This window comes from Arvicanthis niloticus, chromosome 9 (genome assembly GCF_011762505.2).
Source record: "Arvicanthis niloticus isolate mArvNil1 chromosome 9, mArvNil1.pat.X, whole genome shotgun sequence".
Taxonomy (NCBI): Eukaryota; Metazoa; Chordata; class Mammalia; order Rodentia; family Muridae; genus Arvicanthis; species Arvicanthis niloticus.
Genome location: NC_047666.1, coordinates 26,658,253 through 26,946,610, shown reverse-complemented (window position 1 = coordinate 26,946,610; position 288,358 = coordinate 26,658,253). Strand labels below are relative to the sequence as shown.

Genomic DNA, 288,358 nt, shown 5'->3' with positions numbered 1-288,358 from the left:
AGCAATTAAGAAAATGCCTCAAAGACAAACATGACTTGGGAAATTCTTCCATCAAGGTTCCCTCTTCCCAATGACTCTGGGTTGTGTCCAGTTGACATTAAGTACCAACCAGCACAAAAGCTGACAAACCTACCAGCTCCCTTGCCCCCTTTCCTGTGTAAAAGTCAGGGATGTTAGCCATGGCTGTGGCTGTCTCACTTTGAAAAGTTCCAGCCCTCCTCAACCCCACCCCACGACAGCACAGTAATTAGCCTTCTGTGATTTTCCTAGGGATTAGCTAGACTCCAGCCATATACCTGCTGGAGAGCCTGGATAATGGCTGGCCTAGAATCCTCCCACGCCCACCCGCTGCAGGGTCCTGGGAACAGCTGGCCTTAAGACATGTTTTTGGATCACGGACATTCTTTGACTACATGTTCACCATTCCTTGTTCACACACAGCAAAGGTCCATCTCTGACCAAAAGATGAAACTTATTAACCTCCTTCCCCATCCTGCCACTTCCACCCAGTAACAGTGTCAGCAGGTAAGCAGATGGTAGGCCCTGACTCTCACAGATATGCACCCTTGCAGATGTGTTACCCCCCAAAATACTCCACTGACTTGAGTGGCTTATTTTTTCTTTCCTTCCTACTCACTGACCTTTCATTTGGTGGGGAGCCCCCTGCTGAGGATACTGACCTCACCCAGCTGGTTGCACCTTGCTAATTTGTGGCCATATTGTTTTGAAAAGTTCTGGTAGTTTCCCCAAACCACAGTAATTAGCAAACACCACTTCATCTGGCCACTTAGCCAGACTTTTATTATTAAATGTCTAAGTTGTTTCTTAAAACACTAAAGAAGAAAAAGTAGGAGAGAAAAATCTGTGGTAGACAGAATGACTAACCTCACACATGGTTGGTGGTTCCAGTAAGAGTCAACCTCGTAACTGGGAGGTGGTGGTGCACGTCTTTAATCCCAGTGCTCAGGAGGCAGAGGCAGGTGGATCTCTCTGAATTCAGGGTCTACAGAGAAAATCCTAGGACAGCCAAAGCTAACCAGAGAAACACTGCCTTGAAAACAAAGCAAGAATCAACATCATCTCACCTCTGTAGATGACGGTCTCCAACAGAGCTGAGCGCTGAAGCCAGCTCTGCGAGCCTGGAGCACCTCCACCCTACGGCTCACAGCTCCTTCTCTCTACCGCCTGCCTGACAGCTGCCCAGTGTGAACCGTCCTCCTCTCAACTTGTGTTTGAGGTTGTTCTAAAACTAAATTCTGATTTCTCCGCTTGTAGAGAACTGTAGAATAACTGGAGAAAACTAGTGCAATTAGCACCAAGGGGTGAATGAGAATGGATCAAACCTTAGGTTTTAGTTCTTTTATCATTATGTGTGGGGGTGGTTTGCATGCATGTATATCTGTGCTCCGTGAGGCCAGAAGAGGGTGCAGGGTCCCCTAGATGGAGCTACAAATGGTTATGAGCCACTATGTAGGTGCTGGGAATTGAACCTGGCTCCTCTGGAAGAACAGCCAGTGATCTTAACCACTGAGCCATCTCTCCAGCCCCAAACCCTAGGATTTTAGAGAAGTGGCTGTTACTAGCACTGCTTGTTTTCCACTTTTGTCTTTTACACAGTCTCTGACTTCTGTTCAGTGGCCTCATGCTGGTTATTTGTTGTATGACAGAGAAGATGAACCTCAGGGGTGAACAGCTCTTTCTCTAGACAGGACCAGCAAGTGGCAAGGTTTAGGCAATGCCCCCAGACCTTCAGCCAGCTGGTCTCGGGGCTTTTCTACTAATATGTGACCCAGAAGAATGAATAGCATGCTTGTTAGGGCATTTTCAGTTATTGCTGTAACCTTTCCCTTTCCTCTCTAAGGATAGGAGACATGCCAGCTCTTTACTGGGAATTTGCTCTTCCAGCCCATCCCTGCTAAACTGTAGCAGGTGGGCTCCTTTGCCTGCTATCTCAAAAGTCTCAGTGTCTCCACAGGAGTGACCCTCCATTCAAGCTTTACTTGTTTTCTTTTTATAGGACTTTGTGAAAGTTTAAAGGGAAGCATATATGACAGATTAAGAAGAGAAAAACAGGTTTCCTAATTCCTTCAAAACTGAGAACCAGTGAGATGTCCCTGGCTGTCCCCACATTCTTGCCCTTGGCCATCCCATGTAGTCCAGGGAGGCACAGACCCTTTCATCTCTGAGAATCAGCTGCCCTGACACTTTCTGAGTTCTGCTTCTCTTTCCAGCCTTTCAGCACCAAATACTGGATATGCATTCCTTAGTACCCACAGCAGCCTCTGCCTCATACAACTAGTGGCCTTGCATCCCAAGCACACACCAGGCTCCTCCAGAGCAGCTGAGATTCCAGAGGCAAGCCACTTCCTCTGCTTATCACTGGGGCTTTTTATGAGGGCCGGGATGGAAGTCCTTCCAGTGCACCGGCTGGAGGAAGACACACAGCTCTGGGACTTGGCATTATCTGAGGTTTCTCCAAAGAGGGAGGCCCTGTGAGAGCAGCATCATTCAGAACTGCCTTTACTCACCCACAAACACCCTCTGGGCTGCCCCACTTGCCATACTGAACCAGGAGCCAGCCTGTGTGTCCCGACTAAATATACTCTAAAGGGACACTTGGCCTCCACCATCTTGCCATCAGACTATTTGAAAGAGGGGACCCCAAGAAACAGAATTTCTTCTAGAGTCTCCTGCTGGAAGAGGAAATGGCAGGATCCCTGACACATTCAGAGGTGGAATTTCTCTCCAGGGGAAAGATTTACAAAATCAAGCTCAGAGTGAGGTGCTGGATCTCTTGTTCCTCTTCCCAGTACCAATGCATTAGATATCCGTTTCCTGCTTTTCCCCCACTAATCTGGCTCCTGTAATTAGCTTATTGAGGATAGGTGACAGGACCTGGCTTGATATGGCACAAGCAGTGAACCCCAAGCCTGCAACAGACCTGTATGGTGGAAATACAGATAAGGACGGCCTTTGCCTTCCAGAAAGGCGGGATGGACAATTAAAACATGTGCATAGTATTATGGGGGACCCAGAGCTGGCAGACTGAAGGGGATCAATGTCAATCAGGTTATACTCTGGATTAAGGCTTCATGTCAAGGCTAGTGAGATGGCTATTGGTTAAAGAACCTTCCACACAAGCGTCAGTCCCATCCATGCCACCTACAGAAGGACCAGGCTTATAACCACAGTGCTGGTGGGCAGGGGGTGGAAATGAGGATCCCTGCAGCCACCTAGTCCGTTAAAACTTGTGAGTTCCAGGGACAGTGACACTTCCTGTCTGAAAGATAATGAGGAAAGCTATGGAGGAAGATGCCTGATATCCACGGCTGGACTCTACGTGTTCTGCATGCCTGCATACCTGCAAGTGTGTGCACAGGCACATGCACACACATGTACTGCACATGACACATGCACACACACCACATACACACACATACCACACCACACACACATATTACACCACACACATGCACACACACAACCATAAGACAAGACCAACAAGATTTTCTCATGCCTCTCCAGGTATGTGTTATGCAGCCAAGGTTAGAATTGAGGACTAACAGGAGCCCTGATAGCCCTTGTGGGCTCAAAGGAAGAGGGACAGCCTGTAGTGGTTTTTACGGAGTCCCTTCTGCGTCACAATATTGCAGCTTGTTAAAGGTGTTCCTGAACAAAGAATTTCTTCTTGGGAGGGGAACATAATTTTTAGACTTAGTTTCTTCAGCTCCAAGCCTTATGAAGGAGTTTTCACGGAGAGCACTCCTGAAATAAGGTGCTGGGGTGTGAGAGCTCACCTCCCATTTAGGGCTGGTGGACGTCTGAGGACAGTGGGAAGAGATGGTGGTTTGGAATGTCTTGTTAGGACAAACAAGAAGGTGGTGTACAAAGACTGATGGAGGTGTGGCAGACACTAGAGACTATTTTCCAACACATATGTTAAGCAAGTCACAATCACTTGCAACACCAGCTCCAGGGAATCTAACATCCCTCTGGTCTTCATGGACACACACACACACCACACATATACACCACAAACACATACCACACACACCACACACACACATGCACTACCCCACCACCACCACCACACACACCACCACACACACATACACACATGTACCACACACACATACACCACACACCACACACCACATACCACACACATAGCACACTCGAACCAAACCACACACATGCACACACACACCACGCACACACACCACACATATATACCATAAACACATACCACACCATACACACACACATACACCACCACCACACACACTTACCACACCACACACATGCACACACACACCATGCACACACAAACCATGCATACACATGTACACACATGCACCACACACTATATACCACATTCACACACACACAGATAAGTAATAAATCTTTGTTTTTTAATTACAAGGATAATTTGCTCTGGAATCAAGTTGAATAAGAAATTACTTCCAAGGCATGAATCTTAGATCCCCTGTGAGCTGTGTCCAGCACAACTCTCTGGGTACTGTTCTCTGGAGGATGGGAATAAACACCTCCCCAGCCCCCACTACTATCATACTAATACAGAAACCCACACTCTGTGGACTATTTGGCAGCGCTGGGTATTGAACCCAGGGCCTTGAGCATAACAGGCAAGTGTTCTGCTACTGTGCCAGTCATGGTGTGTGTGTGTGTGTGTGTGTGTGTGTGTGTGTGTGTGTTTGCACATGTCACTCTGTGAAAGCTTCTGGTCCATACACTGATGTCTTTCTCCCTGTCTTCCTGCTGCAACACTGCTTCCTTCCAGAAGGCTTGCCTCCGTTGGCCTTATCAGGCAACACTGGAGCTTCTAATTCCTCTTCTTAAGGCTACAGGAAGTCAAAACACTAGGTGCTGAGAGGCATGCCCAAGGGTCTAATTTCCTCAGCGACTTAGCAAGAGTCACCAAGGCTCATGCTTTCTTTAACAGCCTTCCTGGGACTGGTGACAGAGAGGAAGTGGCTGCCCTGACCTGCTGCAGACAGGAGAGCTGCATGCAGATGCTTGAAGTGTATTCTAATACTTGTCTCTAACACATGCCTTTTGTCCCCTGGGATCAACAGATGCTAATGTTCTGGTCCTTTGAGGCCCCCCAGAGGCTCCTTGTGAGTAACTCAGAAGGAGCCAAGATAACCACCATGGGCATTTCCTTGATGTCCATCAACCCTAGCTTTAGATGTCCCAGTTTCTCACATAGCCCCAGTAACTCAGTAACCCGTCTTGAAACAATACCTTACTTTGCTCCCACCCCACCCCTCTACACACACTATAGAAGTTCTTGCCTTGGTTATTGGAAGGAAGCTGAGACTCGTGGTTAGTAACCAAGGCAGCTGAGGATGACAGCCTGAGGAGGAAAGACACAGGTGTGAGGTACATCCTAAAGGTCACATGCCCAAGCTTGGTGACCCCATGACCAGGTCTCATGGTGAGTAGAGGTATGGGCAGCTCCAGGAAGGGGACCGTAAGATTCTGAGCAATAATTTTCCTGTCTGCTTTGAAATTCAGGTTCATTTTCAGGTGCTAAAGTTAACAGGGGCTCTGCATCTTCTCCAGATCCTGAGAAACTTGCCTGGCTTCACCTGTTCATCTATAAAAATGAAGGAAAATCACCATCTTCTTCTACCCCAGGAGAGACCGACGAACAGTGCAGTCCACCAGCCTTTTCTTCACAAACTTGACTGCCTTTCTCAAACACTCTCAAAGGAGTGGCTTGCTCCTGCGCCACCTGGTGGCCAAGTGGAGAATGGCATACTACTGTTAGGATGGTGAGCAGAACCAGGACACAATGTTAACTTCACAAGTAGAAAACGATCTGTTCATTCTCCCCTACGTTCATTGATAAATCCAATACATTGTCAGTCAAAGGTCCTGGATAAGGTGATATAAACTTCATATAGAAATAATGAGAAGGAAGAGATGAAAGAAATTTAAAAATAGGAAAGATGGGGAATAAAAAACATTTGAAAGCTATAAGTACAAAAATATTATTGTTATGAGAACAGACAAAATATTGAAATAACACACTAGAAACCTGGCAGTCAATGTGTATGTAGGAATCAAGAATGCAGTGAAGGTAACATTTAAATGAGCTGGAAAATAAATATAAATTTATTTATATCAATATAAATAAAAATAAATTTATAAAATATAAATTTATTTATATCAATATAAATAAAAATAAATTTATAAAATATAAATTTATTTATATCAATATAAATAAAAATAAATTTATAAAATATAAATTTATTTATATCAATAAATAGTATTGAAATAAGGTTGCCCATTAAAACCTAAGCCACACTTACAAAAGTAAATCCTAAATAAATGATATTTAATCTCTACACTATACCTATATAATATTAAAGAAAAGTAGTTCATAAATAGGAAAGGCTTTTACAGGGCTGAGCTGTGGCTCAGGGGTTATGATTGCTTGTTGCTCTTGCAGTGGACCTGAGTTCAGTTCTTAGCATCCACAGTGGGCAGCTCACAACTGCCTGCAACCCAACTCCAAGACCTCAGACACTCTCTTCTGCCCTCCACATGCACCTGCACACATGTGTGGTGCACACACACACACACACACACACACACACAGTCAAACAGAGATAGACAGAGACTAACAGAGACACACAGAGACAAAGACAGAGACTGACAGAAACACACAGAGAGAAATAAAATAAATCTTTTATTTTAAAAGTAAGAAAGCATTTTCAACAAAAATTTTAGTAACCTTGAATAAAGTCATTGATTACATGAAAATAGAAAACCTTCCGTGTAATGATGAGCTATGAACAAAGTCAAGCCATCAGTGAAATTCCAAGAAGAAAGTCTTTCAACAAAGAGAGCATAAAGAAATCTCTACAGCCAGATACAGAGACGCCTTTAATCCTAGCACTCGAGAGGCAGAGGCAGGAAGACCTCTGTGAGCTTGAGGCCAGCCAGAACTACATAGTGAGTTTCAGGACAGCCAAGGTTATATAAAGAGACCCTGTCTCAAAAACTAAAGGTGTATGTAATTTCTATAGATTAAGTTTTAAATACTTATTTAAGAGGGCACAAAGTATAAACACAAGCCAACCTCATAGAAAAGGGAAAGGTCCATGAATATAAAAATTTGTCAATTTTCACTAATAATAGGGAAAGTGCAAAGTAATCATGCATTTTTATCAATTTGATTGACAGAAGCAGGAGATATTTCTTAAAGGCCAGTGAACATCTCCGTAAAGGACACTGGCTGGCTTTCTGTGGATGAAGAGGGGCATCCATAAACTGTCCTGGGTCTTTATTGAGCAGAAACGTAGGAGTGTGAAACAGATCTCAAGAACACCAGCACTGCCAACACCATGAAAGGACAGTGTGATGAAATGAATGTGATCCTGTTTACATAAGACACAGAAGCACTTCAGACTACATGGACACATGTGAGAATGCATGTGCCTACGAGTACATGTGTGTAAAATGTTCTGTTAGACACATGTCAGCAGACCATGATAATAGCCTCTCAAGATGGGGTCATAACCGAGGTGATAATGGAAAGGGAATTGCCCTGTTACTGATGCTTTCATAGGGGACATCCTTTGTGCAATTAGAAATTTGCCTACAAGCAAAAACAATTGCTGTCATAGATGGTATGACAGACATAATAACTCTAATGTCATCCGCTCTTGCCAATATGACCCCATCACCTCCTGTCAACTTTCAAATGCCAGAGCCAGCCTCCAAAGCCAGTGTGATGGTGCCCAAGGCAGGCTTGTCACTGTGATCCCACATGGTTCTTTCTAATTAACTCTTAACCAATCCCACTTGGGTAATACTGCAGAATCCCATTGTACACAGGGCTTGTCCAAGAGTTGCAAATTGTACATGGGAAGTAAAAAAGGGAGGAAGGAGTGATAAGATGGACAAGGGAAGGAAGAGAAAGGAGGAAAGGGAGGGAGGAAGAGAAGAATGTTCTATAGAAAATGTTTGATCCCCTCGTAGTTACATTGGTTTCTCCTCAGATCCACAAAGACCAGAGAAACAGAGTGTGTGTGTGTGTGGGGAGGAAGGTGTCATTCCCCCACATGGTTTCAGTGCTCACCCAGTATATACTTCTGGGCCTTGGTGAGAGAAAGCATGGCTGCTGCTGACTTCACATCTCCTGGAAGCTGATAAGAAGATGGGAGTAAAGAAGGGGAAGAAGAGAGGAAGGAAGAGGAGGAGAGGGGAGAGCAAGAGAAGGGACAGGAAGAGGGACAGAAAAGAGAGAATGTGGGGCCATGAAAGGGTGTCTTGGGTTTTGGTGTGGCATAGGCCTTGAACCCCAACCCCAATGGAGCAATGGCAGGTGTTCAGCCATGCCCCCAGAACCCAGGGTCCTGACACGCGGTCTAGATCTCCATTGACCCATGCTTTTCAGTCAAGTAGGGCAAAGCAGCACCTCCCAGAGAGGTTTACATCACACTACACAGGTAGAGGGCGTGGCTACAGGCTTCAGCCTCAAGAGATTTCCATATTAATGAGTCACCTAAAGGCCAGAGGGTGTAGCTAATTAAGTGACGCTCCTCCCCCTCTCCCTCCCTATTTAAGTAAGGCCCTTCCCTGGCTTAAGTGTGTGTGTGTGTGGGGGGGTGTGCACATCCAGATTGAAGTACCATCCGCCATGTCAATAAAACCATTTTGGAAACTCACGGACTTTCTCATGTTATTGGGGCCTGCTGTTTTGTGGCCTCATCGTGGAAGACTTCCCTGAGTTCCAGCCACTGGTTCCAGCAGCCATAGGTCTCTTTGGGGGGGGGGGAGCAGGGTCCCATGAGGATCTCTGGCCCAGCTGGGGACAAGGTCCTAGCAGGGATGGTCTCCTACTGCCGCTGCCCGTGTCTGTCTCTGGCCTGACCCGGTGCAGAAGGTCCTGGCCAAAGGTGATAGAGTGCTGCCTCCGCTGCTGCCTTCTACCGAATCTCTGCTGTCACCACCCAATTGCTCCCAGGTGCTCCACTTCAAGCTGGTCCTCGAAGAGGGGAGGGAGACTCCCGAAGGCATTTCGGGAGAATAGACCTCTTCTCCAGTGTTACAGCTCTAGTGTTATGAGCTCTTGCGACAGAAACTCTCAGACACCGGGATGATTCTTGCACACACACACACATCTTTACTTCTCTTGAGTTAGCTCAATATATACAGTTTTGGGATGGGTTAAGGTCTGGCAGCAGGTAATCTCTATTGGCTTGGTCTGAGAGCTTGGGGATGCCTCATCTACATGTAGGGGAGCCTGAGGCACTGTTCCTATGCTACCTACCACGGTCATAGACCTCTTTGTGGGAGGGGCTGTGGGAGGCTGAGACTGAGTGAAAAGGGCCAGGCTCCAGCAATGCGAATGCCTTCCGCCTTCCCATGGGGGTCCGGGATTCAAAGCTTATGTTCGAACAGGTGCCCAGCTGCTTCTCATAGCCCACCGCCCCACAAGAGAAGATGGGACAGAAGAAGGGGGCAGAAGGAGGGAAACCAGGGTGTGGAAAAAGAATCTGACATGAGACATGGGGGAACAGGGACCAGGACATCGGGGAAATGTGGAGGCGGAGCTCACGAAGATCCCCAGGATTTGAACTCTGGAGATCAGCATTGGGGCTCAGATCTAACTTGTTTAGTACACAAACTTATACACCTCTTGTTTTGCTTTGCTTTATTTTGCTTTAGCCATTCGGAGTATGTTTATGTACTACTCAAGGCAAATGGGGGCGCAACATGTGTTGTTTCGCTGAATCTGACTCGATTGCCCATGAGCTTTTGGAAGCACCGGTCCTCCAGGAGATTTCACCGAAGACAGGGGAAACAGCCACCATGCTGGCCTCCAGTCCTTTGTGTTGTCTCACCAGCGTGCCGGGGAGCCATCTCAGATCCTATACCATGTGTATAGATCAGGACTCTTCTAGGAGTCAGAGAAGCCTGTGGCACTTCGCTCTCTCTCCCATTGGTTCCCTCACCAGGTTGATTTCCACATCTCCACCCACCACAAGGACAGGACACAGCTTCAAAGGAAGAACAGGCTCCCCAGGGGCCTGCTTCCCCCAGTTGGGACTCTGCCTCCTAAGGTTTCCCGGTCTTCCACCAGCTACAGAAAAAGCCCCCAACTCTTAAACCCTTAGAGAGGCCATTTCATGTTAAAATCATAACAATAGCCAAAGAAATAAAGCTGAAACAAAGATACGACTTTCTACCTTCTAAACAAAAAAAGAACGACAATAAGATGGTTTTTAGATACAATTCTTATACTAATACACCATGAATGAAAGCAAAGATCGTCGGTACGTGCCACACATGTTGCAATTTATCTGTTTTGAGTTGGATCAGCTTCTGGAAGTTCGTCTTCAGGAGGACTGTGCCCATAGCTGCTCTGCTACTCTGTTTCACATAAAGCAGTTGTGATGTCGCACTTGGAACAATACTGACGGAGTAAGAAACGTGGGAGAGGAAGATGGTGTAAAAGTAACCACAGCATTGGGGTGGCCTTATCAACGTCATTCTTGTTTAAAACTTCATGTATTTTTACTTATCTGTGTGTATGCCCATGTGTGCATGTATGCACAAGGCACTTGTGGAGATCAGAAGGCAACCATGGGAGTCAGGTCCCTTCACCCTGTTGCTTCTGAGGATTGAACTCAGATCTACAAGCTTGTTATCAAGCACCCTTCACCCCCTGAGCCATCTCTCCAGCCTCAAGCTTTTATTTTATTTATTTTTATTTTTTGTGACAGGGTCTCTCCATGTAGCACTAGTTGATCTGAAACTCAATATATAGAACAGGCTGGCTTAGAACTCACAGAGTTTTTATTTTTACAATAGAAAAAAAAATGCACTGATGATGCTTATATACAGCTCCTCTGTCCTTAGGTCACAGGATTGTTTTGTTTTTGCTTGCTTGTTTGACTTTGCCTTAAACAGTCAGAGTCGTGAAATGCTACCCTACGATCGGGAACAACATTGATTTCTTGCTACTGTCCTGGTGTGAGAAGACAGCAGGGTTGGGGAATAAAATACTCAGATCTCTTGGTCCCTTCTATGCCTTCTGTGGGGAGGAGCCAGCCCTGGACTGTCTAGTCCCTCCTTCCTGCATGATTCTGACATTCCTCAGCAGCTGGGTCTGCCTGACAGGGTGGTTCAACTGCAGCCGAGGTCAGTGCTAAGGACCTTTATCTAGATAGAGGATTAACACCTCTGTTGGTTGATGGAGAAAACAGCTCAGAAATCCCCTTGGGCAACCTCTTGCTTTATCAAACTTCACTTCCGTCAGCCGAGTTACCATGCAGAGCATTGTCTGTATCCTACAGGACCATTTAGATATATACAGCCTGTGTTTAGTCCCAAGACCAGGCAGCATTAACTCAACCTTTCTGCCGTTTTCCAAGGCCCAGCCTGGGATGCTTACAAAACCCAGACCCGGTCATCACACTCTCCAGTCATCACACTCATCCGGTCATCATACTCATCCCCTGAAGGCAGCAAGCTTCCCTTTCCTATGGTGTCAGCCACTTTTCTCACTGTGGTAGAATGCCTCCAGAAGCAACCACAGAGCAGTTCTCTGGGGATCTTCGATCCATCACCACAGGAAAGAGATGTGGAAGTGCTGCCCTATGGTGGGTGCCACTGTGACTCATGTGGCTCTGGATGGGTCTGTGGTACTGGGAGCTTAAGGCCCTTTGCTCAGATCTCATCAGACCACGACACAGATGTCATGTCACAGGTGTCAGCTAAGGCTGCTCACCTTCTCTCTCTTACTCATTCCTGGATCCCAGCTCACAGGCTGGGGTGGCGTCATCTGCATTCATCTTAGGCTTTTCCTCATTAGTTAACACTCTCTGGGCAAGCCCCCAGACACATCCAGAAGTGTGCTCTTGCCAAAGTCTTGGGCATTTCTTAATTCTCCCACACCCCCATACCGGCATACCCACTCTCTATCTCTCATTGTCTACTACTCATACCCACAACTCAAGCCATCGCTTGAGTGAGTGGAGGTGTATGTGTGTGTGTCAGAGAGAGAGAGAGAGAGAGAGAGAGAGAGAGAGAGAGAGATCCATTTAAACACGATTATGCTTAAATAATTGAGTATCAAGTAGAAAGTTAGACGTGCGAGTCTGGAGGTCAAGGAGGCTGAGCTGGGACTGAGGTGGAGCCATCAGCCCAGGAGCTGTGTTGGAAGGCAGACGCTGGGTGGAATCACTAAGTGGACCACACACAGATAAGTGGAAGAAAGACCAAGGCCTCAGGTCTGGGCACTGCTGCACTTTGAGGCTACAGAGTTGGAAAAGAGAAACAGTGAAACCCCAGACAGGTGTGTTGTCCTGGAGGCCTTCTGAGGGCACAGGGACTCGGGGCGTTGAGTGACTCTGGTTCCTCAGCTGAGAGCAGCCTGAGAGTTGACTACTGCACTTACTGTTATTGGGGTTGTCCAATGTGTAGGATCCACAAACAGCAACTTCATCGGAGTGTCTAGGGGTGCACCTGACTGGGGCAGGCTCAAGGGAGAGAGAAGAAAACAGTGTGCGTCATGACTCCTAGGACTTCTGCTGCAGGGGAAGAGGTAGGTGTGTTGCTGGGAGAAGGGTTTGTTTTTGTTTTATTTCTCTCATGGCTGTCATTTTTTGTTTCTTTTGTTTCTTGGAAAATAGGGAGTTTAACAGTGTGAGGTTTTAGTCATAGTAATAATCCAGTGGTTATTTATTAAAAGAAGTGGAAATAGAAAACACAGTGGAGACTGTGCTGTGGGGGGAGGGGAGGAAATGGGAGAGAGGGTGAAGTCTAGACACTCAGAGGCTGGCATGCATAAACATGGAGGAAGATTTTTTTGGAAGTTTTTATCAGATAGTTTCTACTAACATGTTGCCAAACATGCTGCAAATGCTTATATATATACATACGTATGTATGCATGCATGCATGTATGTATGTATGCATGCATGCATGTATGTATGTATGCATGCATGCATGTATGTATGCATGCATGCATGCATGTATGTATGTATGTATGTATGCAAATGTGACATGAGTTGAGCCAATTTGAAGAACAAGAAAAGCAAATTTAACAAACAAAAGCAGAATAAGCCATTAAAAATTCAGGGCCAGCCATGTATAATTCCACCCAGAAAGGTGAGGGAACAAATTAAGGCCTGCTAGTAATTAATTAACAAATTCAATCAAAGAATTTGCTATAATTCCCAGTCCTACATAGAAGAATAAGCAGAACTGTTCAACACAGTCAGGTGTGGTCCTTTCATGCATATAAGGACTGTACAGATGCCCAAGAGAGAAGCCTGACCCAAAGTCCAGCTCAAGACTGCTCCCCCAACTCCAAACCTACACCAAGATACCAAGTGGTTGTGCTGTTGTTCAGACTTCTTAAAGCAGGTGGATACTCAGGGGAGCACATGTGAGAAGTAAGAAGAAGCCAGGTAACCACCAGCAAGTGCTCTCTTGTTGAGCTGATAACTTATTCTGGAAGAAATTGTGAAGTTGACAGTGGCATTTCATGAACTCTCAGAGCCTTGGCTCCTGGATCTCATCCAAGCCTTCCATCTTCCTTCCTTAGCTCGAGGCCAAGTCCTCAAATACTTTCAAACCCAACATCCCCCCGCAGAACTGCTAATGACAGAATGGATCGCAAATTCATGCTGAGTGAAACATCTCAAGCTGGCAGGAAGCTTTCAGTGAATGGCTCTGCCTCGTGTCCTGCGTAGAACCCACGGCCCACTCTAGAGAAGATACTCAAAGAATGCTTGTTCAACAGACACATGAATCCATAACTGTACACCCCAGTGCATCAATGCTCACACAGAACAAGTTCACACCCCAACAGACAATGTTTTAAATATATTCCTTCACTAAAAAAAATGCAAAATCAAAGATGCCATCTGGTCATGTGTGTTAGAAAGGCTATACCCTAAACATAACAAGTGTTGGTGAGGATATGGAAAAACTGACGCCCTTATGTATTACTGGTGGTAACATAATGGTGTTTAACAGCATGGAAATGGTTTGGTGATGTCTCAGGCAGTTAAGCATAAAAGTCGCTACATATCCCACAAATTCCACTTCTGAGTACAAATCCATTCTAATTAAAAGCAAGTACCCCGACAAGCACACCCTGCACTTCACAACAGCACCAGTCACAAAGGCAAAGGCAGAAGCAATCAAATACCCATCACCAGAGGTGTAACCTGTGATGTATGTATACAGAGAAATATTAACTGCAGAATGAGATGGAGCACAGGTAGATGTTAGAATGGTTAAAGGGAAAACACACTAAGTAAGAAAGACTCTAGACACAAAAGTGACAGACTGCAGGGTCCCAGTTAAATGGAATGTCCAGAATAAATCAAGCCCCAATAGACAGAAAACTTGCAGTTACCAGAGGCTTCTGAGCAGAGGGAGGAGGAGCAATTGCTTAATGGTAACTGTTTCTTTTTGAGAGCATGGAAACAGGAATATAAAACAAGTGGCACCTGCATGAAGGTCAGACACACAGTGCATAGCACTCCGTGGAAAGGACCTGATTCAGTCAGAACACAGGACAGTGGTACGTTGGTGGCCTTGTGACAGGGAAGGATTAAAGGTTTACATTCTGCCTGGAATGGGGGACTGGGGAGCAGTACGCACAAACAGCATGGGAAAGCCTCACTGGTGATGACCACCTGGGTCTGCAAAGGTGAGAAGACCAGCATCGCACCACTGCAGAGGCCAGCACAGATGTCAGCATCCAGACTGAAGCTGAAAAGTGTAAAAAACAGAGGAGGATGTTTCTGGTTTGCAGTGGGCAGTGTGTGCATCCAGGAGAAGATCAAAGTGCACCGAACAAACACCAACAGGACCAGGCATCCGGCAAAGGAGTCTGGGTCCTGCCAAGGCTCCAGGATATGAGATAAAGGGCAAACAGAGTCACTGATGCCTGGCCTTTCTGACCTTCCCCTTCACCTCCTACCCGCAAGTCTGCAGACAACAATATTAATGATGTCTCTCAGATAGCCTTAATTGAACTGTAGCTGGGGTTACAGAGAGGGCTGTAATATTCATATTTTAATTGCCTTCCTTGTTCACGTTGTCATTAAAGAATTGATTTCATTATTTGCCATTGACTTAAGCAAATATTTGCTCTGTACTATTTACCAGACACTGCTAAGAACTCCAGGAAACATAACGTGGTGCCTTCGGGTTTCTATTGCTGTGATAAAGCAGTGTGATCAAAAGGAACTGGAGAAAGCATCTCCAAGCCCTCCCCATCAATCTCTAGTTAAGAAAATGCTCCAATGGGTTTGCCTCCAGGCCAGTCTTACAGGGGGGTTTCTCAGTTGAGAATCCTCTGCCCAGATAGCTCTAGTGTGTGCCACATTGAAAACAAAACGAAACCACGACAGACGGATAATGCCTCTTACACAAAGCCCGCTTATTCAGCCATTTAGCATATGGATTTCCAAATGCCTCCTCTGGAATAAGTATGGCTCTAAATATTTGATGCTGCAGTTATGCCAGAAAACACAGCACAATTTCTAACTTATGGACTTGGCAGTCAAGTGACATAGGTTTACAATGTAATGCCCTGGTCACACAACTATACAAACTAATGAAACCCAATGGAAACGTACACAAGGGTTACAGGCAGAGGATTATGCTTACAAGGAAGATGTTTGCCTGGGAATGAGGCAAGCCTAGAGGTTGGGGGTGGGGGCGTATAGTATTCAAACATGGCTGGAAGAAGGCAGAAGAGGAAGAAATTGGAGTGTCTGGTCATGAACAGGGGCTAGTCAGCAAAACCAGGGCTGCACACGGGGAAGACGGAGGGTCAGAGGTGCTCGGTGTATGTGACAGACTAGAAAGAGTCTGAAGTCAGGAGGTGAAGAACAGCAGCCATCATACTGAGGACTAGAAGAGCTTGAGACACATTGAAGAATCATATGCAAACTCAAAAGGAAGTACTTTCTAAACTTTATCTCCATGAACATCGATGATCAGTTAGAGTCCGTGGTTGGATGGATTTGGCCACTCCCCCTGACACATGGCTACCGGCCTTGCAAAACTGAATGCAGATAGATCATCTGGCCAACAGCTAAAACGCCATTATTTAAAGTAGGCGTCCAACACTCTTATGTTAACTGCATTTGCCTGAGGTATTTTATTGTGAAAATATCACAGCTTTGTTTCATCAGTCACCAGAGACTCCGGTAGTTAGCTGGGGAGTGAAACACCAGACTGAACGTGCGAGGAGAAAGTTGAATGACTGCTAGAGCCCCTGTCATGATGGACGGTGGTGAAGGACAGGGTGTTGCCACCTCTGCATGGCTTTCTGAATCCCTGAGGTCATTTCTCTGTATCTCATTATAGACTAGAGTCTCCTTGCTGTCTGGAGTCCTAGCTAGGTGTCTTCTCACAGATCTTTCCAGAATGGAAGCTCATTTGGGATCATCTGCTGGTTCTCCCTCTAGGCCACAGCTGCCTGTAGTTTGGTTTCTCTGCTCCTTAGCCTAAGAGGAGGGGTACCGAGCTGCCCATCGAATGGCTTCTGCTCCCCACTTGAAGAGAGACTCCAACAAAATTAGTTGTTCACACAGTAATCCTAAACTACAGAAGACCTTGGGTGGCGACCTAGAAGTAGAACCTTTGGCCTTTTTAATCTGGAGCTGGATCTAAATTAACTCTAAAGGGTCTTGTGGTTGGAAGGAAACACATAGAGCTTGATCCTTTGAAGTCCAGAGATTCGAACCCAAATTTTAGCCCTGCAGTCAAAGTCCTGGCTGGTGCAGAGGTAGGAGTTGAATGTGGTTGGCACCATTAATCTGTCTTCATGTGCAGAATGGTTAACAGTGCCATTCCTCCCAACTCATGCCGTTGGCACTACGAAGCTGAAATCATGATGTGGTATTGACTTACAAGTTCTATTTATAAGGCATTTATAAACACATGTAGTTATATTTCCCTCTCATCCTCTGTAATCTGCTTTGCTGACAGAGCGGTGGCTGAGTGTGTGGACTGTGTGTTGTGTTTTGAAAGTATGGAGAACACCTCGGAGGGGGTTACGGTGTTATCGCAACCCTGAGTGACCTGGCAGTTTCCAAAGTCTACCTATTTGCTATTCCCAAAGCCAAATTGCACTGAGCCCAGTCAGGACTTGGCTGCCTGCCTCCCTCCCTTCCTCTGATGCCCAGGGTCATGTTCGTAATCCTCCTCTCAGAAGAAATGTCTGACCCTAGGGAATTTGAATTTCACCCAGCTGTCTGGGACTCCACCAATCAGAGCTTGAGAGAATAACGATGCATGAAAGCCCTTGAATTGGTGCTACCATGTGAGGGTCAGAGTTCCTTTTGTCTCAGTAGTTCTGGGGAAGGTCAAAAGTTTTGTTTGTTTTGTTTTGTTTGATAGAAAAAGTACCCTGAAATGAAGAGAAAAAAAAACTAAACAAAACAGAGAATTCACATAGCAGGACCAAACATCGGAGAGTTCTTTGGGACCTGAGCTAAGTCAGCCAGAGAGGGCACTGAAGACATGAATAGAGGTGAGGTTGGTGGAGGCAGCAGGGCACACAGAGCAAACTGTGATGTTTGGATGAGGAAGGGACCAGACTGCTTGTCAATCAGTCTAATCTTGTAGATCAGTTTGTCTCTTGGGTTTTGCAAAGTTTCTTCAAGACACCCCCACTGTTAGGAAAAAAAATACTTTTTGGAAATCAAAAAGTAAAAGTGGTGATCACCTTGGTTTTGCACCAGCAGCTTATACCACCTTACATAGTGGCTAAGGTCACGAGGACACCAGCCACAAAGACCTATTCTTATCCAGTGTTTGCCTTGGAACCTGTCAAGCTATTGAGAGAAAGAAAAACACTCAGATCTAGTAAAAGGAAATGATAACCATAATCACATAACTAGCTTTTCCCCCTAATGGTTTCTGGGCTGTAGATAGCTGTTCCCTGAGTTCCTTATCACAGTGAGACCCGAGAGGGCGAGGGCTATATAAACTGGACTTAGGAAATTAACGGGCCATAGAAAATCGTATTATGCACGCTGTTGCATTAGCCGAAGAGAGACAACATGAAATACCTCGTGAGTACATTTCAAACTTTGAATGTGGATGGTTATATCCCCATAGTCAGACCAGCCCAGGAGGACTGGTTCCTCCCTCCCCCAGGAACTGTTCAAATAAACCCAGATAGAGTTTTCAAACTATGATTCAGCTTGTAATCTTGTGTTGGCAACTCTGTTTTGGAGAATCTGAGTGAAGGGTGTTCTCTAATGGAATCAAAAATTAATGTCTTAAAAGTCAAGACTTTGGGAGCTAGGTAGACACTCAGACATTAGAGTCTCATCTGCAGTGGTTTTTCTTATTTACAAATTGCCAGTGGGGGAAATGAATTAGACATACGTGGCGCCATCTGGGATAGAGTGGTTTTTGTTCCTTTGAATTTTTTGAGACAAGGCTTCAGTCTGTAGTCCAGGCTACCATGCACTCACTGTGGCTCATCTCAAACTTGCCAAATTCTCTATCTGTCTCCTGGATGCTGGCACTCAAGGCAGGCATGGCCACACCCAGCCTTCAATGGTCTAATTAAGCAGCCTCACCCTCTGCAGCTCAGTGTCTGTGGCAGGCCACACTGCACTGTGGTGTTGGTAACATTGTAGAATAGCTGCTTCCATTGCTTTTGAGGGGTATCTCCTTTTTATTATTGAAACTGGATGCTGAGTTTTCATGGGTGTGCAGAGAAGGGAGGACCCTGTCAGTTCCACTTGACACGATGGGTGCACTTCAGCTGGGCAAGCCTCAAGTACACAAGAAACTATGGCTAGCTTATGCCAGCCCCCTATTCTTCCATTAATATCTGCTGCAGAAAACTCCCTCGATGGGCACAGCATACCACGCAGAGGAAGTGAGTAACTCAAATATTTTATGGCCTAGGTACATTCTAACATAAATGTCCCCAAAATAGTATGCAAATAACAGCGAGTGTCTTTCCTTCTTAGACAAGATAAGAGAATTCGGAGGAAAGAAAACCTGGAGGGTGTCTGTTTCCAGAGGGGTGGAGGGTGGGTAGAGGTGGGTCAGAGCTGACTGTGAGATTTGGGGTTTGGATCAAGAGCTGGAGCAAAGGATGTGCCCAGCCCTGGAAGTAGAGAGGCTGGCACAAAAAGAAAGAGTGGGAACCTGAGCTATAGTGGTCCAAGCTGGTCCTACCCTGTCAGGTTGGCTAAATCTATCCCAGTGATTGACAGTGGAAGCCACATAGGAGTGTCCTCGAGTGACTGACAAAACCTTGCCTCCTGAGCAGCAGGCACACCCTGTGTGAGCACAGGAAGTTTTAGTGTCCTGACACACCTGGGAACCCTACAGGGATGGACCAAGGTGAAAACTGTAGATCCTTGTCAGAGGCTAAGGGAGACCCTGGAATCTAAGCTCATCAGAGGCTATGGACAAAGTTCATTGACCTTTGTTCTATTTCAGATTGCACCTTCCATTCTTATGACCATCTTTCTAGTTCCAACTCTGGCACTGATGGTGAGTATGGCTTGTAGCAGAAACATTTCAAAGCTGATAACCAGGGGTAGCATTCCTGCACTTTCTCATTAATGGATTCCCATTAACCCTGCAAGGGATGGACAGGTAGACACTTGGGGCCACTGACTTTACTTGTTGATTGCTCTTTCTAGAACACTAGTGACAATCATCCTCTGGATGGTTCTGTGGGGACCCAGACCATCCATGTTGATGTCCTACGAGGTGTGGTCAGCATCCAAGACAACAACATTCTGAGTGAATGGAACGGAATCATGGACTACAGGAATGTAAGACGTGAAACTCACTTATTGCAATGCCAAAACGGCTGCTTGGTCTGCTCCAAAGGCGAGGCGTCCTCACTGTTGTCCTCTGGGACCGGGGTGTGCTTTAGAAGTTACTTTGTCTTGACCCCATATTTTAATGTTGACTTATAAAAGAATATGGCTATGAGCTACCACCTCCTTCAGTAATAAGGCCCTTGAGGATGGCACATAATTAGGAAGAGAACCCCTGTGCCTCAGCCGAACTCTTTAATAAAATATTCTGTGACCATGGAGATTGTTTTTCTGCCTAGCATGCCTCAGTTGCCAAAACAGCTCCAACAGCTGCCTCTCCTACCTAGTGGGACTTTGAAGGATGAAAAGAAGTCAACACCCACCCTCCCCACTCAGCCCTTTGCCACCCAGGTCCTCCTCACCCACCTCTGTCACATTTTCTCCAGCACATTGGATAACTCAAATAGACACGAGGTGTCCTCTCCACTCTCCCCGTGTCTGCCAGGTCCTCTTCCCCTAACACCTTCTTTCTCTTCACCTTCTTGACTCTTAATTTCCCAAGGAGATTCCCCAAATCCTCCCTGTCTACAGATTGCCTCTGATGGATGCTATTAGAAGCCAAGTAAAACATTCCACAGCAGGCCACTAGGTGGCGCAAGGAAGGCAGAATTACTGTTAGAGCCCCGGTTCTCAACCTTCCCAATACTGTGGCGCTTTAATATGGTACCTTATGTTGCAGTGCCCTCCCTCCTCCCCCCAGCCATTAAATTATTTCATTGTTACTTCATAACTGTAATTTTGATACTGTTTTGAATCGTAATGTAAATATCTGATATGCAGGATATCTGAATATGCAACCTCCATAAAAAGGTTGTTTGATCCCCAAAGGGTCAGAACCCACACGTTGAAAACCACTAATCTAGAGGCTTAGCTTCTCGCAGCTGTACCTGGGGCTCCGTCAAACCCAGCAGCAGCAGCAAACTGCAGCTATGATCCAAGCCAGGGAAGAACAAATAACAGACCACAAGGAAGGGGCATGCAGGAACAGACTAGCTCTAGAACACAAGTCCTAACATAGCCCTCCCAACTGCCCTGGGCATTCAAAGAGCCCTCTGCGGCTTACATAACATTCCCCAGGCAGTGAGGACCTCAGCTCTCACCTCGTCTCCATGACAACTCCATAGAAGAAACTCTCTCCTGCTTTATAGATAAAAATACAACAACAACAACAACAACTGAGGTTCCCAAGAGCTGTTGAGTAGCAGAGAAGACCCCTAAGGTCATCCATATTGTATTACCATCCTACCCAGTCAGGCACACACACCTTAATGTTAGCGGTTCAGAATACCCTGGGAGATAAAACCTTAACCGGGAGGAGCAGAGCAGACAGGAGCGGAAGGATCCAGTGCCACACAGCTCCTGATGCTGACCTGTGCTCTGGCACCCAGGGTGCGGCCCTTCTGAGATGTTCTGCATTTCAGTCAGACTAGCAGGGTACTGCACCCCTGAGACGAGCAGGTACATTAGTACTGAAATTAATCGGATGACATGTTTCTGCTCTGTTGCTTTAAGGCCCTCCTGGCAGCTAAGCTGTTTAGTAAGATGGCCTGTGTCCTGGCCAAGATGGACCCAGAAGCCTTCCCAAGTTTGGATGATATTACCCAGGCCCTGGGCAAACAGGTGAGTGAGCGAGTCCAGTTCCCTCTGATAGGTGTCTACTATGGGCTTTTCCAGCTTACAGCCACTCTCTCAAACAATACCTCACTCACTCAAAGGACTTGGGGACATTGGTGTCCCACTCAAGGAAAATCACAACTGAATCAATCAATGCCTTAGGTAATGACCTCATGTGGATGCATTTCCAATGGCTTCAAGCTATGCTAGAGAAGACAAGTGGCTGGGTGCAAACACTGAAATGATTTCATGTCCCCTGCCTCTCTCCTTCCTGTCTTTTCTGTTGCGCGCACACACACACACACACACACGCACACGCACACACACACACTCGAGTGAGCTTCCATACATACTATTATTATCATTAAGCCCAGCACTGCTGAAGTTTTTGCCCATCCTCTCTAGTGAGATAGGAACTGTTAAGAGAAATAAGCTAAAACCAGGAACGGAGCAAATCCTTAGCAACTCGTGGAATCTATTCCAGCTTTGCTTAAATATCGACACATTTGGATAGCATTCAGAACTGGGGGTGGCGGTACTAACTCTAGGGGGAAAAAAAGCTTGTTAAAGCAATGCTGTTTTTAAAAGGGCGGAGAAGCGTCTCAGAGGTTCAGAGCACTTGCTGCTCTCACAGAGGGTCCCGGTTCAGTTCCCAGCCCCGACAAGGAGACTCATACCAGTCTGTAACTTCAAACACTCCTACACATAAAACTAAAGTATAAATCTTTAAAAGAGAAGTTCAAAGTCAAAGTGTCCCGTTCATCTAAATTGACGAAATATAAACGCAATAAATGTTTTAAACTACACGGTGTTAACGTTCTGGATAAAAAAGCACCCAAAGCCAATAGAAAAAGCCACTGGGTCCAGATTTTGCCAGACTCTCTTTCGCCCCCCTGAGGCTTGATAAAACATTGCAGTTAGAGACACCCGGAAAGCAAAGTCTGGATTGGTAACTGAATCGCCCCACATACCTTCAGAGCTTGCCTGTGAATCCCTTCTTGCATATGCCATATTTGAGATGCCCCTTCTTACAGGCTTCCGGTCACTACCCACCCACGCACGGACTGACCTACACAGTTTTACCCAGCCGAATCAAAAACTTGGCCCAATACGGAGTGCCAGTCAAAGACCTGTGCAGAGCGGTCCCCACCTACTTTGCTCGGCAGCAAAAAGAAGGTGTGTTCACTACTAGAAACACGAGTTGATGCATCAAAAGATGAGGGAGGCGTTTCATGATCTATCGGCAAACTGTAATGACAACTCATTCCATCGTTTCTCCAGTGGAATAAAAGTCGCATGGTCTGAGATGTAGGGGATTCCTTACAAGGCCGATGGGGGGAGGGAAGCTGCTATAGGCTGCTTTGAGATTTGATGGCTGATGGACACCCAGCCCTGACTCGAGCTTTGCCACACCCACTGTAGGGGAAGGCCGGTGACTTTGGTGTCCTCAGTCTAACTCCTTCTTAAGGTGCCTGCAGCCTAACAATTATAAATAGCAGCCGGTGGTTGGAAGTCCTGATGGGGAGTGCGGGGAGGAAATCAGTGACCCGAGGAGCTGAAATAGCTAGAGGCTAAAACTCCAAGATCTGCCAGTGAGCCCAGAAGCAGTCAGCAATACAGCTGTGCCCCTCTCTTAAACCTTGGTATTAAGCCCACAAGACTGAGTTCTTCAAAACACAAAGGTCTAGAAGAGAAGCAGAGCATGCTGGGATAAGGGGCTAAGAAGCATAGTAAAGGAACAGTAAAAGAGAAAGAGGTGGTTACAGAAAGGGTGAGAGGGGCGGGGGGGGGGGGGGGAGGCGGGCTCCGCTGACCTGAGTGTTCATCCAACTCAGGTGACCCATGTACCTGTTGACTGTGTCTTTGTCTCTAAAGTGTGGCTCCTTCCTCTTGAAGGTACCGCCCTGGCGATGGACCCAGACTCCTGTTCTGAGCTCCAGCTTCTGTCCTTCATGGGACTGTCCATCTGCGGTGAGATCCCTGGGCTCTGAACCTCTAAGTCAGCCAGACTGGACAGGCCTGGTCCAGCCTCTGCCTGTGGGAAGAGTCTCATTGCAGTCCTCACACTCCACATGTTGGCTTCACATGCAGCCTTGTGATATGGGGGGTGGGGGTGGGGGATAGGTGCATTTTCTACCTTGTATGAAGAAATAATAAAGTTTCAGTGTCACTGGTCTAGCAGATGGATTCCCTTACCCTCTTGGGTTCCCCCTATCCTCTGCATCATCCCCCCATCCTCTGCATCATCCCTCATCCTCTGCAGCCTCCCGTATCCCCTGCAGCCTCCCTCATCCTCTGCAGTCTCCCTCATCCTCTGCATCATCCCTCATCCTCTGCAGCCTCCCTCATCCTCTGCATCATCCCTCATCCTCTGCAGCCTCCCTCATCCTCTGCAGCCTCCCGTATCCCCTGCAGCCTCCCTCATCCTCTGCAGTCTCCCTCATCCTCTGCATCATCCCTCATCCTCTGCATCATCCCTCATCCTCTGCAGCCTCCCTCATCGTCTGCAGCCTCCCTCATCCTCTGCAGCCTCCCTCATCCTCTGCAGCCTCCCTTATCCTCTGCAGCCTCCCTTATCCTCTGCAGCCTCCCTCATCCTCTGCAGCCTCCCTCATCCTCTGCAGCCTCCCTTATCCTCTGCAGCCTCCCTCATCCTCTGCATCATCCCCCATCCTCTGCAGCCTCCCTCATCCTCTGCAGCCTCCCTCATCCTCTGCAGCCTCCCTCATCCTCTGCAGCCTCCCTTATCCTCTGCAGCCTCCCTTATCCTCTGCAGCCTCCCTTATCCTCTGCAGCCTCCCTCATCCTCTGCATCATCCCTCATCCTCTGCAGCCTCCCCCATCCTCTGCAGCCTCCCTCATCCTCTGCATCATCCCGTATCCCCTGCAGCCTCCCTTATCCTCTGCAGTCTCCCTCATCCTCTGCAGCCTCCCTCATCCTCTGCATCATCCCTCATCCTCTGCAGCCTCCCCCATCCTCTGCAGCCTCCCTCATCCTCTGCAGCCTCCCTCATCCTCTGCAGCCTCCCTCATCCTCTGCAGCCTCCCTCATCCCCTGCAGCCTCCCTTATCCTCTGCAGCCTCCCTCATCCTCTGCAGCCTCCCTCATCCTCTGCAGCCTCCCTTATCCTCTGCAGCCTCCCTCATCCTCTGCATCATCCCTCATCCTCTGCAGCCTCCCCCATCCTCTGCAGCCTCCCTCATCCTCTGCAGCCTCCCTCATCCTCTGCAGCCTCCCCCATCCTCTGCAGCCTCCCTCATCCTCTGCAGCCTCCCTCATCCTCTGCAGCCTCCCTCATCCTCTGCAGCCTCCCTCATCCCCTGCAGCCTCCCTTATCCTCTGCAGCCTCCCTCATCCTCTGCAGCCTCCCTCATCCTCTGCAGCCTCCCTCATCCTCTGCAGCCTCCCTCATCCTCTGCAGCCTCCCTCATCCCCTGCAGCCTCCCTTATCCTCTGCAGCCTCCCTCATCCTCTGCAGCCTCCCTTATCCTCTGCAGTCTCCCTCATCCTCTGCAGCCTCCCTCATCCTCTGCATCATCCCTCATCCTCTGCAGCCTCCCCCATCCTCTGCAGCCTCCCTCATCCTCTGCATCATCCCGTATCCCCTGCAGCCTCCCTTATCCTCTGCAGTCTCCCTCATCCTCTGCAGCCTCCCTCATCCTCTGCAGCCTCCCTCATCCTCTGCAGCCTCCCTCATCCTCTGCATCATCCCGTATCCCCTGCAGCCTCCCTCATCCTCTGCAGCCTCCCTCATCCTCTGCAGCCTCCCTCATCCTCTGCATCATCCCACATCCTCTGCAGCCTCCCTCATCCTCTGCAGCCTCCCTCATCCTCTGCAGCCTCCCTCATCCTCTGCAGCCTCCCCCATGCTCTGCATCATCCCTCATCCCCTGCAGCCTCCCTCATCTCCTGCAGCCTCCCTCATCCTCTGCAGCCTCCCTCATCCTCTGCAGCCTCCCTCATCCTCTGCAGCCTCCCTCATCCTCTGCAGCCTCCCCATGCTCTGCATCATCCCTCATCCCCTGCAGCCTCCCTCATCCCCTGCAGCCTCCCTCATCCCCTGCAGCCTCCCTCATCCCCTGCAGCCTCCCTCATCTCCTAAAGCCTCCCTCATCCTCTGTGTCCTCCCTTATCTGTGCACCATTGGTCTTGTGCTACCCAGAACATCCTACATCATGGAGTCAGCTCCACCAGAACCTCTCATTTCTAAGTCTCTTTAGGCAATAAATGAGTAAACCACCAGTGGAGTCCAGTCTGTTGGCCAGGTCTGAGGCTTCTCTCATCTCCTGAAAACTGGGACTGAGGCTCCTGGGATGTCTCTTTCTTGTGCTGTCCCAGCTACACAGTGACGACCGACAGAGTGACCCTGGAACCTCCCTTTAGAACTCTAAGCCAGGAGCTGTATCCCTTAGATAGGTGTCCCCATTGCAAAGTAATAAGGATCCAGGTATTCAGCGTTCATTCTGTAACTGTTTCCTTGGCAGGGACAGCCTTGTCCCCATCACTAGTCCCTCCAATCCATGTGGTGTCATCTTACTCTCCGGCTCCTGGAAACCCTTGGGACAAGGTCTTCAAGGTCCTTCTAGACTGGAGTGCACTCCACAAATCAGACTTCTGTGGTCCTCAACAAGAGACCCCTGCAGTGGTTCATGCCACAACCTCCTCAGCACTATGTAAGGACCCAGTGAGGCCACAGGGCCTGACTACTCTAACCAGGGAGCTGGAGCACAAATTACTCAGGGCTGTTGTGGGTGACATGGCAATGGCAGCTTGTTTCCTGAGATGTTAAGGGCTGGGTGGCTCTCTTTTCATTCAGTTGTGAGTTAAACATTGGAAATAGATTGTGATTTGTATTGAGGTATAGGGTAAGTCATAGTCCTTCCTTTCCCGACTTCGTCTCTCTATGACTCTTCGTCTACCCCATGACTCCAAAATGGCTGAGGCAGCTCCTGACATCAGTATTATATTCGCACTGTAGGAAGGAGAATAGGAAAAAGCAAAGAACAGAATTTCCAGCCATCTGAGTCTACCCTCTTCATCTGGAAAAAAATATGGCTCCTGGAAGCCTCACTTGGCAGACTTCTGCTTACACGTGATTGGCCACCAGACTTCTCTAGAGCAATCTGCCCCTTGCTTTCTTAAGAGAAGCTATGATCTTGTTTTCTTAGGAGAAACAGGACTGACTTAGCTCAGCTGTCTCCACCTGGGCACTATAAACATTTTGAGCCCAAAAATTCTTCACTGAGGGGACCATACTATGCATTGCAGGGTCTGCCTTCTCACTGATGGATGCCAGTAGACCCATCTCTGGCTGTGACAGTGATGATAGCTCATCTGGGTAGACAGGAGTGATGTCACAGCCAGCTGAAAGCTAACTTGATGGATCATGGTTAGTCCCCTACAACTGAAGGAACGCACAGAAGGAATGCTTAGCTGCTGCTTGCGTAGCCTGGTGTTATGTTAGCCAGAAAGAGGGAGCTGGAGAAGAGGCATGGGCTTTCAATCAAGCTTGCTTTGAAGAACAGTATTAGACAGCTCTGATCGGCTGCAGATACGTGACCCTTTCTTTAGGTTTTCTCTTTCATATTCCGTCCAGGTACATGACTGTAACAGTAGGAAAGCTGGACTGATCTAAGTTATTTCATCATTATCAGAAACCAGTTAGCTCAGCATTGTCTTAGCTCGTGAATGCATTCATTATGTCTGGCAAAATAATGCTGAATTCATTCATTGAGTCAATAATTCAAGCAGGTAGTTCTATAATGAAGTAATGGGGTCTATTATCTTCTAACCCCAGCATCTATGAGTGAATAGAATAAATAGACCATCTTATGCCCTCAGATGAGCAAAGGGGTATATGCATGACACAGGGTTTTAGCACTCCACCCCCACCTTGGCTTCTTCGAGGACTCCTTTGGCAGGTGGGCTCCAGGTATGGCTGATATTTCCTGCCTATTGTGACCTGTGGCCTCTTCCAGCATTTGACAGGTTGGTGCAGGCTCCCTCTTCTTTGCTCCTGGCCTCAGGCTTGAGCATCCCTGGATTAAGAGGTTGATATGCACTTTTCTTAACCCTTAGATGGAGCTAACTATAAGAAACTGTAGCAAGGCCCAGCCTCCCATGGAGGGAGGAGGATGTAGAGTCAGCAAAGTGAGAGAGCAGACCCTGTAGCTCTGCTGTCAAAGTGGAACCAACATGGTTAAAGCAATAGGGAGCATACCTGTTAGACCAAACCCCAGGAGGTGTCCGATGCTAACACCCTCCTGCACCAGCTACGCATCCTGGCCACAGGACCCAGTTGGAATCATCTCCGGGGAGTTTATAGTTAAAACCAACTCATAATCAGAGTCGACTCTGTCTCTCTGGAAATGAAGCTGAGATGGGGACCCTGGGGTAGACCATGGTGCTGCTTCTCTCTCTTCAGGGAGCAAAGAGGCTGCCACAAAAAGAACCCAGCTAAAGGCAGAAGAAGAGTCCAGCCTCAGTCAAGCACCCAACTCCAGGGTGCTCTGTCGTCATCTGCAGCTAGCTACCCAACACTCTCAGTTTACCCTCTACTGCAACAAACCCGATTTGGGTTCCATCACTAGCAAACACCAAAACCACTCCGTTCTTTCCTTAACAGTGTATAACACATTCAATACTACTGCCATCAAACTGTTTATAGAAATGTCCTGTTTCCCACCAAGAAAATAGCATCCCCAAGTATAGTAGCTGGAGACTCTTAGCCCATCATACCTCAGTGCCAAGTACCCAGAAGGCACTTCTGATGTATCTGTCATGGGTCAGAGTGAGAACTAGAAAGACTCAGTGACAGAGATTCCTGCTTAAACCTTTCTTTGTTCTGAACTGTACTTGCATCCGGCTGCCCAGACTATACAAGACCTGGCTAATTGATCTTGGAATTGATCCACATGGTGTAATCAATTTTAAGCCTTGGATACTTTTTCTACAGTGTATGAACTTGGATCCCCAGCTTCTCTGATTCTGTTCTTGGTGTTACTGGTCCTTCCTCCTGTTTACTCCAGGTCAATACATGAGAGAATATTGTTCACTGTGGCCAAGTCTGCTGCTTCAGCAAATTAAAATGCATGTCCTAAAATGCGCCTGTGTGGTTCTCAAAGCCAACTCACTGGTCAGAAGAGGAAACTTTCTTCATTAGGGTAGTGAGGTTGTTTGACAAGAATATGCCAAGCCCCACCCTCTTCCCAGTGAAAAGCATTGCCACTGTCCTTGTGCCTGCTCAACCCTGCTGTGTGAGCCTTGAGATGGCAGGTGCTCAGCTGGTCTGCAGGTAGCTGCAGAGAGACAGAGGCGCATAGCCCACTGGTTAGATTGCACAAGCCTCATCATCTGGACACTTTCATACAGTGTTTATCTTATATGAAGTCCTTCTATTCACTGAGAGCAATGTTGTTTGGCTTCCCACTGTGCCCACAAAAGGAACAAACACACACAGATATCTGTAAATATATCACTTTTGTGTTATTATTCGATTTCATAAGTAGATGGAATGTTGGGAAGAACTCGGTTTGGCTTCTGAGTGAAAACCAAAGGTCTATTTCTTTGAAAAGATGAAGTCAGTTGATGGACCATCTTAAACGTGAATTCCTCCACAGATGGAAATTCCCAGGAGCCCCAGGAGCCCCACCTTTGCACAGACTCCAGTGCTCACCTCTTCTGGAAATGGGGGAAAATGTAAAGAAATAGCATTAAAATGTGTTTCAATCTAGCAAACCAATATTTTCAAGGGATCCTGACTGCAGGGGTGGGGACAGAGCTTATAATTTCATAGCACCCAGGATTTTAGCCATAGCTTTATTGAAACTACTACTACTACTGCTACTGCCACTAATTTAACTTCCATAAGACTGTCAGGTCTAGAAGTGTGGTCTGGTGATGCCATCTGTCTTGGTACTGATGGAGTGTCCTGCTGCCTCTCTAAGTGATTCTGAGTGCTAACTTTCTGGACAAACAGTCAGCAAATGCTAGCACCTTCTTTACCTCCCACTACTCTGACAAATGTCTCTTGTTTTCCACTGGTTCTGATCACTCTGCCACAGTTAGTGACACCCGGCTGCTGTCCTCTGCCTGTCCATGGACTCTGCCTGCTCCTTCCTGGAATGCTCTATGCTGGATCTTGGCAGCATTCACCACTCCCAGAGGATACTTCTTGAAAGATGCTCTGGAAGTGGGTTGTTGTTTTTTAACATGGAGCACTTATGTGTGTAAAAAGAGGATCTCAGAATCCTCTTGAAGCCTAGGAACCCTGTCTGGCCCCATTTATCATTTGTCACTCAGCCATTTTCCCACTGTACTGTGCCCATGGAGGCAAAGCTTTGCCCATGTCTGCATTGCTAATGTGTCTAATGGTCCATGCACATAGTAGAAATTCAATTCCTGAAGTAGACTGAACTATACATAATGTTTTCACTTATGTATAGTTCACACAGCCCCCTGCTCCCGAAGACTGTGTGGCATGCAGAAGCCCCCAACACTTGTTTAGCTTCAATGGGACTCACTTGGCTTTGTCGTCACCTCCCCCTCATACAGGGGGACGTGCTTGCACAGATTCTTAATAGGCGACCCAAACAGGAACCAGTCCACCTTCATGATCAGAGACTTCAGAGGGTTGTACCTGACCCAGGTATACTCTGGGGAGTCCATGGCTTTCATTGTCTAGATGACATAACAAAGAACAGTGCTGTAGAAAACTGGCAAGCATAGTGGACCTTACTTTAAATTGTAAGTGGCTTTCTCTGTCCAGTGGTTGAATAAATGGTATTCGAGGGTCTCAAGTCATTATCTCCTCTGACCGCTGTGTCTGGAGGAAAAGCTCGTGTTTACCCACAGGACAGTGCTGCAATGAAACCTGCAGAAGGTAAATCAGCTGATAAAGGAAGACAGATGGGGCTGTGTAGACAGGACCAGAACTCGGTGTCCAGCCTCAGTGTGCTGTGTGGAGATTCTCTCTCTTTGGTATTATTTGTCCGTGTCATTAATGCATCATTGAATATCATAAATTACTCATTTTCAACTAACACTTTATCTAAGACCTCACCTCTGAGAAGAGAGGCTTGCCAGCCCCTCTCCAAAGACAGTCCATTTAAGTTCTCATAAGTCCGTGTATTCAGGGCTCTATGATGAGAACTGTACTGAGAGGAGCATCCATGCCTCCCTCTCCCAAACGTGAAGACACGTTGGAAAGTTGAGCATCATATGCATGGACATATATATCATGGTCTACAGTATCATCCTCATTGATGTATGGACATATATCATGGTCTACAGTATCATTCTCATGAGACAGTAACATGCGCAGAAGCATGGGCTGGCTCAGGAGCAGAGTTTTCAAAGAACCTCAAATTACCTGCTTCTCATAGAGGTACCGTTGGAGCTTGTCCAAAGCAGGGATGGCTTTGTGGTCCATCTTGATGACGTAGCAGGCTCTCCGGGAGAGCACCCGGGATGCGATGTAACCCTGAGGGGGAGGAGCAGAGTTACTGACTTCACATTTCCCTGCATTCCGATTTGGTGGGGTTGACACTGAGTCTTAGAAGAAAAGACTGAGTATCAACTATGAGTTAATGCCATTGTCTATCGGTCAGGAATTCTGTCCACTCATCTTAGATACGGAGTTTTTGTTTCTTCACTTGTCACGTGAACCCCTGTGAGAGTTGGTGTATGTTCCCTGTGTTCTGGAACCGAGGTCTACAATGTGGAGTTTAAAGTGAGAAGGAGTAGCTCTCTGCCGCTCTCCTTTGAATTTTATCTAGACTGTTTCTCAATTTTGACTAACTACAATATCATTCAATATCATAATGACTCCACATAATGATTTAAATTTAAATCCAGTGAAATTTACAATTCATTTCAGGGCATGTTTTGAGTACACAGTAGCCACAATGCTTCCCTTCCAGAAAATTTGAACATAGAACATCTTTGCCCGGCTTGAAGTTCTTTCTCTTAGGTCACGTTGTTCTAAAAGTCTCCTAGGCGGGCTTACGTTAATCCTCTCGCCACATGCCTTTTCTGTTCACCCCTTTTCTCCCTCACTTCTCTCCTCAGGTTCTATCCACACGCTGAAGGGGGCTGGAGGAAGCCTCATTGGAAATGCACAGGTGTGGGGGAGTTTGACATGAGGAAGGATCACAGGCTGTCGTGACATTTTGGCCTTGAAAGGGAAATTTTTCTGAGATGCTTCAAATACACAAAAACCATTCTAGCTCCTAGTTTTCAATTCTCAAAAAAAATGTTAGTACCTAAAACGAGTCACTACACCGAGGCACCGAGGCCAGTGATGGAGGAGAGGGGTAAACAAAGTTCCCGCATTTGATCTTTTAAAAGCCACTTTTGGGATTTCCATGAAATCTATGTAAAGATAATTTTAGTTGTCGAAGACTTCAACAAATCTATGCTTTTAAAGGTGACGTGAGACACACCCCCCCCCCCCCCGTGCCACCAGGAAAAAAGCAGGTGGGGAGTTTCAAGAGAAAGAGGAGGAGAGGAACTTCAGTGTAGATGTCAAGGCTGGCCATCCCCAGGTAAGGCGTCCCATAATAGACACGAGTCTGTTATGGTATAGTCATAATAGATATTAGTCTGTTGTTAGAGAAAGACATTAGTAAAGTAGTCCAAATCGGTAAATGGATGGAGGGCAGTAAGCTTTCGGAGCAAGTTTCTAAGCCTTATTTTTAGCTCAGTAACCAACACTGGAGTTACAACACTTACAGAGAGTGCAATGCCGTGTGTACTGCATTAGTCACTTGAGTGTGTGCATGGGTCTGGGTTTCTGCTCATTTGAGATTGCTCATTCTCTGTGTCTTGTAGCAGAAATTTTCTTTTAGTTATTCAGCTGTCACTTTCCAGTTCTGGGTATTGCTTTGAGCACTCTTCCTGTTCATGTCTGGGCCAGTAGTGGGACGTTATTGCTGTCGAGTAAATGTGTTTCTTTCCTTAGAAATGGTTTTATTTGCTTGCTTAATTGTTCAAAGGGAAAGGAAGAAGGGGGAAATGTAAAGCTTTGTAAAGATAGATGGTGTAATTTAAATATGTACTGTGTAGCCGACCCTGGCCCTCTACAAAATGGACCTTCTGTAAAGTCCCCTCTCTGCTTACGTGCTTATAGTCAAAGATGGTGGTGGAAGAGCAAGAGCCCGAGTGGATGTTGATGGTGGCCGTGTTCTTCTGGTTGTCAATGGTCACTGTCTCCTGGACAAAGCCTCCATTACTGCTTGGGACGAAGATGTTAAAAACCTAGAATTGACAGCAAAGCCAAATTAAGTTTTCCATAAACAGTGTGCATTTGAAAAGCAGGTCTTTCGCCAAGATAAAACCTCTGACTTCAATGGACAGTTCACTGGAAGCCCATGCAAAGCTTGTGCTGAGGTAAAGCTCGGGCTGAGGTAAAGCTTGGGCTGAGGTAAAGCTTGGGTTGAGGTAAAGCTTATGCTGAGGTAAAGCTCGGGCTGAGGTAAAGCTCTCAGGCTGAGGCAGAACATAACGCTTCTCTCACTGATTTATTATATTGCATATGGGGGAGCTGGAGAAATGTCTTTGGAAGGAAAATAGGACTTGACACCTGTTAGTGCATTGGGTTACACTGTGAAGGTGTTGCAGGTAGAAACAAATGAAGACCACTTCATCCTTTCCGTTACTGAGATCCCACCTCAAAGAAGACACGTGGACTCCACGGTCCTTGGGATGACCTGGTCTCCCATAGTTCTCGTTTTCTCCCATAGTCTAAGAAGCCAACTCACCTCCTCTGCCTGCGATTGTATTCCAAAGATGGACAGCACCACCAGAAATGCCACCTGAAAAACACATCAACTCTCTGAGTCGTCCATTGAGAGGATCAGCAGGAGACAGAGGGCACCGAGGCACAGCTGGCAGCCATCATAGGCAGCCAGCTGTCTATTTTCCTATGTTAAAAGGTAGAAAATACATTTGCCCACTCAGTAGGCACTTGCTGAGCTAGTGGGATCTCTTAGACACACGGTTCTCCTTGACTACCCATCTCCCAGCTCTTTGGCATGATATCATCTAGATGGTGGAGAAGCTTGGGTGGATGAGGAGGGACAGACTCATGGGCAGGGAGGGACCTGGTATGAGTTACACTAGCTTTTGATTAGTGGATAAGTTATGTCTTCTGATAAGGGGAAAGCCTGCACTTCTTGACACTAAGGGAATGAACCCTTCAACATGAATCTGTGAATGACGTGAACACAGTGGGTTTTTAAGCACAGCTATGGAAGGAGGATCCAGTCCCCTCTGCCTCAGTGTCCTCAACTTTACATCGAGGACAGCAGTACCTGGTCTACATTATCGGCACAACAAGCAGAGGTAATCATCCATGAGAAAAGCTTGGGCTTAGCGTGGTTTGGGGGCAGCTGCTCTCATTCTTATTACTCATTGTTTTTAAAGTAATGCTTCTCTTTCATGACAAATGGGATTGCTCTCAAATGCCTAAACCCCTCGCAGAGTGATTAGAAGGGGTTATAATTAAAAACACCCTCCAAATAAAATCTCTACATATTTCTTTTTCTCTCCCTTTGTACATTTTGAGTCAATCTAAGAAATGTAGACAATGAACACACAAATATTCCACATTCCTGCCACAGATACTGTGAATTCAGTCACAGTAGCATAGTGTTGTCTGAGATCCTTGAAATCTGAAGCACATTGGATACAAGCAGAAGCAAGAGCAAAGGAGACAAACGCATACTCACGAGGGGTTTCATTTTGCCTGAAGAGTAGGAGCTGGAGAGAGTGTGGATGCCTGCGCAGCGTCCAGCCTTTATATTGGCTTTAGGATGTAGAAATCTCTTTCCCAAGTGATCGTGTCAGAAAGGATCTAGTCCGTATCTCTGACACACCTTAGCAAACTCCCTTATCAGGACTTGAGACATAACCACATCCCAGGTATCAGTGAAGTCTGTTAGTTTGTACTGAAAACTCCCCATTGGTCACTCTGCAAACACTCCCTGTTTATCCAGGTTTGCACTGGTTGAGTTCCGCCCTGTAACGATACTCCAGGACACTTGTTCTTCACGCACAGACACCAAAGGAACAGTCTAGCTCCTTCACCCAAATGTAAAGTCCTCAAGACTTCTGGGCCCCATTTCAGGGTCTCCTCAACACTACTCAGCTTATCGAATTTGTCTGCCTTGACATTAGATATGAAAAGAAAAGAGGAGGAGAGTGACCGGGAGCTTTGTTTGGAATAAGAACAGCCCCATGCCTGTCTTGCCTTCCTTTAGAGTCAATGGCCATCTGCAGGTTCATGAGGAACAAGATTTGGAAGTCAACCAGCAATGACCAAATGTTTTAACTGGGCCTTGTCCAGTGCATCAGGGACAGAGGGTGACACACCTCCACTTCCCTTGCAAAAGTCTCAGATTTTAAAAAGATTGAGAGAAAAGCAGATTTTTTTTTTAAATGCCACAGTTAGCATCATGATGACCGTGATAAGGCAAAGGGACGTCTTGTTTTTAACACAACTGTCAATTGTGAGACATTGGACAAGGAACTAACACAAATAAGCACGATTTTGAAGAAGGAAGTCTTTGGAAGTGGGCATTTAGGGGTGGCCTGGTTCCAGAGAACTCTGCTGCCTTGACTGCTCAGCCAGAGTGGCAAAGGGCATGCCTTTACTGTTTCTGAGGTCCCTGCAGCAGGAAGGGCTACGGTTTGTACAACATCTGCTAACGCTCTCCCATCCTTGGCTCCAGAGACACAAGGAGATAAGAAGGCAAGGACTCTAGACAGGATTGCTTTCAGATGTGTGCACAACTGTCTGCCTCATTTTACCCATCCCCATGAGCTCCAAGTCCATAGGTCTAATGGTGAGACTATCATCATTATGGAGCATGTTCCAGCACCTTCTAAACACAGTGCGCATATGAACTCAGTTCTTATGGTCCTGTTCCCATTTCCCAGGCAGGAATACCAAGGTACAGGGAAGCTAAAGTAACTCCTTGGGACCACACAACTTCCAAAGGCAGAAGCTGAGGCTTGAGCCCAGCCTGATGCCATAGATCACCTTCTTAACCACGAGTCCTGTCAGACTGTTGTGGGACAAGCACCACTTCTCACCTTGCTGATCTGGGGCATGAGCAGGGTTCTGAATGTAGATTGTTCCCAGCTTAAATGTAGCCTTGGAACTTTAATCCTAGCACTTGAGAAGCAGAGGCAGGAAGGTCTCTATGAGTTTGGGGTCAGCCTGCTCTAGAAAATGAGTTCCAGGACATCCAGGACTGTTACACAGAGAAACCCTGTCTTGAAACACACACACATGCACACACGCACGAGCACACACACAATAGCCTTGGAAATTGTGAGGCTTGGCCATACAACTAGGAGATGTGATGCTAGCTGTGTCATTCCCCTTGCTTGAGCCTCGCGGCCGCAGAGAGAATAAAATCCCAGACTCAGAGGGGCCTGTGCTGAGCAGGTCCACGCCTCGTGTCTGCCGTAGCACAGTGGGTCTATGAGGCAGTGCAGGCGAGCAGACCTCCTAAGTTCTCACAGAGCTGTTTCAACTCCCAAAAGCACTGTTCTTTATCATGTTTGCTTCAGTGTTGCTTTAAAAAGTGTGTTCAATGTCCTTAACACTCTTTCCTACATTTTCTTAAAATTCTGCTTTTTGAATTTAAGTTTAATATTACTTCTGAGCGTAGTATGAGGTTCTAATACATTTTCCCACTCAGACATCTAGTAGTTCCAACATCTGTTAGTGAATAGCTGTCTGACACTAACTTCTGAAGCCTCTCAGGGTCTGTGGAAAGAGCCTCCTGCTTGTTGCCACGTTGCTTCATTGGTTCATTTATGCTGTCCAATGACAATGCCCCCCAGATGTGTGCATCTGGGTCTTAGACCAAGGAGGTCAGCTCCCCCAGCATTGCTGTTTCTAAATGTTCCGGTCTGTTCCCTCAGGTTCCGACTTGTTTTCTTTTTTATTTCTACCTTAGTTCTTGTAGAATTACTGTTGTTCTTTGTCTGATGGCTTAAACTGAAAGTCTTTTCTGCTATGTTTAATGAAAGCATTAGGCAATAATGTATTTACCACTAAGTACATTTTATTTGCATTGTATAACTATTTTATTTTTTTAAAAAACTGTCTTAATTCCTACTGTGATTTTTTTTCTCTTTAACCCAGCTATTAAAATATCTTTCAATTTCTTATATAAAGGTTTGTTTTCTCCCTCCCTTCCTCCCTCTCTCCTTCTCAATCAGCTCTTTTTATGCATATATTTCTCTTAAAAACTTCTTCGGGTCTTTATCACACACACTTGATTCTTCTGCTGTTTTTCCTCTGTAAAGCCTCTCCTCCCACCCATTCCTTCACAACAATACACACCCATTGTTGTGACCTAGAAAGAATGTTAACACCAGCTTCAATAAGGAACAATTGATCTTAGTCACTGTGACAGGTGTAAGACAGAATCTCAGAGTCATCCTGATTTGCATTTCTCTGATGGCTAAGAATGTTGAACATTTTTTTAAAGTGTCTCTCAGCCATTTGAGACTTCTCTGTTGAGAATTCTCTGCTTAGATCTGTACCCCAATTTTAATTGGATTATTTGATTTGTTGGTGTCTAGTTTCTTGTGTTCTTTATATATTTTGGATGTTAGCCCTCTGTCAGTGTGAAGTTAGTAAAAAATCTTTCCCCATTCTGTAGGCTGCAACTGCAATTGGGATATAATGTTTGAGAGAAAAATATTAAAATTAGAATAAGAACAAGCAAATAAATAGGAACAAATCCCTAAATCTCCATGCCTGGCACATGAGCCTGTTTTGAATTTGTGTGACATCAAGTGCAAATGACTTTTGTGTGGGCAGTTCTCCTCTATCCATGACCTCTGTGTTTCAGCTTTTTTCTTCTTCTTGTTCTTCTTCTTGTTCTTCTTCTTGTTCTTCTTGTTCTTGTTCTTGTTCTTGTTCTTCTTCTTCTTCTTCTTCTTCTTCTTCTTCTTCTTCTTCTTCTTCTTCTTCTTCTTTCTTTCTTTCTTTCTTTCTTTCTTTTTTGCTACAAAGCCTTTTTTAAAAATTTTATTTTATATTTTATTTACATTTAAGATGCCATCCCCTTTCCACATTTCCCCTCCCTAGAGCACCCCGTCCCATGCCCCCCTTTCCTTTTTGCTTTTATATGATTTTTTAAAAATGTTAATCAAAGGATTTATAAGTTTGGTAATGCTCAATCAGAAGCATAACCCAATACCCAACCTAGATATAAAAACTATCTTTGACTGGTGGAGACATGTGAACATCTGCCTCCATGCCCCCTCTCTCTTTCTCTCTCTCATCACCTAGCTTCTCCTCTTCTTCATCTTCTTTGACCCCATCTAGACATGAGGGATTGGCTGTCCATCATCTCATCTTCAGCATCATTGGTCCTGTCTAGATGTGAGGAATCGGTTGCCCATCATCCCATCCTCAGCATCATTGGCCCTGTCTAGATGTGAGAGATCAGCTGCCCATCATTCCATCCTCAGCATCATTGGCCCTGTCTAGATGTGAGGGACTGGCTGTCCATCATCCCATCCTCAACATCATTGGCCCTGTCTAGATATGAGGGATCAGCTGCCCATCATCCCATCCTCAGCATCATTGGCCCTGTCTAGATGTGAGGGACTGGCTGCCCATCATCCCATCCTCAGCATCATTGGCCCTGTCTAGATGTGAGGGATCAGCTGCCCATCATCCCATCCCTAGCATCACTTTCAGTCTAGGTTCTAAAAATATGATCTTGCTTACATTTTTCTCTTCATTCAGACTTTAAAAAAAACTCCGTTAAGTATATAATAAAGTTGAAAACTCTGAGGTTACCATTTAATTCAATCTGTAGTCTTCTACCAGAGGAGTTTTTAAAGTGAGATGAGAGAAATTGCTTCAATCTCATTGCATCCCAAAGGCCAGGTGTTAAAGGCTTGGTCCACAGCCAAGGAGGAAGTAGAACATTTATGAGGTGGAGTCTATGTAGAAAGTTAGATGAGTAGTGGTGTGTCTATGAGACTGTTGGAACCCTGGTCTCTCTCTGTTTCTCTGTCTCTGTCTCTGTCTCTGTCTCTCTCTTTCTCCATTTTCCAGCTCCCACCTATGAAACAGTAAGCTAATATAAGCCTTTCTTCTTTTGAAGCTGATTATCTAAGCATTTGTCATAGCAACAGAAAACTGAATATCACAGAAGGGAATATTCTACATAAAGGAAAGAAAACAAGCCAGTAGGGGTAGAAGGAAGTTCATCTACTGAGATGAGTGTCACACAGCCACACATCCCACACACTCGGATGCCCTTTCCCTTCGTGCTGTCGACAGCTAATCTCCTTGTACTGTGTTCCCCTCCTTCCATGCTTCCTTCACTACATGTTTTTCCTCTCCTCTCTACCCTGTGTTTATTTCTTCTCTTTCTTCTGTCCTTAACAACCATCTGTCTAGTGATAATCACAGGAGAAATAATCTGGGGCCCCAAGCCAATGACCTCTGCTTGCTGAGGACTTACTGTCTACCAGAAAATATAAATAACTTTTAAAAACAGTAAATGTTGAATGGATGGGATTAGAAATACACAAGAATCCAAAATAAACAGTCTCATGGCTAGACGTATAAACAAGACAGATCACATTTGTAGTATGTTGTTGTAATTATTTAAAAACAGCCGCTGGAGAAGCCGACAATCTAAGCTTCTGCGGCTCTACCTAGCTCAACCACATGGCCAGAGGCCACGTGCCTGCTGCAGCTAGAAATGTGCAGCCAGAGACACCAGCCCTGCCACCCATGAGACGCCAGTGTGGGAGATGACTCTGCCAGTCTTTCACACTGTCTCTTCAAGGCTGGGAAGTGCCCAGACCATCCCACCAACCACACGGGCTCGGTACAGATGAGACTCTAATGCTTAGATTATCCAAAGGCTTATATATTTAGTAATGATCAATAACAAGATGCCCTTACAATCAGAGGTGTAACCCAATACCCAACCTAGATATACCAACTACCTTTGACTGCTACAGACAAGTGAACATCAGCCTCCATTTCCCTTTCTCGTCTCGTCTCTCCCTTAGCTCCTCCTCTTCCTTCTCCTCTTTCTTCCTCTCTCCTCCTCTTCCTCCCTTACTCCTCCCACTTTAGCTCCTCCTACATATCACCCTTCCTGTTAAAATAAAAAAACTTTCTCTCAAAATACAATTATTTCATAACTATACCAATTTGTATCAGTAAGGTACAAGATAGACCTAAAATCCAGTCCATCATTTTGTTGACTAAACAGAACCTCTGTCATCTCTCCTAACTAGAAGACTTAGTTCTGAACCTGCCTTTTTTTCTTGGCTTTAGAATGAATGTCAGCTGAAAACCATCCTCTCAAATCTTTTCTCTCAGAATAAGAGCCGGAATTGGCTATGAGACTATAAGTCTTCAACCCCATCAGAAATCCAGAATGACTGAATTAACTGAAATTATGAGAAGCACAAAACATGGCTTCTAAAACTTAGCCAATTTATAGAGACCACTGAACAACTGGACAGTCCCTATACTTCAAAATGTTGGAGTATCTGATCTTCAGCCTTCTGGCCCAGGGTCATCTGACAAACCTAGTGATGCAGAATTATTAAGGGCTGATTACTCTGTCTTGGCAGATATAATCAGTCGACTATTCTGCAAGTGTGTCCTTTTCTGGACAGTAGATTGTCTGTAGATGAAAAGAGGCAATTTTTGCTTATTGGCTGTCTCACCACAAATGGGGTAATTCCAAAGATGCTCAATTTCTTTTTAGAATCCAATACAGGGAAGCTGTCAGGAGAAGACAGGTCTCTAATCAAAATGTACATTAATACAGAAATGTTTGTAACATCAATTCTGTGGACTTCTGACATTTTGAAAACCAACTATCTATATAAGGCAATCTGGACTGTTGTCTGTTAACTCCTCTCAGCTATTTCTAATTAAAATCTAGAAAACACCCTAACAATAAACTCAGAGCCATGCAATTGCTATAGGCCCTTAACTCACAGGCTAACCATCTTAAATCAGTTTAAAAAAAGTTAAAGAACTGGGTCTAAGCCTTTTATTCTTAAATGTGTTATATAGGCACAATGCCTATGAGAGTAACAATATTAATCTCACTTTAATAACAACTCCTAGCTATTCCTCCCTGTTTCAAAAAACCACTACTTTTCCCTAGAAAGATAGCCCAATACTAACTACCTCAGTCCCCAAGCCCAGGGAATAGGGGTGCCGACTCTTCATTAATTTCTTCAAGCTGATTATGGGTGTTGAGATATTAGAAGAGGGGTGGGGAGAAGGGTAAATTCATGAGCCTCTGATGTCTGTGTCTTCTTTGCATCCAGCTGAAATTCCAGGACATCAGAGGTTCGAGCAGGTCTGCTCAGCTTGCTTGATGAGTAGATTCACCAAGGCTGTGTATTCTGCAATATACAATTCTCAAAACAAATTTTAGTATCAAGAAAATTTTTTGTTTGAATTCTGGAATTTAGTCTTCTGGTGGCCTGGCTCTGTCATGTCTAATCCATATAATTCTGGAAGGCAAAAATATTTTAATCGTCTCTTCTGAAAACACACAGAAAAAATCTTTTTCCCTAAATAGAATATCCTTGAGCCAGTAACCAGAAAAACCTTTATCTTGACCTCTTTCCCAGAGGAAAAATATAACCACAAAACTGAAAAACACACCCATCTTCCTTCCCTATTTTGCCAAGCAGGAAATGAACCCAGAATTTCCATGGGGCCCACATTAGACAGAACCCAAGTCTCCTCTGAGGCAATATAACTTTATATCATTTAAACACACCTGATTTACACTCTCTTTCTGTTTAGCCCTCTGTCTAGAATGGTTTTTTATTTATACCATCTATCTATTTGGCTCTGTACTCCAGAGCAGCCTCCACTTGTACACTGTACTTTCTACTCTAGAGCCAGTGACAATTTTCCCTAAGTTCCAAACCTCGGGTGATGATCCCCATGTGATTCGGACCAATCTGTTTATATAAATCTTCCCTAAAAACAAATAATCCCTATATTTTAACTTTATACTTAAATCAGTAACTGCTCCACAACGGAGGCTTATTTATTTGGCTCTGACTGCAGCAGCCTGCAATTTCTCTCAGCAGAGGACCTGTCTACCAGGTTTTCTTTGTTCAGGGTTCCTGTGCTGGAGTCACATGACTCCTATCAGTGCCAATCACTCACTTTCTTTTTTTTAAAAAAATACAACTTTTACTCTCAGGTGAATAGACTTAAATTCCTAGTGAATTCATGCCAGAAGTTGATGTGCCACTTTGTTGTAGTAATTACTTAAAAATGGCCACCGGTCAAGCTGTCTAGGCTGCAGTGTCTCTGTCTACATCAGATGCCCTGTTCCAAGGCCATGAGGCTACATGTGCACTGCAGCTAGAAACGGCCAGCCAGAGACACCAGCCCTGCCACCCACGAGATGCCAGAGTGGGAGATGGCTCTGCCAGCCTTCCATGATGTCTCTGCAAGGCTGGGCATTGCCCAGACCATCCCGCCAACCACATGGGCTGGGTACAGATGAGACTGTAATGCTTAGCCTATCCAAAGGCTTATATATTTAGTAATGATCAATAACAAGATGCCCTTACAATTGGAAGTGTGATCCAATACCCAACCTAGATATACCAACTACCTTTGACTGGCGGAGACATGTGGACATCTGCCTCCATGTTCGCCTCTCTTGTTCTCTGTCTCTCTCCTTCTCCTCTTTCTCCCTTACTATTCTGATTCCTCTCTTACTCCTCCCACCTTAGCTCCTCCTACAGTAGTATCTATTGTTTTCTATGAAAATAACTCATTTCCTGTGATGACCTTGAAGTCTTTCAGATTTATCTTGAAGACTCTGCTTTTTGCAGAGCCCACATTTAGATTATAACATGTGTGGCCCTGGCTTCTGCTCTGCCTATGTTCCCCTTCAACAAGGTGACTCAGCTACCAATTTCTTATATAAGTTTGGCTATATGATCTGTAGATGATCATTACTCTTAAAAAGTTAGATGTAAAAGCAAAACGTATTTAACACATATGAGAGGCAAGGGATAATATCTTCAACTCCCAAAAGTGTTTTTCAAATCCACAAGAAATTACTGACCGCTGACCTTTCATTAATGGGCAAATCAACAAAGTGGAGAAATAATGACTGGGAAAAGCCAAGATTCTGAGGCTCCAGTCACTGCTGCACAGATCTGGGCCCTCTGGTGTGTGTGCAGCGTGACCCTCAGCTGGAGAAAAAAGAGCAGAGAGCTCCTCACATTATCTTCAGACTCTGATAAGCTGGCCAACGAAATATGCCAAGAGTAGTGGCTGAGAGTAAGCTCAGAGTGCGGGCTACCTAAAGACTATCTCCATAGATAAAATAACTGCACAAACAGTAGAGAACTGGGGATTCAGAGAAACACTTAAAGTAAAATAAAGTTATCAGGGGAAATCTCCAAACATAGTAATTTTTAAAATCACTTTTTTAGGTTAAAGAGAAAGCCATACAGAAATTAGAGAATATTTTTTAATTAAGTGGACATAACAATACAGTATAAATCTTGTAAGATTCAGCTTCAGTAGTATTTAGAGAAAAGTTATGTAAAATGCTTATGTTAGGATGTATGCCTTAAGAACATTGAAATCAGGAGCCATCTTTCTGGCTCAGCAGTTAAGAGCCTTGGCTGCTTTTCCAGAGGACCCAAATTGATTCCCATCACCCACATAACAGCTCACAACTGTCTGTAACTCCAGTTCTGGGGGGATCCAGAGCCCTCTTCTGACATGCATGGGACTGGGCACCCAGACATACACCCAGCCAAGATACCTATACACATAAGAAGGTAAAATTTAAAAAGAAACTTGAAACCAAATATCATAGTTACTCAAAAATAACCTCAAGCAGAAATGAAGAGGACAAGAGCAGAAGCCGGAGGGTCTGGAAATGGACATGGGGTGAAGCATGAGTGTCCCCAGTGACTTGTGTAAACTGTCAGCAAGGCCCAGCCCTGCAGCCAGACTGTCCAAAGAAAGAGGGAGGGTATCAACTCTTTCCACCAGGAATGAAAAGGGGGAACATTGCTGCACCCCTAGACCCACTGATGCATGGAAGAAAAACATTCAATATCCTGCACCCACAACCCCAACCAACCAGAGGGAATAGCCAAAGTTTGCCAATGACCGACTCTGTTGTCCATTTGGTGGGTAAACTGAGGCCCACCCATGTGGCCGTGGTAATTGGTGGGCCGCATTCCATGAGTTCTAAAGTCATTTGTCATTCCTCCTGCATGGCCCTTAGCATCTCCCCCTTTTCAATTTGTTAAATAAAGCGTATGGATTTTTCTCTGGGCAAAATGGATGGCAGCTCCTAAATATCTGAGGATGACTGGAAACAGAAGTGGAAGTAAAACAGTTATTTTAATAATAATTTTTAAATTAACAATGAAGCTCCAAAAAGAATTATCTCTAACAAAGTTTTTTAGTTGAAGTAGTAAGAGGATTGGCTACCTCCTCAGGTGAACAGACTTATAAGGAAGCATGAGCAATGGTACTAACCTGTGAATGAAGAGCATCTACATCAACTGAAAGTAGGAAAATATTTTACGTGTCCCTCAAAACAGTATGAACCTCTTTCCAAGGTATCTTTGAACCATTACAAGGCAGAGATGTAACATAAATCCAGGTAAAGTTAGTATGGCAGGAGGTGCTCAGGTGAGTCTTAATATTTTGAATTGGGGAGCCCATGTAAAGAATACCTTTCTCTAGACCATACTCTATTAGCCAATCCTTTATTTTTTGAATAATTGATATAAAAAACATTTTGAGTTAAAAATTTTACATGGTAAGTAGTGTGCACCTGTTTTATCAAAGTAGCAGCAGAGGGTGGCATAAATCCCATCATCTAAGATAAGTGCAAGAAGAAATCCCTTAGGCTGGGAGAGAGCATTAACTATTTTAATGCAAATACAGCAAAATCCTCATATCAAGGCAGGGAAAGATTACAGGCAAACATAGATTACAGCAAAACATACGGTACCCAATGTACAATGATAAAAATATTAGGGTTGATGGTGCAATTAATGCACTTAATAGTATTTTTATATGAAATGTTATATAGACACCCATTTTTTAGTAATTTTACATCCCCTATATCCCCTGGGTATAGAATAGCAATGGTGAAATAGCACAGGGTTGTAGCCCATCAGGTGCATCAGGAGCCATGTCCTCAGCGTCTTCCCTGGATGGGAGGCTGACATGGGTGGAGAGCCGGAGGTGTTGCTAGCTGAGGTGTGCAGCGAGGAAGGGGCAGGGGTGGAAGCTCTTGCCTCTGTGTCAATAAGGGAAGTCCTGGCACAGTCAACTGCTCTGGCATCAATGAATTAGAGTCCTGTGAAAACATACAAAGAAAGCTTCTCCCAGAATGAAAGAACAAGTTCTTTTTATTATGTAGTTAGTAGATCTTTCTTTTATCTTATTAAAGGTTTGGAGTAAATTATATATTAAAGTGTTTAAAAGGGGGGCTTATAATTTGTTTTGTAAATTATGATAAGGGGATGAGTGTTTATAATCTCCTTTTTATAACTTAAATATTTGAGTCTTTAAAGCTTGATGTGTTCTCTCTGTAATAGCCTGGTTTTAGGGATGTGGGGAATGCCAGTGGAACATTCAAGAGCACTGCCCATTTACACAGCCCTTGGCATTCCCAGGATTGTAAACAGTAAAGCAAATGCTGTGCCACATCTCTGAAAGCTTCCCCAGGTCAGACGGAAGCACAGATAATGGCAGTATCATAGATTGCAAGGGCATACGTAAGCCCTGAGGGTTAATTGCCATGGGATACCATGCATGTGGGTGAGACATGCCAAACAGTTCTACAGGATCCTTCCAGCCACTTTTGAAAGCAGAGAGCAGTAGTGTTAGGGAATCCCTGTGTTAGGGAATCACTGTTAGCTTCACCTTTAACAATGGACTAGGAAGCAGAGAATGAGCCTGAGCCTGCCCCGCAGAGAAAGGACAAGTTCTAGACTGAAGAAAGACTTGTAACTCTGAAAGCAGGGCTAAGTTAGGGATGCAGCCAGAAGGCAGTGGAGTAATTTTTAATGTGGAAAAAATAACTTGACTATGAATATTAATATACAAGTTAAAGGGCTTCTCAAAACAGTAATTATTGCTATTATCTCTCTTTGTTGTGTAAAAGTTTTTGTGTAGGGAAAGATGTTGTATGAGCATCAGTAATCAAGGCAGCCTGTCTGAGGGGAAGCCATAGGTAAACACTAGTGTCTCCGGGCAATGGTTCTAAAAGGGTTAATAAAACTTTAACTTTAGAAGTAAATTTTCTTAATGACTCTGGGGCAGCATCCAGGCTGAGAATATCAAACAATAGCTTCAATTCAGCTGTAGTTATTTTTAAGAAAGGACAAATCCAATTGATATTTTAAAGCAGTTTTTGAAAATCATTCAGAATTTTTAAATAATAAACCACCTTGATGAATCACCCTTCTGTCAAGCCTGACAGCACAGCCCAGCAGCGGTGAGACCCATAGACCTCTTTAGTTGTGCTTTACAGTTTCTCAGGAGGCCTTGGGAGATGACCTGTGGCCAAGTATTGCCAGGGAGACGTTCGGGCTTACAATATTTTGTTGCTTCTGTCTTCAAGTTAGATTCCTTCTCCAAGGTCATTTTTTTTCCTCCTTTTCCTCCTCTGCTTCATTACTCTTTTCCCCTGAGCCATCTTTCTTATGCTTCTCTGTCAAGAGAGGAACTTTGTTTTTAGATCCTGAATGAGACATCAATAAAGGAGTCCCTTTCAAGCAGGGGAACAGAGTGCTCCGGAGTGGACCAGAGCTCTGTGTCGCCTGCCAATGCCTGTTTGAGCACTTCCAAACAGCAAGTGCTGTAAAAGACATGTCCGTTCTCTGTAAACCAATTCTTAATCTATATCTGCTGTTTCCCATGTCGAAAATACTGTGGTCTAGGAAACCAAGGGTAAGCTGACCAAGCTGGAGAAAACCAATAAGCTGACTAGTGATAACCTTAATTCTCTCTTTTTAAAAAAAAAAATATGTATGTGTATGTGTACATATGTATATATATACATATGTATATATACATATATACACATACATATACATCATATATGTCATATACATATACATCATATACATATACATCATATACATATACATCATATACATATATATATATATATACACATATATGTGTGTGTGTGTTTAATAACACCAAGGAAAATCTTTTTGTCCTTAGAGTCACCTTGTCTCATTTTGGTGGAGTCATTGCTTAACAGCCTTAATAGGCTTCCCAGCTGATGGGAGCCCACACCCACAGTGACAGGAGCTTTATGGGGTCAGTCTTCCCAGATGACAGGAGCCCACACCCACAGTGACAGAAGCTTTACGAGGTCAGCCTTCCAGCTGATAGGAGCCCCCACCTACAATGGCAAGATTTTATGGGATCAGCCTTCCAGCTGACAGGAGCCCACACCCACAGTGGCAAGAGATTCACAGGGTCAGCTGTTGGCCCATGAGGGTCAGCTGTTGGCCGAAGGAGTCCTGCTATTGGAGCCTAGGTGAACTCAACTCCAATTACTCACAATGTTTATCCGGTCTACTCACAACAATAGGGGACTTACCTCCTTATGTCCCCATTCAGGCATCAGAATACCAGAATGCCAATGACCAGTTTTGGCATCCATGTGGTGGGTAAACTGAGGCAGGAAGCCATTGGGGTCAGTGCTTAGAGCTGCTGATGGGGCTGGATCCAGATGCCTGCACCAGCTGCTGCCAATGGCAGCCAGCAATTAGAGAAGTTATTTTGCAGGCTTTTCTCTAAGTGAACAAGGGGCTGGCACTCCCAGTGAAAAAACTATGAATTCTTTTCACTCCTTGGGAAGGCAAGAGAGAAAGTTCATATACACAAACATAAACACACACACACACACACACACACACACACACACACACACAGAGAGAGAGAGAGAGAGAGAGAGAGAGAGAGAGAGAGAGAGAGAGTGAGTGGATGAAACAAAAGATAGAGTCCAATAATTTCATATATACAAATATATACATACATGCACATACACATACATGCAGAACTACAGACAGATATACACATTTGCACATACAGTGCTTAGAACAAAGCTTCAGCAAGCAGGCTCCACACATTGTATACATCCGCATACATTTATATACACATAATTGTTGGATAGAGCAAGCTCTGATACACACCTGGACAAACTTTACATATATACACACATACATACATACACACACATACACAAACACATACATACACACATACATACACACATACGTACACACACACACACACATAGTTAATGAATGGAAGGAACAATGTTTCAGCCCTTATTCTTTATTTATATTTCCTTCCGTAGCTTATATATCCCAGCAAGCAATTACAATGTGATTACATTTTAGTTTTTTTTTTCTAGTGAATGATTGTGAAGAAACAGTATGTTCCCCAATACCTTTATAAGAAATAACATTACATACTACAGGTAAAGAAAAATTATTCCCCAAAGCCCATGCACATTCATAACTAAAAAACTTGTTATAGATTAACGAAGTGTGAGCAAGCAAGGTAGTTTTCTCAGCCAGTTTCTCTTACTGGAAGGCAGAAATTTGCCGTTACAAAGAAAGTAATTATTTTATTATTTTTCTTTAAAAGTAAACCTTAGGAGAATCACAAATCTAAACTTTTATGTAAATCAGTTATATCTACCTTAAATCCTCAGATTGCATATCTATTCATCAGTAATCTTTAATAAATCATGTCAGAAAGCTGAGGGCAAAAATATGGGTATAAGAAATTAACTGTCACTAGTCCAGCCTCAATGAGAGCCGTGTCAGCCAGTGCTGCCATTGTTCTTGTTCCTGACCATAAAGGGTCCCTAGATTAACTAATAAGAGTGTGCCTTTCTCAACTTTAAATTGTTCCCTAAGATTTTCTACATCAGAGCCAGTAGTAAAATCATCTCAACCTAGCTTCACTGACAATTTTATTTTTCCAAATGTTTTCTAAGGGTGGTGGTCACTGCTGACAACCTACATTTCTAAGTTCTTTCTTAGGGTGACAGTTGAATCATTAATCTGCTCCAGCAGCAATGCCTAAAAGAAATCAAGCATTAGTATTGTGAGTGCCAGAAATACTGCCCAGTGAGGGGCTGGAAGCCCCCCTTAAGGAGTTTTTGTATGATTCTTAGATTAAGAGGGATGTGAGGACAGCAAGCAGAGCAGAACTTTATAACAGCATGAAGTCCTCAGGACACGTGGTCCTCTGGGTCTTGCCACACTGAGGCTTACTCATGTGGTTGTGGTAACCGGTGGGATGCATTCCATAAGTTCTAAAGTCCTTTGTCATTCCTCCTGCATGGCCCTCAGCAAAAGTTCCCACCAAAAAACAAACAAACAAACAAATACACCTAGGAAGCTGAGCCAAGAAGAAATAAATAAGTTCAATGGGTCTAAATAATTTTTTTCTTTTTAAGTTGAATTCTTAGCTAAAAACCTTGCAAAAGAAACTCCAGGCTCAGATGGGTTGCACACAAATTCTGTCACACATACACAAAAGAAATAATATTGATTCTGTGTAAATTCTTCTGCAAAAATGAGAACGGAGAGAATAAGTTCAAGTCACTGCTAAGTACAATGTTTTGCTTCTAGCAAAACAGACAGAAATCCTAGAAAGGAAAAGAAAACCATCAGACCAGTAGCCCACCTGACTACAGGCAACAGACTTCAGAAGGGCCAGCCTTATTGAACTAGAGGATTGGAAAACAATACACTATAACTACGTGGAGTTATTTTCTGGGATGTAAGATCTATTCGACAATTGAAAATCAGCCAATACACCCAAGCACAGGAGAGACAAAAAGAAAACTGTATACTACGATTCTCATGGACACAGAAAACAATCTGCAAAATTAAACACATATTAACAGATTTTATAAAACTAGGGGCAAGAAGGGGTTTCCCCATCCAGATCAGGGCCTCTGTAAAGAGACCCTGGGTCACAACCTGTTTTAAAATTCAAAAATTATAATTCATTCAGTAACTAATTATAATTAATTTAATAACTTCAGAAAACTTAAAAGGCTTTGCTTTTTCAAAGATGACGATGAGATTATGAGGATAAAAACCAGACTGGAAGAAAAAGTTGTAATCACATGTCTGATAAAGAGCTGATATCTAAAATATGTAAAGAAACCTCAAATTTAAAGAAAGGATTTGAAAATTACAAAAAATGTCTACCATAGATGCAAATTACATGCATGGCGAAGATCACTGGGATTTTGTGAAATATAAATTAAAATCACGACATGTGTGAGGGCAATTATGGTTGTCAACTTGATGGAATTTAAAATCGACATGGAAATAAATTTCAAGGGAATTGAGGCGTTTGATTACCCAGATTAGGCTACTAAAGATATGAAGTCATTCTGGATGTGGGCAGTGCCATTGCCTGGAATGAAGTCCCAAACTGAGTACAAAAGAGGAAATGAAGTGAACAAGGGCATTTATCCCTCTGCTTCCTCACTGTGGATGCGGCACAACCAGCTGCCTCAGCTGCTGGGATGCGTGATACACTGTATCCACTGGACCACAGTTCAAAAAGGATCTCTTCCTTCCTTAAGTTGCTCTTGCCTTGTTGGCGAGACAAGTAACTAAAGCTAACTAATAAATACATAATACTACTACACAGCTGCTAGGGTGATAAAAGAAACAAGCAAGCAAATGTTTTAACCACTGAAAAGGCCATCCATTTATCTGCAAAGCTCATGATTAATTTTTCTTCATGACTGAATAGTATTCCAGAGTGTATGTGTACATTATCATTATCCATTCACCAACTGATGGACATTTAGATTGTTCCCACTTTCTAGCTATGTGAAGGGGACAGCAAGGAGCAGCACTGAGCAAGTGTCTGGGGGAGTGGGACAATGACTCTGAGAGTATGTTGAGGGCAGAACTAGGAAAGATCCTATCAAGGGAGGTGACCCAGACCCAGAAAGGCAAACATCACATGTTCTTTGTCATCTGTGGATCCTATCTTCAGACCTTCAGATGTGAGTGTCTAGCCTGGGCCAACTGCAGAAACCGGGAAAGTAGAAAGGGAGCACAGGTGGGTGGAGGCAATAGAAGAGAATATCAGGGCGTGTGTGATTTGGAAGGGAAATGAGAAAGTCAGAGACTCTAATTAGGAAAGGGGAGATACGTACAGATGGAAAAACTGTCCCTGGAATCATATTATTACCTACCTTAAGCTGCATATAAGTCTGTGTATACATATAACTATATAGTTTAAGTGAAATGTTTTTATTTGAGCTCACAATATTTTCCCCAAGGGTGAGAGACTATAAAAAAAAAAAAAAAACCCAACACCAGAAGTGACATGTCCCTTTTGAGTGTTCGTAAGAGTTGCCTAAGAGACTCTCAAAACATCATAGGCTATTGATATTTCTCTTGGCTGTCTTCCAGAAGTTGAAGGTAAGTCCTCATTGCTGAAAACTCCTTGTACTTGAGACTCAGGACCCAGAGGAACCAAGCAGCATTGAACCCGAAAGCCTCTTCCCTGAAGACTAGCTCTCATAGTACCAGAAGGCACCAAGCAAGCATCCACTGAAGGGAAGCAACCACGTCCTACCCAGCTATGGTGTTTGTGAACTAAAACAACAACCAGCATGGAACACTATCCCCGAGGGTGCAATAGTGGCATACTTACTAGGGCACTGGTAACCAACAATCCTCCAATTGGACTCAAGGGAAATCACGTCTGGTATTAAATACCCAAGATTCAACTCACAGACCACATGAAGCTCATGAAGAAAGAAGACCAAGTGTGGGTGTTTCAGTCCTTCTTAGAAGGAGTAACAAAATACTCAAGGGAGCAAATATGGAGACAAAGTGTGGGACAGAAACTGAAGGAGGGGCCGTCTGGAGACCATTCCACCTGGGTATCCATCCCATGTGCAGCCACCAAAGGTAGACACTGATGTGGATGTCAGGAAGCACATGCTGACAGGAGCCTGATATATCGGTCTCCGAGGTCTGCCAGAGCCTGACATATGCAGAGGCAGATGCTCACAGCTTACCATTGAACTGATCAAGGGGTTCCCAATGGAGGAGTTAGAGAGAAGGAGCTGAAAGGGTTTGCAGCCCCATGAGGAGAGCAACAATACCAACCAACCAGAGCTCCCAGAGTCTAAACCACCAGCCTGGGAGCACTTAGGGAGGGACCCATGACTCCAGCTGTATATGTAGGGGAGGATGGCCTTGTCGGGCATAGGTAGGAAAGGAGATCCTTGGTCCCATGAACGCTGGACACCGAGTGTGGGGGAATTTGAGGGTGGGGAGGTGGGAGTGGGGGTGTAGGTAGGGGAATATCCTCATAGAAGCAGGAGGAGGGGGGATGGGATAGGAAGTTCCTGGGCAGGGTGGGGGGAAATGGGGTAAGGGGATAACATCTGAAATGTAAATAAAATATCCAAAAAAAAGGGAAACCTAGCCAATCACCTGGGGCCAGTGAAGTCATGAAACTTGGAGGAGAATCTACAGCTACCACTTTACTAAACTAACACAATTTCTAATTATATTCTAAGTATTTATCCATATATTCATAGATAAGTATAGATTGCACCTGCCATCAAAGAAATTTCTGCTTGCAGTAGATGGTCACCAGTATAGAAAAACACAGACAGCCAAAGTGCAAAGGAAAGTAACTCTGTGGTACCTGGCCCAAATTGTACATTTTCAGCACAACAACCTAAGGTTTGGATGTCATGGTGGAAAGGGGGAGAAAGATTGTAAAAAGCCCGAGGAAGCAGAAGTTTTCTGTGAGATTTCAAATCTAGAAATGTCAGAGAAGTTACATCGTAAAGTCTAGTTCACATAGACATCCAGCAAGGACACCACCAACAGACATGCTGGCACAGAAGGGGGTGCTGGGGGCTTCAACCCCAGAAAAAACTGCAGGCAACTAACAAGAACACTAGAGTTGGAGAAAGAGTCTTTCCCAGGCAGAGCCCCAAGTTGGTTATCCAATACCAAGTGTTCAACCTTGATGCCATATACATACAAGTAGCACTACAGGAACAACCATGTTACATTTATGTACTTAGAGATGTATGCATTATATATAATACATGTGTAATACAGAATATATGCAATAATTGTGTGTATGTGTGTGTTAGTTTGAATAAGAATGGTTTACATTCATATATTTGAATGCTTAGCCACCAAGGAGTGTAACACTTTGTAAGAATTAGAAGGATTAGGAGGTGTGGTTTTGTTAGAGGAAGTGTGTCACTAGGGGTGAACTTCAAGGTTTCAAAAGCCTATGCTAGGTAGTCCCATTCTGTCTCTGTCTCTCTGTCTCTCTATCTCTGTGTCTCTCTATCTAGCTCTCTGTCTCTCTTTGTCTCTCTCTGTGTCTCTCTGCCTCTGTCTGTCTCTGTCTCTCTGTGTCTCTCTATCTCTCTGTCTCTCTCTTTGTCTCTCTCTGAGTCTCTGTGTCTCTCTGTGTCTCTCTGTGTCTCTCTGTGTCTCTCTGCCTCTGTCTGTCTCTGTCTCTCTATGTCTCTCTATCTCTCTGTGTCTCTGTCTGTCTCTCCCTCTCCCTCTCCCTCTCCCTCTCCCTCTCCCTCTCCCTCTCTCTCCCTCTCCCTCTCCCTCTCCCTCTCCCTCTCCCTCTCTTTTTCTCTCTTTCTCTCTCCCTCTCTCTCTCTCAGCCTGCCTCTCAGAGATAGGACTTAGCTGCTGCTCCAGCACCACACATGCCACCATGCTCTTTACCATGCAGAGAATGGACCACACCTCTGAAAACGTCAGATAGCCTCCAACTAAACAACTAAATGCTTTTCTTTCTTAAGAGTTGCTCTGTTGTGGTGTCTGCTCACAATAATAAGACAGCAATTAAGACAGTATATATGCAACAACAATCAAAGAAATAGTGCATGGATTGGAAATAGAGCAATGGGGGAGTTCATGGGAAGGGATGAAGCAAGGAAGTGGAGGAGGAAATCATGTAAATTACATTTTAATTTAAAACTTTGAAGAGAAGATGAGTTGAAAAGTCCAAGTGTCATCCAAGAGTAGAAGAGCTGAAGTAATTATGATGCAGAGGCTGGAGGACAACCTCGATGCTGTTGCCCAGGCATTTTTTTTTTTGACAGCATCCCTTACTAGCTTGAAGTATCCCCAAAGGGCTAGGCGGTCTGACCACTGAGACCTGGGGAATCCACCTATCTTTGCTTCCTTAGTGTCAGGATTACACACACACACACATGGCCATGCCCAGCCTTGCCAATGGGTTCTGGGCATTGAGCTCAGGCCATCCTGCTTGCAAGATAAGCACCCTATCAATTGATCAGTCTCTCAGTCCTCAGATGCCCTTTAGTTGCTGAATGAATAGATAAACTAAGGACCATTGTGTAATAGAAAAGGAAAAAGAGCAACACCATAAAAAAGAATTTACCATGGCATAAGAACCTTAAATTAGGGGAGGGGACCTGGAGAGAGGGCTCAACAGTTATTCCGTTATGACCAATTAATACACCTCTTATGAAAAAAAATTTTAACAGTTAACAGTGGCTGCTCTTGCAGAGGACCCAGTTTGGGTTCTCAGCACCCACATGGTGTCTCACAACCATCTGTAATTCCAATTCCAAGAGATCTGTTGCCCTCCCCGACCTCCAAGGATACTGCACATATATGATATACTATACACACACAAAACACTCAGATACATAATCAATAGATAGATGATTGGTAGATAGATAGATAGATAGATAGACAGATAGATAGATGAAATTTTTTAAAAAAGAATCTCAACTAGATCTTGCTGAGTGCAACATCTGGTAACAAACTGTAACATTCACAAACAGTAAATACAATTAAATCCCTGATAGGACTGACAAAAACAAAACAAACAAACAAAACCCCCAAAACTAGTGCAAAAGACCTACCTCAATTCCTATCACCCAATATATTAGTCTAGCTATATCATGTCGACCTTTAATAAAAGACCTGAAGACATGTTACGAGACAAGGAAAGACACAACCAAGCCAGTCTCAGAAGGAATTGTTGGAATTGTTGGACAGGAAACTTAGAATCAGGACCATTGTCAAGATTCCAGGCCAGCCTGAACTTCATGGTAAGACCCTGTCTCAAAGAGCAAACGAGAGAGGGCAGAATGGAGCAGCGGTGTGGATTTGAGAGAAGGCAGGTCTCACTGTATTGTCAGCAATAGAGAAACTGTGGAATTATCAAGAATCACTGTCCCTCAAGATAGAATAAACCTCAATATTTATATATCTGTTGTTGAGTTGTGTGTGTTGTAGAGTTTGGGGGGTGGTCCAGGTTAGCTATCCAGTTATGAGAAAGGTTGAGTTAAGGAATGGTTTCTGTCTTTGTTTTGTTTTCTTAGAGTTGAGGGCAGGGGTAGTTGACCACACATCTACAGGAGCAAACCAACAGGAAGAGATGGACGTTTGAAAGAAAAGGGAAGTTAGTGAATAGAGAAAGCAAAGCCAAAAAGGAGATGCTGGTCTGGCAATGATGTAAGAATATCTTCTCCTGGGTGAGTTGTCATGGAGACTAGCTGAAGGTGGACACTGGAGAGGGGGCAGCTCAAACTGATGGTGTCTATTACCTTGGTGCAATGACCACAAGATTAGGAGTAGGGAACAGATAGACTGACAGGTACCACCAGTCATGAAAAGAGGCAACCTGGGCTACAGATGAGGAGGGTTGATCTCTGCTGATGCTGTTGCAGGTCTTAAGTTTACTTTTCCCTTTATCTTTTAGAAGAGGAAGGAGGAAGGGGCTTTCTGGAAAATTATTTGGCCTGTCATGGATGTGGCGAGAGACTAGTAATATGGACCCATTTTATTCCTAAATTCTCAATGAGGCAATCCTTTATTGAGCTCTAATCACGTGGAGGCAGGTGGAGGCTACACGCCCTCAGCCCATGAGCACCCGAGACAGCACCTGCACGGGTGTTCATCATTAAGGCAGATGAATTCCCTTTATATGGTCATGACAGCCCTCTATGATGTTTAAGGGCGTGTCAGTTCTGAAAAGGTTGAGCAAGATTGTTTCTTTTAGAGGAAACACCCACTGCCATGAACTAAATAAAATATTAATTTAGTGGGAGGAGCTGCAGCTTGTTGAAACATGGGTGTGGAGAGGAGGAAGGAGGGACACATGGGAGGTGCTGGGCTAAAGGACAGGGCAGGATGCTGACAAAACTTAAGTCCTGTCATGTCCCTGCTCACCGTGTAGGAATCTGTAGGTTCCTGGTAAGTTGAGTAGTTCTGACCCCGTCTCTCTCTCTCTCTCTCTCTTATGATTGAGTGAAATAGTTAAAGGTTTTGAAGTTGAGTCTTGGGGTGTTTCAAATGTGGTCTCCTTAAGGCCACTGAACCTGGTTCACGCCATTGGCTCTGTTATTACTCCACAGAGCAGTACCTGCCTCAGCCACAGGGTTTATCTGCTGTGTGCTGTGCCACAGGTTTATCTGTTAGGAGCTCTCTAACCACACCAGCCCAGGGAAGCTACATCCCTGTGAGTGTTTGTCTCTACCGCTCCTGTGAGGAAGCTCCAAAGCATGAAGGGAAAGCCTGGACTCTGTGGTTTGGGGAAAGGTTCATTGTACTCTCACCTACTATGTGCCTCCCACAAGTCAGAAGACCTCTCAGGACCACTTTTTGTTCTTACACTTCAGTATCCATCCTATGCAAGTGCCTGCCTCTCCCCAGGACCTATCTGTGGAGCCCAGTGCATGATGGGAGTACAGGATGCTTTGTTCGGTGGCTTTTTCTTCTCTCTCTCCATGTGTGTGTGTGTGTGTGTGTGTGTGTGTGTGTGTACATATATATGTTGTGTGTGTGTGTATATGTGTGTGTGTGTGCATAGCTCAATGTCAAGTGTCTTCCTCAATCTCTACCTTGTTTTTGTGAGACAGGGTCTTTTGCTGAGCCTGGAGTTCACTGAATGGCTGCCTAGCAAAGCCCAGAGAGTTTTTCCTTCTCAGTGTTAAGTCTTCTCTTTCTTTCAACCCATGGTAATACTTTGTTATTTAGTGTCACAGTTCCTCTGGCAAGGACATGTTTGTTAGGTCCTACTCAGAAATGGTGTGTCTGACCTGACCCTTTCTGCACTAGAATATGGGCCCTGGAAGACTGCCCTGGAGGACTGCCCTGGAGGACTGCCCTGGAGGACTGCTTTTGTCCTGTAACACACTAACACAGCACAGATTTTCAGGCACATCTCAGTGTCTTGTGATCTGAGCACTCGTTGCTTTACAACTTTAAACCTTACACAGGGCTTTGCCCAACTAGAGCTCAGTGAATTGCTTTTCAGTGGCTTCCAACCTGTGTGTGGAAAGTGACCAGCCTAGTAGCCCACTGTGGAGCAGTAATTGGGCTGACTTTCTTAACCTGGATGGAAGGAGTTGCTTCTTATTTGAATCCAGTGGAAACTGCAGGAAAAACACCCCAGCATATGAACCTGATTCACTAAGCAGTTTCAGGAACTAGAGACAGGGAGACGGATGAATAATGAATAATTGCGGGTGGATAATTGTAAAGGTGAAGGTTCCCTGAGGCTGCTCTGAGGATACAGATTCCTGCAGAAGTGAAGAAGGCACATACAGATGTGCACGGTCTAGTTGAGATGAAGAGAAGGAAGCCAGTGCTGACCAGTCATTCTGCAGAAAACTTAGAGCCACACTTTACTGTTCATGTAGCGCTGTGGTCCTTAACTTACAGAGCCAAGCCTCACTGTTTATGCGATGCTGGGATCCTTTACTCTGTGCTCATCAGCTGCAGAAGCTGGAGGAGGCAGGGTGTTGTGGGCCACCTGGCTCCAGCTGTGGCTCCAATGGCTCTGGCCCTCAGTATCTAATAGAAGCACATCTTTCAAGGAGAGGCTCATCCCTCTAGGCCTGAAGGCTAAGACCGAATGGACACACTTTATTCATGAGCTCTTTTACACATTGTCATTAAACTGTTTAAACATGAGTGAGCAGGGAACAGTGATATTATTTCTGAATTTTCAAGGAGTAGTTATAGCCAACACCCTCATCGCTGTGCTGTCTGTTCTTCACATGGTAGCTCATGTTTTTTTTTTTTTCAAAACCTCTTTTCAGAATCATTAAATATATGGCCAGCTTTGGCCAGTTTTCACAATGATTTAAAAAAAAAACAAAACAAAACAAAAACAAAACCCAAGACCATTGACCAACATCCTCTTTATCTTTGTGTAGATGATAAATTTACTCGGGAGACCTTTCTTTAGGCAATAATAATTTCCAAATCTTGTTTATAGCATTCAGGAACTTAAAGTAACAACTAATTTGAGGCATACATGAAGGCTTGCTGCTGCCGGGACCCAAGAAGTTTGGTAAATGCAACCGTACAGACTTAGACAAGCGGCAGTAGAGAGGCGGAGCTGTGTGTTTGGAAGGTGGCAGCCCCAAGAGAAACAGCCCAAGATGCCATAAAAAAGAGACGGCTTCAACTCTGCTGTAATTTGGAAAAAATTTCTCTCCTGTGCAAAAACAACTATGTAATAAGCTTGGATCTTCTGGAATTAGAAGCTTTCTAGCAATAATTATTCAAACAGTTCTTGATACTTCCCTGTTGCTGTTTTCTGGGTGTGTTGTTTCTGGACAGAATTACAGATGGAGGGAGCAATGAGCGTTGGCCATCCTACAGCACCAGGGCTGTGGACACTGGAGTTCGTCTTACGGTCTCAGCAACAAGAGGTAAACAAAGGCACAGTATCAAGCTCGTTAGCAGGGATGAAATGTGTTCAGATTTTACATAACCGCCAACCTGGGGCCGTCACAGGATCCATCAGACTATATAACCAGCTTCACAGAGAAACAATCAAGGCAAGGAGACAGCCAGAATTTCTACATGAGAGGCCATGCTTCATTCAAATCATACATAATAGCACTGTCCTTTTGGCCAACAAGTCCTAAGTACCAGAAAAAAAAATGAACAAGACAGTCACAGGCTTCAGAGTTATTAATAACTGTTAGCCTGGGAAATTGCAAATACTTAAGAATGGAAATGTATCTTGGTAGTAAACACTCCACTCAAAGAGTGGAAGGAAAATCCATGCAATAAAGCCTGATTCTGTGTGAGACTTTAACTCTCCCTCCCTGTGTGAGCGTGCTGTACATGGAATGAATCTGAATTGTTCCAAACAAAGAGAGCTTTCACTCAGCCTCACGTGGCAGGGTGTGGACTGAAATGAAGCCATGGGTGTGTGCGCTGGCTGATAGTGATGATAGGGCCTTGCTTGGGAGAAAGCCTAGCGCCAACCCCCATGGGCAGGGCAGACTCTACCCGTGACCTGACTTACTACACACTAACCCCAGAGTACTAGGGTCTCGTTATCACCCAAGACTCCCCCATTGTATCACCGCAGCCAGCACACACAGCAGTTCTGCAGATTACACCCATACCAGAAATGGATGGATATGATCTACATGGTAGCCTCTAGCTTGGCCATCTCCTTCCAGCTACTCAGCTACTGTATGGACCAGTCTAAGTCCTATATAGGTGACAAAAACCACTGCCATATCTTCTTCCATTGAGAAGACACAAGCCACATGAGGCATAGCTCTCAGGAACAAGAGCCTTGTTCCTGCTGAGGAATTTAGGCCTTAAAGGAGATCAGAACTGAAGAAAGCACAAACATGCATGTGCACACACACACACACACACACGCACGCACACACACGCACACACATGCACAAATGGTGACACCAGCCCTCCAAATCCTAGCCAAAGGACCGCTCTGTGTTCTCTAAGCTGGACCACACCAAGACAAGCTACCTTTATCACAATTGGACAGTGTTTTCTGAGACCACAAGAATCCCCAAGAAGGACAAAGTCAAGGTACCCTTAAACACACAACTTTTCCAGAGACTTACTTTGTCCATGGCTTGTAGCACCCTGAGCCCAGATTTGTATTGATTCTGATGCAGACTTACAGTCTTATAAAATAGAAGCGTGGGAGGAGAGGGGCTTCTGTGCATGGCCATCCACTGCTCCATAAGTAACTGCTGATAAATCCATTTTACTTCCTGGGATGAGCTTGTCTGAGTTGTTCAGTTGCCGATGCCATCCCAGATAGGAGGTAGATGTCAACGTTACATCTCCCTGAGTAGTCACACACCCACACCACACTGAGGCCACAGCAAGAACATCTCCTGGCTTTGAAGCTAGTTGATTAACAGTATTGTATGAGAGTGGAATTCCGTCTCTTCTACCTATGCAGAGGTGAAAACCTAAGACAGGAAAAAGACAGGACCAGATCCAAGCCTCCTGACTCTCAGCTCCAACCAGTAGCTCCAAACACAGATTTTTTTTAATCCAAGGTACACCCTAGGGGCAGCATTTCCCCCATGAAATGAATCCTTACAGAAGCTAAAGTGTGCTTGGAAAAGAAGCAAACAAGACATGCAATGAGGTTCCATTCATGTTTAAGATGTCACAATTTGGCACAGAATGTATATATAGAGGTCCTTTAGCTCATCTGACATGGGAATGTAAGTTATCTTATCCAAAAGAGAAACCCTGAACAATATCTTCTGTCTGTCTGTCTGTCTGTCTGTCTGTCTTCTATCAATCTATCATGAGCATCAACCACATCAGCATTTCACAGATCCACATGTCACCTTGAGTCCTTAGTAAGGTATGACACACAAAATGTGTGCTGGGAATTGGATAGGTGCCCCCAAATCACCATCAGAGGCCAAGTCTAAAAGCAGGGCTGCCATGCCCACTCTGACCTCCACAGTGCTATTATGGTCTCTGAAACACGGGAAGACCTCTTCAGGGCTCCCTGCCCCTGGCACGAGGGGTCTTGACTTTTTACAGTTAAAGAATGAACGTAAAATCTTTTGAGGATGAATTCAAAGAGCAGGCCATCTTTCACCAGCACTGTCCGAATCTAGCCATACCAGCGTTCTGGAAGAGATGTTGGCAGTGAGCTAAGCATCAGACCCCTGTGGCTCCATAAGCTCCGGCCCATGTGGAAGAGGAAGGTTGTGGGTTCTTTTCAGAGTGGAAATCTGTGGACCAGTGATTAGTGAAACCCACCTTCCCCCTTTATCAAATTTGAAACACCAGTTTCAGGTGGAGAAGAGAACAGGAAAAATTAAGTATCAGTTCTTCAAAACTATTTTTAGTGTTCACTTATTTTTCCAAGTGACAGTCTCTGCTTCCTCTCCCAGGAGAAATCTTCCTTTATTTTAATATAATATTTGAAATTTTTCATTGCCAGAGCAGCAACCTAAATTTCTCAACCTGCGGGTCATGATCCCTTTGCAGGGGTCAAACGACCCTTTCACAGGGGTCACATATCAGATCTCCTGCATATCAGACATTTACATTACGATTCATAATAGTAGCAAATTACAGTTCTGAAGTAGGAACAAGATAATTTTACGGTTGAGGGCCACCACAACATAAGGAACTACAGTAAGGGCGGCAGCATCAGGAAGGTTGAGAACCGTTGTTTTAGGGGCAAAGAAGAGGACAGAGTTCCTTGACAGCATCCAGAGGCAATGAAAGAAGTATCCGTGTGGAAAGTGAAGGCCTGGTGGCCACAGCACTGAGAGACTTTTTTAAAAATTGCCTACTAATAGTCCAGGAGAACAGGTGTGAAAGGCTGAGCTCGCGTGAGATGCCTTGGATTAACCATTGTTTGGGAAAATTGATGCGGTTGAAAGGCAGGTGCCGGGCATCTCAGACACAGGCAGTTGGGGGAGCAGGAAACACCTTTAGTATGTCCCAAAGATGCCATCCCAATGAGCTTGAAATTTTTCTTACGCACTGCCAGAGAATGTTTTTAAGTCATGAAAATTAATGTTTATTCACTTTCCATGTTCTTGGGGGAGAGCCCTGGGGAAAATGGAAGGCATACATTGAAATATCAGAGACCTGGGATGAGGCTCACTGGTCCTACAGCTCTGGTAAAAAGCTGTAGGGGGTGCCTTGACCAAGGATGGAGTGGAAAGCTGTTGGTGAGATGTAATGGCAAGGGTTAGTTACTGGATATGTAGATGGTAAGATAGTGCTGACAACAGCCTCCAGAGCTCTAACCTGGTGGCCAATGTTACCACTGAGAAATGCAGGAATGAATGATGGAAGATGGCTTTGGTGCCAGCTGCTCATGACATGGGTGGAAAGTTGCACTGGCTTCAAGGTCAGACAGTTCCTCAAGGAAACATCTGGATGGGGCACAAGGGCCAGTTTCCTTCCCTGGAGTTCCTTTCACAGCTAAGAACATTGTCCCCCACCCACTGGTTTTGCTAAAAAGTTTTCAATATGACTTGAGCATGCTCAGGAAGCAAAGGGAAGGGGGGAAGTAAGGGCAGGAAGAGCTGGGGAGAGCTCACAATAGGATTGGTAAAGGGAAGGAGAAGAAACCATTCACACATTCCCGTAGGAGCCAGTATCAGGAAGGGCAGGTGTGCATGCAGATCTCATCTGTGGCCATGTTTGGTTTGGGGGATTATTCTTTTCCTGAATCTGAGCAGCAGCAATACATAAAATACCTACACCCATGGCTTCCATCGGACCAGAACTTATCACAAATCATGTTGAGTTTACTGAGATACTTTCATCGGGGGATGAATCAGAACACCTCCTGCCTACTGAGCAGACAGCTAAAGACTTCCGGGGACTCTGCTGCTACAGATACAGACGAGGGAAGGAGATAAGCTGTGGGCTCCACCTGACACACCTCGCTTGAGCAAAGCCGGTGAGGTACAAATACCAGAGGGCTGCATGTCTGTGAGCATGCTGCCTGCTCCTCCATTCCACCACGTTCCTGCCGACATGAAGTTCACAGTAAGTCTGATCTTCCTTTTATGTTTGGTACCATACGCCTGGAAACCAGTAACAGTAAGTGGTGAGAGGGTCTGATTTCTATGGCACTGTTATCACAATGGAAAGAATTCTCCTTCCTTTTCATGGAATCATGGTGTTTACAAGCATGTCCATAGAGAAGAAGAATTGCCCTGGAAGAGTCTGTCACGGGCTGATTACAGAATTGTCTTCCACATCGCCTGTTCCAAGGCTCTACTCAAGACGAGCAGTCTCTGGGCTCCAGAAAGAGTCTTTCTTAGCCTTGATCTCTCTTATTTCTGAGTTCTTCTTTCTTATCCTTGATTTCCACTTTTATCAGTTCTGGGCATGTTCTGGTCAGACTGAAAGATCACTGTTGTCAAAACTAGTCTTCAACACTCTTGGCTGCTAACTGGCCCTCCAAGAAATAAACGGTCCTCGGGCCCTGTGCTGGCATTTCTTGGAGAAAGTCTCTGAGGATGAAGCTAGCTCGTCCTCACTGAACTAGCTAGTTTCCTTGCTGAAGTCCTAGGATACAGGTGGTCAAACAGGGTGGACATATTCTCTCTCAGCATACTCTCTGGGCTCTGCTTTATGAATCATATGAATTTATACAATCATAAATGGAAACTATGACCAAGAAGTGCCCACTCCAGAACAGATTGGATGGAGAGCTCCAAGCACAGGCCAGAGGGTTGTATTTCTCTTCTAGTTCTGCTGTGAACGGGGGATTACCTTTGTCTAAGGCAGTGGTTCTAGACCTGCCTAATGCTGTGGCCCTTCAATACAGTTCCTCATGTTGTGGCGACTCCCAGCCACAAAATTACTTTCATTGCTACTGCATAACTGTAATTTTGCTACCATTATGAATCATAATGTAAATGTCTGATATGCAGGATACCTGATATAAGACCCCTAAGGAAGGGTTGTTTGACCTTTCAAGGGGTCCCGACCCACAGGTTGAGAACTACTGGTCTAGGGCCCTTTACTCCCCAGTAGCTGCCTCGTTTATAGGAGATAACATTGTGCTCAAAAACTCCCTCCACATCTGGCTTTTTAAGAGACAGATTTTAATTCTCTTGCACTGAAAATAAAAGTAATAAAAACACTTACCCTACTAAGACAATAAAAAGAGGATTCCTTCTGCTAGGAAGAAAGTGCTCCAGATCAAGGGAAAAACAACAACAACAACAACTTTCCAGGGCTTTCATTACTCTGTGCCATGCGCTAATGTTACATTTTCTTCATCCGTCTTCAGGGTCTAAAATTCAGTGTCAAAATTCTAAAACTCCGTGTTACTGTCATTAACTCAGCAATTCTGTGTTACCATTAAGTTTTTCTGTAGTTAAAAAAAAAAAAAAACAAGGTGGAAGAAGGAAGCCCAGTTGTTTTGGCACATGGGTAAAATCAGTAAATATTTCTGATGAGCTTGATGGGGGGAGCAGAGGCTGCAAACCATGTGACCACCAGTCCTGTTCTCTGTGCTTTCAGATGCTCGTCTTTGCTCTGCTTGGGCTCCTTGTGGCTCCTGGTTCTGCTTACGTAAGTCTCATTTTCTGAAGTTCATTGCCGAAATGTATTTGCAAAGAAATGTGGTCTTAAATCACTCTTTGTGTCTTATGAACATTAGACTATCAGCATCAAAGGTGACAGCAATGTAGACGTAAGTGGACAGCAGTCTGTGAGCTTCAACGGTGGGCACAACGTGGCCAATATTGACAACAATAATGGCTGGGACTCCTGGAATGCCCTCTGGGATTATGAAAATGTAAGTAATAGACACAGAGTAAAGACATGGTATACCCACTACCCATTAAAAAATTCAAAGTGAATTCTAGCTGTTATGAGCACTGTACCTGCCAGTAAAAGTGCCCATCCCACTCAAACGATTTTACCTTTTGGATATAATTATTGGTAATAAAAATCACACAATAGGTCGAAGTTCAAAGCAATGAATAGTAAGGATAAACTATGCACGAAGACAAACACAAGTCCTTTGCTCTTCCCTTCAGAGAGCCTCCAGGATGTAAAAGGTCCAATATTTTATGGAGACTGCCTGAAATATGAATGCCTCCATGATGTAAAAGGCTCACTATTTTATGGAGACTGACTGAAATATGAACGATATTAGTTGTAGGAGAAGGAGAAGCAAAGCAACACTTTCCCCACCAGCCAATTACTACTTTCCTATTAAAATGTACTTTTAGGAAGCAAAGCCTGTGTTCCCTTGCCTCCTGAAAACATTGAGGATGGAAGTAGACTAAGGTGTGACCACCTTAAAAAGTTTGTCAGCAAAACACACACACACACACACACACACACACACACACACACACACACTCCTGTCACACTAGAACTGAAGCGAAGGCAGTGGTTTACAAATGTCCACCCTCTAAGAGTTTGCAGGTCATCTATACATGTTAACCAGAGGCACAACTGCAGGACAGCCAGACCCTGAGCACTCTTCCCAGCTCCGTTCCCCTCAGCTGTGACGTGTGACAAAGCTCTTTAGAACCTGTGTCTTCTTTAACAGAGTTTTGCTGCAACGAGACTCTTCGCCAAGAGATCATGCATTGTGCACAGAATGAACAAGGAAGTCATGCCCTCCCTTCAGGACCTCGATACACTGGTCAAGGAGCAAAAGGTAAAGGCAAGCCTTTTTCTTTGGAGTGACAAGGGAGTGACAGGAAGTCTTAGAGTCTCAAGTAAACAATGAAGTCACCCCCATTCCCTCTTTGGTGGAGTGTGCCAGCATGTTTGTCATAGTAAATGCCCCTGTCTGAGTGGTGGTGGCTTCCACTAGATCAGATGCTGTGGCCCACATCTGCCTCTGCAGGGTTCAATAAGGCATGGGCTTCACTCAGTGTCAGAGACCCAAAGGTCTCACCTCAGTGCAAGCCCTCCATGCGTCAAGGATACACTCCTGCAGCCGTTGGGGTTATCAGAACTAGCAAACATTTAGACTGATTGTAAGGTAAAAAGAAATCCTTTTAAAAGTCTAAGTGTGCCCTATGCAATGTTTGAGATATTATCAATACTAACTAAAGATCTGTTGCTTGCTTGAAAATCAAATGTGATCAAGTATCCTGTGTCCGTTGTCAGCTACAGCTGTAGCAGATGCATTTCAGCGTCAGATGCCTGAGTTCTTCTTCGTAGTGATAAATTGGTTCCTATAACGCGCAAGCTAATGAATATAAGTATGCGCTGTCTCAGAGGTTACCATGTGGTGCTACCTTAGATTCTAAGAGAGCAAAAGTGCTTCAAATTTCAGAATAAGTTTTGCTTCGGACTTCTGTTTTTATAAACAACTATAATTCTAAACTATCTAAGTCTCTTGGGACACTTAGAAATACCAAGACCTTCAAAGCTAGAATTGTCTCTTCACCTTAGTTGGAAACAAAATGGCAACCAAGAATTGCCACTGCTGCCCTTGTGTGTCTTCAGATCAGTAAAGCCCTGGGCTCGGGGCTCATTCCCTCTCTTTCTTTCCCTTCACACTCAGCTTCAGGGTAAAGGGCCTGAAGGAGCAGCTCCCAAGGACTTGATGTTCTCCATCAACCCTACCAAAGTGGACGACCTGAGTACATTCGGACCAAAGATTGCTGGCATGTGCCAGGGCATCCCTACCTATGTGGCTGAGGAGATTCCAGGTGTGTACCCCGAGACACTGTGTACCCCAATGCAGTACTGGTAGAGCCGTCAGACACTCTAAAGTGTGACCACAGATGGACCAATCACGTGGAGTTGATCATCAGAGCAGACACTTGATTAGTGCTTGCTCCTTGTCAGACAGTTGTCCATGCCTCGAAAGTGTTAGTTCATACGCTCCTCACAGAAATCTTAGCAGAATCTACAGGCTTTTTAGTCTTACTTTTTGGAAACAGAGACACGGAGAAAGGTCACAGAGCCGCTGTTTGGCTCAGGTTCTATGTCTTTAACTTATAGAATAGTGTCTTTCTTGGGTGGGTGGGATCTAGAGTAAACTCCAAATGTGTTCCAAGAAAGCGTGAAAAGCAGAGATGGCCAAATGGAAGAATGCCAATGAAATTTATCGATTCTATAGCACCAATGCTTAAGTCCTTGGCATTCGAAGAACAGTATCCACAAGGTGTCAGCCTAAGAACCTAATCTAAGAGCAAGTTTTCAGATCTCTGAAGTGAAAAGACAGAGAGGAGAGAGAAGCAGTAAGGAGAGACAAACAGTAAGAGGCAGAGAGAACAGAGACAAAAAGACAGGAAAAATAGAGAGATTGACATTAGTGTGTAGTTTGGAAATTCTGTGACACTCCCACCATCCCTGAAGAGTCCCGGGATAGCCACTGATCCAGGCTTCTTTTCTTTTCACTAGGACCAAACCAACCTTTGTACTCAAAGAAGTGCTACACAGCTAACATACTCTGGATCCTGCGGATGTCCTTCTGTGGAACATCAGTGGAGACATACTAGAAGTCACAGGAAAACAAACTGTGGGCTCTGGCCATTGCAATGCTTGACTATGAGAATGTTCTCTGGGGGTTGTGATTAGCTCAATAAACCCACATGGCAGCACATACAGTTTGTAATGGCATTCCTCATGATTTCTATGGGCGTACAATGTGGCATGTGTTAGAGCCACCTGTCAGCCTGTATTCAAGACCTTTGCTCTATAGAGGACCCCTTCAGAGGCCTCAGATACCACCAATCACAGCCTGGGATTGGGCTCAGATAGGCCACTGCCGCCTTAATGCATTTCAGGCAAACAAGTTTGGTTTTGTTGTTGTTGTTGTTGTTGTTGTTTGGGTTTTTTTAAATACTCAAAGTGGCTGGAATCAGCAAGGAGTGTTTCCTGCAAGGACCCAGAAGTGTCTGTAATAACTCAAGGAGGAGACATACTCTTACTCACACCGAGAACCTCAGATGGCCTCTCTCTTCCCAGAACTGCACATTCCCCTTCTGTAAACTCTGCTTCTTTCTTTCATCTGAAGATGGTCCTTGCTTTTCTTATCATAGGACAGGATAACTAAACCAGAGAGTCAGCCCGATTCTCCACATTTATCTGTCTTCCGAGTTCAAGAAATATGATCTACTGTAGAATGGAACTTCTATATTCCCTTGACCATATTTGGTTCAATAGTCTACAGCGTCCATTCCTTGATAGACTAAGAGTGAGATCACATGATACCCAAACACGTGGGTCTTCACTGAAGTAGAAGGATCTAGAAGAAAGTAGACTCCCAGTATTGTGCATTATAACAGGAACCCCACTTCATTGTAAAAGTCACCCCTATATGTTGTTTAGTTTCTAGAATCATCAGAGAATTCTTGTTCCATTCTTTTATGGTTACATGAGCTGTCCCTATGTAAGCCTAACAAAACTGAGCAAAGCATTGATTCCCATCACTTAGACAATGATTGATATTGGTCACTGCCTACCAGAAGGTTATAATTATCTTCATTATGTTGCAATTTCATCACTTTTTGTGTTATTTCTGAAATATTCTGAAGCCGCTAAAGGTAAAAACTTATCAAAGATCTGTTAAAGATCATAGTGGTAGGGGGTTGGAGAGGTGGCTCAGTGGTTAAGACCACTTGCTACTCTTCCAGATAACCCAGGCCCAATTCTCAGTACACACACAGCAGTTAACAACCACCCCTAACTCAGGTTCCAGGAGATCCAAAATCTTCTGGCTTCTACATGCCCTAGACACACATGTGATGCACTGACATTCATACAGGCAAAACACCCATACACACTAAACATAAATAGGAATTTTCAATGAGGGAAAATATACAATATTAAAGTAAAAATAAAGATTATTCACTAATATCACGAATTGCTAAAATAGGAAACAAATATTCAATACTAAAAGATTAGAGATACTAATTTAGTTCTACTTTAGTTAGTCTAGTTTAGTTGGCCTAGTTAGTATGAGCCCAGGGTTTCTTCAAAGGCCAGAGTTTTAGGACACACACACACACACACACACACACACACACACAAAGATCTATGCCTGCCCAGAACCTGTGATTCCTTTAGCCAACCACACAGGGAGGCCAAATCGACAATGCTGCCTTTCATGCTCCAGGAAAGCAAATGATTTCTCCCTCCTCCGTTAATTAATCCCATGGAAATTGCTCAAGAAACAGTGAAATTCAGCCCAGACATCTCTCCAGCAACTTGCTAAGAATCTCCTATAGAATAAGTACAGAGAAGGGGACTTCCCACAGAGAAACCCTTCCTGCCCCCTCCATACAAGGTCGATCTGAGCAGCGTCGGAGCTTGGCACAGCTGGCAGAGCCCATCTCCTGTAGTGCCCACTGCAGATAGCATGAACTGATACGTTAAGCAAAGCTGGATTCCAAAACTGGTTCCTGAGTAAATTAGCTAACTGCACAGGATCAGACAGTATCAACTACATCAGTAAACTATTAAAGCCATCCTGGACTCACTCAAGAGCATTCTGCCAGGCTGTGGTCAGCTAGCCAGGAGCTGCCAGACTGAAGCTGGGGGTGGCTGAACTTCTCTACTTTAAGCCATGAGCCCAGCTGGCTCCATTCTGCTCCGTGAGCCCATTTGGGCTCCAGGTAGAGGAGATATCCTACCCCATAGAACACTCTTCTTAGGGTAAGGACAGGAAGCATGCATGGTCAACCATCTCCAGTCCCTGTTTGCATCACATCTACTGTTCTGTGAGCTAAAGTAGAGATGCAGGGAAGAGACTCTGTGCCCTTCTCAGGCGAGGGGCACTGACCAGTCTGCTCAAAGCTTCTCATCGGAACAAGATGGTGAGTGGACCGCATCTAACTTTGTTCTCAGAATCTCACTAAAACCAAAGTAATGACAGTAAGAGCAAAAAACAAACAAACAAACAAACAAAAACAACATGAGAGGAAAGGGTTTGTTTGGCTTACACTTCCAGGTCAAAGGTTAACACTGATGGAAATCAGGGCAGGAAGTCAAGCAGAAACCATGATGGAGCGCTGCTTGCTGGGTTGCTCAGGCTCACAATTAGCTGGCTTTCTTATACAGTTCAGGGACCACCCACCTAGAGAATAGTGCTGCCTGCAGTGGGCCAGACCTCCTAAATCAGTTAACAATCAAGTCACTGCCCCACAGACCTTCCCACAGACCAACCTGATGTAGACGATCTCTTAGTTAAGGATTCCTGCTCAGGAAATGCTGTGTTGTGGCAAGACGGGATTTAAACCAACTATCAGACCGCCTTTACCTGAGGCTGCCTGCTGGTTCACATCAACTGAAGTGTCGATTTCTCCCCCACATGTCACTATATTTTAATAATTCATAAAAACCACCAAAGAATTTCTAGTTTCTAAATCTAATGAAGTTGTTTCAGTGCTCTGCCTCTGTGATCCAGTCAGAGCACGTGGCTGTTCTCTCTCAGAAATGCCAAGTCCTTTAAAAACATTGCTGTTCTCTGAGGCCCCCAGCCTCCCTAGGCCCCCAGCCTCCCTAGGCCTCCAGCCTCCCGAGGCCCCCAGCCTCCCTAGGCCCCCAGCCTCCCTAGGCCCCCAGCCTCCCGAGGCCCCCAGCCTCCCGAGGCCCCCAGCCTCCCGAGGCCCCTAGCTTTGTTGTTGCTGTTTGATCAAAGTTTATCTTTTCCAATGCCCACAGTAAAGCACACACATAGCTCCAGTTCCCACAAGTCATGGCTTCCAAAGCTCTCACACTGCTCCCGAATGTGTAGTGCACACAGCCATCTTCTGCATTATAATTCTATAACTAACTGGAAAGCTATGGTATTAGGTGCTAGGGAAGGAGACTATATCAGAAACGTTAGAGAAAAGATTTATGAAGGTACATCTCAGAGCAAGTGCAGGTCATCCGACTGGGGAGGCCTAGCCAGGCTGCAGTTCATAGAACTGAACTGAAGAGCAGCGGAGACTAGAAAATGTAATTGTAACAGTTCTATGTTAGGAAAATATGATTTATGGGGCACTATCAACACGTGGGAAAAGCATTCCAAAAATATCCACTGTGTATGCCTAGAGCGTCTCTGCTTTGCTGGGCTCGGGTGTTCTTCTTCCTCTCCCCTTTCCCACAGTTCCTAAATTGAGTGCGTGGTCAAGAACGTGTTGTAAACGAACCCCATTACTTAGGAAGTATGTAATGAATTCCCATGAATTATGGCTCCTCTTTATCTACCACCCAAGATTTTCCTCCTGCCTTGGGGCAGTTTTCTGACTATGGGTCTTTATTTCTTCCTTATTGGCTCTTAGAATTGTAATAATTCCATTGAGTGGCTCATCTATTTCAACCCAAAGATAACAATTCCCTTTGGCTTTCTTTATGTGTTTATTCATCGACTCCACTGTTTTCTTTGGGCATAAGGAACAATTTAAGTGCCTGAATTTATAAGATGGTTAAGATTTCACGGCAATCACTCGTGGTGAGAAACGCCACGGGGAAGAGAACACAGGCTGGTATTGCAGCGCCCTCTGTGCCTGGAGTTTTCTATTTGGCAAGTGTGCTCTGGCTTCAGAATTGGTCCCTACTCGGGAAAACCTGCTGACCCTCATGCTTAAGAGGTGACAAGTGGTTTCTTGGCTTTTACTTTGGCCATAGGAAAGGTAGATCCTATCAGATGAGGATCCAGGATGAGCCAGTCTCTTAGATACCCATCTTGGTTGGGCACATATTTGCTTATCTTTGAAAAAATCTGCCCCAGTTCTTGCTACTTTCAAGCAATTCCCTGGGGGCTCAATGCTCAGAGCAAATACATCAGAGAAATACAAATTTCATTAGCTCTAACTCAGTTCACACACTGTGCTCTGCTGAGTCCTAATGGATTAGGAGGGGAGAGCATCCGGAATCGCTCATCCACGCTGGAGGCAGTTAAATGGCCCACAGTTTAGTCTTATCGTCATGGGCTCCTTCAAGATCACTCTTAGGTCTCTTAGTGAAAGGGAGTTCATTAGAACAGAAAGAGATGTTTGTGTTTTCTTACTTCATTCACCTCTGAACAAGTCGTCCCTGTGAATGTGTGACCAAGGATGCTATTATTCTCCTGGACTTGTCATGAGGTGGAAAGGACATGTTGAGTTTCCTCTCAAAGAGAGGATAGAAATCATGTGTGCTAATACTAGTTATACATTTCTGTCTCCTGATAATCTCTGTGAAAGTCTAAGCTAAGTCACGGATTCTCCCACTCAAAGCACAGAGACTTCCACATAATACATATATTGTCACATTTTCTCAACTCTTATAACAAAAAATACTGAGAAAGCAACCTGAGAAAGGAACAAATGTCTCTTGTGTCTCTCAGTTCGAGGATACAGTCATCATGGTGGAGAAGAGATGGAGGCAGGGCCTGGGGGGCAGCTGCTCACATCCCATCAGGAAGCAGAGAGAGAAACATTGCTGCTTGGCAGGCTTTCTGGTTCTTTTTCCCACTTTTATTCAGTCTTGGCCTCCAGCCTGTGTTTAGGTCAGGTCTTTCTCTTCTGTTAACTCTGTACAAACCCTCACAGTCACTCCCAAATGTTTGTCTCCCAAGTGGTTCCAAATCTAGTCAAGTTGATCATGAAGATGACCAAACACAGTAGATATCTGTGAAGGCCTTGAGCCAATGAACCAGTTAATAAGAATGAATAGTAATTCTACTTATTAGTAATGCAATATTTTATTGACTTTTTGAGAAATTCATATATACATACAACATATTTTGATCATATTGACCCCTCACTCCTTCCCCAAACTCCTCCCCAATCCACCGCCCCATCTGTGCTTTTAAAACCAGAATAAGGGCCAGCAGAGATGGTTCAGTGGATAAAAGCACTTGCCAAGCAAGCTTGGAGACTTGAATTGGATCTTAAAACTCACAAAAAGGTGAGAGAACAGACTTTACAAAGTTATTCTCTGACCTTTATGTGTATGTTATAGCATGCATATTCCTCACCCCCATTCTACATACACACACACAAAGACGCACACATACACATACATACACACACTACATACACACATATACACACACACCACACAGAGAAATAATAATAGTGATAATGATAATAATAAATTAAGTAATGGAGAGGATCATCTCTGGTTATGGAATGCACTCAGACATCTCACTGGAGCTCAGCTATTGAACATTCTTGGCTGTAGAAATAGGACTTTCGCCATTGGATTATTGATAGCCTTGGTGTGTTTTCCATTTGTTTCCTACACGAATCCTAGGAAACCACCAATTCCCAGTGGTTCTTGTATGAGCCAAAGGCTTCATCTTTGCATTTTTACAAGTGGATGATATGAATAGCCTATACACAAAGTGAGCTTTGATTCACATTTAGGAAAATCACGTGACCTGCCAGTGGTTCTCTTAAACACACTCTAACTCCCCGGAGACGTTAAAGTGCAATTTTCCAGAGTCTCCCAACAGCGATAAAATCCAAAACCCAGTGAGTGCTTCCTGAGGCTATCTTGTGGAACTATTGAACAACTCAGCGAGGTAGGCAATATTATTACTCTCTACTATGCAGTTGGAAATTGTGCTAAGTAGACCAAGGAACTTCCACAGTCAGCTAATTAGCACAGGCGGTACTTGCTTTACCCTGACAGCTTAGTTTAAGATTCTGTTACTCATTTGCAGGTCACTCTGACCAGTTTTGGAGAATGAACATTAATTCTGCACGTTTCGATAACTTTCATGAGAGAAGAAGAAATCAGACAAGGAAAGAAGCAAACTAGGTTACCACTATTTGTGCCCCTCAAATCCCTAAATCCATGTCTAGTGGTCTACAGATATTTGTATCCTGAAGATGCTCATGGAATTGTTCCACAGTGCACTAGCACCCTCCACAGCACCCATCCGCACAGGCACCACATGCCCACACACAGTGCACTAGCACCCTCCACAGCACCCATCCGCACAGGCACCACATGCCCACACACAGTGCACTAACACCCTCCACAGCACCCATCCGCACAGGCACCACATGCCCACACACAGTGCACTAGCACCCTCCACAGCACCCATCCGCACAGGCACCACATGCCCACACACTCGGAGGGCTACTTGCATGCACTTTAGAAGGTGATGTAATAGGTTCCCAGACCTTAGCACAACAGACACCATGATGGAAGTACCATTCAGGCCTTGGAACCCAGCACATAGACAGCACTGCCTGAAAAAAATAGAACAAAGACCTAATCCATCAAAGTCCATAAAAAAAAAAAGTTCTGGAAAAGTCTCTAAATGTACTAACCTTGCCTTTTAGCTTCTGCAGTCTGTTTTTGGCTAACTGTTCTTGCTGACTGAGGTGTATTAATGAAGGATGTGCTTTTCTGTGCTGAAAAGCTCACCCTGAGAAAGTCTTAAGACTGCACTGAGGTCCTAAACACATAATAGTCACCAGCAGGCCAATGAAAGACTTCCTAAAGGCTCAAACCCACATCCAAGTAGTCTTCTCTGGTGGATACCCCAAAACAGTGGCCATTGGAAGGATCCAAACAATTTTGGGCTTCACAGATCTGGAGAGGTTTTCCCTGCCATCATCAGTTGTGAGGCGGCCTGCTGTCTGTGAGAATGACTCAAATATGCCAGAGTTGAGCAGAGTTAGCACTGAACTGACCTGGTCTGTGATTGGCGTTGTGTTGGCTTGAATTTATCCAGCATAGCTATCTGTTGTGTGTATGTGAGCTCCAGGCTTGTCAGAAGCCCACACTGTACTGACACATTTCAGATTTTTGAGTTTTGAGTTTTGCTGGCCTGCTCTCTGTTTTTTGTAGAATGAAATCTTAGTTCAGCAAAGGCCAGAGAATGAGTTCTTCAGAAGGTCGGGTTAATAGTGATGGTTAACATTACAGGATTCAGAATTACCTGGTAGCTAAACCTTTGATTGTACCTGTTGTATTATGTCAGTTGAAGCAGGAAGGCCCACCTTGACAGTAGGTAATAACATCCCACAGGCTGGGGTTCCAGCTGCGCCCTGGCATTCATTGCCTTCTCTTTCCTGACCCTAGATGTAATGTGACCAGCTGTCTCAAGTTCTTGCCACCATCAGAGACGGTTTCCCTTCCTGGTTAAAGACGCCTTATTGCTTTTTTGTCCCAATGATAAAAAATATGAATTATAGATAATATGTGTCCCTAGCAGAGCTACCTTGTGAACCAGATTAAATAGGATATATTTGGGGCTTATAACTGACCCGTCTGCAATATGAGCTCATTCTTTGGAGGGCTCTGGATTAGTCAGAGTTGGGTGACAGTCCATCTTATGTGGATTTCATCTCTGCATTGCAAGGACTGTTAAAAGGGTTTTAGGCTGGTGCATTGGATGGAACCACGAGCTATTTTATATAGAATTTCCTCGAAGCTAGATTCAGCTTGGCTTTGTGGTGGGGAGTATTAATGTTCCTGGGTTGAACAGCTCTGACCATTTCTGAGCTGAAGCTGTAGATTGTCTGGCTTCTGGGATAGCCTCATGACATCTTCCTGTAGACTTGCCTCAGAGCCTGGGCTTTGCTTGATTGCTAGTCTTTTTGTTTATCCTACCACCAAAGCCAAGATGGCTCAGATTCTTCAGCAATTCTGTTGTTCCAGGAGACAAATTGCTTCTGATAAATATTCTCCTGACCTGTTTGCACAGTGTGTGGCCCAGGGACTAGTGAGAACCTACAAACAGTGGACCTAGTCAAGTGACATAAATGTGTTAGATTTGCCCATATTGTCTGGATCATGGGAGGGAGGGGTCAACAGGGAGTGGGTCAGTGAGAAGCTGCCACTTCAGTCTGGAGGCAATTTCTCTAATCTCTTGAAAAACAAAGACTGGAGATTTCTGGAATCCTTAAGTACTTTTCCTATGGCAGATGAAACATCTGAATAGTCAAAAACTACCTCCTTGTTCTTTTGAGACCCGGCACAACACAGGATCAAATCCCTCGCTCATCTCCACTGTGAGACTGACATTTGTCAGGTTAATGGCGGTTTCTCATGGTTTGTTCTCCTGATGACCACAGTGCATGGACTGTTTAGACTCTTTCATACCCTAGCTGCTACTTGCATAGCTGGGGGAGGAGGAGAGAAGAGGAGGATGAGGAGGAAGAGAAGGAGGAAGAAGAGAAGGAGGAGAAGGAAGAGGAGGAGGAAGCAGAAGAGGCTTTGGCAGCAGCAGTCTGGAGATGGTCCTCTTGGATCGACAGGCCTTTTTGCAAAATCCTGAGACACATGGCAGCTGCTATACTTCAATACCTGGATGACTCTAGCCACTTCCCTGCCCTCTCCAGGGCCACATTTTTCCTTGGTGGGGGCACACTCTTCTACCACCTCCAGTTTCCTATAAACACATTTTGAATGAAATCTCCTATTTTGGAACCTAAGCCTCTGCCTGTCCTACATGATGGTTTTTGGCCATAGGGAGCTCAGTCAGTGACTCTTTGCTCTCTCCCAGGCTGACCTTCTAGACCACCCCTACCCTACCCCATAATATTCTCAGGGCATTCTTCTCCCACCCAATCTCTTAAATAGCTCGGAGGACATCCAGGGCATGTGAATGATATGTTTTTAACCCCTGGCTCCTCCTGTCCCTTGCTTCTCTACAGGGACAGGCACACCCTTTCCTCCAATCTCAGAACACTTTCTTTATTACACTGTCCTCAAGCTCCTTCTTGTCCTGGACCAGTACCCCCTGCCCCTCCTGTTTTCCAGCTGTCATTGGTCCAGTTGGCTTCTGTAGATTTCCCCTCCTCTTTCTTATCACAGCGCTTGGGGGAGCCAAGATGGGTCTTCCTTGTTTGAGACAGCGGAAATTATAGAAAAAGCAAATGTAGGTCAGTCAGAGTATTTTTTTTACTACTCCTAATTATTTTTTTCCTGCAAATAGCAATTTCAAAATTGTGGGCCCAAGTAGGTGTTACCTGAAGACAGCTTCATGAACAAGCACATCTGGTTAACTGTTAAATCATTTTTTCCCTACAGAAATTCTCCAGTGTTTAAAGTGATAACAGGTACCTATTCGTTACCTGTGATTGGGTAACAAACCACCCCAAAGCCAGCAGCTCAGAACACAAGCAAACATTGTCTACTGCTTTCCAGGGTTGGGAGTCAGGGAAGGGCCAGGTCAGGTGCCTGCTTGGGTGTCTGAGGCTGCAGTCACCTGAAGGCTTGGCAGGCACCAGAGAATCAGCAGTGAACCAGTCAATCCTCAAAAAAAGTCATCAGGGTTGACTGTTCGTGGGGGCTGGCAGTGTCCAGCCATGTGGGGCTTCTCCACAAAGCTGTGGGGTGGAGTTGGGGGAGTTTCATGATATGCCATTGAGCATCCTCAGAAGAAGGGTCCAAGAAGAAGGGAAGCTGCATGTCTCATATCCATACCTCAAAAACCTCAGACACCATCAATTCTGCACTGTGAAATAAGTCACTTATATATCATGTATAAGTGAACTTCGTGTGAAAGGTGTGTGAACTAAGGCTGGGAGGTTCTGGAGATCACCTAAAGGGGAGCTAGTGCAATTCACTAATAATATGCTTATTAGAAAACACAATCAATGACCAATAAACCACTCCGAGATACTGGATACTAGGTGTATGCTTTGGAAGAAAACTGCTAAGGTGGTCACGGTGAGAAGTGAAGGTCTCAGGTGTACCTAGCTAGAAGAGCTTGAAGCTGGGACAAGAGTGCACATTGATTTGTGATTTGCAGAGAGAATGGGAAAGTTAGACCTTGTGTCCTGTGGGAATGGGGACTCGAACTAAGGAAGACTCTTCAGTCTAGAAAGGCAAGCACAAGACTCCTGTGACAGCGCTTAATCCCCTGAACTGTCCACAGCTTTGACAGCTGCTTACTTCCACGGTGCTTCAACAAAGATGGGGAGGGAAAGACAAAGTTCACAGGCAGAAAGAAGAGTGGTTACCACAAGACTCCCTAAAACGTGGAGATGCGATCAACCCAGATGCTTTGGCTGTTCCAAGCCTCTACGACTAATATTCGGTGGCATTGTATGTGCAGATTTCGACCAGAGTCCTTTGTGATCTGCAATAAAACTATGTACGATCACGTGGTGACTCAGATTGCAAAGGCCTTGTGCTTCATTTGCACAAAGGCTCGTGTTTAGAAAGTCCTGGCCTGGAGCTGGAGCCACCCTGCTTGAAGGAAATGAGTTTTCATCAAATGTTTATAGCGACTGTATCCGCAGATGCAGAGTAAAACAGAAAGAAGGCATGGGGCGGGGGCAGAGTAGAGAGGATGAAGAGGTGGCCGTGGGAAAGACAAGAAAGAAGACGAAAAGGAAGGATTAATTAAAGGCGTGCAGCTCACCTGAAAACTCTTAAGATTTATCCCCTGCCAAAAGTCCCCACACAATTGTGCTCCAGCCAAGGTCTAGCGGACCCCAGCATTTTTGCCGCCGTTAGCCACGAGATGGCACTCTGGACTTTTCACCAAAAAAAAAAAAAAAAAAAAAAAAAAAAAAAAAAAAAAAAAAAAAAAAAAAAAACCACTAAGAAAGGAGGAGAGAAGGGAGGGAGCAAAGACACTGCACTGCCCCAACCAAGAACAATTTGAAAACCCACCCCATCATACTTAAAATCTAGGACAAAGAGTCGTCGGGACGGAACTGCTTCGACTGCAAAGCTTCAAGCGCAGCCTGGGAGCGGCCTGGTGGCCCCATCCCGGCAGCTCCAGAGAGCACAGCGCCCTGGGTCCCTGAAACTCGAAACCCCGGCGCAGAACCGGCGGAAACCAAAGTGAAATCCTTGAACTTCTCTGGACAATTGCTTCCGGGCGTTTGCAGAGACCCGGGGGGGATCTGACCGGAGCCCAGGCCGCGTATGGCGCGCCCCTGATGTCCCACGGACGCCAGCGAGGCCAGCGCTCCGGCTGCAGCATGGACCGTGCGGGGCGCCTGGGAGCGGGCCTGCGGGGACTCTGCGTGGCTGCACTCGTGCTCGTGTGCGCCGGACACGGGGGCCGTCGCGAGGACGGGGGACCAGCTTGCTACGGGGGATTCGACCTCTATTTCATCCTGGACAAGTAAGTGCCTGGAGGATGCTACTCTGGGGCGGGAAGTCCCTAGGGCTCAGAACATCTGGGCTCAGATCCTTAGCTGCGGGGCGTCGGGACTGCTTAGCCCGCTTTCTTTGCTGTCTCTGGCCCGGAGCTTGCGAGTCATGGGAGGATGCAATTGGCTCTGTTTGTCTTATTGCTTCCCACCTTGGGGAGAAGAAATTGCAACCAGAAGTAAAATTTGCAGATACTTCCAAAGTTGGAGGCGAGGGTACTTTTCAAAACAGCCATCTCTTTTTACAAAATGTAAAAATGCAGTCTTTGTTCTTGTGGCATGATGCCTGATGAGTCTGGGCACTTGTAGAAGTCCAAAGCACGGAGTCTCCGCCTCTGGGGTTCCAACTAGTTTTTTTTTTTTTTTTTTTTTGGGGGGGGGGGACTTCACCTTCCACTTAAGGGCTCTAAGCACCATTCTGTCCCTTACCCTATAGACAGATGCCAGCCACAAGGCCACTCTTCCGCCTGAGTGGTGTCAACTAAAAATGCTTTCAAATACTGGCAAACGTCCCCAGCACCCCGTTGCCTTCAGAACTGACATGTAGGTACATTTGGGCTGTTGGTTTTTGACTGATGGGCTGCCAGGGAAACCAGCAAGATTACTCCTTACTAAAACGAACTTTGCTTAAGGAAGAACTGAGTTAAGGCCAGTTCCACACTTTCCAGATCCGTCCAGGATTGCCAAGCCACAGTCACTCAAGTAGGCTTCATGCCCTCTGCCGAAAAGCAGCTACAACAATAAAAAGTCCCTCAAGATCCAGGCTCCTTAGATCTGCGCCAGTGCCAGGAGAGGCGCTTGCAGTTACAGTGGTAGGGAGGTGGATTTCACAGACTGGAAAGTATTTGAGAGTTGGAACAAGAGTGAGTCCTGAAAAATAAGCTGGCCGCTGGACACCAAATGTGCTTCACAGTTGCTGCTGGGGTTTGGGTTCTCCGTAGAGGCCGTTTTGAACTCCAGATACTTTGGATAAAAATCGAGGCCTCTTTCTTACAGATTTACGAGAAGGTGGATACTGAAAATTCAGATCTGGGGTTAAGAAATGGAGAATCTTTTGTTACTTTAGCAGGTGGGAGCTGGAGCTTCCGGGTCAGGGAGACTCTGGGACTGTCTGGAACCAAAGTTGCTGCTCATTGTGCCCCTATGAGAGGACTCTGGGGTTGGATCTGTGTCTCAGTTAGCAGGATGTTTGCCTGGAATGTATAAGTACCTCAAAAACCCATAAACTGACTGCGGTGGTGGCAGTGCACGCCTGTAACCCTGCAGCTGGGAGGAGTTCAAAGTGATGCTGGCCTCCTAGGCTACATAATGAGTTTGAAGCCAACCTGGGTTACCTGAGACTGTCTCAAAAGACAAACAAACAACAAAAGCCATAGCCCAAGAAATTCCAAGAGACCCACAAGGAAACTTGAACAAACATAATCACCACTTCCCCAGAGGACGGCCTCGGTGCTGTGAGCATAACCTTGTGGCCTAAATCTATAATTTGAACTGAACTTTTGGTCCAAATTATAAATGGAATTTCATCAGGTGATGGAAGGGATTCAATAGAATCATCTTAGGATCATTTCTGAGGGGGGGGGGAACAACTAAGTCAAAAGGTATAATTTGGGGGTGGGGGAAGAATAGTGAAGACATACTTTCTCTGCAGAGATTTAAATGTACTAGAAAGCACATTGCTGAAAACAGTTTGGAAAAGTTCAAAGAGTATGCAGACAAGGACTATCCGCATAACCTCAGGCTTACATCTTATAGAGAATGACTGAACACAGAAGCCAGGAAGGAGACTGGAGAAGGATTTGAATACATAAGCTCTGTGCTCCTCTAGGGGTGCAGATAGCATAAGTGAAATACAACAAGCTACTAAAGTTTTTCCAGCCCAAATTTCTCTCTGAAGACTGGTCTTGGTGTGGAAAAGCTAATTAGAAAATAACTTTACATCTTAATTTCCAAAGAAAAAAATATGTTAAAGCTAATATATGAACAGAAACATTTTGACTCACTAGCATTTAAAGAAGGCGGGGGGAGGGGGGAGAAGGACAGTGCACTGCTGTGTTGGCAGAGGCTTTTAGGGCATTACAGTGTCCAGCAGTGGCCACCTTGCTCAGGACAGTGTGAACTGGTAGGCCTTGTAGACTTGAACTGCATGGTAGAATTTTCCGGAAGGGCAGAAGTGCTTTATGTTCCTGCTGTCCAGAACAGTAGCTACTTGCCATGTGTGTCCCCCATGCAAATGAGGACGTGAACTTTGAATTTTGTTTAAATTAAATAGTCACATGTGGCTGCCACATGAGTCGCGTGGAGGAGGTGATCCGTTGGCAGAAAGTGTCATGTGCTTTTAACACTGAGAAGGTTCTTCTTCATCCGACAAATCTTTATCTTAAGGGGAAAAAAAGCATTAGAAAAAGATTCCCTTATGTGAGTCTATGATGAAAAGCTGAGAATTACCTAAATGTCCAACAATGAGATTTAAGTAAGACATGAAATATGCAAAGTGCTGCACACTCATTGCAGATTGTGCATGCTTGCAAGATATTTTAGGAGAAATATATAATACTTATACTATTATGTTTCCAAACATTGTGTGCATTCCACCTTTGTGGGGAGCGAGGCCAGGCTTGATGCCAACACTTGGAAGACCAAGGCCAACCTGAGCTAAGTAACTAGATTCTGTCTCAGAACTAAGCAAAACAAAGCTAATCTCTCTCTCTCTCTCTCTCTCTCTCTCTCTCTCTCTCTCTCTCTCTCTCTCTCTGTGTGTGTGTGTGTGTGTGTGTTTACTTACTATTAGGATAACATTCCTCTCCAGAAACTAATAGTTTTAATTTCCAAATTTCTGTACAGTAAACATACCAGTTTTTTATTCAACAAAATGTGATTTTAAATTCTTAAGGACTGTGTGGAGAGGGGCTGTGGTCAGTGGACTGAGTTCTCAGACCCTCACTATTAAGAAAGAAGCTACCCCCTTCCACACTTAATTCTAAGCCTCTAACTTCCTATCAATGTCTTTCTGTGGTATTTTTGTGCTGAATGAAAGATTGCTAGAATTTCTACGTTGTATGCACACCTTCAGCCTGCCACCCTACAACCAGGTGAATCCATGTGACTTCTAAGTCCAGAGCTGGAGGATGTGCCACTCGGTAGGCATGGCAAACAGGCGGCAGGGTAGTCCCCACAGACAAAGTGCTGTGTCCTGGATAGGAACTCCCCAGACACTGCTGTGCATCACACGACCGCAGCAAAGTGGGAAGGGAAAGAATGCTGACTGGGTTTGTGTTTGGGCCTCTGAGACCCTTGGCTGCTGGGGTGCTGGCTACAGGCAGAACAGTGGCCACAGGGAAGCCAGTCTGTGGCTACTCTCCCCACCTCTGCAATGCCCTTCCCTCCTGCAGTCAGTTCGATTTTCTGTGGCATCATTTTTAAAGCTCCGCTCATTTCAGCTCTGAGCAGGATGCATCTCTGGCCTGGAAGGAGCCCAGATTATATAGTTAATGGAACGTCATGTTTTCTCAACCAGGAGCAAAGACCGTATAATGATAACCCAGAACACCACAGTAACACAATAGGGCGTTATTAAGAGCTCTGGCAACTGGGCCGCACAGGGCTCTACACACTGATGGAATTTCATGTTTATATAAACATGCTTTTCTGGTTAGAGTTGGGAAGAGTAGTTTGCTGGGAACTCAATCAGGGACTTGAAAAGTCAGACTTGGAAGGCTCTGTCTAGAAAAGTACAACAGAATCTCTCTTAAGTGTCCCGGTGAGTCTTCAGGACCCACCATGGACATGGATGTACTTTTCCTTCCTGGCAGGGTCCTTTGCCACTAAAATGTGCATTTTCATGCCACGTATTAATCTTCTTTATGTAGAGCGAGAAGGAGGATTTTCCATCTCCGGTCTCAGGGAAGGGCTGGCCATGATACATGTGCCATAAAGACTTCAAAAACAGAACATTGAGAAGAGCCCACAGGGTGAAGGGGTGGGGGCCACAGAGTGAGACTTAACTTTTTATCCAACCAGTGTCTTTATCTGTTTTCCCCCAAACAAAGGAAGCTCACTTCCTCAAACTTCCGTTAGGCATCCCAAGGTGGCACTGGTGTGCAGGGCGGTGAGGGAGTGTGACATCCCAGGGACATGGACACAGGAGTAACGGACACAGATAGATTCTTGTCATCCTAGGCGGGAGCCTCACTAGGTAGAGAATTCTTTTCCTGGAAGAGACCTGGGTTTCCAACGAGTAACTTACACAGGAAATTTCGAGAGTGTGAATTTCAGTGAGCTTCCCAGATCCACATGTTTTCCCAAGGGACTGAGGAGCGTTGTCTGCTGATCCCTATTCTGTAGATGGGAGAAAGTTTTGTTCACTCCCCATCCTCCTCCTCCCCCCTCCCCCACCGCCCAGGGTTAGAACTGCCCATAATCAGGACTAGATCCTGACAGAGCAACAGAGCAAGCCTTTCCTGCTCATGACTCCCAGCCTGGTCTCTTCTGCTCATCTCTACCCAGCGCCACTGGACTGTAATGAGAAGCACATGGTGATGCAGCCAGTGAGATCCAGTGGGTTCCAGGAATTGAAAATCCCTGCACCAGCGTTTCAGTAAATCATGGAACCCAAGCAGTTAAGACTGCTTAATTACGGAGCAGCTGCTAGACCACTGTTCATCAGTTGCTGGTGGTAGGAAATTCTGCATGCTCCTGCCAACACCCCATCCCACCTCCCAGAGACCCGGGGCTAGTGATTCACACTCTGGGGTGTGATCAGTATTCTGCACTTAAAGGTCCAATGAGTTAGTAACTTGTTCAAATTGAATTTGACGGAAAAGGGAAATTTAAGTTTGCAGATGTGTCAAGACACACAGATGTAGCTTGCTTTCTGAAATGCCTTGGAAAGTCCTTTAGAGGAAGGAGAATTTAAAGCTATCGCCAAGTGAGGGAACAGGGTGCGTTAGAGCATACCTTGGGCAAGTGTAACAGTCACCTTAAAGACACCTGGTGTCTTAAAAGACACCAGGATGAACATCTCTCTAGGGCCAAGATTTTATTTTGTTCAAATGTTCCAGCAGTTTGGTCCTAGGTTTGAAGAGTGCCTATCAGTCCTGTGGTAGTTGGTAGGACTGCCTGCAAATAGAAAGGCTTGGTGTGTAGACAAAACTAAGGACAATGAAAGTGTTTGTTTTGTGTTTCTGTCTGGGTAAGTACTTTATCACTACTTTTCTTAACTCTGGAGACCTGGGAAAACTCGGAGTTACTCTGAGAATAGAGTCCAGAAGGCATCTGATCTATAATTATAACCTGTAATCATCTCCCAGCACTCAGGGACAAACTTGACATCTCTTGGACAGACAGAGCTGACACACAAATGCAGGCTAGAGTTGCTTTATGAGTTATGCTAACATAAATGGGTTTTGGGTGTCAGAACAAGAGACCAGGCTTAGCCACTTGTACTAATTTAATTATTCCATAGCACAAGACAAAGAAGATATTTGGACATTTTGACATGTTTTTCAGACACGCCAAGTTCTCATTGAAAAAGTCATTTGATTTCTTCCATTACGCTTGGCTTACTCTTTTCATGTACTTGGCATAGATATGTTCTCAATAGTGATCAAAATGATTGAAGCACTTGGCCCAGCAATGAAAGCCCGGATAGCACAGTGCCTCCAGCAAGCCACGTCCTGTCTCAGGAGGTGCAAAGAAGGCTGAAGCCGGAAGCCGTCTGGACTGGTGGCCTTTTAGGCAAAGGACATTAGAAAGACTCTGGAAATCCAAAGCTGAGGGCTCCAGTGTGGATTTGGGGCAGGGCGGGAAAAGTCAGGTTTAGAACAGCAGGAAGAATAACAAGTGGCAGTCACAGCCCTGGCTCCCTGCCAGGCGCTATGGCATAGACAGAGCCTGTACACGCCTGTTTAGCCTTTGCAGTTCCCATAACATCTGATCAGTCACTGTCACCACTTCACTGGTGGCGAAACTGAAGGGAAGGTAGAGATTACTTTAAGGGGTAAAGTCAACCTCAACCCTGTGATTTCCTCGAAAGGTGCAAAGACTGAGAAGTCAAAAGAACACTAAGTCAGTCAGGAGACAAGCCAGGTTATGCTGTGGTGATGAGTAGCCTTCAGGTCTTAGTGACAAACGACACTTGGAGAGGCCCTTCTCCATCACAGCTGAGAGGAAACAAGTGCAGGAGGAGGGAAGTGACTCAAATCCTTCCACTCACAGGCCACTGGCCCAAACTGGTCATGTGTTCTCACCTTGTGGAAAGAGACTGAAGAAATGTATGCTAGAGGAAAGACATGCCAGATATGTGTGGGCATCTGCAGCCTCTACTGGAAACATAATTACACAGTCTGCAGGCCTGCGTAAGCAAGAATAGCAGCTAAAGTGCAACACGGAGCCAACACGTCTGGAGGGGGTCAGTTTAGAGCTAGATCCAGGGTATATTAATCAATCAGAAGTGACTACCAGCACAGCATCTCAGATCTTCCCGGGAGATACCTTTCCATTCTTCCCTTCTCCAATCCCTCCAGACTTAAGAGAACCCCTTTAATGCCATGGGTATTAAGAACATTAAATCAGTCTATGTTTTGCTGTGGTGGTGAGCAGCCTGCAAGCCTCAGTGACAGGCTACACCATGATGGCATGGAAAGGGGAATGAGATGCCAGGCATGATTCCCTGCCACCTAAGTGTTCCGTGAATATATTTGAAAGACAAGAATTCCTCTGTATGAGGTTGGTGAGATCTGAGGGAATCCGACAGGCTGGACAGCAAGTAAAGTCATCGTACACTGAGGCAGCGGTGTTAAGAGTTCCTACACAGGGATCAACTCAGAGCGTGACTTTGGAGTGTCTGGCTGCCACCCGTGTGTCTTGATGGAGATGCAATTGTCATATTCAGTGAGATAGTTTTTCATTATGAAGGAATGAAGGGCATTAAATATCATTAATTAATTAATTAAATGTTAATATCATTATTCTTCCTAATAATTAATAGATGCCTCTACACTGATTTCTAAGAACCACCAAGTAGAGGATCCACTTAGTGGAGAATCTTGATAAAGGGTTGAAAATCAGAGCAACACGTGCCATGCTTGTTGCTTCTGAGGCTGGAGAGATGGCCCCCATGGTTAAGAATATTTGCTGCTCTTCCAGAAGATCTGGATTTGACTCCCAGCACCCACATGGTGGCTCACAGTCATCTGGAACTCCAATCCTAACGATTCCAATGCTCTTTTCTGGCCTCTGTAGCCACGACACATGGGGCACAAGACATCCATTCAGAAACCCATGCTCTGCCCCCAACAAAACTAATTAGTTAATTTAGAACAAATTAAAAAGCTTGTTGATTCCTAGCATGAAAGGATTCATCCAAGCAGGAGATGTAGTCGTCAGGAGAAAGTGGACCAGTGAGAAGTGCTGACCATGGAAGTGGGTGTGCTAAGGCAGTGGGTCCTACTCACCCTTGGTCCAGGCTTCAAGGGGGCAGGCACTCCTGTTTTACAAACACTCTTTGGATGATTGTGGTGTGAGTCCCTCACTCTCACAGTAAGCTGTGGGGCTGAGCAGAAAGACAAAAACAGCTGCCACTCAGAGACAAAACGGTAGCAGAGGTGTGGGGGTGGTGGGGGGCTCCAAACTGAACTCCAGGGAGAATTCTTGCTTGGGTGAGAGAGCCAACGTGGTGTGGAGGAGGAGAGCTGGTATAGCAGCAAGGCCATTTCTTGCCCATCAATGTTGACAGATCTTATTTTGTATACACACAGACAAGCCATGATGCTCACTCACTAACTAGGACAGTCCTTGGCTCCTTTCCCTTAAAGACTCCAGGACGAACCACGTGTTTCCATGAGGAATAGGGAAAAACCAAGCCTCAGTCGTAGCAGTTATGAATGCTACTTTGGGATTATACAACTCCAGCTTCAAACCTCACCTCAATATCTGACTAACAACTATGAACTTGGGATTCTAAATCAGTTAATCTCTCTGAAGCTTGGTTTGTCTTGTTAATAAAATAGGCATGAAAGTTTATGTTCATGGAAATGATCTAAAGATTAAAATCTTTAACCAACATCTGGCAAATATATACCAGATGATGGGTGGTGGCAGTGATAAAAATAGATGGTGGTGCTGATGTTGATAGTGATTAGGATGATGGTGGTATGGTGATGTGACAGGGAGTGGTAGGAGATGGAGGTGATGGGGTGATGGTGGTGATGGTGGTGACAGTGACAGGTAATGCCAAGGATGGTGGTGATAGTGGTGGTGATAGTTCACGACAGAGGTCATGGTTACAGAGTTGGTGATGATGGTAACGGGGATGACTGTCATGGTGGCTGATGCTGACAGGGATGATCATAATGATGGTGCTGGTGAAAGAGATGATGGTGGTCATGATGCTGGCAGTGACAGGGGGGAAGATAATAGTGACGGTGGTCATGGTGGACAGCAGTGATGATGACATCAGTGGTCATGGTGCTGTTGGTGACAACTAACCCAAGAGAAATGTTGTTGTCCTCTAACAAGTGATTCCTCCCTATCTTCCAAGCAATGAGACCATCTGACCAGGATAAGGGGCGTATCATATCTGTTTATTTTTCCTCCTCTTCCTCCTTCTCCTCTACGTTTTCCTCTTTCCCTCCCTCATTCTCCATGTATGTGTGTGTATGTGTTGTGTGTATGTTGTTTGTGTGTATGTGTTGTATGTGCTGTGTGTGTGATGTTTGTTGTATGTGTGTGGTGTGTATATGTGTGTTGTATGTGCTGTGTGTGTGGTGTGTGGTGTGTGTGTATTGTGTGTGTGTGTTGTTTGTGTGTGTGGTGTGTATGTGTGTGGTGTATGTGTGTTGTTTGTCTGTGTATGTGTGTGGTGTGTGGTATGTGTGTGTTGTGTGTTGTGTGTGTATATGTGTGGTGTGGTGTGTGTGTGTGTGTGTGTGTGTGTGTGTGTGTGTGTGTTGTGACAGGAACTCATGTAACCCCAGCTGGCCCTCAACTCCTCCTGGCACTCCTAGTTCTGTGAAGTGCTGGGATTACAGACCTGTGCCATCATGCCTGGCTCAGGGAAGTGTCATTTCAATTCAGTATTTACAAAACTATGTTAAGCCTTAGGAATTGTTGGGCTCTAAGATATGTCCAGATCTCAGGGAGCTCAGGGTGCAGTGGAGCAAACAAAGTAAGAAAGACTGCTAGTGGAATCATGCAGGCTGATAGGAGAGGGACTTTTGAAGGCTTCAAAGAGTGGGAAACTGGACCAGGAACATGGCACCTGAGCAAAATTCTGTTAGACATTAAAGAAGCAGTGGACAAGAAAGCCAAGTGGCTCACACTCTGCCCCATGAGTGTGACAGACAGGGAAAGACCTTAGAAAGAATTTTTATTTTATCCCTCCAGCAATAAGTTGAAGATTAGTAATTAATTTCGTTTTATTTTTTTTAAGATAGGAAGTTTCTGAGAACAATGACGGCCAGCGTATGTCTCTATTGGATATACATTGATCACCTGTTTTTGTGGTGGAGACAGAGATGAAAGAATAAGGGAAACTGGAAACTCTTTGTTTTGAAGAGTAAGACTTGATCAGTTGGCGGGCTGTGTAGGAGGAAATGGGTTTCAGAAAGCGAGGGAATCTGGTCATGAACGATGGGGAGAGTCTGAGCATGGAGGGCATTTGGGTAAAGACGCTGAGTAGGCGGCTTCCCTGGAGCCTTAGGGCTGAAAATAAAGCCTTGAATATTGTTAGCCCAGGGCAGCAACTGATGTGAGTGCAGGTAATAACTAATATAAAGATACTAATATAATGACTTTAAGATGTCAGAAAGAGGTGGAGTTTGAAGAAGAAGATAGCCAAGTTCCAATCCAGAGGAATTGTCAATACTTGTCCAGGCAAAAGGAGAAACTATACTTGGCAGGGCGGTGGGGGAAGGGGCAGTGCAGGGCTGTAGCACTGGGGAAGGAGCCGGGTGAGCCAGGCGAAGGGTGATCATCTAGGACATTTGCCTCTAAAGTCATCTCTTCCTGTGGCTCTGGTATGGTGATGTGTCCCATAAGCCAGGCACTTTGGCTGAAGACCTGGGAGTAATCCTTCCTCACACCTCATGCCTTGTGTGGCTCCGCCCATTCTCCACATGGCCTTCACTTTAGCTTAGGGCTCCAACATTTTTACCAGTTCAGTGAAATCTTGGCCAAATGAATCTCTTCTTATACTTCATCCATCCTGTCTCCTGGAACTCTAGCGCCAAGTCAATCCATTTTGGTGTTGTTTGTTTGTTTGCTTGCTTGCTTGGTTTTTGAACATACATCTAACCTTGACACCGACTTCCCTAAGCCCCACCTCTCAAACATACTCTGAACACAGCTGAAGCTCTTTCAGGACCAAGTGTAAATGCCTTGGCAAAATACCAGGGATTTTTATTGCTATGGTGACCATGTAGTCCCAGGTTCCATTTCTTACCACACCCCACACCTTTTAAACTTACAGTGGAATGACTGTGGGTTCCACAGCTAAGCCACACTCTTCAGCTGCAGAGTGGTCATTTCACTGATCTCCACCTAAGTGATGCCCACTTATCTTAAGACATTAATCGTGGGCTTCTTCTACACTTCCCCAAATAATTAAGAACCTCCACCCCTCTGCATTGCATCTCGACTTAAAAATCTTTCTCTTTTTTAGAGTCTCTTGAGCCCAAACAACTCCTGCCCTCTGACAGCAGTGGCATGGTCCAGAACATAGATGGAGAGGAAACGTGCTTAGTGTATGTCAGGAAACATCTCATCCACACTTCATCTTTTCTGTTACCTTCCTATGCTCATTGGCAGACAACCCCACTGCAGTACAAAGGGCCTCCGTGGATGCCAAAGTTTATGAGCAGCATCTGAATCTGTCTACTGTCACCCCTCCCATAAAAACAAGTACATCTTTGCAGACAATGCTGGAAGCAGTTAAGAAGAGAGTGTGGCAATCCCAGTTGGAGCTATAGCACTCCAGCAGTCAAACAACGAACAGGGCACAATGAGATGTACATCACTAAGTACTTGTGGGATGCTGGGGATCCTTGTTACCAAGGTGACCAAATTCCTGGCTTGCCCAGGAGAGGCCTGCTGCTGTGGTTTTGTTGTCCCAGTATAATTAATAGCTTCCTCTTTGTCTCTCAGAACTGCTCCCATTTGGCTTTTCAATTTTAGGGTGATTGTGATTGTTAACTGTCATCAAAGAGAGAACAAAATAAAGACAAACTGTAACCGACCTTCTACCCTCCATTCTGTTAAAGTGGGCAACAGTCAGCCACTTAAATGACCCAATTTTAAGCCTTTCCCAGGAGCCCCACTCCAACATTTCCATATTAATTTATGGAAATCCTGTATCCTTGAACTGTCTGAGTTTCTCATCATGAACTGCAGTTGTCCGTTTCCCAACCCCACCATGGGGAGGCAGTGTTGCATAGTGGTCACGAGCATGGGATTAAATGCTGAAGTCTTAGGGTTTGGAGCAAAATTATGGTCCAGGAAATGAAATCCAAAATTATGGTTCGGGTCACTGAGTAGGGCAGAGATAGCAGAGCTGGCCACACTCAAAGTGCTAACCGTAATGGCAATGACTCCCACGAGCAGTGCCTGTTGCTTAGTAAGTACTCAGTACAGGAGGAATCTTAGTTATTAACCTGTCAGTTCTGAAGAACAGACCAGGCATGCGTGGCTGGCTGGCTGAATGAATGATATTCTGTAAAGAAGTTCAAGAGGATGAAGACAGAGAAGATGTTTAAAAAGAAACAAAGGCATCAAGGCCAGGAGAAAATCCAGCGGTGTTCATTGTCCCGCCTGACAACCTAATATTAAATCTGTGTTCCTTCCTTGGGACTCACAGTGGGGTAGAACCAGCTCCTATAAGCTGTCCATTGGTCTTCGATCTTGCATTACGGTACACGAATCCTCCCTTAGATAAAGCATTTTTTTTTTTTTTTTTTTTTTTTTTTTTAGAAAGGAAGATGTTAATGACTCTTAGAAGTGTTATCTGGGGGTATCATAAGTGCAAAAGCTAAACCTTAATGATCTTAGGAGCTCAGTGAAAGTCAAGAAAGGGAAGAAAGCTTGTGACTTCAGGAGAGGAAGCTAAATACAGACGCCTTCACCCCACCCCCTCTCCCATCACCTAGACGTGTCCCATTCTCTCACCACAGGTCTTGGGAGTTGACTAGGGAGCCTGCATCACAGCCGAGGGATGGTGACACACAACGCTAGTAGGAAATTAATATAAGAAACAAAGCAGATGGGCAGAGCTTGAAAGAGGTCAGCCAGGGTCTATTTTCAACCCTGTTGCCAAGTTTAAGGGAAAAAAAATAGAAAAATGCTTTCAAGGAGTTTCTTGAACACTATCAAACAAAACTGGAAATAAATTTGAAGTAAGAGGTTATGAAGAATGGGACCTGGTTAGGACAAGACTGTCCCTTGGAGACTAGATGCCACTATGAGCTAACACTGCACAGAGCAGCTGTGCAGGAGAGTGGAGGGGTGGGTATGCCCCAGAGGAACTAGCCTAGGTATCTTTAAGACGGTGGTCCAACCCAGCATGGATTCCAAGGAAATTCGAGGCTTCTGTCTTTGATTATGTGGCTGCAATAGGGTCCCAGAAAGAGGCCAGGTACAGCATGAGGAAACCTTGAGGTAGAGACCAAGAAATCAAGAGAGAATGCAGGAGTGGTGTAACTATGTCCAGAACCAACCAACAAACCTTGCTAGGATGGTTTTTTTCTTGTATCAACAGTCAAGGTCAAGAGGCGAGTCCATCCTCAACCCTCCCTAGCCTGACAGAGATTGTTCACACTAACCTATCAGGACCAACCGAATTCCCTACATTAAGTTCTTGGAGGAGCTTAAAAGCATAAGAGAATACACACAGAAAAACTTGTGTACAGTTGTTTGTTTTACTTTGGAGTTCAGTTACACTCATGATCAAGGATGAAGATGGGGCCTAAAGACTTTTTTTTTTTTAAACATCTTAATATAAGTGATTAAATAAAATCGCTGAGGCAAAAGTAGAAAGTGAAAGTTGGTTAGCTCCATCTGGCAAAGTAAATTAAACTAGTATTTGTGAAATGGGAGATAAAATATGAGGTGAAAAACAAGGGACCTAGGACAATGAAGTATAAAACAAGGCAATAGTTGGAGGCACTCGGGAAGCAGTGAGAAGCAGAGCTGGCATGTAGACCGTGAAACTGCAAAGGCATGCTGGGCAGTCGTGACTCTAAGAGGAGACACATGGAGTTAGATGAAAGCGACAAGGGGGGAGAAGCTAAGGGATGACGGGGATGGACATCCAGAGCACCACATGCTCCTCATTGCTGACGTACAGTCTGGAAAGGTCATTTAAAGACTTGGTAGAAGACAACTCTTCTACTTAAAAAAAAGCCTGAAATATGGATTGGATAGGTCCCTCAACTAAGAATCAAAATTAAATATTTATTGGACAAGACTAGTACATAGACATTTTTTCTAGTTAGAAACTAAATTTCAAGACAAACAAAAAAGGGGGCTGGAGAGATGGCTCGGCAGTTAAGAGCACTGACTGCTCTTCCAGAGGTCCTGAGTTCAATTCCCAGCAACCACATGGTGGCTCACAACCATCTGTATTGGGACCTGATGCCTTCTTCTGGTGTGTCTGAAGACAGCTACAGTGTACTCATATACATAAAATAAATACAGATTCAAAACAAACAAACAAAAAGATTAAAATCTTTTTAAAAAGACAATTAAAAAAGAAAGAAAGAAAACACAGGCTACCTACAAGGGCTCTGAAACATTCAATATAAAAAAATTGTGATTGCTAAAATTCATCTTTTATAATGGATAACATCATTTTGTTGGTATCACTTATAAGTGAAGAAAACATCGAAGGGTTTTCAGATCGATATAGATTGCTCTAGACAGGGGAGTGGCTCATCACTGTTTTTAATGAAAATCATCCAAGACATAAATCAAGGTTTACAAAAACATTTAAACTGTGATGTTTGTTGCATAAAAGAAGTGATGCTGGGGGCAGGGTATGTGGCTGTGATTGTAGCTCGCAGAAAGCTATGCCAGGAGGGTTCAAGGCCCATCTGGGCTGTACAGCCAGATGCAAACAGCCAGACTCAACTAACAAACTAAACAATAAGTGATAGCATGACCATTGAAACATTTTAAGGAAACAAGAAAGAATCTTGCTCATATTTTCAATGCTCAGCTGATAACTGTATCAACAAACAAGAACCGTCTATCATGAGGAAGAAAATATGAAGTCTTTGGGTGAGAAACTTACACCCTATTAAATATTAAAATCCTTGGAAATAATGACCACATTACTGAGAAGTGCCCAAAGTAGGGTCTGTTCATCTAAAGACAGTTTGAGAAAGTTTCCAAGAACAGAAAGTTTTCAGAGACTAAAATTGTCAGGGAGGAGCTTAGAATCCTAACAGTAGGTGAAGTATACTGTGTGCATTTGTGTGTGTGTGTGTGTGTGTGTGTGTCTCGCATTAATTTCTAGGAAGAGGAAACATTTGTGAACAGCACAAAAATAAGTAAATAAATAAGATAGATGATTTCCCTGAGCTAAAGAGAGACTGGCTGCTTCTGTCTAAATGAATCACCCAAGCACTCTGCCAAATTAATTTTTAAATGGTCCTCAAATTACATGATCTCAGACAAATTCTTAAACCATACGTGTAAGTAGAAAAGTCTATGTTCTTCCAAAAAAAGAAGATAATAGATTTCTTTACTTCCCCTCAACAGACTCAGATTGGCATTTAATTTTTTTTTTTTACTCTGCAATATTGATTGCTGTAAAACCCTTAGTAATTCCAGATCTTGACTGAATGTGTCTTTTAAATTTCTCACCTGGCCTCAGACATGCCAATTTCAATATGTGCCACCCATGGACCCTACTGAAAAGATTACATGATGAGATTGATGCCAAAATGGAAAATATATTTAAAGTAAGATGTAAAAACAAAACCCCAAAGAAACAGAAGTAGGCAATGGCCCTGACAATGCTACCAACACAATTATGAAGCAAAATTTAAGATTCGGTTAATTTTCAAAGGAGAAAACACATATTTTTGTGTAAAATAACCAGAATTTCTCTCAATGCATTTACTTAGCTAGAAAATGTTGTTAGCTTCTTGCTTTACCCTCTTCCTCCCAGACCCACCTCCTGGGTGACAGTTGAGCTAAAACACCCTCTATTTTGATGATAATCACATCCTGTTATAGGTCCACCCTCCACCCCACACCAGAAGTTCCCTTCAGGAGAGATGCTCTGCCTTTCAGAGATTGCATTTCCTGAGGGTGACTGGGAGAGTGGGGTCCTTTGGTTTTGGACACACTGGCTCGTGCACCAGTCCTCAAGGACTAGGAGGTTTCTGTACTAAACTCTCACAGAAGCAGGCAAGGATGAAAACCTTCTCAGACTGTTTAGGAAGCTGACCTACCCGATGTCTCTACTGAATACAGTATGATTCATCTGTACAGAATGATCATGGACAAAACTTCCTACTGATTTTGAATACACACTTTGAATTCTCAATTTTAAATATCAACAAAATAACAGTGTGGTAAAATCCCAAGCCCTGATAAAACCATGGGCAGCATGTACGTCGACCCTTACAGAGTGTGTGCCAAGATGGCTTCCATGTGACAGTGGAAACCGTGGTATCATCTATACTGACTCTGCAAGACGTCTCTGAATACTTACACATTCTGAGGAAGAGAGGATATGAATAATAATTAATGAGGCTGACTTAATAAATATATTCTAAACCCTATACCCCTCAGAGAATAAACTTTCCTTTTAAATGTCCATGAAATATTTATTAATTCACAGAGAGTGTCTCATGTATCCCAAGGCACAAGGTTTCCCATCCACGTTTCCAGCAACAAAGAACAGGAAGTGAGCAGCAAAGTGCCTCAGAACTTCAGCTAGAAGGACGATCGTTATGTAGGTTTGTTTTTCTAATATATATTATCATGTCATGAGGAAGACAGGACAATAAATTTAAAAAAAAAAGAAATAGGAAGATCCAGAATGGAAGAAGTGGCTGACTAGGACAGAGGTTGGAAAACTATGGCTGAGTTCCTGTCTTTTTAAATAAAATTTGTTTTAGTCAATTGTGCTCATTTGTTAGGGCTCAATGTTGCTTTTATACTTTAAAAAAAAAAAGCGTTGTGACATGGAGACCGTAAGTCCCGCCCACCCTCCAGTAAGTCCCGCCCACCCTCCAGTAAGTCCCACCCACCCTCCAGTACCACGGGGGACTAAAATATTCACTGTCTGGCTCTTCACAGAAAAAGTTGACTGACCCTTGAACTAAGGAGACATCTGAAACCCATAGAGATGTGCAAAGAATCTTATAACCAAGGCCGTCCTTCTGGGTGTGCCTGTGTGGTTGGGACCGGTGCCCTCTGTGAGAAGGGCTGGCTTTTGGCCGCACGCTCTGCTATTACCATCTTGAAATTCTTAATAACTTTTCAACAGGGTCCCTGTATTTTCATCCTGCGCTGGTCCCAACAGCCAACAAAGGGAATCAAAGGAACAATAAGAATTTCTGAAGTTCTGTGTTTATTACTACATACATTAAAACTATAATGAAATCCTTGGTCTTCCCATGGCCCACTGTCTGCCTAACACAGTGAGGTGGGTGTCGTGTAAGGGCTGAGGCACTTGCCCTCTTAAGACCCGATATGCAGCCTCCTTTTTAGTGTCTGTCCCCTGAATGTGCCTGCCCCCAAGGATTCTCAAGGAGCAAAGGGGAGGAGCTCTGTCACACTGCCCCTCGGGTGCACATTTCTTAAGCAAGGGATGCATATAGGATCAATTTCTGTGCAGTTGCCAAAAAGAACCACACTGCAGAAATTCATAGTATCTTTTCCACTCTGTGTAAAAAGAGATGGTACAAAAGTGCTCTTCTCTTTGGGGCTATAAAAGTGAAAAGAAATGGAAACCAGCCAGTGTGAAAAATAAAGACATTCCTACTACTGTCTGACAAGCGCTTCTGCAGCACAGAGAAGATGCAGGCATGACAGACTATGTGGCCAGTTACATAAGGACATGAGTGTGGTCATAGGTGAAGAAGGACCCTGGTCTGAGTGTACAAGCTTGGAGGAAAGTCTGAAAGGTCGCTGTGGAGTGTGCAGTGCCCAAGTCTGACTGTGGCTGGTGGAGGAGGTATGAGGGGACGAGGGTGATGTCCTTATCTGACTGCGACTGGGGGATGGTATATGGGGAGAGGTGCAGTGCCCAGTCTGACTACAGCTCACAGGCAGTAAGCAGTGCCCCTGTTTGAGCGCCTGAGGAGGGGAGATGGGCCTCAGGGTCCACCTTTTGTTCGTCTTCCATACCTACATTTTCCTCAGTGAACAAGCTGCTTTGATAATGCTCTATTTTAAAATTCTGTCCTGTGGACCCGAAGTCTAGGTCACTTTCCCAAAAGTGACAGTTTTCTATAGCATCTTTGGGTAACATTGGTCCATCCCTTTTAGACTTCTAGGAGAGCCACTTCAGCTCTCATGCGGTCATCTCTGAACCTGGAGAGCATGAGACAAGGACCCAAGGTCATGAAGTTCAGCCATGAAAGTGCCTTTTGAGGCAATTTAACATTTTCTGTCTTGACATTGTTACTTTTTTGTTGTTTTTGTTGAATTTGCACCAAAAAAATGCCAGTAGTTGATATACAAAAAAAAAAAAAAAAAAAAAAAAAAAGTGTGTAAGCTTTTCCTGGTTCTGTGCATGTGAGTGTGTGCAGTGTGTGTACGTGTGTGTGTGTGTGTGTGTGTGTGTGTGTGTGTGTGTGTGTGAAGGCAGAGTGGAGGAGAAGGGAATACCTGTCTGGCTAAGACACCTTTTGAGTCATGAGTCACAGAAAGAAGTGCTCCTTGTATCCTAACGTGGCACCTGCCCGCACTTGCTCAGGCTACCCAGAAGTCGCTCGAAGCCCTGTTTTCTGTTACTTTCCGCAGCACATTCTGGTTTTTCAATCTTATTATGCTTTATTTCTTTGAAAAAAGAAAAGTTGGCGCTATCCCAGCAGCTGATTTCCCAATCTCTGCCTGCATTCTGCAGTGCGAGCATCAATGTTTTCAAAGGCATCAGTTGGACTGACTAAGGGAAGTCATGTGGCAGGAGAGAAGTCAGACATCATGGCTGCTGGAGGCTCCAGAGCAGCAGATGGAGCAGGATGCGTTCCCCAGAAAAGGGACAAAGGAAGGTGCCCAGCATCGGGTTTGGATCGGAACGGTGTTTAAAGAAGCAGAAGCGGAAGCAAGAGTCACGGTCCAGGAGAGAGGCTTGGCCACAAGAAAACAGTTGATAAAGACCTGGGTCAAAATGGGGCTCCAACTTGTTAGGGTGCAGAAGGAGAAGAGAAGGGGAGAAAAGAGAGTGCGGGGGTGGGGAGAATCTGGGCAAGAGTACACAGTGGCAAGGGAGCATGGGGCTAATTTTGGGTTCACCCATTGTCTCTGAAGCTTCTGAGTTTATCTGTACCCACCCAGGACCCAAGAAGGTCACTGGCATCAGTGACTTAGGCCAATGGGGGTGAGGATCAGTGGGACTGACCATTTTGTAATCTCTGTCTTAGCTGTGTTGGCCTCCCGGGATAAGCGGTCATTGGGTCACTGGTGGTGGATCCCACTGCAAGCTTGCTGTGTTTCCTTCTCATTATGTTCTGGTTGCTTGTATAGCAAATGTGTTTTCAAGGCATTTAACCACAGGGTTAGAGACTCTCCCCTCGGGAGCAGAAAAGACTGCACTTTTGCTCAGAAAACAACTGGGTAAAGTTTCTGATTCTGCTTTTCCCCCTCTTTGCGGACATTGGACATGACTGGACTGACACCAGGTTGCTCTGTACAGAATCCGTCACAGAGTCAAACATTTCTTGACTTCTTATCGTATTTCAAATACTGGAGACAGAAAAACAAAAATAAGTAAGGGGCCTGGGACCGCTATGGCAGTTTCTAACTGGAAAATCAGTCAAAGGGCAAATGGCTAGTACACACCAGAGAGCCTGTAAGGCAAAGGATCTGCATCTTCTACTCCTGGAGAGGCAGGGGTCTACCCAGAGTCCCCTTGGGTGTTTTCCAGGAGAAGGAAAAGGGAAGCCAGATTGTTAAGCTTCAAGTGCTGGGTGAGGTAGGGGGGCTGTGGCACCAGGAAGGCCAGGCATCTGAATGGGAGTTTGGGTTCAGCTAGGATTGTGTTGGGTATGAAACCCCATTGTTATGCAGTGCATTAAAGGGCTTCTCCTCTCTCCCCAGTCTGAGTCTCCACCTTCCCTGTAGCCAGGTCTCTCACAGTGGTTTTCTGTTAATGTGACACACTGGGTTTACTGGGGCTCATGGGTTAGTGGTCACTCCTGTGAGGTGGCATGAGAAGTCATGGAGAACATGTTCTGTCTAGAAGGGGTTCAGTGGGAGGGGCATGCAAGAGGGTAGGTGATGGGAAAAGTGAATAAAAGTACATTATATACATGTGGGAAGTTATCAATAATTAAGAAATTAAATTTTTTAAAAATAAAAGGAATAGAATTATACTCACCAAAAGCAAGGGTTGGAGAGGAAGACAGAGAAGAAGGCCTCCACTTCATAGCTGTCATGGTTAGGGTTTCACTGCTGTCCAGAGACACCATGACTGAGGCAACACTTATAAGGCACACATGTAATTGGTGCTGGCTTACATGTTCAGAGATTTAGTCCATTATCATGGTAGTGGAAAGCATGACAGCATGTAGGCAGACTTGGTGCTACCTGAAGCCGTGAGTTCTACATCTTGGTCCACAGGCAGCAGAAGGAGACTGACTAACTTCTGCAGGCAGCTGGGAGAAGACTGTTCCACACTGGGCAGAGCTTGAGCATAGGAGACCTCAAAGCCTGGCTACACAGTGACACACTTCCTCCAACAAGGCCACACCTACTCCAACAAGGCCACACCTCCTAATAGTGTCACTCCCCACGGGCAAGGGTTCCAACACATGAGTCTATGGGGTGCCAAACCTATTCAAATCTCCACAATAGCACAGAAGTGGGTGTACAGCTGGAGAAAGAGACCAACATCCCATGGTTCTTTTTAAAGCTCTGACTTCAGTCACTAGGTCTGTTAACAGGATCTGCTTCTCTCTCAGTGCCTATCTGAACACAGCCTTTAACCCCTCCCCGCCCTCCCTGGGCCAGGTGGGCACAGCCCAGGCCCTGAGCATAGGGGCACCTCCTCCTTCTGCTTTTGTGTACAGTGTGTACCTGTGACCCTCAGGACACCTTGTTGTTGGTATGCAGATATGTGATGTACTGTTTCATTTTCATTTAAGTGGGATGAACGGAGCACGTCTGGGTATGAAACAGAAAAATAAATTCCTTTCAAAGAGATGGAACACACCAACTGACATGGGAAAAGAGAATTGGCTGCTCTTACAGAGGACCAGAGTTTAGTTCTTAGCTCTCACGTGATGGCTCACAACTCCAGCTCCAGCGGATCTGACACCCTCTTCTGGCTTTCATGGACACAACATGCATGCGGTGCATTTACACACATGCAGGCAAATACTCATTCCCTTAAAATAAAAAGAAACAATTCTTTTAAAAGAAGAATACTGTATCATGAGGGAGCTGGAGAGATGGCTCAGCTCAATGATCTAGAAGATCCAGGTTCAGCTCCCAGCACTCACTTTAGTCAATTCACAACCTCCTGTAAATTCATCTCAGCTCCAGGGGATCTGAGGCTCTCTTTTGGTGTCAGGTTACACTGTAAGCAAGTGTATAAACCACACATGTACACACACTCACATAACACAGGTGGGTGGATAGATAGATAGATAGATAGATAGATAGATAGATAGATAGAACCAGACACCAGTGGAAAGTGTTTGCAATACAAAGTGTCAGAGCAGAAAGCAAACTGCAGCCTCAGTCATAATGGCGGGCAGACTGGGCTTTGCTGGGCAGATCTGTGTGTGAAGGGGAAAAGGCATCTCAGGTTTGGATAGACAAAGGCTAAGGTGGTCCCACTGGGAGAGACTGAGCCTAAGCCTGTGGGGAAAATGGGCCAAATCAATGTGATGGAAATGGGATCGTAAAACAATATCAGATGCAGGAGAGTTAAAAATCAACTTTCCAAGCCCAAACTCCCACAATCGCATATTTCCAGAGAACTGACCTCTCCCTTCAGTAAGTGCATTCCCTTTTAATATGAAGAGTTGAGCCAGTTTCTTCTTTTGTTCATTTTTCTCAAAAACCACATTAGACTCAGTAGATTTTCCAGCTGTTTAACTCTCAGAGACTTTTTAAAACAAACACCGATTGGTCAATTATTATTTAGGGAGCCTGCTAGGTTCTTTCCTCCAATAATTTATTTTAAAATCCTACCAATATCTGTATTTTTAAATGAAATGAAACTTGGAGTGGCATTTGTTTTGTTGGTGTCTTGAAGTTTCTATTGCTGTGAAGAGGCTCAATGACCATGGCAGTTCTTAATAAGGAAGACATTTAATTGGGGCTGGCTTACAGTTCAGAGGTTTAGTCCATCATAGTGGGAAGCATGGCAGCAGGCAGGCAGACGAGGTACTGGAGTAGTTGAGAGCTCTACATCCAGATCCAAAGGTAGCAAAGAAGAAAGTGTGATGCTGGGCCTGGCTTGAGCATCTGAAACCTCAAAGCCCACCCTCAGTGACACCCTTCCTGCACCATGCCACATCTACTCCAGCAAGGCCACACCTACTCCAGCAAGGCCACACCCACTCCTACAAGGCCACATCTACTCCAACAAGGCCACACCTACTCCTATAAGGCTACACCTACTCCAACAAGGCCACACCTATTCCAACAAGGCCACACCTACTCCTATAAGGCCACACCTACCCCAACAAGGCCACACCTCCTAATAGTAGCACTCCATATGAGCCTATGCATTGAAACCATCACAGTTTGCTGATTTTACTCAGCGGAATTGGAACAGAGCCTCTTCATAGAGGAACACAGAAGTAACCATGTCACCAAGATCTGGAAACAGCCTGTGAATCTGTTTGAACCCTGGGGTTTTTGATTGTCTGCTTGCTTCACTGTCCGAGTTTGGGGGAGAATGGGAGATGAAGTTAGAGGAATTCCTCAAAATTTTTAAGTCTTAGAGATAATTTCCAAATGCACACCAGTTTTAGGTGATGGATGAACCCAGTTAATAGGCCACTTCTACACAGACTGTAGACTGAAAATAAATGTAGCACGAGGTACTGACGGTATGCTTTTCCTCCTGTAGGTCAGGAAGTGTGTTGCACCACTGGAATGAAATCTACTACTTCGTGGAGCAGCTGGCTCATAGGTTCATCAGGTGAGTGTGCTCCATGGTCTCTTCGATCATGGCTGACGGCGAATCCATCTGCTGTTCTGATAACTCCCAGACACCATGGGAGTGCACGCTGGGGGGACCTGGGAATAGGAGGTCACAAAGTGCTAGGTGATCATGGTGCATAGTAAACCTTCTGGTTTTAATATGAACACACCACAGCCCTGAGCAAGGCATGGCTGGTCACATGACCCTTGCATCCTCTCTGTGGGCCTCACCTCATCATGCCAGACAGGTTGGAGCATGGTCACTGTGAACTGTGGAGGACACCTGCTATAAAGGAGGTGACATGGCTTTCACTCTGCTTTCATGGATGTACCTGCAGCACAGTTGTCAAGGTCCTTAGTGCAGCTGGTGTGTGTGAGCTCTGATGCACCACCCCCACCCCAGTGGTAGACGGTCTCCATGGAGACAAATGCAATTCTTCAGTCCATTTCTGTAGCACAGAAGATACTCTGAGCCCAGGGTAATGCAGACAGTCTCCTCCCATGTTTAGTTATCAAACAACATGCTCTTACCTTCCTAAGAAGAAAAAAGGGTGGCAGGTGTCCTTGAATCTGCAGCAGGGATCACCTAGGTAACTTAGGAAAGGAGGTGCTGAGAGGGAAATATGAAGGAAAAAATCAAGGAGAGAGACAGTGTATGTGTGGTGTTAAAAAATACTTAGACAAAGCACTGAACTTTGGATGGATAGGAGGGACTTCCCAATCTAGCCTGAGAGCCATTCAGGAGCCGTGTGTTGAAAAGCATTGGTGAGAAACTACCCCTTTTGGACCATTTCAGTTTAAAGTCTATTTTGCCATGGAGCCAAGCATCCTCCATGCACTCTCACCCCTTGACCCTTTTGCGTGACGTAAAGCACATCTACCCCCCAGTCCTTGGCAGTTTCTGCTCTGTCCCCACTTGCTGTCCTCCTTTCTCCCTCTGAGAAAGCTCAGTGCAAAGGGATCCAGTTCAGTGAGATGAGTTTGAATCCAAGCTCCCTGAGCAACCCTAGAAATTGGCTTAACCTTGGCCGAACCTGAGGTCCTAGAAAAGGATCAAAGATTACTTGTGTGTGCATCAGATCGTCCAGACTCTGCCTGGAAGTGGGTCTCTAGCACTGCCTCCCAGCCCAACAGCAGTTCCACACTCTTCACTCTCTGAGAATCAGAGACAAGGGTGGAGCTACTGAGAGAACACTTACCCCAGCCCCCTGATTTACAGATAAAGAGAGAACAAACTTCTCAACTTACTCTAGGGATGTCTTCACAACTTACTCTAGACCTCAAGCTACTTTCCTCGGGCCCTTTTCCTCTGGATCCCTTGGCCGTGGCCAGTGTATCAGCCATATTTCTTGTCCCTGTGACAGACCACTTGGAGAACAACTTAGAAGGGGGAAAGTTAATTTTGGCTCATGGTCGCAGAGGCTTTATGCCTTGCTAACTCTCCTGTTCGCAGGCTGCGATGAGATAGAACACCCTGGCCCAAGTGTGTGGGTGCAGCAATGCTGCTTGCCTCATGCTGGGCAGGAAGTAGCATCAGGCAGGGACTGAAGACCTGGGAGAACTTAAGGGAACACCCAGTTACCCACTTACCCTTCCTCCAACTCAGTTTCACTTTCCACAGTTTCACTACCTCTGGGCAGACTATTTAGACGTCAAATCCATCAATAGATCGAGCCATTAATGAAAGCAGGGCATAGTGATACAATCGATTCTCCAAAGCCCCATCTCTGAACATTGCTTGTGTCAACCTCAAAACATTAGGCTATTAGGGAGATGCTTCCTATCCAGACCATAGCAGATCCCTCAGTGTGTAGGGGCTAAGACTGTCACTGAGTTTTGTTTCTGTAACAGCCCAAAGGCTGTTAGCAGTGCCAGGCACTGGGAAACACTCTTGAATAAGTAGAGGGGCAAATAGTATCGTCAACAAAGGATGCTGGGGAAACTGTATATCTATATGTTGAAGAATGAAACTAGATCCATATCTCTCACCCTGAACAAAAATAAACTCCAAATGGAACAAGGACCTCAACTAGAGACTTGGGAACCACTACAAGGTATAGGCATAAGCAAGGACTTCTTCTACAGAACTCTAGTTACTCAGGATATAAGGCAAATAACTAAAAAATGGGGCCTTTTGAGATTAAGAAGCTTTTGACAGTAAAGGAAGCTGTCCATCAGGTGAAGAAACAACCAATAGAATCAGATAAAACATTTGCCAGCTACAGGTCTGATACAGGAGGATTAACATCTAAAACATTCAAGTAACTCAAAAGTTAGTCATCAAGAAAGCAACCTAAGAAAAATGGGCCATGGAATCAAACAGAGAATTCTCCAAAGAAAAGACACAGACATTTTAAACAATGTTCAACACCTTTAGCCATCAGGGAAATAGAACTCAAAACTTTGTTGAGACTCCATCTCATCCTAGTTGGAGTAGCCATTGCCAAGGATGAATGCTGGTGAGGATGGGTCGAAGGGAGAAGCCACTGTTACTGGGGTGTAAACTGATGTAGATGCTATGGAAAACAGCGTGGGAGTCTCTCAAAAAGTCGAGTGGATGATTTTATTTATCCTTTAAATAGCATATTGTGGGGTAAAGGGAATCCATGTGTCTCAGTCAGGATTTCCATTGCTGGGAAAAGACCATGGCAACTCTAATAAAACAAAACATTTAAATGAGACTGGCTTACAGTTTCAGAGGTCTAGTCCAAAAAACGTATTGGCAGGAAGCATGGCAGCATACAGGCCAACATGAGGGTGGAGACTGAGCCAAGAGGTCTACATCTTGTTTTTCTTAAAGATTTATTTATTTTATGTATTTGAGTACAGTGTTGCTTTTTTAGACACACCAGAAGAGGGCATCAGATCCCATTACAGGTGGTTGTGAGCCACCGTGTGGGTTCTGGGAATTGAACTCAGGACCTCTGGAAGAGCAGCTAGTGCTTTTAACTGTGCTGAGCCTTCTCTCCAGCCCCAAGAGTTCTACATCTTGATCCACAGGCAGTAGGAGACTGACTAGTACTGGACAGAGTTTGAACATATAGATGAGACCTCAAAGCCCACCTCCGCAATTACACAATTCCTGCAACACCTACTCCAACAAAGCCACACCTCCTAATAATGCCACTCCCTATGGGCCAAGCATTCAAACGTATGAATCTGTGGGGGCCATTTCTATTCAAACCATGGTGGCTGATACTAGCACAAATATGTCACTATTGACTGCAGAGGGATCCATTTAAGTTGAAATCCTTTCACTTCCCTTTATTCCGACCTCCCCCCAGGCTCCCAAGAACGATTCTCACCTTCCTTTCCCATGGACTCCCAGCCCACACCTCACATCCATCACTCTCAGAAAATAGCTTCATTTCCTAGTCACCAAGAGCCTAGAGGACAGCCGACAGATGTTCCCTCAGTACCTTATTCTACTCCTACAAGTCGCATGCATGTCTTTCCTGCCATCCTGGAGGGACAACTGCCCCCTGCCCCCCTTTAGGCCATTCTCCCTCTTTGTCCACCCCATGCCATTGTCTCTAGTCTCTGTGTCTCTGTTCCTCTTCTAACTTCTACTTTCTTGCCGACTCCCATACCCCTGCCTAATTGCTTCTCAACTCTGCTAAAACAGTAACAGCAAATATATGTCAGGTACATAATAATAATGTTCATCCTAAGAGTAGCCAGGGCTGTTAGAACTCTCATAGCAGTTAAGCAACAAGACCTGATTTTTTTTAAAGTTTTATTTATTTTATGTATGTGAGTACACTGTAGCTTTCTTTAGACACACCAGAAGAGGACATCAGATCCCATTACAGGTGGCTGTGAGCCACCATGTGGTTGTTGGGAATTGAACTCAGGGCCTCTGGAAGAGCAGTCAATGCTCTTAACCACTGAGCTATCTCTCCAGCCCAAGACCTGATTTCTATTTCATGAAATATAACTTGGGGAGCAGCGTGGAGAATGCAGCAGATCAGGTGTGATTCTAGGAAACAGCTGGAATGGGCAGGCAATGGAAGCCCAGGTCCAAAGCTAAGCCATGAAAAGAGACCATGTGTGCAAGGATCAGAGCCAGATCAGGTCCGGGAGGCGAATAGCTTGTGAAGATAGGTTAGCGCTATGCTGGTTGACCAGTTGGCCTCCCCACAAGAGCCCCACAGAATGGCAGGCAGTGCCAAGTCCTGTGCAGATTTCCGGTGCCTCTTGCCAGTCCTCACATGAGAGTGTTCTGTTACCCAGAGAGTGAATTTTATGCTGAAAACTTTTGAGTACTGTGTGCAATGGTGATGTTGTTCTATTCATTAAGAATGAGTCATATCACCACTGAGCAGAAGAGACCCTCTGTGGCCCAGAAGTCCCTTTTCCCCTTGTAGGCAGCCAATATGGATCTAAGTAAATGGTGATCCTTCTGAGATACTACCTTCTTTGAAGATGCTGTCAGAATTTTCTGAGAGGATTCACCATTTCATAGACACCTTGTAGACCAGTCCCCTTCAGGGAAGTCCTGAGTTGAGATGGAGTTCATCTTTCTTACTATGATATATCCACTGTGTGATGGTATGCTCTCAGAAGGGAAACACAGCAGGTACCTTTGGTTTGGAGCCACAGGTTGCCCATTAGCTAAACCCTTTGCCACATCCTCTGGGACTCCCATTTAGGTGATAGTTCCTGAGCTCCAGGAGCCATGATACAAGGATAAAAACAGGAAGGAAGCCAGGAAGGGGCTGACATGCCCCAGGTGTTCTGTCTGACTTAACAGAGTTTTCTTTCCTTCTAGCCCACAGCTAAGGATGTCCTTCATTGTCTTCTCTACTCGAGGGACAACTTTAATGAAAACTAACTGAGGACCGGTAAGGAGATTTCACACCTGTGTCATTTCTAAGTCTGTCCTCTTTCTGAGTAGCCCCTGAGACTTGTGCTGCCTGTTGGCTCAGCAGTCAGTCAACCTAATCTAATAGCTCTCTCTTAATTCGAGCCTTGACCTCTGCATCAGGGCCTTCTGCTGGCTCACTGTGCAGTGACTTCTAATGATATTTCCTGATGTTGATGAAATGTTTTAAATGACTAGACCATGTCAAGATGAACCTCCTCGCCCTTGAATGATAACTCCATCTGCTGAGTTGGAGCAAAATGTTGGCAAACCAGGTTCTTTGGGGATTGTCTTTTCTCCCTTCTGAATTGGATTTATTTTCTAAACTGGATTTCAGAAATTTGGTAATGCTCCACTAGAGAGGTAAGAGCCTGAACTCTGTCCCTGTGGTTATCAAGGATGGGGACATAAAAGAAAGTTGTGGCACCAAATAAATAGAAGGAAATTTTAATGGAGTTTGGGAGAGTGTCAGTTGACAATCATTCTCTGGGGTTAACCATATTTCACTCCACAGATGAAGGCCATGGTGACAGACATGTGTCATGTATTCATAGGTATCATGGTGCAGGAGAATAATCTGCTCGAATTAGTGTCACTGAATACAGTTTAGAAAAATGTGGCTTGGTCCACAGTTAGGGAAACACTGTGAAGGCTTGGGACTCCTGGCTAACAAGTACAGGCATGCTGGAAAAGAAGTTGGAAGAAGGGAAAAGAGCAAGAGTTAGTCCATTTTATGTTGCCATAACAAAATACCACATACTTGGTCCTTTATGAAGAGAAGAGGTTTATTCACTTAGATCACATTTCTGGAGACTCAAGAGTATATGCCAGTGTCTATACATCAGACACGATACATAGCATCGCAGTACGAGAGACTATAAATTGAGATGGAGCCCAGAGAGCCAAGGACTAGGCCTACTCTTGATACAGTTAATTTGGGAGAGTCTGGGTCCTGCAAGGGCTACTTTAATCTCCTCAAGATCCACCCCCCCCCCCAGGGACACAGTTACCTCCCCAGGCCCTGCCTCCTAGTTACTGCCTCTCAGTGGCACCACACTGAGAACCAAGTGTCCAGCTTACAGCCCTCAAGCCAAACCAAAGTGGCAAATGTAAAGAAGGGATAGAAGACAACACTGATAAAATTCTCTTACAGAAATTATAACAGAATTAACAATTCTATGATCTTTCTGGCTCAGACCATCGAGTCCAAACCAGTGCCCATGTCTCTCCACACCTGTTTCCCATCTACAACTCCACTTTCAAATCCTCTTCCTCTGTCTATGCATGCATGTTGTTGAGATGCCCAGGAACTCCATTTTAAAAGGGGGTGTCATATGCTCTTCACAGAAGAAGGAACTAAGACCATGTCTCCTTTCCATGGACACCAAGCAGAACCCAGAGTAGGCCCAGGCTCCATTTTTTCCCTTCTCCTTGCACATTCTCTCTGAAGAGAGAACCCTGCAGTCCTAGACGCCTCCTTCAGAGTTGACCAAGCACTTTAAGATTCTCTGAGGAGAGACCTGGCCTTGTGTGAGAGTCATGATCCTGCTCCATCTTTACCCACCATCCTTCAGCAGCCCTGGCTTCTGTCCAGAGGTGGGGAATTAAACAGTAAAGCTTAGCTGACCCCTCTGCCACATCCTTGTCTTCAGCGCTAGGCCAGGTGACCGGAGTGCACACAGCTAGGACAATGAGCTGTGAATGGCTCACAGAGCCAACCACGTTTTCTTGACCACTGACTCTTCTCCTACATGGATAATAAGGAACTCGAACTAATCCAGGCCTGTGGGTGCTAAGCATCCCTGTGGGGGTGTCTGTGTCATCAGTCCCAAACCAGAACCAGATCTCACCTGTCCTTCACACCCTGCTGCAACTGTGGCACCCTGGTGTCACTTCATGACAACTACCCTTTTGGATGTGCCAGTGTGACCGGAAGATGAAATGTATGTAGCTTCGGTAGATGTCGGGGGCCACCCCCATGGCCTCTGGGCAGCTGGCCAGGGCAGGTGAGAGACAGATAAATCAGAACGCCAGGCCGATGGCATTCCTTTCCGTCTACTCGGAATCTAATTGTTTGCGCCTTAACTTCATTACCACTAGTTTCTTGTGCCAAAGAAGTGGCAGAGGTTAGAGCCCCCAGGTTGCTGCAAACAGCCTTTAATACTGATGCCATGAGTCTCCTGTGGTGAGTGCATGGCCCGCCAAGCATGGATCCAACACACGCCCAGTCTTGCCAAGTAAAGAGGGGACAAGTGATCACTCTCAGATGCCCTAGAGAGACTGGCTGCAAGGGTCGGGTTTTTATTTTGTTTCCAACTTGTCTCTACGTGACTTGTCGGACACAAGAATCTCCATCTTTTTCTCCTGAGAGCATTTGCTCTTTGCATATCCCTCTGAGACAGTAAAGGGTGTGTTGTTATACCCTATGTGTATTTGTGGGAGTTTATAGAGTTTTAAAAGAAACTTGTTAAAATAAAAGGGCACCAGGCTGGGGAGATGTAAAATGCTTGATTTGCAAGTGTTCAGATCTGAGTCTGGAGCTTTGAATCCATGTTAACAAGTCAGACTGGCTGCACTGCCTTTTACCCCAGCCCTGGTGGGATGGGAGGCAGGAACAGGCAGATTATCTGGAAGTTCGACACCAAGCTAGCCAGTTGGCAAAGTTATAGGCCAGTGCGGGCCCCGTCTCACAAAGGACAACACCCAACGTTGTCCACTGACCTCACAGTGTGTACGTCGTGTGTGTCCTCACCTACCCCTGAACTCACATCCACACCTACACCTAACTCACACACAAAACAACAACAGGGCATCGGTCACGAAAGATTCTCATCTTAACAAGAACAAAAGAGTGTGTTAATCAAAAGACATAATAGAGAAGATGCATTTGCAATGTGTTCCACTGTGCTCTTGGGATCCAAGTGCACACAGGAACACTGTGGGGAGATTGAAGAAATAAAGTGGGAAATGCCATGAGCTGTGGCATAGTGAAGAAACCATAGGGAGGACAGCACACCCTTCTCCGCTCTCTCTAATGGCAACTTCACCATTTGAGTTCTCGTTCTGTGTACAGTGAGGGCAGTGACCCTCCTAACCACTTTCAAGGTTTCTTTAGTTGTCAGCAGTTTGGTTATGATGTGTAGGGGGGCTGTGCAGACCTCACTGGATCTGTCAAGTTCTTGTCTTTCACTAAATTTGGCAAGTTAACAACCAATGCTATTCAATATTATTATCTTTTTATTATTATTATTATTATTATTATTATTATTATTATTATTATTATTAATTTTTTGTTAGCACCCACCTCTCCTCTTTCTGAGACTCCCACAGCACAGGTGACGACTTCTCCATGTTACTCCATATGGCCCTGAAGTGGTCACATCTTTTCCAGTCATCTCCCTGTTCCTCAGTGGGTGATGGCTGCTGTTCTGTCCCCTAGTTCAGTGGCCTTCCTCTGCCATCTTCCTTTGGGCGCTGAGCAGGTCTGCTTAATTCTTTAGTACAGATATTAACTCTTTCAGTTCTAAAACTCCCATGTGGTTTCTCTTGAGACGTTCATGTTTCGTTCAAGTATTTTTTTCAGATTCATCTTTATCCAAGTGCTCACAGTGGCCTCACAGGGTGATTGTTAAAATGCTCTCAGGTCTGTCACCGTTCCAGCCTCTCAGGATTGGCATCCCGATCACCTTTTCCCATGAGAGCTCACTACAACTCTTTAAGGAGCATTTATTTGTTGAGTAATTTTAAGAGTGTAGCTTCATGTTGTTTTAACTTGGGGGTTTTTTTGTTTGTTTTCTGTCTTGGCTTCAGTTAGCCATCACCTGGGTTCAGGTCATTCTTCTCCCTCTAGTGTGGACAGAGGTTGCACACTAAACACAGAACCAGGCTATTTTGGATGTATCCACTGTGCAGCATAGGAGTGACCTGGAACCTCCAGCTTCAATGATAAAATTGGGAGCCTCCTGCATCCTGTCCAGAGTCACCCCAAGAATCTATCCAAAAGGGGTGTCTTTTGGCATTTTGGTCAGATAGACTATTGGGGGAAAATCTTCCTCTGAGACAAAGCCAGAGTAGGAGGGGGCCCCTCTCCCCAGGATTCCCAGGAATGGAGATTTTTCTCAGTCCTTTACAAGTCACTTCAGCCATCAGCACACCATGAAACTTGTCCTCAGGTTAAGACCAAGAGAGAGCAGAGGGAGTGAGACTCTGGAACTCACTTAGGTGGGCCACCTTTGGGGTCTCAACTCCCCTCCCAACAGCTTTGTTATATTCTAGGCCTTCCTGTGGCTGTTGTTCTTTGGCCGGCTGTGGCAGGCTGTGGCAGGCTGTGGCAGGCTGTGGCAGGCTGTGGCAGGCTGTGGCAGGCTGTGGCAGGCTGTGGCAGGCTGTGGCAGGCTGAGGCAGGCTGTGGCAGGCTGGAGCAGGCTGAAGCAGGCTGAGGCAGGCTGAGGCAGGTTAAGGCAGGCTGGAGCAGGCTGAGGCAGGCTGTGGCAGGCTGAGGCAGGCTGTGTGCTTTCCTTCCCTTTCACATTGAGGATACTGGGGTTCCAGAAGTTCACTGAGGCCCAATATCAGGCAAACGGCAGAACTCATTTCTGACCTCTGGATTTGAAACTTGGTTGAGTCAGACTCTGTGTCAGATCATGTCCTCTTCCAAGGCTTCTCAGCGCCCTCATTTACACAGCCCAAGATCAGTGGCCACTCCACTAGTGTAGTAGAGTGTATAATGGTGACCAAATTGTTACTGTAATACAGCAATTTAGTGTGAACCACTACAGATGATTCCCTGAAAACTCCAAGTCTTATTCGTGAAATTACCTGAATCACTTCAAATGTTTTATCATTTGGAAATTAGATTGTGTCTGTGGAGTTCAGCTAGCACTTAACAGAATTTGAGAGGTTTAACCAAGTGCCGTGTGTCATCTGTTAAAGTGGTCATATATACTTCCTTTATTTTTACATACCATGGGAATGCAATCCATTACAAAGATTTTGAAATGCTGGCTGATTCTCATATTTCTGGTTGTGTTTGGTTATTGTGTATTCTTTTCATGTGAAAGGGAATTCTGTTTCCAGTATATTCTTCAGAAATGTAATATTCGTATTCATAATTTTCCAGTTATTACTACTTCTGCTTATGGCAATATGCATTTTAATGTAAGTTTTGCCACAGCTTATTTCCATGCAAGCGATGGGGCCAACTCTTGACATCTGACCCACACTGGCTTTTCCAGGGCTGTTGTGGAACAAGCTTTTAACCAGCCACGTAAGAAGTGGCCAAGGTGGACTTGGGGCTGCTCGGTTTCTGCTTCGTTATGGTTCCATTTGTTTGCCTGCAGTTCCACACTCAGACCACATTGTTTTAATTAGTTTCAACATCTGGAGGACCGGTCTTTCCTCATCTCTAATATTGAGCAAAAATCTCCTTGGTTTTAAGTGGATTTTTCCAACCATTTGCTTTTAAATTTTTTCTTAATGTTCCAAATATCCTTGGGGTTTTCATCTGAGTCGTCTGAAAAAGTCCTGGCACCGCTGGCTCCTTACTAAACAGCACTCGCTCTTACTTAAGGGTGCTTATCATGTCTGTTTTGTGTCCTCCGGGAAGGTTTTGTTCTTTTCCTGAATGTTGCATTCAGTGTTGGCTCACTCCATTCCCACTGTGAGTGGAACATTGCCCGCTCCATCACCTCGACTGGTAGTGCTCACAGGCATGCATGGTGGGCTTGGTGTTTGGAGCCCGTGAGCTTCCATGAAGCAGCATGAAATGCTTGTAGGGGCGTCCGTGGGATGTCTACATGGATAATCAGTACTTCAGCCTGTGACTCCAGAACTAGCTTAAGAAATATGTTTTGGGGGAGAAAATACTGATTATATAGAATTTTTCCTTCTCCTTCTCTCTCCCCCACCCCCGCCTCTTCTGTCTCCCTCCTCCCAGCCTCTCCCCCTTCCCCTCTCTGTATGTATATGTGTCCTTCCCTCTCCCTGTCTCTCCCCCTCCGTCTGTCTGTCTATCTGTGTGCCTCTGTGTGTGTGTCTATCTCCCCTCCCTGTCTCTCCTCTCTCTCTGATTCTGTCTGTCTGCCTGTCTCTCTCTCTCTCTCTCTCTCTCTCTCTCTCTCTCTCTCTCTCTCTTTCTCTCTCTCTCTCTCTCTCTCTCCCCAATCCCCCTCTCTCCTTCTCTTGGGTGTGGGGCCCAAGGCTTAGACAGGCCAGCTGAGTGCTCTGTCACTTGGCCACCTCCCCAGCCCTGTAGAGTTGGCCCCACCACCATCATTTTAATTATTTTATTACTTCTAACCTTCCTAGTTACATAATGGGTATTTCTTAAATCAACACTTCTGTTTTGTATGTTTTTAAATTTTATTTGTATTCATTAATTCATTATTTTATAACACCATTATGGAGTCTCATTTCTTCTGTGCTGCGTAGTCTCACCCTTTCCTGTCAACTTGAGATGAAGGAAGGTTTGTTTGTATCTTATCTTCTCTGAATACTGAAAGCTGCTGCTGATCTGAACGGAACCTTAGGTCTGTGGAAGCTGAAGCTCCTCTCTGACGTGTCTTGTGAGCTCTCAGTGCTGACATCTGTATGGATACCTGTACTCTTGCTATACTATGATTTAAGACAGTCTCTCCTGTGTGAGTTTTGTTTACCACCCCTCCCCCAACCCCCAATTTTCAGAATCAATTATTCTTTTCAAAGAATATGATTTGGATAATTTAATTTTTGAGTGTTAGTTTCTAAACTTTATTAGTTTTGCTGATCGACTCTGTGCTATATACCCCATTCCCTCACCCCTTGACTTTCTCTTAGAAGCTTTTGGGACTTTTTTCTTTATCTCAAATATTTTTAAAATGAATGTAGTGTGTGTGTGTGTGTGTGCGTGTGTGTGTGTGTGTGTGTCATTGATTCTTAGATAACTCTGTACAGTATCTAAGCCATACTATCTGATAGTTAAACTTCTTCAACCTAAAACCTTTTTCTTCTTTGATTTTTCTTATTAGCATTCTGACCTGCTCACGATAGCTTTTATGGTCTAAGTACATGTTTAATCTGCCTCTTTTTCACCATTGTGTGTTTGCATGTGTTTGTGTGTGTGTGTGTGTGTGTGTGTGTACATAAATGTAAAGATTGGAAAGGACACGAGGTGTCTTTCCTCCCTTGGTCCCAACACGTTTTATTTCTTTATTTATTTGAGATTCTTTGTGTGTGTGTGTGTGTGTGTGTGTGTGTGTGTGTGTGTGTGTGTGTTTGAGACAGACCCTCACATTGAATCTGGAGCTGACTAATTCAGCTAGTCTGATTAGCCAAAGAGACCCAGGCAATCCTGCCTCTGCCTTCATAGCACTGGAAGTACAGGTGCCTGTCACCACGCCTGGTTTCTTTTGTTTTGTTTTGTGTTTTAAAACCGGTGTGCTGGGACTTTAACTTGGGTCCTCAGTTTACATGGCAAGCACTTTACCTCCAGCGCCATCACTCTGATCCCAGTCTATTGTTTTATTGAAGTTCCCTGAGCACAGTGCAGACTGGTTCTGTACTCACCAACTCAGTGTTTTCTGTTTTACTGCTGTTTGCGGCACTCGGCTGTTTTCACTATCTGCATTTTCAACTAGCAAATATTTTCATCTCTGTGAATGGTCTCCTATGCCTACAAATTGTGTGTGTCCTCAAGTGTGTGTGTGTGTGCGCACGCATATATGTGTGCATGTGTGTGTGCATGTGTGTGTACATGTATATACGTGTGTGCCTATGTGTGTGCCCATGTGTGTGCCCATGTGCATGTGTGTGTACATGTATATGTGCATGTGTGTATGCACATGTGTGTGTGTATGTGTCTGTTACCTGCTATTTTGGAAACAGGGTGGCTTCATTATCTTCATCAATAAGAACTGGAATCTTTCATATATAAATCTCCTGTGAGTTTATTTCAAGAGGGGTGATTTTCTTGGATCCCTAAAATTGGTATTCATCTTCCTGGCTGCTGAGACCCCTGAGCCCACAGAGGGACAAAAGGAATTGGTATCAACCGGGCTTTCCTCATTGAGCCTCACTGACAATGTTAAGACCTCAAAATAAAGAAAAGTGTGAAATTCGGGAGTAGTTTTTTAAACTCGTGTGCCCTCCTCCTTGAGTAGAGACCCTGAAGTCATTCCAGAAAAAGGAAGAAGCAGATGCCTGAAGCAGAGTCTGGTGCAGGTACCAGGTCACACTGAATTAGGAGTCTCTTCCACACACTATAGGGTGGCTGAGTTAGGATCCTATCTCCTAACCCACCACTGGGTGACTTGGTTAAGACCCTTGTCCTGGTCCCACCACTGGGTGACTGAGTTGAATCTCTCCCGCGGCCCACCACTGAGCATTTGGGTTGGGACCCCTCTCCTGGCCCCTCATTGGGTGGCAGATTTAGAATCATTCCCCTACTGAAGCTCCAACTGTTCTCCTTGTGACCTGGAATGTCAGGCTATGTTGTCTTCCATGTCAGCAGCTCTACACTGTTCTCCTTGTGACCTGGAATGTCAGGATATGTCATCATCTTGCATGTCAGCATGGAAGTATGTCTGCTTTGTGCAGAGACCCTAAGATTTGAGCGTGACACCCTTTCTCACCTTCAGGCAATGAAAGCCATTTGCTCTGTCCTGGTGGGTTAGCCACACCTGTGGTGCTTTGGGAGGGGCAGTCAGAGTTAGATGCACACCCTCAAAAGACTGTTTTTGACTGGAAATTTCACTTTTCTTCCAAACTTTCCAAGATTCAAACACAAAGCATAGCAAAGCAGCCATGGGTCAAAGGGTTATCATATCTTTTTCAACCCACTGGCCTCCTTTTACTAATAAGGAGAAGGATTCCCAGAAGGACCAGGTTGTTTGTGCTGACCCACCCATGTGCTCAGCACCAGATTTTTATTCACAGATTTAAGGTTTTTAACTCAGTGATTTTTCCCTACTGCATACAGCCTTCTTGGCCTCCCTGCCTCAACTGAGTACTTCCCTCTGCTCTGTTACATGTGAGATGCTAGAACGGAGCCACGCATGTGTATACATATAAATATATGAGGGTTGCCTACATATATTCTTTTAAAAGGCTTTACTGAGCTGGCAGTGGTGGTGCATGCCTTTAATCCCAGCCCTTGGGAGGCAGAGGCAGGTGGATTTCTGAGTTCGAGGCCAGCCTGGTCTACAGATTAAGTTCCAGGACAGCCAGGGCTACACAGAGAAACCCTGTCTCGAAAAACAAAACAACAAAACAAAACAAAACAAAACAAAAGGCTTTACTGAGTACCCGTAAATAGCCTACTTTCTTCATCTGTTATAAGGGACAATAGTGATTACCTGTGCAGCTCTCATTAGAACTGCATTCTTTATCATACCATATTATAGATGGGGATAACAAGGCAGAGAAGACTCATGGCTACCCTGCTGTATAACTGTGGGAACCTGGATTGGAGCCCAGGAAGCACAGCCCTTGTGTCTTTCCCACAATTTAATATTATGTTTTAAATTTAAGAAAAGGGGGCTACACTGTTCACTACCCCAGCTCCCTGACTGCTTCAGGGAAACATTGTCCCAAAAGCCTATGCTCACACATCTTCCCATGGCCCCGAGAGCTCAGTGTTCCTCAGAGAGGGAAGAGCTTTGTCGCTGAATCACGTGGAGGCATAAGGGTATCCTGAAAGGTCTTGCTGTTGCTTCAGCAAGCAGAAGGGACCCCAAGAAAGTCCAGCTTGCACTGAAAGTGGAAATCTAGACCTCCTGTGCCCCTCTCTGGTACTTCAGGTTGCTGACGCACTGAACTCTGTCTCCTTCCACATAAAGAATTGTTGCCTTCACTTTGGAGTTTATCATCTCCATGGATGTGTGTACTTTTATATCCCCCAATCCAGGATGCTTTCATTCTGAACTAGTTATCTAATAACAAGTAAATGTGTGTATTTATGTGCAGGTGTGTGCTTATGTGTGTGTTTGTGGGGATGACAAGCTGGATGGATACACACGTGTGCGGAGGCCAGATGTCAATCTTGAGGAGCCTCACATTAGTATATCTGAAACTCTAGCTAATAAACCCCAAGGACCCCTCTGTCCCCACCTCCCCAACATTTGGATTACAAGCATTTGCTACCATGCCCAAATTTTTACTTGTGTCCTAGAGATCTCAAACTCAGGGTCCCGTTACTTGTGTAGCAAGCTCTTAATCAACCGAGCCATCTCTGCAGCTCCAAGTTAAACATTATGAAGTATGAGCAGAGTGTACCTTTTTTGAGACGTTTCCCACCTAGATCCAGCTACCATGCTTGGTTGGAGTTAATCTTAGTGCTTCTCTTGCACCGTGTTCTGGTGTGAGGTGTAACCACCAAGGCGCTCATCTACCACCTTCTTTGTGGACAGTCAGCTTCTTTCTTTTCCTGTTGTGAACAAAGCTACAGGGAGCATTCAAGTGCTTTTCTCCTGGTAAGGGCTGCACTGGGAAGAAGGGACTTTCTATACTCTGTGATGGGGGAGGGGTGAGTGTGTAGGCTTCTCAGTCAGGGTGTGTAAACAGCATTACTAGTTGATCTTCAAAAGCAGAGTGTGAGTTTAACTTCCACTGTGATTTGAGTTCTCAGTGACCCACACTCCTTTGACATCTTGGTACTGTCCTCTAATTCTGTCTTTGCAAATCTTTCCTGCCCACACATGCCTTCCACGTTGGATTATCCAGTATAGATCTAGCATACTTCTACCCACTCCCTCCAGCTCAGCCTTGCTATAGACCATGGGCAAAAAGGAACTATGTCTGGTAGAGAACTACAACCTTCACTGCTGGTAGAAAATTCTAGAAACAATTGTAGGTTTTAAATTGTGTTCATTTCTCAGTACTGTGATGAAGTCTGACATCAGCCCTCCGTCTTGCCCTAAGGGTCACCATTTACCCAGTGTGTCTGCGATGTGTGCATTACCAGCTAGTAGCTGTCTCCGTCATGAGACGGCTGTGGTGAGACCATCTTGCGTTTGTTAAATTAGTTCTTGTTTTATTTACTGTGACCCCAATGGACAGAAATGATGGTATTGGCTATCTGAAAACTTGAATGTTCCAAAGAGAATATCTAAGACAGAATAAGTTTATCAGTGAATCATGAAGACAAAAGAAAAAAAAGATGCCAGTTGTTGTTGTTGTTGTTGTTGTTTTGTTTTGTTTTGTCACACTTCAGACTGTGAAATTAATGGTCCTACTCAAAGAAAGGATGGTGGATTTGAGTGGCCAATAGAAAAGGTGTTCCAAGCAGTAAGGGTGTACTATGCCAAAAAGCTCTAAATTTCTATGTGGACTTCAGCAAGAGATCTCCTGGGGCCAGGGCCACTCACTAAAAATAAGGGTTGGAGTCAGAGAGTCATCAATGGGACTGGACTGAAACTGTAAACACCACTGGATGGGCTTGGCCTGCACACATAGGAAACGGCAGTGTGCAGAAGGCTAGCACCTGCCTGAGGTTTCAGGAATCTCCTAGGGGTTCTGATGCATCTCAACAGAGATAAGGAGTCCACTAAATTTTGGAGTTTCTAAATATATAAATGAAATATGTTAGAATGGTAGCAAAAGATAAGAGTGAATGATACTGATGCAGAGTATTCCATTATATGGGTAAATGCATAAAATTCATAAAATAAGAATGCATATTGAAACCCAATGGTCAGCTGCAAAAACAAACAAACGGAAGGGAGCTGATGGAGGAGGAGACACCGGCAACAGATAGCTGTGTCTGTAAAGGTGAATGGTGTTGGGTGAGGTATCAGGAGGTTCTCAATCAAACAAAAGAATGTAGAAGAGAAGCGGCAGACTGGCTGTGGCAGAGAGATAACCAGACAACAGATTTTATCCCAACTATGTCGACAGTTACATTCAATAGAAAGTGACCGATGTCTTTCAACTACAAGACCGAGAAAGCACCCCTCCCCCCACCCCCAGAGAAAGAAGCAAGAGTCATGTGTCATTAAATGCACCAATTTTCATGCAGCTGAGGTCTAGAAGACCAACTGAGGAATGGCCTCAGTTACAAAAGGTATTACATCTCTCTTAGTTAGGGTTTTACTGCTGTGAACAGATACCATGACCAAGGCAACTCTTATAAAGACAACATTTAATTAGGGCTGGCTTACATCAAGGCGGGAGCATGGCAGCATCCAGGCAGGCATGGTGCAGGAGGAGCTGAGAGTTTCACCTCTTGTTCCCAAGCCAAATAATGAGAAAACTAGCTTCCAGGCAGCTAGGAAGAGGGTCTTAAAGCCCACACCCACAGTGACACACCTACTCCAAGACCACACCCCCAAATAGTGCTGCTCCCTGGACCAAACATATTCGAACCACTACAACATCCCTGTCTTAATTCTATTGCTGTGATAAAACGCCATGACCAAAAGCAACTGGGGGAGGAGAGGCCTTATTTCATCTTACCACACGATGGAGTGCTGTGGGAAGTCACAGCAGGAACTCAAGGAGAGGACCTGGAGGCAGGAACCAAAGCAGAGGCCCATGGAAGAAAGCTTCTTATGGCTGATCCACAGCTTGCTCTGCCTGCTTTCTTAGACCCCTCAGAACCACGCCCCTGGGGGTGGCACCGCCCACAGTGGGCTGGGCCTTCCATCGTCAATCATTAATTAAGCCCTACAGACTTGCCTCCAGGCTGGGAAGGAGGCTTCTTTTCAACTGAGGCACTGGAGGTGACTCTTCCCAAATAACTCTAGGTAGGAAAACAAACAAGCAAGCAAACAAACAAACAAAAACACAACCAGGATCTGAAACATTCTCAGAAGGCTGGAAGACCACATGCTGTCCTCCGAGGCTGCAATACTTTAAGATAGCAAACCCAGAGTACAGAGCCTTGGGTATTGTGTTTGTTGATGTCTTCCAGGCTAAAGCAAGTCACAGAGCCAAGTACAAAGCAGTATGGAAAGGGACACAGAGCAGGGGGTGCTGGTATCAGGCTCAAACCCAGGGACAGCACATCTAGGCGACCCCCACATCGTTGCCAAAGCAACCGCCATACATTCCCAGGATCCACCTGGCTACCTCACCTTTACCTGGGAGAGGCTACCCATGTAAAACAGGCAGAACCCCTGAACTCGCTCTCTTCTTCCATCTTCTTCTACTTCTCACACCCCCCCTCCCTTTGCCCTATCTCCTAAATAAACCCCTCCACTTGGAACAGTTTGGTCTGGTCTGGTCTGTTCTAAGCTGCGCGCAGACGTCTAACAGGGGGTCAGGAGGTGGGGGCATTGTTAGAGCAGCCTTCTACACACAGTTCCATATGACTCACAAGAGATGCATGAAATAAGCAATAGCAATAGGCTAAGGAAAGGAAGAGAAAATAAGCATTGTGCAAGCATTGATCACAAAATTTGAGATGGCTATATAAATGTTACACAATGTAGACTCGCAAATAGAAACTGTTTATTAGGCAAAGTTCAAAGAGTATATCGAAGGCGAGCTACGGATAAAGAAAACAGCAGAAGGAAGTTAGTCTATGTTGCCAACAGACCCACAGTGAAAATCCAAGAATCAGTTGTGGGACACAGCTAGGGCCAGTGTGTGGGAGGAGCCAAGGCCAGGGGATGGGAGGAGCTAGGGCCAGGGGATGGGAGGAGCTAGAAAACAGGAAAGGTATCTCTTAGGAAGAGAAGTGTAAAGGTCTTAACAGCAACAACTAGACTTTCTACGCTGTGAAGCTGAAAAGGAAGTGCCTGTCAAACTCTAATTAAGTAGGAAAAAAAAAAAAAAAACAAGAGCCAATTCTGAGTTGAGAATTTTAGAATGAGCTGATAACCTTTCGGAAAGATTGGTTTATGAAAGTAAAGAGAAAATTTAAGTTACAGGTATTGTCAGGAATGAAGAGGGGATCTTACTGTACAGGTAAGAGAAGACAAAGAAGTATTGTCTTTTCTAGAAATCAACTCAGTAAGAGACTGGAGCTTTTCTGGAGCTAGTGCCTCATCCTTCATCATCTCTGGAAGCCTAGATAGGAGCCTGGAGAAGCCACCATCCTGTGTCCTATAAGCCACTGCTCGTTTTAGAACATGATGGTGCTAAAGTAACAGCAGATCCGTGTGGATCTATTTGTCATGCTGCAGCCACGGGTCACCTGATGCTGCAGCCATGGGCCACCTGGAAATGCGGAGAGCATTACTGGGTAAAGAACAGTCGTGTGGTTACTGTGTAAGTCCAAGCCCCAGAGTCAACAGCTACAAGGCATTTGAGAAAAGTCCAAATCCACAGACGCTCCTTCACAGGGGGCTGCAGCACTGACGGTGCAGATCTCATGTTGGATTATCTCTAGATGGTAGAGGTCATTTTTACAGAACAGCAAAAGCAAACGGCTGTTGTATAACCCGGGGCAGGATTTCCCAGGGGACACGTGGGGCAAGCATCTTGACGTGCTCACCTGTGCTGTTCCTTCAATGCTTTCATCGACAGACATCATCAAAACGCCACCGCATGACTACAACCCCATCCTCAAGTCCACAGGGCACTGTGACTGATCCTCCCATCACCCCACAGATCCCCACTCTGCTGCTGCGTGGATTTGCTAGAGGATAATGTAGCGGCATATGAACGAGTGACGCGTGGAAGCTGGGCTCGCTCATCCAACAGCTTCCTGTGCTACACCCATTAAGTGTCACGTGTTGCAAAAGGAACACAATATGTGTGGCCTGAAAACCCCCAGCTCCTAAGAAGGAACGCTGGCAGGCAGAGAAACCACCAAAGAAAATGGGACATTTTAATAACAGCCTCTTGGGTAGGATTCCCGGCCACTCGTTTCCCAGGAAGTTAATGTTGCACTCACAATTGAATTTCCAGAGAGGTTATCACCCCATAAAAGGTCGTCTTCCCCATGCCTCAGGTTTCTAAGACAACGCAAGGACTTACCCTTGCGCAGTTGGTGATCCAGTGTCAGAACAGACCCACAATTCCCAGGCCACCCTGTCTTTTCAGATGTCTAGAGATTGTAGATATTTAGAAGAGGGGCAGGGCAACAAAACATGTAACCAGTTAAGAAACTGGTGGATCAGGGAAGTGTCTAGAGACAGAGAGAGGGAGGGAGGGGAGGAGGGAGGGAGAGAGGGAGGGAGGGAGATACTGAGAACACTGGCTCAAGAAAACCTTTGTAAAGGAAGAGAAATAGAGGCTTAGAAGAAAAATACCCCCATTCCCATACTTTATTTGGCAGAAAGAAAACCTGCCAAGGAACCATTTCCATATCCCCGACACGCTATTTTTTTTTCAAGCTTTCTTTTTTTAAGCTTGGCATTAACGTAGTATTCTGGTTTTAGAGCTACCCAGAATATTCCAGACTTCACTAGTCTGAACCAAAGAAAAAGACCATGTTTACTTTTCCATTAGTATCCAATAAGTTTCAAAGAATGAGTTCCATCTTGACGTTTTCTTACTTTCATGTAACAACACATCTTAGCCATATGTCCCCTCTAGTAGGCTCTCTGACCTTCCCACTCCTCCCTTCCCCCCCCCCAGCCCTAGAGCCCCCTTGTACTTTAGTGTTCTGTGTTCTTCTCCTCTGCCTTCCACACAGGAGTGGACAAGTGCCATCTTTATCTTTCTCAGCCTGGCTTATCTCACTTGCATTACCATCTCTCTATCCATTTTCTTGATCACGACATCTGTTCTTTATGTGTTTGCACACATGAACCACATCTTCTCTGTACATCCATCTCTCAATAAACACCTGGATGATTCTCTCTCCTGGAGGTCATGAACAGTAGTACAGCCATAAGCTTGGCTGTGCCCGCATCCCCGTGGCACAGTGACTGGACTTATTCAGGTGTTACCCAGGAGTGGAATAGCTTTTGAGTTGTGTGAAAAACTTTGTACCAATTTCCACAGTGGCTTTGCCAGCTAAAGTCCCACAGCAGTGGGGAAGGGCTTCTCTTTGTCCACATCCTGGCTGTCATTTGTCATTTTTCTTCATGAAATGGAATCTCCCGGTGCCTAGGGCATTGGACATTGTTTCAGGAATGTCTTGGCCTTCAGTAGTTCTTTGTAAAATTCATTTGCCTGATTGTTGATTGGATTACTTCTTCTTTGGGTTCATTTTTCTTTATAGATTCTAGATATTAATCTTCTGTCAGGTGACTCCTGGCCAAGGTCTTATCTCTTTGCTCGATTGTTTCTTTTGCTGTAAAGATTTTCAGTTTGATATAATCCCATTAGCCAGTTCTTGTTATTGTTTCCTGAGATGCTGGAGACCATCATCTTATTTATAGGCTAAGGTGTTTTTGCCTCTTCTAGTAATTTCCCAGTATTACAAGTGAGTCGGTGACCCATTTTGGATTGATTTGTGTACCTGGCAGAGGTAGGGATCAAATGTTATCCTTCTACGTGTAGATGCATTTCCCAGCATCGTTTGTGACAAGACAGTCTTCTGTTTCCAGTGTATTTTTAAAGTCTTATTTTAATTGTATGCATGGGGGGGGTGCATATGAACACAGGTGGCCTCAGAGGCCAGAAGAGGACATTAGGTTCTCATGAGCTGAAGTTATAGGTGATGGTGAGCTGCCTGATACCAGTGCTAAGAACCAAACTCTAAACTCTGTTTAATCAATGAGACATTTCTCCAGCCCTTCAATATATGTTTTTTTAAACACAGTCAAAAATCAGGTGGTTGGAAGAGTGAGGGTTTGTTTCTAGATCTTCTACTGTATTCTATTGGTCGACCTACCTGTCTGTATTAGTCACTATGGCTCTGTAGTATAGTTTGAGGTCAAGTACTGTAGTGCCCCCAACATTCTCCCCTCACCTCAGGATTGTTTTAGATTTCCAACATATTTTCTGTTTGTGTATTTTAAGATTGTAAACAACCAATCTAATTTTCAGAAATTAGTCTTTTTTTCCCCATGGTTGCCCCTCTTCCCAGTTGTTTGAAGGATCCTGAGGATGCTATCTCAGTATGCTCAGGAACAGACTCTTGATTTCCTGCCTCTGCTGCTTCGAACTCATGAACTGCCAATCCTGAGGACAGAGTTCTGCCCAATGGCCACTGGCACCCACCCCATCCAGTTGGGAAACATTGTTTTCATCTCTATTTTTTTTTTAACTAAAACATGGGTTACTTCTTTCTTCCTCATCAAATAACCAAATAACACAGTTGAAATTTTGCCTTTTGGGGGATGCTAAAATATTGGAGGTAGTGGAATTACAGTACAAAGAATGGCTTCCACCCACCACAAGAGCCCACATCTGTCCTAGGGATGGTGACCAGGCCCACTGCAGCCTGGCCTTCCTCTACATGGCCCAAGTGAGACTCCTCTCTTCCAGAGATTACTGGCAGGGGTGATACCTGTTCCTCCCCCAACCACTTCACAAGACTTTGCTGGATGCCTGTTATGTTCCAGTCACAAGACCTACAAGACATAGCAGGGACCCAAACAGGCCTGGACCAGGAAAAGGTCAGGCTATAAGGGTTGCTGATATAGATGATCTGTCAAAGCCAGGAGCCCAAAAAGACCAGTGAAACTAAGGCAGGGACAGTAGAGACAGGCAGGTGAAAGGTGAGGTTGGACAGGAAGGCAGCAGCCACACCTGTACATATTGCAAAGCCACTGGGTGGTGGGGTAGCTCAGGTACAATGACTTGTTACGGGAATGTCTTGAGCAGAGACAAGAATGGTGTGTTTTGATCTTCATTTTAAGACTCCAGCAGCCTCGTGCAGAGTGAATGGGAGTGGAAGCAGAGGGGCAGGTATTGTCTCAATGACCTTTGCAAAGTCTGATGGTGGTGTAGTCCTTAGTGCTGCTGGAGTAGGTGTGGATCCATTTCTAGATATTTTTGGAGGTAAATCAACACAGTTTGCTGATGAGTAGGCTGTGATTCAGGTAGGCTTAGAGGTTTTGAGGCCACCTTGGGCAGTTGGGCTCTGATGAGAGCATCAGATAATAGTCTGTACCTTTCCCAAAGTTTGACTGACACAGTGTTAAGTAGTAACCTGAGAGCAGCAACAGGGGGCACCTGGGCCAGGCCCTGTCAGCGGGCCACCAAAATGTTCTGACAACCTGGTGATCTACCCTCCTTAGCCCCAGCTGGGTCTCCTGCCACATCAACCTTCATGCAGGATTAATGTTTTTCATCAGAATTTCTACCCAAACAATTGCCAGGATGTACAGGTGGTGTTTCATTCATTGGATCATTCATTCAAGAAAAAGCTTATCGGTGCAGACCATAGTAGGACTTGCCACTGGCTAGTTGTGAGGCCTTGAACAGGTTCCCTGGGCTTGTTATGATTCAGTGTCCTTAGCAGTGGAACCGAAGAGCCACCAGAAGGCTAGAGTACTCCTGTTCTCAGCAAAGCCTAGTGTGTGTGTGTGTGTGTGTGGTGTGTGTGTGTGTGTGTGCGCGCGCGCGCGCGAGCACGTCTAATCACCTTTGACTTCCAGTCTCTGAGGGCAGAGAATGCCTCTTTGAACCCAAGTTGAATCTCTTTGATATAGAAACAATAGCACCCACGCTGAGGGCTTATTGGGAGGTGAAATCAGCCCCTTTACGCAGAGCTCGGTGTATTATGTTCCCTGGGAATAAAGGAATTCGAGTCTCCTCCGACTCAAAGGCTCTGTCTTCCTAGTTTAAATTGTACATTTTCACTTCTGCCATTAAACTGAGGCAGGAGGAAGGCCATCCTGACCCCTCCTCTCACAGGCTTGTGGTTTACAAATGAGGTTAGGGCTCTTGGGAGTTCCGGCACCATACAGTGTTGCCACAGAGGGAATGTGAATGTGGGCATCTTACCCCTCAGAGACAGTTTGCAAGACTCCATGTGTCTCTGATGCCACTCCAGCTCTTTTCCATCCTCTGAACCACTTCCTCTTCCTGCCCCCGCCTTGACCACACAGAGGAAGAGCACACGGGTGGACACTCCTGTTTCTATGGGAAGTGTGGATTCCATGTCTTCTTCTTTACCTTTGAAGCCAGCTGCGCAGTTTCCTTTGGCATTGTTCGCTCAGATGCTCTCAACCGCATCCCAGAGTTGGCCTTTCTCTGGCTTCTCCTGGTTTCTTGGTGTCCATCACTCTCTGGTTCACATAAGCCTTTGTGTCTTCACCTGTGTGGATGTGTGTCCCAGTAGGAACAGGGACATCTTAAGGTTCACTTCCAGTGTAGAAAGAAAGCTTGGTCCATGATGCCGATGAGGAAAATCGTAAAAGCAAGTGGGTTCCTGTGAAAGGTTCCTCAATGTCGAACTCTAACTCATCCTACTGCAGCTGTGGCTGAACCTGGTGGAAGACTTTTCCCTCTGGTGGTTCTGGGGAACTATGGGAGCAATACACGTATTCACGGGAAGCAAACTGGTGCACATGGCTGGCAACAGCAAGGAGATAATACTCCCATGAGACTAACAAGATACTTTTGGGTTGCAGGGAACAGATTCGACAAGGCCTAGAAGAGCTCCAGAAAGTTCTGCCAGGAGGAGACACTTACATGCATGAAGGATTTGAGAGGGTAATTTCCAGACAGTTTTAAACTCTTGAGTATAAAGCATCACACTGGACTGTCCGTGTAAAGATTATCTGTGGTGATATAACGTGTGCATTAGGGGAAGAGGGCACAGCGTCCCCCCTATGCTCATTGACAGCTACATTCAGAAGAACGAAGGGAGTGGCTGTTTCTCCTTAACTGACACTCATGAAGAGCTCACTAGCCAGTGCTAAGATGTCACTCACAAATGGTGCCACACACAACTCCCTTCAGTTCCCAAAGTAACTTCATGGCTGGCAGCCTCAAAGGCTGAGATGGAATTTCAGTGCCTTTGGCTTTAAGGAAAATCTAAGACTCAGAAAAAGATCTCCACCTATGTCAGCAATTAGCTGACTTAGCTGCGACAGTCACTTAACCTGGATATCAGCACTGGCATGTGGCGTGAGACCTGGGCAAGTCACATTAAAAATCATGACAGCCCTGCCTGCATATGAACCCCAGCTCCTCAGGCCGACATGCGTGCTACTGGGCTGGCAAGCAGCGTTGTGTAGCTTATGGTCTAATGGCATCTTCATATGTTTTTCAGGCCAGTGAGCAGATTTACTATGAAAACAGACAAGGTAAGATTGTGTCATAAATCTACATTATGAAGTGTCTCATATCGTCTTGTTTGCTTTTGAAAGAGAATTTGTACATTTCAAAGTACATGTGTGACATGATCCATAAATCCTGTACATTCATTTATCATGAAGAAGGTGTATGAAAGAATGCCTGGAAAGATAGCTTATATCAAGTCAAATTCTCCCATGCTGTGCCAGGAAACATTATATTAAAACAATTAAAATCTCAATATGGCTGCAGTCTGCAATTCCTAGCAATAGTTTTGCATGGTGAATTCATTAAGTTAATAAATACTTGGATGGGTTAGTAACGGCTTGGACTTTTGTGTCAGATTTAATTATCTTGTCTCTCTCTGAGCTCCTGTAACCGGTTGGATCTGATATTTAGATCAAGTTTGGCTTAAAGTCCCCTTCACTTAAATACAAATGCATAAAGTATGCTTAATAAAGCCTTAGAAAGAGAACACAATAGTCACCATCATTTTGGTTTTTATTAGTCTCCCTCATGGAGCGCATTCCAACATGTCACACTAGTCTCTTCGATGAGATTCCACATAACTGTGGGGACTTTCCTCCTAAATGCCACTTCCTGCTTGATTGTAATTAAACTGCAACAAGTAGGAGAGGCCTCAAACCCGCCGAGAGAAATCAATTTTCAGGACTGTTACTGGAAGTCTAAATAATATTGGAAGCATTCCAGTAGATTTTTCCAACAGCTGTAATACTTCTGGTCAGCTTGCAAATTCGAATAAATATTATGTCTTGGCATATTGTCGTCCAAGTGTGGCATATGTGGTCAGCTATGGCATTCAATGAGGACCAATACAGACCGAGTGTGGCATGTGCCCCAGGCATGCTGACCATCACTGGAGGTGTCTGCAGTGATGAGCTGGTTCAGCAGCCATGTCATAGGACAGCCTACCTTTCTAGATGAGGCTGGGAAACCCAGAAGTCTGAGCTTTCTTCATGCTGGAGTTGCAAGACTGTGATTTTCACCATGTTTGTTTTCAGTGACTGGGCTCATGAAGAGATAAAATCTCAGGAGTGAGTAGGGTATTCCTGGTGGTTCAGGATGAGTGACAGGCTCTTTGCTCTTTTGATCAGGATACAGGACAGCAAGTGTCATCATCGCTCTGACGGATGGGGAGCTGCACGAGGACCTCTTCTTCTATTCAGAGAGGGAGGTGAGTAGCAGCCATTAGGTCTCAGAGAGGAAACGGGACCTAGCGTGCAGCTCAGCACTAGAGTGTATGGTGTGTGCCTGGCGTGTGAGAAGACCAGGACCCTGCTCTGTATTCAGGCAAAACAACAGTTGTTGAAAAAAAAAGAAAAGAAAAAAAAACCTGAATGAAAGTGTTTCATATGTAAAAATAATCATAATAATTCACTTTTAAAGTCAATTTTCATGTCTTACACATGGAAAACACTTTCTTCCTTTCAAAAAAAAAAAAAGTCTACTATGCCCTTATCAAAGGTACTATATTACTTTAGCAGGTTAAAAATGCCATGTATGCATTTTAAACAATAACTGCTGGTACCAAATTTCTTCCCTTTTCCCTCATATTTTCTACTAAGGCAATAGAGGAGAGAGAGTCTTCTGCAATGCATAAGAACCAGTCTGCCAGGGTAACTTTTATATTCTTAGTCCAGGACCGAGCTGAGTGCTCGCGCGCGCGCACACACACACACACACACACACACACACACACACACACACGTGAACCACTCTCTAGTCCTCCGTATTCCGTATTTCTCCTATCTTCTTTTCTAAGGACTTTTTGCCCACTGTATTTTAAAAAGACTTTACAAAAATGTTTGCTTATTTTCTGTGTATGAGTATCTTGCCCACATAGATGTATTGCACCATGGTGCCTGTAGCAGTCCAAAGAGGGTGCCAGATTCCCATGAAATAGAGTTATGGACGGTTGTGAGCCATCATGTGAGTGAGGGTGCCCTCAGAAGCTAAAGGTGTCGAATCCCCTGGAGCTGGAGTCACGGCTGTGAGTGATGCTGGGTATCAACCCAGCGTCCTCTGGAAGAGCACCACATGCTCTTAACTGCCGAGCCATCTCTCCAACTCTCTCATAGCCTTTTCTTTATTCTCTCAAACCTTACTCCCCAAGAGGAGGGCCTCCCAAGTCCTCACCCCCTCACTGAGGAGTCACTGGCAGTTGACATCTATTTGGAGAGGGGGTCATTTTTTTTCAGAGATGTGGTCACCGGTGTGATATATATATATATATATATATATATATATATATATATATATATATATATTGAATGAGACCCAGTGAATCAGACCACAGATGTATTGAAGTCTCATTACAGACACGGGCTTGCTCAGACCCAGGTAGAAATTCACACAGAAGGAAAAGATATGAAATGGGGGTAGGGTAGGTACTGAAATAGTGTGTTAGCTCATTCTGAGTGTGTGCTGGCTACGCTGTAGAGACACACGAGAGAGCAAGCCTTACTGGGCTCTCCCATGAGATGCTTTCCTCTCCCATGAACACATGCCTGGCATGGGAAACACAAACTAACATGACAGATGCCCTAAGCATCTGAGAAGGAATACGTTTCTGTACTCTAAACTTAAAACTATGCCGTGGAATGTGACGCGGCTTATTCAGGCACCAAAGAACTGTCAGATCAAGTAAAAAAGCCCTAATAAGGGAAGAACTGAAATCAAACAAATGATGAGTTGAAAGCAGACGTTGGCTGGGAGCAATTTTAGGTGTATGGCACGTACAGACTTGGAAAGAGCTCGGGGGGGCTGATGCCAACACAGAAAAGTTCCCAGAGAAGACAGAAAGAGTACGAACCCTCCCATTCTCCGTGACACCCCACCTCCACCCCAAAGCTCCATAGAAGAGAGGAGTCCCAGAGTTGATGTAGATGAGGTTGGCTGGGCTGTGTCTCAAGGTTCGCTTTATTCTGAGTGCAGCAGGAACTATTTCCAGCATAAAGAAGAGACGTGCTCTGTCCCTTCTAGATATCAGTGTGAGAAAAAAATGGGTTGAGCTCCTCATAAAGGGAGAAATTACAGTCCAAACCAGGAAGCATATATTGGGCATTGGATGCTTCTGTTCATCGTCTTCTGAGCACTGGCTCCTGTGTTCCTGTGTTCTATCCTGAACACAGGAAATCTGGAAAACAAATACCAAAGCAAAGCACCTTTAATAAATCAAATATAACACTAAGCCAAAACCTGGATGTTTTTCAGAATGTTGCCAAATCAGTGATGAATGTCAAGAAGCTCCTGGCTCCTACTCAGACATGAATTTACCATTAAACCACTTTCCTCTGTGGCTGTGAGAAAGGTCTGGTTCATAGACGATGCGGACTGTAGGAAGGAAGCCTCACAATATCAGTGAGCTCTGCGCAGATGGCCACAGTTAATTCCCCGGACACTTTACAGAGTGAAGCCAAACGTCCACACAGGGATATCTGGTGCCAACAGCCACATTCATTTGTAATACTCTGTTGTCATCCTAAGCAGGAAAAAAAATATGCCAATAAGATCTACTTCAGCCTGGACATGTGATGTGATTAATCTGCCCCAGTCACTCCCCTTCCTCCCACATCGTCTAGAGCTGTCCCTCAAGTCAGTTTTGGCAGAGACCCCCTAAAGTGACCACTGCCCTCGGGTCCACATGCTTCACCTAAGCCCTTGATGGAATCCTGGCTCCTTGGGATCTAGCATACTTCTTTTCTGTGTCATCTGCCACACAGTAGGTGCTCAGGAAACACCCCATGGTTGATGGCAGTCTTAAAATCAAGAGGCCCCTGCCTTTATGGTTCCCCTTAATATCCTTTGTCTCCTCGATACAGGCTAACAGATCTCGAGACCTTGGTGCGATCGTTTACTGCGTTGGTGTGAAGGATTTCAATGAAACTCAGGTATGAACCTGGGTCTCCTTCTGGTTGGAAGTGTACTGTTGGGGAGATGAACACAGAGCACACAGCGTATCGGGGCGCATGCAGAACACACAGCCCTTAAGTAGGATGTTCCTCTAGGAAGCTCAGCAAGGAAAAGTTTCTGGCCATGTGAAGAATTCGACATCATCTTCTGAGGTTTCTGGGGTCTTAACACAGACCACCCAGAGCACACCTCACTTGTTTAACTTTCTGGGTAACATTAAGTCACCAAGGTGTTCACACAGCTCTCAATTCATTGACTTAGAACACTCTCAAAAAACTTCCATTTGACAAGTACAATTTATCTTTTCCAAGTGACAAATTTTCTTTGCTCATTAAAAATGTGATGCATTTTCAATACCAAAATGTAAGAATGGTTAGAGATGTGTGCGCAGATACAGGAAACTGCTGACATCCTGAATAAGAGCTTTTCTGAGTGGCTCCTTACAGTGGCACCAAATTTTCAGTGAGGTGTGAAGTAAGTAACAGGATCGCAAAGCAATGAGAATACTCCTTCCCACTTCTAGAAAAAACAAACATACGAATTTGCATTTAAAAAGTCTATACATGTACAACTGTCAATTAGGATTAATTAGAAATACATAAGTAGAGATTAGTCATGAACAGGCCTTGTTTTCTTTCATTTTAACTCTTATGGCTTCCTAAATTTTTAAAGAATTAGTGTGTTACTTTTGCAATCAGTAAAAACAACAAAAAACAAATGTAAACCTGGCACGGCCCCTGCAGTCCCAGAGCCATGAATGTTGGGGGCCCCTGGTCAACTGTTCCTTGTCCTTGGTCTCCTGCCTCATGAACCAGACGAAGCAATGAGCCTGCCCTCGGTGTGAAAGGTGGGGATCCCTTTCATCAGTCTGGTGCAACAAGGGCCTCAGTCTGGTTCTGAAGTTACTGAGAGGACTGGAGTCTGTTTGATTTGGATAAATTTACAGGCAGATATCTGGGTGAGAAACAAGTCAGAGGTCCTCAAATCTACAAATATATCACCCCAAGTTGTGTGTTCATCCAGCTAGGCAGTCTTACCTCTGCTCCCAAGAAAGAAAAGATTCAAACAAAATGCAGGAGCTGGCACCTCCCCTCAGCCTGCTCAAGGGGTTCCCAGTTAGCCTCCTACTGCTGAGGGTGGCTGAACCTGCTGAAGGCTCCAGGTTCCTCTAGATTCAGAACATTGGTGACCCCCCCGCCCCCCAGTGCAGTACATAGTAACTTTTCTGAGTCTTCCAAGTCCATGCCTGACATGTCTCTGCATGTTTGTGTGTCTGTCCTCAGCTGGCTCGGATTGCAGACAGTAAGGACCACGTGTTTCCTGTGAATGACGGCTTCCAGGCCCTTCAAGGCATTATCCACTCAGTGAGTACAGGCTTCTCCCGAAAGGCTGATCTGTTCCCCACCCTCCAACTCTGCTGGTTTTCTGCTTGAGAGAACATTCCTTCACATATCTTTGCGTCTACTATGTCCTAAGTCTGCCTTCAGCCTTTCAATCACGGTTCTTTTCTCTCTCCTGTGCCAACTCTATCCTACAAGTTGAAGGACCCTTACCTGGCAGCAAGCCAAACCTCAGGCAGCCTTTGTTCTCAGAGTCTGCGCTTGACTGACTCCCAGCAGACCCATGACTAAACATAGTTACCCATAAGCCCAGACAACACCTTTTTTTGTAAAAAAGCACACAACTAGTAAGTTACAAGTTAAATAATTACAAAGTAAACATCTCACAGGAGTTACACTTGCCATACAAGTCAGCGCGGAGATCATTTCTAAGACACTCCACTGTGTCAGCCAAGGTGGACCCTGAAGCCCAAGCACCTGGAATACCTTAGAACATTGATGTCTGTAGGCAGAAGTTTTCAGAATTTTGAAAAACAGGCTTACTTCATACTGGGAGTGGCTGTCTTAAATATGTTCATACTTCACTAAAAAGTGGGAAGAACTGGGAAAAGAGAGGAGTAGGAGATCCATTTATTAGTCCATGAGGGGGAACTCCCTACATTAAAGAATGTTTGGATGGGCCAACAGTATGGCTCAGTAGGTGAAGGTGGTTGCTGCCAAACATGACGTCCTGAGTTCAGTCCCCAGAGAGCCCACATGGTAGAAGCAAAACCTGTTTCCTCTAACTCTCCTCTCAACTCTGTGTGCGTGTATAAAACTTCCTGGGATTAATGTGGCAATCTTGGTAATATAAGAACCAGAACTCGGGCACTGTGTGAAACAGTCACCTCCTACTGCAGAATATTACCAGCAGGATTCAGAACCACTCTTCGATCCCGTGAAAGCTGTGTAGGGACGGGGTGCCTCGTGAGAAGCTGGGCTGACCGGATTGTTGAAAGACCCTGAAGGAGGTGGGAGGCACAGGGGAGAGGGAGCCTGATTTCAACCTCCTTTCCAGAGGCAGGAGAACAGCAGAGTTTATCCAGGGGTGGTGATGGCAGCCCTGACTGTGGGTGGCTTTCGAGGTAGTGGAGGATAAGCCAGCACATGGGCCTGGAACAAATTGGCAAAAGCATCCAAGGGCTTTAACTGTACCTGCAGACAGCCGGTGGTACACTGAAGCACTTGTTTTACTCTGACTTTCAATTAACATGCAATAATTTCTGGGGTCTAATGTAATACTACCAGTTGTATTTTCTGACTTCTAACCAAGCCCAACCATGCTTAGCTTCTGAGATCACAAGAGAGCAGGCAAACTCAATGTGGAATAGCTGTAGACATGTGATGTCTCAGTGCATAGACATGGCTGTAGACATGTGATGTCTCAGTACATGCACACAGCTGTAGACATGTGATGTCTCAGTACATGCACACAGCTGTAGACATGTGATGTCTCAGTGAATACACACAGCTGTAGACATGTGATGTCTCAGTGAATACACACAGCTATAGACATGTGATGTCTCAGTACATGCACACAGCTGTAGACATGTGATGTCTCAGTGAATACACACAGCTCTAGACATGTGATGTCTCAGTATATACACACAGCTGTAGACATGTGATGTTTCAGTGAATACACACAGCTCTAGACATGTGATGTCACAGTATATACACACAGCTGTAGACATGTGATGTCTCAGTACATGCACACAGCTATAGACATGTGATGTCTCAGTACATGCACACAGCTGTAGACATGTGATGTCTCAGTGAATACACACAGCTGTAGACATGTGATGTCTCAGTGTATACACACAGCTGTAGACATGTGATGTCTCAGTGAATACACACAGCTGTAGACATGTGATGTCTCAGTGTATACACACAGCTGTAGACATGTGATGTCTCAGTACATGAACACAGCTGTAGACATGTGATGTCTCAGTGCATGAACACAGCTGTAGATATGTGATGTCTCAGTGAATACACACAGCTGTAGACATGTGATGTCTCAGTACATGCACACAGCTGTAGACATGTGATGTCTCAGTGCATACACACAGCTGTAGACATGTGATGTCTCAGTGCATACACACAGCTGTAGACATGTGATGTCTCAGTGAATACACACAGCTGTAAACATGTGATGTCTCAGTGCATGCACCCAGCTGTAGACATGTGATGTCTTGGTGCATGCACCCAGCTGTAGACAGTGGGATGTCTCAGTGCATGTACACAGCTGCAGACAGTGGGATATCTCAGTACATATACAGCTGTAGACAGTGGGATGTCACAGTGAATACACACAGCTGTAGACATGTGATGTCTCAGTGCATACAGACAGCTGTAGGCATGTGATGTCTCAGTGCATGTACACAGTTGTAGACAGTAGGATATCTCAGTACATATACAGCTGTAGACAGTGGGATGTCACAATACATTTACACAATGTACACCGATCAAACCAGGGGAATTAGTATCTCCATTGCCATACCTATTTTTTGTGTTTAGAGTCTTTGAGCTCTTCTAAGCCATGTACATAGGAGTGTAGAGACACCAGAGATGGTGACCCAATCACAGACCCACACCAGGACAGCATCTGAACAGGGCTAGATTCTTTTCTCTGTTGAAGCCCTCATGAGCTGCATGCTCAGGGTCCTTCACAAGTCAGCTCCTACACAAACAGTCGGCATTTCTATCTGTGTGCATCTGTCCTGGGATATTTCAGCATTAGTGACTTGCTCAAGCCCAATGTGAACCAGGATGTTTGTAAAACTACCCCCACCCCCAAACTGAAATAACTCCAAAAATGTGTTATATGTTCTAACAGGACAGCATCCCCAAAAAGGAAGAAAAATCATTGCAGACTTCAGTCTCCAAACGTTAACTGAACGATGGCATTCCTATGAGCTTTTATCTGGGAGTTGCATCTGTTTTGATCCTCCCAGGACTGGAACCCCATGTTTATGGTGGTTGTTAACTGGTTTGCTTGGACAAAGAGACAAGTATGGTAGGACTCATCCTTCTCAAGTCAGACAGAGATAATTATGGCCTAAGAGCTGGATGGCTGCTTTTAAGAGGTGGGTTCTGTTTCCTCTCCAATATCAGAAACAAAAGCCATCATTTCCCACCCCCACCCAAGGCACCCACTGGAGGCACCCACTCCTGCCTGTTCCCATTCCCATCCTGTGACTGGTTATCTTCTTGTAATAAAGTCGGACTGGACTTAATTATCTAAACTAAGATTGCCACGCAGATTCTGATGACTCAAACAGGTCACAGAGGTTTCTGCATTTTGAGCCTCAAATGAAAGTTCAGGGGTTAATACTGATTCACTGATCAAAGGATCACTGGAAGGCTGGAGAAGCGGCTCACAATTGCTTGTTCTGCATTTGTGAGGCCCTGGGTTCTGTCCCCAGCATTATCCACCACCAAAAAAAAAAAAAAAAAAGAGAGAGAGAGAAAGAAAGAAAGAAAGAAAGAAAGAAACAAAGAAACAAAGAAAGAAAGAAAGAAAGAAAGAAAAGAAAATGATGATTGGAAGCCTCTTGTAGATACTGAACATTCAGCTATGAGTGAAGCAGGACATGACTCTGTCCCAATAAAACAGAAAGTCTATGGGAGAGACCCATAAAAAGCAATGATATATGAAGCTAAGTTGTACAAATGGGGGTTGGGGATTTAGCTCAGTGGTAGAGCACTTGCCTACCAAGCACAAGGCCCTGGGTTCGGTCATCAGCTCTGGGAAAAAAAAAAAAAAAAAAGGTTGTACAAATGGTATAAAGGAATAGTGTATGCCTTCGGTGGATACTGAAGGGGACGGCAGTGACCCAGGCTCCTCGTAGAAGGTAACCTGGAAGATGAAATGCAGCTGTCCTTGAAGTACAAGCTTGGCACTGCAGAGTGCATGGTTCTGAGACAGTGCCTGGTAAAATGAACAGACCACATGTAAGGCAGAGCTTGGCAGATGAGAAGGAGAAGCAGACTGCATTGAAAGCCTTGATGTTCGCTCTAAGACTGCCATGTGCATAGTCTGGGAATAAAGCAGCCATCCCCAAGGCTTAGGAAAGGAAGCCATGGTGGCCAGCATCTTACCCACAAGCCCCTGGAAGGTGAATAACTCCTCAGAGCCAGTAGTGACAAGGTCTGTGCCTGTATGAGGAAGAAGAGGCATTGGCTATTGAGCTTCCTGGGTGAGGGAAAAGCTTTACAGCTGCTCTCTGAAGAAGCATCTATTATTCCAGGTTTCAGGTGAGGATAAGGGTCTGCAGGCAGGTCGGACACACTGCCATACCTGATGCTCACGGTGGTGGGCCAGGGAACTGAGATCAGCCGTGTCGGTAGAAGCCCACCTTTTCCATCTGGGGAAGTAGAAGGAGAGAGTGACACTGTATGCTCAGGGGACAGTCTTCCTGGGTCCTCGCTGCCCCCCCCCATGCCTGTTTTGCCCATTTCAACATCTCCCAAGCCTCCCAATGCTTACCTGCCAGAGTTACAGAAACCGCTACATTCATCTGTGGGACAAAGAGATCAGAAAGAAGCCAGCAGTTGGAGTAAACTTTCTTTAACAAATGTCCCTTTACCTTGTTTAATATTACTCCATTTTACAAACCCATCCCCGCCACACAGAATGTATTTTGTTGCCATTTGCTGGTGAGCAAGCTGAAGCCGAGGTAATATTCCCACGGGTACAGAGCTCTGGGGGGTGGGGGGCACAGTTCTTCTTCTCTGTGTGTCTTTGAGGAAATAAAAATAAAAATAAAAGCCACTATGTACAGTCACTGGGCTGAGCATGCCACCAAACCCTCACCAGAACTATTCAATAAATTGGACATTGTGTGGTTGGAAAGGTTTGGTAAAATGACCAGGACCATACATGGCAGCCAGTGAGATTCAGGAGATGATGCTGTGTCTACTCAGGAGAATGATTCCTGAGCTCTGCTGAGTAGTGTAAGCCAGAAACAGCTCCGTTTCAGAGAGGGAGACTCTGAGGACCAAAGGCAGGAGATGGCTCTTCACAGCTCACATGGTTACAACAAAGGCGACAGAACCCAGTGCCCAAGTCCTGGAGCGCCCTGGCAGGGCGGGGGTGCTTTGCCGTTTACTCGGTCAGAAGGGCTTCGCTTCCACAGTTCAGCTGGTGCTCAGTGGCTCACGAGAAGGGGACAATCTGTCAATGAGACTCATTCTCCATGGTCCTTTGGGCAGACATTCCTTCTAAGCTATTATTTCTTCCATCTGAGTTTTAGCTTCTGTGGTCAGGCATCGTTGGATACTATGGCTGAAGACGTAAGTAAGCTATTACTTCTTTTCCATATGTTTACAAGTCTCAGGGCAATAAAACCCTCACACCCTGACCATGGCAGAGGGGGCCATCCAGGTAGAAAGGAAAGCCTCACTCACACCTAGGCAGGGCTCGCCCACCCTCTCAGGACCCTTGCAGTATTCCCACTTCCTACTTCAGAATGTGGGAATAAATTTTAAAGAAAGTGGCCACTCCTTTGTCTTCTCTCTTTGTGGTTCGTTGGGAATTTCCTCTGAACACCACTAGAATTTATCACCAACTCTCCAGTGAAACCTCGACACAAAGATCGAGGGTCCTGGGCCTTCCTTTGCCTTTTCAAAAGTGCTCTGGGCAGTGGCCCCAGAAAAATCCGTGAGAGCTACATCCAGATAACTGAAATGGAGTTGGCAGCTTTGATTCTTAACACTTGTCCCCAACTGTCCTACTTACTGCGGTCGAGGGCAGTGTCTGGAACCAGAAACAGGTTATGAGAAGGGGAGCCCAGCTACTGGCTCCCCAGAGGCTTCCTGTCCAGGAGATGTTTAAGAGGATGCCTGCCTTCCTATTAATTGGAGCATGAGTCAGCGTATACAGCCTCTGTGTGTTTGGTCAACAATAAATGAGTGTTGTGCAAACGCTGGCAGGAGCCTCCTCTTAGGAAATCTGTAGGATCAGCAAACCAGGGACAGATCTGCCCCATAAATATATTTAAATTGATTTTTTTTCCTGTGCTGATTTCTCCCTTCTGTTCATAGGAAGGCAGAAGAGATGTAACCCCCAAATCTAGCCTGGACCCCAGCAAACTAAGACAAAAGGCAGTGTCTGCCTTCCCGCTTGACTCTTACCCACTCTTGCAAGCCCCCAAATGGGAACTGCTAAAGGTTTCTCTCAGTCAGAGGCCACTGCACCGCCCCCACTTTATGGAGCTAAAACCTCTTTCCAGCATCTCGGCAGCAGTAGCTCTTTCCTTAAGCCAGTTCATTTCTCATCTTCAGAACCACTTCCCTTCTGGGGCCCCATCCAGTTCCTACTACCTCTTGCAGTGTGAGCTCTCCCCTCCCAGAACCCCAGTGGCAGCCCTTCTGGGAACCCCTCTTGGATGTCTTCCTTACCATAGCCAAGTCTCTCCCTCCACGGATGCTAAGTTGTGCAACCCCAGATGCTGCCCCTCTGTCCGGTTTCTGGAGCCGTGTCTTACATATTTACCCATTACAAAGCTGCCCAGTTAACTATGCAGCATCCATGACCCATGGGAGACCCACACTGAATAACAGATGGGCATTTTGTGGCTGGGAAGAGTATTCCTGGTCCTTCCCCTACCCTGTCTTCCAGTATTGCAGCTATATGAGAGAGACAAGAGACAGCATTCTCACCTCTGTTCATATTGGCAGGCCAAAATACAAAATAAAAATAGAATCAAACTGCAGTCACTGGAGTAGAGCAGAGAGTCTTCTCTAAAAGAAGTCACTTGTCTCCGCAGTCATTAAATTAAGCCAGGGTTTGCAGACTTTGGGGCCAGGCATTTCTCCTGCTATTGTTCTCATTCTGCTTTTAAAAGCCTCAAGTCACACAGATTTCCACAGCTGCAGAGGCTGCAGGAGCCACCTCAGAAGTCACGGCTCCCGCCCTGCCCTCCGCAGCTCTCTCCTCTCTCTAGGAAACAGCAGCTGTGATTTCATAGAATAACGGTTTCTGAGAAGTAAGCTTGGTGTACTAGTGGGGTGCTCCAGTGGGGAAGGGGGCAGTTGCACAGGTTCTGCCTGTTGAGCATGCTGGGACCCATCGGTCACAGTTATCTGTGCTTCCCCCCTGAAAACATGGTGGGAACGTGGTTTATTGGGAAAGCAAAGTGTCCTCAGACTCCTGTTGGGCATGCAAGTTACAAAGAATGACATACTTACACAGACTGGAGATGGCATGTTGTAAGCTTATGCTTTCTTTCTTTGGTAGATTGTATCAGAGCACATAAAATCATTGAGCCAGGAAGATACATAGAAAATACTCAGCATTTAGTTTAAAGTCTGACATGGACCATGGCCCTTTTCTGCTGCTGACAGATGTGTGGCCATTGATTTAAAGTATTCGGTGGAATTTAATTAGGAATGGTGTCTGCCCTTGTTAATATTTAGCTAATAAATTACAGATTAAATCATCAGCACTCATAGGATGCTCTGGGAAAGCATTAAGGAGCCAGCTGCAGGGCCCAGACCATCTGGCCTTGTATTCAGAAGGCCTGGGAATTATACAGATAATGAACAGGGAGCCCCAGAGTAGGTGGCTGGTTCAAGGACACACAGAAAATGTTCCTTGACTCTTTTTTTCCCCCCAGTAAATGTTTAGTGCCTACTATGTGCCAGGTTAGTCTTTGAGAATACAAAAGAGGATGAGAAAAGATCCAGTCTTTACCCATGAAATGTTTAAAGCTGACAACAACAGCCTATTAGAAACAAGTGTTCTTACCTAGTGCACCCATGACAGATAGCAGCTGATCTGAGTTGTCGGTAGGCACAGATGTCTTCCCTGCTCTGATCACCTGGACTCGGTGGCAGGGGTTAGTCTGCATCTAGAGAGCAGCAGGGAAGACAAAGTGAGAGAAAACTGACAAGTTTCTGTATTAGAGAAAGACTCAGACAGCCGATGGGCAGTCATCCTCCTGTGGACGCACCCGCTTCAAGCCCCAGATGGCTCAAAATCAGATTGTTCCCTTATAACAAATAAGACGGCAAGGAACATGCTCTGGAGGGCTTCCTGAGAGTGTGTGAACACAGGAGGCCTCTGTGCTGTGATGGATGGAAGGGGCTGGCCTGTTGTCAGTACAAAGCACTTCCACAGAAGTAAGTATGGGTTGACGGTTTATTGGCAAAAGGACAATTTAAAAAGAACAAAAACAATTTTACTACAACTAGGAAGAGTTAACCACTGCAAATAGTAAGTTTTGTTTTAAAAGATTCTTAAGACGTCTCTACATAGACTGGGAAGTTTACAATAAATGGCATTAGATTTTTAGAATTAAAAATCCTTTGTGTATAGCCTGACAGATCCCCAGTGGGTTCCAGCACAGATGTAGGAAATCAGCTCTTGGAACTGGTGAAGCTGTCTTCACCCACTATTTCCCCTGCTCCATCAGTAATCCAAGGTTCTCGAGAGTGACCACTCCCAGAACAATGCACTGCCCCTGTTGTGTTTAATTGGATTTTTAATTTTTATTTTCTATGTTTGACTGTTCTGCCTGCAGGTATGTATGTGCACCACATGCATGCAGTGCCTGCAGAGACCACAAGAGGGTGTGGGCTTCTCCTGGAACTGGAGTTACAGAATTGTGTGCTGCCATGTGGGTGCTGGGAACTGAACCCAGGTCCTCCAGAAGGGCAGCCAGTGCTTGTCACTGCCGAGCCATCTCTCCAGCCCCACCGTGCTTCTGTTTAGGCTTTCATGGGTTCACCTATTTTTTTTTTTTTTTAATTTGAAATATGTCCACACATTGGCAGGAAAATTGTACTAATTTTGGTTAAGAAAATGCTAAATGTGAGGTCAGTGGCAGGTGATGGGCCGGAAGCTTGTGTGCCGGGACACCGCCACCACCCTGGGGACTGCAGCACTGCTTCACCCAGCGTTGAATGAGCTCCTTCCCGGCCTCCATTGCTGGCATCACTACAGCACATTTCTTGATGGTGTGTTTCCGTGAAGCACAGTTGCTACCTGGTTGGCCAGGGAGTTAGTTCACTGTGGGTTTTAACATCTGTCTGGTTCTGTGTTCAAGACAAAAACCTTGTAGTTTTCCTTTGATCGCATTCTCCCTTTTCTTCTGTTAAATTATCGGAAGGCAGCTGTAGAGAGATGGAAGGTGGAAAGAGCCGCTTGGTCTAACCCTAGGGGACCCTGTTTATTCATTGTGAGAGGGCAAGTTGTCACCCTTTGTGTGTGACAGACAAATGCCTACAGGGGAAGATGGGCTGCAGGCCCATGTGGGGGTGGGACCAATTTTGTAGTCCACAAGGGAACCTGGGAAGTGTAGTCTTTCAGGGGGAGATGGTCACTTTCCAATCCAACATAAATTTTACTACCCGAGTATAATTGATTTTACAAACTTAATATCTCTGTGTCTGTTATTTCATTTAGCTCCATACAGCCCCCCACCCCCAGTCAATGATCTCCGTACAGTATTATACGATAGAGAAAGCAGAGATTCTGACGTTTACTAATCTGCCCAGGCTCACAGGGCCTGGAAGAGGTGGGGCTTAGAATTCAGCAAGAAGCCACACAGAATTCACATCTACCTTTGTGTCCCAAGCCCAGGCTCTTAACATAGCTTTGCTGGTGGAGACTACCTAAGGCCAGGTACCATGCTGTGCTCTGCCTGCCTGACTAGACTCATCCTCTCAGCCATGAGAGATGATGCAGCTTGCCCAGAGCCACACTGGTGGCCACTTTAACCCCAGCAGTTTCTACAGTCCTCACTATTGATACGTTTTATAAAACTTGGTATGTTAGGTGGGAGGAGGTCCTTAGTGGGCCCATGCTGAGTGAGGCATCCTCCTGGGGTGTCAACCATATGACAGGCCTAGTATTAAAGAGAGTTTATTTGTGACCTGGGAAGGGGGTCTGGAGAAGGGAGTAGAGATAGAGAAAGGGGACAGAGGACAGAAAGAGAGAAGAGAGAAAGAGGGCAAGAGGCCGGCTGGGAACACGTGGGGAGAGAGGAAGAAGATGGGGGGGCAGAGAGAGAGAGAGAGAGAGAGAGAGAGAGAGAGAGAGAGAGAAGCCAGAACAGTCCTTATATGCCCAGCTCCTGGCTCCTACCTGGCCATTACTGGTACCTGTGGGTCAGAGCCTAGAGGAAATGCTAACAACTATTTCTCATCATTTTAAACTGCTTTCCAAAGTTGGGATTCAAAACGTTCACAGAATCATCAAGGACCATGGGCCAAAAACCAACTCCTCACTTCAGATTATCTAAAGCACAAGGTGATGTGGCCTCATCTCCACTCTAGAGCAGTGGCGCCTCGCCTCACCTCTGACGTCACCCCAGACCTGTGTGAATCCCTTCCTTCCCATCCAGTGTCTCAACTCCAGTGATTTACCAACGTACGTGTAAGCGACAGAGCAATGAAACCACTAAACTGCACTGCTCCCTGGGGGAAGAAAGGCGGATTGTAAATATGATAGGTACGTGGCTGTCTCTCCAGTGGTAGAGAGGGAATAACCAGAAGCATCTAGAGAAGCCTATAGCCACCATGGTTACCTCTTGGGAACAGAGAGAGGAGCAGACTGGGGAATGCCAGGGATATCTTTCAGGAGCGGAGAGAAGAGGGAAGCAGGGAAAACCTTGTGAAAGGTTATAAAGAAATGGTTGGGAAGCCTATAAACTGGAACTGCCTGGGAGCTAGCACGGTGGAGGAGAAGGGGAGGCCTTTAGTATGCAAAACAGGTCCATGTTCCTAGGAACCCAGGTGCCCCATTCATCCAGGTAAGAAGGGATAGTTTCCTGGTTTCCCAGAAATGTTGCATGTGACCTTTTATCTATCTGCCAACAATCCTTGTGTGTTCAGCCTGAGCTGAGCTCAAACTGTCATAGTTAGTGGCACTGCTACTTCAGGGGAATTTGGACCTAATAATATATACATATCTCCTCCATAGCCTACTATTGCCTGTGCAGGGGAGGGTCCCACTAGCTCCTGTCTTGAGACTCTCCAATCTCTAAACTGATCTGCTCTTGGCTGCCATTCAGGCAGACTGATGACAATATAGTCTGGGCTTCTGATAACCAAGGGGTCACCCCACCCCACAAGACCACCCATACCATTAAGACTTCCCTACCTTTTGAAACCAGACATTTCAATCTAGCAGGAGCTGTGGTCCCAGACAAATCCTGCTATACCTCCACTGATGAATTTTACTCTACAGGAAGTTATGTTCTCTTCCAGATGTTTTACATTTAGGTTGGGAAAGCTGTGTTTTTACTTGATTGAGTCACAGCACTTGGCTGACATTTTTTGGCCTCTTACATGCTCTTCACAGTTGTCAGCTAATTGCAGGTACTTCAAGAAAATAATATAGGATGTGTTTATTATGACAGACCCTGTTAGTGTGTCTGTAGTCAAAACGTCACCGAAATTCTTTTACCAGATCCTAGCTACATGTTAGGATTGGTTCAGAAACGTCAACAGAAACTTAGGAACTTACATGAGCGGACATGTCATGTACTTGTTTTGGGAAATGGAAAGAAGACAGACCCAGTAGCTCAGCTTAATTCTTGTGCTGTTTTGAAATCTTCAGTTGTGGCTGATTAAGTGATCGAGGAGACTTTCTGGAGGAAATCTGAGGAATTTTTCCAAAACATCAAAACACAGCTCTGTATCATCCGGATGCCACTGTCTACTGAGGCATCCCTCTGAATTAGTTCCATCTCTTTAAATGTGGTCTGCTTGGAGACCTGTCCCTAAGAACATGTAAAGTAACCCAAGAGGCCAGACAGCCAACAAGAAGTATATGGTGGGGGTGAGAGGGTAGTCATCCTCCCTCTGGAAGTAGGTGCCACCTGAGGAAGACAGTGTCTTATCCTAGGATGCTACTAAAGGCCTAAGTAGATGGACCACAGGATGAAGACGCATGGAGAAGCTACATGCCTCTTCCTCAGATGGGTCCTTGGGGTTGTCTCTGCTGTCAAGTCAGACTGATGACACAGGGGATTAGAAGCTCAGAGACAGGTCTGTGGAGACTTCTAATGCCAATAAAGATGCTCAAGAGAGAGATGTGGCATCCAGAACATTCCATGGTCACTACCATTGGGACAGGGGTTAGCAGGAGTGAGACACTGAGGCCACAACTGTGTGGGGTGAGGACAGTATCAGATTAAGCTAAAGCTGGGGGGGGGGGGGGACCACCACCCAAGTGCAGAATCAAGAACAAGTAGGGTCATGGGAAGACAGATTACAAGAATTCCATAAAGCTGTACTACAAGAAGAGTCAGAAAGAAAGAAAGAAAGAAAGAAAGAAAGAAAGAAAGAAAGAAAGAAAGAATTTTTAAACTAAGGTTTGGAAAATGGCTCAGCTGGAAAAATGATTGCCTTCCAAGCCTGAAGACCTGAGTTCTAGCCCAAGAACACAAGTTTTTCTGTTTTTTGTTTTTAAAAGAGTAAGGATTCTCAGAACTAAGGAGACAAAGACAAGGAGAATGCTAGGGGCTAGTCAGCCAGTCTAGATGAGAAACTCAAAAAACAAGGTAGATACAGCAATAATATCCAGTGTGATCCTTTGTCCTTTACAACTCACATGCGCGCGCGCGCACACACACACACACACACACACACACACACACGCACACGCACGCACGCATGCATGCATGCATACACTCAAAGAGAAGGAATGAATGATTGAAAATAAAATGGACAAAGAAAGGAACATTGCTTTTCTTTGGTATTTCCTAACCGCCATGCTCACGTCTGAGAAGCTTTGACTGTCTCATCTGCTCTCCAGATAAAGATTTTCTTATGCTTGTTTGTTCATTTCCTTTTACGCTGCTGGTCTCTGAAGACGCCTAGATTTCTCCCTGGAATGGGTAAATATTGTCTCTTCTGAGAAACTGGTGTGTTTTCATTCCACGGATTAAGATGTTCCTGAGTAGTGTTCTGCACTTACTGCTGGGGGGCAGGGAGGCGGGGAGGCGGGGAGGCGGGGAGGTGGGGAGGTGGGGAGCAACTCCACTGCTCACCAGAGAGGAGCCCCTCCCCCATCCCTGCCCTCCTCTGGAGAATCCGTCCCCTGAATTGTCATTTATGGACTTTTCCATTTAATCATATACTGTGGTGGGAGGGTTGGTAAGTGTGAGTTGGAACAAGCAGTTTGCCTACATAAGCATCCATGCAGATAAATGGGCATTTCCAGGTCTAAAAGACACATCCCTCCTTCACAAACAGAATTTTATTAACTACATCACTTTAGCAAATACCCTTTCGTGCATTCAGAAATGGTACCTTTCAACTCTCTGAGCCATCTCAAATTTCATAGGGAGTGTGTTCTAACCGTATTTGTTTAGCAGAGTAATTCAGTAACCCTATTTGTTTAAAATACTTGGTTGAAATGTTAGAGTCAGTATGTAACGAGATAAAGAGAAGCTTACTTGTCCCTGATGGAGCCTTCATAGTCCTGAGATCCCCTCCTCCTCCTCCTCCTCCTCCTCCCCCTCCTCCTCTCCCTCCTCTTCCTCCTCCCCCTCCTCCTCTCCCTCCTCTTCCCCCTCCTCCCCCTCCTCCTCCTCCCCTCCTGTTCCTCCTCTCCCTCCTCTTCCTCCTCCCCCTCCTCCTCTCTCTCCTCGACCCCCTCCTCCCCCTCCTCCTCCTCCCCTCCTCCTCTCCTTCCTCTTCCTCCTCCCCCCCTCTCCCTCCTCTTCCCCCTCCTCCCCCTCCTCCTCCTCCCCTCCTCCTCCTCCCCCTCCTCCTCTCCTTCCTCTTCCTCCTCCCCTCCTCTCCCTCCTCTCCTTCCTCCTCCCCCTCCTCCTCCCCCTCCTCCTCCTCCTCCCCCTCCTCCTCTCCCTCCTCTTTCCCCTCCTCTCCCTCCTCCTCCTCCCCTCCTCCTCTCCCTCCTCCTCCTCCCCCTCCTCCTCTCCCTCCTCTTCCCCCTCCTCTCCCTCCTCTTCCTCCCCCTCCTCCTCTCCCTCCTCTTCCTCCCCCTCCTCTTCTCCCTCCTCTTCCTCCCCCTCCTCTTCTCCCTCCTCTTCCCCCTCTTCCCCCTCCTCCTCCTCCCCCTCCTCTTCTCCCTTCTCTTCATCCTCCCTCTCCTCCTCCCCCTCCCCCCTCATCCTCATCCTCCTCCTCTTCCTCCTCCTCATCTTCCTCCTTCTCTTCCTCCTCCCCCTCCTCCTCTCCCTCCTCTTCCCCCTCCTCTTCATCCTCCCTCTCCTCCTCCCCCTCCCCCCTCCTCCTCCTCCTCATCTTCCTCCTCCTCATCTTCCTCCTTCTCTTCCTCCTCCTCCTCCTCTTTCTCCTCCTCTTCCTTTTCTTCTTCCTCCAGTCTGCATGACTCAGTGGGAGAATGCATTCCCATCTGAAGGAGGGCAAAGTCCTCCTGAAGATAAGCATAAAACCTGCCGAGATCACCAAGTCAACTTCCCAGACCTTTTCTATGAAAGGAACTCTGAGCAGTGTGACCACCATGCCTGTGGGGAGGGGTCCATTCCACTGTCTCTCCGGCCATACCTGTGCTCCCTCCTCCTCTCTGCTGTTTACTCTTTTGTGCCCCCCATGCCCACTGTGCTTCCTACTTTCCCCAACTGTCCCCCAGATGGCCCCACTGCTCTCCATTTAAGTCCCATTTGCAGCTGCCCTTTCTAGGGGACCCTTAGCATAGTTTCCCCATACTGTCTTCCCATAAGCCCTCTGGTTTGTCCCCTGCCATCTGCCCCTTTAGCTTCCTGACTACCTAGAACAGGCCATTGTTTATCATGTCATGTGAAAGCCACAGTTCGTCGTAAGGAACTATCCTCCAAGACAGACTGCTGCCATCATCCATCACAAGATCAACTCTGCCTTTGAGAATTCATCATGGATTGTTGACATGTTCACATCTTCCCTAGGGGAGAAACTTTAGTGATAACATTTGTAATGCCATACCGAATCTCTTGGTTCAAAACAGGACTCCTGTATTATAGGTTCAGTAAAAACCTACAATAAATACTGAAAGATCAGATGAATGGATGTGTCTCACAGCTGTGTGGACACTCAGTACATCTGGCACAGCCTGGCTCACTAATTTGTGGCATTGACCGTGGTGTGTTACTCACCGTTTCCCCTGCACCCTGATGTCCTTCAGCTCCTGTTTCTCGTACCTGAGAGCGCTGTCTTACTTTTCTCTTCCAGAAAACAAACCGGTTATTGACTGTTTTATTTCCTCTCTACCCAGATTTTAAAGAAATCCTGCATTGAAATTCTAGCGGCTGAACCATCCACCATCTGTGCAGGAGGTAAGTTGAAATTAAGTGTTAATCTCTTTCATTCAGTTGATGGTATTTTGAGTTCAAATCTACATTTGTTTCATGGGGGAGAGAGTTAAAGTGGGACAAGAGGCAGGCGTGTGTGGGGGGGGGGGGGGAACAGACACTGCTAATTAAATCTGCTGTGGGGAAAGGAAGAGAAAGGAGAAAAGGTCAGTTTCTGAAAAGCCTGAATTCCATTCTCAAATCCTCCTCTTCATGGAACATGAGTGCAGGGCAAGCCTAGAAATACCAGATTCCCATTCAGTGCACGGCTGACCACCACACCACCCTGCCTGTGCAAGGCTGACCCCCACACTACCCTACCTGTGCAAGGCTGACCGCCACACCACCCTGCCTGTGCAAGGCTGACCCCCACACCACCCTGCCTGTGCAAGGCTGACCGCCACACCACCCTGCCTGTGCAAGGCTGACCCCCACACCACCCTACCTGTGCAAGGCTGACCGCCACACCACCCTGCCTGTGCAAGGCTGACCCCCACACCACCCTGCCTGTGCAAGGCTGACCCCCACACCACCCTGCCTGTGCAAGGCTGACCGCCACACCACCCTGCCTGTGCAAGGCTGACCCGCACACCACCCTACCTGTGCAAGGCTGACCGCCACACCACCCTGCCTGTGCAAGGCTGACCGCCACACCACCCTGCCTGTGCAAGGCTGACCCCCACACCACCCTGCCTGTGCAAGGCTGACTGCCACACCACCCTGCCTGTGAGTAGAGGGGTTCTTTGTTGTGACAGCCCTACAGATTACATGGAGGGTCACAGACAGCCCTCGGCCTCCCCTGAAATGCTGTTCTTTACTATTCTGTGTATTTGATATACTTGTCTGAATTGTTCAATCTACCAGGCCTTACAAAATAATGATATAGAGTTTCAGGCCCATTACAATTTATCATCAATAGAAAAAGTCTCTAGAGAGCAGCCTTTTAATGCTCTTTTAAAAAAAAATAAAAATAAATATTTATCTTATGCATATGAGTGCTCTGTCTGCATATAGAGCAGGCATGTCAGAAGAGGGTATTAGATCCCATTACAGATGTTGTGAGCCACCATGTGGTTGCTGGGAATTGAACTCAGGACCTCTAGAGGAGCAGCCAGTACTCTTAACCACTGAGTCATCTGTGTAGCACTGAGAGCAGCCTTTTCTTTGAGTCACAATATCATCTCCGAGTAATGGAAACCTTGGCCTCATCCTGCTTTGAACTCTGAGGCTTCGAGCACGAGCTTCTGTCATACATAGGCTTCCTCTCGCCAGCCTTGTTTCATTCATTTAATAATCTCTTTAACCTGCTGAGGGCCGGGCATATTGCTGGGTGATGGAGACACAGGATGGACTCGGTGGTCCCTGTCCCTCTGGACCTTTTGCTGTTCACTATTGTGAGTCCCCTGTTGATGTCCTGTTGCTAGTCTCTGAACATCAAATACTGGTCATTAACTATCAACAGGAAATTTATCACCCCACCCTGATGAGACAGTAGACCCAGCAGGAAGAGCTTGCTTATTTTACTGCTGTAGTTAAGGGAGTTCTTGTCGATTTCCTTCTCATTTATTGGTTGCATTTTAGAGCAATTGAAAATAGCCAAGGAAGTAGACACTAAGTCTTTGTCAACATCACATAAAATACATACATACATACATACATACATACATACATACATGTTAGCAAGACTCAATGCCTAACTCTATACTTACATGAATGAATATGTGCACATATGAATACACACACACACACACACAAGTATACATGCACATGTGTGTAAAGTTGTTAACAAAATACATGGTGACTATTCAGAAATATGTCTTAATTTTCCAAAGAAGAGCAATTTTTAAAAAGCCCCTTCACATGTTCAAATAAATTGTTTGGAAGCACAGATGTCAGAGAAATGGGTTCACCGCAGAGGTCACGCCAGGAGAATGTTTTCCAGAAAAGCCTGGTGTGCACATATAACCCTATCACTTGGGAGGTCGAGGCAGGAGGATGGAGAGATCAAGGCCAGCCTGAGCTACACAGTGTACCTTATAAGGGTGAAGTGGGCGGGCAGGAGAGACACTCAGGAATTAAGAGCACTCACTGCTCTTGCAAAGGACTCAGGGACCCAGCATCTATGATTATGATCTATGATTATGGTGATTCATAATCATCTGAAACTCTGAGGACATCAAGCATGCACATGGTGCATGCACATACATGCAGGCAAAACACATGCGTGTAAAATGAGTAAATCAGAAAACACAGGGGAGGGAAACTTGACAAAAGATATGATCACGTAAAGTCATGCCAGGGCCTTGTAATGGGCCTGCACAGGGTGGAGCTTAAACTGGATTAGACTTTATTATTAACTTCAAGGTCTGCGACCCCTGAGCTCCTAGGCAGAGAGTGGGTTACTCAGAGTACTTGAACTTTGTGTATTGTGTGAATATAAAACGGTTTTTTATAATTCTGAACTTCAAAGTAATTAAAAGACAAGGGAGTCCCTTGATTGTGCAACTATCTCATGCATGAAGAAACCCCAGGCTCTGGCTCTATGATCTTGGATGTGTAGCAACCTTGTGAGACATCAGAAAGCCTGCAGGGGATGAGCAGTTTCTAATTCTCAAGAATTGTTAGCTCCTTCCCCTAAGCACCAAGTCCCACTGCCTAGCAGAGCACCCCGCGCTGAATAGGCCATAAATAAAAGTCGATGCGTGTCTTTATTTATGTGTTCCTCCATAGCACAATACCTAGACTCTTTCTTCTCTGTTAGATCTTTTGTGCAACTGTACTTGGCTCTTATACTTTTTAACTGTTTAGTTAGAATGAAACACAATTAAAAAGCAGGGGCCATTTAGACAACAGAAAAAAAGCTCTCCTCGATAATTCCAGATTCAACTAATTACTCAAAGTCTCCCTTACATGCCATTAAGGTGTTCAAGATGATTTTTAAAAGTATGTATATAAACTTAATGCATATGGCATAGAAGTACTGGGCCCCCTAGGTCTGCCAGATCCTGTGAGTAGGTTGTTTAGTGTCAGGTACTAGGCAGCAGATATGGAGTGGGATAACGTTCTTCCAGGACTACTATAAAGGGTAGAACTTTGGCTCAAATAGCCGGCTTCTCATACAAGCAGGGTTAGGGAAAACCACTAGACACAGGACCTATGTAGTAGAGTCTTTGCAGATTGCCTCCAGGCTCAGAGGCTGCAAGCTGGTGGCCTGGAGGCTTTGAGAGACTCACACATGTGTTCTTTTCTGTTCACACTGCCGTTTTTAAAAAATACAGTTGTTGTTAACATACTAAGACACCAATGCACTTAAAGATTCCGACTTCCATACTGTCTCGGAAACTCAGGTCTAGTGACAATGGAGCTATGTCTGCCCCACGGACAACCAATGTCGGGAGTGAGCAACTTCCTTAAGAAATGCATGTATTCTTTCCATTCAATGGTCCCTTTCTGTTCCATGCTGTCAGCCCTAACTCAGACCAATATATGGTGGCCATTCACCATGCTGCTTTGTCTTGATCCAGTCCCTGTTCCAAAGCACACAGCGGTTACCTGCTGTGTGGTAGCTTTGACACCTTTGCTTAAACAACTTTGCTCCCTCCCAACATGGATGCCTTTAAACGTTCTTATTAAACATTCTTGCATGTCAGGCTCTGTGTGACTTAGGAAAGGCTGTCCATTGAAAGGCTGGCTCCACCTAACTGAGCTCCTGCCTAGCACACCCTGTGCTGAGCTCAGTGGGCCTTGGGCTCAGAGTTCACCACAGACTCCCATGAGCAAGGACTGCTGGAGAGAACTGATTAGAATGGAGGCTGGTTTCACTTGGAGTCCTTACCAGCACTTCCAGAAAGGACATCACACACGCAGCCTCTCACAGGGTCACTTCAGAGGCAGTTGTAGCATCCCACTGTCCCCCACAGCTTCTCACGAAGCAGGGGAGGTTACCCCAAAGCAAAGTATTTCCACCTTCACATTTGCTATTGGAATTTAGAAGCATGAAGTAGACTCGATTCAGGCAAAATCAGATGAAGGTTTCATTTCTTGACCTTCTCAGTGTTTCACAGAGCACTCCTGACACTAGACTCTCTTCTGAATGAATGTTTCATGATCTTCTAGACAGACACACACATCTCCTTCCAATCAATATTTTTTATTAGAAGAAGAACTCTCGTACACTGTCAACGAGAATGCAAAGTGGGAATCCACAGTGGAAAACAATTTTTAAAGGATTTTTTAAATTTAATGTATGTGAGTATTGCATGTCTACCTGTATGCCAGAAGAGGGCATCAGATCCCATTACAGAAGGTTGCAGGCCACCATGTGGTTGCTGGGAACTGAACTCAGGTCCTCTGGAAAAACAGCCAGTGATCTTACCCGATGAACCATCTCTCTAGCCCTGAAAATAATTTCTTAAAATAATTAAACATATGCTAATTGAATGGGTCAGCCTTGCCAGCCCTAGACATTTGCCCAAGATAAAAAGGGAAATGAAATCTGTGACCAGACAAAATGAACAGACAGTTGCTCATACTAGCTGTTTTTAATAGACTCAAAGCTGTGTAAACCACTCATATACTCATAAGCAACTGAATGTACAGAAACAATTTAATTTTTCTGTATGTTGGAATAATACTGAGCCCTGAAACAAACCCTGTATAAGCCTCAAAGTAATCACAGGCGAGTCTTAATTAAACTAACAAAGAAGCCGAGCATAACAGCTTATTTGTGTGATTTCATTCTCATAAACGTCTAGAAAATGCAAACTGATATAGAAGTCATTTTATATGGGTTTCAGCCCTGCTCTAACCCATGTAGCACCCAAATAAAAGATACAGAGATACTGTATCTTATTGACTAGCCGAGGTTCTATGCTGGTCAGGTTCTGAGCTATTTAAACCTACATCCCAGCAGTGTTATTTGCCAGCTGAGTCTTGCTCTGTTTGCTCTACTCCATGTGTGTCCTCAGGGTGATTTTCTCTTGGCCACATGCTCATGGTCCTTTCTCATGGTCCATCCTGCTTCATGACGACCTCCCTCTTCCCGTATCTTTTTTCTTCCCTTCGTGGTCCCTACCTAAGACCCCTTACTTCATCTCAAGTCCCTCCTCCTGCTCAATCACTGGCTCTAGTCTTTTATTACCCAATCAGAGATTATTGTGGAGCATTGGTCAGTACAATGCCCATGTCCACACTGCAACCTGATCTTGGAGAACAGAACTCAACATCTGAATACAATGCAGAACCCTGAATACACAATGCACAAGACCAACCCCAACAAAAGGATGCTTCCTTGGAAAGCAGACCAGTGGTTCCTGGGAGAGAAGGAAGAACAGGAACAGCTGTTAAAGGCAATAGAAGGAAACATTGATGGTTAGAAAGAGGTCATCATCCTGTCTGCTGTCAAGTATGGGTCTCGTGTCAAATCCTACCTTTCCCATGCATGCTAGCATATGCCAATTATGTCTCACAGACGTTGTTATAAAATCAAAGTATTCTAATATATGTTACAAGGTGCAATAAGCATTTATTAGGAGAGAAAACTAGAACTGACCTACAGAATGATGTAGCACTGACCATAGTCAGACACAGCAGTATTGAGTGAGCAGAGCAAGAAGAAAATATGCAAATGTCCAGAGAATGAGAGGAAGCCATTCCAAAACTATGCATTGTAATTTTTGTAAAAAGGAGAGAAATCGAAGAAAGGAGAGAGTATAGAGTAAGTTTGCTAAACTCCTTGTTTTTGCTCTTTTTAATTCACAATTCACAAATTATGAAATTTTCTCTTTTAAAGCATACAATTTATTTGGTGTTTTTAACATATCAGTCTTCTTGGCCACAGCAGCTACCTAATTCCATAATGCTTTCATCATCCAGAAAGAAACTGTGTACCTAGTGAGTAGTCACTCCCTACCCCATCCACCACGACACCACTGCAAGCCACTACTCTGCTTCCTGTCTCTGATTTGGCTAAGTTGGGCGGTTCACATGAATGATATCCTGCCATGCACTGCCATTTGCATGTGATTTCTCTCATTTAGCATAGTGTTCCTAAGGCTTTCGTGTCACAGTGTACATTAGAACCTGGTCTCTTTTTGTGGTTAGGTACTATTCTATTATGTAGAGAAGCTTATTCATCAGTTAGTGGGCATCCATTGTTGTAGGCTCCTACGAAAATGCTATTGTGAGTTCTTGTACACTTTTTTATTTGCATTCTGAAATGACTAATAATGGTAAACATATTTTCATTTGTTAACCTCGGAAAATACACAGACTTTCCCCCCTCTTGGTCTTTCTTTCATCCAATGAGCTTACATGGAGACAAACTACCCCAGGTCAGGCACAGACGAGCATCCAGAAGAAACAGAAACACTAGCTTCTGCCATTAAGATACCTTATATTACCATTAGGGATAAAATTACAAAAGGATCCTTATGAATTTATATGTCTTGGGGATACATTCCTTAAAGGATAAATGTCACCAAAGATCAAATTAAAGATCACTGCACATAGACAATTCTACCCTGAAGGCCTACAATCCACCCTGACACTTCCTGAAGGAGTTAGGCTCTTACAGAAGGCCTTGCGTGCACATTTCCTGTAAGCACTGAACTGTGAAGGGCAGAGGTAGGGTTCTGAGGATCAGGAGCATTAGAGTGGGATGTCCTGGGTGAAGTGTATCCTGGTTCCTCCTTGCTACAGATTCATCACACAGAGTTGGATTATATAACTTCTTTGTACAAGGATCTGACATTCCAGTAGGGCTGCTGGGTCAGATGTTTGAGCTGTTCTGGAAGCCAAATGTGTGCACTGACATGGAAATCGTGCCAGGCAGGGTAAGAGCCTGCCTCTCGCCCCAGCTCTTCTCCCCAGGCCTAAGTGGTTGCATGGTTTGGTTCCCATCATGGGTCCCTGCTGTCTTCCTTCCTCAACTCCCTGAAGCTGGGCCAACTAGACATGTGGGGACCTTCTTTTATAAAGGCCTCAACATCTGAACCGGCGGTGCTGAACATGGTGTTAGAGAAGAGAGCCTGGCACGCAGCCTGTTTCCAGCATCTCCTCTCCCTTTGCTGATCTGTGAGGAAACAAGAGGGAGGCCAAAGGCAAGGCAGAAAACATGCAGAATCAGCAGAAGCGTCAACCAGATGTCTATATGTCTGCCATTCAAACCAGAAACACAAGATAGCTTTCTCCTAGCTGCCTTGAGGAAATAAGAGGCAGTACGAGTCTACCGCCCACTGAACCAGATGTTCAGCAGTGTGCCAGGGAGGGGAGCGTCTAAAGTTTTAAATCGACTTTTCTAAACTTAGCGATTGCATGACCCAGCAATCAACGTGCATATATAAATCCTTACTGCTTATGAGTGCAGTCCTGAAAAACTGTATCGATTAATAAAGTTCCCAACCAAGGCTCTGACCCTGGGGACATGAGTCCAGCTTTGCTGGTTCTGGGCAAATCATCAAAGGTCAGAACTTTAATCCCCTTGCCCTCCTGGTCTCCGTTCCTCTGATTCCTCCCTTCTCCTCTTGTTTGCAATGTCAACCATTCATGCCTCTGGCCTCCTCACAATTAGTCCCTGGCTCGTGTATAGATCGTGACAAATGAGCCCACCTGTCCAAAATTAGGAATACCAGATAGTCTTAAGAGGATAGTGTATAAGGGCTAGGTGAGTGGCTGCCCTGGATTTCAGATCAGGTCTGGGGTCTTTTTAATCTGTGTGCTCTTGGGTGATTACATAGCGTCTATGAGATCACTTTCTCAGCTGCACCCCCTGGCCTGTGGGGAGATGCTCATGGCATCAGAGCCACACAGTGCTCATCACTGGGCTGGCACAGTGTGGGGCCATTAGCTATCCGTTATTGCCTGGGCAAACGAGATCTCTGCATTCTGTGGAAATGAATGTGACATAAACTCATGACATTTAACTTTGATAGAGTCACCTATGCTAGCTTCTTAACACATTCTCCCTCCGAGAGTCTCTACTTGGGTAGCAGCTTACATCAGAAACACTTTCACAATCGCTGCAGTTTTCTTCTGATTCTGCACTGTCTCTGTAGATTGCTAAAGCATTGTTCCAAAGCCCAATTTTTATTTATACACAGGTAATCAAGACAAAGGCGAGTGAGATCTGGGCAGATGGCTCAGTTTGTAAAGGGCTTAGCACCTGGATCTGAGTTCAGTCCCCAGAACACGGGTTCAAGAAAAGACAACTCTTAAAGCCATCCTGGTGGTACATGTGTGTAACTTTAGCATTAGGAAGACACAGGCAGCTGGGGCTCACTGGCCCTCCAGCCCAGCTTGCTTGGCAATCAGAACGTCAGGGAGAGACCCTGCTTCAAAAGGCAAGGAGGGCAGCTCCTGAGGAGCAATGGCTAAGGTTGTTCTCTGGCCTCTAGATGCAGGTGCACAGACACACAGAAATAAGTAAGTAAATAAACAGAATGGATTGCTTGATATCTAGTATAAACAGATATTCTTAAGCATGCCACTAACTGGCTGTTTTCTTTGGTAGGAGAATATTATAAAGATATTTTTAACCTGTAACAATCAATGTCAATCATACATGTTACTAATTGGACATACACTCTACCAGTGTGAAATTGATATGCGAGCCCATGCAGTTTCTTCTAGTCATAGAGAAATGGTCCTACACTAAAGACCCAATGCTCCTTCAAGCAGGTCATGCCTGACACCTGACCTCCACAGAGTTCAGTAGCTGCATACAGTGACTCCTACACAAGACAGCTGTGTCCCCAGGAGAGAGGAGAGCTGCAGAAGCATCATACAACTGCTGACTTCAAGGAATACTTTTCTGGCTGGGGGAGAGAGACAAAAGAATATGACCAGACATTACATAACTTCATGCCCAACAAAGGTTTAAGTGCAGGCTCTGATGTGCCAGGGACCGTAGTTTCTAAAGCTGATGAGACACCTGGGGTCTAAGGAAAGTCTCTCAAGAGATTCCAAAATGTAAATCGGATTGAAGGAGAGATGTTGGGGAGGAAGTAAAGGACCCTTCCCTCGCTCCCCTCTGGTTGTTTTAGAACTGTTTAGACTTGAAAAGGGGGTAAGATTCGAATAGAGAAGAGGTGAGAGGAGGGGGCATTGGAGGCAGGAGCTCAAGTAGGGATGGAGCTTCCATGCAGGAAGCTCTGTGTCTTCCCTGAGAACATTGGGAGAAGGGGTCAGTGGGCAGAACGGAGCCTTCCTGTTGCTCTTGTTCTCCTATCTGATCTGATCTCTGGGATTGTAGAGCTCCCTGAAATCACAGCCAGGGGCTCTGTGGTGGTCAGAAAGCGAGTTTACAGGTGACGGTCATGTAATGTGTGCTGCTGTTCCCCATTTCAGAGTCCTTTCAAGTGGTCGTAAGAGGAAATGGCTTCCGACATGCCCGCAATGTGGACAGGGTCCTCTGCAGCTTCAAAATCAATGATTCGGTCACACTCAGTAAGTCCTGGTGTCACTGGTGTGGGGCATGAAGGGGCTTGCCAGCAAAGCCATTATATGACACTGGGGTGGGTGGGACGGGAGGTTTGGCAGCACAGCCTCTTACCAGGGCCTTCAGAGAACTATTCAGTGCTAATGAGGCCCCCAGCAGGGAGTAGCAGGTCCTATTGATGTTCTTGGTTCTGACCTGAGTCTGGATCCCTCCTGGGTTGGTACAACCTGAGGATGCCCAGCTAGGGGATCAGGATGAGGCTTGGCATGAGTTTTCGGTGTGCACTCCACACCCCCAGTACTGAACCAGCCCTAAGGAGGCAGTGAGTGCCTGCTTCCTTCTTATGGTCTTAAGTCCTTCACTACCCATTCAGGCCCTGCTTAGTTTGGGCCTTTGGAGCTCGAGGCTTCTCAACAAAGCATTGGAGACTCTAGAATGGAAACAAGATGGTCTAAACAGATTAATCCCGAATAAAGCAAACACCAGAATACTGGACTTGCATATGTGGACTCTGGGACTTTTTCAATCTGAAAGAGTCTTGCTGGAAGTAGCCAAGAAACTCTCATTGTGGTGAATTCCTCACATAAAATCAGGAATACGGAAGTAAAACTAAGCGCATCTCACGAGGGAAAACAGACTGTCATAACAATGGAAGCTTTGGGAGACGTTTGCAGTAGGCAAGATCTGAGTTTAAAGACGTGTGACTCCGTGGCTGTCCAGGAGAGATGGGAGGTCTAGTTCCAGAAGGGCAGATGCTGGGAGCCTGGTTATTATTTGCATCTGGCGTCCATCACAGGGACAATTCCTGGCTCCCGTCTGCAGGGATAAACAACAGCCACACTGGGCTGTATTTTCCATCACACTGGGCGCTCCTGTGCTTCATCCTTTCTGCTTGGCAGCCCAGAGGTGAAGGAGGGAAGGAAGGCAGACCCCACCCACAGGCAGCTCCCACCCACTCTGGCTCTTCTCCTTGTAGCCCCAGAAGACAGGAGGTCTAAAGCTGTTTTTAAGTTAGGAAAATTGAAGGACACACCTTTTTTTTTCTCTCTCTCCTTGACACCTTGAAACTCTCTTGATTGTTTAAACACAAGCAGCGGCTTCCTCATAGACATCTGGAATTTCTGGCTTGGGCTAATATCAAACATTGAAAGCATTCAGTTAGTTTTATTAAAAACTGGGACTGCTCTTGTGTGTCCAAAATATGTGTGCTGTTTGAAATCATTTTTCATTGTCCACATTGTAGAAGCTGCTTCCAAAGTCACTATAAATCCCCATCCCTCTGGAGCCCAATCCCAAGAAAAGGCAGAAACTCAGAGGATTTATTTTCATCCCAGAACAGTGAGCTTTTGAACTGGCCTTCTGTGAGGGCAAACCATAGCAGGGCAGGGAGGGGATCATGTTAGGAGAGGACAGGACACAGGACAGACCAGCACTTGCCAGTTGATCTGTGAACTCTGATCTCTCTTCCTATTGTTCTTCCTTTCCTGGTGTGCACTCGGGTGCCTCCTGTGGCCAGCCCTCCCCTCATTCACTCAGAGAAACACAGGCCACTGGCTAGAGAAGCACCTTGGACAGCAAACTCACCCCACAGCCTTGAGGGCAGCAGAAGACAGAGAGAGGAACTCGATCTCAGAGGGAATTTGTCACACAGCAAAACCATGATGCCGGAGGTGAAAAGCAAAAGTGTGTCACCTTAACACAGTGACACACATCTCCAAGTACAGATTTAAACTCAGAGTCATTCTAAATAATAAATCACTATGAATGGCATTCATTTTAAAGTTGGAACGGAAATATTGAAGCATTCCATCTTGCTCCTCTGTAATGGCGACCTGATGGTTCCAGCATGGCCATCTTGCAAATGGTAGGAATGTTCTAGAAAGCCAGCCAGTGTGGTCCCCACATGCCGCAGGTGGCTGTTGGTACTTGAAACCTGGCTATGTGATTAAGAAATTCAAGTTTAATTTTACTTGGTTTGATTTAAGCGTTCATAGCTGCACATGGCCATCTCTGACACCTTAGACAGTGCCATGACATCATTAAAGACACAAGAGAACTGAAGACAGCATCAGCACCTTCAAATACTTTGGGATGAGTGTTCATTCCTAGGAACTAGAGTCGCTAGTTTCTGCTAGGCAATGTTGCTAGACTACAAGAGGGCTGTTAAACCGGATGTTTCACAATTGGCCCCTCCTTTATTTTTTCTAGTTCTCAGAAACTTTTTTTTAGCTAACATACAATTAATGGATTTTATTGTGACATTTTATTTATCATTGTTCTCTTCTGTGGTCACTCCTACCACTACCCCCAGCTATAAAGCCTCAACTTTTACCAATACCTTTGCCCAGAATTCAATGGCAACCATTAGAAAATAGTCAGTCCAGGGAGTTGGAGGGATGGCTCAGAAGTTAAGAGCACCATCTGCAATTCCAGAGAACCTGAATTCAGTTCCCGGCACCCACATCAGGCAGCTCAAAACAGTCAAACCCACCCCCCCTACACACACAGACAGACAGACAGACAGACACACATGAAATAAATAAATAAAATATTTTTTAAAATATTCTGGGAAAAAATGTAATGACAAACAAAATCTATTGAGAACAACTTATAAAGAGATATCAGAGTCATAAGAAAAACCTTATGGGGATATAAAGAAAGTGAGAATCGATACATGGTCTAGACCCCAGGCATAATGCAGTATCTGGGGAAGGGTGCTGGCTCCATCCTCTCCAGCTGTTACTGTAACATGTCATGCAACACTCTGTGCTTTGGCTTTTCTCTGTGAAGTGCTTGTGACAGTAGCTACTATGTCACAGGTTGTTGAGAGGCTTAGTGTGGCGGGTGGAACTCACAGCATGGCCAGGAACAGCTGCCCACTCCTGGCTACAGGTGTTACTTCAATAGTACCAGTGCCCGTGTCACTATCACTAAACAGAGAAGTAACAGAGCATTGTAAAGATGTTACTTGCTTTAAATTTAATACTTATTTCTAGTACAACCCCAGTGGAAATTCCCATGGGAGCTTTTTAAGTTAGCACAATAATTTTAAACTTTATATGGAAGAATAAACTGTAAGACTGGCCAAGTTAAAATGCAGAAACCTGACTGAGCTTGCTTTAGAATGGACCAAAAAAAAAAAAAAAAAATCATTCAAACAGTGTGTGACTGGTACAATGGACAAACAGCAATAGCACTGAGCCCCAAACAGAGCCAAACTCCACTATGAACTTGGTGTTAAATTAGGTGACCATTTAGATCAGCGGTGCTGGCACAGCTGGGTAACTGCTTAGAGAAACGATTACAGTTGATTTTTATCTGCACTTTACAGTTAAACAAATTCCAGATGAACTGAAAACTTTAATGCGAACATAAAAATATAAAATTTCTAGAAAAGTAAATGTTTGCATAATTATCCAGTAGATAAAAACATTGAGCTAAAAAAGGACTAAGCTCTAAGGGAAAAAAAATTGACGGTGTAAGCACATATTTTTAAATTCTCTTCTTAACAGTCCCAACAAAAATCAAAAGGGAAAAAAAATAAGGATAATATTTATAATATATATAATTCAGGGCCAAAAGGTTGACAACCAGAGTTTAAGCCCTGGATCTCCACAGCCCTGGAGAGAGAGAACTGACTCCTCAGTGTCTGTCTCATGTCCACACATGTGCACACAAATAATAAAACTGTTTCCAGAAGTAAAAAGAACAGATGAAATAGATGAAAAGGGAACTTACGAGAAAACCAATGCTCACTAATCCCAGAGAGAGCACCCAGTGTGAAAACCAATGCTCACTAATCCCAGAGAGAGCACCCAGTGTGAAAACCAATGCTCACTAATCCCAGAGAGAGCACCCAGTGTGGCCATGATCATGCAAGAGGAGACAATCAGCTTTCTTGGATTTTCCTTTGGTTTTGTTCTTGACACACGTTCCCACGTAGCTCGTGCTGACCTCCGACATGCCATATAGCTGAGGATTGCCTTGAATCCCTAATCTTTCAGCCTCTCCAGTCCTGTGATTGCAGGCCTGCACCACCACAGCCAGCTCCAGTTGTTGATTTTTGCTATAACAAACCTGGGAGAAGGAGCAAAAGCTCAGTACCCAGGATCTGCAAAGATGCAGATGAACGATGTTCTCATGCCTGATCAGTAAGACTCCATCAGACGTCTTAGAAGGCAGTACTTAAAACAAGCCTCCTGTTTTAATACATTTATGAAGTATAGCTAGGGTTTAGTAAGGATATCTTCATATAGAAGCAAACAGGAGAGTTGAGAGAAAGAGAAAATCAGACATATGGGAAGCGTGGGTGTGGGCTTTTCAGAGAAGCATCTCAGAGAGTGAGATTAAGATTGGTGAAAAAAAAGTTATCATTCATAGCAGTAGTGAAGGTGAAGTCACAGTTACAGAGTAGCAACGAAAATAATGTTATGGTTGGGGGTCACCGCCACATGAAGAACTGTATTAAAGGGATGCAGTGTGAGGAAGGTTGAGAACCACTGGTCAACAGAGACATGGTGACACGGTGCTTACTGTGCTAATTCTCATGGCAGTAAAGGAAGAAGAGGGCCCAGGGGACATTTAAAGAACAGCATAAATGTTTCTAGGTGGACGAGCCACATGCAAAACACAAGTCTCCCCTTCATAATTCCTAATATTGTAGGAGACTGCTGATGTGATGTTACATCCCGTGTTAAAACAAAGTTACAAGCAGCACATAAAAAGCTGTGTTTGGCACTGTTTTTTCTTCACACACAGTCATGAGCAAACTTAAAACATACACCTTGAAATGTTAGCAGCAGCCACCCCTGCATAAGACTACAGTAAATTTGTATTTTCTTCTTCCTGTCTTTTTTCTAAGATTTCTATAAATATACTTGTCCTGCTATTAGAAAAGAACTCACTGAAGTTCTTAAGCTTAATTTAAATTTTTATAATTATTTATGCCTAGCATACATATGAAACTTGGTTGGCTTTCCAATCACCAGGCTGAAGTCCCTTCTGGCCAAGAACATACCTTGCAAATACCACAAATGTTATCGGTTTATCCTGGCACATTCTCTGACTTCAGTATTCAGTGTTCCGTGCCAAGGCAAGGCCTGCTTCCAATTGAAAACCCACTTGCTTAGAGATTCATATGCTGAAATGAGGACACTGGGGTGTGAGCTGAGAAATGACCCATTTTATGCACAGTAAATAAAAAAACAGACAGTTTACTATGTGATAATAAGACACACGCCAGACTGTTCTTGGGCTGTGTAACGAGGACTACAAACAAAGACACTGGCTTTTTATATACGCTATAGACTTCCACAGCCATGCTTTACTTTTTATATGAATGTTACTTCCCAACTTGATTTCCTATTAAGCAGGCCTGGCTGTGGCTTACTTCTTGTATACTCCCAAAGGATGGGACTCCACAACCTTTGAAGATACTTTCTCAAACAGGCCATTTTCAAAGGTCCCCCAAAGAGGCTCAGCTTTCCAAAAGGGGAAAGAAAGAAAGAAAGAAAGAAAGAAAGAAAGAAAGAAAGAAAGAAAGAAAGAAAGAAAAACCTTTCATTTGACTGTGAATGGTCCAGGGTGTTTGTTTGTCTAGACTTTGTCTTATTATCCAGAAACTATACACTTCATCTTAGGAAACATCTGGGAGCCAGGGCTGCTTCGGGTATCCCGAGGTGATTATCAATGCATCCATGACAGCAGATAGAGGGGAATAGAAAAGGAAGAAGAAACCTGAGACTTCCCAACAAAAGCCTTTGGTGTGAGTTAGAGCATCAGGTGTGATGGTCAAAGGCACTGCATGCAATTTGCTTGAGTTTCTGGGGCGCTGATCTCCTATGAGAATGTCACTGTGCACACCAGAATGAAGAGACATAAGGAGCCTGTGGGGTCTTTATTCTTCCCCAGGACACTTCATCTAAGAGATAGCAGCTTCTGATCGCTAAGCGCCTAGCTTGTCCCTGTGCTGCCCACATGCCCTTCTGTGACATCTCTCCCTCAGCCACACTAGGAGAGAAAAGTTATCTGTGTCAGAGGCCACTAGATGGCCTGGTAACAACTTGGGCTTGGGTGAGCTTACTCCAAGGCTTTGGACCACCTCTCTACTTTGCCATGAAATGTAAATTTCCTCAGTGTCCCAAAGTCCCAGCTTCCAGTGCTCAGGTGACTGGTGTGTACTTGCCTCAGGGGGATTTGATTGCTTGTCAGATATTGCACTGTAGAGCGGGGAGGCTTGAACCCCAGTCCAGAGAAGGCAGCTCCCAGGGTTTAGAACATCATTTTCAGTAGCTAGCAATGCAGTCGCATCACAACACCTTTCCTTCCTGCTTTCCTGGGTGGTTCCTTTCACTTGAGCCCCAGGGCCTCTCCTTTACTGTGTGTGCATCTCCACTGCCCTGGCTTTCAGATGGACCACAGGGCACAGGTTTTGTCCTAGTTTTAAAGTGGCTCCTGGAAGGAGTAGGCCACAGCGTGCTCATGTCATTCAAATTCCAACAATCAGCAGACAGGTTGAAATCCACCATAGGAGTGTGGATTTTGAGGTTTGCAGCCACAGAGACTTTTACAGAGGCAGCTTGACAGAGATATCTGCAAGTGTCTGTGTGCAGTCAGACTAGATGCTGGAGACTATCGATTGTTCAATGGCCTCAAGAGGAAATGGTAAGCCCTGTACAGATTCAGGCACAAAACAGTCTTCTTCATAGGCAGTTCTGAGGCAAATTTACTTGAGTTCCCCCCTGAAGCCTGCCTCCACCCTTGCCCTTCTGTTCTGTGTGGGACGTTAGCATCCCCCTCCACCTCTGCACCAGGCGGCAGAATCTTCATGAACAGTGCCTGTATCTGTATAGTGATGGAGTGGGGCTTGGTACAACCCTGCTTCTCTGTGGCTTCTGTAGGATGCTCGTAGAGAAGGTACTGAGCACAGCTAGACCCTGGGGGCCCTGGGCAGGCCCTCATTCTGTGCTGTTTAACTCCATACTCAGCATTCATTGGGAAAGGTTAGGTTGGGTCTGCTGGGGGGAAGCAGTAAAGAGTGCCCGTGGTTCACACCCTGAGTATTTCAGTTTGGGCCCCAGCTTGCATACCACAGCAGCACGTGTCATGCACTGTGGCTCAGGGGGTGAGGATAGGGACCGCCTCCCTCCTCTGGATTTCTGTGAAGATTTCATCCTTCTAGAGCTTGCTGTCATGACTTTGGGCTTTAGGGGTAGGCTTGCCTCTTCATCACAACTCCAAAAGTAAACATCTTCCAAATCTAATTGTGCACAACCAGAAGAGTTGTGTGTCACAAGGCACATGCCTTGTGCATGAATCCTGAATTGCTGCTGGTGGGGGAAAAACAAGGTTTTTAAAGGCATTTTTATTCTTAGCAAATTACAGCTGTTTGGAGTGGAGCAGTGATTTGGACCTTGGGATTACAACACTTTAAAAGGCCGAAGCTTTGCTGAGAGGATAATTTGTATGTTTTACAAATGGCAACAGTCAAGACATTTTTGGTGTGGATTTATAGAGAGGAGGAAATGATTTGTAAGAACCCTGGGCCCTGTTACCTTCATCTGGTCTTCTTGCAATACCCAAAGCTTCTCTAATAACTTCAGAGAGAGGTGGATGCCAAATCCCACAAAGTTATGTGTAGTGTGATCCTAATTCTATAAAAATAATACACAGAGAATGAAATATTATACCCGAAGGCCTCTGTGCTGTTTATCAGCTGGGCATGCTGGTGCACACCCTTAATAACCCCAGCACTCAGGAGGCCAATATCAAAAGCACAGCCTGAGCTACACTGTGAGTTTAAGGCTAGACTGGGGCGTATGGGAAGAGCTTGTCTCATGTACACACCACACCATACACACACACACACACACAAAGTTTATCACTGGGAATTATGATTAACAAATACTTTAAGAGTTTCATCAACTCAGAATTTTTACACTGTACATGTTACTTGACAAAAATAAAATTTCATCCTGAGAATTCAGAAGAGATGTTCTGACAAGCAGGTTTGAACACTGATGTGAGCGCTATGGAGATCAAAACTTGTGCATAAGGTCAGTGGAGACTAGCAGAGACCTGCAGGGCATCTGACCCTTGCCTGGATACATACATGGCTTATTCTCTTGCCTCCTTCTCTTCTGTGGGAGTGGTATGATCTTAACACACATCCTTCCCTGCAAATGCAGTGACCCAGGACAAGCCTCTTTATTTCCTGCTGTAACTGCCCTCAACCCCAGACCTGTGTAGATGTTTGTGTATCAGGTGCCTGGGCTCTACGGTTCCCCTACCCCATCAGGTCATGACCCTGATAGCACTACAGTGCCCGTAAGAGCCACATTTATATGATCATCCACATTTATATGATATATCCACCAAGGAGGATAGCACAGATGCTATGCCATCGGCCACTGGGAAGGCCTGGGCCCCACCTAGCCTATGTGAGAACCTGAAACACCCTTCCTCCTTCTGTCCAGACATGTTCTCTCTCTCTCTCCTCTACTTGGTATCTTTAACAATTCTGAAGTTTCTGGACATTGCACTAACAACCCAGGGGGCTCTGAGCTCTAAAAGGATACCTGGAGCCTTGCTGCTGTGGATTAAAGACAGATCTTGAGCCAAGACAGACATCACACCAGATTATCTCCTCCAACAGTGCTGATGTTTGGAGCTGATAATTCTTGTGGAGATGTCCATGTCATTCCTCATCTTGTCTCAGATGCTTTCATCTGTCCCCTTATGGGGCATAAGCCCCCACTTGAGAACCACCACACCATATATACATGTTTCAAAACCCTATTTGGATAAGTGGATTTCATATATGGAGAGAGAGAGAGAGAGAGAGAGAGAGAGAGAGAGAGAGAGAGGAAATAGACAGATAGACAGACAGACAGACAGACAGACAGACAGTGGTCCTGATATAATGTAGTGGATATGTAACAAGAGCACCTCAGTTTAGAACACTCTCGCCTTGTGTTTCATACAAGGCAGCTCTCCACCTTACTACTGCAGTTAACATGTCGAGTGTTTATCAAATGCTAAGCTTTTCATAATAATTCCCATTCAGATTTATAATATAAAATCTGAGTATGGTTGCCATCTTCTAGAAAAGAACTCTAAGAGGTGAACAGGGCAAAAAGCTTTGCCCAGGGCTGTATCCCCATGAGTGGCAGAGCCGTGATGGACCTCTGCAGATCAGTTCTTCATGACAAGAGCACTGTCATGTCAAGCCCTGAGGATGCTCCCTAGACCCGAGGGACTCTAAGAACAACAGCAGGGCAGCCCAACAGAACTCTCCAGTTCTTCTAACTCATGCAAATTGCACAGCAGGAATGTAAATTCTCAGGGGCTTACATCAGTTCTTGTAGGCTTAGATAAGGACTAGGAGCTATTTTTCTGTTTTGTTTTTTCTTGTCAGAAATATGTATTTATATCAAGAAAAGGTTGCCAAGACTTGAAAAGTATTTGAATTATTTAATCAGTCTTAAAAAGAACACATTGATTGGTGCTTGGATTGGCTAATGAATTTTAATCTTGGTTTTATTCCAAATCCGTAATCACCAAACTATAGGGAAGAATTCTGGGAACTTCTTCCCCAACATGAAGAATGTTATGTTCTTAGGGTTGGAAACCTGAGAATGGGCTCATTTCCACGTGGTTCCAGATTCTTAGTTCATGGCCCTTAAAGCAGGGTATCCAGGGAGATTCTCCAGGCCTGCCACGGAGCTTCGACTCCTGACTGTCTGCCCTGGGAGGTGTGCTCACTGCTGGGGTCCAGCTTTGCCTAGTCAAGGTCTTGATTATTTCAACAAAACATGGATTTGAATTCCAGCTCTGGTCCTTCTTGTGCTGTAGCCCTAACTCAAGTCACTGGCTTTTGGGAGAATGAGCATTGGTGAGCACCCAACTGTGATACTATAGTAAAAGTCTCTCCCTTCCCAGTGGGAGTGGGAGCATCTTGTAAGACTATGGCTATCCGGTGTTGAGCAAAGTCAGCATAAATGTGTTTATCTGTATACAAAGGATGGATGGACCTCATGCATATTTATCTACACACACAGGTGCACACACAAAACGTCTCCAAAACTCCTGGTGTCTAAATGATGTCAGCATGGCCAATCAATATAAACAAGCACTCAGGCATCTTGAAAATCGTGGTCTTCACATTTGTGGTGGATTTTAAAGGCTTGGGTGCCATTATAATAAAGTGAGGGGATGCTTCTTGAGTCCTTATTAAGTCTCAAGTACCATACTTTGTGCTTCAGTTTGTTTCTATTTACTTACACATGACAGCCCAGTGATGTCATAGCCACCGTTCATAGAAGAACCTGACCCCAGTTACACACTAGTCAGAGCAAAACCTGGGATTTGAACCTGAGTCTGTCAGGGCGGGGTCTCCTCCATCCTCTTCACACCTGTAGCCAGCTTCCAGGATGCCGTGTCCCAGATTGTGTTCAATCTGCAATGACACTGTAATGACACTCATTGGTTCTCAAATCCTGATTTAAGTCAAGCTTCTGTCCGATTATCAGACTCCTATAGACAAAGGATTTAGGTTAGTATGTAATAGGTCTGCTTAGAATTCTGAAATACATGCATTTCACATTCATTTAAAAGAAAAATCTGATCTCATTCAACTCCCACCCCTCTCTAATTTTCTCCCTGGTTGTGAACAAGACAGAGCAGGCTGCTCCAGGCTCCTAGGCTCGTTACCCCTTTCTATTCTGTGCTGTGCCAGGAAACAGTGAAGTGAAATGACCACCCAGTTAGCAGAGAAGCAGGGCCCCATTGTCCTCGGAATGGATGGTTATGGCCCCATAAACAGCACAACACACTGGCATTGGCAGAGGCTGCAATGGGGGGCTGGCACAGCCCCCAAACCAGACACGGGCCCCTCTGTGGAGGAGGAAGTCTCTGTGCCCTGCTTCCCAAGTGGCCATTCCAGGAAGGACTCAGATGATCTGAATTATGGAAACCAAATGGCCCGCCTTTGTTTAAAGAGAGAGGGAGAAAAAGCCACTCATTTTTGTGGTAAAGTGAAAACAGGCTCCAAACCAAACAGTCCCTCTCAGAGACGAAAATGCCAGCTCTTTAAGTGAGCCCACAGCCTCCCAGCCTGGGTTCAATCTCGGGGACATCAGAGCTGTACCCCAAGCAGCTACAGCCCTCCATCCTCCTGTCTGCTTTGCCCCAGAAATATGTGGTCTCCAGAACAGGAAAGGAAGACAAAACGAGAAGTAGAAACGACGTGCTGCCAAGGCCTCAGCCTGCCTCCCACTCCTTGTTAGCTAGGACAGAGAGATGAGACAGGAGCTCCCTGGGCTAGTGCATGCAGCCACCGCAGGAGCCCTCCTGATCTAACCACAGCATGGAGCCTGGAGTCACAAGGCCTTCTGGGGCCACCCTGTGGCTGCCTGGGGCTCTGTGGGCGGGACTGCACCACAGGTACTGTATGGAAGAACTGTGGATAGACCACAGCCACAAAGAATGAATACAAGATCTAGTCAGCCATGCTGGGCAGAGTTTGGCTTATTCCCTCACACTTGTCCCTGGAGCAGGAAGTCTCCCCATGACGCCAGGATGTTGCAGTTTGGGTCTGAGATCCGCTTTGCTTTCATCACTATGTAGCTAAGATGGCACTTTGTCTTTCTAACCTCCATTTTGCATCTGAAAAATGATCCTGGGATGGGAAGATGGTTCAGTTGGTAAAGTGGTTCACAGAAGGATGAGGACCTGAGTTTGAGAACCCTAGCACCCACATACAATAAGCAAACAAACAATAGTTGGATACAGCAACATGTGCCTGTAATCAATCCCTGCACTGAGGGGGTAGAGCCAGGAGGGTAACTATGGCTGTCCAGACAGCCTAACTAAATCCGGAAACCCCGGGTTCAGTGAGAACAACCCATCTCAAAAGATTAAGATGGAGAAACATAGGAAAAGATACCTGATGTCTGTCTGCCTCTCTCTCTGTGTCTCTGTCTCTGTCTCTGTCTCTGTCTCTGTCTCTCTCTCTCTCTCTCTCTCTCTCTCACACACACACACACACACACACACACACACACACACACACACTCCTGTTTCATATATACAACATTGTCTCTCATACACTTCTTTCTCTTTCATGCCCTTATACAACATTCTATCTGTCTGTCTCTCAGAGAGAAAGAGAGAGAGAGAGAGAGAGAGAGAGAGAGAGAGAGAGAGAGATCCCTTCCTCCCTTAGCTCCCAAGGCTGTCACTAGCAGAGCTGCCAAAATGGCAAGCACTTTATTGATTGGGCATCCAGACTCTGGAGCCTTCTGCCTGCCTGCTACCCAGAAAGGAAGCAGTGATTCAGCTAGCCTGCCTGGGATTTACCTGTCTCTGCCTCCTCAATGCTGGGATTTCAAGTGCCTACCACCCTGCCTAGCTAGAAGGATGCTCAGGATTTGAACTTGGGTCCTCATGCTTGCACAAAAGTACTTTATCAACTAGCTGTCTCCTCTACAAAGGCTCTACTCTCTACTAAAAATGAACTACCCTAGGGCACACTTGTGTCTGCTGAGTGCTCATGCCAAACCCCACCGAAGCTGCCTCTTCCAGGCCTCCCATAAAGCACAACTTCTAAGATTTAACAAAGCTGCCTGCCTTCTGAAACCCAGGGATATTTGCTGTATCTGTTTGTGTTTGACAAAGCATTTTCTCCGTAAGAATGGCCTCTCTCAAGCTGAACATAGATGTGAATCTCCTTAGAGCCCTTCAGCTGTTCCTTAGAGAAAAGCAAACTCAAATTATGTTGGTTACAAAGATTAGCTTAGATAGACATGTGGCCAGGAGCAGCATCAGAAAGGGAGCCCTGGGTTCTCTTCTAGTGGCTCTACCACATGTGTTAGGGCACTACCGTGTGTGTGTGTGTGTGTGTGTGTGTGTGTGTGTGTGTGTGTGTGTGTGTGTGTGTGAGAGAGAGAGAGAGAGAGAGAGAGAGAGAGAGAGAGAGAGAGAAAGAGACAGAGACAGAGAGAGAGACAGAGAGAGAGACAGAGAGAGAGAGAGGAACTATGTCAGCTTTCTGCTGTTCTGACAAATACCAATGTAAACAAAGAGGGGAATCAGTTCTTACAAGTTTCAGATGAGCAAATTGGAAGCCTGTGTGTGAAGGAAGAAAGTTCCTAACCTTGTAGCAGCCAGAGAGGAAGTTGGAAGTGGGGATGGGGTAGAGGATGGGAGGGGAGGATGAGAGAGAGAGAGAGAGAGAGAGAGAGAGAGAGAGAGAGAGAGAGAGAGAGAGAGAGAGAAAGAATATGAATACTACCAAAAGAGCAGCAGTATCTGGCCCCCCAGTGATTTCTTCACCCCACCTCCCGCCTCCGACAGCATGGTACTTGGTTTCAACAGTAAACTCTCGGGGGACATTTTATATTCCAACCATAACCCAAGGCAAGAAGAGGCTTTCCTTCACACGGTTCTCTATTTTCATCCTGTCCCACTGGACTTGGTTGACGATCTCCAAAGACACGGAATTGGAAATTATAACCTTGTGACTTCCTTTTTACAGATGAGAAGCCCTTTGCTGTGGAAGATACTTACTTGCTGTGCCCAGCACCAATCTTAAAAGAAGTTGGCATGTAAGTTTTCATCAGCCACAGAGTCCTACAGTCAGAGACGGGGAAGCAGGGGGATAGAGGGACAGTGATATATTTCTTTATTATCATTGTGGGGGCTTTCTCTAGATTCTGCCAGTGGCCATGGTGCCAAAGCTATAGCAAACCAGGCACTAGATGGTTTGAATCGCTTTGCATCCTTCGCTGTTCACAGCGAATAAGACTCCCACTTAAGCTAGCTAAAAGGATTTCAGTAACTTGCTCAGGGTCACACAGCAGCCAGTGGGAGAGCCTGAGCTCAAGCCTGAGTCTGCTGACTCAGTCCCAACCACATTTCTAGAAAGTTCTCACATGCATTACCTCACCCTGTCATCATCCTTGTCCTGGAAAGTGACTGTTATCTGTTCCTTCAAAACAAGGAGACTCAGAAAGGCAAAGTAAGCACTGTGGCTGGTTCATGACTGTCACTACCACCCTCCGTCTCCTCAGAGTCTCAGTGGTTCACCTACATTCCCTGAACTCATATCCAGGGACCACCTCACGGTGCCATCAAAACAAGAGCTGGGAGATGTCAGGAGAGTCAGCACCCTGAGTTACAATAAGACTATATGAGGCCCATCAAGCCCAGATGGTTATAGAACAGAAGAGAGCCTCCCCAGAACCATGCCTGGCCTCCAGGGGGAAACACTAAAGCTCTTCATCCAATCTCCTTTCATCATTTGTTCCCAGTGAGACCTCTAACTGAGTGTCTACAGTCGGCCTATGACTCTGGGGCCTGCTACCCAGCCCACAATTGACTAGTATGATGCGAGTTCTTATCTCAGTAAGGCCTAATAGATAGAAGCCAGGAGAAGATAATCTTGTCCACAGCTGTACCTCCAGGAGTCTCACAGGGAGCCACGAAACTGCCCCACCAGACCACTGAGTCCAGATTAACAAGAGCTGAGCATGCAGCTTACAGTTTGTCCAGTTTGTCCCTATTGACTTGGATGGCTCTTAAACATGCTTTATCTGTTAGGCTTTAGTGGCACACACCTTTACTCCCAGCACTCAGGAGGCAGAGGCAGGCAGATTTGCGAGTTCAAGATCAGCCTGGTCTACAGAGCCAAGTTCCAGGACAGCCAGTGCTACTCAGAAAAACCTTGTCTATAAATAAATAAATAAATAAATAAATAAATAAGCAAGCTTTTTATCTTATCATGAGGTATAACAAACAGGTTAAACAAAGGCAGGCTCTGCTTGTCCCTGTAATCCAAAGTTAACACCCTGCCTTGACACATCAAGTGGGCACATCTCAGCACCTCTTGGATGCCACAGGTGTGTGGCCCTGAGACTGCTCCACAGAAGAACGTCAGGCCCCACAGAGAAGTGAGCATGCTCTGTCTGGCTCTCAGTCTGTTGTTCACAGTACACCAGGCTAAGTGCATCTGGTTCTCTTGTTGTTGCAGGAAAGCTGCACTTCAGGTCAGCATGAATGACGGCCTGTCCTTCATCTCCAGTTCTGTCATCATCACCACCACGCACTGTGTAAGTCAGAACCTTCCAGCTCATTGCTGTTATCGTTTTTATTTTCTCAACTGTTCTTCCCAAACCCCCGGCTTGCCTACATCAACCCTGGAAGGTCTTCTGGTTCTTTGTTCTGCCCACTGAGCCCTGATACCAGCTGGGTCAGGGTGTGCTTTTCTGTGAAGTGTACCAGTGACGCTGTACCAGGTTCTCTGTTTCTGGTGTTGAGGAGGATCTCTGGTTATCCTGGCCTGTCCAGATGATTCAATTGTCTGTAGTAAGGGTGAGCTCCTGGGTCGGATACACCATGAGAAGGTAGACAGGAAGGCAATAGGTAACATAGAAAACATGTCTTAAAGAGCTTTGGGGTTTTTGCTTGTTTGTTTTGTTTTTTAAGGATACAGGAAATGGGTACCATCTAAAGGGAGGTATAGATTTATAGAGAACCTATTACTTAAGAATGGGAACATGGAAACTTGTCTATGTGATTGTGGAAATAACTTAGGGCAGCAGTTCTCAACCTGTGGGTCACAACCCCTTTGGGAGTCAAACAACTCTTTCCCAGGGGTCACCTAAGACCATCGGAAAACACAGATGTCTACATTACCATTTATAATCGTACCAAATTTTCAGTTATGAAATAGCAATGAAAATAATTTCACAGTGGGAAGTCACTACACATGAGGGACTATATTAAAGGGTCATGGTATTAGGCAGGTTGAGAACCACCGCCTTAGGGGAAAGCAAAACTGATAAAGGCAGAGAGGCTGAAGGGGCCCTGCACTGGTGACACAAAGTAGCTTCTGCTGGCTCCTGCCACAGGAAGTTTTCATTGCTGCCTACCCTTAAAATGTGATGCCCAATAAATCAAAAACATATGTATGTGTGTGTGCCAGATTCACCTCATGCTATGCTGACTGGGCATGATCCTCACGTTGGTAATCCCAAGGCCTTCTGAGGAGGTGATGCTGGGAAGGGAGGACTTGACTGGGAACACCAGGGCCTATGAAGCTCCTCTGACCAGGGTCACTGTCTCAGAGCTCAGCCTATCTGGGCAGCTGGGGCTCAGCTCACTCATCTAAAGAATGCATCCCCTAATGGGGGAGAGGGTGTTGTTTTTAGTACCACCTTTATTTGAGTATTTTCTTTTGTTAACTAAGTGTTCTTTCTCCACTAGCTCTTCCTTGCAATGGGGGTGGTCAGTGAGTGTATTTACAAAGGTCCTTCCTGGCTAGCCATTGAAAAGCATGTGGATAGAACTCTTTAGTAACTGGTATCATGTCCTTAGTATTGTCATGGGTAGATGAGAGATAGCAGTTGTGCCCTGAAGCCAAACAAAGCAAAAATCTTTTACCTTGTACTGCACAGGAAGCTGAGTTTCATGGGAGACATGACTCTCCTTCCTAATACCTCCTTAAAAACATTCTCCATCATGTGTGGGTAATAAGCCAGTGTAACTGGAATAGACTATGGAAGGAGTCACTTGACCAAAACAACTAAGGTTGCCATAAAGGAATGTCAATACTTAGAAATGATCTTTGCTCAGACATCTGGTCAACCATCCTTTCTGGCTACCTGAGCAGTACACTGCCAAATTTGACAGCTGTGCAGGAGCAGCAAAATGCCTTCAAGTGTCCCTCTACTGAGTTCTTTTGGGAGCTAACGCTTTTAGAACCAGTCAACCTATAGAAAATGATAAACATACCCCAAACCTAAGACCTTGGGTCCAGAGTCCTTCCAACCTCATAGTGCTCCAGCTGTGTGGACCTGTCTGTCTGACCACACCACAGCCAAACAGTTACTGCTCTTGAGTCCACAAGGGCAAGGGAGGTTGGAAAGCGAATAATCTTTGGACCAAGCTTGGGGCATAAAACTACAAGGCTTCAAACTTAAATTTGAGACTCTGAAGAAGAAAGTGTGGCCTTATCAATGTGCTATAAAGTTTAAGTGACTCCCAGGAAAGGCCCACTGTATCTCACGCCAACCTCTGTTTGCTCCTCAAATTACCTGTCTGATTATGACACCACGTCCCCTGTCCAACAGACTCTTGATTAAAGTCACCTCCCAATATATTCCTTTATAATATTCTTATGCTATTATACTATATAATTTATATTTTATACTATTCCCAATATATTCCTTTATATTATTCTACTAGTCTATAAGAAAATTATCGCTGCCCTAATATTTGAGATACAAGTCCATTCATTTACCTACTCAACAAAGTCATTGATCACAAGATGTTCCCTCCTGGGCACTTAGGATGGGTCAGTAGACAGAGGTGGGGGCTACAGAGTGAACAGTAAACATAAGAAATGATTCTGTACTATATTAAAAATAATATATGTGATAAGGAAAAACTAAGTAAGAGGGTTTGGTACTGCCTCAGTGAGTAGGCTCCAGTGTAAACATTCGGCAGTTGAGTAGAGCCCTGGATAGTGAGGAAGTCAACTGTGAGGGAGGGGTGAGGAGGGTAGAAGTTTCTAAACCAAAATCCCTAATGTTAAGACCCTGAGGGTTAAGTGAGAGGGGTAGTGATGGGCTAGATGAGGAAGCAACAGTGGCCACGGATGAAGGATGTGAGCATATGGGATTTGGAGGGGGAGAAGTGTAAGATCTGACCGGCATTTGACAGCTTCCTCTGTGGGCAGATGGCAAATATGAGAGGAGCAGTTTGGCTATTGAAGAAGGTTCTGTGTTGAACCAGAGGCTGAGAAGCTGAAACATTGGATATGAAACTTGAGACATCCCCAAGATCTTGTATCTGAAAGGATGGCATGATCATAGGCTGGCAGGAAGAAATCTGAGGAGGAGTAGACCCAGGGGTGAGGAGAAATTAGGACATCACTTTGCTGGTTACTGTTTGTATAGCCATGTCTGAGTTATTTATCTCTTGTGTGCTTCTGTTTCCTAACCAAGAAACAGAAAACACTAAGTATTTGCTTTGCTGACACTATTGTGAGTGTTGCAAAAATGCTCTCTGCACCGTGCAAAAGGCCTGGCAGTTAGTCAGCACTCAATACATGTTTTATGAATAGAAGTTTAAACAAAACTTTTGAGGAGCTATGTGTGACGATGCAGTGCACACCAGTAAGCCCAGCCCTTTGGAGGCTTGGGCAGTAGGATCTTCAATTCAGTGTCAAGTTACACATACAGTTTGAACTAACTGATTCTCTCTAGAGAATTGGGTCCCCTATCCTGGGTCCCATAGTAACAAAAGAACCCTGACAAAAAGATGCGACCATGGCATACATACTGTCACTCAACCATATTTCAGTGGTTAGAAGGGGACAAACAAGATGGGGGGAAAAAAACAACTCTCGGTTCAAACCCAGAGAGCTCTACTCCCCACCAAGGCCCCAAGCAGAAACTCTAATTAAACACTGAAACTTCCTTGGGGCAAAGCAGAGGTTCTGTGGAAGGTGGAAGGCATGGTCATCCAGAGGTGACCTGAAGTCTCAGGCTGGTGTTTGTCCAGAGGATGTGGTTTTCAGATTAGAAATGATCCCTGAGGCTTAAGTAAAGGGTTAGTCATCCCTGTGCCAATCCCAGCCTGCCTAGTCTGGGAAGCAAAACTCATTTTAAAATATGAAGCTAAGACTTTTCTTGCTTTATTTGATGCCCATTTGGACAAATGTGTCCCAAGGTTCCAAGAGCCACAGTGAGTAACTGCTGCCCCTGGCCAGAAGTAGAAATTCCATGCAGATTTACAGGACAGGGATTTTTTTCCACTTAAGTACTAAAAGATTCCTATACTCAGGGTAAACTTTGCAGAGTTGCCTGGCTATAGAACGTGTCAGTATTCAGTCCTCTTCTCCAGCATTTCCTAAACACCCGCAGCTGGGTTGCCTAGCCCTGCACCCTTTCCCGCCCAGACTGTAGCATGAAGCTGAGAATAGTCGCTGATGTGGTACAGTACAAAGCAAGTTGATTTTAGGACTTTGAGGAGATTTCATTGATAATTATCTTCCTTTAAATGAATATTTTACAAGTCTATCATGCTTTACCCAAAGAGGATAGAAGTCAGAAAGTTGTTCAACCAGCATTTCTTAAATAGCTACTGAGTATCCAGTATCCCGTTAGAAATCTGCAAAGTTGCTGTTGGCAGAAGGAGACCACCAGATGAAGAATGTGTAAAGATAAGCCAGGCTGGAGATAGCTCACTTAGTCAGTGCCTGAGTTTGATTTCAACCCACCTAAGAAGATAGCCAGGCATGGTAACACACACTCCAGTATGGGGAGATTGGGACAGGCAGACCCTTGGCTCACTCAACAGCCAGCTTGGCCTACTCAGAGAGTTCCAAGTGCCTCCAATGAAAAACACTTTCAAAAAGAATGAAGCAGACAGCCCCTGAGAAACAGCACCAGAGGGTGTCCTCTGGGCTCTGTCATGCCCACACGTATGTACACAGAGAGAACAGGTTGTGTGAATCAGGTGTAAAGTCTGTAAGATTTTGGAGAGGAGGGGGCCAAAAGAATCCATGAACTATCTGTGGAGGAGGTAATGCCACAGAGATGATCTTAAAATGATAATTACAGAGGCGTAATGGGCAGAGGCTCTGCCCAGAGGAAGGCAGCCTTTGCAAGGGCTCAGGACCCACGGATTGTGGGCTTCTCCCCTCTACTTCTGTTTCCAAGCCTACTCCCTTTAGATTGAGGCCTTTTCTCAACTTTACAAGTGCTCCTCTCCTGGGACACACCCACCCTTGGTCTTGTCACCTAGTAAGTGACTTAACACCTGGGTTTGTTTGCATTCCTTGCAGGATTGTGAAAATCACAATCTTCAAAGAAAGGAAGGGAAAATAAGATTATACCCAGGCTCTAAGTCTAATTAACCACTAAATAAATGGAGAATATGCTTCCATTTTCTACCTAATTTATGTGGGAAAAGCCTAACTAAAAACAATAAGTAGTAATTTAAAAATCCCATGTGATGTCACTGGTCAGATGAATTCTTTTTTTTTATTTTTGAATGAAGATGAAAATTCAATTATCTCCAGCATGAAGCATCAAAGCCAGGAGCCCTGGGTACTGTAGGCCCGGCATAATGAATGTATAGCAGTTACAGAATAATGGGGAAATTAATTCAGGCTATTGATTCAGAAGCCCCAGCTCCTGAGTCGGGCATAGTGCACATACCTGATATTCTAGCCCTGGCGAGATTGAAGCCATAGAACAGGACTTCGAGATCGTTTTCAGCTACATTGTGAGTTCAAGGCCATTATACACTATATGAGAATATGTTTTAAGAAATAAACAAAAAGCCATCCCCACCACTGTGGAGGGCAGGTAATAAAGGTGGTCTCAGACCTCATATTGCATGGCTCTAATCGGAAGAATGGTATGCACTTAAAGGGACTGGAAGCCACAGTCCTCTCGATGAATGATTGCCTCATTAGTTTATTGACACATCTCTGCCCCTAACAGGATCTGCTGCACGGCTCCCATGGCAGCTACCCGGCCCCCCATAAAGAGGCTCCCTCTTAGGGTATAATAAGCCTGGTTATTAGGATCAGGGAGAAAGAGCTTTGAGGATGTTGTTTCCAGAGTAACAGGTAGCAGGAAAGCAATTAATCTGGTTTACTGATAAGTCAAACAAGGCTGGGTTGCATCTTCCGTCTTCCATTGCCACTTCCGGTCTTCCATTGCTACTTCGGTATAAAAACGCTTCCTTGGTGCCACTCGGAGTAAAGTAAGCAGTAGTATCAGGGCAATACTCAAGCTGCTGGAAGCAAGGTAAAGCCGTGTTTGTTAGGTCGGGCATGCTTCTGCTACCTTTGAAATCCCTGCTGTGAAGATGACATCTGTGACCCCCACCAGAGGTGACATCACAGGTGGCTATGCTACACTTCATACTACAGGTGGCTATGCCACTCTTCACACCACAGGTGGCTATGCTACACTTCACACCACAGGTGGCTATGCCACAGTTCACACCACAGGTGGCTATGCCACACTTCATACCACAGGTGGCTATGCCACTCTTCACACCACAGGTGGCTATGCTACACTTCACACCACAGGTGGCTATGCCACAGTTCACACCACAGGTGGCTATGCCACACTTCACACCATAGGTGGCTATGCCACACTTCACACCACAGGTGTCTACATTACACTTCACACCACAGATGGCTATGCCACTCTTTACACCACAGGTGGCTATGCCACACTTCACACCACAGGTGGCTATGCCACTCTTCACACCACAGGTGGCTATGCTACACTTCACACCACAGGTGGCTATGCTACACTTCATCTTTAGGCCACTGCTCCCTTTCTATGAATATGCCCCAGCTTCCAGCTTGTTCCCCAAGAATTTTTATTAATTTTTCTTTTTAAAATTATTTTTATTACAGTTACTTATTAATGTGGGGGGAGGGGCATATGTAGGCCAGAAGATGATTACTTTTGAGAGATGGTTCTCTTCTTCCACTATATTTGTCCCAAGACCATCATCAAACTCAGGTGGCCAGGCTTAGTAGCGAGTGCCTCAGCCTGCAGAGGCATCTTGTTGGGACTCTCCCAAATTCTTAATTGTTTTATCATGAATCTAGACTTTACAAGTCTTGGTATTTTTTTCTATAAATGTACATTTGAGTGAGTGTGTGAGTGTGTGCGTGTGCAAGTGTGTGTGTGAGAGAGAGAGAGAGAGAGAGAGAGAGAGAGAGAGAGAGAGAGAGACTGGGAAAGATCTTCAGTGCCTTGCACCCTGTAAAGAATTATCTATCTCAAAGTGTCCATAGTACAATGGTTGGAAAACTCTTAAGAATCAGAATTAGTCCAGGAATCTACATTTTTAACAAGCTAGGCAAGTAAATCTTAATCATAAAAGACGCTTCATATCCCTCTCTAACTCTTGCTTTTTCATTCAAAGTTTAAAAAGAAAAAAGTCACTAAAATCCATTTAAGAAATAAGAGTTCTCTTGACTCATCCATTCATGTAAGAGTCCCATGCCTTCCATGCAAAGCCTATGCTGTGTTCCTTTTAGAATGCTCTTACTGATATAAGTACAGGAATTTGCCTGAGGGGGACAATCTGTCTTGCTGAGGCTGATTAGAGAGGGGTCTGCCAAACAGAGGCCACAGTAGCTGCAGGTATGAGCTACAGAAAGGTCAGGGACCATGCAGCATTGCCTGAGGAGTTCTGTCCAGCGCCACCACCCAGGCCCATTGCCTGTGTCGATTCAGATCTGTTACCAATAGATTTAGAAGAACTTGGGAATGCACAGACGCAGTTGGTTTCATGGTCAGACAGCTCTCTAGGTAAACAGATGCCCAGCATGGCCACCATTGCCAAAACTTCTTCAGTTTCACCAGCCGGGTATGGAGTGAGTCCAGTGGCCTGGGCTGAGATGCAAGCTTGTCTTCCAACATAATAAAAAAAGGCTGGTACGCCCTTCAGAGTGCAAATCAGAGAAGACATTTTTCCTTCTGTCTTCCAAGGTCAAGTAAACAGTCCATCCATCAAAACATTCATCAAAGTCTGTCTTTGTGATGAATAATCCATACTGCAACTACCAACACCAACATTCTGGGGAGGGAACTTAACCCAGGGAAGAGGCCATTATAGCAAATAAACCCAGGGATATCCTATTAGGACCCGTGTGTGTAAAACCAGAACCATGGACAGATAGTCAGAGTGAGACTCTGGGAATGATAGCCAGTCCTTGCCCTCAAGAAGACAACCTAGAGGTAAATATTGTACAGTTTAGGGTACAATCGGACATGGGACCTGCAAAATCCCCCATTTGTCCTAAAGACTAGAAACTTCCACTTCTGCACATCTTTGGATGAATTAGCACTAACACATGGCATCTGGGGTTACCGCACACAGCATCTGGGGTTCCTTTCCAGCCTCTCAGTGACCTTCCTGCAAAACCAAGCCAGACAGATTCTTCCAGAAACACTCGAGAACATGTCAGAACACACAGGCAGCTTGCCTATGAGTAACTTTCACCCTAGTCAGAGGCTCCCCAAACTCAATATCCCTGCAGGAGGGAGGCCCTTATAAACATTAAAGAAGGTAAGACCAGGGCACAAGCTCTGGCTTCTCCTACAGGTTTCTATGGCAGAACATCTCACCTCTTGCCCACCCGTCTGCTTAAACTTCACATCATATGGATGAGTAGAGGGAGCACTGCACTGGAAGGATGGCATAGAGAGGGACCTTGAGAGGTCCTCTGTGACAGAATGTGGAGTCTGGGCAATGGGAAGTCATAGAAAGCAAGTGCAAGGCATCGCTGTGGCCGTGTGCCCCTGCCTTTGAGTAAACTGCAACCAGGGGCATTAACATGGAGGCCACAGCCTTGTGCCCTTTGTCCTTCAAGGCAGTCAGTGTGCATCCATGTTCCATATTTTAGCTGAAGTAGCTTAGTGCCAAGAGTGACCACTATGCAGCCCCAAGGAGTAAATGGATGGATCCTGGGGCTTCATCCTCAGCCTTGAAGAAAGGATGCCCAGTTACACGTTTTTGATCGCTCTAATCATAGATGGCGTGTCCTCTAAAGTGTACAGGTTGGGGAGACAGGGAAGAGTTGCTTAGAGAGGACAATAAAGTTAAGTCTGGCCTCGGATCAAATGAGTCTGGTGCTGTCCTGCTACTGGCTGTGTGATGGCGGACCTGGATAATGTGCCCTTGCACTTGGCTGTGAGCTCTGTGGGACTGGCCTGGTGACGGTTTCTGAGAATGTCGTGACTTCTGGACACAGTAACAGAGTGTGGCTCCTAAAACTAAGGAGGGGATGGGCCCTGTAACCTGACAAAGGTAAACTCCATTTGAGTTTGGTGTTTGGGGTCATGAGTCTTCTTTAGAGAGAGCCCAGAGTCTCTGGAGGTAAGGGAAACCGCAGCATCGATTGTAGTGTGTAGAATATAGAATTGGAAGCCATTAGTCTGGGGGCACATCTGGCACGGAGAGAAAGGCCCATTCTAAAGCAGGTGTGGAGCTGCAAGGATTGGACAGGATGAGAGCCAGCTGTTGGCTGGCTTTTACTTTTAAAAAGCCTTCATCATTGCCTGACTAGGTGGGAACGGTCTCTAACACGGTGCTACTCAGTGCAGGTAGCTGGCAGCTTGGCAGAGATTTGGCATCAGATCAGTGCCTGGGCTGGAAAACTGTACAGATTCCCTCCACAGCTTAGAGTCTGTAATTGTGGATCTGTGTGCATGTGAGCTGAGAAGGGTAAACTCAGCCCTCCAGAGAGTAATGAATGAGCTTGGCTTGGCATTTAGGAAATAAATTTGAGAGACCTTTGTTGTTGATGTTGGAGGGGGCTCCCCTGTGAGATGCAGGTCAGCCAACCATACAAGTAAGGTCCCATTTCATCAGGACTGCTCCAAACGCACCTTCTTGGTTTCCAGGTACGCCACCCGCAGGGTAGCACTTCTCTTCACTCAGCCATCCCTTGAGAGCCACACACAACTCAAAGCTTTGTTTGGTTAAGTGATGTTCTGGTTTTGTTTTTAAGTCACTTTAAAAATATACCTGTGGTCTGGTGCACCATCACTAGCGAGGGCAGGGAACCACAGGAACACAAGAGCCCAGAGCTTAGATCTCAAATACTGCTTACAAACTGAAATAGAAGGAGCTTGCCAGTGCCTCTATTTTGATAACCCTCAGATGCATAAAAATACATTTAATATGTTTTGAAGGACTCCTGCTGGTTTATTTTTCTTGGGTAGTTGAGTGATCAACTCTTCAATATTTTATCTCTGAGTATTTTAAAGAATGTTTGCCCTGAGTTTGAAATTTCCTTGTTTTGAGAGTTGATGAGAAGGGGGGAGGAATGGTTTTCTGAAACTATGCTTTGGAAAATGCTGAGACACTGAGATACCCCATGGCAAACGGCAGACCTACAAGTTGAGTCCAATAGTCCTATAAACAGAGTCGATGTGTTGGGACATGCTCAGCCATTGGGAAACACAGAATGACAGCTTGCACAGTCAAACCATTCAACTCTCTGCTGTTTACAATAACACATACCTTCCATAAAACATGAAGATAAACAAAGGTGGAAACAAAAATGTGAGAAAAGTTATATTGAACAAAGAGAAAGAGACAACCAGTGTAGCTATTTAACAGAGGGCAGCTTAAACCTTACAGCAAAAAAGGAAGGAGGAGGAGGAGAAGTCGTATGAGGAAGATACAATGACAATGTATTACTGTCCTGAAGACCGGCATGATGTGCATAGCAATTAACCCAGAAGTTAAATGATTCTGATCTTCATGCGGTGCACACCCATGACACATAGAAAGCAAATCTGAAAGAATGCCAAAGGGACTTTTATAAACCCATTATCTTCTGTTCAGAGGAGATTTATGTGCATCTCTCAGTAATCATTAATAGGTCAACTATCCAAAAACTGATTAAAAATATATATATAAATTATTTGAATAATACAGTAAAAAAAAATAACTGCTGACAAATTATGGATCCAGAACAAAGTCCAAACTAGTGATTAGATGTGTAGGCTGTTTGAGATGAGAAGCAAAATGATCAGAAACATATTTCTTCGGTTAGAAGACTCACTCACACTGTTCCCCCACATTTTAACATCTCTGAGATTAAGATGATTCTGTTAATCAATAAAGCATCACAATTTAACGGGCAAAAGTTTTCTTTAGTGGCCCAAAAAATAATGAAGCATCCTAGAGTAAGTGACTGGAATCTGGAAAGATAGTTTCTATTCATCTATATTGTAAAAGCAAAAAAGTTAAAATAAATAAATAAATAAATAAATAAATAAATAAAACATGCTTAAAAGCCTTCTGCTCAGTCACTTCCTCTCTGCCACCCACCTAAGGATCGGTGCCATACAGATCACATTCATGCTCTAGAGTGAAAAAATTAAATATCCATAGCAAATTAAGTTATCAACCAGTTTTTAAAATCTTGCATGCTTCCAAATTCAAAACACACATCAGAGTAATATGTGAGCCAATGTGAGCTACAAAACACTTGGAACTGTTCAATTATTGAGATACCACATACCAAACTTAGAGTGCAGCTAAAGCAGCCCTCAGAGGGAAATTCCTAGTCTTAAGTGTTTGTATAAGAAAAAAAAAAAAAAAAAAAGGTATAGGTCATCTCAGCATAGAATTTGAAAGATCAAACAACAAAATAGTAAAAACCAAAAAAAAAAAAAAAAAAAAAAAAAATGCTGTTTTTTAAGGTGGAGGATGGCTAGGAGGTTGGCTCAGCTGTTGAGAGCATTTGCTCTTTAGGGGACCAGAGTTCAGTTCCCATCACCCACATCAGGCAGTTCATAACTACTCATAACTTCAGCCTCAGGAAATCTGCCCTCTTCTGCCCTCTGTGGGCACCCCAAAGCACATGAACACATGCAGACACATGTACATACATTCAAATAAAAAGCAAAATAAATCTTTAAAACAAGCAAGAAAATAATAACAAGAGAAGAATTGTGTAGCAACCAAGGTAACTATTAGTTGAGCATAGCAGATATAAAAAAAAAGAGAAGCGGGCACGAATCCTCAGAGCTGTGCTGGAGAGGTTAGAGGGGAAGCTGAGCCAAAGCTAGTGCTGCCACAGGCTGGGCTTCGATGAGGTCACTCACACAGGGGACTGAGAGAGCAATGCATGTTGGGATCACCGCCCACCTGCCCTGCCCAGTCTTCTCCTTTCTCCCAGGGAATGTTATGAAATATTATAGTTTACATTTCTCTCTCCCATATCATCCCCAACTAAAATTTGTCAAATTGCTGTGACCTGTCTGCAGTGCTGAGGCTGTGTGGCCCTAAAGCAGTTTGTGACCACCATGTTTTGTTAGAGTCCTTGCTTTCCAGTTGGAGGGTGAAAAGCTGGGTCTTCCTGCATGCTAGCCTTTGTCCTGGTTTAGCTTTGCTTTCCCTGATCTTTTGTTTCTTGGTCTCTCCCCCTTCCTACTTGACAACTTAAGCTTTGAGGTGTCCCAACATCAGACAACAGGCTTGTGTAAACTGTATATTTAATAAGCCCAGTCTTTGAATAAGAGCCTGAGGCGAAGTAGGTATGCCCCAGGCCTTAGAGGACAGCCAGAGTGTCCATTCACACCTGCTCCCGGTGGCCTAGGCTAAGCCAGAGGGCTGAAGCTTAGGGTGAACGTTCTGGGTTAGTAACCAGCTGTGAAAGAGAGCTGACTGCATGGGGTGCACAATGTATAGAGGATCCAGAAGCTGGATCCATGGGAAGAAACATCAAACAAAAGAGGAGAAGGAAGAGGAGGTTAACAGTGTGGGGAATGGAACCAAGAATGGAGACAGACGAGATCCCCTTCCTCCTGAGGTCTCCTAAGCTAACGGACCAATATTTAAACGCAAAATCAGTAGGCTAGGTCATGACAGAGTGGGAGACGCTTGGCCCAGCTCAGACCACATTGGCAACTTAAAGTCACACTGCAGTAAATTGCATTGTCCTGGGCTCTCAGGTGATCTTCTCCTCAGGATCTTATTTAGAGGCTGGTGAGATACTCAGTGGGTAAAGGCACGTGCCACCAATTCTGAGAACCAGAGTTCCATCCCCAGAGTCATCACCAAAGAATGAAGAAAACAGCTCCTCAAAGTTGCCCTCAACCTACACACACACACACACACACACACACACACACACACACACACACACGCACCATACACAGAGAGACAGAGACAAACATACACACACATACCATATACCATACCACACACAGAGGGACAGAGACTGACACACATACATACACATACACCACACACACATGCACATACTACATACACAGAGAGAGAGAGACAGACAGGCATACAAACCACACACAAACTCATACTACAAACATACATACCACACCACACACACATCATACCACACTACATACACACCACAAACACACACCACACACACATCATACCACACTACATACACACCACAAACACACACCACATACACATCATACCACACTACAGATACACACACCACGAACACACACACACCACACATATCATACCACTCTACACACACACACACCACACAAACACACACATCATACCACACTACACATATACACTACAACATACACCACATACCACATACACTATACCATACAGAGAAACAAAGACAGACACACAGACACACACCACAAACATACCACATAGCATACACACACCCCAACACACACCACATACCATATACACTACACCACCCACTACCACACACAGAAACCACATACACACACAAGTGAGTCTTAACTTTTTTAATTGTAAAGATGATCTTACTTGAGACTGACACAAATCATACCACCTTAGAACCCCAAAGCAAGCACATCCTTCCCTCTCTCCCCTATAGAACAGCGAAGTCTCGTGGGGTAAACACCTGCCCTTTCCAGGGACAGCTGTGTCACCATATGCACTAGAGCCACAAGGAAATTCAGAAGTGCAGTGTACTTCTCCCCAAAGCCAGTGCCTCAGCTGCAGGAACCCGCCCACATTCCTTTGCCTTCCTGTGGCTGCTGAAGCAGGTGTTCATTCACTCAGCGCCCAGAGCAGGGAGCTTAATGTTGTGTTCAATTTCTTCCAAGATTAAAAAGTACTTGAATAAGTGACAACCAAAATATTCCTAGGATTCTTTTTAGTGCAACCCAACATCAGGAAAGCGGCTTTGCTCTCAAGCATGAAAGCAGTCTCATTTTACCCGAATTCATGAACTTAGAAAAGGCACCCTTAACACTTGAAGTTCTTAAGATTATCACAGAAGGTTCAAGCCCAGCCTAGATATATGCCAAATGTGTCTTCAAGAAGAAGACCTGGAAGCCATTAAAATTTTAGAATGAGTCCAATTTGCCACAGATACTGCTTGTGTGAGCATCCTTCATTTTGTACCCTGCTCTATCCTCCCTGTGCCTTGCACATGAACCTGTGGATCATCTTCCCTCCAGAATGCCCTCTCCTCTTTCCACTCCCAGCCCCCCAGTTTCACTGTACTCCCAAGGCCAGCCAAGGGCTGTCTCGACTTGCCACAGACTGTGCCCTGGCTTGTGTCTTACCTGCTCTGAGCTCTAGGGTGTTGTCACCTTCTGAATCCAAAACCAAGCTCTCTACAAGAGGATGTCAGGGTTGTTTCCAGCAAGGGTCTGTGGCAGGGATGTAGCTTCAGGAGACACATGACAGGCATTACCTGCTGAATTCTCATTTCTTCCTATCTAGCCAACAGTTAAGTGGCCGTTCTCAGTCATTCCTTTGGATAAGTCATTCCATTTGAAACACTGTACTGTGCCTAAAAGAAGAAAAGAGACCAAATCTGATGTATACTCTGGGAGCTCCCTCATGGGAAAAGAATCCCTGAAGACCCTTTGAGAGTTGCATATCAGATATCTCCACTGTGATTCATAACAGTAGCAAAATTACAGATATGGAGAAGAAATGAAATAGTTTTATGATTGGGGTCACCACAACATGAAGAGTTGTATTAAAGGGTCTCAGTATTAGGAAGGTTGAGAGCCACTGTTGTAAGATACAGTAAATCCAAAGACAGAATTAATGTAAGCACAACCCGTAGAGTCCAGCAGTGACACCCTCTACTCTGTCTTCCCTGTCCAGCTACGTGGTTTGTGATTGCAAAAACTACCATCTTCTGTACCTCTGGAGTGCCTTGAGAAGGCCAAGCACATAGTAGTTGCTTTATAAGTGTTAGACACTTTTGTCTTAGCTAGCACCAAAAATCAGTTGTCCATGCAATGAAGGTTAGAAAAGGTATCTCAGGAAGAAGCTGGGAGAAAAGCAATGTGGACACAGCACCAGGTCCCACTTAGCTTTGCCAAAGCACCAAGTCAGAAGTGGGTTTGGAGGGCAGTGGAGAAAAGGCTGGTGAGGAGGAACCAGAACTGTGCATCCAGAATGCTCAAGGGGGTCTGAGTTCTAAGGATTTGATGGATTCCCTGAACTTTTAGTAAGAAACTTGTGAACTTGTATGTACATGTAACTGTCCTTTTCTAAAGAGAGGGGTGTGTCATTGCCCCTAAATTCTCAAATGTTAGGAATATTTGTAGTCACTGATAACAGGCTAAGGAGTTTCAGTGCTGAGTGGAGAGAGGAATACTGAAAACCTGGGGTGGATTTTGTACCTGTAAGGAAGGACATCTGGAGATCCTAAACCTCACCTGGCAGTGGAGGGGTGGAGGCAGGTTGACTTAGGATGTGGGTCAGAGAAACAGGATACACTGGCAAATGGTAACTGGGGAGAGAAAATGGTAGAAAAAGAAAATTCAGTTAACTTCAGGTTTCCTGCTGGGGTTGACAGAGGATGAGAGCAAGCAGGTTTGAGGGGGAAATGCAATCTCAGCCTGGATCACTGTGCTGAGATGTTAGTGGGAAGAGGAATGGGGGGGGGGGGGGGGACCAGTCTAGTCTAGGCTCAAGATAAAGACCTTCATCATCTGTGTGTCTAGATGACAGTTCGAACCTGCCAAAAAAAAAAAAAAAAAAAAATGCCACTTCTCAAAGGGCTAGAAAGAAAGAAGCAACAGACCAGGGATGGGCCTGTGAGGCACATGACCCAATAACCAGACCTCATGTCAACCTAATGCAACCAAAATGAAGACTTCAGAATGGTTAAGCTAATAGTTAAGGAAATTAAAGATTTCTTAATGGCAGGAGAAGGGAGGGGAGTGGGGAAGGATGGCTCCATAGATGTGCTGGCTTTTCCAAAGCCACATGCCAGCAGAAGCCTGGGAAGAGTCTGGAAAGAAAGGATAAGAGATGGTGAAGGTGGGCCAACAGACACAGGTGCAGGGGTATAGAATTCCAGGTACGTGAGGGGACAGGGGTGGCAGATAAGCCAGAAATAACAGCAGAAGACACAGCTCCAAGAGAGAGGATTCTGGCCTCCAGCTTTGCCCATCCAGAGCTTCTCAGCAGCAATAAAATGACTTAAATTTCATCTTTCAAAATAAAACTTGCCCATGCTCCACTAGTTCTGTCTGGGCAGGAAGCAGGGCTCTGAGCAGCCAGCTAGAAAGGCTCTACATTCCTATTCAGAGCGCTGGAATGTGACTCTTACTGAGCACAGCCCTGGCCAGAGGGAGAAGAGAGTGGGGTGCAGCCCTTTGTGCCCCTCTACCCTGCTGCCCTCTGCTGACTCTGTGAGTGTCTGTCCCATTGAAGCAGAGCTAAGCTCACATGCTCACACCTCCTGACTGAGCATGCCCCCCTCACCAGGCCCAGCTCCAGTTAGCTCCAGTTAGAACAAGCAGATTGTTGTGCAAGTCACAAGTGGGTGGCCAGAGCTGGCCTTGGCCAGAGGGAGGGTCTCTTTTTCTTTGGGGCTCTCAGTGGTGTCTCAGAGACAACCAGCTGAGTAACAGACAAGGGGAGATAGTGGGAGGAAGGGAAGAGGGGAGCCCCATGTCCTCAGTTGCCCCCAGGTGCCCTATGGAGACTCTAGATCAGCTCAGGGGTCACCAGCAGAAACGGATAAGAATCTTATCTATTTTAAATGTGAAGTGTCTGCCAGACAGGACGGCCCCTGAAAACACGAGTGGCTTAAATAACTCTGAGCACTGAGACTATACAACTTAGCAGAGACCCTGGAACTGCTGCAAACCACCACTTGCTGCACCCCCATCTCCTAGAACACAAACAAGCTTCTCAAAACTCTATGGCTGCAATCACCAGGACTGACGCTAAGGTTAAAGACGCGGATGGCAAAGTGTCCCTTCCATCTGCCTCAGTTGTGAGTGAACTGACATAGGAGAATCTCAACACTGTCTTTAGGCTGTGGGGTAAAACCTGGCCGAGTGTGACTGAAAATGCTGGAATTATGTTGAACAGGTTTATCAACCCACGCTGGGCATGGATGTGGCCACCGAAGACACTAGTTACTGAGTGAGTTACTCAAAACTGCTTTATTAGAATTTGGGGCCCCTTGCTTGCTAAGGCCCTAGGAAGATTTTTTTTTCCCCTCTTATTCTAGAGAGCTCATGAAAGCACCAGGCTCTACAAAACCTGCTGGAGTAGGGTAGCCAGGGCAATCCACCCTGGGGCAGCACATGCCCAAGAGACAAGGCAGATCCAGGCCTGCCCTGTGCTCTTACCCTACTTGCTCTGTGAGTAGAGGGAAGTAACAGACCTGGAGTCACACACACTCCACCCCAACACAGGAGGAAACCTCAGGAGTAAAGAAGGACTCGTCCAGCCTTAACCAGCACAGTTTCCAGGCCCCGCAGGAAGACTTGGCTCTTGGTCTTGGCTGCACCCCAGACCAAAGGCATCGGGCCAAATCCCAGCACAAGCTCAGCTTGAAGACATTTCACATTTCTTTACATTGAACAACCCCAGGCTCCTGCTAATTCCTCCTCCTTTAACTAAGGCAACTCCCAAAACAAAACAGAAAAGAGCAGAAGTGCTAGGTTTTGTACCATCCAGAGGCCTCTGTCTCCCATAGCAAACAAGCCCAGGCATGATTCCACAACCCTCACCCCACGCCACACTGTGTGTAAAAAAGCCAAATCCCTTGATTCTACCCACCAGATACGAGAAGGTTTCATTTGTTATGCTTGCAAATCTTTACCTTTGAATACAATGCCCTTCTTGTCTTTTTTTTCATTAATTAATTTATTCACTTTACATCCCCTACTCCTTCCCTCCTCTCTTCCCAGTCCCACCCTTACAAATTCCTCCCCCTATTACCCCTCCCCTTCTCCTCAGAGACTGAGGAAGCCCCCCATGAGTACCACCTGCCCTGGGACTTCCAGTTGCAGCAGGACTAAGCATATCCTCTCCCACTGCAGCCCAACCAGGCAATCCTGTTAGGAGAAGGGGATCCAATGGCAGGCAAGAGTCAGAAATGGCCTCTGCTTCAATTGTTAGGGGACCCATATGAATAACAAGCTACATATATGCTACAAATGTATAGGGGACCTAAGTCCAGCCCCTGCATGGTCTTTGGTTTGTCCCAGTCTCTATGAGCCCCCATGGACCCAGGTTAGTTGACTTTGTAGGTCTTCTTATGGTTGTCCTTGGCCCCTCTGGTTTGCTCAATTCTATCCCCCACTCTTCCACAAGACTCCCCAAGCTCCACCTGATTTTTGGCTGTGGGTCTTTGCCTCTGTTTCCATCCACTGCTGGATGAAGCCTCTCAGGAGACAGTTTTCCTGGGTTCCTGTCTGCAAGCATAGCAGAGTATCATTAATAGTATCGGGGGAGGATATGTGAATCTCACTCAGAAGGTGAAACAAAATAGTCGTTGGAAGGGGATGGAAGAAGAGAACTGGGTGAGGCGGGAACAGGGATGAGGAGAGAGCTGGGAGTGAGGACAGAAACCGATGAGGAAGCATCTCTGGGACAAGCTGGAGACCTGCAACAGGAGAGGCTCTTGGGAGTCTGTGCAGGTGACCCTAGCTGAGACTCCTACCAGCAGTGGACATGGAGACTAAAGTGGCTACTGAAGTGTTTATTAAAAGATAGAGATAAAGAGAATGTGTTCTGTGGGTGTGTGGAGAGGTATGGGGGAAGGGAATGTCTCAGTAGACCCATGCAGAGGCATCTCTTCTCCCTGAGGGACCAGTCACACACCCAGTATACTATAGAATAGAGTTTATTGAGGGCATGGGGAGGGCAGCCAGGAGGGTAGTAGAAGCAGAGAGATAGAGTAGAGAAGTAGAGGCCAGCCATGACCATGTGGAGAGAGAGGGGAAGGGAAGAGGGGAGGGGGGAGGGGACAGAGAAGCTAGAGGCAAGAGAGTAAGAGATTAAGAGATTAAGAGAAAGAGGAGGGGGCAAGTAGCCCCTTTTATAGTGGGCCAGGCCTACCTGGCTGTTGCCAGGTAACTGTGGGGAGGAACATACCTGGCTGTTGCTGGGTAACTGTGGAGGTGGAGTTTAGACAGAATACTAACAGCTACCTCCACTTCCAGTGGAGCAAGGGGGACATCAACTCACCCACAAAACCTTCAACCCAAAATTTGTTCTGTCTGTAAGATGCACAGGGATAAAGATGGAGCAGAGATTGAGAGAATGGCCAACCAATGACTAGCCCAACTTGAGACCCATTCCATGGGAGAGAGACCTCCTTGTCTTTTTTTGTTTGTTTGTTTGCTTGTTTGTTTGTTTTTACTGGATATTTTATTTATTTACATTTCAGATGCCATCTCTTTTCCCCATTTTCCCTCCCTAAAAACCCCCTATCGCCTTCCCCCTCCTCCTTTTTGCTTTTATACCATTTTAATTACATGCAAGTATTAAGGTCAGTTCTAGGTTGAGGAATTAGCAATACAATAGATGCAAATACTCAAGGAACAAGCAAGACAATAAACACAAATAGTCAAAGAACAAACAGGCAACAAACAAAATTCTGTGAACACTCCCATAATCACTGTTTCTAAGGGCTTATTGGGATGACCAAAATATCTGAGCCAACTTCCCTGTCCTAGCCCAAAGTCATTTTCATGTCTGAAGCCTACTTCCTTGTTCTAGCCTAAAATTTAGATTCCTGCCTGAAATTACTTCTTTGTTCTAGCCTAATGTCAAATTCCTGCTTGAAGCCTACTTTCTTGTCCTTGGCCAATGTCGTATTCCTGCCAAGCAGCCCCAAAAGCTCTCTGCCTCTCCCCTTTTTTTTAATTTCATAAACAAAACTTAGCCTGTCTTAGGTCGTTCTGACAAGAATGCCTTCCTTACCCGTTGTGGAATATGAATTATCAAAAGCAATGCACTCATGTCTTAGGTTGGTAAGACTCTGTGTAGAACCTTACCAGTCCTTGGCTTGCCAGCCTGTTAATTTAATAATTCTGTCTAGGGGTCCATTTTCAGTTTCAAGCCATATACTATGGCTGCCAACATGTTGATGTTGTTAAAAACAAGCTTTAACATGATGGGCAGGAATAAAAATATTCCCAGGACAAAAAGGGCTAGCATGATCAAGCTATATATGCCATTCTTGAAGCTTGACCAAAATAGAAATACTGACCTCAGGTCATGGGTAATTTTATCACCAGTATCTGCTACATCAACGTTGAGCAGAGCAGCATTGTTTAAATTCATAATTTCACTATGCAAAGTTTAAACATCCAGAGAGGGTTAGAATTATGCCAAATACACTACAAGTGTCTTTAAACTTTTTCCTAATTATAATGATTACCACTGTAAATTTTAGAACTAACATAAATCCAATGGTATTTGGCATGACATGCAAGATGGCTGCTTACTCTTAAACTCTGAACCTCCTTCCAATAATTTGAATAGGATAAAGAGCATCAGTCCGTTGTTCCAAATGCCTATCTAAATCCTCTTGTATATCTTGTCTTAAAGAGAAAGGATGCCCTCACTTTGTGAGCCTAGAGAAGCCAGTGGAATCTGAAAGACAAATGCTAATCTAGCTGCACTGTGCTCCTGAGAAGGGAGCACGGCTGAGTACCTCTCACCTTCAGGTTTAATGCCACCTGACTGTGTAGCTGCTCTGTGAGTTTAGGATGGAGCAGGCTTGAAATTGCTCATTGAAAACAACTCAGCACTCCATAGCTGGAAGGTATACCCCAACAGGCTGGTGCCTTGATGACCTGCTTCACTTTGGCACTAGTGTCAAAAGCATAGACAAACAACTTTGTGTCTTTCTTCAGTGTCAGCATTTATTGAATAACAATAATTCACATAGTTTAACTGTTTCAATGACAGCAATTTGTCTTATAACCTACCTACCCAGGTAGTCTGGCTGCGACAAATGCAGGTCCTTTTATGTCAGTCTTCATGATTAATATTAACTCTCATATCACACAGCACACAATCCATATACCTACATGCATATATGTGGTTTACAGAATAAATACAAGATAAATAGCCTGCAGCAGAGTCAAGAAGTCTCAGAAGTGTGCCAAGAGAGTGTTTAAGAATTGAACCAGCGCTCAAAGGGGGCTGCTGCTGGAGTCCCAGCCTGTGAGTAACAATGTTGCAGCTGGGAGTGAAAGGCTGAGCCAGCTTCCAAAGCTGGAAATAGTGGGTTTAGGTCCAGGAACAAATGGGTGAAGAGGTGGATGGGCAGGCACTCTCAGAGTGGACAATGTCTATGGCAGGGAACCCAAACAAGCTGAAGGTCCATAGACAGACAGTCAGGGAACTCTTTGCTTGTTGGTCTGTGATACACATACAACATGTATTAGATAATAGGTTGGTGTGGAGCCATACCAGCTAAGTATTATGTATCCGTCATTTTATGGGGTCCAGAGGAAGGAGTTACACCCTTCCCTTGGTCTGATGTGTCTAATAACTTCTTGGTCCTGGTTTCCGTAATATGACTTTAGTAGATCCATGTCCCCCAATAGTTGCAATTCATTTCCAATGACTTATAGGGTGGCTCTATCTCTGCCTAGGAAGACGTCATGCATCAGTTCGTGCTAGGTGGGTATGCCTGACAAATGGTGCTGTTTCTGGTCCATACAAGAGGTGCATTTACCCTTCTCCCTCAAAATGGAATCAAAAGATACTTGGAAAATTAAGTCTTCTAAAGCAATGCACAGACTTAAAAATTAGAAAGCGCAGTCATTTGTAATATCTAATACCTTACAGTAGGGCATGGTCCGACTTAACACAACCAGCTAAGACAGGACCTGGCAGACACAGTTAACTGAGGACAGTTACTGGCCCAAATGGCCCCACTGGGCCCTCAGTGTGTCCACAAAGGCCTGGTGGACAGGCAGGGCAGAGGCCCAGCACACACTGGTCCAGAGTCAAGCTCTGTGCAATGGCAGCCCCTGAGCCCTCTGGATGCTCATCCAGGAAGAAGCTGCTGCTGCTGCTGCTGCTGCTGCTGCTGCTGCTGCTGCTGCTGCTGCTGCTGTCTCCTCCTTCTCCTCTTCCTCCTTTTCCTCTTCCTCCTTCTCTTCCTCCTCCTCCTTCTCCTCCTTCTCCTCCTCCTCTTCTTCCTCTTCCTCCTCCCCTCCCTCTTCCTCTTCTTCTTCTTCCTCCTCCTCCTTTTCTTCCTCCTTCTCTTCCTCCTCCTCTTCCTCCTCCTCCTCTTCTTCTTTCTTCTCCTCTTCTTCCACCAGTACCACCTCCTCCTTCTTCTCCTTCTTCTCCTTCTTCTCCTTCTTCTCCTTCTTCTCCTTCTCATTATCTTCCTCCTCCTCTTCCTCCTCCTCTTCTTCCACCAGTACCACCACCACCTCCTCCTTCTCATTATTTTTCTCCTCTTCCTCTTCTTCCTCTTCTTCCCCTTCTTCCTCTCCCTCCTCTTCCTCCCCTTCCTCTTCCTCCTCCTCCTCCTCTTCTTCCACCAGTACCACCACCACCTCCTCCTCCTTCTCCTTCTCATTATCTTCTTTCTCTTCCTCTTATTCCTCCTCCTCCTCCTCTTCCTCTTCTTTCTCCTCCTCCTTCTTCTCCTCCTCCTCCTTCTTCTTCTCAAAGAGCAGGTGTCATGTAAAACAGAATAGGCCAAGAGTAAATCAAGATCACTGCGTGATGTTAGAGGTCAGATACAAAGGAGCCAAAGCAGTCTGCCCCAGGGCAAGGCATGGAACACAAGACAGGGCACCTTCTATAGTGCTAGGCCACAGTCTGAGGTGTATTCTGAAACATTCCAGATAACTCTTGGCTATAGACAGAGTCTACCCTTTGGCATGTGAGGAAGAGTGGAGATAGGAGAATCTCCTTCTGTGTGGACAGAAGCCACAGTCCTTCCTTTGTCCTGAGTGGCCTCTCACAGCCACTCCAGCTGCCTTCCACCTGACTCCACACATCTGAATTTCCCCTATGTGGATTCCCACTCACACCTTCACAAGTCAAACTTTGAGCTTGCCTCTGAGCAGGAGTCCAGTCTCTCCTTGCCCCTGCAGGTTAGGGTTTCTATTGCTACGATGAAACACCATGTTGTAAAGGCAAGTTGGGGAGGAGAGGGTTTATTCAGCTTAGATGTCCAAAGCATTGTTTATCATTGAAGGAATCCAGGAAAGAACTCAAACAGGGCAGGAACCTGGAGGGGTGCTGCTTAGTGACTTGCTTGCTCACCATGGCTTGCTTAGTCTGATTTCTTATAGAACCCAGGACCACCAACCCAGGAATGGTGCCTCCCCCGTTTTTTGATTACTAATTGAGAAAATGCCTTACACAGCTGGATCTCATGGAGGCATTTCCTCACCTGAGGCTCCTTCCTCTCTGATGACTTGAGCTTGCGTCAAGTTGACACAAAACCAGCCAGTACACTGCCTACCCAAGAGTCACCTCCTGTGTGAAGTGCTGGTTCCAGGGCACTGTTCTTTGGCTCAGGCTAGCTTGCTAAGGGCTAGAGCCTGCTGGTTATACCCAGGAGCCAGGTTGCCCACATTTGAATTCTGGCTTCTCTAGCACTCATGAGGCTGAGGTGCAAAGAGTGGAAACTTAGGCCAGCCTGAGCTACAAAGAGACTCCAAGACTATATGGGAAAACAAAACAAAGCAAACAAAAACATGGCCTTTTCAGTAAGCCTTCCAAGTTTCTCTGGATTTTCTTGCCATCATATATTTAATCATAAAGTGGGGAAAATAAGAAAATAGAGTTGAGAGTTCATCAAATTATCAATAGGAATGAAATGTGCTAGTCTAGGACACAGAAAGAATAATATATAACCCCTATACATTATTAGTAATTATTCTTATCACTGTTACCATCCTCTTTTCATAAGCATGTAAGTGCTTTAGGAGAAATATGTTTTGTTCCCTGCTGGGTATACGGCCATGGAGTAACCCATGCCTCCTGCTCTGTTTAGATCCCCTCCACAGACTGAGCACTTTGGTCATGTCTAGTTGGTCCTGTGTCCCTGAGCTTCCCACTAAACACAGAGTACAGACACAATAGACACCTGCAGTGTGTTCCAGTTCCTGATGGACTATTAGCTCTAGCTCTAAGTTTCTAGAAGACAAAGTTCCGACTTTCATATTTGATAGCGACATTTACGAATGTGGCATTGAGAGCTTCAGGAAGCGTATGGGACTTAGGCAGCAGCTTTCTCTAAGGGACAAGACAAGATTTAAACACCCCAATCCATGCCTTGGCATGTGGGGAGGGCTCCTTGCTAAACTCACTGTTTCTCCTCTACTACAATTAGGGGGACTTTTGACTCCCAAGGGGCTGCAGCAGAGCCAGCCAACGCTATCCACTCTTGATGTCCTCCTTAAAAATTGTCCACCTTCCCCACCCTTACCCCACCACCACCTTCACTCTCACTGCCCACAGAAACAGCCCCATCTTCCGCAGGAATGTAGGGTCGTGCTACACAGTGTCTCAGCCTCTGCTTCAGTTTATCTGAGGCAGAAACAAGGGAGGAGGGTGCCATGTATAATGTGAACATAATGTGAATAGCTGTAGTCTGCAGCCTTTACGGAAGGCTGCAGTTTTATAAGCCTCTTGGTGACCAAGCCACTTATTATCCCAAGTGCAGACAGGTTTACGATCTGAAATGCTCCCTGTGCTGGTTGCTATGGGGAAACAGAGGAAAACCCTAGCTTGGAGTCTGAAGTGATCACTTGTATGGGATGGCCTGGTCCTCTCCTCTCACTCCTGTCCCGTGCTCCTTGATATAGAGGCAGCAGCTTTCTTCCCTTTCTCGGTCACCTAGAATACAGAGACAGACAGGACACAAGACTGTCCCTTAACTAACACATGGTTTCTTGCCGACTCCACTAACTGCATGCTCCGTTCCAGACTTCTGTATGCATGCCTTGGCCCAAAGGGCCTTCCTGCCATGGCCTTGTCTGTGGAGGACCTCACTTCCCCCAACCCCACACTCTGACTCCCCAGCCCTGCACCTGAGCCTGAGGCCTGGCTCCCTTGAGAGACAATTCCACATTCCCAAACCTTGGCTTTATGGCTGGAGCCAAGGGTGTTTAGTTCCCTGACTTTTTGGTCAAAGACATTCCAGAGAGTTCCAGGGAATGAAAGTTGCCTTTAAACCTCTTCCAGAGCCCTATTGAGCTCTCAAAGTAGGAGTGACTCATATCCTGGCTCTGCCACTAACTTGTGGGGTCACCCTGGACAGGCCACCCAGCCTCCCGCTGTGTAGATGTGGGAGAGGGGCAACTCTGAGAGCCTGTGAATGGACGTCCCTTGGGGTCATGGTGGCATACAGCTGGGTTGCAAGCCTCCTTCCTCCTGAGCCCATCTGTGAATCCCACAGATCACTGACTGAACGAGCTTCCCTGTGCTCACACTCTGATGTCCAAGAGGAGACCCCTCCCCATGAATATTCTAAAGAAGCCATTTGGGATATTTCTCATTATGAAAAAATTTTTGAAGGAAATAGAAAATACAGATTTTTTAAAAAGAAGTAAATTGGCCTGCCAGTGAAGGTACTTTAACATCTCAATACATATAAATGAACTGTCAGTGAAAATGCCCAGTGTGGGGCAGATACCTGTAATCCTGGCACTCTAGCACTTGTGGGGGGAGGGGTGGAGGTGAAAGGATCAGGAGTTCAAGATCAGCCTCAGTCCAATAGTGAGTTCAAAGCCAGCCTGAGATACATGAGTTCCTGTCTCAAAACAAACAAAAGGTATTGTTGAGATTGTTAGTAAATGTCAAAGACACTCTATCAGCCCCTTACTCTTGACTCAGGTGTACAGAAATTCATCCCAGGAACTATTTCTCTTTAAATGTTATTCGACACCACATTCCAGCATAGTAGCTGATAGGTTGGTAATTCTACATTAAGAATTTGTGCAGTTGTCTTTTTTAATTGTATTATTATCTAAGAAAATATCCCTGATTGGCTTCTTAGGCCAAAGGTGGGGCTACCAGTTCCACTCAGGTGGCTTTTGATGTGTACTGCAGTGTCTTATGGCCCCAGGACACTGTAGCTCCTGTGTGGCTAGTGGGGAAAGACTTAGACTCCTGGTCCCAGGTGCTTCCATAACCATCAGCCTCGGAACACAGCCAGCTGGTGACAAGTGGGACTTATGTTTGCTATCACCTGACAGGCACCTCAGGCTATGCACTGTGCCCATCCCCAGGATGGCCTTGGCACGTGTAGAAGTGGTTAATACTGACCTCTGCTGCCTGCCAGCCCCACACAGTCCCAGGAGGTGCTTGCCAGTCTCATGGCCTTACCTATAGATTGGCAGAAATAGCCCTGTCCCCATTCCTGTGTGGTATAATGACTCTAAACCTCCTACCCACAGCCTAGAAGGCTGCTGCAAACACTTCTTTGTAGGAGGTAAGATTATTTTGAATTATCCAGGAGGTGGCCAGAACCCCAGACTTTGGGGCTTGGAATCTGTCCCCAAGATGGGGATAACACTCAGGGACAAAGGAGCATTCTTTAGTTACCTCTGTGAGATGGATCATTCAGGATGATCCCAAAATAAAGATCTGGGACACCCTAAAATATTAAGTCTATTTCTCTTGAAACTCAGCTAAAGAGAGCGTGTTGTACGGCCTTGACCCTGAGTGATGGGTGGAGTCTGACTCAGGTGTGCAGTGTGCTATGCTCTTATCTAGGCCTCACATCTTCCATTGTTGGGTGGAGGGTGAAAGGGAAGACCCCACGTGTTCCACCTCATTGACCAGCCTCTCCTCACCCCATAGTCGGACGGCTCCATCCTGGCGATTGCACTGCTGATCCTCTTCCTGTTGCTGGCCTTGGCACTGCTCTGGTGGTTCTGGCCCCTCTGCTGCACAGTGGTAAGTGGACCAGCCTCAGGCCCAAGAGGCAAAGAGACATGAAAACCCTAGGTACATTAGTTGGGGGTGGGGAGGATGGACCAGTAACTGTACCAGTAAGAGATAAGTCTTATATTTTTTTATACAAATCAGCATAATCCAGGCTTGGTCACTAAGTTCTATGAGCTGTCAGCGTGGACTTGGGGCAAGGCTACCAATGGCAAAGCCTTTGGTACAGCCCTGTAAATACAGAAAACAAAGATTAAAGTATTTGTATTTAGTATTTGGAAAGGACACAGACAGTTCTGGAGTTGTCATTATCCAAAAACACTTTGTTAGGGTTGGGATCCATTGATACATTGTATGACGCTGGGTTGATATCTGTGGGAAATGCTTCCCAAAATAAACTTTTCACTACAGGAAGAATCATCACCCAAGGCAGGATTGTTTTGCAATTTTCAAAATAATTTTAAATGAATTTTTCTGGTTTAAGTCCCTGTTGCCTGGGAAGGCAGCTAGCGTGTCTTCATGCTGTCTCGTTTTGTAAGTCAGGCTTCCTGTGTAAGGAAAGATCCTGGAGACAGACAGTATCTCCTGTTTGTGATGTTATTGATTGCCCCGCCCCTTATTACTTAATGTTGGCCTGCACCCCAGGGTTTCAAGTGGCCTCCAAACTCTGTTGACCACTCACTTCAGGGATCCTGACTGTGGCTAGATGAAGTCATTTTGTTTCCGGATGGGAGTGCAGTGTGCAGAAAAGAGAGCCTCCCCACAGAGACCCATTCAGAGGTTTCTGGAAAGTTCCTCCACCCTGAGAGACTGTACCCCACAGCCCTCAAACTAACAGAAGGTGTCTTTGTGAACTCTGGTCCCCAAATCTCCCTCTGTCGCTCTCCCTGCCCCTCCTCCAAGTGTGGGAAATGTCACTTGACCCCGTAGCTGAGCTGCAAGCCCAGTAAGGAAACAGCTTACAAAGTGTGGACTTACAAAGTGTGGGAGCATGAGGCCACTCTCTCCCCGCTGCAGCACTTTCTCTAGGAGGCCATGTTCAAGGTGTCCACCCCGCCTGCACGGTCTCCACCCCAGACAGGCCAATCTTAACCTTTTAAGAGCTACATATCCAGGGTAGGGACATAAAAAGTGGGGCCAAACATCAGGCCCTTTCTGAAAACACAAATAATATGCCCGTTCATACCCAGCTCCTTCCCGGCTGTGTCCCTGCTGGCCAGTGTCTAGTGAATTTGCAGCCCCAGCCCCCGCTCCCTGATCACAACACTTTGTGAGTAGGCGCCACGTTCCCTTGATTTCTGCAGACTCTCCTCCAATGTCTCTGCTCACTTATCCCTGTGTCCTATGCCCCTGATTCTCCAGGTTATCTCTAACCCGCCTCTCCACATCTTACCCTGCAGACAATGTTGCTAAATTCAATGACTCTCACTATTTCATATGACCATGAGACCATGCAGAGGACCAGGCCAGGCCTGGTCCCCAGTGGCTCTGCCATTGCCCTCCAAGACCCTCATGGTAAAAGGAAAGAATTAAATTAACCCCATGAGTTCCTCTGACCTCTATACACACACACACACACACACACACACACACACACACACACAATTTTTAAAAAGAAGAAGTTCTGAAATGATTTGCCCAACGGTGCAAGCATATAACATTACTAAACTGTGCTCATAAAAATAGTGGACAGAACCTTGTGTCTGTGGTACTTAACCACAGTTAAAGAGACCGACAGTCCCACTGTACAATTGCAGCGCTTCGGCAGTCCCGCTAATTACGCCAGCATGCCCTTAAGCAAACCACGACATTTGAGTCATAAGAGCAAAGTTGGTACTTGGTTTGTTAGGACAGGGCTGGGCATGCTCATTGATTATGTGCTTTGTGCAAAATCAGTTCTCTCCAGTTTTCAGTGACCTTGTGAGCAGTTTTTGTAAAAGGTCATTCATTGTAAAAGGTCAAAAAAAATTTATTTTCTTGAATCTCAGGACAGCTTAACAAAGAAGATGGCTAGACATCTCTAGTGACCAATTAGAACTTCATAGGCCTTAAAGTGAAACAAAAACAAAGTCTTCAGATACTGCTCTCCACACGTTTCACAACACTGAGTTGTAGGGCCAGACATCCACACCAAGGAACTTGCTGGTGACATGTGTCACTAAAACCTGGCCCAAGCAGACAGTGACTTGTCCAGCATCTAAGGCTTGGACAGGTGTGTGCCCTGATCACTCTCCAGCCTACACCTCCATCTGGACCTTCCCACTCTGCCTCTAGGAAATTAGTTTCCAGGATGCAGGGGCCTGCCCTCCCCTCTGCTTCCTGCTCCCACTCTGCATCCCCGCCCCCCCATCCCTGCCCTCCCACTCTGCATCCTTGCCCTCCCCCTGCATCCCTGCCCTCCCACTCTGCATCCCTGCCCTCCCCCTGCATCTCTGCCCTCCCACTCTGCATCTATGCCCTCCCCTCTGCATCCCTGCCCTCTCCTCTGCATCCCTGCCCTCCCCCTGCATCCCTGCCCTCCCCTCTGTTTCTCCATCTTCTCCTGCTTCCTTCCACATAGGCCTGCCTTATTGCTTACCTTGAAATCCACCCACATACCTTGCTCCTGTGCCTACAGGTACAGAGGAAAGAGGCTGGCCATGGCTGGAGATGATATACCACCAAAGCATCATTATCCTCTGTCAGCTAAATGAATGGGAAAGCCTTTAACTTCAGATCCCTGTGTAAAAGCCAGGAACTGGAAACTGTGCTGTCTCCCGTTGTCCTTCTTCTATCCTTACCTCCTCTGGAGTCCCTCTGAAGAGTCCCTGTTTTATATCTCTCAGACATGGCTGCATTATTGAAACTACCCGAGGGTTGGATGATCAGGGACAGCTCTTTCAAACTCTAACTACTGGGCAATGAAGACAGTACACCTCAAAACAGGAGGAGCGTAGGCCATAGCTTCAAAGACATCCTTAGACAAGGCTGAAGAACAGTGAGAGTGGGGAGCCCTCATTAAAATGATCTGTGTGCTGAATTCCCACACATGCCGACCCCAGAACTCTTCTTCTGCCCCTTTTTGTAACCCTCCAAACCTTTGACATGCTTACACAATGACAATGGTGTTCAACCAGAAACATCAAAGAAATAAAATCCTAGAAAAGCCTGAAGCAACTCAAAGTGCAGGACCTGGGACTGTGCCTCCCCTCCTTGGAGGCTGCCTCACTGTCTCCCAGCTAAACACCACGTCATCAACACAATGACCTCTGTGGCCTTGCTCAGACTCCACTGACCCTGCTGGCAGCTGGAAACAGCTGGCTCATAGCCCAGGCAGAGACATTCCTCCTCCTAGCCTAGCTGGGGCTTCTGAGTTCATGGGTTTATTTTATTGTGCCACTTCCCAGACTTCTGCAGTGACCCTGACATCATACTGTGGCCACTGCGCCCAGATGTTCTACTAAATCTCCATGCCAGTCACTTAGGCCTTATCCACTTATCCACTTATCCTGCTGTGCCTGTCACTTTAGATACTGATGAATGTGGCCTCTTAAACACTCCCAGCCTCAGGTAGGTAAGGGCACAAGACTATTTCAAGTTGGGGCTCTAAATGGAGACAGGCACACTGTAGGTTTCATTTCTTTAAAATGATCTTATCTCTGAAAATGTATTATATTTCCTTGCTCATCACTGGCCTTGGCTCAGCTTGTGCAGTGTGAAAGTTCTAGGTTGTGGTTGTGAAGGGCCAGGAGTAATCACAGTCTGCTTTGTGGGAAGGAGCATTGACCTGTCTGCTTGGCAGCACCTCCTGCTTCCTATAGGTCTTTCATACAGAGTTCCCCATCTTCCTATAGGTCTTTCATATGGACATGGTATATCATCAATAGGAATGCTTATCATAAACCTTGAGGATAGGAGCAGAAGGCTAGAACTTAAAAGGCAAGTAACCCTCCCCTCTGCGGTGCTCAAGTCCTTGGTGTGTGTTCCTAACATTCCAATAGTACAGCATTAACGCTGCCCAGTGTCTGAGCTAAGGCTGTTTGTCACACAGAATCGCATAGGCTAGGGAGGCAGCACATTTAATACCAACACCCAGAAAGCAAAAGGGGGTGGGTCTCTATAAGTTCTTGGCCAGCCTGATCTACAAAGTAAGTTCTAAGCAAGCCAGGGCTATCTAGCAAGACCTTGTTTCAAATAAATAGGCAAATAAGGTGGGAGCAGTTAGGAAGACACCCAAATCAGCCTAGGAGTTCCTCACATGCCCACACAGATGCCCACCACTCATTCATACACCATGTGAAAGATGTAACTACACACATATATACATATATACATGTATACATACATATACATATATAATACATATACATACATACATACATACATACATCTAAACTAACCCTTAGAGAAGACTACAATAATATTTTTTAAAAATCAGTTACTCTTACTACATAGGAAACCAAAACTAACAAAAATCCTGGATAAACATAAGACTCAGAAGAAAATAGGGGGCATTTCCAGGAACAAGGGAAAAGGACCTTATGTCAGCTGGCCTCAAGGAGGCACCCTGAGAAGACCTGGTGACCTCAGTGACCCAGAGCTTTAACTCTGTAGCCCTTTGTGCACACAGAAGAACTTAGAGCTGAGATTAAGTTTCCCACCTGAGTCAAGTCCTTGAATGCAGATGGGGTTGGCATGCCTGTCCCTAGGAATTCATGACTGTAGCCTCTCAGAGTTTTAGAGTTTGGATTTATACTGCCTGAGGTCCTGCACATCACCAGTAGAGAAGTAACCCTAGACCAAGAGGGTGTAGGGACTTGCAGGAAGAAACCTGAGTCCTCTGGTGATTGGTGGCTCAGTGGGCAAAGTGCTGGCTGCATGAAGGGCTCAGGGAAAAGATGAGCAAAGAAATGACCCAACAGTTAAGAGCATTTGCTGCCCTGGCAGAGAACCGAGTTCAGTCCTCAGAAGCCTCACAACCACCTATAGCCCCAGTTCAAAGAGATCTAACACCCTCTTCTGGCCTCTTTGGGTACTGCACACACATAATGTACATACAGACAAGCAGGTACACATACATACACATAAATCTCAAAAATTAAACACAAAATCTTATGGAAACAATCCATTGAAACAATACTTAACTCAATAACATTTTAATTCTTTTCAATATCTTGAACTCTAACTTTTCATTACATATGTTTGGTTTATGTACACATGTGGGAGGGGTCTGTGTGTGTGTGTGTGTGTGTGTGTGTGTGTAAGTTAGATAACAACTTGCAAAAGTGAGTTCTCTCTTTCCACAATGAGGGTCAGAGAGATCAAATTCAGGTCATCAGGCTTGGCAGCAAGCACCTTTATCCACTGAGCCATCTTGCTAGCCCTGGACAGCACAAATTATTAATAAAAACACTACAGAAAATACATAGGTTTTGCTCTGGTATATAAAGAATGAGCATGCATGTTGTGGCTGGGAGCATGAAGATGGCAGGCACAGTAGTAATCCTTAGAGTAAAGACTACCCAGAAAGAAAGACATCATGGCTTGGGCTCACTGTTCCTGGCATTCACTCAGCATTGTCCGAGATAGAAAAATCTACTGTTGTCTGGTTATTGTCTTCATTAAAAACAAACCATCTATGGGGCTCTGATAAGGCCTAGTGTCATACAAGAGCCTTCTTGCTTTCAGCTTTGTACCCTGTCCACACATGGCTGCAAGTCATGTAGAGGGAAAGAGGGCTCCAGATCCCCACTGTCTTCTCTCTAGAGCCCCACTGTCTGGAGCCCCCACTATCTTCTCTCTAGAACCCCACTGTCTGGAGCCCCCACTATCTTCTCTCTAGAGCCCCACAGTCCTCTCCCTGGTTTCAGCAAAGTCTCCCATGAAGTCCCCAGGCTTCTTTGCACCGTGACTCTCCCAGCACCCCATCTTTTTTCACCTTTGTCCAAGCTCCTGTCTCACATGCTGAAGGCTTTCTTCTTCCATTCTGTCCCTGGTTCATATAACCAGGACACACGCCTACATCTTAGGTGGTGCTCTATACGATTCTCCCACAAAGAAAAGAGCGCACACTCAGGACTTGCTTGATTGCACACATGTAAATGGAAGCAAGAAAGCCCATGAAGTGTGCATGCATGTGTGGATTTTGCATTTTCTGCCCAGCTCACTACCAGCCAGTCAACCTTGTCCCTTAAGTGACACTAAATAGAAACACACACACACACATAAAATATCATCACATATTTCTCTACATCTGATGGTGAACATTCTTTTTTTTTTTTTTAACACTCCAAAGGTTTTATTTGTACAATCTTTACAGGACAGTTTGGGGCTGTGTCATTGAGTAAAAACCTGTCATCTCAGGCCTGTTGCTAAAATGTAAATAAATACAAATCAGACTTACTGGTGACAATCCTTTTGGTCCTATATTGTTTATAACAGTTTCTATAGCACTGCAGCCTTCGATAGTACTGGACCACTTTGGAAAAGATACCTTCAGGCTCCTTTCCATCCCCCAAAGCTGCAGCAAATCTTTTTGCTGCCTCCTCTTAGCCAAAGCAGCCAAAGATTTAAACGTCTTTGGTTCACAGATGCCAGGTCCACAAGTACTTTCCTGTTGAGCTCCACCTGGAACTTAATTAAGTTCATAATGAATGCTGGGTACTGTAAGCTATGTTCCTGGGAGGCAGCTGTAATTCAATTAATTCAGAGGGTCCTCAGGTTCCACTTCTTAAGTCTGCAGGACTTTGTACACTTAATGAAGGCTCTGGTCGCCACCCTGACTGCCAGCTGATAGCAGATTCTTCCTTCCCCTAAAATGCAGAGCCTGTTTCAGCACCTCCTGAACCTGCCAATAGCAGTGAGGCAGTTCCACAGCCAGAGCTGCGTCTTAAGGACGACCATGAGTTCCCGAATCCCAAGGGGCTGCCATTGATGGTGGCATTCTATAAACTCTGCTACCACTAACACACACGTGCGTATGCACACACACGCATACACACACACACACACAACTAGAGTGAGTGTTCATTTAATTTCTCTTTGGCCTTTGAAAATCATCTCTTTCAAGCTAGTACAGTTTCTCGGCTTCGTGATTTTTTTTTTTTAAAGAACTGTTATGCCTCTTACACATGAACAAACACACACAAAATAAACCTGTGTTGTAACCACACAGATTTTGTGTGTGTGATGCTCAGGTTGTCCAGGAAACTGGCTTGGGACACAGTGCTGAGAAGCAAAATGTCAAGCCACAGAGCAGTGAATGAACTTTGAAGCTGGAATTTAGGAACAGAATGGGCCTGAGTGCTGGATAGAAAAGCAGCAGTTACCCCTCAGTCCCAGACACTGTGAGATTTCCCACCATGCATTAGTGACCTGGGCTGCTCTGGGAGACTTTGAATATCTTAATTACCCTCCCAAAAAAATTATGCAGGAGAACTGTGAACACGAGGCTTGCACCTTTAAGCATTAAGTGTTTACTTAAGATCAGAACTTTGAGAACAATAGGAAATGCTTCCTGTACCTTCTCCTTTAGAGAAGCACATGCTCACTCTTTCCAGAAATAGTGATTGAGCAACATGCTTTGAGCTACGGGTCACAGACAAAAGCTGACCACATGTGCTTGTATCTTCCCAAAGCTCAGAGTCCACTGCGGAAAAGAGAGCTGTGAATGCAGCTTAGAGTTCACTGCCAACAGTGTGGACCACAAAGGATAATAAGATCTATGCTTGAGGCCCAGGAAGCCACATAGCTGGACTTGTCCCGGGCTGAGACTGTTCAATATGCAGAGGGGCCCAAGAGAAGAGGCAAAGTCATGCCTTCAAACAGAGCCAAGGGTGTGTGGTCCTCACCCCATGACAGTAGAGGCACTTGAGAGACCAGCTATCAGGGCAAGGACACTGTCACCATTGACATCAAGTATCCCAAGGCTGCTGGGTTTCCCTTTATTTATTGGTTAGTTCCTGCCTTTGTTAGCTTTAATTGTCAACTTGACACAGCCTATATTCATCTGGACTGAGGGATTTCCCAGATCAGATTGGCCTGACTGTGAGGGATGGTCTTGAATGTTAAGTGATGTAGAGGGGCCCAGCCCACTGTGGATGGCACCATTCCCTAGGCAGGTGATCCTGGGCTGTGTAAGACTGCTAACTAAACATGGGAGCACAGCCAGCAAGCAAAGTTCCCTCACAGTTTCTGCTCCAAGTTCCTGCTTGAGCTCCTGCCTTGACTTCCCTCAGTGGTGGACTGGGACTCGAAAGTATCAATCCTTTCCTCTACGTTGCTTTTGGTCAGAGTGTTTTATTAAAGCAACACAAAGGAAACAATAACAGCTGTTTTTAAGACTGGGTGTCAATGTGTAACACCTGCTGGCCTCGAACCTGAGATCCTCTTCCCGTGTCTCACAAGCACTGAAATTACAAACCTGTGCCACATAGGACTTAGGGCTGGTGTTTCATTCAGCTGTAAAAATCCACAGCACAGCCCTGTGGGAATGTCTGACCTAACACAAAACACCCCTGCCCAGAGCAGATTGATACAGACAGACGGGTTAGGAATACGCTAATTCATGGTTCTAAGAATGTGGTCCACATATCTTCAAAGTCAGCATTATTTGGGAACCTTCTAGAAATGTCTGGCCCCAGTCTGCTGGGGAGACAGAACACCCACAGTTCTGTATAGCAAGAAACCCTCTACATGATTCTAATATTGGAAAATTTGGCAACTGCTGAGCTCATTAAATTAGTACATAGTTTTGCTAACAAATTCGTTAGTCTCTGCTGTTGCCCTGGACCTATGTACACCACAGAGGCCCGTGTGTTGGCAAAGCATCCCTTGGCAGTGAGAGACCAAGTGTAAGATGCAGAGGAGGCTTTGGGAGTGTGAAGGGTGCAGCTCATACACAAACAATGCTGAGACATAAATACAGAGTATAGAGAAAGACCAGGAAACCCTTTCTGTTCAGTACCATGCCTTGTTCCATGAGACAAGTACCTGCCTCCTGAGAGCTTGTGCAATTTAGCCACACCCAGCTCCTATCATGGAGAGAAGAGACAGGCAAGGAGAGGGGTATAAAGTCACAAGCATGGGAAGGTGCCTCAGTGGTTACAGAGGACGAGGGTTCAGTTCCCAGAACCCACATAAACTCTCACAACCTTCTGTAAGCTCAGCTCCAAGGAACCAGACACCCACTTCTGGCCCCCGAGAACACCAGGCACTTCTGTGATACATTTACATGCATGGAGGCAAAACATTCATACACATGAAAAATAAAAATAAAACAAATCTTTAAAAACATATAGGAAGTTGTAGTGGAGAATCTCTCAGTGGAGGATAGCCAGGCTGTGCCCTCCTGCCCTTCATGTGCATGAATGCCTTCATGACTTGAATGCCCTGCCTAGTGAGCAGAACATCGGCTGGCTCCCGTGCTCCCATGGCCAGAGCACAATCAGTTCCAAAGCACAGATCAGAGCTGCTGAGTCAGCGAGACCAAGCCGAGCTTCGAGGGATAAAACTCCATACGAACACTCCGGAGGGAGATGGGGACAGCAGGCGACACAAAGCCTCCGGTGCATCAGCTCACTTCACAGTCGTGAAGAGGGCTTTCTAGGCCTAGCAGTTAAACTTGACTGTAAGCCACAAGGGCCAGACTGTGGTTGTCAGCGCATCCCAAGTTTGCCACGACCCACCGTGGGGGCGCACAAGAACCTGAACTTGGCCTGAGTCTGTGCCAGCATAGAACTACACGTGCTGTGCCCTGGGTTTGATCCCCGGCACTACAAGATTGTCTCCATTGATTCTCGCCCTGCTCCTCTCCCATCTCTATCGTCCCCTGTGCCCTCCACCCTCAGTGACCTCCTTTCTGCTTTTACGTCACACGAGCCCTATTGCCCCAACGTCTACCCCCCTGCACTCTCTTACAGACGGCTCTTTAGTTTCATAACCAATACCCGAACTCACCCTCACTGATGTGTTAATACATAAAAACATGACGAGCTACAAGCCACCTATGAGACAGAAAGTGTGCCGCTTATCTGAGTCTGGATCACATCCTATAATAAGCTTTCAAGATCCAACTATTCTCCAGATTTCATCACTTCATTTTTTTTCTAAAGTGGAATACAATTCTGTTGTGTAGCAGGGGCTGTGTTTTCATGAGGGTTGTGGGGAATACAAGAGGGTGTGAGTTTCCCTGTGCTCAGAGCCTTGTACAGGGTGGCCCATGTGCCACTCTTGGCATAGGAATGACTCCATCTGGCTATTCTGTGCCAGGCCAGGCTGAGCTCACCAGTTCAAAGCAACTGGAGGACCTCTTCATTGACTCTGCCAGCCACTCAACAGGCAAGGCCAGGTTAGAGCCCAGTTTGTTTGTTTATTCAGAAATTGAGGTGCCCAGTTTACAGTGAATTCCTGCGGAATCTGGGTTACACACTGTAATCCTTGTAACCAGTATTAGTACACCATGTATGACGGCATTGTATTCGGGGCTCTGTTCAGATCTGGCCCATTTAGGATATGGAATAGATATTCAATAAGTGTGAGGTAGAATAAATGAGAGTTAGTCTAAGTGACAGTCTACCAGTGATGTGAGTATATGCGAGTGTATATGTGTGTTTGTGTGTGTTTGTGTGTGTGCACACGCATGTGCGTGCATGCATGTGTGCATGTGCATGTATGCCTGTGTGCACATGAAAACCAGAGTTAGACATGAAATGTCTTCCTCAATGGATTTCCACTTTATTTTTGAGACAACCCTGGATCATGGATCAGCCCAGGTTAGCTAGCCAGCAAGCCCAGGATCGTCCCATCTCTGTCTCCCTAGTACTTGAATTACAGGCACAAAACTCCACGTCTGGCTTTTACGTAGGTGGCTAGGACTGAACACATTCCTCAGTTCTCACACTTGCATAGCAAGCACCTTACCAACAGAGCCTTCTCCTGACCTTGCCATATACCAACTTGTACGAGGCTGCTGACATCCTGACTCCCGTGGCCACTGTCCAGACAGACACCAGGCTCCTGTCTCGGCCATGTGGTGGAGCCAGCCACACAGTCACCTGGCTTATGCGAGGGCTATTAAAGATGCAATAAAGAGAGAAGCAGACAAGGGGAGGGTGCCTTCATCTGTACACTGTCTTCATAGCACTGTCACTGCATGTTGCTGCCCGTACTGCCCATTCCGGTCCGAGGGTCAGGGTCTAGCGAGAGAGAGAGTGGGGATAAAGGGGAAGAGACTCGAAGAATGGAGACAAGACAGAGATTCTGATCAAGTCTCGTTTTTTGAAGGGAATTCTGAGCTATTTATATACACAAGCAGGAGAACACAGGTGAAAACATTTTACCACGTGCACCATACAGCTGAGGTCACTAAACAGCAAAACAAGCTATGTGGGATAAACAATATATTTATCAGAGTGTGCTTCAGCTGTTGTAGGCTTTTGAAAACCAAGTCTTTCATCAGGGTATATGGTTCCAGATGGCTGCAAAGTTGATCTAGCCGCTTTCTACTAAAGTCGGCTCCCAACAACTGCACACTCCTGCTCAGGGTGACTCAACTTCTGCAAGGTTTATGGGCTTTTTCTGCTTCCTTGATGAGGCTGCAGGAGACCCAGAGGCTTCTCAAATCCTCACCATTGTGAGAAGACTGGTCTGGGATTACATTTGACAACTCTGCTGGGCTTCCATGAAGTGAAGGAGCAGCCTTGAATCTCTTCAGAGCTGGGGACCTTGTCTTCTCCACAGCATCTGCCTTTTTGCAAACATCCTGCCAACGCCCCCTTCTCCTGCCATTCAAGTCACTACCCCCACTTCCTCATCCCTCCCTCCAGCTTCAGCCATTTCCTGTTTTAAAATAATCTGCTGTCTCTGGAATGATGGCAAGTCAGCATCAGGCAGTAACAGTGTTCCCCAGAGGTTCCCCTGAGGGAGTCTCAGAAGGGAGTTTGAGTGGGTGAGCAAAGTCACGGCTTCCCACGGCCACAGGAAGTAGAAGCAGATGAAACAGTAGTCCTAAAACCCAGGAGGCCGTCATCTCTGCCTCTTCAGTTAATGAATGCTGTCCTCGGATGCTTGGAGCTCCTCAGTCCACTGGCTGCTGTGGGTAGCCTGTCTAATCAGTGGAGATGACGTTCTAGACTGCAGGGTGGAGACAGAGGTGGGGACCAGAGCCCTAGAGAGCACTCTGTATTATTAAGTTGGAAGAGAAATGCACTTAGTAGGAAGGTAGGGAGATGCTTGGTGCTCCTAATGGAGTCCCTGGTCAAGAGGCTGAAAGATGCCTGAACCCCTCCCGCAAAAACAGGCAATCCTGCTGCTGAGACGGCAAAGGTTACAGGACAAATTATGTAAGCGCCAGATGTCACCTAAAGAAAGTGTGAGGGTCCCAAAATTCTAACAGTGATTGTGGGTGAGAGTAGCTAGTTCCTGAATGTACAGGATCACAGTAGTTCATAGCCAACGTGCATTGGGAAGGACCTGAAAGCAGCTAACACCTGACTTTCCTTTATGAGTAGAGTTATTGGGCCAGTCGTCACATTAGGGAAGGGACTCCCAGTGACTTACTGGAACCTTGTCTGTGTGTCTTTCCCCGCACATTGGACAGACAGACAGTTGAAGAACAGTCTTGTAAATAGCTACTGAAATGCATTTGCCCCTGAATTGTCTGTACCCGGAAGAGATCCCTGGGCAAGCCTCCTCTGCTGCCTTCTCTCAGGGATTGCTCAGCTTGACTCATGTCCTCTCTCTCTCTGGACCCAGTGAGGTCAGTGAGAGGGAGCTCCAGCCATGTAAGCCTGGTCTGTACCTAGCTGGAATCGGCAGCACCCTTTAACTCACATGTGTGCGTGTGCGTGTGCGTGTGCATGTGCGTGTGACTTCTTTGTTAATGTGTAGAGAATAGATGCTCTGGTGAGACAAACCAGCTGTGGAGCGTGTTTCTCTACATGAGACTACAACACTGAGTAACACCCAGGCCCTGCTCCCATTGGGCTACCCTGTCCAGCCAGGTCACAACAAAGACTAAGTCCCCATGCTCTGGGCTGCTCCTATGGGATTACAGACATGTCAGACATCTTAAGAAGTAGGAGGCTGCAGGCAGTGGTGGCTCACACCTTTAATCCCAGCACTTGGGAGGCAGAGGTAGGCAGATTTCTGAGTTCAGCCTGGGCTCCAGAGTGAGTTCCAGGACAGCTAGGGCTACACAGAGAAACTCTGTCTTAAAAACAAACAAACAAACAAACAAACAAACAACAAAAAAAAAACCACCAAAAAAAAACAAAATCCAAGAAGCAGGAGGTTGGCGACTCCCACTGACCTGTTCTTTTCATTTACAGATCATCAAGGAGGTTCCTCCACCCCCTGTTGAGGAGAGTGAGGTAAGTGCCCAAAGCTGGGTGCATCCAGTGGGAAGATGGCAGAGTGGGGCGGCACTGGCTAGTTATTTACCCCCTTGCTGAGCAGGGCTGGGTCTCTGCTGCATGAGAAGAGGAGCCTTTGAACCTTTCCTAACAAGAACGAACAACAGTCAGAGGCAGCCAGAGCTAGCTGATTTCTTTCCACAAAGACCAATTTTAAAATGTGTACATTTGTCTGGTGTTTCCGTTTGTTTTCCTTTCAAGGATTTTGAAAGATTTTTCTGGAAGCTTTTGAGGGGATGAGTTTTGGTTATTGTCTTCTTGATGTGCTGGCACCCAGGATGTCACACATGCTACCCAGCTCTCCATCTAAGCTGCATCCCAACTCCCTCTCCCCCCTTTTTTGGGACAGGGTCTCATGAGGCACAGGTTGACTTTTAACACATGTCACTCCTGCCTGAACCTGCCCAGTGCCTGAATCACAAGCACATCTCACCACACTCAGAATAAATGTTGTTTTTTAATCGCTGCAATAATGCTGCAGTTGTAAGGGTCTAATTTTTTTCTCCGAAATCTTTTAGGAGTCTTGTCTCGTGGCAGATGAGCATGTGCTTCACACGTATAGGTTGTGGCAAGTTTGCCACGCTCTGCAGACAATCACTGCTTCTAAGACTGATGCCAGGGATCCCATTTGTTTTCATTTAAAGCAGTATTATGTAAAAGTCTGCCAGGTGGTCATGAATCCACACTGGAGCGGGATATGCTAATATCCTGGCCTCATTCTTCAATCCTCACTGTCTGCGGACAAACTCTCAGACTCTTCCACTAAATGGGCCAGGAAGCCGCTGTGGTGCAGGGCTGCTCTACTGAGCTAGCTGAGGTGTTAGCAGCTGATTGCTGGGTGGGAGCTCCCAGCAACTGGCTTTCATAACTTGGGGTGGCTGGGACCCTTAGAAGTAACACCTGCCAGTGTAGATGGCCTCAACCTGAAAACTTAGTGGGCCCAACAGATTTGTTGATGAGGTTTCCAGTTCTCAAGTGGGTCCCTAAAGTCTCTTTGTATGCACCTCAGATACCACTGCTCAACACTATCCCAGCTCAGCCTCCCTACACAGAGAGATGATTAAGTTTAAAATTCCATACGTTTCTCTTGCGCTGAACATCACTCGAACCCCAAGAGACTTAGTAGCGGCAATCAATTAAAGCACATCTCGCAGGAATGTTAACTTTCTGCCCGGAAATCAAAGGAGAAAATTACATCGCTGTGCGGAGGGGAGAGAGAAAAGAACACACACTCTCTCTCTATGTTGAGTCTGTCCTTAACCCTCCAAGAGCAGGAACCGAGGCTGGTCCCACAGCTCTGTCTGAGTATCCCTGTGTTGTGTGCAGCTGTCTCTTAGAATCCCAAAACAGAGAGTAGCTCCATGACAGAGCCCTTCTGTCAGCCTTGTTCAGAGTGGCTTTCTGGTGCTTGTTCCACATCAACCTTTAGAAGGTAATATTCTGGAGATTTGGGTAGTGAGGTACTGTGAGGTCTGATGTAGCGTCTAGCACAGGGTCCACAGACACCATAGGTACAACAGATACGGCTTGGATGCAAGGCTAGAGCCCACACAAGAAAGAACAGATAAAGTAAGGGGAAGGAAGAAATTGAGGTTTTCAGCTTCATTTAATATTTGTATGGAGGCTGAACTTTGACTGAAAACGGCAAACCTTGTTCCTGAAATGGAATGAAGACTGTGGACACTTGGGACCTGGAGGTTTGTGGGAGGCTTAAGGCAACTTCCTACAGCCACGGAGATTACTTCAGCATGTGTGTGTTAGCTCCGGGGCTCCTTGGGGGCCCTAGTCCCCTCCTAATGTGCTCTGGCAGGGAGAAAAGAAAGAGAGAAATCCCACAGAAAGAAATAACGTAACTTAGAACATATGAAGTATTTTATACGATGCTTTGAAAAGCACAGCTGGAATCTGTTCATCCTTCTCCAATCCAGCCCCATATACAAACCCACTGAGGCCTCGAGCACAGCTTGTGTGCACTGTCTGCATAGAGTGGCCTGAAAGGCCTCCTGTCAAGTGGAAGCCCCCTTTCTCCTTCTTGGTGGTCTCTGGGTATTGCATTAAATCCTCCCTCTGCATCAAAGCTTAAGACGGCTGGACACTGAAAGGTTAGGAACTATCGTGTTGATCTTAACACGAGCTGCAAGTGATGATGCATGCTCGTAACCCCAACACCGGGGAGGCTGAAGCAGGAGAAGCTCTAGCTTGAAGTTAGCCTGGGCTGCATAGAAAGACCATGACAACATGATGAGGGGTTGGGGGAGGAGAGCACCCTGTGAGGGCAACCCCTCCACCTGCTGTATATGTGGACAAGCTAAACATTAGCTGACCTTCATCAGATCTGTAACCATCGCATCTTGAGAGAGGCTGTCCCTGTTAGGGTCACTACAGCTGTGATGAAACACTCTGACCAAAAGCAGCTTATGGAGAAAATTTTCCTCACGATTCCATATAATGGTTCATCATCAAAAACAGTGAGGCCGGGAAGCTGCAGGCAGGAGCTGATGCAGAGTGCTGTTTACTGGCTTGGTCAGCAAGCCTGCTTGCTGGTGGCACCACCCACAATGGACTGGGCCCTCCCACATTAATCACTAGTTAAGAAAATGCCCCACAGGCTTGCCTACAGCCCAATCTTATAGAGGCATTTTTCTCAGTTGAGCCTCCCTCCTCTCTTGTGTCAAGTTGACATAAAAGTAGCCAGCACAGAGGCGCATAGCTAAAGTTAGAATGAAGGCAGCGTACTGACTATGCATAGCATTTCTCCTTCATGTAGAACCGTCTCTAGTAGGAAATACAGAATGCAGCATGCAATGAGGTATAGCTTTCTGGAACCTTCTGTCACTGGAAGTGAAATTGCTAAGACAGTACAAAGAAAAGTCGCCTGGGCTCTGGAAATCACAGCAGAAGGAAGCTTGGGGTGACACCTAAGAGGGGCACCAGGCATGGATCTTAGCATATACTGCCACCAGAGTGAGGTTTAATCTTCACTGTTTTTATCCCGAAGAGTTGGCAGTTTCTGGAGAGTGTGTTAGCAGTGACCTCCATTGGAGACTCCTCTGAGTATAATCACCCCCACGGATGCTGCGACTGCATTTGAGTTAGTGAAGGCTCTCAATTCCTGACAACATGCCTCCCTTAAGATGCACTGTTATTCAACAATGAAGGTCTCAGTAACTCATGTTTAGCTTGGTCAAGTACATGGCAGAGAGAGGGTTTGACTTCATATCACTATTGAGTGTTTAGACAGAGGTGGCTGAGCAGGTAACGGCCTTTAAAGCTGGAAAGAGAAGTGACTCCACAAAATTATCCTCTAACCTGTGTGTATCAGCTGCGGCAAGACAGTCCCCTCCCCTCACACACACAGAGTAATAATAATTTCTTTTACATTTTTTTTTACTCATTGAACAACTACAGAATACACACTGTATATTCTGTACACAGAGGTTCCGTATCTATATTGTATCTGAGCCCATTTAAATTTATAAGTGCCTGTGCGAGAGAATATTTGCTAGGCATTTAGGGCCATCCAGACAACTTTAAGCAGAAAATAACAAAATAACCATTCTGTACTGTTGTTTCATTTAGTCATCCAACAGCCTGAGAATAAGGCCACACTGTTTGTTTTAATTCCATTTTATAAGAGAAAAACAGAGGTATAATAAGGTCTATGATAGGTATGATAGTCAAATCTCTATCCTTGTGATCACAAGATACAGGAAACCTAAACAAGAAGCGACAATTGTTTAGTGTCAGTTACAGGCTGCAGTTGCATGGCTCTCTGCTGCAGTGCTAACAGCACATCACACTGGGAAAGGGACACGGTCAGGAAGCAGAGTGGCAGGGAGGGATCAGGACCACAGTATTCCTCCATGGACAAACCCCAAATGACCTAACTTTCTCCTGGTAGGTCTCCCATCCTAAAGATTTACCTCCATTCAGCCATGCCACAAACTGGAAACCACGGCTCTAACACATGGGCTTTGGGGGACACTTACCACATTCAAATTATTGGCAATATTTCACCTAGGATTACACAGTTTTTATGTGATAGGATTAAGATTTGGAGCTGAGGAGGAAACATAATGCGGTCCTTTCTCGACTGATCCTGAGGAGTTCGGTGACCCCTGGGTCAGCACTGGATCCTCCAATCCTTGGGGGACCCCCTGTTCCTAAATGGAGGGGTCACCCCACCTAGATCAATGAGGCCTCAGCAAGGCCCATGACAGCCTCTCACTGGCATGAAGGTGGCCACCTAGCTCTGGCCCTGTCCCAGGCTCCATTGGCATGTGTTCTCCATTGCTCTCTCCAGCCCCACATCTGCTGGCCTTACCACATCTCACCTTGAAGCTGTAGAACCGACTGTCTCATTAGGATGTGTGTGGGGAGGCGAGATGCAGGGAGGACTGAGAATGGAGCTGTCTGTAGGCTGGTGGTTCTTATCCAAAGTCGGAGGGATGAATGCTTGCCAGAGGCATCGACGGCAGGCAAACTCCACTGAACGGCACATGGCTGTCGATAGTGAACATGTTTCCAGGTTTACTACTATGTAAGAGATTGTTAGGTAAGAAAACCAAGCTTCGAAAAGTGGTATAGCTTACCAGGAACCTTCTCACTAGTGGCATCATACAAACCGTGTTCTCTCAAACGTGTGAACCCAAAAGAAAAGTTCCAGCACAGACTAGAATTCAGTACTCGACATTTCAGTACCTTTAAAAAAAAAAAAAAAAAGAACTCCTGAGAAAATAAATGCACCGTTGATCACTGATGAATGCAGTCATGTGTTGACCTTCAACACTGTGTGGAGACAGAGGAGACCATGCTATGGCATGGCACTCCTAAGTGCAACTCAGAAACAGGGATATCTTAAACCTTTAGTGGTTGTATTTAGAAACAGAAGTCTTGCCCAACTGTTTCAGGCCTACCTGTGAATTTACTACAGAACAAATGAGAGAGACCCTGTAGCTTATTCCAAAGGCCAGAAAAGACATTGCAGTGGGGTCCACACACACAGCCCTCCAGCCTGGGCACTTGTGCTGTGTTCATCTTCCTTCATGTCATCAGACCCACAAAGCTTACTCCTCTGTATATATGAACAGCAGTCTTCTCTCCATGTGCCTCTAACACTGTGGGCATGGGGGCTCCACCACAGTGGCTGGAGGGGATGAAGGAAAGGATACTCAAGTGGCTCTTGTTTGGGGTCACACAGGGTTTATCATCTGGGTTCAAGATGCTTGGGGTTCTAGAATACTTAAAATTAGTTGGGAAGCATGGGCTGGACTCTGCTTCCAGCATGTTCTCCCTCTGTCTTCACAGTGAGCTAGGGGATGAAGTTCCCCTCCGTCCAATCTGTTCATCTGGTTCCTCCAGTGTGTGGATATCAGAGAAGCAAGAGCAGCACAAAGATTTGAGGGTCAGCTAGTATCCAGACCAGGGCTATCCTTCACCCTGAGCCAGTAGAATCTACCAGTGGAGTTAGGGAGGCCCAGGATCTGAACCCTCATTCCTTCTGCCCACAGTTTTGCTTAATAACTAATTAAATATTTATCGAGTCAATAGAGGTGAACGTAAGAAGCTTTGAGAAAGAGGCTAAATCCTCTGGGGGAACTGGGGCTCCACATAGACTAGGGAACTTATAAAGTGTCTGGAAAAGTGAGTCGGGGAGTGGGGGTTCTCCGGGCACATAGACCCCTGCAAGTTGCAACATGGGACTGTAGTACCAAAGCTGGCAACGCTGGGAGAGTAAGGACAGCATGGGATCTCAGGCTAACTGGGAAAGCTCAGCTTGGTCTTCCTGAAGACAAACACGTCACAATGGGCCTCTGCCTTCTGGCAGATGTGCTGCCATGGTGTTGCCCAAATATCAGTCCGGTGACGTCTGGGCCACCACAGCCTTTGAGATTTAAACATGACTTCCCCTGGTGGGAAACCAGATTCCAGCCCCAGCTGAGCACCTTCTCATACCACTGACATCTCTCCATGCTTCTCTGTCATTTTGTCCTCTGGGTTGCTAGATGCCATCTGTGCCTCTGTTCCCCTCCCCCTCCTCCACAAGGCTTTCCTCTTGAGAGTTTGACCTAAGTAAGAGACTGGAGGGCAGCGCTGTGTGGCTGTGGATATAGCTGGCTCTCCCACCCTGCCATCCTAATCTTCCTTGCCATCTCCTGTGGGCACCCTCACGGATTGTGGTGGCTCAGCCCACTCTTTTTTGCCTTGCCCCCTGCTGATTTCCCACAAGGCCCTGGTTCCTGCTACTTGATGCTATAAAACAGTTTAGCTCAGCTAATTCTTACCTCCAAGAACTATGGAGGTCACCAAAGTTTCTTTACCACAAAAGAAAACAATCAGTGTAAGAGATTCCCCCTCCTAGGTACATCTCTGAAGGTCACTGGGGGCGGGGCAGGGTAGATACCTTCCAGAAGCTTCTTTTCTTTAACTAGATGTAGAACTGCACTCTCGGAGACTGTTGGCCGTCGGAGAGTATGTGCCGAGCCCTGTGAGTTTACTCCACCAACTTTCAGCCAAGTGAAAAAAACACATCAAAGGTTCTCGGCTCTCCCTGGGATTGTGCAATTCTACAGGCTCTGGTGCATAAACAGAGCCCTGCTTACTGCAGGGAAACACTGACTCTCCCTTTGCTCAGACCTTGGGCTTAGTGTTGACTTTTGTGGCTGGTGTTTGAGTTTGGAGGGGAAGCTCAGGTCAGGGACTAACATGAGGCTTGGTGGAGCTGAGCGTATGTCTAAGCATTTCCTGTTGTGAATCTACACACTGAGGGGCAAGGGCAATACCTGTCTCTGGATGGCCTGCCTTCCTTTCCCAGGGCCCCACACACGTGAGAGTGAAGTAGAGAGGGTTGCATGGAGTGTGCCAGGAAGCCAAGGACAGGATAGAGATTAGATTTTTGTGTGTTACATACATAAGCATTTGGAGTGTTTCCAAATTTGGGAAGGGGGGGTGGGAGATGTGAATTAGGTTCTTATGCTAATGGGGTGGGTCATCCACCAGATGGGGCATCAAAACATCAAATCAGAATGTCACCTCCACTGCTCTGAATCTGATAGCCACAAAACAGCTGGAGTGGTTGGTGTCCAATGCTTGTACTCACATAATTACCAAATGGAGACACTCATGAGCTCTTCCTAATGCTGGCCTTCTATAACATAACACCCAAGGCCGGAAGATTTATAAAGAAAAACAACACTAATTTCTTACACTTCTGGAGATGTCATTCTGGGAAGCCCAAGGGTCAGGGGTCTGCATCTAATGGGGCCTTCTCATGCATCGTGCAGGGCAGAAGCAGAAGGACAAGGTTTAGCAAAGGAGAGTAACCAAGCCTCAACTACACCACCGCTGCTCACTTAGGACAAGGCCGGTCTTCAATAATGCACTTTGTGAGGATGTGGTTCTCAGATCCAGTCACCTCTTGTCAAGCGCCATCTCATAACACGATTACATTAGGGATTGCACTCTTACGGCTGGAAGTTCAGTGGCACATTCAAACAGAACCCTGCTGTGCAGCGTAGGGCCTGCTCCTCAGGGCTGTCCACAGACTGTTTAATTCCCACTTCATGAATCAGGATGACGTACTCAGAGAGGCTGTATGAGCTCCAAAGTCAAGTGAGCATGGGGACTTAACTGTGAGGTCTGAAACTGTGTGATTTCACTGTACCAGCTTGTTCCTGTCCACCTCACCAGAATGGACACACACAACCTCAGGGGCTTTGTCTTAATGTGTCACAATCTCTCAACAGGAAGAAGACGATGATGGTTTGCCAAAGAAGAAATGGCCCACGGTAGATGCCTCTTACTACGGTGGACGAGGTGTTGGAGGCATTAAAAGAATGGAGGTAAGAGGTCCACCATCACACAACTCTCTGTATGCCAGTTACGTGGTGATAGAAACCCAGAGCAAATGCTGGAGGTCTATGCTTGAGGTTAGGGGAGATGTGGCTTATGAGATACAAAGATGGGGAGGTGAAGGGGTACAACTATTTAACTGCATGCCTGCACATTGCCCATCATGAGTCGGATGAGGCCATCTGCCAAAACCCCTGGGTTTCTTTGTTCATTGGACTAGAACCCTACCTCTGGACCCCACCTAGCCAGTCCTCCCTCTCGTTCTCCCAGCCCTTAGCTCCCTACCTCTATCACCTCTTCTGCTCTCCTCTTTCCTTTTTGCCACACACCCAACTTCTCTGGCTCACGATCCTGAAGGTACAGAGGACCCAGTGTTATGTCCCTCAGGCCCTGTTCTCAAGGGGCAAACCGTGCAGTCCCGTAACTTTGTTCTATGGACTTTCACTTACATTAGGTTCGCTGGGGAGAAAAGGGCTCCACAGAAGAAGGGGCGAAGTTAGAAAAGGCAAAGAATGCAAGAGTCAAGATGCCAGAGCAGGAATACGAGTTCCCAGAACCCCGGAACCTCAACAACAACATGCGCCGGCCTTCCTCCCCTCGGAAGTGGTACTCGCCTATCAAGGTGTGTCTCTACCCAGAGTCCTCCCTGCATTCCCTCTTCCCAGCTGTGAGCCAATCTTTTTCTTCTCCATCATCTCTCTTCTCCCGCCTCAGCTCCAAGCCCTGATCTACTCTGGCTTCTTGGGAAGTTAAAGCCACAGGAGGTTATTGATGCTCCGAAGGGTCTCTCATCATCATGGGTGCACATGGCTTTGTCTCGTGTGAGGGGTGAGCACTCTCCTCTATGTAGTGTCCCTGTGCACCTGCACTATGACAGTCATCAGAACTCTGGAAACTCATTGCAGAAGACTCCAGACATAACCCATCCCAGCCCCTGCAGAGGTTTGCAACCAAAGGTGCCAACTGGACCCTTTAGTGAAAGTGTGAGAACTGATTGATTTCCTTTCCTGTCCACACACATTCTTACAGCCTTGCCCCTCTTCCAGGAGCTACTTGGCGAGTTTTATCCTTCTCTGAATATTTCTTAGCTTTAGAACAGCACTTATAAAAATCAAAATAAATGGCAGGGCTAGGAAGATAGTTGAATCTGTAAAGTGATTGCTGCGTAAACAAAGATCCTAGAGCTCACCGGAGCTCACTGGACAGAGAGTCTAGCCAAACAGGTGTGCTCTGGGTTCAGAGAGAGACTGCATCTCAAAAAGTAAAGTGGAGAGCAACTAAGGACAACACCCTAGTCAATCCCTGGCCTCCACATGCGCACACACACACACACACACACACACACACACTTGTAGGTAAAAATAAACTAGATTGGTAGCTGCTATTTCTCAGCTGAGTGATCTCAGGCTCACGGGAACTTCAGTGCAGTTTCCATTTGGGTATGCTGTGTTTAAAGACATGAGATTCTTTTTTTAGAATAAGCTTCCCTGAGGCAAAGGATTGAACTCTGGGCTGTGGGCGAAGCACAGCTGTTAGAGGAACGGGCTGCTGCTGTTCCTTCTTCTACAGTGAGGGACATGCGGTAGCGTGCAGACATGTGCAGACAGGAAGGAGCCGAGAGGATCCTCGGAGATGAGGAGACAGGGGATTTTCCTGTCCTGCTGTTTTCAGGAATTCACTTTGTGACTAATACTGCATCCTTGGTTGTAGCTGAATTTTCGTTTCTGAAATCTTCAAGGTTGGAAGGGCATGTTGTTCATTTCTTAACTGGTAGTAGCATCAGACTAGATTTTGCTAGATGAATCAGGATATGGACAAATACATTTAGAAATCTAAAAATGTTGCCAGCACCTTCCTGGAATCCACATCTACTCTGTGAGTCTTGACAAGTCCCCCCTATGCCATGCTCAGATACTGAATGGTGGCCTTCTCAGCCAGATATAGGCCAGGTAATGGTAGAGAGAAAATGTCAGAATGAAGATCCCAGGCTTAGAGGCTCAATCTCACAGAAGACCGCCAAGATGCCCTCAAGTCTTGTCTATTTCCTCTGCCAGCCTAAAACCCTAGTCCACCTGCCATGCCTTAAGATTCCACACCTAAGCTTTCAGTTCAATACTCTTCTGCTGTCCCAAGGACTTCTGCCTGCTGGTACTCCCCCTGCTCCTTCCCCTTAGAGAAAGAGTCTCACAAAGTTACATGGGGTGTCCTGGAACTCATGATCTTTCTGCCTTGACCCCCACAGTACTAGAATTACAGGCATGTGCCATCATACTAAGATCTTGGTTCTCAAGTCTCCTTAGTGAGAAAAGGACCACACCTTTTCTCGGTGTGGTCCCCAAACCAGCAGTATCAGCCTCACCCAGGAACTTGTTAGAAACATACACTGAGAGGTCCCATCCAAGATTGGCTGTATCAGAATCTCCAGTGTAGCGCCGAGCATCTGGGTTTTAAGACACCCAGGAGGTTACAGACACCATTGCCGGAAACGGGGCTGGATCCCAGAGGAACTGGTCACCTAGGTTATTGAAATGAGCAAAGAGCTTGGCTGGGATGTGTCAGAAACCTCATCGAGAAAACCCAGGCTACGTCTCACACCGGCCCTGATGTGAGACTTTTCCACCCAGCGCATTGATGTTCAGTGAGTTGGAATCCAAGCCCCGGAGTCACCTCACAGGACTGATGGAGGAAGCCCCTGAGACTGGTGTCTCTCACCTGGTCACAACTCTGGTTGAGGTCATAAGCAAGCTTGCAGGGTCCTCTTACCTGGTGGAACAGCTAATGCCAGCACTCACACAGGACCACTGCTAGGTAGGAGATGGGTGGGTCTCAGTTAAGAAGATTCTCTCAGATTTATGAGCCTTCTTACTGGATTTCGCCCCTTGCGGGCACCAATGATCCTTTGAAGTCCCACTAAACAGCATGGAGCCTGGCACAGAGCAGGGACCTCACCAGCTCCCACTGAAGAGCTGAAGCACGAGGCATGGTCAAGAAACCACTTCCAAGCCCCAAGCTCATTAGACCATACATTGGCACGCTCTGTCCAGGAAGAGGCCATTTGATGACACAGTTCATGAAGTGATGCAGAAGTGCAGAGAGGACCTGGGAATTCCTGAGAAAGAACTGGTGTCCCACCAGTGGTCCAGCCCTCACCTGTTTAAAACCCACCCTTCATGCTGAGACTTATTTTTAGCTAAGATGCCTGTGGGCGTTAAAGGGACCTCATAAAATACTAAGTCCCACACAGCACCCTCTCTTGGTGTTTGTCACAGTTCTGCACCAACACAGGGGGCACACTGCAGATGGTAGGGTTAACAGAAAGAGAGCTAGGCTCAGAGGCCCCTCAGTCGCCACCGGGGAGTAGCAATAAAAGGACCTGTGGTAAGGGGGCATCAGCAACTTCTCTCCACCTCACTGCCTGTTTCCTCAAGGCCTAGAAACAAAAGACTCTGACATTTGTTTTATTTTTTTTAATATTATAAGGTATATTTTTGTCATAATTCTTTCTCTTTCCTCTCCTTGATTTCATTTTTTCTCTCTCTCTCTTTCTCTCTCTCTCTCTCTTTCTTTCTTTCTATCTCTCTAAAAACAAACAATAAGACAAAAAAAATTGCCAAAACAAAACAAAAAGCACACCAACAATCATGTGGTATGTTTTGTGTTGGCCTACTCCTGGGCCTTGGGCCTGCCTCGGAGCGTGACTCATAGACCCAGAGACTCCACTGGAGACATTTTCTGATTCTCCCTCTCCCAGCATGTATCAATTATAGTTAGCCCCTTAGTTAGGGATAGGACTCTGTACCCACTTCCCCCTTCTCCACAATGGGATGTTATCTGCCTTGAACTTGTGCAGGTCCTGTGTGTGCTGTCACAAGTCCTGTGAGTTCATGTATATCAGCCCTGTTGTGTCTGGCACACATATGAGCTAGCAGAGACTGTGGCTTTGACATTCTTAACTGGCTGTATAAGTTCTTACACTCCCTCCTCGGTTTTGCCTCTTATGAAGGCCTCCAGTCTTTGTTCTTTGGCCCCTTCTAGAAGGTGTATGTAGACCTAAGTCTCACACGGTACCCTCTCTTGGTGTTTGTCACAATTCTGTACTAACACAGGAGGCACACTGCAGATGGTAGGGCAAACAAATGGTGAGCTAGGCTCAGAGGCCCCTCAGTGAGGCTGCCCTGTAAGGAATACAATCACCACAGGGAGCCGGGGAAGTCAGAAGGGGACAGAAGGGACAAATGCCCCCATTCACCCTCACCTCAGTCTCACGTCCTAGTTCCCCATGAGCCAAGGGAAGCTAGCAGTGCAGAGGCAGTGTGCAAAGAAATGCAGACAGTCAGTGAGGACAGGAGGCTTCTGGAAAATGGCCAGTCCATGCTGTGTCCGCCTTCCCTCCCATTGTGAACAGGGAGAACCCTGCACCTAGCACTAAACTTTCAGCAAATCCCGGGACCATGGTGAACTCTCCAGCAAAAGTGGCTGGAATCATCTACATGGTGCAATGGGTTCCCACCATCTTCCTTCTTTCCAGAGAGCTGAGAAGCAGGCAGCATGCTTGATAAGCATCCCAGCAGGAGCTGAGGGGAAAGGGTTACAGCAGGCTCCTCCTCTTGTCCCCGCATCTTACTCCATGCTATATTAGGGCACTGACCACACCAACCACAATCCCCCGCCCCCATCCTCGCTCCAGGCTCATGATGGGGGAATTTCCCCTGGTATTTAGCTTTGTTTTCCTTTGCTTGGTTTTTGCTTCCCCAATTTACAGCACCCCGTGCTTCTCATTAAACAGAACTGGTCATTGCAGACAAGTTAAGTCATGCCCAAATACATGGCCACCAGCTGCATTAAAACTAGGACTGACGGCAGACTTCAGAGAAAGTACCCATCCCTTTTTCCAGTAGCTTCTCCACATGCCAGGGAGTGAGAGAAATGGCAGCTAAAGGGACAAGCCAGGACCTGCCTTGAAAGACAGACAGGCTGCTTCCTGCAAATGGCAGACTGTGATCGACAGGGTTGTGGATTAAACTACCATGTATTTCAAAGCACAGAAATACAGATTTCTGTTCAGAATAGTGCTATAAATTGAGCTATCTTCAAGTTTCCATCTCAGAGCTGAATCCACAAGCTAAGATAGATCGCCCCAAAAGAGCCCCAGAATGAGAGAAGAAACTCAGCGGTGCTGGAGGGTGCTTTGCACGGGGATTCACCATTACACAGGCGAAGCTGCATACACCTTCACCTCTCTCCGTGCATTTAAGTTATGGCCTGAGGCTGAGAGAGGTGGGAGCCTGGCGCTGTTAAATCTCCCGTTTTATAGTCAAGCTGTGTCAACTTCGTATGGAAGAAGCTATTTTTAAATGCCAGCTAACACACCCTGGCTGGGACTCTGGGGTTTGTGGTGGAATCTTCGTCATAACTTCACAGAAGCAGCTGGCATTTTGCCTGGGGAATGAAGGAAGACCAGAGTCTAAAGTACATGTTGTATACAAGCTGTGCCTGATGGACACCCTAATGTGACAGGGACAGTGCACACACACACACACACACACACACACACACACACACACACACCATGCTTTAGAGAAGGGATCTTCATGAACAAGCAGACAGTACAGCTTTAATTGACAGGTTTCTGCTGTGTTCAGAAAATCTGGGCTCTGAGAACATTTGTCAGGACCTTGGCTGACCGTAAAGGGTTTTGTTTTTGTTTTTCACTTAATTTTTAAAATATATTAGTGTGTTTGGGGGAAGCCCAATGGGGGAGGGGCATGTGCTCCAGCTTACATGTGGAAGTCAGGACAACTCTGTAGAGTCGGTTGGTTCTCTCCTTCCACCTTTACACGGGTTCTCAGGATCAACTCAAATCACCAGCTTGCATGGGAAGCCCCATTACCAGCTAAGTCATTTCACTGGCCCCTAGAGCTAACTTTTGTCCTTAGCCAGTTGTGACCACTCTCTTCCCTAATGCTTCCTTCGACTCCTGCCTTGGAAGCCACCTGATGCAGGCTCAGAAGGAGTCTAAGGCAGTTATCCACATTTCTTGTGCCACAAATGGAGGGCTGCAGGTTCACCTGAGGGACAGTCAGAGTTCAGAATGCTGAAGAGAAAATGGAGTAAGATGGTCTTTCTTTGTCCAGAAAAGCGAAAGACAGTAGCTCACCTGGGTGAAGCACTTGACACGGGTCAGGCTGGGTTCTAAGAACAACACTGAAAAGTAGAATTCCCCCAACACACATATAACCATACACACAAACACCACCCTCCCACATACACATACACACATCCCAACACACACACAAAACCTTACACACTCACAAACACCACCCTCTCACATACACATACACACATCTCAACACACACACACACGCCATAAACCAGGCACTAAGAGATTAGAGGATTTGCTTGAGTGCACACTGCTGGTAAAATGGCCTGAGCTTACCTTATCTGACCACAGGGAATGTTCCATGGACTAAGTGACAGGTGACAAGAGCCCTGGTTATACCAGGGCGTTGGAAATAGTGGAATGGGAAGAAGTGTCAAATGAACTGGGACCTAAGACCACTCCTAAAACATGGCTGCTGCTGGCCACGAAGCAGCATGGACAGAGGGTGACCCTCTGGTGTGCAGCTTACACCTCCATGAACTAAGACAGTGTGAGGAAGGGTACAGGTGGGTCAAAGAGACCTCACTGATTTCCCATGATTTCTCTTGGCTCCTGTTACATCAACATCAGAAAAGCTGGAAGGTTACACTGTGCCCTGGTCTGGACCTTAAGAGGTCACAACATGCCTGGATCTGGCCCTCAAGAGAGGACCAAGATGAAGCCGGAATGCATGAAGCATAAAACTACATGGGGGAGAGTCAGGCCAGGAGCTACACAGACAGGGCCAGTGAAGCTCTGTGCTCAAATCAAGCACAGGCAGAGGGGGAGGAGCATAGAAGCAGCAAGGGAGGAGGAGACAGGCCAACCCTAACAGAGGCAAGGCCAAGGGAAAGACTCCTGAAGGGAGAGCCCAATGTGGCTCCAGAATATGGACGTGTTTGGTCATCAAGATGTCCTGGGTGGCTTTAAGTAAGAGCCATTTTGAGGGAATGACAGGAACCAGGGCACAGCCTGAGTGTGATGAAGAAGAATGTAATTTCGGCTTGGAAAGGAGGCAGGGGAAGAACACAAAGACATCTACATGCTTGTGGATGTCCCTGTATTGGAGACACTGTGCCTCAGACCCTTCCAGCCTTGTACTCCTTCTCCAATTGTCATTTTAATGACTTTACTTTGATTACAGATAGCATGTGGTAAAGACTTTTTCTGAAATGAGATAACTTAAAAGATAATTTAATTTATAGAGGAGTTGATATTGTTAACACCCCCACTTTAAGTAAGAGCAAGCTTAGGGGAGTTGGGAAAGCTCTGTGCTGCAGGCTGGAGCTGAGACAGCCCAGCTACAGCTTCCCTGGGTCAACGAGAGTTCTCTGCTTGGTTTCTGTATGGTCACCTGCTCCACCAAGGAGCGTAATTCTCTTTCTCCTGGGACCACACGTGCAAGCAGCCCTTCGCTGTGCAAGCAGCTTTCCGTTTCTGCTGAGCTAATTAGTTCCTTTCTTCCACAGCCAAACCTTCTTCCTTAAGCCTCAAGTCGTTGCTCCTCATTTGTTCAGGGGTTGAGTGTCTAGCAAATAAGGCAATATGGGTGGGCTGATTTACCAGCCAAATATGAAGAGCCCCCACCTCCCCCCGAAATAAAGAGAAGGCATTCACCTACCTAATATCATGAGCTGTAAGGGCTTGCCCCCTAAGAACCTTCAAGGAAACAGTTGACACTCAGTATTGCCTCATGCAGAAAACTATGCCAAGTACAAAACCCACTCTGTCGACCAGCGACGCTAAGCCCATTTCAGAATATTTCCAAAGACTTTTGTAGGTTCTTTGTAATAGGAGACTCAACACTTGACAAGATCACATTTAACCCACCAGAGCTTAGGTGACAGTTGGCCAGTGTTCAAGAGCTTAGTTTTTGAGGTGTGTGTTTGACCCACCAGAGAGTGACTTCAGAACCCAGGGTTCTCTGGCATGATCAGTGTTGCCACCACAAAGCGTCTGTATTGAGGCTGAGCGCTGCAGACATCTCCCGCCTTCACATCACTACCCTCCAGGACACCGCACACACTCATGCAGTGGAGGATACCCAACTCTCCTGTACAAAGCACACTTCACATGGAGGCCTGTTCTCTTAGACTGTACCCCTTGCATTAGAGAGTGGAGAGTCCCTAATCCACGTTCACCAGAGCTGTACTTCTAACATGACAGGAAAAACCTGGAAAGTTCTTTATATCTACAGTGCCTGTCTACCAGACTGGTTTCATATGTAATCTTCTTGCATTTCTTTTATTTCAGGGAAAACTTGATGCCTTGTGGGTTCTGCTGAGAAAAGGATATGATCGAGTGTCCGTGATGAGGCCACAGCCGGGAGACACGGTAGGATGCGCCAGTGGTCTCACACACACACACACACACACACACACACACCTTTCTCATTTTCTCTGTTTTAGTAGTACCTGAATTACTACTCGTATACAACGCCAGCTATTATTTTCCTGTGGTGACAAATCAGACAGTAACTTAAAATCCTGGTTGTTGTCAGACCTTGTATTTTGATTTGCTTTTCTGAAGGAGTTGGTCAGAAATTCACTAGTGTTAGCTGCCTAGAACTTGAGATTTTCAGTCTAGAGCGCCCTGAGTGGCAGGTCCAGCTAGGGCTCTGCTGCAGGCAGCCTCCAGAGGGAGGTCTCTGGTCCTCATCCACAGAGACCACTGGAGAGAGACAGAGCCAGCACCACAGAGAGGCATGGAGGCAGCGGAGAGCTCCAGCCATCTGCCCACAGGCGCTGGCCAAGGACACTAAGGGGCTTCTGCTCTTTTGGTAGTTTGACCGGGATCTATAGGTCCTGACACTGGCTTTGTGGGAGCTACACAGGTGGTGCTACCTAGAAACCAGGAAGCCAGTGTCTTCACTTTGTAAATGGGGACAAGGGAAGGTGAGTAACATCCCTTCTTAAGAGAGGAGGTTTCTTATCCACAGATGAGAGAGAACAAAATTCTCCCTCAGCTTCTAGCAAACTGCATCTTCCTCAGGAACCTGATTTACCGAAACACAAAATATAGGTTTCTCATTTAGGAGAGTCCAGCAGATTTGAGCATGAAGTCATTTCTTTCCTGGCTAGACAAAACTTGAGGCAAACGTCCATCCTCTGTGTTTCACCTTTATAAATTTGATCATAGTAACCGTGTCATAGGAATACCTCGTCTTAGTTGCTTTTCCTGTGGCTGTGATAAAATCCCAAGAAAAGCAACTTAGTGTTAAGACTGGAGAGATGGCTCAGCAGTTACAGCCCTGGCTCTCCCAGGGAACCTTCATGGCTGCTCACAGCACCCGTAACACTGATGCCTTCTTCCAGCCTCAGTGGGCACCAGGCACACATGTGGTACACATACATACATGCAGGCAGAACACCCACACATATTGAAATAAATAAATGAATAGCAGCTTAGGAGAGAAAGGATGTATTCTAACTCACAGTTTGGTATTAAAACCCAGCATGGTGAGGGACTCACAGCAGATTGAGGCAGCTCGTCACAGTGTGCCCACAGTCCAGAAGCGGGGAGTGATGGATGCTAGCAATGGATCAGCTCACCAGATTCTTTTTGTGCAGGACCCCAGAGAACTTTCCCACCTCAACCTACTCAACATAAGTCTTCACAGTGTCTGAGGCTAAGAAACCCCCTACAAGTGTACAAGATGCTAAGAAACCCCCTCACAGGTGTGCCAGAGGCTAAGCACCTCCCTCCCAGGTGTGCCTGGGAGAGTTCTAGGACAGAAAGGGCCTCTGTAGGCATGGCCAGCTGCTTCGCCTGCTTTGTTTTGCATAACCTCAGACCTGCAGTGACGACTGTACAAGACTTATGGGGTTGACCACATTTTCCATCAACTCAAAGTCACCCTGACCAGCCATGTGCCTGTGAACAAGAGTCACAGGTTCTGAATTTTCCTCTAAAGCAAAACAAAAACAAACGTCACCTAATTATAGCCTCAGCCACACTCTAAGCAGCTTTGGAGTGTTGAACTCAGGAAGCCTGGCAGCCCCCCCCACCCCTACCCCATTCCCATCCCACCCCCACCCCATCCCACCCCCACCCCATCCCCATCCCACCCCCACCCCATCCCCATCCCACCCCCACCCATCCCCATCCCACCCCCACCCCATCCCCATCCCACCCCCACCCCATCCCCATCCCACCCCCACCCCATCCCCATCCCACCCCCACCCCATCCCCATCCCACCCCCAGGTTTCTGCCTGGCTCTCCTCCAGTCAACACACCTCAAAAGACAGACAAATGTAGGCCCAGCCCACCAGTGCAAAGGCTAAGGAAACTTGAGCCCATTACCTCAAAGCTGACGGAGCCTCTTTCAGCCCTGGGGAGGCTCATAGTCCAGGGTTCCTTGAATCCAGCCAGGTAATCCCTAGGTCAGGGTAAAGGAGAACCATCTAGATAGGAAACCAGTGACCCAAAGGATCCCAACATTTTAAAGTTCATTATGCAGGTGTCCCCTGCTTCCAGGAAGCAGCCACTAGGGATCCCTTTCTAACAAAGCTTGATTTCTGGTTTGCAAAAAGTAGGGGGGAAACCCACCATCTTGGATTGACTGAGGAAAGCCTCGCTTTCTATCCCACCCGCCACTTGCCAGCTCCAGACCCCAGGCACGTGAGACTCACTGAGTCCTGAGCACGCGCAGACCTTTGCTGCCTCTGCCCCTTCCCATAGTCCTGTTTCTCTGCCTGCAATGCCTTCCCCCTTTCTACTTAACAAGCTCCCGTTAGCTTGGCATCGTGGTCCACCAACTCCCTGGTGACCCTATCAACACAAAAAGCTAGACCTGTGCTTCCAACATGGTGATGCCAAAGCAGAACTGTGCGATACGTGTGACAATAATGTGTCCCTTGCTCACTTTGTAGAACGTCCCCAAGGCTTCTTGCACATATGGGCAGCTCAGACTTTAGGGACTTTGATAATTTTTCAAGGACAAATGGCTGAAGGAATTTAGAATGTTTAGCCTTAGAAAAAGACCTTAAGGCTTGTGAGAGCTTTTCAGTGTCCATTTCTGAGACTTTGTGCTGTTCCCCCATTTAATAACCCTGTTTCAAGTCCCCTCACCATATTAAAGGAGTGTTGGACACCAAGATCCAAACCAGGGGACTCGCTCCCCCAGACATACTCAGGATACAATGCAATAACAAGAGGTTTATTGATATTGATAACTAGTGCACTGGGGTTCCCTCACATGCAGGCAAGAGGAACCCCGAACCAAAGCTGAGAGCAGTTTTTATACAAGGGCAGTTTCATCTCTTAAACAATAACCACAAAGGCTGACCTTAACAGCCATTCCCAGGCTCAGTCTCTAGGTGACTCAGATTTGCACATTATCTTTATAACAATGAGTGTTAGCTAAGTGGCTTCCATTTGCCTAGGTTTATTACATTAAGGGCCCAGCTTCCTGATTACCTCTTATCTTGGGCCCCTCTCCTGGAATGTATCTCCATGCTCTGGGCCTTCCTTACCTCAGGTGGGTTCCCTCCCTGGTGGTCTGAGGAATGTTAATCAGCCTCTCCCTTCTTCCTCTGAATGTTAATCCAGCAAGTGTCCTGTGACTAAGGAATGTGCTCCTCCTGGAATGTGTCCTGGGACAGTGAATTTTAAGTTTAAACTGAGACCTGAAATTCTTACAGGAGCACACTCTCCATCCCATTAAGGGACCCAGCCTGCAATTACCTTAAAGAAAGCTGTGCCATCTTTCACTGTGTATTTTTCCTTTGGGAATGCTTATTCCCAGATGATTATTTTATTTTATATTATATTATTTATATTAATATAATTATAATATATATCATAAAACTGGGATATAATGTTCCTTTAGCTAAGTGTTCATCTCTCTACCAGATCAATTGTATGAAGAATACCAAGACAATCAAAGGCATTTCCAAGTCACAACCCTAAAAGTTTACATGAATTTGCTTTCCTATCATCATCTTTAGCAAATCCATGGGGTTCAGGTGAAGACCCCCAAACTCGGGAGACCCTTACTCAAGTCTCAGGAAATCACGGCCACCCAAAAATCACAAGACACCATACCTGGATGCAATCAGCAGAGGTTTATTAGGGAAAGTTGGCTAGCCAAGGTCAATTCAGTTCACTCACACAGGAGTTGAATTGACAAAGCCAGTCAGTCTGAGAAGGGTTTTTAAAGGGGGAAACCACAAACCTGGAGAGTGAGGAGGGGGTGAAAGGTTGCTAAGGAAATATAACATAAAAATAGCGGAGAATTCCAGAGGAATGCAACCTAAGTGAATCAGGGTTATGTGGAAAACACTCTGTATTCTCAAAATGTAGTCTTGCCCTGTCACTAGCTCAACTATTTCTGAGTCTCACCTAGATGGCTTGCATTTTTCTTTGTGGTCAGGAATGTATCTTCCTGCTTTGGGCCTTCCCCACCCACAGGTGGGTTCTTTTCCCTGAGGCTTGAGGAATGTTAGTCTAGCAAGTGTCCTCTGATTCAAGGATAATGTACTCTTCCCGGAATGTATCCCGGGGCAGTGAAGGCCTGAAATCTTACAGTCAGTTCTGCTTTCTGGAACCTTCATTTTTTTGCTCAGGTCTAGGGGTAAAGAAAAAGCCTGTATATATTTTATAAAATGGTCTTTATAATTTTTCACTCTGCAAGAAAAGTAGACGTCCACTACTTGTCATGAGCTCATATTGTGGGACAGTTTGGTGATGTTACTTTTCTCTATCTTTAATTATATGTGTGTATGTTTTGATCCACTTTTAAGATCTATTTTATTTTTAATTAATATGTATTGGGGGGCGGATATCTGTATGTGGGTCAGGGTGCCCACAAAGTAGCATCAGATTTCCTGGAGCTAGAGTTACAGAAAGTTGTGAGCTGCCTGGCATGGATGCTGGAGACTGAACCCAGGTCTTTTGAAAACACAAGTATTCTTAGCCACCGAGTCATCTCTTTGACATTATCAATCCACTTTTCTATTGAATGTTTTAAGGCCGACGTTTCCAAAGATACTTTCTTAAGTAAGGCTAAGGGTTACCATACAGGAGAAAAGTAAGGCACCTGAGCAGGCCCAGGTCCAGCAGAGTTGGCTGTTCCTATGGCAGATCAGTGGCTCCCAAACTTGGGCTACCAGCCTGCTGCTGGACTGTACTTCAGAGTTCTAGCTAAGTCACTATGGGCCAGACTGGGAATTAGCATTCCCGAGATGATTCCACAGGACACTAATGCTGCAGGGCTGGGGTCCACACTTAGAGCCAGTGAGATAACCAGGCTCAATGCCCCAGAGTCCCCAAACCTGAGAGCTTAATTTTTACAAAGTTTCTATTCATACCTGACTCCTGAGTCATTGCCTTCTGTGTTTCCCTGTGACCTACTGACCCAGAAGCAGAATATCTGATCCAGCTTAATAAGAAATAACAATAATAAGCCTTGAGCCACTGTCTCCCTACTTGGAGACGGACCTGTGCCCAGATCGCTAATTTCAAACACGTTGTTAGGTAGGAAAGGTTGGGAAACATGTAGATCAGTCTCTGGCTCCAGGGCACTAAGGTCCCATCCCAGTGATTCTATTGAATTGCTCTGGCTGAGGTCTGGGCTCCCTGAGAGGTTGTAACAGGCAGCCAGAGCTGAGAACCAGTTAACTGGTTCTACACAGGTGTCATCTCTTTTCTTTTTGGAACAATTCCGAAACTCTAAGAGCATCCTAGGTATCCTGGAAGTGGACAAGTCACATAATCCTTTGATCTCAATGTCTCTTTCCTCCCAGAAAGGGATGGAGAGTCTAGATTCTGGCTGCTGATGTAGTGGTGGTTTGGGTAAGGAGGATAATCCCCACCTTATGTCTCAGTGGATAAAAGTCTGCACATCTTTCCACAGTCTAAGCCCTCCCCATTTATCTACCCCGGCACGAACCCCAGTCCCTCACGTGTTCCTGGATGACCCATGGAGCTAGACCTTTGTTTGCTTTCAGATCCGGCATTGGGGGGGGGGGGTGGGGGTGGGAGGGAGCGGCTGGTACATTCCATTACTCTCTGCACATCACATACTCTAAGCTTGTTTTGAAGTCTGGGAATTCCTTGCAAACAGAAGAGATCAGAAGATCTCTTTTACATGTAAATTCATGTAAGCAATGTCTGCCACTCATGTGAAACCCAGGCAGGCTTGGAGGTTGAGCAATCTAAACCCCAGTCCCTGGGCAGTTTTCTGCACAGCTGTTTGCAACAGGGACCAAGGCTGGTCCTGTGGGCACTGTGCATTGTCACAGAGACTAGAATGGGCTGAGCAGGTTGTTTCCCAGGAGAGTGTCCTCAGCCTGCTCCCTCCAAAGCAACTGAGTTGCTTGTAGCTGCCTGTAGCCTGCACAGACACGGGGATGCTTGCCTGCTTCCGTCTCTTGTCTCTTGTTAATATTACTTCCTTTACTTCTGGGTTCTGCTTTTCAGGGCTCCTTTCTCTCAATCAAGCATCTTCTGCACTACCACTCAGGACCCATTTCTGGGATGGATACAGATGATGCCCAGCAGAGCGGCACCTCATTCTGGCACCTGAAGTTTAGTGTATGGTCACTGTTCTAACTAAACATAGTTCCAGGAGCACAAAGCCATTCATGGTGATATAGGGCATCTGTGACATCCATTCCAGAAGCTACAGCTCAGGACAGGGGCTCACCTCTCCGAAGGAATTGACTGTCCCCTGGGGGATGATGGAGTGCTCCTTCCCTTTCTCAGCAATGAGGCCCAGTCTGTGAGTTGAGCCCCAGGTACTGCTGGGTATTCTGTAACAAGCACTGAGTAGAGAGTGGGGACAAACATGCAGGTCCCCAAGCACAGCCTGCTGTTTTGTTTTGTTTTGTTTTGTTTTTTTAAAAAGGCTCTGGGATGTGGCTGAAACTCCCATCAAAGCATCTTGTCTGCTGTGGGAGTCCAAAGTGGCTACTTAAAGTGACATCTGAGCTCAGGGGGGATGTGAGAGAGATACTGAGGTAAAGAGCTTCAAGTCAGATTTCCCAGAGATGCCAGGTGGAGTGGAGGTTCCTAAGGCATGTGGGGTATTGGTCACAGGACCCCACAAGGGGACAGTGGCAATTCCCTGGTGACATAAGTTACATTCATAATTGTATTTAAGAGAGGGAACACTGTGATAGGAACACAGAGCCGGAGAAAGATGACAGTGAGGAGAACTGATTCTGAATGCAGAAGACATTGACAGCTACTGGTTTGGTACCCACGCTATATAGGAAACAGGACCAGTGGCCAGGACTCCAGATGTTGGTCCAAGTGGCAGAGTCGACTCTGCTGCCAGTTACAGGAAGAAGAGCATGTGGGGGGGGGGGCAGAGGTGGGTGCTAGAGTCATGGGGGTGTTGCAGGTATGAAAGGCATTTAGCTCAGGAACTTAAGAAGTTGAAGGTTGTGGAGGGAGTGACATGCATGCCTCCTCATCTCGGCCCTAACCATGCGGGGAAACCAAGGAGGTATGAAGAGAAACGGGTTAAATCTGGAGTCCCCAGGGTCACTCACATCCTTTAAGTGGAGTGGAGACAGGAAAGGAAAGGGATTAGAAAAACTAAGAAGGAGGGAGAGCCAGAGGAGCGGTGGTAGCATGTAATCCTTCCTTCCTTCCTATCTATCTATCTATATCTCTGAAATAATCAATTTTAAAACTTTTTCTGTGAAATTATTTTCCTACTTTCAAAGCAGTAATAATGAAAAGAATCATGTTATCTGGCTGTGGTGGCGCACACCTTTAATCCCAGCACTTTGAAGGCAGAGGCAAGTGGATCTCTGTGAGTTCAAGGCCAGCCTGGTCTACATACTGAATACCAGAATAGCCAGAGCTACATAGTGAGACTCTGTTTCAAAAAAAAAGCAAAGAGAATCTTGTCTATGTGAAGGTCAAGTTTTTCTTGCACAATAGGTAACATTGTACATTGCCTGTGACTAAACAGACACGTCTTGAGACTTGGGGTGGGTGTCTGACAGGAGGCCAAGGGATTAACAGATCTGAAACCCAATTTGCTGGCAGGTGGCTCTTGATGCTTATAAACGTTTGTGAGAAACTGGTTTGGCTCGGGGTGTCCTCTGGAAGCTAAGTTCTCAGGAGCATTGCTTGGGTTCTCATCGTTGGGAATCTTCCCTTCTGTCTCACTGGAGGGGGAGACGAGTACTTGGAACTCTTGGCCTTTTCCCTGAATTTTTAGAAAGAACAAGATCAAAACATTCTCTCCCCACAGCAAAAAGCAGACTACAGTCAAAAACCTGCAAAGTTGACTTTTCTTTGGAAAAGTCAAACCCGAAGTTGACTGTAATGTATTCCATCTTGGGATTTTCTGTGCCAACTTTCTTCCACAGTAGCCAGTGTCTCTGAATGTGCAGACTACTGCATGCTGAGGGCTCCAGCCACCTCCCTTTCTCCTTTCCTAATTCTCTTGTTAAAACTCCCCTTTCCCATGTGCATGCAGGTACATCAGTGCTAGACCCCCCTCCCCCCTCCCCCTCCCTCTCCCCCTTCTCCCCCCCCACCACCCCCCCCCCCCCCCCCCCCACTTCCCTCAAGCTCTACAGTGCCTCATCACCCCAGCAGCTGCTGCAACAGCAGAAGGTGGACTTCTAGCTTTAGGTTACAGACAGCAAACAGGGAAGAAACAAATAACAGAAGAGAATTAAGGAAACTGAGTCAGAAAACTCCCTTCAAATTCTCTGACCTCTATTAGTTGAGGTTTGGTTTGGTTTGGTTTGGTTTGGTTTGGTTTGGTTTAATTTTCCTTCCAATCCAAATTGTGCTTAAGGGAAATGGGGCTTGACTCTAGGGTCAAAATTTCACTCAAGGGTGTAATAATTCTGAAAGTTTGATACTTTGTCCAAACATGCTTGTGTCTAGCAACTTAGTTCCCATGGTTTTACCCTTCAGCAGATGTCACTGTCCTGTGTAGGACCATGCTGTCCTCTGTGATGGGTCCCTGCAAGAATCACTTGCAGGAAGCTCTGGGTTGGATCATAGATAGCAAAACCTCACTTGGGAGTTGAACTTCCAGAACTCTCTATGAAGCAAGCCAGGCTGCTATGCCCACATGACCCATCTTTTCTTATGTCTCCATGACTACCTCACCTCAACCTGACCCTCAGGAGAGACTGTCTGTCAAACCTTCATTTTGAAGTAAAAAAGTAGAGAGCCAGAAGGGGTGGGAGACCCCCAGCCACCCAGGTCCCCACCCCCCTCACTCCATCCTCTTGCATATAAGAAAGATGGGGCTCAGTTAAGGCCCCTGCAACTGTTCAAATCACACAGAGGGCTTTAGTGAAACTGGCACATATAGAACCCAGTCGCCCTGTACTGCCCAGTCCTTCTGGAATCTTCCCCTTAGGATGGGGGAGGAAAGGAATGGAGATCAGTGTTCATTTACTGAGAAGAAAAAAATCCTGACCAGTTTTGGAAGACAGAGGGAAGTCCTTCCTGACTTCCTCCCTTCTGGTACCCTCTCATTGTTATACCCAGTCTAACATGCCTGTCTTGCTGATGCCCCACATTTGGACCTGTTCTCATTTGCTCTGCTCCCAGGCTACCCACAGTCCATTTCTCTCCTTGATTCCCACCCCTTCCAGCCCCTCCTCTTTTTATCACCAGCACTATCTACAAAAGAGCAAATCTATTCATGCAGCCAACAACTCGTGGGCCCCTCTTCTCCAGCAGGCGCCAGGCCAAGCAGACGGGACAGCTGGAGCTCGGAGAGCCCCTGCCGTGTGCAGGCTACAGTAGAATAGTTGGGAAGGTTTACAGAATCACAGTCCTAAGTGGTAAATGGTGTCAGGAGGAGTCTGGGGTTCTCTGAGAGTATAGAAGAAGGAGATTTAACCCAAGCCATTGGGGTTCAGGGAAGAGTGTGAAAGAGAAAGGCCCACCTGGCTGGGACTTAAAGGATGAAGTTGCAGTAAAAGGAGGCGCTGGCCTTCTGGCTGGAGAGAACAGCCTGTGTGGGGGCCCAGGTGAAGGAGGAGCTAAAAAAATGTGTCACTGAAGAGGAAGAGAGCAGACACACTCGACTACCCTTCATCTCTTGAGATCCTCCAAGGACTCCATGGAATTCCTGCCTCCAGGCCCCTGTCCAGCCCTCTGCTCATGGAGGGTTCTTCCTGCCCCCTGTACTTAGGGTTTGGGTTAACAACACTGACTCTCCCTCCCTGAAAAAGCTGAAAGCCATCTGAAGGAAGAGACCACAGACCATTTTTCCTTCTCACTTAGCCCACAGTACACGGCGGCGGAAAGAGCTCACACTGTTTCCTGTCCTGAGGAAGGCTTTGTAACACCCCCTTTTATAAGCTCCTGCATTTGGTAGCAAGCCAAGGAGAGACTCTCACAAGGTCCCCTGGAGCCGTGAGCTCCAAGCGTGAGGTCATTAATGTTCACTATGATCACTATAGACAATTTTGTCAGTGTAAGTATTAATACGACTTTTTAAAAGTTTGTTCTCACCTTAAATCACAAGAATGAATTTGTAACCTTTAGTGCCTGTCCTCTTCTGGCTCATCCTCTAAGGACAAAGTCACTTTCAGAGGCTGCCAGTGATGAGTGAGCCTTGAGGGAGGGGGAGCCTGGACTGGGGTTCTCAGGTGTGAGAGTGGGGAGAAAATGGAAAGGACCAACCACACCAGGACTTAGGGAGCTGGTGATGCAATACCCATCATGCTGCGGGCTTCACCCAGCCTAAAGTAACTTCTGGACCAGTGTCGCTTTCTATGCTTTCAAACAATAAGCACAACTCCCAAAATCAGCGTGCACATGTGCGTGTGCACGCGCGCGCGCACATACACACACACACACACACACACACACACACACACACACGCACGCACGCACACATGAGGCCCCAGAACGCATGGTCTTTACTGTGCTGTAGGTGGCATAGGTGGCCTCACCTGACCTGTACTGGACCCTCCCCTGGGTGTATTGCAAATGGCCTTGATAATGGCTCAAAACAACCTCCTGGCAAAAACAGGGCCTTACATGTGGTTGGCACCACACCAGCATCCCCTACGGGCCGCTAATAAGCAGCACGGAGGTTTTCAGAAGAACCAGGTCGCTCATGTGGTTTCACCAGAAACATGGCTTATAGGCTCAGGTTTCCTAGACACTAGTGCTGAAGCAAATGCTTTGGCCATTAGAGTGTTGCCGCCACCAGGCTGAAGGCCCTGTCCTCATAAAGCTCGCCCAGGCTGTGTCCAAGAGTAGGCTGCTAATAGATTTATGAGGCAGAGGAGGACCAGCGTTTCGGACTTAATGCCGTAACAGTGCTCTTGGTCTCTGCAGCCCATTCCTCTGACAGCATGTTCTGTTCTCATCCACTTCCAAGTTTGATTTTGTTTCAGTGGCAAGAGTTTGACTATTGAAATCCTTGAGCTTTGTAAACCATCGGCAAGAAAGTTGTTTCTCCGTGGAGAGAGGGCTTCTAGTAAATCTCTCCAGAAATACTGAGAGGCAGCTTGCAATTTCTCTTTACACTTCCATGAGTAGCAAGGGATGACTGAGGATCTTGAATGTCTCAAAAGTCCAACTGTCCCCCAGGCAGCACCTCCCACTTGTGTGCACTTAAATACAGCTGTTGGGGCAGAGGTAATGCGTGCTGTGGACGCAAATATACTTTGGATTATCAGAGATAGATATATCGGGTGGGTGTGTTAGGTTTGGTACAGTATCATTTAAGTGCGTTTTGCTCATTCTCTTTGTGTTTTACAAATGTAACTATGACCACACTGGAAGTGGGCCCTGTGGCAACATTATATCTCCATTGGATGACACAGGTCCAGATGGCCTTGGTGATATGACAGACTTTGAGTCCCTCAACTGTGTATCCTTTGTGGACATGAGGAGAATTCCAGAAGTACAGTCTTCCCTTCCCAGATTCCTGCTGGGTCAGCTGTGACTTTGCTTTTTCTGGGTCAGTTCCTCCCTATTCTTGGTCCCAGCTAGAAGCCCTCCACACTATCATCACAGAGAAGAGTGCACCTGTAACATGTTAAACTCTGCTCTGCACATTTGTACAGTCACTAGAGCCTGTGCCCTTTTTTATCTTTGGTTTTTTTTTTTTTTCTAGAAAGCAAGTATCCCCACTTTACCAAAAGGAAATCCATGTGACTTGTCACAAGAGTAGCACTTGTTTGGGGCCATGGGTGGTGGTTCTCCGATACCTCACTTCTTTCTCTGTGATGGAGCGATTCTCATCCCCATCTTACAGGTGAGGAAATTTGCTCTGTAGAAAGTTCCAGAACTTGTGCCTATGGCAGATCAAAGAAAGGACTAGTGTTTACTCATTCAATAAATATGCTTTTATAATAGCACTTGGCACTGGTGAGTGGTGTGATCCTTCCATGAAGATGGCACAGGTTCACAGGACTCAACAGCTAAGTGGTGTACTAAGAATTAGACCAGTGATGGACAGGAAGAGAGTGGATGCCTATCCCATGCGGTCGGAGGAACCCTCACTAAAGAGAGAACATGAGAGACAAGCTCTGGCTCACAGAAGAGAACTGACCGTGTCAAGGTCAGAACAGCAGGGCAAAGCTTACATGGCTGGAAAGAATTTGGCTTGCTGGGAAATGCAAGGGTGGTGGAGCAAGGGACGCACGGGGCAGAGAGAGGAAGGCGGGGCCCAGGGTGGGCAGGGCCCCTGAGCCCTGGACATCCGTGTAGTGGCTGCTGCTTCTCTGGGGCACATGAGATTTCTAGAGTGGAGGGCTAGCTGAAATGAGACTTAACCCTAGTTCTACAAAGACTTCCCTGGATGCTGACAAAGGGGGAAAACAATTACAAGGAGACTAGAGTGGAAGCCAGGAGTCAGGTGAAAATATTGGCACAAATGCTGGATAAAAGGGCAGTGGTGACAGACTAGCATGCAGCCAGCAAAAAAAAAGGGCAGAAACAAGGATTCTGGAAGTACTGTGAAAAGACTGACTGGTGGGTGGCTGACCCCTCTTCCTACCTGAATGTCTCTTCAGCCCCCTTCCTTTCCTGCAGTGTCTTTTTTCCTAGACATTCAGTCCTGGGCCATCTAACCACCCCATGACAGAAATACCTGAAAAGCAGGAACCTGGGATCAGGCTGAAGGTTTGCTGCTCTTTGGTTTTGCTTTGTGTGAACTCACTGTCCTGGAGCTACTGACCTCTTAATTGACATTGAGAAAGATGTCTGTAATAAAACCCGAGACTCTGGTACCCAAAATCATCTCCATAGAGAGCAAAACAAAGTGTCTTGTTCTGTCCTCTTTTTTTTTTTTTTCCAGGCAGGAAGATGGGCTGTCTGTCCAGTTGTCCTCCTGTCCTCAACAGGAGTTGTTGCTCCTGTATGAAAACCAAAAATTTGGTGTCACACAGGCTGGTTATCAGAGTCATAGCACACCCTGAGGCACATGAGCAGAGGACATGGAGAAGAACTGCCTTTAAGATCTAGACGTTGTGTCATAAAATGGTTGCTTAGCACTGACAGCAAGATGAAGAGAGAGGCTGGAGAGATGGCTCAGTTCTTAAGAGCACAGATGACCCTGCACAGTTCCCAGCATCCACATGGTAGCACACAGCCATCTGTAACTCCACTTCCAGGGGTTCTGATGCCCTCTTCTGGCCTCCACGGGTGCCAGGCATCGTACACACACATACATGCAGGCAAACACTCATGTGGATAAAATAAGTCATTTTTTAGAAAGATGAGGACAAAGATGGGTGGAGGAAGAGCTAAGGTCAGACCAAGGCCTTGCGACAGAGTTATTGGAAGGAGGAGTGGCTCAAGCTTGCCCTTGGAGGCCTGTGCTCAGGCTTTGGCTAAACAGAGGAAGCAGGGCGTGTCAGCTCAGAAGGCTGCCAGGCAGTGGAGGCTATGTGTGCTACACATGCAGGCCCTCCTTGGGCCAGCTCAAACAATCGCTTGGCATGTGCTCTGAGCTTCAGAAACACCATGGGCTGTAGATTAGCTCAGTGTGAAGGCACGAGGACTCACCCATCTGCATGTAGCCAACCCAGCCAGTTTTTTCCTGAAAACACAGAGAGGATGAGCCGTGGCTGCAGGTGCGAGGCACATCTGTGTCCACTCCACACCCTCCTCTCTCAGACCCTCGGGAGCCTCTGCTCCTCAAATCGGTGAACTTCATCCACTCCCTCTGAGGCCATCTCTGGCTCCCACTGTCTGCCCACACAAGGTGTTGTTTTCTCAAACACCTGCTTTACAGTTGCTTGTAGGTGTCAAATAAATTTGAAAGATGCTGCATTTAATAGAGTAATTCATTCTCTCTCTCTCTCTCTCCCTCTCTCTCTCTCTCTCTCTCTTTCTCTCTCTCTCTCTCTTCACCTCCTCTCAGAATGCTTTAAGCTGCTGTGCACTGGAATCTTTGAGGAAAACCAATTATTCTGTGTTTCCTAAGCAGACACAGTTTTGTTCCCATCAAGCACTGCTTGGGACTGATGCTCTGTGGCAGGCACTCTGACCGTTGCCAGGCTCCAGAATCCATCAGCATGGCTCTGAAGAGACTGCCCCTGTGGCTCTGCTTCAGCCTACAGACCTGTGGACTCCTGGCTCTGCTCCACTCCTACTGAAACTTGCTGGGATGCCTTCTCTCAAAAGCTTTGCTGGCCCGGCCTAGGAGCTGGAGATGTCTGTGCCTAAGAACCACTCTTACATCGCTTCAGGGTTTAGGGTCACCTGAGGCTTCTACCCTTTCTGTCTCTGACACCTGGAAAATGGCATCATCCAGGAAGTCCTTTGTTAAGGCAGAAAAGGAGAAAGGTAGGGAAGAAGGAAGGAGAAAGAGGAAAAGAAAATACATATCACAAGAAGAAAGAGTTGCCAGGATCTTAGACAACAAACTTCGGCCAATGTAGCTGAGAGGCAGAGCCAGGGCAAGCAGCTTGCACTGCTTTGTAAAGCAAATGTCTGTGAGGTTCTTTCTCCTCACAGAACCAGCCGGTTCCATTGCCCAGAGCAGAGTTAGATTCATGCCATGCTCCACGGATGGGCAGGAAATCACTTGTAGCATACCATCTTTAAGGCGTTAGTATGCTAAGACCATGACCCTCAACACAGTCCATGGTTTTTAATAAATATTATGTATATTGTACTATTAGGAGAATAGCCCAAGTATTGACCTTTGGGTCTGTACGCAGTATAATATACAGTCTACCATGGTACTAAATGTTAACATTAATTGCCTGAGGAATAAAAAAAAAAAATTAAGAAAGAGATGCTACAGCAAAAGACTGAAGCCTGGATCTGCCTTTCTCAGAGCCAAGGCCCAAAGCAGTTTGGGCCAGAGTGCGCATACGTGGCTGCCTGGAGCTCCGCCTCTCAGGGCTGGCTGGGCAGTCCACAGCCTCCTTCTCAGCCAAATGGCCAGCTGCCGGAGATGGAGGCACAAGAAATGTTCCCACACCAGCTTCATGCTTTTAAGGCACACACAAATGGCCATCCCTTTCAAGAAGCCTGGTTTCCTGCGACCAGACTTTTATTCCTGTTCGTTTATTTATTTATTTTTTTTGTAATGCAAACAAAAAAAAAAAATGCATGTTGTCAACAAAACCAAACAGACGTCCCAAAGAGGACCTCTTCTTTGTTCAAGGTCAGCCGACTTCTGCTGACGTGGATACCTTCTGCTCAGGCCACTACCCTGCCAGGTTCCACCCTGGAAAAGCTAGTCCCATGGAAGCACACGCTGGGTGGGTCCCTGACTCCTTTCTCCAGCACTCCATTAAATGCCCAGATGTATTTCTCTCATGCATATGCGTAAATTCCATTCCAGGGCAGCAGAGCAACACCTAAGTTACTCTTCCAAATTTGGTTCGTGGAAAGCGCTCACTCGGGCTCAGGTGCCAGAGCGCCTGGTTGCTAATCCGAATTCCCTATAAGTTTTACAAGCAGCAATCTAGTAGCCAGAGCTGAGGAGCCAGCTAGTGAATAGCACTGAAGGCCGGGACAGGGCATGAAGAAAGGCCAACCCAATTCCAACTGTCCTTGCTCATCCCCAGAGTAGCCTGCAATCATGTGTGCTTGCCAGGGCCTGGGACAGAGCTCAGTGGGCAAAGTGCTTATTGTACAAGCATGAGGAGCTGGGTCCTCAGCACTCACGTCAAAAGCCACAGCAGGTGGCACTATCTGTAGCCTTAGTATTGGAGGGGGTAGGGACAGAGGGTTCCCTCCCCAGAGCCCACTAGCCAGTCAGGGTAGCCAAATTGATGAGTTCTAGGCTCAGTGAAAAACTGTCTCAAAAACAAGGTACAAAGCATAGAGGATCTCTGATCTTCATAGGCATGTGTACATGTGTGCATTTATAGTCATATGCACACACACATACGCGCACACACACACACAATGTTAATTTGTGGGATAAACAAAAATATAACCTTAGTTTTGTCCGTGCATGATTACACTTAACTCACCAAGACAGATGTTATGAGCAAGATCAGCTGGGGCAGTGTACCACCTACCTGCAGGACCAAGAGATAAAACCTCAACCTGGACCCAGCGTTAAATCTCCACTCCTCTGCCAGCAGGACAGACACCCACATGAAGGAAGGCAGGTTGTCTCTCCTAGCCTGTCTGTGCTCTTCTCAGCTCTGCCACTGTCTGAAGCCCAGCTCTTCCTGCTTTAGGCTGGATAGGTAGGTGGAAGGCCCTTAGCAGCTAGCTGCACTTGGGGCCTACTACAATTAATGCTGCCTCTTTTCCTGTGCTCTGGAGAGCTCTGAGAGCCATCTGCATGAGAGGCTCTGCCCAGTGTTGCTCATGGGCACTTCTGTCACCCCTGGGACCAGGAGTTACCACTTGCTTCTGGCTCCTGCCCTACTTAATGGCCTCTTGGACAGACCCATGCTGCCACTCTCTGGGCCCCCTCCCACAGTGGTCCACAGGTGTCACTTATCTACCTTGACCCTGTCCCCAGCTATCTCACCTTATCAGATAGAAGAAATCTGTGTCCACCCAACTCAGGGGACTCATTCCCAAGTGCTCTGAGTCACTGGATAGGGACTGTCCCTCTAGTTGAGGTGAAGCCCGTGGAGATCTTCCCTGTACCCCTGAAGGAAGGACCACTGTAGATGCACAACCAGACATTGCTGTCTCTGCAGACCGCCCCCCCCCCCCCTTTACAGACTTCAGCTACACAGGGAGGCCAAGCATCATGGGGCCAGTTGCCAGCTGCTTGGTTCAGCATCCCTTTAGTGCCTCTTACATCCTAGAGCCCAGCCAAAATATCACTTTAACATTCATGTCACCCATCTCAGATTTTAGTTATTCACATTTAAATATAAGCTTCATGGGGGCTTGGCTGCAACCTATTCATTCCACATTCCAGCATGCAGTAGGCGTTCCCTGTGTAGTCATTGAATTGTGAATTAACAGAAACTAGAGGAGCCCCGTGTCCTCAACCTACAAGCATTAGACATAGGAACCAAAATGAATCTCACCCCTACCCTGGAGCTGAGAACTGAGCCCTTGCACTTGCTAGGTAAGCGCTCTACCACTGAGCTGAATCCTCAACCTCCAAAATGATTTGTATTCAACATTTACTGCACCTCTGGAATCTGGCAGAGTGCTGGCCACAGTACGTCCTTTAAAAAGAGATTGTGAACAGATTAATGAGCCTAGACAAGGGGCTGCAGTGGACATGTATGCATGCGTGCTCTCATGTAACCAGGAGAGCCTTCTGCTCCTCATCCCTTTATCTCCAGCATTGGGGTTAGAGGCACACGCCACTACATATATTTCATGAGGTGCTGGAGCTTGACCGCCAGGCTTTGTGTGTGCTAAGCAAGCTCTACAGCTGAGCCACATCTCCAGCCCAAGTGTAGGCCGAATCCCTGACACCATAGCATCTGTCCCGTCCTTCCTCCAAACCTTCACTTGGCCACATTGTTTAAAAGTGCCAATCACAGCTCCCCTCTGCTGGGTGAGTCTTTCTTGACAGTGCAGATCTCTCCACCCAGTACAAGGCAGCCACCAGCCACTGCCCTGGACACAAGAAAGAGCCAAGAAGGCTGGCATCAACAGCCTGCAAGGTCTAAGAAAGGAGGCAGTGGGCAAGCGAGTGGGCACTCTGAGAGGTTGGCGAGAAAAGTAAAGAGAAAAGTATGGCCAATATGTTTTAAGAGCTTTCTGTTAACACTTCACTCTCACACATGATTGTTAAGAATCAGTTGATTTTTAGAGCTAAAAGGAATCGTAAGTCTTATCGGATCCTGTGATTTTTCAAACAGATCTGAGCCAAAGAGAAAGATGCTTTTTTAAATGAATCTTTTACCAAGCTACCAGTAAGAAAAACAGATAAATGATGTTCATCTGAGTCTAAGCAGATAAGAACACACACACACACATACATATAATTACATGCATACAAGCACATACATATACATTTTATCTATGCAAATATATATACATAGTATATACATATACATACATAGTATATATATACAAACATTCACATATTCATATATACGCCAGCAAATATAGACATGCAGTTTTCCCACGGGGTTCCTGGGTGTTGGTGAAATAGTGTGTGCAGACACTGTGAGTAAAGACCTGGAGCAGCCTCAACCATCGCCTTGATCAGGGGATGTCCAGAGGTCAGAGAAAATGAGCAAGCAGCGGATAGGAAGTCTCCCTTGATCGCAGAGTTGACTGTCCCCTCCACTTCCCAAAGGCCATCCATTGTATCCTACACACATTTGAGGAATCAAAGAAAGAGCCCTTTCATAGGACCACTAAGTACTGTGATTTAATGCCACGAACCACTGTTCACCCAGGGCTCATCATCTGAACACATGCGCACTGCCATCGCTTGCTCTTACATTAGCCAACGCTACCGTTGTTTAAGTCCTCAGAGCCATGTAAACTGCAGCTGAGTGTGCAGCCGCGCCATTGTCCTCCTTCCAGTGTGCTTTGCTGAGGCACAGATAAACTACATCTGTCAGCCAGTCTGGGAATCCAGTAAGACTTGCAGAAAAGAAAGAAAAAAAAAAAGCGAGGTTTGGCACAGTTTTCTCTCTGCAAACTTTTGCTCGGAGGCGACCACTGCTTCCTGTCTTTGGGACTTAGAAGCCATCTGTTTAATAATACATCTAGACTCTTGCCAAGGACGTCAGTCAGCAGTTCCCACCAAAACTGCTTAAGGTTTCAGGACCTTCTGCCCTGGCTGCTGGGTAGTGTCCAGGTCACAGATATGGCCTCTTCATCTCTGTCCCTCTAGGTTTTATCAGAGGGATGGGCCACTGTCCCGTAGACAGTTCAGTTCCGTGTAACTATTTCTGTATTGGCAACAGTCGGAGCTCAGGGAGGCTTGAGAACAGACTTCACGATCGAGCCAGCCTCCTCACTTCAAGCCATTACCTAATTACCTCTCTGATCCTGAGAGTTGAGCTCATGGGAGAGCGCTGAGGATTCGACATGGTTCTGTACGTGGTGTCTGGTGCATATTTGCATGGCTGTTACTGTAAGGAAGTGACCTCATGCATCCTCTCCCATGGAGTGGGGGAAGGCAGAGCAGGCATGGATGGAGGCCCACGTGTAAGGGGGAGATTTATGGGTACACTGTTGAGTTACTTTTCTAGATCCTGGGATGCATGCAGCAAAGACTCTCCCTTAGACAGCTTGGGTTCTCAGAAAAGAGAAATATTAAGATGTTATCTGTCTCCAGGACTGTGAATCTGCAGCTGCAGGTCAGACACAGGTCTTAGAGGCCAGCCCCTGCTGGTTCCTGGAGGAACACACCTTTCTAAATGTACACAGGGTGTCTCACAGGCAGAGGCTTCCAGACAGCTCCTGGGCCTGAGAGAACTCACCAGGGGAGTTGAATATTCCCTGAGACATAGAAGCAGAATTGAGGCTGCTCCACAGAACATTATAAACCTAGCATGGTAAACACAGCCCCCTGCAAAAAGTGCAGAAATGCCATCCCAGGCCTTCCAGATACAGTGGGTTTTAGAAATAGACTGGGCTGGTCTCCAGAGCCGCTTTGGTGTTTTGGTCTGTTCTGAGTTCTTGAGTGAGGGAATGCCTGGGAGTTCTTTTATGTTTCATTTTCAAAAAGATGGAGACTGGGGATCCTTTCATATTCTCATGGTAAAGATATGTCAGAAGGGAAATGCCACTGGCTGTCCTCTGACAGCAACCATTCCAGTGTGCCATGGCTTCAGACCATCAGAGAGAACTCTGGAGAGCTTAGCTCTTCTGGCTAGGCAGTGACCTGGGTGTGTTTGGTGGGTTGCTTTTTCCTTAAGTACCTCCTCCTGGCTGGATGATCTGGGCCTGACCCAGAAAGGGTGCCACTCCCTGCTCTAACCCTGACCAACTTCAAGCAGGAGTCTGGAGTCATACTGAGATTGAAACCCCAATAGCCTGGAAGCCAGCTCCAGAGGTGAAAGCCACCCAGGGCATCTGGCCTCTGTAACTCATAGTGTTAATAAAGACTCACAGACACAGGCAGCCTGTTAACTCTCCCGCCCCACCTACAGTCAACTTCTAATTGGGGTGGGACTCACAAGGCAGGGGCAGTGTAATAAATGGTGCCAAAAGCTGGACGGCCCCAGGCCAGTTAAAACAAGCCAGGAGTCTTAACAGCCACTCTGTTTTGACACCAGAAAGCCTTTCTCAGGTCTGCTCATGCTGTGGTTCAGAGATTGTATGCATAAACACAAACACACTCATATTGCATGCACTCAATGCATAGTAAGCCCCAACAGCACAGCCGCCTGACTGGCCATGGTAGGCACCTCTCCCCAGCAGCCTTTGATGGCAGGAACCCGATCCTTACCAGGTCCCAACAATCCTGCCATTGGTTCTCTGTTCATTCAGAACATAAATGATAAATGGACCAGGAGCTCTTATCATGACTAGAAGGACTTCTTTGGATCTATGTAAGCTCCTAGGAGGAAAGCTAGTCCATGCTGGCATCCCATTACCTACCAGAATGAAAATGTCAAGGGCTGCAGAGGTGGCTCAGTAGTTAAGAGCTCTTGCTGTTCTTGCAGAAGACTCAGGTTCAGTTCCCAGCACCTACGTGGTGGCTTACAACCACCTGTAACTCCAGTTCCAGGTGATCCAATGCCCTCTTCTGAACGCTGATGGTACAGTACACACGGGGTGCATGTACATACACACAGGGATACATTGTTTAAAGATAATAACACACATGCACACACACAAGCATGTGCACACATGCACAAGAGTGTGTACACACGCATCCCCAAACACACACATGAAAGAAACTAAAGCCCCTCATCCCCTTAGCCAGCTGGCTAAGGGCAGATCTTTCCTCAATAGGACTTTCTGCTCCTACCGTTTCTGTGTAATCATTGGTTCTTCACCATGAGTCCAGTGTGATGACAGCCTCTTGTTTACAATCTTCCTAATTCTAAGGATCAGACTCTCTCGCCTGCCCTGACCATGGTGCAGGTTAAGCCTTTGACAGTGGCCTTTAGCAAGCAGTCAAGAGGAGGTCTGTGCTCTGGTCACTCATCCGAAAGGCTTCGTAGTTCATCCAAAGCTGTCTTGACAGGGGTTCCCTCCATGGAGAGTGGCACTGACTCCTTACAAGGTGTCCTGAGATGGCACTTGCTGTACGTGGGTAGTCACATCACCCAGCTGCTCTTAGTGCAGGCCATGACAGAACATGGGTTCCTCGTGTTGACTCACAGGTAGTTCAACTGATTCTCTTTACTTACATGCCAGAGCTGGCTTTTCTTCCCAACAACTGTTGTGTTAATAAAGCCTCTTATTCCACCCCTATGCCATGCTCTCATGTGGCAGGCACCCTCTAGCCAAGTATCATCAACATGGGAGTTCAAAGCTAGCCCTGCAGTTGAGTTGCGGTCAGAGTTGCCGAGGCAGGCATAACCTCATCACAGCCTCTACCACTTTGTCTGGGATTTCTTTGTCTAATATCTTGAGCCCTTCTTGAAGCATCCTGGTGTGTGTGTGTATTTATTTAAGGGCAGGGTGCACACATGCCTCAGAGCAAAAGTGGAGGCCAGAGGACAATTTGTGGGAGTTGGTTCCCTTCTTCTACCGTAGGGATCAAATTCAGGTCACCATGCCCTGTAGCAAGTGTCCTGACCCACTGAGCGTCTCCCCAGCCCAGCCCTGTGTGCTTTTCTAGAAAAGGCTTTTGACTGTTGAAAATAAAAGTCAGACACTAGAAGGAAATTTTTGTTGGAAAGAAGTTGACTCAAATTATGGACAGTATCTGTTTACATCTTATCAAACCTACAGTTAGAGCCTTGGTTCATAAATGTTTGCAGACAACTAATGAGGTTTCTTTCGTTTCATGTGCCTCTTTTTGTTTTGCCTGTTGAACACACATGCATCAAAGTTTAACGGATATTCTTATATGATCCATCCCCCCCCAATAGTGCCATAGCCTCAGAGAAACCTTCAGGCTGTGTCTAAACTATCCTCTTGGTGACGCCACTAAGACCTACAGGAGGGTCTTGAGACAAGGCTATTTCCAACCTCACGTTTCCTGGGAAAGAATACACACCTGGTACTGGAGCATCATCCTCTGGGAGTTGTTTCTCACCAACTGAACGCTACTATCAGCACCTGGAGGAGAGAGCCATGAGCAGGGTGTAGGCAGACAAAACAGTTACTGAGTCTTCCCGTGTGTGATCCATGCAATGAAAGTCACAGCTGTAAAATCTTTGGCACTAACAAGACGACAGATTGCAGATAGACATAAAAGGATTCTTTGTAGCATATGCTAACTCCATATTGGGGCCATTGTTCCTTTAACATTTATGTATTGTGTGTGTGTGTGTGTGTGTGTGTGTGTGTGTGTGTGTACACTAACACACATGCAATACACAGCAGCCTGTGGAGGTCAGAGAACAATCTGCAGGAGTTGGTTCTTTTCTTCCACTTCAGAGATTCCAGGGATGGAATTTAGTCATCAGTCTTGGTAGAACTGTGGTGCCTTCACCCAATGAGACATCACAAAGGTCCAGAGGCATTGTTCTTCAAGCAAGCATGAATGTTTTATTCTTTTTTAGAATGTGCATTCCATATGTTGGCTTAAGTTAAATGTACACCTTAGAATGAATGTGTGCAATGCAGTCCCTCTCCTGGTGTGTGCTAATGACAGTGCCCATCGCTCCATTGTCTTCTGAACAAGGATTGTTGGGAGCCTGTCACAGCTAACTGTGAGGCTAAAGAATGGAGCAGTTGACCCCTGATGATCCCTGTGTGCCGCTGACCCCTCCCCTACATCACACAGGGGGACCACTGTTATGCAAATATAAAGTGTGATTTTATTTGATATATGCTAGTCACAGTTCATGAGATCTGCCTTCATGAGGAAGGCCTGTTGAGTAAAGCATCACTTAAAGTATTGAAATGAGGCCGTGAGACACTCTGTCAGTGACATGCTTGATGCACAAGCTTGATGGACTCTCTGTGGCAGACAGTCCAGCTGAATTAGCCATCTCCAGATACAGCCAGAGGCTCTGTCTCAAAGAAATGAGTAGACAGGAAAAGGGGAAGACACCACACACTGACCTCAGGCCTCCACGGGCACACATGGACATGGACTTAACACATGTGAACACCACAAACAGAGCGGACATAAATGAATGTCACAGAAAAGACTTGGGAAATCTTTATTCACCAGGAAGTGGCAACATGCCGGAAGACATTCTTTGCAGGAGACCTGCTCCTAACAGCACCCTGTAGACCAAGGCCGATTCATGGTCCCTCTGACTAAAGAGCGAGAACTGAGTGAAAACAGCCACTTCCTGTTGAGACACTCGCATCTTTCAAAAGCAGCTGTGCAATTGTGTGCACATGAAATATGCAGCTAGAAATAACAGCTAGAATATGAAATATGATCAAATGTCACATAAAGGAACACCACATGTCTGTGTGACAGATGATTCATTTTGTATATGCACGGGCATTTTGCCTGCGTGTATTTCTGTGTACCATGTACACGCCTGTTGCCCACGGAGGCCAAAGGAGGGCATCGGATGCCCTGGAACTGAGTGCAGACAGGTGTGAGTTACTACACAGGTGTTGGGAATCAAACCTGGGTCCTCTGGAAGAGCAGCCAGGGATCTTAGCTAAGCCATCTCTCCAACCCTCACAATTCAAATTTTAATGTAGGAGCAAAATGAAAATCTACAACTAAAATAAAAGTGAGTTCTTAGTTCTGGTTATTGATCAATTCACCAAAAAGAGACATCCTCAAGTAGTCAACGAAACCAGTTTTTTTGTGTGGGGTGGGGGGAGGTTGAGGGGGGAATCCTGATTCCCACTCTACCACCTGGAAATGAGAGGCCCAGAGAACTATGGGATAGATATGGGGTTTCCAAGCATTAGCTACAGCTGTGCGTTCTCTTCTCCTCTCTCAATAAAAGTGTCGACACCCTTAATTGCTTTTATTTGATGAAATAAGTGCTCATTTAAAGAGACAGAAGGAAGAAGATATGGGCTTATAGTTTCTTCTTTAGATCCAGATAGCTGATGTCTGGGTTAGACCCTGGTGGATGGAAGAATGGTCCAGAACAAGCGAGGGGATATGGGGCACTGGTCACATGGGGGTGTGCAGGGTTCTCTGCAGTGGTCATGTCTGCTTTCACCCTCGATTCTGGGTCTCACCCTGCAGCTAGGTCTCACGGAGACACTCAGATCTCAACAACAATTTAGTTTTTCTCTGGGCTCTGGCCATTCTCCTTGCTGAGAGACCTCTAAGAGAGTGGGGCCGAGAGACTTCCATGCGGATGGGACCCAGAAGTCTGGTGTGAAGCTCAGTCTTCATTTGGTTTATGATCTTGTTCTTCACCCAGTGACAAAACACCATGAGGTAACGCTTTTGGCAGACGGGGCCAAGATTCCACGTTCACCGTTTCTTCACTGGTCTTGAATAGACATTGCTTTCCTAGAGGTTAACTTCTATGTGATGGCCATCACTGTCCCCATCTGTCCTCACTGTAAGGTTATGGCTTCTTGTTCTCTGTAATAGCTCTCTAGTTACAATGAGACAACCCTAGAGTGCTCTTTTCCCCAGAGACTATTTGGGAGGCTATTCTGGTGTCAACCAGGATTCCCAACAGCCAGACAGGATAACGAATGACCATAGAGTTGTTTGCAGTGAAGAAATGGGTACGGTCAGGTCCCAGGGATCAGGCTCCAATATCTAGGCTTCTGAACAGGATGCCGTGCATAGACACAGAGGGTCCTTGTTCAGGAGGACAGACTGATCTCTGGAAGAGTGAGACTTAGTCCACTTTTGCACAGCCCAGAACCTTTCACAAGACTGCATTTTGTTTAACTTACCACTCATGTTCACTCTTTACAACTGGTGCTATTAGAAAGGGGATCTACTTGTGGATCCCAAGGAAGCCTTTGTGACTAACTTTCAAAAAGAGCCCAGCACTATTAGCGTACTCCACAGCTGGAGACCCTGTGGAGAACCAAGGAGAGGGTTCCCTGGGGGCTGGGACACAGTCAGTTGGTGAAGTGCCTGCATAGTATTCAAGAGGCCCTGATTCCAACTCCAGCATCCCACAAACCAAAGCACGATGTGCCCAGCTATGATCTCAGCTCTCAAGAGGTAGAGGCAGATCTGACGATCTGACGTTCAAGGCCATCCTTGGCTACATAGTGAGTTCAAGGCCAGCTATAAAATAAATAAATAAATTAATTAATTAATTAAAAAAAAAAAAAAAAAAAACAACCATGTCTGGAAGGGAGAGGGAACAAGGGAGAGGAGAGGAAAGCTGTCTAGCTGTCTTTCACATAGGGCAGCTCTGAACTGGCATCCGGTCCCTGTAGAGATTGAGTAGGCAGGGACATGGCCCAGGACATGAGTCACTTCAAGGATGTAAGGATTTCAGGGAACGATGTTCACAGTCTTATGTGTCCAGCAATGAGAACATTCAGAGCAATGTCTTCCCCAGAACTAACTCCTCTTGTTCAAGCAACAGTAGGTCCCTCTGGGGAGTGTGCTGCTCCTTTGTCTGCGCCCCTCCACACACCCCTACATTGTTCCTCTTTTGTTTGGGGTGCCTTCCTACAAATTTACCAGCTTGGAAAGCCATCCGTCCCGTGCCCTTTGCTTCTTCACTATTACACAGACAGAGGTGCCAGCAACGCTACACAGAGGAGACACCATAGCAATTCAAGATCTTCTCCATAAGGCTGATCCAGAGAGGAGGTCGCTGACCAAGCCTTTTTAGACAGGGGCCACAAACTAGTGAGACACCACAGTGAGCGCCGCGACACAGGAAAAAAAGTAGCTTTAATACTTAAGAGCTTTCTAAAGTGAAAAATGTCCAACATTTTCATTACACGTTGCATTTTTTAAATCAGAATAACCAAACTGAAATGTCAGGTAAAAAACACATCTAAAAATCAACTACTTAGCCTATGAGGGAGGAGCCGAAGCTTGTCAGTGAGTTGGTTAGCCTGGGAGCAGGCAGGCATGCTCAGACTTGTAGCTGTTGGTATTGAAAGAGCAAAACTCATGCTCTGTGCTCCTGTGAGCTTAGACCCTGGCACATAAACACTGAGTGTCCTCACCTCCACCTTGTCCCATCTCCAGTCACTATGGCTGCTGTCCACTGTGACAGAGTGGACAGGTCTTTGTCTCTGTGTAACAATGAAGGCGATGAGATCTGGCTACTGTGTCAGCAGTCTTTCACAGATGGTCTGTGTCACTGCATTCAGGTTATCTCTGGCAGTAACAAGCCCAAAGCAAGTACAATTAATTATCCTAAAATAAACTAGGATCTCCGCAGAAGGTACGTTGTTCAGTGCCTGCAGTTTTTGGAGATTGTCCTTTGATTCCAATAAAAAGTATCACCCTTGGCCATAGTCGGTGAAGTACTTGCCAGATTTTCAGAGCTTGGATTTCCAGTACTTGATTTCCAGAGCTTGGGTGTTTGTTGATTGGTTTGTTTACCAAGCAAGCATGGCAGTGCGCACCTGTAATCCCGGGATGTAGAAACAGGGAGATCCCCGAGGCGACCTGGACAGCCAACCCCGCTGAGTCAGCAAACTCCAGGCTCAGTGAGAAAAGCCCTGTCTCAAAACTCAAGGTAGAGAGCAACTGAGGAAGTCATTTGAGACTGACTTCTGCCCTGTGCACACATGGAGATGGCTGACTCCCATCACGACTAGGTTGTTTATTGAAGAAGAAGCAGTTAGGTGCTGGAGAGATGGCTCAGCGGTTAAGAGCACTGACTGCTCTTTCAGAGGTCCTGAGTTCAATTCCCAGCACCCACATGGTGGCTCGGAACCATCTGCAATGGGATCTGATGCCCTCTTCTGGTGTGTCTGAAGATAGCTACAGTGTACTCATATACATTAAATAAATAAATCTTTTAAAAAGGAGGAGAGGGAGAAGGAGGAAGAAAAGGAGGAAGAAGAGGAAGAAGAGGAGAAGTTATATGACTCTCCCTCCCTGAGAGCTGTACTCTGAACCACAAACCTGGATTGTTCTGCATCCAATGCCCACTGCCCCACCATCAGCTCAGGTGCTCTGCACAAGCACCCAGGACCATGGGATGTGCTGGAGAGCTGTGGGGCAAGGCTCAGACTTATGCAAAACCTGGTTCCAACCCCACACAGCTGTTTCTCCATTCCCCAAAGCATATGCTTGGGTTTGTTGGCACCTTTAAAAACATCACTTTTCCAGGCGAAGAAGATGGCTCAGAGCATGTGCTAACCACTCAACCATCCCTCAGTGCTCTGTATACCTTCATCTCTTTGCCCGTCCCATCCTTTCCGCAGACATCAGTAGATGTGGCAGTCCTCAAAACCATGGCATGGCCTCGGAAGTATAGACAAGTACTCTGGTAATCCTTCACTGGCCAGCGGCCACATCTAGGGACTTGCTCTTGCTAACGTTCCTACATCTTAAGAACATCTCAGTGTGAGGACCTAAAGGACTTCTCAATTTTTAACTGTCAACCTTAGAGGCAGTCTGAACTCACTGTATGTGTAGGGCCCAGAACAGGGTGTCAGATCTCAAGACAAGAGGTCTGAGGCTCCACCACACCCACAATCATGTCTGCGTTCATTGTCATGACAAACACCTCAGAAAAATACCTTAAAAGAGAATTGCTATGGCTCACTCTTTCGGAAGTTTCAGCCTTAGGTTGGCTGGCTCCACTACCTGGATAGAATACTGGGAGCATGTGACAGAGAAGGCTACATACCTCATAAACAGTGAGACGTGAAGAGACAAGACAGGAGTGGGACAGGAGCTAAGCAGAGGCACACAGAAGTGACATAGGCCCGAGGTCCCTCTGCAGCGCTACGGCATACTTCCTCAGCTCCCTCTGTCAGCCTAACTGAACACCCGGAGGTGCCTAATGCTGTTCTGAAGCTTCTTTAAGACCATATGCTACAACAAAGTGCTGAGCTTTGAAGGGGGGGGGGCACCAGAAAACACAAAGGCACCAGGTGGAAATGGCGTCAGCCACAGGAAGACAAGGTGTCTGGGTCCAGGACCATCACTTCTCACAACTGTCCCACAGCTGCATTCCTCTGCCTCCTACCCAGCCACATCTGTTACCCACATCTGTCAGCCTCAAGAACCTCTTCCTTAGTTAAATGGGAGGAGTCAGTGACCACAGCCTCAGAAGGGACAGTGCGCCAAACCACTCCCGTTCACAGTGGGGTCCTCCAAGGCTAGTCTTACTAAGCATGAGGTCACCTTTCTTCTCCCAGGAGTCTCAGGGTTATTCGAGTTCATGGCTGAATTCACTCGAGGGCTAGTCTTTGAGAAAGGCCCTGCGAGGCCCAGATCTATCTCTATTTCTTGTGAGTCAGAGACCCATAAAAGGCCAATCATTTGAAGAAGGCCATGGAGTTGACCATAAAGGCAAGAGTACGCACAGACCACTCTTGTCCCAAAGGTCTCCTCATCTCATTGGAAGAGGAAAGTGTGGGAGCCCAAACAGTGACCAGACACATGGGACAATAGAGGGAGTGCATTAGCCACAGCCTGGACAGGCACCCGGCTGACATCTGCCCGCCTGGTAAGGCCTTGTACAACCAGGAGGGACCAGGTAATGCCAATAGGCACATTCATTTAAATTATCCAGTCTCAAAATTGTGTTCAGGCCTCCAGTAGGTTCCAATACCCTTCCTCATTATAAAACCATGCACAGTCTGAAATGAGTTTGTGTTATAATACAGACAAGCAGCATTGCTTTGGTCCAAGAAGACCTTAGCCAAGTCTCTCCCTGAGTCGGGTCCTTACGAAGAAATAAGATTTATTAGGGCTGGGCACCTAGCTCAGCAACAGCACCCTTGCCTAACATGCCCATGGCCCGAGGCTTAAGCTCTACTACCTATCCACTGCCACCCAAATCGTTTTTAATTTAGTAATTATCAAGACCGTTTATTTACTGTCCTACAACCTGCCCCTTTCTAATTGGTTTAAGGCAGGTCTTTCTTTTAAAGATTCTTTCTGAAATTTAACTAGGAATGTAATGAGTGATTCCTCCCTGGGTCACACAGAACATCAGCTTGGCCCAGCCTGGGTATCACAGAACTGATGAGGTATCTCTTAAACCACAGAAATGAGGCCGGTTGGTACCAGGGCACTGCAGGCCCGGCTGTGCATGGTTTCATAATGAGGAAGGATATTGGAGCCTAGTGGAGGCCTGAAAACAATTTTGAGGTTGGATAATTTAAATTAATGCTCCTAAATGAATCCCAGATTCTTGGTGCTATAAATTTTCCATTTCTCTGACCATGCCATTGCAGATGTCATCGGAGAGCCTACAGGGCTCTGGAGAACTGTTTGCCTTTGGTTTCAGTTTAGGAAGCATGCAGGATCACAGTGGCCTCACCTGAGAACAGCTGGACCACCTAGTCAAAATTAGGAAGCACCCCCAAAGCTCTGCCTAACCCTGGGATGTCACTGCGAGAGACTGCCATAGCCCCCAGATGCCTAGTTCTGTGTCCTCTCCTTTGCAATAAAACATTTTCTTTAGGATTGTCTTGCTTGAATTATATAATTTTGGATCATCAGCTGATCCAGCAAAAATTCAAAGTAATAAATCCAAACAAGGTGTTCAATATGATCTCCCCATGTGGGCAGGGCCCAGAGGCCTTCAGCCTTATTTTCCTACCAACCCCTAGGGCTGGTCCTTATCCCAAGAACAGAAGGAAAGGTCACGCTCCTCATTTTGTCCGTGTGGTTGTTGTTGTTGTTGTTGTTGTTGTTGTTTGGTTTTGGTCTGGTTTCTTTTCCTGCTTGTCATTTTTTTGAGACACAAGCTAGACTTGCACAAATCACTTCTGCTTCATCCACATTGCTGCAAAGGAGGCCATGTGTCCTGGCCTCCTTTGTCATGTGTCATGTCATTTCCACACCCCCCTCCCCTTAATTTACCTTGTACAAGGCAGGCTGGGAAATATGCATCCAGAGCAACTCAGTCTGCAGAGAAAAAGGAAAAGAAACAGTAGACTGTTGACTCCCAGGAGCTCCATCTCCAAATACCAACCTTTTAGGGGCTTTGTCCTTCATTGTGCAAATCTGAGGGGAAGAAACAGAGAGTCTATATGGAAGCTGTTCACCGGCAACTGTTAAATCACACAGACTAAAGTGGGATTTTTAAAATCATTATTGTCTCTACTTTAGGGAGACACACTTTAAATGTCTACAGGATAGAGGAAGAAGTTATCCTGAAGGTGACACTCCTCTCCCTGTGAGAAGGAGGGGGAGGGGGAAAGGAGGAATGGGGACAAGGATGAGGAGGAAATCACTACCCTTCTAGTATGAGGCTACACATAAGATCAGAAGCAGATTTGAGCTATGCACTGGGTGAATCATAATTTTGTAATTTTACATTCTCATATCCAAGCTAAATAATGCTCTTGGCAAAGCCATCTTAGTTTATCTCTGGCACTAACTTTTTAAGGAAAATACCTCAACATAAATAAAATAATACATGAAAATACTGCACTAATGATGGTTCTAAGTGGTTAGAGGCCCTCATCTGGACCCCAGAGGAAGCCAGGAGAAATCTCTGAAACAGAGGACAGAAAATGAGGGAAGGAAGATGGAGCCAAGACTGTTCACCCTGGCTCAGACTTCCACATAGCACACCGTGCCACGGGCTTTTCTCAAGTCATAGAGAAGTGCACTAAAGCAATGTTCTTTGCTTAGATCTCTCCAAAACAACAATTAAAACCAGGTTTTTTGGCAAAGTAATCCCTGTGCAACTTGGCAGGACCCATGGAGTGCACATTGAACTTCGTGTCTCCAATGAGGGGACGATGGTCAGTGCCAGCCGCTGGGTTTTACAAGAGCAAACTTAAGCGGTATTTGGGGTGCACCACGCCGGGTCACCATTTGTTACAAGCTCCTTCCTACAACAAATGTTGCCAACCTAGTCCTCCTCCAAAACACCATTTGTTACAAGCTCCTTCCTACAACAAATGTTGCCAACCTAGTCCTCCTCCAAAACACTGCCCACACATCTGTCTGAGTTCTTGTCTTCCTGCCCTGGAAGGTTGGAAATTTTAGACCCAATCCCTGTTTAGTAAGTATCACTTTTGTCTCTTGATCACAATTCCTTGATCTCTTCTATTTGATCACACTCACATACACACTCAAATATATACTCATGCATTGTGTGTGTGTGTGTGTGTGTGTGTGTGTGTGTGCGCGCGCGCGTGCGCACGTTTTCAGGAATAAGACCTATAAACTGGGCTGGAAAGAGATCTCAGTCAACAGAGTGTGTGCCTTGCAAGTTTGAGGACTTGAGTTCAGTTCCCAGAATACACATTTATAAAGATCTAAGGGGCTGGAGAGATGGCTCATTGCTTAAGAGCACTGGCTACTCTTCCAGAGGACCTGGGTTAAATTCCCAAAACCCATGTGTGTGGCTCACTACTGTCTGTAATTCCAGTTCCAGGAGATCTAGTTCCTTCTTCTGGCTTCTGCAGCCAACCCCAACCCAAAATACCTACTATACACATAAAATAAATACTTTTTAAAAAAAATTAGACATGCTGGTGCATGCTTGAAGTCCCAGGGCTTAGGGTGTAGAGACAGATCTTGAGGCTCACTAACCAGTCAGCCTATAACTTGAGCTCTGGGCCAGTTCTCAAATAAATAAATAAATAAATAAATAAATAAATGGATAGATGGATGGCTTCCTAAGATGACACCCAAGGCTGTCCTTTGACCTCTACAACACACATATGTGCACCTGCATATACATGAACACACACACACACACACAGAGAGAGAGAGAGAGAGAGAGAGAGAGAGAGAGAGAGAGAGAGAACACAGAGCATGTCACAGCTTCTTGTGTTGATGAGATCTAGAGGAGTTTTCAGTAAAACCATTGTATGTCACCTGATACATTGCCTCTTTCTCATTTACAATGGTTTTCTGACTGCCCATCAGAGTCCCTCTCAACTTATCTTGGGCGTATGAATACATTTATTTGTATGAGAAGTGATTAATTATAACTTACATCTATCAGACACTGACATTTAACAACCCATGGGCCAGCTCGCTCACCCTCTTTGGGGTGCAGCTAACTCTGCCTTACTGCATTTCCTTTCCAGCATGGTATTTATTAAACTGTACTTAAAGCCCACCTCAATCAAACTGGAGCTTCCAGCCTATGAACAGCCTGTGACTACAGATTTGAGGGATCCCGAGCTGTTGTAGGGGTGACATGAAAGCAAGCGGTTGAGTGTCATAGCTTAGAAGAGTGAACTGCCGCTGGCAAGTTGTATCCTCGCAGCTTTATCCCAGCTCTCTCTGGGGTCGGTGTTCTATGTGCAAACCTTTTCAGAATGTGCTCTGCAAGGCAGTGTCGAGGGATCAGGAGGGATTTCACATGGTTACTGCCAGGGTTGGAGCTTCCGGTTACAGTCAGGACAGATCCTCTGTTCATCACTGGACATGCATCTTCTGGTTGCAGTTGTCAGGTCTGCACACTCTGTTTACTGTCAGGGCTGTAGTGTGCGGTCACCACTGGGTTGTATCCCCTGGTTGCCCTCGGAGTTCTATTTTCTGGTTACTGTTAGGATTGTATTTTCTGGTTACCAAGGAACTATACCTTCTGGTTACCATCAGGGTTGTATCTTTCTGCCCTTTGGCAATCCTACCTTCCTCTCAGGGGTCTAGAGTGTAAAGTCCTACCCAGTCAGGCAGCTGTTACTTTGAGAAGTGTTGCGTCCAGACTCCAAAGGAAAGGGAACACCCATCTTCCACAGGCTGTGAGTGCACCTGGTATGCAGATATAAGTAAGGTTCCAGGATAAACTGTTCTAAGACGTACTAACTTAACTGCAGCTTACTGGGTTGTTGGTGGTGGTTTTTTTTCTCCAAATTCTCTGGTTTTCGCAGGTCCCCAATTGATAACCTTCATCTGAGATTTCTTGTGAAACTGTGGCCAGATGGTGGCTGTCTCTGAAGTTCCCAGAGCTACCTGGACTAGGAATTCTACAGGATTTCTTCACTCTCCTGTCTTCCAGTCTCTGTCTCTCTTCCCCTCCTCTCTCTCCCCCGCCACCTCCCTCCTCTCTTTCTCTCATGGCTCCCTGAAGTGGAATATCCCAAAGTCAAAGCCCATGGTGCTGAAACCAGGAAGCCGAAACGTGCAGGCCTTTAGAGTCAGACTCAGGCCAGCACACCACTTCCACCAGATGCAGTTCTTCAGGACTGCTCAAGCCTCAGGACTTGAGAAACAGAGATGCAGGTGGCATCAGCCTTGAGTGGGTGGTAGGATGAAGGAAGAAAAGGCTGAGGGTAGCGTCTTCTCAGACAAACTGTTACCACAAAGAGTGAAAAGGATTCTCTGCCCAGTTGGCTCTGAGGGCGGCCCCTCCCTGCTGCTCCTGGGTGGCCCAGTGATTGGAGCAATGGAGTTAAATTGGAGTGAGCATAATTGTGTAAAATATTGAGGGAGAAAGTTACTGAGCCCGAACCACCCTCGGGCTTCAGGAGATCAAGCTGACAGAGATGGAGAGGCTTTTACAGCAGGAAATCATTTGCCAGCACCCTTCAAGTAGAGAGTCTGTGTTAATTTTTTTTATTTATTAAATTTGACTATAGCATAAACCACACCAAAAAAAAATGGAAAAAAATAATTTCTATAAGCCACATTTTCCAACCATGATGCACACACATGCACACATATACACACTCGTGCTCAAAGCTGGAAGTCAGTTATAAGGGAATAAACTCTTCTTTGAAGAAAATTCTTACAGGTTTTAAAACACTTACAAATGACCATTGGACCTGCAAGGAAATCGAAGCTGTGGTTAGCAGGCATCTAGAAAGTGGTGGCAACGGAACACCACAGAGAAAGCCTGTGTGTTCTGCAGATATCAGAGCCTTGAAGTCCTCCACTGCTCGTTGACGGAAACATTAACACAGATGAGCTCAAAGTCAGGGAAGAATATACAATTAACCCACAGAGAGCAGACACAAAGGACTGGTTAGTAACGAGCAAACTAGAAAGAACATAGGACTGGCTAGAAAAGAACAAACTAGAGAGAACAAAGCGAGACCCGTGGAATTGAGACAGGGATTTCTGTGAGATCTTTGGAAATATGAGCGTCACTGTCAGATCTTTACACCAAAACAGTCGGTGTGCGAGAGCAGCACGTGAAGAGAAAGGGTTCTCCAGTCTCTTACAAGAGTTCCTGTGCAGACAACACTGTCCAAATGCTTTCAGACCTTTGATGGATTGGATGACGCTCTGACTGAGTAAGAGAAAGCACGGGAAGGTGGAGTGAGGGCTGGGTGGTTACAGCGTGTACTATATAACTCGGGTTAAATTCTCACTCTCACATCAAGTATCTACCAACCGCCTATAACCTCAGTTACAGGAGATCCAGTGCCACTGGCCTCCACAGGCACCAGCATCACACGCTGTCTTAGTTAGGATCTCTATTGCTGTGAAGAGACACCATGACCAGGGCAACTATTATAAAGAAAAACATTTAAGTGGAGCTGGCTTAGAGGGTTAGTTCATCATTGTCTTAGTGGGAAACATGGCAACGAACAGACAGGAGAAGGAACTTGAGAGTTCTACATCTTGATCCACAGGAAGCGATGGGGGGGCGGGGGGGGGGGAATGGAGACACTAGGCCTTGCTTGAGCTTCTGAAACCTCAAAGCCTATCCCCGGTGACACACCTCCTCCAATAAAACCATGCCTAATCCAACAAGGCCACACCTCCAAGAATGCCACTCCCTATGGACCAAGCGTTCAAACACAGGGGTCCATGGGGACCACACCTACTCAAACTGCCAGACATGCACAAGATCACACAGACATATGCAAATACACATGACTAAAATAGTATGTTTTAAGGCTTAACAAGTCAATCTTTAAAGAAAGTATAAAAGGACTGTAGAAAAGAAGCCGACACACAAGTTTTTGCAAGAGATTTCTCTTATTATTTCCATGATCGAGTAAATCTTCAGCTATCTCAGAAATATGGATCGTATGAAGAAGTGAAAATCATCCAAATTTGTTTTGTGAAGATGACTTTGATGACAGAATAGCACAGTACAGAAGGAAAGGGTGCGTTCTTCTCTAGTAACTTATGAGCAACAATGCCGAGTTGAGGCAGGGGTGGGGAGGGGTCAGTCTGTTAAGTGCTTGCTATGCAAGCATGAGGACCTGAGTTCAGTTGGCAGAGCACACATAAAAAAAGCAGGAGCAGCTGGGGGGTGGGGGGCAATGAGATTCATGGGCGTGGCCCAGTGTGATTTGGTAGAACAAGTGGGTCCTTGGGCTCACCAGCTGGCCAGCCTACTCAGCAAATCCCAGGGCAGTAAGAGACTGTCTCAATAAACAAACAAACAGATAAATAGAAGGGGATGGCACCTGAGGAGTAATACCTAAGTTTGACCACTAGACTATATACACACACACACACACATACCCTGAAGATTAATGATGCAATTCTAAAACTTTTAGCTTATTTCAAAATATGTCATTTTTATTAGAAAAATTATAAAGTATATCATATTAGTAGATCAAAATAGAAAAAAAAACAGGGTTTTGAGTGATCTCAAGAATATTCTCTTAAATTTTTAAATATTACTTTTTAAAATCATCCATTGGATAGAAAATCATTTAATGTGACTAAAAATATGATTATCTTGTTTTATATCAAAAATCTTTACTTTTAAATTTTTGGACTCAGCAAACTGAGACTTAAAAGATACTTTTCATGAACTAGCAGCGGCTATGGTGGCCTGCATGCGATCAGGCCAGCTAGCATCCTAGCACAGGGGAGAGGACACCTCGACCTACACCCTGGCTTGGCACTACTGGGGTAGGTGGCTCCACTGGGGGAGGAGTCCTTGTCTTCAGCTTTGCTAGGGTGACCAGGCTCATAGATGACCCTATGCCTGTGCACATGTGGGCACCACCAACTGGACTCAGTGGGTTATAAAACAAATTTTTAAGGGAACAGCCCAGTAGAGAAGTGAGCAGAGCCTGTGAACAGGCCATTCACTAAGGGTGTGGACAGAAACCTAACCTCACATGTAATGAAACCACCACCACGGAAACCATTCCATTCCTTCTGACACTGGAAACCTTCCCCTCATGAAACTGTAATTGAGATCATCATCAAATAGTATCAAGACTAAAGGCTGTTATCTATTTTTCTAGAAGAAAGGTTGGCAATATGATCCAACCATGCTAAGGTGCATTAGGTCACTCGGCCACTCTGCCTTCAGTGACCAGTGGGTGAATGGACACAGTCCCATCTTTCGTAGTAGAGAGAGCTGGATTCCTACTGCCCACCATAAGGAGTTTAATAACTACACCCCGTGCTTCTGTGAAGGTTAAAAGCATAAAGGAAGCACAGGACCTGCATATGGTCAGTTAGAAATCCTAGCATGGGGGTGGGGCTCCAGAGCCACACCCACAGCCGAGGAGCTATGGGATTCCAAGGAAGAGAGTCTCACTCTTTTTTAGAGGTGACTATTGCCTGTGTACCCATGGACAACCCACAGCCATATACAGATAAGCAGCTCTAATGGGATTCAGTGGATGGCGGAGGCACCTAAAGCAAGAAAGGGGAGACACTGTGAAGAGGGACAGGAGAGACAGGGAGGTGTGGCGGGAGGAAGTAGGGGGCAGATAGAGTTAGGGGTAATGGTAAACATCTATGAAAGTTTCAAATAATAAATCAAGAAAATAGCAGGGAAGTGAAAAGCCAAGCAGGGTTCAATGGCAGAGCCTTTGCCAAGCACTGACAAGGTCCTGGGTACAAGAACCAGAATAAAGGGAGAGGTACCCATGGCATGTTATTTAATTTTTACGCTGTCTGACTTGACTGTTGTAAATCCGTGCACTGTGTGGGTGTCTGTGATTTCTAAAAAGAAAAATCACAGAGGTATTGGAGTCCTGTTACCTACATTTCTTCTCCCTTCCTCTTTTTCCTCTTCACTTCATGTATTTTCCAAGTTTTCAACAAATATAGAACTTTGCAATCAGATGAAAGGGCGATGTATATTAAATAAATCATATCTCAGTAGTAATTACTGACAAATCACGCATCCCGCTAAAGATAGGCCATTTTGTTTCCACCCTTCCCTTCGCTTCTCCAGCTCCCTCATGTTTCCAAATATTTCCTCCATGCTTTCATCTTACCCCTAGTTTTGGCATCAAAAGACATGATTACAGAGAGCACGCACGCCAGCTTGTGTGTCAGCAGAATGAATCAAATAACCAAGAGAGTTGACCTTGGATCCTTTTCTCCCGGACAGCACATAAAAAGCAGGCTAGGAGAGGAAATGTATTACAGACAAGCCGAGCCTGAGGTGAAGGGAGGGGGCTGGATGAACGCCTGCTTCACCCTGACAGCACGCTTTCTCTTGCCCTGGGCTCACGCAATACCTGTTTATCTCTGTCACGGAACTGCACCTAGAATGTAAGTGTTGTCACAAGAAAAGCCAGAGCATGGTATCTTCTTTTGCGATGATGATCGACATTAAAGACAGAAAGGAAAGTGAGTTGGGCCAGAGAGACTCACAGGAGCCAGCAACCGCTGTGCTAAGAACTTGGATATCCTGTAGGTGGGACACACTGAAAGTCAAAAAGCAGAAAGAACACTGAATGTGTGTGTACACTTACTACATGTACACTTTATACTTTTTACATGTACTTTTTACATGTATACTTTATACATGTAGTTTTTACACTGCTACATACGTGTATACACACATGTGTGGAGATTTTATATGGAAACCTGTATATTAAGGGAAAGGCAGGGCCAGGAAACCTTTGTACGACCTGACCAGTTTTAGATGTGAGTAGTGAGAATGGAGGAGACTCTAAGAGTTTTAAATGTCATCTGCTTCTCTCTGACACACAGAAGATAGTGCCCCCTACCCCAGTTTTCACTTCTGGTTGGTTCTGCCTGCCTGCCTATCCCTACTTGGGTGTTCTGATTCCCAGGAGAGAGAATCCTACTGACCCAGCCCAGGTTAGATGCCTGGTTCTGGTCCAATCAGTGATGGCACCATCACAGATCACAGCTATGGCCGCTTGGGTCCATCTGATTTGAGTCATTGACTGTCTCCACCTCTAGACTATATCCTCCGGATGCTTGCTCAGTACTGGCTGAAGCCCCTAGTGATTGACAGATGATGCAACTGCTTGGGAAAGGATGCAGTGACTCAGAGTGGAGAGAGGCATACATGGGAAGCTGGTGCTCTGAAGTCCCTGTCATTATGCAGTGCTAGAGTGCCAACTTCATCAGTTACGTCCGTGGACAGCAGCGAACCAATGAGTTCTATGGTCTAGCCTGAGAACCAGACATTCGTTCCAAGATCGATTTCCCCAACCACCATCCCAAACAGCTAACTCCAAACAAACTTTGGAAGATTAATCCTATTGTAACTTGAGAAATACCTACAGCCCTCCCAACAAGACAGAGCATGTGAAAACTAGGTCAGAGGAAAAGGTATTTGTAGAGAAAACTTGGCTTGTATGTTACACTTTTTCCGTGATTGCTTTAGTATTCTCTCTGTGAAATCCAATTTCCTTGAATGACCTCTGCTCGTAGGAAACTATTTGGTTTAATTCGTGGGGCCATGGCATATGTTTAACCATCTCCAAAGGCCAGCTCCATCTCTGCTGAGTGTGCCTGATACCCAGATGTTTCCTAACACTCAGCACTCATGAGCTCACCCCTGGCAAATTTTCTGCACACAATCACCCCCAAAGCTCTTCTCACGTCTCCCCAGCACCCCACAGGCTCAAACTCAGAAACTCAGGGCCCAGCTTGAATCCTCACCAGGGTAACCTAAGAAGAAAAGGTGAAGCTTCCAATGCTGAAAATTTCCAGTTTACTGGTATTTTAGAGACCTAACAAACAGCTGGAAGATATGCAACGTAAGGGATCAGAGCTAGCCAAACTAAGCAACATAAAAAGATGTGCAAACTGGCTGCCCCAAAGAATCCAATTAGACTGCAGGCAAAGGTTTCCACAGTCACCCAGATCTGACGGAATCGGAGGTCAGGGATGAAGGCCCCTGGACACATCTAGCCAGTGCAGAAGATCAAGGCAGTGAAGGCCTCAGAGATGGTAACTTGCCCCAGGTTTCACTGCAAGAGTATGTTAGGGACAAAACAAAACAAGAACCCTGCCTCTGGCAGAGCACAGCCCCACACTGCCAATCCCCTGTCTCCACACTCTCTGCAGTTCAAGGAAAAAACCTGAGTGTGGTCAACAAGACCTCACATCCCAACCATGCCGTAATTAGGCAAAGGGATTTGTTAGGGGGGCAATTTTCTTTAAAAAAAAAAAAAATCAATTAAGCCCTGTGTTCCATCCCCTGCATGACACAAAAACTAAGTGTAGCTGTGCACGCTTGAAACCCCAGCACTTAGGAATAGAAACTCACCCATCCTTGGACACATAGCAAGATCAAGGACAGCCTGAGCTACACAAACCCTGCTGAGAGAGGTGAGATGAGACCAAAGAGAACACACAGCATCCTCACCACATCTCCCCAAGAACTAGAAGCATCCATAGAGCCCATGGTAAGGTAGCTTAATGATGTCTACTTCTGAAAAGCTAAATTTATGAGGACTATGTGAGCTGTTAAAGAATCTCCCACTCTGAGACACGCAACTGTACAAGGATTATCTGTTAAGTGACCACTTACACCTTGAGATCTTAGTAGGAGCCCTGGCCTCAAGGAGGGGCCCTAAGGCTGCCTGGGTGAAACTTGAAAAGAGAACCACCTACTGTGCTATTTGTGTCATCGAAAAGTATCCACAGAGAGCCTAGATGGGACAGTCTGGGTGTCCTGCAGGGAGAGCAAAGAGCACATCACAGGACCTCGTGTCATTGCAGGCTATGGACTTTATTGTAAACAGAGCCACTGAAGAACCTGGCACTAGAGAGTGAGCTCAGCAGGCAGACTTCGATTCTGGACAGTCTCTCACATCTGTTAATGGCTTGTGGTCAAGTGCTATACTGTGTAAAGCTAGCTATCGGTCCTTCAGGGATATTTTTGCACTTATCATTCATATCCAGGATAATAGTAAAAAGAATGTGTTCCTGAGCTGTGCAGAGCTAGGCTTTATTCTCACCCTACCTGTCGCTGCCTGTGTGATTTTGAACAAGTTATTTAAATAGGCCCGAGCCCTCCCTTTCATTTCTCTACAATGGAGGTAATGATACCTTGCTCATAGGGTTTGAAGTGCTCGTGGATGCTTCACAGATGAAGATGGTGTTGTGTGTGTGTGTGTGTGTGTGTGTGTGTGTGTGTGTGTTACTCAGGATTGAACCTAGAATCTCATGCATGCTAGGCAAGTGCTGTACAACTCAGTATATCCCCAGGTCTTATTAAAAAATAAGACCAAAGGGGGTAGAGAGGTGGCTCAGTGGTTAAGAACACTGGGTCTCCGGCAGAAGTTCAATTCCCAGGGCGCATAGGGTAGCTCACAACCATCTGTAACTTCAGTTCTAGGAGATCTGATGACTCCTCCTAACTTCTAGGCACACACGTGCCACACAGACATATGTGCAGGCAAAACACCCATACACACAAATAAACTTAAAAAGTAAAATAAAATTCTATCAGAGCATGTCTGGGGGAAAAATGGCATTCTTATTTTGTTAATGAAGAAGGCAAGGTAAACTAAGGTCAAAGCCAGCCTTGGATGGGACTCAAACCACCCAGAAACAGTGCTGCAGAGAATTAAACAGAGTTGCAAGGGGCCGGTATCATGAGAGAAAGCTCTGGTCGCCATAGCAACTTTTTTTAACCAAACACTGGAGATCTGCTGGCGTGTACAACACCAAGGACATCTGGCCTTTCTATTATCCCCTCATGAGTAAAAAATAAGAGTGAAAACAGGAATAAAATGCCCTGTAAATTAATCTTTAGGCGTCGCATGTTTATGCTGGCGCCTCTGGCCTAGGTTTTTAGAACACTCTGGAGCCACACCTCTCTTTTGAAGAGCAAGTCTTACAGTAAATTGCCCCAGGCTGCATTTCTACTGAGTCGCACTCAGGCTGCATTTCTACTGAGTCGCACTTTTTCTCAGCAAGATAAGTGCAAATGCATCATCTGTCAGCTGCATGTGCAAAGCACTGTGGGATGTTCCATAAGAAATAAGTGACAATGGTCATGTTGCAACAAGAAGGTAGGAAGGGCTCTGAGGCTGCTTCCATCACCTCCCATGATGCTTTGCAGAAAGGGCTCCAAGGCTGCTTCCGTTACCTCCCATGGTTCATTTGTTCATTTACCAATTTCATTATGGAAGCCATGAATGCTGTGCAACTCACTCAGCACCAAAGCTGAAGTGAGACCTGATGCTACCTCCAGTTGCATATCTACCACAGGCAAGGCCATCTCTGCCTCCTATGTCTGTTTCCGCATCAGCAGAGGGCAGCTCTAAAGTCAGCTGTTTCCCAGACACTATTCTAGACCCTTCTTCCCTTCGGTTGATGAGAGGACTGTCACAGTGCCTGTAAATAAAATAGGTGGTGTTCTCAAGATCCCCAGTTCTCATCAGAGATTTGGACTCCCAATGTAGGCTCTAAGCAAACATTGGTGGAGAGCCAGGAGCTCGTGGGCCAGTGGACAGAGGAACCTCTGGAGAGCAGTGTCCCATTTCATATAGCGAGCGTGTGGCCTTCTGAACTAATTGGCCCAGAGCAATGCTAAGATCTGAAGACAGTGGGACCCAACCTCAGCTCCAGCAGCCCTGTATCTTTAAGGAACCAAGGCCCCCGAAGCTCTTAGTGAACTTTGGGTATCTAGGAAAGGAAGCAGAGTAGGTAGCTCAGTAAAGCCCAATTCTGAGTTGTCAATGTGGGACTGTATCACTGACAGCCATAACATCATGAAGGAAAAGACCCTCACATGGTGTCACCAGAAAACTGTCACCAGGGCAGTTCACTCAGCTATAAGAGAGCCACCTGGCCAGGGGAGACTTTACATTTGCAACTGTTCACCCCTAAAGTTGGCCAGAGCCTGGAGCTCTGGGTGGGAAAATGGGGGATGATTGTCTTAATGGAGCCCCAATAGAGACCCAGTAAGGCTTGGTCCTACAAAGCACATCACCTTGTGACATGCTCACACCTGGCGTGGGCACCTGTGTGGGGTTTCATAATCCTAAGCAGGTACAGTCTGGTTGGGTCTGGCCCTTTCTGACCCAGACACTAGCTAACATGATGTCTGGGGAAGGAATTTCCAGACCATTGCTAATGATCTCAAAGTCTCTGCTTTTCTCAAGTGGCTTCAGACAGCTCCATTCTGACGGCGACTCTCCTGGCCTTTCATGCAAAACATCTTGGGAGGTTTCTTCTTGTAGAGAAGCAAAATGTCTCCTCTGTCATGAGAGGCAAAGCATTTATAGATAAAACAACTGTGGTGTGTGGCTGGGGTGTGTGCTGAAGACAATAACTAGAGAAACACCCAGGGAAGCAAAGGAAGAGTTGAGGCCAGAATTATGGGGAAGATAGGCGGGGATGTGGGCCTCTGTGCGTGACTCGAAGGATGGGGCACACAGGAAAGGAAGGGTTCTCCTTGCCTCCTCATCTCCCATGCCACACACACTTGCAACTTACTGATTCAACACAGGACAAGTCTTGGGTCTCTGTCTCTCTGTCTCTCTGTCTCTCTTTCTGTCTCTGTCTCTCTGTCTCTCTGTCTCTATGTCTCTCTCTCTCTCTCTCTCACACACACACACACACACACACCATGTTTCTGGCTCTCTGCATTCCCCTTCTTTCCCCTTCTAGCCCTTTTCTGGGGTCTGGTGAGGGGAACTGGGGGCTCTCTGGACATGCCTCTACCAAGGCTAGAATTACAGGCCACACATCAGTGTGGAGAGAGATGCGATGCATCAGTGTGGTCAGGCAGTGTTCTATCCCAGCAGTAGGAGAATGAGCAAGAGGAGAAAAAAAGGCATACTCAGGGATGACCCCACACGGCCTTCCTAGGAGGGAAGATGATTCTGTGACACATGGTAGAGACAGCCACAGATGCTGCATGGGCCTGGGAAGGCAAGGAAAGCTGGGAGCACACAGGGGTGGCCTGGGGCACACAGGGAGGAGCTCATAAGAAAGCATTCATGATAGGAGTTCACACAGCTGGTGACATGCATAAGAGACTCTGCCACAGGAAAGTGTAGGGCCTGGGGCCTGGTAAAAGAACACAGAGAGAGCACAGTAGGAGGTGGGGCTGCCTCAGGCTGGTGTCAGGCTCTGCACACTCTAGAGCCTGTTTATGGAGAGGGCATATGGGTCTCTCAGCATTGTCCTGTTAAGTCCCTAGGAAGCCATACATGGAAAAATCCTAATTCAGAGATATATCTGCTCAGCAATGAAATGTCTCTGGTGGAATTTCTTACAAGAAGAGGTTTAGACAGATGCCTGTGACCAGCCCAAAAGCAGTCTGGGGTGCAAGGCCTGGGGAAAGGGACTTGTTTCTCAACCCCAGTTTCTTCCCCCAGAGAAAGGAATGCTGGTCACACCCTATTGACAAGGCTAAAAGTAAATGGGACACCCTTCATCATGTTATGGTCCAGCTAGCATCGACCCTCTTCTCTCCCCACCCAAGACAGTGAGAGACTATAAGGGAAATGGATTGTGACAATTTTGAGACCCAGCCAGCTCAGGAAGGGACATAGATTCAAAGAGACCAGTGGCTAATGTGGTATTAGGTCACTAGGTCATCAGGTCACTAAGTCAGCAGCAGCATGTCACTATCTCTTGTCCCTCAAGGGCCACCATGCTCAGCACTTGCTCTACCGTAAGACATTGGTACATGGTCTTTCTCTGATTCTCTGATTCTCTTCCAGGGACGCTGTATCAACTTCACCAGAGTGAAGAACAATCAGCCAGCCAAGTACCCCCTCAACAACACCTACCACCCCAGCTCCCCACCCCCTGCTCCTATCTACACACCCCCACCCCCTGCTCCCCACTGCCCTCCCCCAGCCCCCAGTGCCCCCACTCCTCCCATCCCTTCCCCACCATCCACTCTCCCCCCTCCTCCTCAGGCCCCACCCCCTAACAGGGCACCACCCCCCTCCCGACCTCCTCCAAGGCCTTCTGTCTAGAACCCAAAGTCCAAGCTCTGGGTTGCCTGAGCAACTCCAGCAGGAGGCTCCTCTGCTGACAGAAAGATCTGCCCAGCCTACATGGTGAGCGACGGCTGATGTTTGCACGATTTAAAAGCAAGTCGTGATGGGCAGAACAAAATGGGAATTTTGAACTGCCTGAAGACAGACAATGAGACAATGACAGTCGTATTATAGCCTGTGACCCCTCACCTCTAGAGGAAGGTTCCAGAGATGGCCACATTGCCATGATGTTCTCAGCCAGATTATGTCCAATGGAGACCAGGAAGAAAGTGATTTCTGAGAATGGAATGCAGCATTGGATAAGAAACACCCTGGCTGAGATTCTGAATGCCACCTCACTGATTTGACTCTTGACCCTTGGACTGGGAACCAGGCCATCCTTACCCCTGGGTACCACCCAGCAACTCTAAAAATGTGTGGTGTCCCTAGTATGCATCAAATAGGTATCCAACTGGGATCTGCAGGTTGCCTTATATAAGAATATATGCTCTATTCTCTTTCCCAAATGTCCTGGTTTCCCAGTGAGGAGAGAAGAGGAAAAGTGTTATCATGCTTACAAGTGGAGGAAGTCAGTGCTCAGCACTGATGACAAACTGTTGATGGGAGCTTCCAGCTGTTACATCTAGAAATGGCTGTCTTCAGCCAGGCACATGTCCTAAACCAATAAGTCTTGGTTGTCGAAGCCAACCTGCTAACGATTCAGTTTAAGCATCAACGTTGGTTGTAGCATAGATCCAAGCTGACCACACAGAACCTTCCACATAAGATCACAAGGTCCTTCATCTCCAGTACACCAGAGATTTCTAAATCCAGCTAAGAGACAATAGCCCTGACTTGGTAAGAAAACCATTCCCAGTTGATTTACTCTGAAACAGGCCATTGTATGTACAGCATAGCTCTCCTTGGCCTTTCACCCTGCTCACAAAAATTACCAATTATGAAACAATGAGAACTACGTCCATTGTGTAACAAAAAAGCTCTTCCTGAAACCTCACCCCACTCCTCCACATTATTCTGAAGCTGCTTGATCAGTGAGCCCTTTAACCTCATATAAACCCTGGACACTGTCACCCAACCATGAAAACAGAGGTCATTGTCAAAGGCAGTGTACAGCCCATCCAAAGAGATGTTTTCTTCCTGAGTTTTTCATAGGCCCCAAAATTCCTGTCTCCGGCTCCTAAACCTCTGAACTCTTCCCTGGAACAAATGGTATAAAATGAGCCTAAGTTTTTATGCTTTTGGCTGTGATCTCCAAAGATCCTTCAAGAACTCAAGTTAGCTTCATTCTTTCCACTTGTTTAGAACAGAGGCATCCAGGTGTGGTGCACTCCATAGACACCAATCCTTGTTCCCAAGGCAGACATTATTAATCAATCTCAGCACTAGTTCTCAATTTAATTCAATTATATTTTCCCACAATACTTCACATCTCTTTTGACCTGCCAGTCATCAGTTAGAATTGAGAGAGATAAACACTATTTGTAATCCCTACCTAAAAAAGAAAAGCAGAGGAGAGTGGGGAAACCACCAGCATAAAAAGTATTGTCTGGGGAAAATCGACCTGGAAGAACACCCAAGTCCAAGACCTATGGTGCTGACACCTAAGTAACATTTTCCCAAGTATACTCCAGACCTCACCCTTCTCCCTGTGGCCGCCACTCCTTGCTTTCCAGGAGTTATGAAAAAGATCTCCCTCACCCTTGCTGTGCCCCGACACTATCCTCTTGTAGAACAAGGCTTGTTTAGTGTAGTCCCTTGTTAAACAGGGGCCAGAATGTCTCCGCCACCTGAGGTGACATTGCTGGGCCCAGAAAACCATTCCAAGGAGAATGGGCTCCCCAGGCTCAAAGGATGTAGACCATGAGCCATGGCAACTGTTTTGACTGCTGGCAGTACAAAACAGGCCACCCCACACTATAGCTGCACGATTTGTGTGGCCATAAGAAAGTACGAACCAAGATGCTGGCATTGCTGTTCAACAAGCATGAGCTCCGGGGAAGGCAGCAGACTCTAAGAGCAGGCTACCCTGTGCCTTGTGCAGTGTCCCAAGAGGCCATGGTGAAGTGTCTGAGGAAAAATGCATGCTGATACATGGTGAGTCTGAGAAGAATTTGCAAGGTTTGACCTGAGAATTGACTGAATGTCTTCCCTGGTCATTAATAATTATGGTTAGAAGTTTCTAGAAACTGTCAAGGTTACTACCTTTTATAGGAGGTTACTACAGGCAGGGAAAGCCTTGACATGGTTTACAAAGTCCATGGGTTCTGTGTCATTCCCTGTAAGCAACAGGAGATGGTGATTGTAATTAGCAAACTGCATGTGTTATTTGTTTGACCCCTTGTTATTGTCCTTACGGAGGTTGTCTTTTTTTATATAAGCCAAATTTTGTTGTATATATTCATATTCCATGTGACAGATGGAAGCACATCCTATCAGTGTGAATAAAACGAACAGTTGTAGTAAATTATTAAAGCCGGTGATATTTCATGGCAGGTTACCCTACCAAGCTGTGCTTGTGGATCTCCCATGACCATACTGCTTTTACAATGGACAGATAGTTACTGAGTGACGACACCTCCTTTACTCAGCGCCAATGACAGCCTTGCTGAGAACTGCAGTCCTTGTGCTGTGACAGCCAGCTCAAAGACAGACCCTGCCTGGAGCTTGGCACACACTTTTGGGGAACATAAGAGCTGTCTTTCCCCAGCATCAGGACAAAGTTACCATAAACAAGTGGGAAAGTCTTGGTCTCGCTGGAAGCCCAAGGAGGAGCAGACATGTTCCTCACTTGCCACTTGCACACAATGTGATGGTGGAAAATCCATCAAAGTGAGAGAATGGCCAACAGTTCAGGAGCAAAAGGAATTCATGCTGTGTAAAGTGGGTGGAATTTGTTTGCAAGCTATGCAAAACCTGTTCGTTCTCACCAGGAGAATGGAAAGGGTTTTTTTAGTTATCTGAGTTCAGTTGCAGTTATCACGCTTGGAGAACCGATTTAAAAGAATTAGAATATGATTTCTGAATACACATAACATTAAACTCTGCTCTTTTTCTATCGTAATTTAGTTATGGATGTTCAGCATCTCTGAGTTACTGTTATAAAAAGCTTGTCGTCACTGCACTGTGCTCTAGGAGACTGGGCTGAACCTGTACAATGGTATACCCTGGAAAGTTGCTTTTTTAAAAATAATAATAATAAATACCTAAAATCAGTGCTTTTTACTTGTTATTTCTATGCTTGTCATAAAAACAAAGTACACGTGTTTCAGATGGTTACCAAAGGATCATAAAAGCATAGCCAGAGGGCTGGAGAGTTGGCTTAGCTGGTAAAGGAGCTTGCTGCCAAGGCTGGCAACCTGAGCCCAATCCCTGGGACCCACGTGGTAGAAGGAGAGAACTCACGAGAGAACCCACTCCAAAAAGCTGCCCTCTTGGCTCCCTGTGCACACTAAAGGACACAGGCACCCATGGGTATGTACACAGAGACACAAAATAAATGTAAAAAACTTTAAACAAAATAGCTATGATTCTGTACATTGAAATATATATTTTTTTCCAAATTATTTTCTACCCATTAAAATCTGTACTACCTTCTTTATCTCTAAGATTTAAAGTGGTCCTCAGTTCTAGTAATAATTTTTAAATTTAAAAGTTCATTCTTGGTAAATGAAAAATGAAATCCAAAGAAACAAAAATGCAGACAAAAAAAAAATATAATAAACTGAGGCAGAAACGGGAGGATGGCTGCTAGTTAATGGCTAGCCTGGGCTACATCGTCAGCTCCTATCTCAAATTAGCAAAAGTATACTGTGTTGTTAGGATTTGAGTCTGAAACACACACACACACACACACACACACACACACACACAGGTTTCTATATTTGAGCACCTGGTGCTCCAAAGTTTTGAGGTCCTTGGGCGCTCACCACTAAATTCCATAGTCTGTCTTCGGTTAAATTTGTCTTAGTTAAGGTTTAGTTTGCTGTGATGAAACACCTAGTTACCAAATGCAACTTGAGGAGGAAAGGGTTTATTGTATTCACAGTTCCACATCAGAGGAAGTCAGGGCAGGAACCTAGAAGCAGGAACTGAAGCAGAAGCCATGGGGGTGGGGTGCCTTTTACTGACTTACTAAACTTCTCTTGATCACAGTGCTTACTTGTACTGTCCAGAAGCACCTGCGAGGGGTGGCGCTGCACCCGACATCTGAGCCCTCCCATAGCATTTATTAACCAAGAAAACACCCCACAGACTTGCCCTCAAATATATCTATAAAAGCATTTTCTCAGTTGAGATTCCCTATAGCTTGTTTCAAATTGATTTTTCTAAAAATTACCTTTTTAAAAAAACATTGTCTTTTGAAGTATTCATACTCGGATATAAAAATATGAGAATACTCTAATATATACATTATAACATAAAATATATATTATATTTCTGTTGCTGTGAAAAAAAAGTACCCAAACCAAAAAAACAAAAAGTAACCCAGGAAAGACAGGGTTCTTTTGGCTCACAGTTCCATAGGCCATGCAATCTATCACATGGGGAAGGCATGTCTAGCCTGGACTCACCTACACACAGGAAGTAAACAGCAGGAACCAGAAGTAGGGCCAGGCCACAAAACCTCCAAGTGCCCCCCAGGGGTATACTTCCGCCAGCAAAGCTGGAGGTTCTAAAACTCCCCAAACAGCACCACCAGCCAGGCACCAAGTATTCAAACACATGAGCCCACGAGGGCCATTTATCACCCAAGCCACCACATGTGCCAGGCAGGGCTGGTGCACACCAAATACTTGGTTTTTATTTTGAAGATTGCTCCATAAGCATTGGTCCCACCATAGCTCAGGCCAAAGCTAACCACATCTAAGGAGCGCTGTGCTTCCGGCCCTGTGATAGGACTCCTCTCTTGTTCTCTCAGCATTCCTGTAGCCATGGAATTAGAGGTGCTGTCTTCTCTGCTTGGTAGGACATGTTATTTTAATATTTGGGAGTCAAAATTGCAACATCTTTTTCTTCAGCTTCAAGTGCCACCGTGCAGCATTCTGGTAAAGCAGTGGCAACAGTCCACAGAACTTTGTCAGCCAGCAGAGAAGCCCTCTTGAAAGATGTCCAATTAACTATGCAGTCAGGACTTCCAACACATCCTTAGAGGGGAATTAACTTTAAACATTAAAAGTGGGAGAAACTCTTGAGAGGCCTTTTCCCTCATGGAACCATTTGTATTTTTGCAAAAGATTTTTAAAAGTGTGGGACCTCTTAGCTGTGTGTGTGCCACAAATGCAGGAAACGTGCTTTCTTCATAAAAGTCCTAAGATGAGGGACCTGTCAGCCACCCATGCGTCAGCCTGTCCAAAGCCATTCACCACCCTGGGAGAGCCTTAGCCCTTTCTCCTCCTCTTCACAGTCTTTCAGATGAAAGCCTATTGGCATATCCTCCTCTCTGTAAGAGATACCCACCTCTGCAGGGCTCACAGTTTACGGCTTTTAAAAAAAAGTTTATTTTTATTTATATGAGTACACTGTAGCTGTCTTCAGACACACCAGAAGAGGGCATCGGATAGTTGTGAGCCACCATGTGGTTGCTGGGAATTGAACTCAGGACCTCTGAAAGAGTAGTCAGTGCTCCTAACCGCTGAGTCATCTCTCCAGCCCAGTTTATGGCTTTTTGGCTAGCTTTATTCTTCATATTACTTACAAGATACTAATAAACGCTGTGAGAGATGGCGGGCTACAATGATGGCTTCCTAATCCTTCCTTGCAGAGGACCAGAGTTTTGTCCACCCATGCCAGACAGTTTATTAACTCCATTGCCAGGGGATTAGATATACCCTCCTGGAATCCTTGGGCACAAGCACATATCACACACATACACACCTGCAGGCACATGTAGGACAAAGATGTGCTAGAAATAAAATCTTTAAAAAAAAAAAAAAAAAAAAAAGATAAACCAGAATCAATGATGTCTTATGTTTCCAGCCATGTTATCGTGTAGATAAAGATTTCAGGCAAGTCCTGACTGTCCCATACAAGACAAAGCTAAACCATTCCAGGATTCATTGCCTGGAGACTGGCTTCTGCCTGGGCTCTACTGGGCTCTATCTCCCAGATTCCCAGTGACTGCAAAGACTGTGGACCCCAGGCATCCAGTGGAGAAATCACCTGGCAGAGGAATGATATAAGACACAGTTATCTCTCCAGCAAGAGAGGTTTTCTTTCTCACTCCAAACAATCCTTCCTAATTCTGACCCCTGGATTGTCTTCTTCCCTCCAGACATGCATTCGTACAAGGAGCTATTCTCAGCCATGGCTAGTGTCTGGTCCCTCTGGGTCAGTGCTAGGATCACATGGGGATTAGCGATAAACTGGAACCACTATCCAGATGTTTTCATGCTGCTGCAGAAGAAGTTTTCTTCCAGTTAGCAACAACTGTGTCCATTGGCCAACCAGCCTGGTGATGCTGGGTCTCACCATCTTGTCAAACAGGCAGGACGTGCAAGAGAAGGGTAGAGAGGAATTGCCCTGTTTGTGGCTGAAATGGGAATTCAGAGAAGGCGGGGTCCTGCTGCTGCTATGTGTCCCCCAGTGCAGCCGAGTCACCGACAATCCATACACACACTGCCTGTCACACAGTTACCAGCCAATCAATGTCAATTGTGCAGATAAACAGATAAACATAAACAAGGAATTCCTCACTTCCAAGCATTCGAGAAAACTAGCAATAGATATGAAAACTATGTCTGAGATAGAATTTCCTTTCAGAAACTTAGGGTCGCAGGTGTGGTGCTTTGCCTTTGGTCTCAGCAGAGGCAGAGGAATCTTCGAAAGTTCCAGACCATCCTGGTCTATATGGTTAAGTTCCAGGCTAGCCAGGGCAACATAGTGAGACTCTGTCTCAGGAAAAACAAATAGCCACAAAGTACTTGTCATGTAAACAAGGAGCCTGAGTTTGAATTCCCAGCACCCGCATAAAATCTGGACCCAGAATTTAATCCAGGAGCTAGAGAAGTAGAGGTCAAAGGTCACGGCCAGCCTAGTTAGCTGAATTGATGAATGTGGGATCAATAAGAAACATCATTGTCTCAACTATAACATGGGGTTATCACATCAGTGAGGTTTGCTCAGTGTGAAGGTATTGCCACCAAACCAGACAGTCTGAGTTTGGTCCCTGGGACCCACAAGTGGCGGAAACAAAACGACTCCCAAAGGAAAGCTGCCTTCCAGCTTTTGCACACAGGCCCTGCCGTGCACACTGCGCACCTGTAAGTAATAATGTATTTTTTAAAGTAAGGTGGAGAGTGAGCAGGGGAGACACCTATGTTAACCTGGGCTCTCTGCACACAGGTGCACAACTGTGCAAGCACAGAGATGGGGGAAGCAGAGGGAGAGGGGAGGGGGAGAGGGAGAGAGCACACATGCAGAGGCACACATGAAGATCTCGACTCCGCTTCCCCAGACCCTTCAAGTAAATATCCCAATATTCCCAAGTGTGGGCTCTCCCTAGGTGGTGCTGAATGGGTCCTTCTGACAGCTCATTGACTCTGTCCTCTCTGGGTCACTTCTCAATGTGTACATACACTCTGTGTTAACTTGGGCCAAGTCCCTTTTTGCTTTTCACTTGGGAAGAAAAATAAAGACAGACACAAAGGACTCGTGGTAGACAACAACCAGAATGGCAGCCCTGGCCTTCGTTAGAAGAGTCAACTCTATTTTTACCTCATTTGTTCACTGAGCATCCTGTCACGGGACCGAATCTCTGCTATCCCATAACTGGTGGAGCTAGCAGCGTGTCTGCCTCAGTCAGGCATCCAGCTGCTGTACTGAGCACGTTTGTGTGCTCAGGTGCTGGCTGTCCACACCTGCCAGAAAGGACCCTCTCTTCTGCTGCTGTTAAGTTCAGTCACGTGACTGTTTATGGCCAGTAATGCTCACCTGCTCTCTGTTTCCCTTTTAATTAACTAAGCTTATTTTTGAATATTTGCTAACATATGGAAGATTAAGAAAACATAGAGAGTGCCTGACATCGTCTCAACTGTCTCTGCTGTTAACAGCCGCTATGAGTCTGATGTGTCTATTATCCTGAACTTGATCTTGATGCCTTATTAGATACTAACGGCCACAGTTAGAGTCTGACCTGCTTTCTACAGTTCTGTGGAACACATGAGTGGTCTGTTGTGCATATCCATCCACCAGGAGCCACACAGGGGCAAATGGAATAAAGGCACTGTCCCAAGCAGCCCGCATGATTCACCTGTTCAATCCTTCTTCCCCTCCCCCAACCCTCATCCCTGCATACTAGAGTTCTCCAGAAGGACAGAATCCATGTGCACGCATATCTGCATCTATATAGAGATATCTATACAGGACAGGGGCTTTATCAAGGCTTCTGTTCATATGACTATCAATGACTGAGAAATCTGTCTGAAGACATCATAGTATGACAGACACGGTGGAGGCTCAGAGCCAGGGAACCCAAAAGTAGAGCTCTGAGTTCAGGGAAAAAAGCCTGGGCTCCTGGAGAGGCTGTTCTAAGTCCTGAGTCTAAACACCTGTGGCAACTGCTACCAAGTACCAGGAGAAAGTGGAGCAGTTTCAACACAGGGGTCTGACAGGCTCCATCCCAGTGCCTCGAGCTCCATGTGTATAGCAAACGGACAAGAAAGGCCACCCTGGCTTGAGGAGCAAAGCTCAGACCCTACAGGGATAAGGACCTGATTAATCCATCAGGGTGCTGTCAAGTCAAGGGTGCTGGCTGAAGGTGAGAAGCTAGCAAAAGATGGAGGTGGCCACGATCCACGTCAGTATCGGCTACGGTGACAACGGTTTAATGCAGTCCACCAATTACGTCTCTGTAAGTTCCCAGGAAATGAGACAAATTAGAACCTTCGAGATAGAATACTCCGCTGTGACAGCGTGACACCAAAGGCTGCTCTCTGCTCAGGAAGATGCTGGGACTATCACCACTAATGAATGTTTCCTGGCTGAGTCCTTACCACAGAGAGCTCCTTAGTTACACTTCCAGTAAGTCAGACAAAACCACAGGCGAGCCTGTAGAGTGGCGCAAAGTCCTCCCCACTGCCTCAATTTCGGAAAGTTCCGAAAGACTCTCAGCTCTGGAACTCCCCTGCATCAGCTGAGGCCTCCTGTACTTATCACTGCACGTCTATTTTTCTTTGTTGTTTATACAAACAACCTAACTTGAATTACAAACCAACATTTAAAAAAACTGAAACCATAACAACATTGTTTACTTGAGTCAATATGCCTGCCCAAAGCTTTATCATTTCAGTACATAATCAATATTTTGAAATAAATTTAAAAGAGATACTTTAGCCGGGCGGTGGTGGCGCACGCCTTTAATCCCAGCACTTGGGAGGCAGAGGCAGGCGGATTTCTGAGTTCAAGGACAGCCTGGTCTGCAGAGTGAGTTCCAGGGCAGTCAGGGCTACACAGAGAAACCCTGTCTTGAAAAAACCAAAACAAACAAACAAACAAACAAACAAACAATACTTTAATTATTTTCTATTAAATCTTCAAAGTCCTCCGGGTGTTTTATATTTACAGCGTCTCAGTGCTGGCTAGATGCACTTCACAGACTCAAGCACCACATGTGGCCAGCGGCTACCACGTCACACAACACAGCGCTTGGGAATGTTTCAAAGAATTGAATGGCTAGGTCATAAGACGCACATGCTTCAACATCAGTCAATGTTGACTATTGAGTGAAGCCTTTGAGAGCAATGTTATTCCACACGCTAGACAAAGCATGGCTTCACTCAGAACCTCAGAGCTGAGTGACAGGAGGAGGAGGTAAAGGAAGAGAGACATTGAGAAAATATGGCAGACGCTAAATGGCTGAGAAGTGCATTTAGAAAGCATCACGACAGGCTGCATTTTAACTGAACTCGTAAAGAATTTTCTCGTTGTCTTGACTGTGTCCAATGCCACCCCATTCGTTGTCCTATTTAGAGTCCCTATTGCTGTGGTGCAGCACCTGACCAAAGCAACTTGGGGAAACAAGGGTTTATGTGGCTCATAGTGGAGCCCAAAGGCTATACTACAGGGACCCCAGGAAGGAAACTCGCGGAGGGCAAACTGCTGCAATCGCAAGGGGATTTAATCAATTAGTCCAATGCGTTGGGGCTGCTAGCTCACACAGGAGAAGAAGCTGCCAAGAATGCACTCGGGCAGAAGCAGATATACAGTTTGAACAGGGCAGGTGTTTTTGGTGATAAACTGGTCGGTTGGCATTGATGGGCTGTGGGAGACCCTCTAACAGGGAGCAGATGGCTCCATATGTCTGGTAACCCAGGGTTTTTCTTGGAACCATGTGTCTTCACCCTGTTTGGAAAAGGAAGGATCTTGTGTTTTTTCTTGGGACCGTGTGGCCTCACCCTTCTGGGAAGGGACAGGGTCAGGGGGTAATTTTCCATGGACTTTACAATAGTTCCACAGCACTGTTCATCATCAGAGGGAGTCGGGGCAGGGACTAGGAGGCAGGAGCTGATGCAGAAGCCATGGCGGAGTGTTGCTTAATGGCTTGATCATTGTGGCTTGCTCAGCCTGCTTTCCTATAGAATCTAAGGCCACCAGCCCAAGGACAACACTGCCCACAGTGGACAGGGCCCTCCCCATCCATCACTAATTAAGGAAATGCCTCACAGGCCTGACTGCAGCCGGATCCTACAGAGACATTTCTTTAATTGAGGTTCTCTCCTCTCAGATGACTTAAACTTGTGTCAAGTCAACATAAAACCATCCAGTACAACAATTTCTATACTTACGAACACTGTCCTCATCAAAACCATGGCTTGCTAAGAAGAGCAGCGTGCGATTTCAAACACACAGTCAAGACTGTAAGTGCTGTGGCGGGAAAGAAGAGGGCATTCTAGGACACTGTGAGGAGCCGAATGGAGCAGTTGGAGAGGCGTACGTGAGGTCTATAGAATCAATAATAGCACTGCGTTCATATTGATTTTATTGTTCTTACCTCTGTTGTGGAGTTAGGGGGAAGGACACCGGACACCCCTGTGTCAGGGGTCCACACATGTTCTCAGAGCTGTAGACGTGGGTAAGAATGTGGCTGTGACTACAGAGATCCAGATACTAACAGGATGGGGAAAGCGTGGAGCAACCGGCCATGTGTGAGACTCGCCTGGGGCAGCTGAGGTAAAGAATTAGAACAGGAAGAGAGCAGAGGGCTTGAGGTGTGGCCAAGCGAGCAGAGGTAGGGGCCTGAGGCAACATGGGGCATTGACCACTGTGCCAGCTATACTCAGCACCTACAAAATCACAGCCTTGCTGGCTACAGGCAGCAGACCAGCAGAAGATTCTGGAAGAACAACCCCCACGTAACAGTGCCTGGAGCGAGCAAAGATCCAGGCTGTTGTTCCCTTTGCAATATCTACTTTGCGATTGAAACAAAAGAGCAGAGAGTTTAAAGTGAACTCATCTGATGTAAGACTGGAGATTCTAGCCGCAGACACTGGTAACATGCCTTCAGACCAGTGTTTTCCAGTACACCCTCACTAGCCACCTGTGTCTACTCTAATTTAAATATGTAAACTTTAAAACCAGTCCCCCGACACACTAGCAGCCACACGCACACAGAGTGACCGTCAATGACCGTGCTCCCAATACAGATGGAGACGTTTCAATCATTGACAAAAGTCCCACGCATCCTACAACTCTGGACAACGTGTTGAAAAAGGACACTTAAAGATTGTAACAATCTGCAAACGTAAACGATGTTGTCTCCAGAAGGTCCTTGAAGGCTCAGAGCCATCCAGACAAATCTTAAAGAAATCAGTCAGTTCCATGTGTGGCAGAGACCTCCATGCAGCTGAGGCGGGGTCCCTGGGTCCCTCCTGATGGAGCCCTGTTGGAGTTCACTAAGAAGCTGTTTTAACAGTGATTCAAGCAAGGATGCTAACCGAGAGAGAAGCACTCAGGGAAAGAGTCGTACACACCAGAGTTGAGCATGAGCTTCTCAAGAGACACTCCCCAGCTGCTACTGTTTTCTAAGGGTTTACTCAGTGGATTCCTCTGATCCTTCTGCTCTCATTGATGAAAGATTTATAACCCTCCTCATCATCATCACCACCATCATCACCACCATCATCACCACCATCTTCATCACCACCACCACCATCATCATCATCACTATCATCATCACTGACTTAACTCCCTTCTTACACAATTATTGGCATGTTAAGGTTTTCTCCTCACACTGCGTTTTGATACATTGCAAGTCAGAATTGGTTATCTAGCATGTTAGTGTCTCTGTGGCATCTTCTATGGTGTATCTTTTTTGATCCTGGGACATCTACATTTCTTAGTTGGTCTAACTTTAGGTTTCTTGACCTTGGAAAAAAAAAGAAATAAAAAGAATTTAGCTGGGCAGTGGCGGCTTTAATCTCAGCAGTTGGGAGACAGGCAGGAGAATCTCTGTGAGTTTGAGGCCAGCCTGGTCTACTGAGTGTGTTCCAGGGCAGTCATGGCTGCATAGTGAGACCCTGTCTCAAAAAACAGAAACAAAAACAAACAAACAAACAAAAAGCAGAAAAATAAAAGAAAAAAAGAAACAGACCAAGGCTAAGAGATGAGGACGAGAGGCGAGGGAGAAAGAGAACGTCACGGCTGTGCTAGAAGCTCGTTGCTGAGGAAGACGACTGTAGCTTCTTATTTCATAGTCCTTGACTCACAGAAAGTATCAGGCAAAGCATGAGAACTAGCCTTCCACAAAACCCAAACATTCCACTTCCTGTCGGGTTCAATACCAGGAGAAAGAGTAGAAGGAAGCTTGCGGGTGTGGCAAGCTATGGCGGGCGAGACCCTGTTTTCTACAGTCCTATGGAACTTACGGTACAGCTGTGTGTTCCATCCCCCTCCACCCACCCAACCTCTGCTCTGTGGAAAATATTGCTCACAGTTTATCCATTACACAGAATGGTTTGGCAGAAATAATTCTTGACGAAGACAACTTCCAATAATAAATCCTGCAATATTATCCACGGAAGTGAGGAAACAGACCTGAACCTCCACACTCAGAACTAAAAAGTAGGGGCGTTGACTCCTGCAGACAGAGAGAACCGTGAGACCGACTGCTGAGCTTCCCAGAGCCTGTGACCACCTCCTGTCAGAGCCGACAGAGACTGATGACTCGGCACAGCTGAAGACAACACCCATATCGTTGGGATCATCGGGGCAGAGACCAGGAATAAATACAAGGTTTGGTGCTCTTTATTCAATATTTGAAAACATGGAAAATAACCTACATGCTGTTTTTTGGATGTAGCCCAACACTTGAAGCTGAAAAGATGGCCCAGACAGTACAGTGCTTGCCACCTCAGAATGAGGCCCTGCATTCAGAACCCCAGCCCTGACATCAGCATCAAGATGTGCAGACACAGGTCTGGAACCCCAGCCTAACACTGTGACCCTTCAATATAGTTCTTCGTGTTGTGGTGACCTCCAACCATACAATCATTTCACTGCTACTTCATAACTGTAATCTTGCTACTGTTATGAATCATAATGTAATTATCTGTGTTTTCTGATAGTCTTGGGCGACCCCTGTGAAAAGGCTGTGTGACTTGCCAAAGGGGTCACGACCCACAGGTTGAGAACTGCTGCAGAGCAATGAAGGAAGACACCTAACATTGACCCCTGGCCTCCATGCACATGGGCACACACACACACACACACACACACACACACCCCACATACAAAGAAATGTTGACACCTACATGGGAAAAAATGCAGCTTTAAATAGTGGCAAATCTTAGAGAAAGAGACCTCAGAAAAGGGATTTGGAGCCTGTGCTGGATAGTTTTAGTCAACTTGGCACAAACTAAAGTTATCTGAGAGGAGGGAACCTCTATTAAGAATATGCCTCCATAAGATCAGGCTGTAGTCAAGTCTATAAATCATTTTGTTAACTAGTGACTGGCATGGAAGGGCCCAACTCATGGTAAGTGGTGCCATTCCTGGGCAGGTAGTCCTGGGATCTATAGGAGCACGCCAGTAAGCTGCACTCCTCCATGGCCTCTGCATCAGCTCCTGCTTCCAGGTTTCTACCCTGTTTGAGTTCCTGTCCTGACTTCCTTCTAGGATGGACTAGGATGTGGAAATATAAGTCAAATTAACCCTCCCCAACCCCAGCTTGCTTTTGGAAATGATGCTCCTTCACAGCAATAGAAACCCTAAGACAGAGCCTCAGCTGTGCATGTTAATATTTCATTCTTGAGAAAATCTGATGCAGAAGTGGTTTTACATTGGAGTGTTGTAGAGCTAGTGGTTGGTTAAAAGGTATCAATTATCATGGCCATTGGATGCTTGTTTGAAATGTTTCATAACAGGGGCTGGAGAAAGAGCTGGGCAGTTAAAGACAGTGGGTACTTGCTCTTGGAGAGAACCAGAGTTCCGATTCTGGCACCCATGTCAGCTAGCTCACACAACCACTGTAACTTCAGCTCCAGGGGGCTCAAATGCCCTCTTCTGGCTTCTGCAGATCCTGCATTCACATGCACAGACTTACACATAGAAACACTCATGTATACATAATTGATTTTTAAAAAATATTTAAAAGCCAAAACATTTTTTGGTTTGGTTCCGAGTTTTGTGTTTATTGCTTGTTCCTTCATTTGTTCTGTAGTCCATTCGTCCTTAACTCTCTGTGCAGCTGGGGATGACCCTGGGGATGACCATGGACTATATATATATATATATATATATATATATATATATATATATTGCTTCTGTTTCCCAAGTGCTAGGACTACAAGCCTGTATCACACCTAGTTAATGTTGTGCGGGGATCGAGCCTAAGACTTCATGCATGCTAGGCAAACAACTGAGCTCCGCCCCCTCCTACAGAAGAAAAGTTTACGATAATGCCTACTTCTCCCATTTAGTATTTGTGTGGGCTGAGCTTTCTCTCTGTTCCAGTTTCAAGCAAGAAAAGCATCCTGCCTAGTGGACAAGGTGTCCGACACACAAAAGATGTCTGAAGCCAGCCAGACACCCTCCCAGACTCACCCCATTGAAGGGAAGCCTCCAGTGTGACTGTGGCTCCAGGTGTGTGGTGGCCAGGACAAGTGGACACATGCTACAGACAGTCTTTAGACTTTGCTTTAAAGGAGAGCCAGCAGAGGCCCATTTCCCTGAGGTCAGAGAAGATGAAGGAGTGGAGCCGGTCCTGGCATTCCTGCTGAAACGGAAGGAGGGTGTAAACTGGAAGCCTCTGTGCTTACCTTACTTTGTCTGGCCAGGCTTGCTATTTCCAGTGCTTGTCCACAGTACATGGCTGTGAACATGAGCAGCAGTCCTTGTCTGCTAACCATCTCAGGGTCTCAGGCTCCATCCTGATGATCTGTGCAGTCTGGGTGCTGAGAGCAGCTGAGAATACAGAGACCGTTTGGGGTACCTCCTCCCTTACCTCACCTACCTTCTAGGCAGACACGGGGCCTCTATCTACCTCAGAACTTCCCTGCAGTGCAACTGTAAGTATATTGAATCCTGGGGCTCCCTGATTCATAAAGCAAACACTAACGAGCAATAAAATGTGGGTAATTCCCAATACTGCAACAGTGAAGCCTTCAGCAGTCTCAGCACAGATGGTTCATCCAAACTGAAAACCACCAATGAAGCTTCAGATCTAAAGCTGAAGAGATGGCGCAGCAGTCAAGAGCACATGCTGCTCTTGCAGAGGACTTGAGTTTAGTTTATAGGACCCATGTCAGTAAGCTCACACTAGCCTCTTACTCAATGTACACCCTCTGCTAGCTTCTGAAGACAACTACACTTAGGTGCGCTGAGCCACACACAGATACATGTACATATACATGTAATTTAAAATAACAAAACTGAATCTTTAACAAAAAAAAAAGGAAAGTTCAACATTAAACTGTAGCGTATGTCACACAGACTGGACAGACAGCTATAGACTATGCCACCTAATAGCTGCAGGGCACACATTTTCAAGGAACTTTCTCCGTAGGGCATAAAGCAAGTCTTAACAAAAACAAAAGAATTAAGATGCATTCTTGCATCAGACTATAATGGCATAAAACTAGAACGTGAACAGCAAGAGAAACCACAGAAACAGCACGGGTCCTAGAAATGAAGCGTTGCCGTCTTGAATGATGGGTGAGTCACAGACAGAGTCATGAGGGAAAGCACACTTGTCACACCATCTGCGACACAGCAAAGGCAGCTCAAAGGGGAAAAAATTATAGCCGTGCAGCGTTTGCATTAAAAAATCAGAGATCTCAGATAGATAACTTAATAATGCCTGCCAAAGTCTTAGGGAATTATAACAACCCCAAAGCAATCGGTGGGAAGCAGTGATGAAAACCGAGGCAGCAGATAATTAAAGCAGTAGTAAGAGAATGGCAAGATTCAATGAACAAAGAGATCAACCTTTAGCCACACTAAACAAAAAGAGAGGGAGACCCAGGTTAATAAAAGAATAGACTAGAAAGCCGCCATCGCACCAGAGGGCTGATAGAGAAAAGGTCTGAAACTTTATTACAGAAAAACCCCAGAATGTCTAAAGGAAAATGGAAGGAATCCTAGCCACCTGTAACTTAGCGAAATTAAACCAAGAGGATCTAGGCAACTTAAACAGACCCATAAAGAACAAGGAGATTGAAGCAGTAATAGTCTACTGAAAACAAGAATCCTAACAAAGTTACTGCTGACGTCTACCAAGTGTTTGAAAAAAGAGCTGATGACCCCAGGCTCCTCAGACTGCTCAAGATAGGAGGAGAAGGAATGTGACCAATATCTCTGAAGCGAACATTGCCTTGATTCCAAAACCAGAAAAAAAAAAAAAAAAAAAGACACAATAAAAAGTAATAAAACTATGGGGCCAGGAGTGGTTGTACACCTTTTTAACCTCAGCACAAGCTGGCAGAGTTCTCTGAGTTTGAGGCCAGCCTAGGCTACAAAGTAAGCTCCAGCAAGACTCTGTCTAACACAATAAAAAAATAAAATGAAACCATGAACCTGAACACAGATGCCAAAATTTGCAATAAATACTTGCAAAGTGAATTTAAGACTACACTAAGAAAACCAAACACCATGATTTCACC

General features: G+C 45.8%; 5 protein-coding genes, 1 long non-coding RNA gene and 1 pseudogene across 6 annotated transcripts; 3 read left to right on the top strand and 4 right to left on the bottom strand.

The window, feature by feature from the left end:
* The first annotated feature begins 17,951 nt into the window (after nt 1-17,951).
* Nucleotides 17,952-23,584, top strand: LOC117715687 (gastrokine-3). The gene is made up of 6 exons (XM_034512578.2): nt 17,952-18,088; nt 19,482-19,535; nt 19,688-19,822; nt 21,383-21,490; nt 22,519-22,660; nt 23,381-23,584. Exons 1-6 carry the CDS (start codon nt 18,077-18,079, stop codon nt 23,473-23,475), a joined length of 546 nt encoding a protein of 181 aa, XP_034368469.2. The 5' UTR covers nt 17,952-18,076; the 3' UTR covers nt 23,476-23,584.
* A 5,361-nt stretch (nt 23,585-28,945) lies between these two features.
* Nucleotides 28,946-34,347, bottom strand: Gkn2 (gastrokine 2). The gene is made up of 6 exons (XM_034512411.2): nt 34,214-34,347; nt 33,245-33,298; nt 32,604-32,741; nt 30,856-30,966; nt 30,008-30,164; nt 28,946-29,165 (listed from the first exon to the last, which is right to left on the bottom strand). Exons 1-6 carry the CDS (start codon nt 34,223-34,225, stop codon nt 29,083-29,085), a joined length of 555 nt encoding a protein of 184 aa, XP_034368302.1. The 5' UTR covers nt 34,226-34,347; the 3' UTR covers nt 28,946-29,082.
* Nucleotides 34,348-62,244: 27,897 nt separating this feature from the next.
* Gkn1 (gastrokine 1) lies at nt 62,245-66,945 on the top strand. Its single transcript, XM_076940066.1, has 6 exons — nt 62,245-62,399; nt 63,888-63,938; nt 64,027-64,164; nt 64,930-65,040; nt 65,899-66,046; nt 66,744-66,945. The coding sequence occupies exons 1-6, from the start codon at nt 62,337-62,339 to the stop codon at nt 66,839-66,841; spliced, it is 609 nt and encodes a 202-aa protein (XP_076796181.1). The 5' UTR covers nt 62,245-62,336; the 3' UTR covers nt 66,842-66,945.
* A 10,900-nt stretch (nt 66,946-77,845) lies between these two features.
* Antxr1 (ANTXR cell adhesion molecule 1) lies at nt 77,846-274,478 on the top strand. The gene is given in 19 exon segments (XM_034511386.2): nt 77,846-78,360; nt 100,644-100,715; nt 105,489-105,543; nt 105,545-105,561; nt 124,973-125,054; nt 125,617-125,650; nt 126,755-126,834; nt 129,482-129,550; nt 130,856-130,936; nt 146,136-146,196; nt 155,557-155,655; nt 169,182-169,251; nt 170,676-170,754; nt 197,243-197,338; nt 210,634-210,675; nt 218,463-218,558; nt 219,023-219,190; nt 226,961-227,041; nt 270,981-274,478. Coding segments are annotated over 19 exon segments (1,731 nt in total). The 5' UTR covers nt 77,846-78,172; the 3' UTR covers nt 271,242-274,478.
* On the bottom strand, nt 134,966-146,115 carry LOC143443604 (uncharacterized). Its single transcript, XM_076940940.1, has 5 exons — nt 146,017-146,115; nt 138,699-138,801; nt 135,438-135,468; nt 135,249-135,315; nt 134,966-135,106 (listed from the first exon to the last, which is right to left on the bottom strand). The coding sequence occupies exons 2-5, from the start codon at nt 138,799-138,801 to the stop codon at nt 134,966-134,968; spliced, it is 342 nt and encodes a 113-aa protein (XP_076797055.1). The 5' UTR covers nt 146,017-146,115.
* On the bottom strand, nt 203,652-204,208 carry LOC117714928 (large ribosomal subunit protein bL20m pseudogene; annotated as a pseudogene).
* LOC143443472 (uncharacterized) lies at nt 214,397-217,317 on the bottom strand. Its single transcript, XR_013112498.1, has 3 exons — nt 217,121-217,317; nt 215,310-215,418; nt 214,397-215,220 (listed from the first exon to the last, which is right to left on the bottom strand). It is a non-coding gene; the product is annotated as an uncharacterized LOC143443472 (long non-coding RNA).
* Nucleotides 274,479-288,358: the final 13,880 nt, after the last annotated feature.

Bases quoted from the DNA above. Each gene is read 5' to 3' on its own strand.
- LOC117715687 (XM_034512578.2), top strand. The intron at 21,491-22,518 runs GTGAGTGAGCGA...CCCTTCTTACAG, and splicing joins CCCAGGCCCTGGGCAAACAG to GCTTCCGGTCACTACCCACC. The intron at 22,661-23,380 runs GTGTGTTCACTA...TTCCTCTTGAAG, and splicing joins TGCTCGGCAGCAAAAAGAAG to GTACCGCCCTGGCGATGGAC.
- Gkn2 (XM_034512411.2), bottom strand. The intron at 32,742-33,244 runs GTGAGTTGGCTT...TGTCAATTCTAG, and splicing joins TACAATCGCAGGCAGAGGAG to GTTTTTAACATCTTCGTCCC. The intron at 30,165-30,855 runs GTAATTTGAGGT...TATGTCATCTAG, and splicing joins GGTACCTCTATGAGAAGCAG to ACAATGAAAGCCATGGACTC.
- LOC143443604 (XM_076940940.1), bottom strand. From the start codon at position 138,801: ATGCAGACTAACCCCTGCCACCGAGTCCAGGTGATCAGAGCAGGGAAG. The intron at 135,469-138,698 runs GTAAGAACACTT...TTTGTCCCACAG, and splicing joins ATCTGTCATGGGTGCACTAG to ATGAATGTAGCGGTTTCTGT. The intron at 135,316-135,437 runs GTAAGCATTGGG...CTACTTCCCCAG, and splicing joins GGTTTCTGTAACTCTGGCAG to ATGGAAAAGGTGGGCTTCTA.
- Gkn1 (XM_076940066.1), top strand. From the start codon at position 62,337: ATGTCTGTGAGCATGCTGCCTGCTCCTCCATTCCACCACGTTCCTGCC. The intron at 62,400-63,887 runs GTAAGTCTGATC...CTGTGCTTTCAG, and splicing joins CTGCCGACATGAAGTTCACA to ATGCTCGTCTTTGCTCTGCT. The intron at 66,047-66,743 runs GTGTGTACCCCG...TCTTTTCACTAG, and splicing joins TGTGGCTGAGGAGATTCCAG to GACCAAACCAACCTTTGTAC.